The sequence below is a fragment of the Triturus cristatus genome, chromosome 5_1 (assembly GCF_964204655.1).
Source record: "Triturus cristatus chromosome 5_1, aTriCri1.1, whole genome shotgun sequence".
Taxonomy (NCBI): Eukaryota; Metazoa; Chordata; class Amphibia; order Caudata; family Salamandridae; genus Triturus; species Triturus cristatus.
The window spans coordinates 109,676,881-109,965,238 of NC_140587.1; the positions used below are offsets into that span (position 1 = coordinate 109,676,881).

The 288,358-nt window shown below is 43.4% G+C and overlaps 1 protein-coding gene across 4 annotated transcripts; it reads left to right on the top strand.

Moving 5' to 3' along the window:
• The first annotated feature begins 16,566 nt into the window (after window positions 1-16,566).
• Window positions 16,567-180,297, top strand: LOC146830335 (fucolectin-like). Of its 4 annotated transcripts, none has more exons than XR_014961420.1 (5): window positions 16,567-16,645; window positions 17,526-17,612; window positions 17,715-17,746; window positions 112,090-112,372; window positions 175,891-180,297. XR_014961420.1 is itself a non-coding variant. In XM_085604539.1 (5 exons), the coding sequence occupies exons 1-5, from the start codon at window positions 16,607-16,609 to the stop codon at window positions 176,042-176,044; spliced, it is 618 nt and encodes a 205-aa protein (XP_085460665.1). In that variant the 5' UTR covers window positions 16,573-16,606; the 3' UTR covers window positions 176,045-180,297. The 4 variants fall into 4 exon arrangements, 2 of the variants coding, with proteins under 2 accessions (XP_085460665.1, XP_085460664.1); XM_085604539.1 differs by lacking the exon at window positions 17,715-17,746 and adding an exon at window positions 43,292-43,346 and having other exon boundaries at window positions 16,573-16,645; XM_085604538.1 differs by lacking the exon at window positions 17,715-17,746 and adding an exon at window positions 48,892-49,009 and having other exon boundaries at window positions 16,573-16,645.
• The last annotated feature ends 108,061 nt before the right edge of the window (window positions 180,298-288,358 follow it).

Consider the following 288,358-nt stretch of genomic DNA (forward strand, 5'->3'; position numbering starts at 1 on the left):
GCTTAGCGATAATTATCGCTGGTTGTTGCTGATATGCCCTCATGTTCTGAGACCTGAGCTGAGTGTAGGGGACCTGTGGCCATACCACCACAGAGGTGCCTGGTTTCGTAGACTAAGCATGGTCAGGTGTGGTTAGGACTGGGATGGGAGACCGCCTCGTAATACCAAGCGCTGTGAGCTCACACAGCGTGCTCATGTGCTCTTAGCATTGTCAATAGTTCCCCCCAAATTACCTGATTGGTGATAGAAAACGCCGATCATTTGCTAAAACAAAATGATATACTGCGTGGCCTAACGATTCCGCGCTAAACAAACTGCAGCGAAAATAAATCAGTGGATTATCAAACATCCTGCAGACCTGCAGTTTGGGCAGAAGCTGCCAGTTTATCGGCACAAATGGGGAGATAGAAAAGATATTATAGACAACAGTGCCCTCTAGCGTTCACTGCCGTCAGCATACCTCATTGTGCAGCTTGGTCAGACAACGAACCTGCAGTAGTATTTTACTGTACAGTAAGATAGATCACCAAGGGGCATATTAACAAGGGCCGGCGATAAACATCGCAAAGCGCGCTTAGCGCTTGCATATTTATCGCCGGCTATCTCTGGAATTAATCGCCCGGTTTGCACGTTATTAACAACGCGCATCGCAGAGGCGATAAAAATTCCAGAGATAGTTGGGATATCGCCATTTTCCATGGTGGAAAACGGCGATATTCTAGATGATAGGGCCTGTGGTCTTGGCCACACAATCCACCCCCCATGTTAAGTATGCTTTAGTCAGGAATTTAACAGACGTTTAATTCCTGCGTAAAGGCATACTGAACGCGATTTTAAAAATCGCTACCCTCCCTTGTTAATATCGCGAAGCTGCCTTCGCGATATTTTCCCAAGGGAGTCTTGTCAAGCACGCCTCCTTTGCATCTCATTAGCGATGCGATCGGAGGCGTGCTGCAAACAGGCGCTAAGTCAGCAAGACACGCAATAGCGTGTCTTTGCTGATAAGGCGATGAAATTATCACCGCTTTTCGCCCAAAAACGGACGGAAAAGCGGCGTTAATTTCATATCGCCGCCTTGTTAATATGCCCCTTAGTACCCTGAAAAGCGCTGCATGCAGGCGTGCGAGCACGCCGGAGCGCAGAGCACGGGGCCCGAGAGGGGGGGGGGGTCACTCAAATTAAATTGAGGCCATGTCAGCTAAACAGACCATTTACCAACGCAGCCTGTATTACAAACGGTAATACAAACACTGATCGGTTACCCGAATGCAAACCCCTGCTTGGTTTTTTCATATCTCGCTCCTACGAAGGGCAGGTTCCTGCGCCCCAAGGCAGGGCCAACCCGGTAGTTCATCTGTCCTCAGTATGAAAGGACAGTTCTGTGGACAGAAGGTAAAGAAAATTATCCAAGGGGAAAGTACCACAACGGAACACACAGTTCTGTTGAAATGAGGAATCCAGTGAATTAAAGAAGCAACAGCACTTCCGGAATGTGAAAGGGATAATGCTTTGAAAACATTGCATTCCCTCGGGCGGCTGCATGAAATTTAAGCTGAAAATGTCCAATACAAAAAAAAAATTGTATGAGTTATATGATATAATAGTCATAGCCAGGGGAATTCATTAGCAAGGACAACAATATTTAGTTTTCTGAGGTGCCACTACATGGGCCATTCAGGGTTGATCAATCCACATGGCCGGAATGGCAGAGGATTTCATTAAAATATATTCTTAGCCCAGCAACTTGAGACATGACTTTCAAATGTATTCGCGTTATTGTAATGACTGCATCCAGTGTGCTGGTAAATGCTACTCTAAAGTGGGGATACAACATTTTGGAAGAAAGGTTAGCAGCTCACCAGTAGAGCATGACAATTAACATTTTCTGGTGATAGCCTGGTCCACGGGGCCCAAAAAAAAAAATATATATATATATATATAATTAAATAAATAAATAAAATCAGTACCATTGAATGGGTAACAATAAACATCTGTTACTGTTACCAGTGTCCCCTAATTGTACGGTATTTCGAGAGGGAAGGCCAAAGTCAGTTTCCCGGGGCCGGCTTCCCGGGGACAAGGGCTGAGAGCGCCCCCTGGGGTGTCCAGGTTACTAGAGGGACCTGCGCCCGCGACAACTGCTCCAATGCGCAGGAGGGAAGGTAAGTGAAACTTAAAAAAAAAAAAGCGCAACATAGTAGGCTTACAGGCATACCGGGCGCTAAACACTTGGCCCCCAGACAGGAGCAGACCGGTACTTACCGGGGTAAACTGCCAGGAGCATGGACGAAGTAGATTGTGTAATTAAGCAATGTATGTTGTATCATGCCTCCACGAGCGGTGTCTGAATATCTCCCATTTTTGTTTGATTGCATGGGTGACCCATAGTGCGAGGTTATAGTGCCATAAGACTCCGAACAGGACACAAGCGTGCCCCCGACATAATGACGAGGATGGAGCAGAGCAAACCATGGTGTTTGGGGGAAGATTGGCATCAGACTTTACCAGATGTCAGTCTCCCGGAGACTCAGCTAGAGGTGGTATCCTAGTGCTTGAGTGGAACAACAGCATGGGCAGGCCTACAGAAAGAGCAACAGAGGCGCAAAGAGATGACAGTGGGTAGGGGGAGCCGCAGGAAGACGGAAGCCTCCCTGGCGGCGTGGCGGAAACAAAAGTTGTATTGGTTTGATAATGGAAACACACCAACAGAGCGGTGTGTAGAAGGAGGGAAACTCACTCTGTGATGCCTTACGGCTGGGTGAGTACACCTGACAAAAAATCGAGGTAGCAAATGGATACAGCACTCGCAGCCCAGCCCCCGCCATATGGCAGGGTGCAGGAGAGACTAGCAAGGTAACGAGTTGTAGCCTGGCTCCGGGAAAAGGCTACCCCCCACACGCAAAGGGGCGTGGAAAACAACAAAGAGCAATCTACAAGCAGTCAGGGTGATTTACGACCCCTAGGATGTGCAAATGAGCAAATGTCAAACAAGTGATTTATGGCCAGCCCATACAGAATGATTTATGACAACAAAATGATGTCAGATTTATGACAGAATGATTTATGACATCCTGACGAGTTATGACCATGATTTATGGCAACAAAATGTTGACAGACTTGTGACAGAATGATTTATGATACCCGATGATTTATGACCCATGATTTATGATGTCCAAATGACACTGAGTGATAACCAATTGTGATAATGTATGATAATGATTTTTTACCCCGGTCCGAGAAGGTGTCCAGGGGATTTGTACAAATATGACGTATGTAATATAAAATAAAACTGCGGCCAACAACCACCACAAAAATAATGACTGTTGGCTGTGTGTAGTAATACAGATACACTAGTATGGTATGGTGCCAGGAATGGGCGCAGTGCGGCTGTTATTGCGTGTGCATTATTTACACCATAGGAGGGGGGATACACACTGTCAGCTCCTGACACCTCAGGGGAGGGAAGTGACTGCTTTTGCATAGCTGAACTTGCACATTGCACATAGACCGCGGGTGGACTTAGGTACCTCCGGGTTTCTCGCCTTGCGCCCGACGTGAGTGAATCCATGGTAGTTCGGGCAGCAGCAGATGGGATGTGTGCACCAGCTTGCAAGGGTGCTCCAAAGGCAATTTGGAAAGGGTTAAATTAAAGACAAGTCTTTAAAGGGCCAGCAAACACTTTTCGTTTGATTTTTCTGTGTACTCTTTTGCACGTTGGATGTTAAGGATTTTTTTTTTTAAACCTCGATATCCCGTGCCTTGTCGAAGTGATATGCTTGGATGCCTCGGTAGAACACTATTAAACTCGAATAATGTGGATTAATGATTTACAAATGCCCAGTATTATTTATACTCAGATTATCTCAGTGTCTCTACTTTTGTAGTTCCCATAAATTATGACGTTACCAGCTCACTGATTGGCTGCTTTAGACCTTATACTAATTATCCAAAGGAAATTTGAAACATAACTGGAAAATTCAGAATTTATTTTAAAACAGCTTCTTTATGTACCAGCATAACATGCATATGAAATATTCTGTGTGCAACATATGGGCTTCTAAACATGCCACAGACAAGAGTGCCGTTTAGGCCCCAGCTGTGTTACGGAGAGCCCTCTCCCCCTCCAAAAACACACGAGAAGCACTGTGAGTACACTTTTACTGCGTTTTTCGACATTGACTGCCAATGCTTTGGTAAAGACATTGCACACCTATTAAAGTGAAAGCAACGAAAGCTGTCATCCTGTTCTTTGTGAGCAAGATTACCTTTTTCATGGGTTCCTAGCATTGTACCGATATTACATATATACGCTACTTGCTGCATGTGTATCTTAAAATTACCCCTTCCCAGAAAAAAAACAGTATAATGGTTGCAATTACAACATCAACAACACTCATCACTTTTAATTTTAGGACCGAATTGGCCGGCAGTGCTGTTCTCTTTTCTGACTTTTCGAGGGGCTATTGATGAGCCTTCGGCCGCCTCGGCCTGCCTGTGTCTGCACAGGCCTAGGTTAATCTGCCATAAGGGACCGCTACAGACAGAACTGACTGCGAATATTAATCATAATCATAAGCAAAGTTTTATTGTATAATTTGTTAAAATTATCACAATACCACATGTATAGATAAAAATATATAAAAGTTAACAACCATAAAACATCTAATCATTGTCACCAAAGACCCATAAAACTTGATTGATACAATTGTAAACATTTGATTTAAGCATGGGGCATTATTTCTCTGTAAAATCTGAGTTATCTATTTACACGGTTTGTTTTCTTTGTTACTTTTTCTTAAGGGTTCCGATGTTACGGTCTTCCTGCTCAAGCTGCTTCAGGCGAATCCTTACTGCCCCCAAAAATTTGATTCCCCTGCATGCCAGGATAATGGAGGATCCTCCCAGCCAACTTGTTACTGCTTGTCTACATGTACGAATTTTTAGGACATTACAAATTTGCTTTAAATACCGTCGTCTCAAATCCAATACTGCTGGGCATACACAAAAAATGTGAGGTAGAGATTCAGTTTTGTAACCGCATAAACAGCAATTTTCTGTTTGGTAGCTCTGTTTCCAGGAGGGGAGTAGGTCTTTTGACATGTGCTGGCCCATCCAATAGTCCATATAGCATTTCTTTAGGAACCCGCTGAAATGAGAGGATAGGTAAGCTTGAGGTTTTAGTGATTTATAAGATGCTATAACTGTCCACCCATGCCTAGGTTTGGCCAATGAATTTTTTTCTTCCAAGAAGGATTTCATTTTGGCTGCCTTGTTAATTAAGCTACTTAAACCGGCTTTATCCATCCTTGTTTCCCAAGATGATTCTAGATTGAGTTCAATCAAGCAATTTTGCAGGTGCTTTCCCCAAGCTTTTATTGTCCGCCTGGTGCATAATTTCTTCCCAGCATAGATGGTCCAAGGACTCCTGATTTGCAGAACGAAATTTATTACAAAGCTTCACAAAGCCGCTCATGCTCCGGAAGTTTTGATTTTGCAGGCCAAATTCTAGCCGTATCTGCGATGGAGAGGCAGATTTTGGCAGATTAAAAACGGCTTTATAGATTTTAGTCTGCATTGCGTTTAATAAATCAGCCCCCTTGCCTTGCCAGGTAACCAGCCCATAGGACAAGGTGGGCAATATTTGCGCGGCCATGACCTTCAATAGATGGATGTAATTGGGACAGTCCAATTTGGATTTCAGTAACCGGTATGCAAAGATTAATGACTGGGCTTTTGCTTTTATTACTGCTTTTTGCTCTTTATGTATCAGTCCTTGCTCTATTAAAATACCCAGATATTTATATGATGGTTGTTCTTCTACCGTTTCTCCATTTGCCATCCATTTAAAGTTGAGTTTACTTGATTCCACTAGTCGGACAACCTTTGTTTTACCTTTGTTTAGTTCCAGCTTTTCCTGTTTTAAATATTCCGCTGGTTTGTTGATTGCTCTTTGTAGACCGATTGGTGTTTTGCTCAATACAACTATGTCATCCGCGTATTGTAAAAAATTGATTGGATCGTTGGCCAATCTCGGCGGATGACATTCTGCTGCAACCAAAACTTAACTGACGTCTGAGAGAAAAAGGTTAAAGAGGCTTGGGGCCAGCACACAGCCTTGCTTTAAACCTTGATACATCAGCATCCTTGAGGTGATACTGCCACCGTTGCCTAACTTGACTCTTACCCATGTGTTGTTATACAGGGTGGCTATGGCGTTTAACATGGGTTTCGGGAATCCCCAGGTTATCAACTTTGCCCATAGGCGCTCTCTGCATACCCGGTCGAATGCTGACCTTATATCAATAAAGCAAGTGTATAGTCTCTAACCCTCAGTTAGTGCTTTTTCCATTAAAAGTGACAGACAGGCCAGGTTTGTGATGGTGCCCATTCCTTTCCTGAACCCTGTTTGAAACTTAGGGATAATATTAGTCTCTTCTATCCAATCTTGTAGCTGAGTTAGGATGCAGGAGGCGTAGAGCTTGGCTTCAACGTCTATTAGGGATATCAGCCTGTAATTAGCGGGGTTGCGACGGTCTCCCTGTTTGAAAATGGGGTGGATGATATTCCCTAGCCAAGATGCGGGGACTTTGTTTTGAGAATATATATAGTTGAAGAGGGGAGTTAAGAACTCTGCCCAGAAATCCGGATCGGTTTTAAAGAGCATATTTGGCAGCCCGTTTGGACCTGCGGCTCCTTCTGTCTTCGGTCTTGTTATTATACCCCTCAGTTCTTTTTTAGAGGTTAGAGGAGTTTCCGTGATCACCTTTACTTCTTCCTGGTCCTCTTTGTCTTTAAACACCGTAATTTCGTTTTTTGTGTTTTTCCCGTTATCCAACTCTCTGCCCCGCTGCCTATTGGTTTTGTTTGAAACTGTGTTTCCATACAGAGATTGCACATGGTGGGACCAGGAATCCTCTCCTAACCCTGCTTCTTGCTGAATGCTTACTCCTTTGTTTAGGTCATTAATGATTCCCCAAAAATCCCTGCTATTTGGCCGTTTTCCTGCGCTCAATAGCTTAATCCAAATGGTTTCCTTGTACATTCTCTTTGCAACCCTTAGTGACTTCCTGTACATACTCCTTGCTTCTTTTAGTTTGCAGTTGTTTATGCCGGTTCCCATTTTTTTTCTATGAGCAGCTGCTTGGACCTTCCGTGCAACACTTCTCTTTTTTTCTCTTAGGTCCAGATTGAACCATGGCTCCTTCCTTGCCTTAAAACATCCCGAATTCCCTGATGCTGCTGGGAATTTGTGCAAGAGGACCTGAATCAGATGTTCCCAGTTCTTTATACGTACTTCGTCGAGCTGGATGCTTGAATTGGACATGTGTTGTTTTACAGTGACCAATATACTTTCCAGGCCTCCCCCACGCCATTTTAATTTCTTTAGATTGAACTTCTCGGCATGTTGTAGTAAGGAGGGCAGAGTTTGCAGTGCAGTGAGAGAGATATTAATTTTAGTTATTTGAGGGAAATGGTCACTTTCCAAACGCTTGACTATTTGGAATGATTCTATGCTTGAAGATAGGACCCTGCTTATTATTGTGAAATCAATTATTGAGTGGACTTTACCGCTCAAGTAAGTGATGCCTGCCGGAATGTCACCCCTTGTTTTTCCATTCAGTATTAGTAAACCTAGGTCTCCCAGGTCGCGTACTACTTTATTGATTTTTACTACCTGTTTTTCTCCTAGGAGATTGCTGTTAAAATCTCCTGAAATAAACATCGGGCATTGCGCATAAGATCTCTGTAATACTTTTATCAAAGATAATAAATTTACAAGTTTCTCCTTCTGGGTTTTCCTCTCCGGGTTGATATAGATGTTAAACACCAATAGTTGCCAATTCTTGTTTCCTGTTGGTGAGTGATTGGTAATTTTAGTCACTTGTGCCCATGAAAGACCCACGTCCAGCTCTTCTGTTACCCAGTTGTATTTTTGGGTTACGTAAGTTGACAGTCCTCCTCGTGGATGCCCGAAGGGTGATAATCTTTCTGCCAAAATATGGTGTTCTTGGAACCCTGCGATTGGCGAGGGAGAGAGTTTCCATGATTCCTGGATCAGGATTACATCTTGTTGCTGAAAAAAGGTGAGTGTGTCATTCTCTGCGAATATTATGACGCGAAGGTTACGTCACTCATTACAATTTCATGAGGAGCATTCTGATTCATTGATGAGCCAGTAGGTATTATATTTATGGATATCATTGCATATCACCCAGCAAATGCGCCGCCTAAATTAGAAGCATAGGATGAGACGAAGGAATGCCCTAGGTGGCTTACATGGCAGATTGTATCTAGTGCTAAAGGAAATGTGATTTAAAGACAGGTGACAAAGGCAATCGTACGGCCTCAGCATTGCAGCAGTAACTGCCACCATACATGTCCTTTTAAATTCTACGGTGTATCTTTAGAAACATGTTTTATTAATAGGCGTGGATGTCATCATTTTGGATAATGAAGGGTTTACAATTAGTGTGCAGCCCCGCGTGCTTTGTTCTGCCGCAACCCTGTCTGTGTTCTGTTTATCCATGGTCTACGTTGCCCCAGGGAGTCTGAGCATCGACTGACAGGGAGCTTGAGATGTACGTTTTATCGCCAATGCAGTGATATTGTCTTTGGATAATAATTAAGTTAATTATCGTTTCTCTCGGTTGCATTGCAGTTCCCTTGAGATAGATATTTCAGGCTTGAAGCGTCTCTTTCCAAATGGCACCCAAAGTACGGCATGCGGCAGTGGACACATTTACTATAATGGAGGCATCACGCTAGGCCTGCCCTGTCACCCGCACAGCTTCGAGTCATCTCTTCGATTTCAACGCTGTGTTTATAACACACTTACAAATGGAAAATGAACAAAACCTACATGTTATATAGAGCCAACAGTGACGGGTACACATGTAAGGCGCTTCTGTTTCACGTGCCACCGCAGAGGCAACGTGAGGCTGTGAGTCGTGTGTGAGGCATGACACTGCAATGAGCCCGCAAGTACCTCTTCTAAAGATTGTTTAATTTGTGGGTTTGGGTAAATTTAAAACCTCAAATGACACATTTGGATAACCCATTTTCTGTCCCATCCATGGAGGTAAGCATATGTTTTATATGTCTGCCCTTTTATGTCCTTGTTTAAATACAGCAAACATCAGGTGTCACGACCCTAAGGTCAGGGATCACGCCCACTGAAATGTAGTCAAGGTTGTAGTTGGGTTCGTCTGTCTAAGCAGCACATCTACCACTTCAAGGGAAGCACATTGTGCATGTCCAGCTCACTGGGGCGGTGTGATGTTGTCAAAGTCTTCCAACAGGGGAGGCATCACTATTTACAAGGGCCAGAAACGTCTTCATAAATCTATGGTCATCAGTTCCCATGTGAGCTATGGTTGCACAGTTCACGGTGATGCTGATTGGCTACTGTGCAGGTATGCAGGTCTTTGCCAATGCATGCCAATCTGTGTTGGGCACGTTTTGGGAAAGCTGCTTTTTATTCAGAGATGGAACATCACAGCTGTTTGTTTATCAGGCGGATCCCACTTACTTCTCCAGGTGCTAATCATGTGACTCCAACTTCTACTTTACTCTCTTTATCCGAACAAGGATGTCCCCCAACTATTCCAACCCACCTCTTATCCTTCCATGCCAGGATCACCATTAGAGATGTAGTCATGGCAACGGAAATATCTTTTATACTCAGTGACCTGATGGAAAAAGTAAGACCTTCCACCTTCATGCTCAGAAAATTGGTTTGTTCTTCCAGTGCAGCTGTCAGGATTCAAGGGAACTTAATCCCCCAACTTAAAACGCGGCACAGGGCGCGTTTGCACAGTGGACAAGGGAGGTGGCTGGGCCTGAGGTGACATGTGTGCAAACACACCCTGTGGTGCATTTTAATTTGGGGAATTAATGCACCTTCAATCCTCAGGGCCCCTGGGGGCCAACTAGCCCACCAGGCACCTCCAGTAAGCCCCACATGACTTGGTTGCAGAGAGGTGGTCCAGGCCACCCCACGTTTTACAACTCTTTGCAACGCAGCCCTGTGGTGCTTACTGGAGGTACCTGGTGGGCTAGTTGGACCCCAGGGACCCTCAGGATTCAAGGGGACATAATCCCCCAAATTACAGTATGCCAGGGGGCGCGTTTGCAGAGTGATGGAGAAAGGGGGCATAGCCTTTGTCTACCTCTCACTAATCCCACTGCGTGGGGCTTACTGGAGGTAAAAGGTAGGCTAGTTGGCCCCTAAAGGACCCCCAGCAGTGAAGGGGACATCAATCCCCATCCAAGAGTGTGCCAGGGAATGTGTTTTTAGAGTGGTGGGCAAAGTGGGCATGGCTTGGTACGAGTACTTACCAATGCTGCTGTGTGGGACTGACTGGAGGTAAAAGTTTGGGAAGTTGGCCCCCAAGGATGTCCTCGGGGGCCAACTAGCCCTCTTGTTACACCGCAAACCCACAGCTTGCAATGCCGTCCTGCATGCAGATAGTGCACACCCCAAACACCAAATCAAGGCCATTCCCTTTGGGGAATTCACCAGAGCAAGGAGAAATTGTAGCGAGGATACAGAATTCCACACATATGTTCACACTATGAAACAGAGATTTCAGAACAGAGGATACCAACTGCCAACGTTGGATAGAGCAGAGAGACGTATCCTACGTGTTCCACGCACAGAGACACTTAGAGAAAAGGAGTCCAGCAACATTCAATTGCAACCAGTAAGACTTATTACCAACTACAACCAGAAAGCTGATATCATGACTAAGAGTATGCATAAACTTTGGGAGGTTTTACGAGCAGACAAAACCCTGGAGGCATTTACTACAAATAGACCTCTTGTCACCTACAGAAGAGGTACCACATTGAAAAGTATATTGAGCCAAACTGTCCCTAAAATCATCATGGGTAAGGGTTGGCTTACTAAACAAGCATCAGGCTTTCATAAATGTGGGAGTGGTGGTGTCTGTAGGTGGGCCGCACATAACAAATCCAAATTCATTGGTCCAGATGGGAGACAATATCAGATTAAACAGAATATCAATTGCATGACACGCTTTGTAATATATATCATTGAGTGCAAATGCCATAAACAGTATGTAGGTAGCACCATTCGAATGCTCAAAGAACGAATTAGTGAACATGCCAGAGCAATCAAACAAGGAGACAGCAGATACCCTATGGCTACACATGCTATTGAATGTAAAGAACAAGGCCGCTACAAACAATTCACTTTTTTTGGCATAGAAGTCATACCAACACACCAGAGAGGAGGGGACAGGGAATTGTCTTTACGCCGCGCTGAGGCTACTTGGATAATGCGTTTGAAGGCTGTAGAGCTAGGACTCAAGTCAAGTCAAAATAACTTTATTTCGAATCCAAAAAGGAATCATAAAAGTATACACATATAATAAAAACAGTACACACATATTAAAAGAGACACCCAAAAATCCAAAATACAATAAGGATTTTTTAGCAGTGCATTAAAAATAACATTTGACAGGTAAATCCATTATAAAATATTATCACTCGCTGACTTCAGTAACGGTTTCTAATGGCAAGGGCCGATCTAATAAAGCTCAATACAGCATTACAAATACTTGGGGTGGACAAGGATAATAAATGTTCATAAGCCTCTCTGTAAAAACTGGAACCAAAAGATACCAAGACAGGTTTAAGAAATCTATTTCTTGGAGCTTTATACAGTGCACAGAATAAAATACAATGGATGGTGCTTTGCGAAACTCTGTTATTACAAGGACACAGAGGCAAACTCTTGAACCACCCCCCTTGCTTTGGAAATGCAAGTAAAAAATGTAAGGTGCTAATGCGAAACCTTGTCAGATAGAAACGCAATTGCGATTGTGTAATATAAAATAAATAAAATGGGCAAGACAGCTTACCCCTCAGGTACAATTGATACTTGCTAGAATGTAAGGTACCAAGGTTATGACGATAGTCATTTTTTATCAGGGACTTAAAGTCCTTACCAATCTGGTCTGGGCTATCAAATATATTATTTAACCCAATCTTATAAAAAGTATCCCTAACATACAAGAGCCAAGGCATCTTCATACAATGGTAAAGTTTAAGACAGTCCTGCAAAATTTCCTGTGATAGTTTTAAATCTTCAGACTGCCAAACTTTAGCCCATAACAATAGGGGAGACACATGTATGATGTCGCTGAGATACTCAATGCCCACCTCCCCATGACAGAAATTATTCGAGGTTCCCGATGGAACGGCTAGGAGACGCTTAATAAAAGTATTCTCCATAACCTGTAACTTTCCAATATTATGAGAACCCCACACTCCAGCACCGTAGGTTGCAACCGAGACACACTTGGATTTATATAAGGATATTAGGGTAGGTACAGGTTTTTATCCTAATTTGTTGGCAAATCGAAAAAGGCCTTCAGCAGATTGTGAAAGTTTTTGGGCCCGAGCTATTATCAAAGTATCCCAATTCAATTTCTTATTAAATAAATTGCCCAAATATTTAAAATTGTCAACCTTCAATATAATAGAGTCCCTCACCCTGTATCTACGTGTTTTGACACTTTTCAAACCGCAGGTCATGGCGAAGGATTTAGTAAAGTTGACTTTCAGGTCTAGGACTCAATACCGACCATGAGCTACAGTTCTTTTTGGGAGATTGAGAATACTGTATTAATACCTTGTGATGTTATGTTGACATTACCCACTACAATGTATGTCTATTTTAAGATCTCTCCAGACCCAATTAGATATTGTATTAATTAATGCATACTCATATTGGGATACTGACTTTAGAGTGGCTTAATTCTTTCACTGCTGTTATCTCATGTTACCTCTAGCACTGTGACCTGATAATTGTGTTGGTCTACATCACGGGTACTCATAGTACGGCCCGCGGGCCGCCTGCGGCCCGGCAAGCCTTCCCTGGCGGCCCGCGGACCTTGCAGACGTCCTACCTGTGAAAGCACCGCCGGTTACAGCAGCGCGGACCGGGCGGGCGTTTCTTTTAAAGGCCAAGTCACTTGTTAATGAGGCTTTGTTCTATTTACCTCTTCTTAGCGCCCCTGCATCTCCCCTCTGAATGAGGGGAGATGCAGGGGCGCTAAGAAGAGATGAAATACAACAAAGCCTCATTAACAAGTGACTTAGGGCCATATGTAGGTAGCATACAAGTTACCACTTCTTAAATACCGAACTTTACCGATTCGGTATTTAAGAAGTGGTAACTCGTATGTAGGTATTCAATCCGTAAAAATTACCGATTCGTAGAAATTCGGTAATTACCGAATCGGTATTTACCGATTCGGTAATGAGGCATACCTTCCCATTGATGGGAAGGTATGCCTCATTACCGATTCGGTAAATACCGATTCGGTAATGGGGGGAGCACATGCAAGGGTGGCAGGGTGTCACATTGACACCCTGTTGCATCCCTGATTCGGCCATGTGTGCACATGTGGCGCACATACATGCCCTAAGGGCATGTATGTCTGCCACATTGCACACTTAAACGTGCACAAAAATGCTTTTTTACACATATTCGTCATTTACCACCAACCTTTAGTTGGTGGTAAATAACGAATCCCCACACCCACCACACACTCCCCCTACATCTCATTTCATGATTCGGTATTTACCGAATCGGTAAAATTACCGATTCGGTAATTTTACCGATTCGGTAAATACCGAATCATGAAATGATCCCCCTACATCTCAAAAGCCTAAATACCGGTCGGTAACGGAATATTTACCGAAAATCGTCCGTTACCGACCGGTATTAGGCTTCCTACATGAGGCCCTTGGCCTTTAAAAGACCTGTGAAGTACTTGGGTGCGGCGGCGGTTTGGATTCCAGGGAAGCTGACTGTGATATCTGAGACCGACTATGTTGAATCAGTGAAACCGTGGAAGTCAACCTTTTATTTAGTGCTGCGAGAAGCCAGCCCGATATTTATCATGAATAACTGTACATCTACGTGTGAAAAACAGTATTATTAGAGTTAAGAGTAATGCCTTCCCTTTGCTGACAAAAAGAGCTAAATGATCGAGTTTATAGCCTGGTGAATGTATTTGTTCATGTAACTTGGGTTCTTTGGCTACAACGGTTAACATTTTTTAAAGTAGTATTTCTGTTGTTAAAATAAAGTAAATCATTGCTATTTTAACGTTTTTACGGTTTAAGCAGTGTGCTCGCATTTGCTTATTTCTTGGCCGTGAGTGATCCTCGAATTTACTACGTATTAGACTATTTTTTTCACAAGACTTTGAATGTAAGACGTGCCAAGTGTTAGGATTTCGTTTAACATTGTTTTTTGTATTTGCATCACTGTATATTTTCTATTGTCAAAATGACACTTTCATCTTATAGTGTGATCTAAATATTGTGATATAATGAAATGGATTCGATTAAATGTTTTAATCTCCAAAATGAATCACAACTGAGTTAGTGAGTGCAGTTGTCCTCCATCTAAAATGGGATTACATAGAATCTATGGGTACTGATGCATTCCCAAAGGGAATTTTCCAAAGAGAATGGGTGTAACTCCAGACCAGTAGTTATTTTGTAGAAAAAACAGGAGGACGGGGTCCAAAGTATATGACTGCTGATGGCATTGCCACATGAGAAAGTTCTGAATACCAATGCTCTCTGCTTTGGGATCTGGGCACGCTGCCTCTGCCAGTATGTGAGATCTGTAGGTGTGTGCACACAACCCCTTCCAAAATGTGAAATCTATGTACACAGCATGCAAGCCCTGAGATCTGTGACTGGCTGTGAGATGTATGTCGCCAGTCCCTATCAGACTGTTAGATTTATGTACACTACACACCCTTACCAGATTCTGCGAACTGTGCCTGACCGTGAGTTGTGTGCACACAGTCCCACCTATGCTTTGAGATCTGTGCCTGGCTGTGAGATATGTGCACACATCCAGCAATGTGCTGAGATATGTTCCTGACTCTGAGGCATGTGTATGCAGCCCAGCCATGCGTTGAAATCTGTGCCTGGCTGTGAAGCCCGTGTATGCAGCCCCAGCCATGCGGGGGCATCCGTGCCTGACTGTGAGATGTGTGCACAAAGCCCCAGGAATGCGCTGATATCTGTGCCTGACTGAGATGTGTACACACAGCCCAAGTAATGCGCCGGGATCAGTGCCTGGCTGTGAGGCCCGTGCATGCAGCCCCTGCCAGGTGCTGCCAGTCTGCAGATTCCTGTGTACCTAAAAGTGACACTACCTACTGAAGGAGGAGGGGCGCTAGGATGAGGGAGTCTGTAATGCTCAGATTGTGGTCATTAAAGCAGTGTCATAGCCAGTGTATCATGACCCCTATTGCAAGGAAGGCGGTGGGCCCCCTATGCTCTCTGTTTGAACTGTAAAATACAGCAATATTCATGGTTCCGTCGACCTTTGAAGTTGGAGCGGCTGAACCTGCTGCACAAATGGAAGCTCCACCCCTGAATTAAAGAAGGATGCTTAGCAGAAAGAGAGTGGCATGAGAGGTAAGATGGTGGAGAAAGGGAGAGGGGAAAGGAGAGGGAAAGAAGAGGATAAGGAGAGCGGAAGATGGAGAAACACAATTGGGATGGGCTGAGGAAGGTTTTGGGAGGAGATATGATATAACAAGCATTTGCAAGGCAATAGGTCTCGCATTTACGCAAGTTTGAGCTATTGACATTGCAAATAACAAAGCCTTTTATTTTTGTTTTAGTTTTTAAAACCGAAATAAAATGCATCGTTTACAGTGCCAATAGCTTAAACTCTCGTAAATGCGAGACCTATTGCATTGCGAAGGCGTCTGCTGCAGGGGCCTGTGTTCAACCTCATCTTCACAGTTTTTTTTTTTGCTCTAGCCCCGCCCCCTCCCCCACTGACCCCACCCCCACCGGTGCGGCCCTCTGCCACAAACCACACTGTGAATTTGGCCCCCGAGAGAAAGTTTGTGAGTACCCCTGGTCTACATTATGGACCGCCTGAAAATGCTGTGGGGAATTGGAATACTGTTATGAATATCATTTAAGTTCAGTTCAGGCAATGACCCATATTGTACCGCTTCGTGTGTTTTGACTGTACGAGTTGCTTCCCTACTCAAACTTTATTGTGGATATTCACGCATGATATACTTTTGGTCTAGCCACCCTTTCCCTAATTCTTCTCCTTTTTTTACATCTCAATAGTCCAGTACTCTCTCTCCTCCGTGTTTTATTCGCTTCCCTCTCAAATATTTTATATTATCTTAGGTTACTCCAGCCACGATTTTAGGAGTTACACCTTGGCTTGTCATGAAATGTTAATTCGCTTTCCTTAGAGACTGTGTCACCCTATACGCGTTGAGCTCTCTAGGGTCAATCATGGTTTTTACTCAGGTCATCTTATTCTATTATCTACAAGTTTCTTATTATGGACCTTTAAATATTAGGAGTAGAAGGCTTTAGTTCCACTTTAACGCTTATTGAGGCCTGCATCTTTCGCAGCGCAACCGCACTTACATGTGTCTGTGTTGTCTCACTCACTTCCGGTTTTTCACCGGAGTTTGAGTTTACTTTCTAGTCTCTCAACATGTTTCCGATACTTAAGCGGAAGCCATGTTGTTTCTTTTTCTTCCGGTTTTCGATAGATCGACATACTTCTATGCGTACTCGCCGATGCCCCATATTAGGATCACTTAAGGTAAGCCTTCACTTGAGTTATAGATGCGGTTTATGAATACATTTTACCCGGACTCGTTTTAGTACCTTATCATAGCACTAAGACCTGGGTTACCGATGACGGTTTTTAAGTTTGGAACCCCGTTTATTTTGTGCCTGGATGCCTCGCTATTTAGCCCAAACTTAATGCTTGGAAGTTTGACTATGGATTCAATTTGCCTAGCGCCCACCTCGTAGCCCTCATATTAGTTTATTACCTTTATGAGTATTTTCTTTCATGCGCATTTCATACTTATTCCATCATTTACCTGCATTTTAATGTAATTTACCCAAATTTTGACATCACTTAGGCTTCATGTTCACGTGACCGTTTATTGGTAATGACCTCATATTTTCCAATTGCTTAATGTTTATATTTTGACAACCAGAATTGTATCCCACCATGGTAATTTGCTTGCTTTACGCACCATGTTTACCCGCTCTGCTGGTTACCTACATTGAATCCCTATTACCTGATAGCTTGACGTCATTTGTAGCCTTCTGTTCACATCACTACTTGTGATATTAATTTATTACTGACTACTACCTGGAGTGCTTTTCTTAACCTGACCCCATTTGACTTCAGTCTGTAATGTTCTTTTAACTGTTGGGTCTGGTAGTGGGTTCGGTAACTGGCTACATTGACGTAGGTTACATTTGACAGTATTCTTCTATTCTACATCTTTTTAATTATGGACCGGCCATATTCATTTTCATAATAGGGTTACTCTTAGCTCATTGGCATCATTTCCATTATGAGGCGCAGGCACCATTACCTATTACTTAGTTGCTTTTGTTGATCGTTTCTGCTCCCCGTTCCTATCCATATTGATATGTATTTGACATCCTTCTTTCTTTTACAGTGCTCCTGTTCTGATACTTACCCCATTATTTGCATTGTCCTTTCTACCTATATATTCAGCCGGGACGGAAGTACAACCGGCGGAGAGGTGAGCTTATTATGTATCCTCTTACTGACCCACTATACCTTTCACCCCACACAGAGCACATTTATTGACCTAGGCTTTTTTTGTCTTTTTACTTGATTTCAGTATTTCATTCTTTCTGACAATCTGTCCATTAGGTAAGAATTTTATGTGGATCTTTAGCTGTATTCATACCTTCTTCTCTTTAGCGTCTTTTCACTTGACTTCGGGTAATCACTGGTTGTTCTTTGGTGAAGGTGGATTTCTCTGCATCACTACATGGGAAGGGTTTATTTGTTCTTAACTGTTTTATTTGCTCATGCCACCTTTCTCCAGACAGCTTTTTTCGTAGAAATTTGATCTGGTATACTTAACTGTATTGCTGACTGTTTATATTGTGATATATGCGTCGTGCATTGCTGTTATAAGGGTCAGTCACACCAACTCTCAACCCTCTAGACAAGGCTTAGTCTTTTAGTTTGTATGTTTCTTAATGTCACTTGTAGGTGACGGTTCTGGTGCAATACTGGGAATTTGTACCTAATTGTCATATTGTATCATACTCGTTTTGCAATTTGTTTCCTCTTGTTTTTTCTTCTTTTTTCAGTGAATTGCATTCTTTTTAATATATTATGCTAATATATTGCTATTGTACATCTTGTAGCCCTGAAGAAGTCGTGGGTTAACACCCAGACGAAACACGTGTTGGCTGGGCAATTGATCACCAATTAAAAACCACAAAAGAAAGAAAACACCATCTGACTGCTGTTATAATTGTGTTCTTTTTTTACTGACAGCAATTTATACTGTTAATATTCTCATGTGTGCACAGGTCATCTGTATAGCCCTCTTGTTACCTCCAGTATGTCCCACACAGTGGGATTGCTAAGACGTCTACGGAGGTCATGGCCCACTTTCTCTACCACTCTGCAAACATGCCTCGTGGCAGACTACGGAATGGGGGATGAAGTCCAATTTAGTCCTAGGGAGTTTGGGGGCAAGAATCCCTCCTGGTACCTCCTGTAAGTTCTGGTTGGATGCCCAGCACCCTTTCTCCACTACTCTGCAAACGCGACTACTAGTTAAAGTAGCATATTTCTTCACCTCTGACTTAGAGGCAGTTTTAATCCCCCTCCCCTATTATGCACTAGGGCCTTACAGAGGAGGTCATGCTAATCACAGGGGTACCCCAACGCATTGTTTTCCCTAGTGTATGTAGGTGTTTTCACTGTATTCTATGTGTCTTTTAGCATAGCACTGGCTCTAGGCCTGGTTAGTCAGTCAGTTACCACCAGTTCCCGTCTTAAAAAGTTGTGGGCACAGGATTATTTTGCAATAAGGCTTATTTCTGCTCCTCTGTTGGTGCTTTCTGCACATGTCTTGCTTCTTCCTGCACTTTTCTTCATCTTTGTGGACTTCAGTTAGAAATTAGCATTTAAAAAACCTTTGAAATTCACTGAAAAAAACAGGTTTCAGGCATGTTATAGTTAGAAATTAGCATTTAAAAAACCTTAGAATTTCACTGAAAAAAACATAGAGTTTATGGAAAGTTATAGTTAGTTGGACATTTCACTTGTCCAAAACCTGAGAAATTCCCCCGTTATAGTTAGTTCAGCTAACTATAACTTACGTCCCCGCAATGCACTGCTGATGAAGTCACATATTACATCACTCATGACATGGTCAGTGACATCACTGATGACATCACTAACCCCTGAGTGGGCTCCAAAATGACAAGCATGTTCATTTCGCCCCCCTGCTGTGCTGTTTTGACAAGCAGGACCAGTTCCTGCTACAGCCTCCTTCGCAGCTCCTTGGATGGTCCTGCCCCCCACGGCAGGGCAGACGTGCAGTAATATGTTATCCAACAATTCGCCCGAAAGCTTGGGGGCGAACACATCAGCAGGGGAACCATATGGTTTTCAAACAGGCGGCTTGCATCGCACACACGCAACTTGCTTCGCCATTCCGGATAAATCTTCCCAAGACCTGACGCGTTTCAGGGCTCACGCCCTTTCTTCAGAGGTTGCTGTAGATGTAGAACTCGCAGGGGGTTCTCAGCATGCTCCTCCCTTTATACTACCCTGAGTGGGCCCCGCTTGGTGCGAGTCATAACTGGTGCATGCCGGGATATAGAATCCCGTTGAGAACGATTAATTCACTTTGAGTAAGTCCTGCGCACATCACAAAAATTAAAACATATCTTGTGCCCTGAGTGGGCTCCAAAATTACAATCATGTTCATTTCACCCCCCTACTGTGCCATTCCGGATAAATCTTCCCTAGACCTGATGGGTATCAGGGCTCACGCCCTTTCTTCAGCGGTCGCTGTAGATGTTGAACTCGCAGGGGGTTACAGTAGTTACAGTTGTTGCAATGGGCAACACAATTTCTAACACAATGCAACATTGAGCTCAATGTGAATTTCTAGTCAAATGCAATTAGTTACTTTATGGATTACTTTTCTAACCAAAGGACTGGATCCTAGATTCAGTCCTGGGACATCTCCTGTAAATAGTTGAGTAAAAGCGTTTTGGTTACAGTAGGGATTTTTAAGGAATATTATTGTATATTAAAAGTTGAAACTTAGAAATGTTTTCACATAGAATCACCAATGTTATCCTATTGCAGAAAATTCACTTAGCAGGTAAGTTGAGTTATTGTTTCTTTTTCTTGCTCAGTGTTGGATCCTGGATCCAGCATTGGTGAATCTCCTTTAAACAGTTGCAAGAATGTTTTTAAGTCATACAGACTATTTTATAGGAATATTTTTAGTTTGTGAAAATAGACAGAAACTTTTCTAGTGAAAACCACACAATAGATTCCTTTGGAAGGAAATACAAGATACTGGTAAGTACGCTTAGAATTACTTTTCAGGGCCAGTGCTGGGCTAAAAGATGCAGCCCTGGGTTCTCTCCTGATAACAGCTGAGTAAATCGGAATTCGTAGTTCGGCTGATTTTAGAGGAATATATGTACAATGGTGAAGAAAGGGGGCGGGGCCTGAGGTGACGTGAGCAAACACGCCCTGTGGTGCATTTTAAGTTGGGGAATTAATTCCTCTTCAATCCTGTGGTCCCCTGGGGGCCAAAAAGCCCACCAGGTACCTCCAGTATGCGCCTGGGAGCTGCGTTGCAGAGAGGTGTTCAGAGGCCATGCCCATTTTTACAACACTCTGCAACGCAGCTCCGTGGTGCTTACTAGAGGTACCTGGTGGGCTAGTTGGCCCCTAGTGGACCTCTGGATTGAATAGGAATGAATTCCCCAACTTGAAACACGCCACAGGGCGTGTTTGCACACATCACCTCAGGCTCCGCCCCCTACCTTCACCACTGTGCAAACTTGCCCCGTTGCGCGTTTTAAGTTGGAGGATTAAGTCCCATTCAATCCTGAGGTCCCCTGGTGGCCAACTAGCCCACCAGGTACCTCCAGTAAGCGCCACGGAGCTGCGTTGCAAAGAGGTGTAAAAAGGGGCATCGCCTCATTACACCTCTCTGCAATGCAGCCCCCTGGCGCATACTGGAGGTTCCTGGTGGGCTAGATGGTCCCCAGGGACCCCCAGTATTCAAGGGGAATTAGTTCCCCCTCTGCAAACGCGACAGGGGGTGCGTTTGCAGAGTGGTGCAATGAGGGGGCGTGGCCTCCGGCCCGATCCAGTCTTTTTAGAATGGGGGCTGTGTAGACCCTCTTCTTTTTCTCATTTATTGGCCCTGGGGACCCCATCCCCTAGGGCCTGACCCCAATTTGTTTAAAAAGAAAATATCGGGAAAGGGGCATGGCCATTTTTTTGTAATTTTTTATTTTGGAGGGGGGCTGCCTTGCCCCCCTCTTGTGGCCACTTATGGCCTCGGAGACCCCATCCCCCAGGGCCGTTTTTTTTTGTGCTTTTTAAAACAAAAAAAAATGTGGCGGGGGGCCATGCGGCCCCCCTCCTGGGCTACTACTAGCCCCGGGGACCCCATCCACTGGCCCACTTCGTTGGGGGCCGTGGGGGGGTCCCCAATCCCCCCACGGTCCCAGCTGGCTCCCCGCGTCCTGCAGGAGCCGGCATTGCTTTTCCGCATGGGGAGCAGCTAACATGCTCTTGAGTGGAGAACCAGGTAAGCAGAGCTACTCTAGAGCCAGAGAACCAAATCAGCAGAGCTGCTTTAGAGCCAGAGAACCAGGTCAGCAGAGCTGCTCTAGAGCCTAAGAACCAGGTCAGCAGAGCTGCTCTAGAGCTAGAGAACCAGGTCAGCAGACCTGCTGTAGAGCCAGAGAAACCAGGTCAGCAGAGCTGCTTTAGAGAGAGAACCAGGTCAGCAGAGCTGCTTTAGAGCCAGAGAACCAGGTCAGCAGAGCTGCTCTAGCTGACACTGACTGATTGACACTGACTGACACAGATTGACTGACACTGACACTGACACTGACTGACACTGATTGACTGACACTGACTGACACTGACTGACTGACACTGACTGACTGACACTGACTGACTGACACTGATTGACTGACACTGATTGACTGACACTGATTGACTGACACTGATTGACTGACACTGATTGACTGACACTGATTGACTGACACTGATTGACTGACACTGATTGACTGACACTGATTGACTGACACTGATTGACTGACACTGATTGACTGACACTGATTGACTGACACTGATTGACTGACACTGATTGACTGACACTGATTGACTGACACTGATTGACTGACACTGACTGACACTGACTGACACTGACTGACTGACTGACACTGACTGACTGTCTGACACTGACTGACACTGTCTGACACTGACTGACTACTCTCTACTACTCTACTACTGACTCTACTACTCTACTACTCTCTCTCTACTACTCACTCTCTACTACTGTCTACTACTCACTCTCTACTACTCTACTACTCTCTACTACTCACTCTGTACTACTCACTCTGTACTACTCACTCTCAACTACTCTCTACAACTCACTCTCTACAACTCACTCTCTACAACTCACTCTCTACAACTCACTCTCTACAACTCACTCTCTACAACTCACTCTCTACTACTCACGCTCTACTACTCTCTACTACTCACTCTACTACTCTCTGCTGCTCTCTACCACTCACTCTCTACTACTCTACTACTCTCTCTACTACTCACTCTTGACTACTCTCTCTACTACTCTCTACTACTCACTCTCTACTACTCTCTCTACTGTTCACTCTCTACTGTTCACTCTCTACTGTTCACTCTCTACTGTTCACTCTCTACTGTTCACTCTCTACTGTTCACTCTCTACTACTCACTCTCTACTACTCGCTCTCTACTACTCGCTCTCTACTACTCTCTACTACTCATTCTCTACTACTCACTCTCTACTACTCTCTACTACTCTCTCTACTACTCACTCTCTACTACTCTCTACTACTCGCTCTACTACTCACTCTCTACTATTCTCTACTACTCACTCTCTACTACTCTACTACCCACTCTCTACTACCCACTCTCTACTACCCACTCTCTACTACCCACTCTCTACTACCCACTCTCTACTACCCACTCTCTACTACCCACTCTCTACTACCCACTCTCTACTACCCACTCTCTACTACCCACTCTCTACTACCCACTCTCTACTACCCACTCTCTACTACCCACTCTCTACTACCCACTCTCTACTACCCACTCTCTACTACCCACTCTCTACTACCCACTCTCTACTACCCACTCTCTACTACCCACTCTCTACTACCCACTCTCTACTACCCACTCTCTACTACCCACTCTCTACTACCCACTCTCTACTACCCACTCTCTACTACCCACTCTCTACTACCCACTCTCTACTACCCACTCTCTACTACCCACTCTCTACTACCCACTCTCTACTACCCACTCTCTACTACCCACTCTCTACTACCCACTCTCTATTACTCTCTCTCTACTACTCTCTCTCTACTACTCTCTCTCTACTACACGCTCTCTACTACATGCTCTCTACTACACGCTCTCTACTACACGCTCTCTACTACTTGCTCTCTACTACTCACTCTCTACTCACTCTCTACTACACGCTCTCTACTCACTCTACTACTCACTCTCTACTACTCCACTACTCTCTACTAATCACTCTCTACTACTCCACTACTCTCTACTAATCACTCTCTACTACTCACTCTGTACTACTCTCTACTACTCACTCTACTGCTCTTTACTACTCTCTACCACTCACTCTCTGCTACTCTACTACTCACTCTCTACTACTCTCTACTACTCTCTCTACTACTCCCCCTCTACAACTCACTCTACTACTCCCCCTCTACAACTCACTCTACTACTCTCTACTACTCTCTTCTACACACTCTCCACTACTCACTCTCTATTACTACCCTCTACTACCCTCTACTACTCACTCTCTACTACTCACTCTCTACTACTCACTCTCTACTACTCACTCTCTACTACTCAAACTATACTACTCAATCTCTACTACTCAATCTCTACTACTCACTCTCTACTACTCACTCTCTACTACTCTACTACTCACTCTCCACTTCTCACTCTCTACTACTTGCTCTCTAATACTCACTCTACTACTCACTCTCGACTACTCTCTACTACTCTCTCTACTACTCTCTCTGCTACTCACTCTCTACTACTCACTCTCTACTACTCACTCTCTACTACTCACTCTCTACTACTCTACTACTCTCTACTAATCTTTCTACTACTCACTCTCTACTCACACTCTCTACTACTTGCTCTCTACTACTTACTCTACTACTCACTCTACTACTCACTCTCTACTACTCCCTACTACACTCTACTACTCACTCTGTACTACTCTGTACTACTCACTCTCTACTACTCACTCTCTACTACTCACTCTCTACTACTCACTCTCTACTACTCACTCTCTACTACTCACTCTCTACTACTCACTCTCTACTACTCACTCTCTACTACTCACTCTCTACTACTCACTCTCTACTACTCACTCTCTACTACTCACTCTCTACTACTCACTCTCTACTACTCACTCTCTACTACTCACTCTCTACTACTCACTCTCTACTACTCACTCTCTACTACTCACTCTCTACTACTCACTCTCTAATACTCACTCTCTAATACTCACTCTATAATACTCTCTACTACTCACACTCTACTACTCACTCTACTACTCACTCTTTACTACTCTCTACTACCCTCTACTACTCACTCTCTACTACTCACTCTCTACTACTCACTCTCTACTACTCACTCTCTACTACTCACTCTCTACTACTCACTCTCTACTACTCACTCTCTACTACTCACTCTCTACTACTCACTCTCTACTACTCACTCTCTACTACTCACTCTCTACTACTCACTCTCTACTACTCACTCTCTACTACTCACTCTCTACTACTCACTCTCTACTACTCACTCTCTACTACTCACTCTCTACTACTCACTCTCTACTACTCACTACTACTCACTCTCTACTACTCTCTACTACTCACTCTCTACTACTCACTCTCTACTACTCACTCTCTACTACTCACTCTCTACTACTCACTCTCTACTACTCTCTACTACTCACTCTCTACTACTCACACTCTACTACTCACTCTACTACTCACTCTTTACTACTCTCTACTACTCACACTCTACTACTCACTCTACTACTCACTCTTTACTACTCTCTACTACCCTCTACTACTCACTCTCTACTACTCACTCTCTACTACTCACTCTCTACTACTCACTCTCTACTACTCACTCTCTACTACTCACTCTCTACTACTCACTCTCTACTACTCACTCTCTACTACTCACTCTCTACTACTCACTCTCTACTACTCACTCTCTACTACTCACTCTCTACTACTCACTCTCTACTACTCACTCTCTACTACTCACTCTATAATACTCACTCTCTACTTCTCTCTACTACTCACTTTATAATACTGACTCTATACTACTCTCTACTACTCACACTCTACTACTCACTCTACTACTCACTCTTTACTACTCTCTACTACCCTCTACTTCTCACTCTCTACTACTCACTCTACTAATCTCTCCTACTCACTCTCTGCTACTCTCTCTACTACTCTCTACTACTCTCTCTACTCTCTATTACTCATCCTCTACTCTCTACCTCTCTACACCTCTCTCTCTACCTCTCTCTCTACTACTCTCTACTACTCTCTACTACTCTCTACTACTCTCTACCTCTACGTCTCTACCTCTCTACCTCTACACCTCTACCTCTTTACCTCTCTACCTCTTTCTACCTCTCTCTACATGCACACATATGCACATATATGCATGTGCATTTATATATATGTATATATGTATGTGTATATATACATATATAAACATATATAATCTGCATATCTATATAAATACAAATATAAATGCATGCATATATATACATATATGCATGTTATGGACATGAAATTTTGAAAAACACTAATACCAGCAAAGCTAAAAAGCCACCTTATTACAAACAGAATTGCTTTAACTTAAACGAGGGCGAGACCTATTGCACTCTGTACTACTCTGTACTACTCTCTCTCTACTACTCTCTCTCTACTACTCTCTCTCTACTACTCTCTCTCTACTACTCTCTCTCTACTACTCTCTCTACTACTCTCTCTACTACTCTCTCTACTACTCTCTCTACTACTCTCTCTACTACTCATTCTCTGCTACTCATTCTCTGCTACTCATTCTCTGCTACTCATTCTCTGCTACTCATTCTCTGCTACTCATTCTCTGCTACTCATTCTCTGCTACTCATTCTCTGCTACTCATTCTCTGCTACTCATTCTCTGCTACTCTCTCTGCTACTCTCTCTGCTACTCTCTCTGCTACTCATTCTCTGCTACTCATTCTCTGCTACTCATTCTCTGCTACTCATTCTCTGCTACTCATTCTCTGCTACTCATTCTCTGCTACTCATTCTCTGCTACTCATTCTCTGCTACTCATTCTCTGCTACTCATTCTCTGCTACTCATTCTCTGCTACTCATTCTCTGCTACTCATTCTCTGCTACTCATTCTCTGCTACTCATTCTCTGCTACTCATTCTCTGCTACTCATTCTCTGCTACTCTCTCTGCTACTCTCTCTGCTACTCTCTCTGCTACTCATTCTCTGCTACTCATTCTCTGCTACTCATTCTCTGCTACTCATTCTCTGCTACTCATTCTCTGCTACTCATTCTCTGCTACTCATTCTCTGCTACTCTCTCTCTGCTACTCACGCTCTACTACTCACGCTCTACTACTCACTCTATAATACTGACTCTATACTACTCTCTACTACTCACTCTACTACTCACTCTTTACTACTCTCTATTACTCTCTACTTCTCACTCTCTACTACTCACTCTACTAATCTCTCCTACTCACTCTCTGCTACTCTCTCTACTACTCTCTCTCTACTCTCTATTACTCATCCTCTACTCTCTACCTCTCTACCTCTATCTACCTCTCTCTACCTCTCTCTCTACTACTCTCTACCTCTCTACCTCTACCTCTACACCTCTACCTCTCTACCTCTACCTCTCTACCTCTCTCTACATGCACATATATGCATGTGCATTTATATATAATGTATGTGTGTATATATATATATATAATCTGCATATCTAAATAAATACAAATATAAATGCATGCATACATATACATATATGCATGTCATGGACATGAAATTTTGAAAAACACTAATAACAGCAAAGCTAAAAAGCCACCTTATTACAAACAGAATTGCTTTAACTTAAACGAGGGCGAGACCTATTGCACTCTGTACTACTCTCTACTACTCACACTCTACTACTCTCTACTACTCACTCTCTACTACTCTCTACTACTCACTCTCTACTACTCTCTCTCTGCTACTCTCTACTACTCACTCTACTACTCATTCTCTGCTACTCATTCTCTACTACTCTCTCTCTGCTACTCTCTGCTACTCACGCTCTACTACTCTCTACTACTCACTCTATAATACTCACTCTCTACTACTCTCTACTACTCACTCTATAATACTCACTCTACTACTCTCTACTACTCACTCTCTACTACTCACTCTACTACTCACACTTTACTACTCTCTACTACTCTCTACTTCTCACTCTCTACTACTCACTCTACTAATCTCTCCTACTCACTCTCTGCTACTCTCTCTACTACTCTCTACTACTCTCTACTACTCTCTCTCTACTCTCTACTCTCTATTACTCATCCTCTACTCTCTACCTCTCTACCTCTTTCTACCTCTCTCTACCTCTCTCTCTACTACTCTCTACCTCTCTACGTCTCTACCTCTACACCTCTACCTCTCTCTACCTCTCTCTACATGCACATATATGCATTTGCATTTATATATGTATGTGTATATATATATATATTACCTACTGGCGGTCGCCAGTAGGTAGTTATAGTTAGGACCACGTTTCCATAGGAAATCCGCAACTTTCTATTTTGAATAACTTTGGCGCCGGTCGACGAATCCTCGCGAATTTTTCAAAATAGGTGGGGCGCTACGCTCCGCTCCTACCCTGAAAGTCTCGGGGTGATTCGTCAAGCGGGGGCTGAGATAAAAGGGGGGTCCCAAAACGCGTTTTTCCCATGCATTTTTCCATAGGACCTTTAGACAGGGCTACAGCCCGAACGGCTGAACAGAATTACTAGAAATTTGGCAGAGAGGTAGTCCTCAGGTCAAGGAAGTGCCTTTTGTAGGTTTGGTGTAAATCTGTTCAGTAGATTCTGAGAAAATAGCCTTTAAATCAATATATATATCTGAGCCAGCTTACGGTGCGCTTACGGTACGCTTACCGTACGCGTACGGTGGCGTGCGCGAGCGCGATTCTGATTGGCTGTTACAACTAAGTAAACATTCGAATCGGTCGAAACCAGGAAGCGGCGGCCGCCATTTTCTCTCTTGTACTCTGAGGGGGGGGCTGTAAACAAAGGCAAAAAACATATAAAGGGGCTGTTTAGACAGCGCCCATGCACATAGCCATGTTAGTTGAGTCCTCAAAGATCCCCCAAGGCCAAAAACGGTAAATTTTTATTTTTTGAAAATTTCGCCGATTACGGTTACCGTACGCGTACGGTGCGCTTACGCTAAAAATTTTAATAAAAAAAAAAAACACTCTCTGTGCATGGCATATTATTGTCATCACTTACAAATTAAATTTAACAGATTACCTATCACAAGGAAGCGCATAATATGTCCTCCATGTGCGCACTGTGCGTAACGTGGGCACGCGGTGCGCGTAGCGCACTGCGTGCCCACCTTGCGTGTATGGCACTAACTGCGTAAAGTGGGCGCGCGGTGCGCTTCGCGCACCGCGTGCTCACTGTGCGCGCACGGTGCGCGCACGGAACGAACTGCGTTAAGTGGGCGTGCACGCCACGAATGGCGTAAAGTAACTTAGCATTTAAAAAACCGTACAAATTCACTGAAAAAACCATAGGTTTCACACATGTTATAGTTAGCTGGAAATTTTACTGATAAAAAACCAATTAAATTCCCCCGTTATAGTTACTGTAGGCAACTATAACTCACGCGACCGTAATCCTCTGCTGATGACATATGTGTCTTTATGAAAAAAAAAAAATTTGTAAAATATGTATAGCTAAAATTTAATGGAAGAAGACATGGGCAAATAAGTGTCTAAATACAGTATTAGCATCAGCAGAGGATTGCGGTCGCGTGAGTTATAGTTGCCTACAGTAACTATAACGGGGGAATTTCATTGGTTTTTTATCAGTAAAATTTCCAGTTAACTATAACATGTGTGAAACCTATGGTTTTTTCATTGAATATATATATATATACATACATATATAAACATATATATAATCTGCATATCTCTATAAATACAAATATAAATGCATGCATACATATACATATATGCATGTTATGGACATGAAATTTTGAAAAACACTAATAAAAGCAAAGCTAAAAAGCCACCTTATTACAAACAGAATTGCTTTAACTTAAACGAGGGTGAGACCTATTGCATTTTCAATGCTTGTTTACTTTGGTTCCATCAAGAAGGCATTCATGTGACACATTTGCCATAAATTCTGAATGGTAGCACTCTAGTTCCTTGTTAGATCACTGTAGTAAAACTACTGCCCACCAGGGAAATCTGCTGCTGGTATTCAAAGTGCATGTTTCAGTCTGCATTTCAAAACTTTTTAATGAAATAGAAGAGGATTTGAGAAGTCAAAATGTGCCCTAATTTTTCTTTCTGCAGCACTAATCATAATTTCTATGGCAAAATGAACCCCCTCATTGTGTTCCTTTGCAAATTAAATGTTTTAAGTGTTACCACTTTATTCCAATCAAGATGGCTTCAGGTGTGCCATACTTTTGTCATAAATAAGACTGTTAGCGCTCTAGTTGTTCTTTAAAACACTCTGGGATTTCTTTCATTGGACTATACTTGGGCTACATCTCGGTGATATTTGTGCTACATTTGGGCTCTTTTGTCTCTGGTGGCCATCTTGGGAGACTTGTTATGAAGTTTCCTAATTTCCTCATTTACTACAGTCTCCTCAGTAGGCATACTGTCAGTTTTTTACTTTGATTCAATGAAGAAGGCATTCAGATGTGTCACACATTTGCCATGAATTCAGAATGTTAGCACTCTAGTTGCTCATTAGATCACTGTAGTAAACCTACTGCTCACCAGGGAAGTCTGCTGCTGGTATTGAAAGTGCATGTTTCAGTCTGCATGTCAGAATTTTTTAATGAAATACAAGAGGATTTGAGAAGTCATTCAAAATGTGCCCTAATTTTTCTTTCTGCAGCACTAATCATACATTCTATGGCAGGGTTTGGGTTTGGTAGGTTTCCCTAGATGGCCGCCGAGCACCGGGCCAAAAACCCAAGTGACCCCCCCTTGCAAAACCAGGTGGTTTTGCGATAGGCCATTTTGATGTCGCCTCACTACATTTTGGGCCCTTGCCTGCCGCGGGTACTTGGGCCTCTCACACAAGTGAGGCACCATTTTTACCGGGAGAGCTGGAGGAACGCTGGGTGGTGGTAAATTTGTGTGAGCCCGGTGATGCCACAACTTTCCCACACCAAAATGTGTGAATAAAGTGGGCTCTTGGTGAACCTACAAGTCCTATATATCCCCACAACCAGGAAGATCCAGCGGATGTAACGGTACATTGCTTTCTAAGAGATGTCATAATTAGAAGAAGTTACGGGTGAAAACATTGACATAAAAGGCTGCTTTTTTCAACTAATTTTTAATTTTTCCTATATTTAACTGTTAATTTCTATAAAGAAACCTTGATGGATCTACACAAATGACCCCTTGCTGAATTCAGAATTTTGTCTACTTTTCAAAAATGTATAGCTTTCCAAGATCCATTATTGCTTATCTACCCATTTCTACCGTTATCTGGAAGGAGGTTGAAAGCACAAAAAATTGCAAAAATAGGGTATGTCCCATAAAAATGTCAAAACTGTGTAAAAAAAGTTGGATTTCTGACAAAAATCTGTCATTCCCTAAAAGCTGGAGAAATGGTGATTTCAGCCCCACAAACCCTTTTTTGATATCATTTGCATAGAAAAACCCAGAGGCTTTCATTTGCAGCCACTTTTCCCCATTTTTCACAAAAAAAACAATGTTGCTGTATTTTGACTAACTTCTGCGAACCCTCTAGGAGAATCCACAAACCCTGGGTACCTTTAGAATCCGCATGATGTTGGAAGAAAAGGAAGCAAATTTGGCGTGGATACCTAATGTGGTCAAAAAGTTACAGGGGCCTAAGCGCGCACTACCCCAAATAGCCCAAAAAAGGCTTAGCACAGGAGGGGAAAAGGCCTAGCAGCGAAGGGGTTAAGAGTTACAACTTTATTCCAATCAAGATGGCTTCAGGTGTGCCATACGTTTATCATAAGTACGAGTGTTAGCGCTCTAGTTCTTCTTTGGAACACTCTGGGAAGCTGCAGTAGAACACAAAGGAATCAACTGACAGTCTCTGCCCTTGTTGGATGTACATGTTTTACTGAGAATGTCAGACTTCATTCTCACATGACTAAGAAAGATAATGTGAATTTACAGAAAATATGCTCTCAGTTTAGCTTATAGAGCACCTTCCAAACCTCTGTGGGAAAAGCATGTGAAAATAGTTTTCTCTGCAACATGACTCATGATATCCCAGCAGAAGGCTTTTTCACATGGTAAAATCACCTTAGAACACACCACAATTCCTAAAATGAGTATGGTACCATCAACAAATGATTTATAATGTAACTAAGGTCTTAAAACATTCTATTAACTGCAATGCTTTTTAATGAGGTGCTATCATGTATATTGGTCCCAAGATGGCTGCCAACAATTCTTGGATGAAGTGCTGACAGCCAATCAGATCTCATGATGAGATGTGTGGTTAGGCTCCGCCCAGATATGTATGTGATTTTACTTTTGATTTTCTCAGGAACTACTGAACGGATTGACACCATATATGCAAAAGGCACATGCCTGACCTGAGGACTACCTCTTTGCCAAATTTCAAGTAACTCGGTTCAGCCGTTCGGGCTGTACCTTCGACTAAAGGTCCTATGGGAAAATGCATGGGGAAAACGCATTTTGCGGCCCCCCTTTTTTCTCGGCCCCCGCTTGACGAATCACCCCGAGACTTTCAGGGTAGGAGCTGAGCGGAGCGCCCCATTAGTTTTGAAAATTTCACGAAGATAAGTCAACCGGCGCCAAAGTTATTCAAAATAGAATTTTACGATTTCCTTTGGAACTCGGTCTTAACTATAACTATCTACTGGCGACCGCCAGTAGATAATATATATTTAGTATATTATGTATACATGTGAAAATGTGTCGGTTACCTGTTTACTTCGGTGGCTAGGAAAAAATGGGTGGAACTTATGTCAGCACGCCGACGTGGTCCTCTTATGGCTCCTATGTCGGCATACGGTGTCGCGAGCGGAGCCGTGCTATTATGACATGGTCGTCGATGTGGGAGAACTAGGAAAGAATTACCTCAGAATGCTGGTGCAGGGGATATTCATATAAGTCTTCAGGCTAGGCCTTTGGGAGCAACTGTTTATGTTATCACTCCAGAAACAGAAACCAGTGATCCGAGGGCAGAGGCCCTGCAGATGGCACATGAGGTGGGGAGCCCAGTATTGTGCACCGGCAGGGCAGTGAAGTGACAATCTCCACTACCCACAGAAAAGGTAACAAGGGCAATGAATAACACAGGATCTGCTCTTTGTATCTGGCAGGAACAACAAGGTTAAAATGCCCTAGTTCCAAAATGTAGAATTAGTGCTACAATGGTCTTCAAGAGGACATGCGATGGATGCCGCTTCTGCCTTCCGTACACTGCAGGTGGCACATGAGTCAAGCGGTACGATCATACTGCGGTGGGACTCACACTCATTGACCACTCATGGCACCGGTCCACACTTCGGGGACAATGAATTCCATTAGCTGTGTTTTCTGATGACGTGTCACACCGACCCTGTCCAACAGCAGAACCCCTTTAGATCCAAACAGACTCTTCCACTCTCTCACCGGAAGTGAAACCAGGCCACGCGGACACTTTCACAATACAACAGCCGGGAATGCACTTTTCGGTAAAAAAACCACATTCCTTCTTCCTAATTTATCAAAAAAATGACTCATGAATAACAGGGGCCAGCTTTGATCGGTAAACAGCCGTTACAACACATTTTTTACTTCGCGATACCATTACAATGCATGCATTACCACGCATGCGTTGTACATCGCAAAGTCATTACTACGCATTTATTTAGAACGCATGGTCATTTACCACGCATGACTTTACAATTTTGTTGTAAAGGTATGTATGGTAAATGACCATGAGTTCTAAAAAAAAGTAGACGATCCACGTTGTTGTAAGGACACAGAGGCTGTTCCGTTTCCTCACAATGATGTGCACTGGCCCTCAGAGACGACATGAAGCAGGAACAATGAGGAGGGAGGCACCGCGAGGAGTGAGAGGTAAGGGGGATTGGGCAAGGTGTGGTGGTTACTTTTCAAGGGTTTAGGGTAGTGCAGTGGTGTTTGAGTAGTGTAGCGGGTCGTGCTGAGGGTAGTGTTTTAGGGTTTAGGGTAGTGCAGTAGTGTTTGTGTAGTGTAGAGGGTCATGATGGGGGTAGTGGTTTAGGGTAGTGCAGTGGTGTTTGTGTAGTGTAGGGGGTCGTGCTTGGGGTTGATTTAGGGTTTAGGGTTCTGCAGTAGTATTTGTGTAGTGTAGGGGGTCTTGCTGGGGGTAGTGTTTTAGGGTTTAGGGCAGTGTAGTGGTGTTTGTGTAGTGTAGGGGGTCATGCTGGGGGTACTGTTTTAGAATTTAGGGTAGTGCAGTGGTGCTTGTGTAGTGTAGGGGGTCATGCTGGGATAGAGTTTTAGGGTTTAGGGTAGAGCAGTGGTGTTGGTGTACTGTAGGGGGTCGTGCTGGGGGTGGTGTTTCAGAGTTTAGGGCAGTGTAGGGGGTCTTGCTGGGAGTGGTGTTTCAGTGTTTAGGGCAGTGCAGTGGTGTTCGGGCAGTGTAGGGGTCTTGCTGGGGATGGTGCTTCAGGATTTATTGCAGTGGTGTTCGGGCAGTGTATGGGGTCTTGCTGGGGATGGTGCTTCAGGATTTATTGCAGTGGTGTTCGGGCAGTGTATGGGGTCTTGCTGGGGGTGGTGCTTCAGTGTTTAGGGCAGTGCAGTGGTATTCAGGCCATGTAGGGGTCCTGCTGGTTGTGGTGTTTCAGTGTTTAGGGCAGTGGTGTTCAGTTAGTGTAGGGGGTCGTGTTGAGGCTTGTGTTTCAGAATTTAGGACAGTGCAGTGGTGTTCGGGCAGTGTGGGAGGTCATGATGGGGTGGTGTTTCAGGGTTTAGGGCAGTGCAGTGGTGTTCGGGCAGTGTAGGGGGTTGTGCTGGGGGTGGTATTTCAGGGTTTAGGGCAGTGCACTGGTGTTTGAATAGTGTAGGGGTCATGCTGGGGCTACTTTTTCAGGCTTCAGGACAGCGAAGTTGTGTTCGGGAAGTGTAGGGGGTCATGCTGGGGCTGGTGTTTCAGGGTTTAGGGCAGTGCAGTCGTGTTCGGGCAGTGTAGGGGGTCATGCTGGGGGCGGTGTTTCAGGGTTTAGGACAGAGCAGTGATATTCGGGCAGTGTAGGGGTTGTGCTGGGGTGGTGTTTCAGGGTTTAGGGCAGTGCAGTGGTGATAAGGCAGTGTAGGGGTCGTGCTGGAGCTGCTGTTTCAGGGTTCAGGGCAGTGCACTGGTGTTTTTGCAGTGTAGGGGGTTGTGCTGTGGGTGGTGTTTCAGGGTTTAGGGCAGTGCAGTAGTGTTCGGGCAGTGTAGGGGGCCGTGCTGGGGCAGGTGTTTCAGGGTACAGGGCAGTGCTGTGGTTTTCGGGCCATGTAGGGTGTCGTGCGGGGGCTGGTGTTTCAGGGTTTAGGGCAGAGCAGTGGTGTTCGGGCAGTGTAGGGGGTCGTACTGAGGGTGGTGTTGCTAGGTTTAGGGCAGTGCAGTGCTTTTCGGGCAGTGGAGGGGGTCATGCAGGTGGTGGTGTTTCACGGTTTAGGGGAAGGCAGTGGATTCTGGGCAGTGTGGGGAATCTAGCTGGGGTGGTGTTTCAGGGTTTAGGGCAGTGGTGTTTGGGCAGTATAGGGGGTCTTGCTGGGTGTGGTGTTTCAGGTTTTAGGGCAGTGCAGTGGTGTTCAGGAAGTGTAGTGGGTCTTGCTGGGGGTGGTGTTTTAGGGTTTAGGGTAGTGCAGTAGTGTTTGTGTAGTGTAGAGGGTCATGATGGGGGTAGTGGTTTAGGGTAGTGCAGTGGTGTTTGTGTAGTGTAGGGGGTCGTGCTTGGGGTTGATTTAGGGTTTAGGGTTCTGCAGTAGTATTTGTGTAGTGTAGGGGGTCTTGCTGGGGGTAGTGTTTTAGGGTTTAGGGCAGTGTAGTGGTGTTTGTGTAGTGTAGGGGGTCATGCTGGGGGTACTGTTTTAGAATTTAGGGTAGTGCAGTGGTGCTTGTGTAGTGTAGGGGGTCATGCTGGGATAGAGTTTTAGGGTTTAGGGTAGAGCAGTGGTGTTGGTGTACTGTAGGGGGTCGTGCTGGGGGTGGTGTTTCAGGGTTTAGGGCAGTGTAGGGGGTCTTGCTGGGAGTGGTGTTTCAGTGTTTAGGGCAGTGCAGTGGTGTTCGGGCAGTGTAGGGGTCTTGCTGGGGATGGTGCTTCAGGATTTATTGCAGTGGTGTTCGGGCAGTGTATGGGGTCTTGCTGGGGATGGTGCTTCAGGATTTATTGCAGTGGTGTTCGGGCAGTGTATGGGGTCTTGCTGGGGGTGGTGCTTCAGTGTTTAGGGCAGTGCAGTGGTATTCAGGCCATGTAGGGGTCCTGCTGGTTGTGGTGTTTCAGTGTTTAGGGCAGTGGTGTTCAGTTAGTGTAGGGGGTCGTGTTGAGGCTTGTGTTTCAGAATTTAGGACAGTGCAGTGGTGTTCGGGCAGTGTGGGAGGTCATGATGGGGTGGTGTTTCAGGGTTTAGGGCAGTGCAGTGGTGTTCGGGCAGTGTAGGGGGTTGTGCTGGGGGTGGTATTTCAGGGTTTAGGGCAGTGCACTGGTGTTTGAATAGTGTAGGGGTCATGCTGGGGCTACTTTTTCAGGCTTCAGGACAGCGAAGTTGTGTTCGGGAAGTGTAGGGGGTCATGCTGGGGCTGGTGTTTCAGGGTTTAGGGCAGTGCAGTCGTGTTCGGGCAGTGTAGGGGGTCATGCTGGGGGCGGTGTTTCAGGGTTTAGGACAGAGCAGTGATATTCGGGCAGTGTAGGGGTTGTGCTGGGGTGGTGTTTCAGGGTTTAGGGCAGTGCAGTGGTGATAAGGCAGTGTAGGGGTCGTGCTGGAGCTGCTGTTTCAGGGTTCAGGGCAGTGCACTGGTGTTTTTGCAGTGTAGGGGGTTGTGCTGTGGGTGGTGTTTCAGGGTTTAGGGCAGTGCAGTAGTGTTCGGGCAGTGTAGGGGGCCGTGCTGGGGCAGGTGTTTCAGGGTACAGGGCAGTGCTGTGGTTTTCGGGCCATGTAGGGTGTCGTGCGGGGGCTGGTGTTTCATGGTTTAGGGCAGTGCAGTGGTGTTTGGGCAGTGTAGGGGGTCATACTGGGGGTTGTGTTTCAGGGTTTAGGGCAGAGCAGTGGTGTTCGGGCAGTGTAGGGGGTCGTACTGAGGGTGGTGTTGCTAGGTTTAGGGCAGTGCAGTGCTTTTCGGGCAGTGGAGGGGGTCATGCAGGTGGTGGTGTTTCACGGTTTAGGGGAAGGCAGTGGATTCTGGGCAGTGTGGGGAATCTAGCTGGGGTGGTGTTTCAGGGTTTAGGGCAGTGGTGTTTGGGCAGTATAGGGGGTCTTGCTGGGTGTGGTGTTTCAGGTTTTAGGGCAGTGCAGTGCAGTGGTGTTCAGGAAGTGTAGTGGGTCTTGCTGGGGGTGGTGTTTTAGGGTTTATTGCAGTAGTGTTCGGGTAGTGTTGGGGGTCTTGCTGGGGGTGGTGTTTCAGGGTTTATTGCAGTGCAGTGGTATTCGGGCCGTGTTGTGCGTCAAGCAGGGGGGTGGTGTTTCAGGGTTTAGGGCAGTGCAGTGGTGTTCGGGCAATGTAGGGGGTTGTGCTAGGGCTGGTGTTTCTGGGTTTAGGGCAGTGCAGTGGGGTTCGGGCTGTGTGGGAGTTCATGCAGGGGATGGTGTTTCCGGGCCCGATTCACAGAACAAACTTAAGCCAAAATCCTATACTTAGTACCATTTAGGTATTCACAGAATGCACTTACTACTTCTGGTATTCACAGAATGAACTTACTACTTTTGCGATTCACAGAATGGATTTAAGACTACTAACTTTACGTCCGCACTCGGGCCGGAAATTCCGGCCCGGAGGCGGAGCTTCCGGCCCGGAGGCGGAGCTTCCGGCCCGGAGGCGGAGCTTCCGGCCCGGAGGCGGAGATTTTAAATCTCCGCCACAGGCCGGAATCCTCACCTCCGGCCCGGAAGCTCTGCCTCCGGGCCGGAAGCTACGCCTTCGGGCCGGAATTTCCGGCCCGAGTGCGGACGTAAAGTTAGTAGTCTTAAATCCATTCTGTGAATAGCAAAAGTAGTAAGTTTCTTCTGTGAATCGCAAAAGTAGTAAATTCATTCTGTGAATACCAGAAGTAGTAAGTGCATTCTGTGAATACCAAAATGGTACTAAGTTTAGGATTTTGGCTTAAGTTTGTTCTGTGAATCGGGCCCTCAGGGTTTAGGGCAGTGCAGTGGTGTTCAGGCAGTGTAGGGGGTTGTGCTGGTGGTGGTGTGTCAGGGTTTAGGGTAGTGCAGTGGTGTTCGGGCAGTGTGGGGGTCGTGCTGGGGCTGGTATTTCAGGGATCAGGGCAGTGCAGGGGTGTTCGGGCAGTGTAGGGGGTCATGCTGGGGGTGGTATTTCAGGGTTTAGGAAAGAGCAGTGGTATTCGGGCAGTGTAGGGGCTGTGCTGGGGTGGTGTTTCAGGGTTTAGGGCAGTGCAGTGGTGTTCAGGCAGTGTAGGGGGTCGTTCTGGGGGTGGTGTTTCAGGGTTTAGGGCAGTGCAGTGGTGTTCGGGCAGTGTAGGGGGTCGCGCTGGGGGTAGTGTTTCAGGGTTTAGGGCAGTGCACTGGTGTTCGGATAGTGTAGGGTGTCGTGCTGGAGCTGGTGTTTCAGGGTTCAGGGCAGTGCAGGGGTGTTCGGGCAGTGTAGGGGGTCATGCTGGGGGTGGTATTTCAGGGTTTAGGAAAGAGCAGTGGTATTCGGGCAGTGTAGGGGCTGTGCTGGGGTGGTGTTTCAGGGTTTAGGGCAGTGCAGTGGTGTTCAGGCAGTGTAGGGGGTCGTTCTGGGGGTGGTGTTTCAGGGTTTAGGGCAGTGCAGTGGTGTTCGGGCAGTGTAGGGGGTCGCGCTGGGGGTAGTGTTTCAGGGTTTAGGGCAGTGCACTGGTGTTCGGATAGTGTAGGGTGTCGTGCTGGAGCTGGTGTTTCAGGGTTCAGGGCAGTGCACTGGTGTTTTCACAGTGTAGGGGGTCGTGCTGGGGGTGGTATTTCAGGGTTTAGGAAAGAGCAGTGGTATTCGGGCAGTGTAGGGGCTGTGCTGGGGTGGTGTTTCAGGGTTTAGGGCAGTGCAGTGGTGTTCAGGCAGTGTAGGGGGTCGTTCTGGGGGTGGTGTTTCAGGGTTTAGGGCAGTGCAGTGGTGTTCGGGCAGTGTAGGGGGTCGCGCTGGGGGTAGTGTTTCAGGGTTTAGGGCAGTGCACTGGTGTTCGGATAGTGTAGGGTGTCGTGCTGGAGCTGGTGTTTCAGGGTTCAGGGCAGTGCACTGGTGTTTTCACAGTGTAGGGGGTCGTGCTGTGGGTGGTGTTTCAGGGTTTTGGGCAGTGCAGTAGTGTTCGGGCAGTGTAGGGGGTCGTGATGGGGCTGGTGTTTCAGGGTTCAGGGCAGTGCAGTGGTTTTCGGGCAGTGTAGGGGGTGGTGCTGTGGGTCTTGTTTCAGGGCTTAGGGCAGTGCAGTAGTGTTCGGGCAGTGTAGGGGGTCGTGCTGGGGCTGGTGCTTCAGGGTTTAGGGCAGTGCAGTGGTGTTTGGGCAGTATAAGGGGTCGTGCTGGGGGTTGTGTTTCAGGGTTTAGGGCAGAGCAGTGGTGTTCGGGCAGTGTAGGGGGTCGTACTGCGGGTGGTGTTTCTTGGTTTAGGGCAGTGCAGTGGTATTTGGGCAGTGTAGGGGGTCTTGCTGGGGGTGGTGTTTCAGGTTTTAGGGCAGTGCAGTGGTGTTCAGGCAATGTAGGGGGTCTTGCTGGGGGTGGTGTTTCAGGGTTTATTGCAGTGGTGTTCGGGTAGTGTTGGGGTCTTGCTGGGGGTTGTGTTTCAGGGTTTAGGGCAGTGCAGTGGTATTCGAGCCGTTTTGTGCGTCAAGCAGTGGGCTGGTGTTTCAGGGTTTAGGGCAGTGCAGTGGTGTTCGGGCAATGTAGGGGGTCATGCAAGGGTGGTGTTTCAGTGTTTAGGGCAGTGGTGTTTGGTCAGTGTAGGGGGTCGTGCTGGGGCTCGTGTTTCAGGCTTTAGGCAGTGCAGTGGTGTTCGGGCAGTGTGGGAGGTCATGCAGGGGATGGTGTTTCAGGGCTTAGGGCAATGCAGTGGTGTTCAGTCAGTGTAGGGGGTCTTGCTGGGGGTAGTGTTTCAGGGTTTAGGGCAGTGCAGTGGTGTTCGGGCAGTGTAGGGGGTTGTGCAGGGGTGATTTATTAAGGTTTAGGGCAGGTCAGTAGTGTTCGGGTAATGTAGGGGGTCGTGCAGGGGGTGGTGTTTTAGGGTTTAGGGCAGTGTTGTTCGGGCAGTGTAGTGGGTCGTGCTGGCTGGGGTTTCAGGGTTTAGGGACAGGGCAGTGTAGGGAGTGGTGCTGGGGCAGGTGTTTCAGGGTTTAGGGCAGTGCAGTGGTGTTCGGACAGTGTAGGGGGTCGTGCAGGGGCTGGTGTTTCAGAGTTTTGGACAGAGCAGTGGTGTTCGGGCAGTGTGGGGGGTCTTGCTGGGGGTAGTGTGTCAGTGTTTAGGGCAGTGCAGTGGTGTTCGGGCAGTGTAGGGGTTTGTGCTGGGGGTGGTTTTTCAGGGTTTAGGGCAGTGCAGTGATGTTCGGGCAGTGTAGGTGGTCGTGCTGGGGTGGATTTTCATGGTTTAGGGCAGTGCAGTGGTGTTCGGACAGTGTAGGGGTCGTGCTGGGTGTAGTGTTTCAGGGTTTAGGGCAGTGCAGTGGTATTCGAGCATTGTAGGGAGTTGTGCTGGAATAGTGTTTAGGTCAGTGCAGTGGTGTTTGTGCAGTGTAGGGGCTCGAGCTGGTGTAGTGTTTTAGGATTTAGGGGAGTGCAGTTGTGTTTGTGTAGTGGGCAGCGCATGCGCTGCTTCGCTCGACGAGACCTAAAAAGCATTGCACCAAGATGGCTGCCAACACTTCCTGGATTGAAATGTTGGCAGCCAATTAGAGCCAAGCTCGTGCTTTTGTAGTTAGGTCCCGCCCAGTTATATAAAGATTTTTTTCCTTTAATATCTCGAATACTACTGAACGGATTTACACCATTTAAAAAAAAAAGGTCACTTTATGAACCAAGCACTACCTTTTGGTCAAATTTGGTGTAATTCCGTTGAGCACATTCAGCTGTAATCTTGTCTAAATTTTCCTATGGGAAATTTAATTTTTGACCTATTTTGTGAATTTCTCAGAAACTACTGAACGGATTTACACCATTTAAAATATAGGTCTTTTTCTGAACAAAGGGCTTCCTTTTTGCCAAATTTGGTGTAATTCCGTTCAGCAGTTTGGGCTGTAGTCATGTCTAAATTTTCTTATGGGAAATACCTTTGAGAAAACGTGTTTTGGGACCCCCTTTTTCTCGGCCCCCGCTTTGCGAATCACCCCAAAACTTTCAGGGTAGGAGCTGACCGGAGTGGGACCAAAGTTTTGAAAAATTTGCGAAGATTCGTCAACGGGCGCCAAAGTTAATGGGAAAAGAAAAAATGCTAACTATATATATATATATTCACTTAAAAAACCATACGTTTCACACATGTTATAGTTAGCTGGACATTTCACTCGTAGAAAACCATTGAAATTGCCCCGTTATAGTTAGTTCAGATAACTATAACTGGCGCGCCCGCAATCCACTGCTCATGACGTCACATATTACATCACTCATGACATGGTCAGTGGTATCACTCATGACATCATCCTTGTGATAGAGTGGCGGTCGCGCGAGTTATAGTTATCTGAACTAACTATAACGGGGGAATTTCAATGTTTTTTTTACGAGTGAAATGTCCAGCTAACTATAACATGTGTGAAACCTATGGTTTTTTAAATGAATTTGCAAGGTTTTTTAAATGCTATTTCCTAACTATAACGTGTGTGAAACCTATGGTTTTTTAAGTGAATTTGTAAGGTTTTTTAAATGCTAAGTTATGTATTTTTTATTATATTTTTTATATATTTATTTTACAATAAGCTACCTATGTATATAGTTATAGATTGACTGTATCCTGTAATATGGAATGGCTCATTTAAAATGTTTTATTTTTTTAAGGTTTTTCACTGTGCGCACCCCGCGATATTTGGAAAAAAAAAACAAAAATGTTTTTTTCACCCTTCGGGGTCCTTCAGGGACCCCCTGACAAAGGCTAGGGGGTCAGGAACTCTCTACCCTGCCCCCTTTTCACGTTCTCCACCTTTCTTTTTCACTGTCACACACAACACAAAATGGCGGCCGACACTTCCTGATTTCGACCGATTCGAATGTTGACTGACATGTAACCACCAATCAGAATTACGCTCGCGCAAGTTATGGTGCACGCACGGTGCGCGCTTATAGATATTTATGTTCTTTTAACTGCAATTTTCTCAGGAACTACTGAACAGATTGACACCATATATGCAAAAGGCACATGCCTGACCTGAGGACTACCTCTTTGCCAAATATATCAACTAATTCTGTTCAGCCGTTCGGGCTGTACCTTCGACTAAAGGTCCTATGGGAAAATGCATGGGGAAAACGTGTTTTGGGACCCCCTTTTTTCTCAGCCCCCGCTTTACGAATCACCCCGAGACTTTCAGGGTAGGAGCTGAGCGGAGCGCCCCATTAGTGTTAAAAAGTTCGCGAGGATTCATCAACCGCCGCCAAAGTTATTCAAAATAGAATTTTCAGATTTCCTATGGAAACTCAGTCCTAACTATAACTATCTACTGGCGACCGCCAGTAGATAATATAGATTACCTACTGGCGGTTGCCAGTAGGTAGTTATAGTTAGGACCTATTTTCCATAGGAAATCCGCAACATTCTATAACTATGGCGCCAATTGACGAATCTACGCAAAAGTTTCAAAACTTTTGGCCAGCTCTGGTCCGCTCCTATCCTGAAAGTCTCAGGGTGATTCATCAAGTGGGGGCTGAGAAAAAAGGGGGGTCCCAAAACGTGTTTTCCCAATGCAATTTTCCATAGGAACCTTTAGTCGCAGCTACAGCCCAAACTGCTGAACGGAATTACACCAAATTTGGCAAAAAGGTAGCCCTTGGTTCAGAGTCGTGCCTTTTGATTAAATGGTGTAAAACCGTTCAGTAGTTCCTGAGAAAATCAAAAGTCATCTTGGGACCAATATACATGATAGCACCTCATTAAAAAGCATTGCAGTTAATAGAAGGTTTTAAGACTTTAGTTACAATATAAATCATTTGTTGATGGTAAAATACTCATTTTAGGAATTGTGGTGTGTTCTAAGGTGATTTTTTTACCATGTGAAAAAGCCTTTTTCTGTGATGTCATGAATCTTGTTTGAGAGAACCATTTTCTCATGCTTTTCCCACAGAGGTTTGGAAAGTGATCTATAAGCTAAACTGAGAGCATATTTTCTGTAAATTCACATTATCTTTCTTAGTCATGTGAGAATGAAGAAAAACATGTACATCCAACAAGGGAAGAGACTGTCAGTTGATTCCTTTGTGTTCTACTGCAGCTTCCCAGAGTGTTCTAAAGAACAACTAGAGCACTAAAAGTCCTACTTATGACAAACGTATGGAACACCTGAAGCCATCTTGGTTGGAATAAAGTGGTAATTCTTAAAACATTTAATTTAAAAAGGAACACAATGAGGGGGTTTATTTTGCCATAGAAAGTATGATTAGTGCTGCAGAAAGAAAAATTAGGGCACATTTTGAGTGACTTCTCAAATCCTCTTCTTTTTCATTAATAGATTCTGACATGCAGACTGAAACATGCACTTTCAATACCAGCAGCAGACTTCCCTGGTGAGCAGTAGCTTTACTACAGTGATCTAATAGGCAACTAGAGTGCTAACATTCTGAATTGATGGCAAATGTGTGACACATCTGATTGCCTTCTTGATGGAACCAAAGTAAAAAACTAAAAGTATTTCCCACTGAGGAGACTGCAGTAAATGAGTAAATTAGGAAACTTTCAAAATCTCCCTCTTACCAAGTTCAAAATGTTAGCAAGTATGGTACATTGGATCATGGTAGGCAGGAGGAATTGGGGTAGGGACATGGATTCGGATAACAGAGGACAGGAGGGACATGGAGAGGTGCACCAAACTGACCCTACAGGGCAGGCATCAGGATTTGCAGCAGCACAATACACCACACAGGGCATGTGGGACGGGAGTGCAGCACAACAATCCATAGAAAGCAATAGGGAGGGGACAGGACCATGCACATGGACAACAGAGAACAGAGGGGAAAGAGGCAATGGTAGCTAGCTGACAATAATGGACAGACAGGTGAGAAAGCTGCAGCATAACAGACCATAATGGGCAGGGGGGACAGATCAGGGGCATTACAATGGAACAGACAAGCCAGGAGGGAGGGAATAGGGATCTGCATATGGAAACAGAGGGCTGGGGGCAAGGGGGCAGGGCAGGAGCAGCAAGATGACCATGGAGGTCAGACAGGATGGGCACTAGAAACAAGACACACCATGGAGAGCAACAATGAGACTATGATGGCATACACACAGACCATGGAGGGAAGGTGGGAGGGGGTCAGGGGCAGTTAGCTGACCACACAGGGAAGGTGGGAGGGGCCATGGCAGCACAGAAGGCCATGCATGGCAAGCGGGATGGTTAGTGGCAGCACAATGGCTATGATGAGCAAGAAGGAGGGTGCAGGGGCAATGCACAAAGGACCATGGAGGATAGAAGGGAGGATCAGGACCTGGGCACAGACAAGAGAGTTCAGGGGGAAGGGGCCTCACAACAGACCGAGTGGGGCAGGCAGGAGGAGCAGTTGCAGCACAACAGACCAGGGAGGGCAGAAGGGTGTGGCAGTAAAATGGACCACGGAGGACAGGAGGAAGGGGATAGGGGCATGGCATGTGGACAGGCAGGGTGGAGTGGCAGGGACAGGTTGCAGTCATCTGACAATGCTAGGCAGTTGGGAGGGGAGTGGCAGCTCAACAGAACACTCAGAGTAGATAGGAGTGGCAGGTCCATGGAACATGGTGGGCAAAAAGGATGGAGCAGGGGCATGCACAAAGACATTGGAGGGCAGGGGGAAGGAGAATAGGGGCAGCAAGCTAAGCACAGAGGCTAAGCAGGAGGTCAAAGATGGGCCATATAATTCGGCAATGGAGGGCAGGAGGAGTGGACTGGTAAATCATGCTAAATGGAGGGCAGCACATCAGACCATGCATGGCAGGAGGGAGGAGGCTAGTCCATGGATTCAGACAACAGAGGATAGGGAGGAGGTGGATGGAGCAGCAAGCTAACTGTTCAGAGAAGGTGGCTATTAGGAACTTTATTGTTTTTAAAATGTGTGTCTGTGCGAACTACTTAAAATATGAACAAGTATGCAGCATAATCTCACTTTTATTCAGGAAGAAGAGGACATTTGTGACTGACTCTGGGCTCACTTCGCAGAAATACCCCCTGACCCTCCGCCCCCATCGCAAAATGTAATGCCCGTGAAAAGGGTAGGTGGACGCAGTGTTATATAGAACATAGTCCTGAGAGCACAATTGAAAATGAAAACTAGATATAGTATAAACTATGCACCAAAAAGTGTGATATAAGATGAACCGGGGCATGAAATATAATATACAATACATTGTGCGCAATGACAGATTAATTGGAGAGCGCGAGATAGCACAGGCACTAGTGCGTGCTATGCGTTATGCGCCGTGGAGTGTAATATGCACAGGGCAGTGTTGTGTAACCTAACTAGTCTCTAAAGTTGTAATATAAAATATGTGCTGGGGAGTGTAACATTGCATATGCACTGTGACAAAGATATGGATCCCAGATTGTAATATGTATGGCATAGCGCTGTGCGTTATAACATAGGCATCGAGGAAGGCACTTTAGATGGGGCAATATAACCCGTGCGAAGGCAAGTGTGGCATGACATATTCACAGGGGGTGGTGTTACAGTGCACATGGGCTAGAGAGTGCAATGCGTACACACTAGCTGGTGGAATACAACACAGATGTGTGTTTCACTCGGCGGGCACTGGTGGGTGTAACACAGCATTGGGCTCAGCCAGGTGCACGCTGTGACTCTCAAGTGAGGTTTGTCTCCTTTCCAGAGAGTAAAATAAAAAGTATTGCACATTCGGCGGTGGATGTGTGTTTTATTAACCGTGAGGGGGGTTTCTTGCATAGTTTGGTCGAATTTTTGTCGAATTCCCTTTGAATGGCTTGGCGTGCGTGTGTATTAAATGTTCCCATCAATAGCTACCCATGTTTGTATAAATAAACAACAAGGGTGTCTATTTGGAGAGTACCCACCGGCGGGGGCACCGGAATTAGGCACAGTAGGGCGTCAGACACGTCAGAGCTTCACTAGTTGTGTAATTACATTCCACGTGGATTCATTGTATGCATAGTCGCCTTTTAATGAATGTCACTCAAATCGTCATGGTGATAGGTACATACGGTTTGTCCAGCATGTCCTAGGTGTTTCTATAAATATATATTTTTTTAAAATAATAAAAAACAAAGGCCGGGGGATGGGGACCCCGGGGCCATAAGTGGCCTGAGGAGGGGGGCAACGCAGCCCCCCTCCTAAAGAATAAAATAAAAAAAAAAAAGGCCATGAGCCGGGGGTTGTGGTCCCCGGGGCCGATTAAGGCCTTGGGAGGGCCAAATTAATTTTTTTCAACAAAATGAATTAGTGTGCAGGCCCTGGGGAATGGGGTCCCCAGGGCCAATAAATTAGAAAAAGTAGGGGGGCCACATAGCCCTCCTTCTTAAAAAAATAAAAGACCAGCATTGCCACGCCCCCTCCGTGCAGCAGTCTGCAAATGCGCCCCCTTCAATACTGAGGGTCCCTGAGGGCCAACTAGCCCAACAGGTATCTCCAGTATGCGCCAGGGAGCTGCATTGCAGACATGTGTTCTAAGGCCATGCCCCTTTTTACACCTCTCTGCAATTGCGCTTCCATAGTGGACTATTTTGCCCATAGGGACCATCAGGATTCAAGGGGACTTAATCTCCCAACTAAAAATGGCCACAGGGCATGTTTACACAGTGGTGAAGGGAGGGGACGGGGCCAGAGTTAATGTGTGCAAACAAGCCCTGTGGCACATTTTAAGTTGGGGAAATAATTCCCCTTCAATCCTGAGGGACCCTGGGGGCCAACTAGCCCACCAGGTGCTTCCAGTAAGCACCACTGCGCTGCATTGCAGAGAGGTGGTCTAAGCCGTGCCCCTTTTTACATCTCTCTGCAATGCAGCTCTGTGGCGCTTACTGGAGGTACCTAGTGGTCTAGTTGGACCCTAGGGATCCTCAGGATTCAAGGGGACTTAATCTCCCAACTTTAAACGACCACAGGGCGTGTTTACACAGTGGGGAAGGGAGGGGACGGGGCCTGAGGTGACGTGTGCAAACACGCCCTGTGGCGCGTTTTAAGAGGTAGTTTTAATCCCCTGCCCTATTATATACTAGGGTCTTACAGAGGAGGTCATGCTAATCACAGGGGCAACCCAACGCATAGTGTTCCCTAGTATATGTAGGTGTTTTTACTGTATTCTGAGTGTCTTTTTACATAGCACTGGCTCTAGGACTGGTTAGTCAGACTCAGTTACCACCAGTATCCGTCTGAAAAAGTTGAGGGTACAGGATGATTTTGCAACAAGGCTTCATTCTGCTCTTCTGTTTGTTCTTTCTGCACGTTATCCTTCTTCCTGCACTTTTCTTCGTCTTTGAGGACTTCTGTTGCTTCTTTCTGCACTTCTTTTTTTTTCTTTCTGTGCGTTTTTTCTTCTTTCTTCACATGTCCTATCTCTGTAGGCATAGTTAGAAATTAGCATTTAAAAAACCTTTGAAATTCACTGAAAAAACCATAGGTTTCAGGCACGGTATAGTTAGGAATTAGCATTTAAAAAACCTTAGAAATTCACTGAAAAAACAGAGTTTCAGGGGCGTTATAGTTAGCTGGACTTTTCACTCGTACAAAACCAGTGAAATTCCACCGTTATAGTTAGTTCAACTAACTATAACTCGCGCGCCAGCAATGCACTGCTGATGACATCACATATTACATCACTCATGACATGGTCAGTGACATCACTCATGACATCACTGATGACATCTCAAATGACATCACTGATGACATCATCCTTGTGATAGAGTGGCAGACCTCCTCTCCCCCTAATATAACCTTTGATACACACATTCAAAAATAGAAACTAAAATGTTCAAAACAATGGACATACCAATACCAGTTACAACAACCTATTTAGTAACTCTAAGATCCACATACACATCCACTCATTCACCAACAGTCCTATACAGTCACTCATACATGTACTCACTCATCATATGTACTCATACACCTATTCATCCTGATACACAATGCCACTCATCCATAGAGTTACTCACACACATAGTCACTCATGCTAATAAAGAATCAAACATCCATTTACTTGCAAATACAGTTAAACACACACCACCACACCTACTTCTACAGAAAAGTACACATACTTAGTCTTTTAAACAATCACTTATAGAAACACATACTTATTCATACAGGAACTCTTTCAATCTCTCACTCTCACATATACTCACTTATATACACCAATAGTCACATATACTAGTTTAAAACGTATGTAGTTACTCATAAAGACACTATTGAGACAGTCATTCACTCACTAACACACCCATACACACACTCATCCACCCATACAGTCCTGCACACATGCTGTCTTCAACACATACAAACAGTGAGTCACTCATTCATGCACCTATGCACTACGTAATACTCCCACTGAACCATACAGACACTCAGACACTCCTACTGATACTCAAAAAACCAACTAATAACCTATATAGACACTCATGAGAAAAGTGAGAGACTGATACAGATATTTACATATTTAAACATTACTCACTAAGCCATGTATTCACTAAGATACAATTAATCAGTCAGTTATACATCAATTTTTCAAAAACAAATCATCCATTTAGACACATATATATACCCATTTATTCTTCAATCGACCTTGAGATATACATATATAAAACATATGTAATTTTCAGAAAAACACACATTCACTGGATGATGTCATCAGCGATGTCATCAGTGATGTCATGAGTGATGTCACTGGCCATGTCATGAGTGATGTAATAAGTGACGTCATCAGCAGTGCATTGCGGGCGCGCGAGTTATAGTTAGCTGAACTAACTATAACGGGGGAATTTCAATGGTTTTGTACGAGTGAAAAGTCAAGCTAACTATAACGCCCCTGAAACCTATGGTTTTTCAGTGAATATATATACATATATATATTTTTTATGTATTTATATTTTTATATATATTCAAATACCTTCCTTGTTGCCAGCAAAGAAGCACACCGCGCACACAGATCTTCAGGACAACTGATGCTTTATTGATAAAGCAGCATTTTGTCAGTGAGCTTCTTCCTTACGCCTTCCAGCTCCTTCAAGCCTTGAACACAGGTGGGTAGTGTTTAAGCAGTGATGTTACATGACTTTATGCATCCTATAAAACTACTCACTTTTCCTGTAGTTGTCCCAATACTGTTATAATGCACTTCATTTGAAAGCGGAAACTCAGTTTTTGGGTATTTACTACAATTCCATTTTACCAATAAAGTTCAGCCATTTGAAGAGTGTATGGGTAGCCTGAGGGAATGGGTGGGTGCATAGGTAGTGCCTGAGTGAATGGTGAAGTGCAGGAGTAGTGGCTGAGTGACTGCATAATTATATGGATAAAATGTAAGTAATTGCATGAATGCATAAGTGTAAGGATACTCTGTGAGTGAATGGATGAATGCATGGGTACTACTTCTGTGAATGGTTGAATGCAAAAATAGTACCTGGGTGATTGCATGTGTGCATGAGTAGTGCCTCAGTGAGACGACGACTGCAAGCACTCTAATATTTATCTCAAATACATTTGCCAAAATATAGAGTCTCATTTACATCTGGTACAAAGTAGCCAACAAGTATATAAACCATTTCCTTTTAAACTGAATTGTCCAAATGCAATATTAATTACCGCAAATAATAATCTAAACAATAATTATAAATACTCATAGTTTGCATTACTGTTTAATTTCTGTTCGCATCTTCTCAATTGGCCGAATGATGTACTCAAAAGTTTGGTTTCAAAAATAGCAAATATGAATTTGGTAATTCATAAGGCAATCTAGGTTTAAATTCCAAGTGGGCATCATTGCAATGTGTACATCCTTTATTACACTTCAAATAGACAGTATAGTGTCAAGATGTTGTTGTAGGTCCATCATGGAAAACAATAGCCTCTGCTAAAAAGTTCTTCCTGAAATAGATATTTGACTTGCATTAAAAGTTTTGATTTTTGTTTTACAATGTTCTCCCATTTGCTCTACAACGTTGAAGCATTAAAATGAGATATTTTCCATATCTTTCTATACGTAATGTAGACAACAGCTCTGATCTACAATGTAAACATTTCATGTCCTGATTGGCTGTTTTAATCAATTTTTTAAAAGGTACTGATTTGCAGTCTGATATCGTTAAGTAAATTAATTGTTCTATTTGTATTTCAGTGATGGTAGCAAATGAACTATCTTCACATTTATGATGCTATCTGGAACTTATCCAAATAAGTTTTCAATCTGTATTCCTTCATGTTCTTACACTCCAAGCATAAGCATTAGCAATTCTTGCGCATCTTGTTGTACATTAGGAGTAAATGTCAATGAACCAGTACATATATCCAAAAGATGCTGTCAGCAAGGTACCTGGTGTTTATTTCCTCAGGAGCAGAAGATTATTCCTCAGTCCCCACTGCCACTACTCAGAACCGAAAATATACATATCAGTCTCAAGCATTAATGGGGTAAAGGGGATTTGGAAAAAATAGAGACTTCTCACGTGGGGTGCTTCTTACTCCCCTCGTCTACTCTCATTCTTGAGGATTTTCTGGTATGCACCTACAACAAATTAGTGCACGATTATTAGAGACACATGCACTCCTATACTTGTCTCTTCTATACATTAAACTCCAAACACTGTTTTCCTGTTTACACACTGAGGATTGCCGGTCTCTGATATTTGGACTTTGTTGGCAATTGATCTATTAAGCCATAATTAATTGTCCAGTGAAACACCAAGTTAGAATTATACAGGCACATGCATCAAAGGAACAACCGGTCGCAAACGGGCAGATTCTCAGAATCTGCCCCTTTGCGACCGGTATTTTAGCATTTGGGATGCATCATCCCAAATGCAAAAATCGCAATTTAAGGAATCTCTAAATTGCGATTACTTAAATTGCGATTGCATTTAAGGAATACCAAATTGAGATTCCTTAAATGCAATGCATTAAAATTAAAAAATTAGCGATTTCGCTAATAGGGGGAGCAAATTACCATGAAGTTGAACTTCATGGTAATTTGCAAAAACTTTGAAAAATGCACTTTTGTGCATTTTTCAAACTTTCATGTTGCGCACACATATGCCCTTAGGGCATGTGTGTGTACAACATATGTGCACAGATCAATTTCAGGGGTGAAATAGGGTCTCATTTTGACACTCTTGCACCCTCCAGGAATCCAGGCCGGAGCATGATAAATAGGCGGTGTCCTTGCCGCCAAGAGTGCACCACCCCTGAAGGACTGGGGGCCACCGGGGATGACATACAGCATCTTCGATATGTAGAATGACTGGCAAAGGATGAGGATGCCTTTCCTGACTGAGGCTCATCTGTGAGTTTTAAACATTCATCAGAATATTGCACGTACTTTACCTGAACTGCAACTCCCAGCATTAAATGCGCAGACTTATGTAAAGCAGCCCATAGGGGGCGCGCAATAAAGTAAATGCCGAGCAGCAGCGAGGTGGTGTGCGTGGTTCTTCTCTGCACTACAAGCCTTTGAAAAAGAGAGAAATACGAAACGCGTCAGGCTAAGTTCTGTGGAGCTGTGAAAGGTATCGGAAAGGAAACGCTTCCATACCTGAGAGGCGGGCAGTGCTTGGGGCCCGTGTCAGCATTCGAGTGCCTCTTGCCAAAAGGAATCCAGGCCGGAGCATGATACATAGGCGGTGTCCTTGCCGCCGAGAGTGCACCACCCCTGAAGGACTGGGGGCCACCGGGGATGACATACAGCATCTTCGATATGTGGAATGACTGGCAAAGGATGAGGATGCGTTTCCTGACTGAGGCTCATCTGTGAGTTTTAAACATTCAGCAGAATATTGCACGTATTTACCTGAACTGCAACTCCCAGCATTAAATGCGCAGACTTATGTAAAGCAGCCCATAGGGGGCGCGCAATAAAGTAAATGCCGAGCAGCAGCGAGGTGGTGTGAGTGGTTCTTCTCTGCACTACAAGCCTTTGAAAAAGAGAAATTCGAAACGCGTCAGGCTAAGTTCTGTGGAGCTGTGAAAGGTATCAGAAAGGAAACGCTTCCATACCTGAGAGGCGGGCAGTGCTTGGGGCCCGTGTCAGCATTCGAGTGCCTCTTGCCAAAAGGAATCCAGGCCGGAGCATGATATATATATATATATATATATATATATATATATATATATATCCTTAAGTTACTGAAATAACACCCACTCTCAGAGTCCCATTAAAGGAAGGTTTATTTTCAGATTCAGGTAATGCGTTTGGGAAACGTACTTCCTTGATCACACATTGAACATAGTGACGACATACTCAATATATAGTCTCAGTAATGGATATCAAGAACGGACCAACACTGTGTACAATTATGAAAAACATGTTGGACATCTTAAAGTGCCTAAAATAAACACTTATTATAAAACATAATGTTCAAATCAGCACATTCCCACAGTTTGATGTATCCGTATTCTTTGGTACTATATTGTTACTATCAAATTACAAATACAAGGCATGGTCATCACAATTTATATGCTCGTGAGTAACCGTGCAACACAGGTATGTTGCACAGTGAGAACGACAGCGGCCATCTTAGGGTGCCCATGGGTGTAACGTATGTGCGTGGGGGCTATACCATACCACACCAAGGGAGACCTTGTGGGCAGTGTGAAGATGGAATTCACAGCTTGTGTGCAGTTCATAAGCTGCAGGCGGTGATAACTTATTTATAAAGCGAGTAAAATGAGCAGGTAGTAACTCGCCAAAGTGTTATATGCCCCTATCGGGCCGATTGTGTCTGAATACTTATTGCTTACACGTCAACAATGCTAGCACCAAGTGGCGGTTTCTATTTTGGTTACAATTGGTTCTCAGTGCCCTCACAGACCATGCATACAGATGAATTTCTCTGGTTTTATATGAGTCAAATGTCCAACTAACTATAACGTCCCTGAAACCTAAGGTTTTTTTCAGTGAATTTCTAAGGTTTTTTAAATGCTAATTCCTAACTATAATGTCACTGAAACCTATGGTTTTTTCACTTAATGTCTAAATATAATGTCCTTGAAACCTATGGTTTTTTCAGTGAATTTCTAAGGTTTTTTAAATGCTAATTTCTAACGATACCATGCCTGAAACCTATGATTTTTTTCAATTAATTTCAAAGTTTTTTTTAAATGCTAATTTCTAACTACAATGTTCCTGAAACCTATGTTTTTTTCTGTGAATTTCAAAGGTTTTTTAAATGCTAATTTCTATTTATAATGTTCATTAAACCTATGTTTTTTTTCTGTGTTTTTTAATTATCATCCCATTCTCAACTTGGTGAAAGCTGCAAATCTCACCACTCTTCCATCAATACCTTACACCAACAAAATCACGCCACAAAACAAGAGCCACATCTAATGCTAATGAAATGCACAGTAGGCGTTCCCGTGCAAAAAAACACGAAAACACAAAACACCACTTCCCCATATTTTCAACGACCAGGCAAATCTGCAATGCGATCCAAAAAGCAGGTGATAAGCCGAGTTAGCAGGAACAAATTAACATCAACCTTTAACTGGTGTAAGGAGGTCAAGTATCTACTCCATTATTTCGACCCAACTCACAGCCACATCTAAAGACCAACCCATGATACAGCTACTAATCATGCAGCTCCGACACCCAACAACGCCACAACACCCAGCCCCACCACCACCTGAACCTCCCCCCGGACCAACCCTCCCTACTAACACCGAGGCAGCACAAAACAGAACAACGGACCTTCCAAAACGCCATGCCCCTCAGCCACACAATAGCTGAATGTTGGGAGATGAGCAACCAACTATATATGAAGGAGGCAAGTCACCCATCACTGATAAAGCACACAATGCCAAGTGTAACGCTTATGTGCTGCACAAATCTCACTATGCAAAGCACAAACCTCTCCATGTGGAGATATATTATTGATACTTGTAGTGTAGTGCACAGTGGACGCAAAGATGTTACCTCAGGCAGTGAGGAAGATCTCGGTCATGTAGCTGTGTTGTCCCCCCCTGGAAGCGGAAGGGGAGTGGGCTGCTTCAACATACCCCACTCCAGCATAGGAGTATGAATAAATAGACCAGGCCCTAGGTGTGGTTCACTAGTGGGAAGACCAACAAGTCTGTCAGAACGGAAGCCCTCACCCTAGCACGTGGCAGCTGCCATAACCACGGGCCTCCTCGACACAGGGCTCCTGAGAACCCAGCGGCACAGCACCGCAGACTTGTGTCTGTACCGACTACTTCTTTCGATCAACACTACGAACAGCACGGCTCACAATTCAGATGTAGGGGTGATTGCAGATATCGCAGTCCAGTTCGCAAGACACGTTGCTCCCAGTGCGGCCACCTAGACCACGCATCAGCGCAGGGTGCGCACACAGTGTGCTTCAGGTGCTACTAACTCACTGCACCATAAGTTATCGCCACGTGGCCTTATCAACGCAGAAAAACATTGTTCCCAATGAGGCCGGCCGGCACCACGTCTCATCCCAGGGTGCGCACACGCTGAGTACTCCAGGTGCCACTAACTGTGCAGCTCAACTTAATGCCACATGCCTGTGCGCCCATCCTGACCGCTGCCTCCACCCTACACTGGAGTTACATGCTTCACAATTCAACACTAGTAGCAACGCAAATTGTGCAAGAAACTATAGTGGGTTAAGAAGACCCAATGTTCCCAATCTGTGCAGCTCAAGTCAACGTCACCTACCTGTGGGCCTTTGCTGACCGCTGCCTCCGGCCTACACTGTGGAAGACTGGTGACACATGGTGTCAACTAACCCTGTTCAACACAAGCCGATCCCACATGTGTAACTGTGTCCTGAGTCCTGAATGGCAGCAACCACAGCACCAGACTCCCTTCGATCACCAAGGGGTATTTCCACATGGAAGACTGGCAACACGTGATGCCACTGAACTGGTACTATGCAAGGTTTGTTTTGGTCACCAACGTATGCACGTGGCTGTGGACCCTAGCTCACCACTACCTTTGCCCTACACTGTGGCCGCCCGGCGACAAATGGTACCACTAACCGTCTTCAACACAAGCCGATCCCACATGTGGAACTGTGTCCTGAGTCCTGAATGGCAGTGACCCCAACTTGCCGGCAACCACAGCACCAGACTCCCTTCGATTAGTGTGGCGTATTTGCATATCGAAGTCATCAATGTGGAAAGTATTGCCGGCAAAAACATAACGCAAAAGATACATTTTTACACAAACTGTTGATTTCCCTTTCCACGTACAATAATTTCCAAAGGAAGAGTGAACAGTTTTATGTCAGCAATGAGACATACCATCACTAGAAAATCACCCAAAAATACTTGTAATTTAAAAAGAACAGAAGCATCGAAGTACAATAATGATTACAATACGGAGATTTTGAAGATGTGAAATGCAAATATGAACATACAAAATGATGCATATAACTCAATTGCTGTTTCTCACTATGTGACGTCATATATTACCAACTCCGAGAAGACAGAATTGAAAGAAATGTGGGAAGAAATTTCACAGGAGAAGACAATTAGGAAAAAAATGTACAGCTTCACTTTGAAGATACTTTCACATCGAGAAATTGGATCCTACCAATGTTCGGATCGATAGACATCTGCAAGTTTATATTCAAAGTCAACAGGAACCATCTGGATAAGTCTAGGTTTTCCTGCGGAACAAATCGAGTATTATTATAAATGTTATAAAACAAATTTGCGATGATATAGACTTACATTTCTTTGCTAGTCAAGAGAACTGTACAGAAAATAACAGTTGGATATGTCGAGGTGTTGATCAACAAATGGAAGACAATATTGTTGTGAAGTTTGAAAAAGAAATAACAAAGTTTAAAGTAGTTTCTGGTGAAAATCCCAACTATGTTTATATTTATTGCCGACGTACTTATTATAAAATTCAAACTAGGAAAGTAGATGTATTACCACTAACCCTGTTCAACACATATCGATCCCACATGTGTAACTGTGTCCTGAGTCCTGAAAGGCAGTCACCCCAAGTCCCTGGCAGCGACCACAGCACCACACTCCCTTCAATCACTGAGGCATATTTCGATATGCAAGGCCAGCAACACGTAGTCCTACTTACCCTCTTTAACACAAGCTGAGCCCACATGTGTAACTGTGTCCTGAATGGCAGTGACCCCAAGTCCGTGGCAGCAACCACAGCAGCATACTCTCTTTGATCAGTTAGACGTATTTCCATATGCATCGGCGGTGACACTTAGTGCCAATAACTCTGTTCAACACAAGACAATCCCACATGTGTAACTGTGTCCTGAGTCCTGAATAGCAGTCACCCCAACTCCGTACCACCACACTCCTTTTCATAAGTGAGGGGTATTTCCATATGCAACTACAGACTCCAGTAGGCAAGTAAGTATAACAGTCCTACACCCTACATATTATCCTTTTAGTATCCTTGCTTCAAGAACTTTTGTTTATATCAGTTATAGCTTTACTACAATGACCAAATTAATCTTCAAATGAAATCTAAAATGGAATACCAGTCTACACTGCAGGCAGTACAGCTCACAATTCCATGTTTAAATGCTAATTTCTAACATCAAGATTGTACTCAGAAAATACAACACTTCGTCAGTGTATTCTATACTTAGTTCATCTTTTCATCATACGCCTACACTGCACTCACTAGGGCTCCCAATGGAAATTATTTCTTCATTCATTAACTACAGAGTCCACTAGGCAAGTAACTATTACAGGCCGCAAATCTACATAATATACTTTTAGTATCCTTTCTTCTTGAATTTGTTTTATATCAGGACTACCTTTAGTACAATCACCAAATTAATTTTCAAGTACAAACGAACACTCAGCAGTCTACACGGCAGGCAACAGACCTCGCAATTTGAAATTTTAGACACGTGGTGACAACTAACACTGTCCAACACAAGCCGATCCCACATGTGTAACTGTGTCCTGAGTCCTGAATGGCAGTGACCCCAAGTCCATGGCAGCCACCACAGCAGCAAACTCTCTTTGATCAGTTAGACATATTTCCATATGCAGTGACCTAAAACTTCATGGCAGTGACCACACCACCACACTCCCTTCCATTAGTGAGGAGTATTTTCATATTGAAGGCTGGTGACAAGTGGTGCCACTGAACCTGCACTACTCAGGCCGGTGAGGTCACCAAAGTATGCATGTGTACTGTGGACCCTTGCTCACCACTACCTCTGGCCTACACTACGATCAGCAGGCCTCACAATTCAGATACAGTCTTAATTCCACATGACGCAGTCCTATAGCCAAGACACGCGGCTCCCAGTGCGGCCCGTCCACACCAAGCATCCTCACAGGCTCATACAGTCTCAATACTTCTGGTGCCACTAACCCTCTTTAATAGAAGCCGATCCCACATGGGTAAATGTGTCCTGAGTCCTGAATGGCAGTGACCCCAAGTCAACCACACAGCATACTCCCTTCGATTTGTGAGGCATATTTCGATATGCAAGGCCGGCGACACGTAGTCACACTAACCCTCTTTAACACAAACCGATCCCACATGTGTAACTGTGTCCTCAATCTTGAATGGCAGTCACCCCAACTTCGTGGCAGCGCCCACAGCACCAGACTCTCTTCAGTCTTATATGTTGTTCTTTTCTTTCAATACATGTTTTTATATGTAAATCTATACATGTCTAAGACTCTTCTTTGTCCAACCGCACAGGGACACTTCCGGGCCCAAGAAGGTTATTGGGGGTATGATGGTAATGTGGGAAGAGAGCGCATTACCTGCTGATGTGGGGAGAGACAGCGTCAAAGGGATATCATTCACAGAAAGAACTCCGATATGTTTCCACAAATACCTCGGATAATTGCCAGCTGACGGACTGAATCACAAAATGATTTTTCAATACTTATGTAGTGTGAGTTATGAACAGTTCGCACCCAGGCTCACAGAGGGACAGCTGCGGCCCATCCACTCCACTCACAGATGCAGTACTACGAGCCGTCCGCGCCATTGTAGCTATTCCTGCCCTGTTCCATCGTACGCCATGCCATGCCATGCCACGCCACTCAGATTACATTCCGACGATGCCACCACATACCTACCAGTCACAGGCATACTCGCTGTTGGTGTGCAGGTCAGTGGTCTAGTTCTCAACATCTCTCGGCCACTCCCTGAGGGCAGGTTTGCACACACACCAAATCCATCTGGCACATGCGTCACAGGCCATGTGACCATGCAAATATGATAGATCGACAACATCACATCCTTTATTGCCGGTGCTGACTAGATGCCGGACGCTCCAACTGTCTCAACCATAAATAGACTTTCAAAACTTGCGCAAAAGGTTACTCGCACCCTAATCTGTAAAGCCTTCAGGGGCCTACCACCCCCTTGGGGCGGACTTCACATGCACAGGGTTAGTGCCACACGAAGCTCATATGGCCATCAGGGGCCTAACACCACATGGCACAAACTTAACTTCCACAGGTTAAGCGGCCCCAAAGGCTGATGTGGTCTCTGCCATTGATGATTCAGGACTCAGCGACATCTATGCGATCCGCCAAGCACCTGATGTGGTCTCCGCCATTCAGGACTCAGCGACATATCTGGGATGCGCGGAGTTTTGACGGGCACGTGGAGAGCCCACTGCTGCACACTCTGGTGGCACCAGGTAATTATTTGCTCATCGATGCGCAGGGGCGGCAGTGTCTCTCTCTCTCTCTCTCTCTCTCTCTCTCTCTCTCTCGCTCTCTCTCACACTCTTCTTTTCCTTCTATCTCTTTCTCTCTTCCTTCTCCCTTTCTTAGTCCTTTTCTTTCCTTCCCTCTCTAGCTTTTTTTTCCTTCTTTTTCTCTTTGCCTCTCTTCTTTGATATGCGCATTATACACGTTCTTATTTTGTGCTTTATTTTCCAGGCTCTGTGGTCCACATCCATGGTCCCCACAGCAGTGTTCCACCTTGTTATTCTGTATTTTTTTGGATAAATTTGGTTTATTACTCTATCGTTGATATATGTTAATTAAAAAAATAAAGTTTGAACATTTTTTTTAATAATGTTTCTGGTTGTTTTCTTAACTGCTGTGTAACTCTTTCTTGTTCTTATTACTGTTATTGGATGAAGTCCACCTTGGTCTTAAATTTTGGAGGACTTATCGCGGGAATACTGGTGATGTCTGCATTTTCCACCAACTTCTGAATTGTGTGCTAGATTTATCTCAACTTTACTTCCATTAATGAAATGCAGACTAGCCCTTCCCATGCAAAAAGTCACAAGGTGCACCTTTGCGATTTATTCTAAATACTAAAATCCTGTAGTTAAATGCACTGATGTAGTGGCTGCACTCATAGTGTACACACAAAATCATTTACGAAACCTCATTGTATTTATATTGGGAATCTGGCATCAGGTGCTGGATCTTGACGAGATACACTGCCCAGTTCATATATTGCCCTGCACACGCAAAAAATCACAACACAACTTTCACACCAACTGCAATGCAAAACAAATTTCGGTGGGATTTTACACCTGCTTTCTGATGGTGAAGACTTCCTGCACCTTGAAAGAGAACACATCCAAGAGCCACAACAGAACACCCACAGGTGCCATAGAATAAATGAGCATGATACAGGGATACTCATGAGGGCCTCAAGACTCTTTGGAACAACTCCGGGACTGCCAACGCCCCCAAACCCGCATCTGAGCAAGTGTGTCCCTCTGGTCATTTTATTAGCATGATAGGCACCAGCCCTGCAACATCACAGTGTGCTATCACCTCAGCGTTGGCAGTGAGCCTGGACATGTACCTATGCATGCATATTCCTGCATGCACAACCGGCATCCGGAGTACACAGGTCAGCACAGGGGTGTGCCTATCCGACAACAGGAACAGTGTGTCTCGGACATCTCTGTGTACAGGAAGTGCGGGAGGTGTGTCTCTGTGTTCTGGTGTGGCCTGCCACAAAGGCCGCAGCAGTAGATGTTGTAAAGTGGCATGCACCACCTCCAAATGGCACTGCGATGGTGTAGTTGGAATGCAGCAGCACATGCGCAAATAGGCATTACAATGGTGTGCCGTACAAGTGCACGAGATACAGCAGCGCACCGTACAAAGGTGTGGAAGCTCGTGGGATGAAGGAGCAGCTGTTTGCAACATAACAGACCGTGAACTCCCCATGTGCCATGTGCTGGGCATCTCATCCATGATGACCATGGTCGCAGACATTCCACAACACCAACGACCCGCCTTTGTACACATCCTCTATGAATGCAGCGTGTTTTTCACTTCTATGCTCATTCACTGGTGTGATGTTGTCGAGTTGTGTGACTTGTGCTTCTTGTTGGTGTGTTTCATTTTGGCCATTGTTTGTCTATACTTGTGCTATACTTAATTGTGCATGTATGCCAGTCTGCTCATCTCCCCCTGTCCCCCCACTCCTTGCTTCTTCCTCTTCCTGGAGCTGTTCTGTCTATAATTTTGTTGCTCCACACATAAATACATGTAAAGAACAAATTAGAATAGTTCCCTGATTCTTTTAGGTTTCAAAACTTCTCTCTCTTAGGTTCTTTTTAATTTTCCATATAAACAGTTTTTTTAAATATTCAACAACACATAGAAGTCAGAAGTGCAAAGTATTCTATCAACGCACTTTCTAGAACATTCTACAACACGTGGAGGTTAAAAGTTCATCAATCTTTTTAAGCTTGACCATATTTTATTCCATAATTTTCTCGAACCTTTAACGGCACGAACAGGTTAAAAGTTCACAATTGTTTTAAGTTCGAACAGTGCCTTCCAAATGGAAGTAGCAGGTGTGGTTGAGTTGACAACTTTTATCCTATGATATGTACTTCACGTTGAAACTGCTTTTTCTTAACCAATCACAAAGATGCTTTTCCACAAAACGAATGTGCACCCTACTTAAAAAAAATAATGCTTTTCGTCTCCCAATCACGTATCATTTTGTATGGCAATAAAAAGTAGTTCCCCATCTTTAAACATATCTCTTATTCTACCAAGAAACTGCATGAGCTACAGACATCTTTCCATACCTTCCAGCCATACCTTCAAAATGCTAGTGTGGATCGTAGGACATAGCTATATTTTCTGGTGCAAGAGGTATGTAGAACAGAGACGTATTGACTTAGACCTAGGTTTACAAAATGTGGACATTAAATGGTTTGGACAGAGAGGATTGAAGTGGCACCAATCGTTACCTTTGGTTAAAACCTGTTTGCATCTCCAACACCCTGACCGCATGATTGTGCACTGTGGTGGAAACGATCTAGGCACATTGACTGGGGTTGGTTTGGAAATGCTTTTGAAGGACACCTTTGGACAATTGATGTTACTTTTCCCTCAAACTGTTTTTGTATATTCCAATATATGCCAAAGACAGAAGTGGAAATGGTCAAAACTATTTTGTCCTCAGATTGAAATATCTAGGAAGAAACTCAACAAAGCTGTGTCTGCATACCTCAGAGACCACAAAATTGGGTCCATCTACAACAACAACATACGTTTTGATATGGCTGATATCTACAGAAGTGATGGAGTACACTTCACAGATCACGGAAATTGAGTTTTCCTGAATAACTTGAAGCGGTGCATTTGCACTTGTATGTAGCTCCAACTAATCAACACAAGGGCTCTTTTTAGAGCCACCCTATAACTGACAACTTAGGCCCGCTATTTTAGGGACAGGTAACGGCAACTCCCGGACACTCGCCAAAATGTATTCTCCACACAGCTGTGATGGAGCGGCCAGACCATCTGACTTTGCAGCACAGAGCTCTCGCTTTGATCACCACCTCTACTCCCCCATAGGGGTGAGTAGTTTGCGCTTTACAAATACTGAATTGAATTACCTTCGCACTCCCTATACAACACCACCTAAGCACCATATACAAGTTTGACAAGTGTGACACAGTACCCAGAGCACATGACTTCACAGCATAGCAAACACAGGTTCACGGTTTCATACCCGAGTCCAGCAGCAGCTCAATTTAGAAGCATGACACTCTAGGCAATATCTCACTTAATTTCCGTACCCAGCACTTTCAGACCAGTAGGGGTCAGTAGTTCACCGGCTTTACCCCGAGTCCGTCAGCAGCTCTGCTTACACACCCAGCGCCATCAGACCAGTAGGAGTGAGTAGTTTGCACTTTACAAATACCGAAATGTTTTCATACGTGCAAATTTACCTTCACACTCCCTGTATAACACCCCCTAAGCACCATACACAAGTTACAATGTTCGAAAAAAAAAGTTCCTCCGAGTCGGTATAACTACATACTAACACTAATTGGACAGATATAGCACAGCGGCCAGAGCACATGACTTCACAGCATATGACTCACTGTTTGGACTCACGCTTTTATCCCCGAGTCCGGCAGCAGCTCAGCCTAGCACCATGAGACTGTACACAATACCTCACATATTTTCCGTACCCCAGGACTTTTAGACCAGTACAGGGCAGTAGTTCATCCTAGTAGGTATAAACACATACTGACACTACTTCCACAGGTGTAGGGTAGCGGCCACGGCACATGACTTCACACCATAAGACACACAATTTGGGCTCATGCTTTAATCCCCGACTCCCGCACCAGCTCACCTTAGCACCATCAGACTCTAGGCAATACCTCACTTAATTTCCATACCCAGCACTTTCACACTGCTACGGGTGAATACTTCGCTTCACACCCCGTCTATTGCACACCCTAAACACGCCACAGAGGTTACAGTTCTCCTACCCTCCTCTTTCCCACTTTCTCCCCTTTTTTCCCCTTACTCGCTTCGACAGAATCACAAAATGGTGGCCAACACTTCCTAGTTACAACCGCTCACAGCCAATAAGCAACAAGTTTGTGCCGTAACGCCTCAGCCAATCAGATGGCAGAATTCCCAAATATCGACGTCTGTAAATTTTGATATTTCTCAAAAACTACGGAGTGGATTTACACTAAATAAACAAAAGCGTTCTTTCTAGACCAAGACCCTTCTCCCTGCCAAATTTGGGGTAATTCCGTTCGACCTGTAGCCTTGTCTAAAGTTTCCTATGGAAATTAACATGGAGAAAACACGTTTTGGGACCCCCTTTTTTCTCATCCCCCCCCTTGATGAATCACTCCCAAACGTCCCACATAGGAGCTGATATGAACAAAGAATTAATTTGGAAAATTTAATGAAGATTCATCAAACGACGCCAAAGTTATAAGCAAAATAAAAAATGTTCTTCCTATGGAAACTTGGTATATATATATATATATATATATATATATATTCAATGAAAAAACCAAAGGTTTCACACATGTTATAGTTAGCTGGACATTTCACTCGTAAAAAACCATTGAAATTCCCCCGTTATAGTTAGTTCAGCTAACTATAACTCGCGCGCCCGCAATGCACTACTGATGACGTCACATATTACATCACTCATGACATGGTCACTGACATCACTGATGACATCTCAAATGACATCACTGATGACATCATCCAGTGATTGTGTGTTTTTCTGAAAATTAAATATGTTTTATATTTATGTATATCTCAAGGTCAATGGAAGAATAAATGGGTATATAAGTGTCTAAATGGATGTATTTTTTGGGAATTTTTTTTGTGTAACTGACTGATTAAGTGTATCATAGTGAATACATGGCTTACTGAGTAATCTTTAAATATGAAAATATCTGTATCAGTTTCTTACTTTGTGTATAAGTGGCTGCATGGGTTGGTGAGTAGCTACATGAGTGTCTATATAGGTTATTAGTTGGTTTTTTATCAGTATGAGTGTCTGAGTTTCTGTATGGTTCGGTGGGGGGTATTACTTAGTGCATAGGTGCATGAATGAGTGACTCACTGTTTGTATGTGTTGAATACAGCATGTGTGCAGGACTGTATGGGTGGATGAGTGTGTGCATGGGTGTGTTAGTGAGTGAATGACTGTCTCTATAGTGTCTTTATGAGTAACTACATATGTTTTAAACTAGTATATGTGACTATTGGTGTATAAAAGTGAGTATATGTGAGAGTGAGAGATTGGAAGAGTTCCTGTATGAATAAGTATGTGTTTCTATAAGTTATTGTTTAAAAGAGTAAGTATATGTAAGTTTCTGTAGAAGTAAGTGTGGTGGTGTGTGTATAACTGTATATGCAAGTAAATGGATGTTTGATTCTTTATTAGCATGAGTGACTATGTGTGTGAGTAACTATGGATGAGTGGCGTTGTGTAACAGGATGTATAGGTGTATGAATACATATGATGAGTGAGTACATGTATGAGTGACTGTAGAGGACTGTTGGTGAATGACTGTATGTGTATGTGGTTCTTAGAATTACTGAATAGGTTGTTGTAACTGATATTGATATGTTCATTATTTTGAACATTTTAGTTTCTATTTTTGAATGTGTGTTTCAATGGTTATATTAGGGGAAGAGGAGGTCTGCAACTCTATCACAAGGATGATGTCATCAGTGATGTCATGAGTGATGTCAGTGACCATGGCATGAGTGATGTAATATGTGACGTCATCAGTAGTGCATTGTGGGCGCGCGAGTTATAGTTAGCTGAACTAACTATAACGGGGGAATTTCAATGGTTTTTTACGAGTGAAATGTCCAGCTAACTATAACATGTGTGAAACCTTTGGTTTTTTCATTGAATTTCTAAGGTTTTTTAAATGCTAATTCCTAACTATAAAGTGTGTGAAACCCATGGTTTTTTCAGTGAATTTGCAAGGTTTTTTAAATGCTAATTCCTAACTATAACGTGAGTGAAACCCATGGTTTTTTCAGTGAATTTGCAAGGCTTTTTAAATGCTAATTTTATTTTTTTTTATTTTTATTTTTTACATATTTTTATTTTCTATCCTTTTTTAAAGACTATGGTTAAATTTTAAAAATTCTACAATATGTTTTTATTTTACCATTTTTATAAAATAAACAGGTAAGATTTATTAGTATAACATATTTTTTTTATTTATTTTTTTTTATTTTTTTTTTTAACTTGCGCGTTCGGTAAGCGCACGTCTTGCTTTAATTACATTAGATTTCTACGCTGTTTGCGTTCATTTACGCAATTTGCGTAGACGCACAGCGCGTAACGCGTACGCTTCACGCGCACATTACGCGGAAGTGAAGGGGCGTGCCTGTTTTGCGCGTGCGCATGTCTTTTTTACGCGCATGCGTACTTTTGCCGTAAGCGTAACGTACGCGTACGGTAGATCATGTGATCAAGAAACAAGACTTTTGATTGGTTTTTACAACTTTCAGTTCTAGAACTCTCCTACACCACACCCATTCCCCTAATTTCTGCTTGTGATCCCTTAGGAGAAGGAGCTGGGTTGTCTTTGTGATACGATGGCAGAACAGAAGAGCCCTTCTGAGAGTGAGGCTAGCAGCACTACCTTGAGGCAGAGAACGAGGAAACAAAAGACCTCTTTCATATGGGAGTATTTTTCTTTTGCAGAGGGCCAGCAAAAGGTAAATGCACCCTTAGTGACTTGTAAGCTGTGTAAGCGTGTACTTTCAAGAGGGAATCCCAACAAGAAGTATTCCTTCGGGAATCACACCATGTTGAGACACCTTAAGGATGTACACAGAAGGACACATGCTCGACATACTGAAGGTAACCCTTCAGTAAGTCAACCAAGCACATCCACAGCAGCTCAGCCTGGACCATCATCTGCAGGGCCGAGTCCTTCTTCTGCAGGTCAGGTGAGCCCTTCATCTGTGGTGAGAGCATCTCCTTTTTCTTCTCCTCTGGAAATTAACCCTCGGTTTCTGAGGGTTGAAATACGGTGCGCCACTTGTCATGATCTAATTTGTTATAGGGAGACCAGTATTTCCCTAGTGAACAATAAAATAGATCAGCACATTTGTCGTACCGTCTAATATTCCCATTCTTTCTTTCCTCTGTCCCTGCATGAACACAACAGCTCTTTTACGAGCCAACCTTACCTTTCAACTTTTTTTTATATATTTTTTAAAACTTTTTTTTGATTTTTTTTTTTTACCGTACGCGTACGGTACGCGTAAATTATTTATTTTTTTTTAAAAAAAACACTAAAAATCAATTATCACATTACAAGGTCCTTGAGAGACTACAATGAAAAACTGAAAATGTGATTGTGGATAAGTGGAAAACAGGGACCATGACATTTTTGACTTACCATAACCACTCAAAAAAATATTTATTCATTTAAATTTTTTTTTAATTGCTTTAAAAATGGTTCTAGTTTTCGAAAATTTTCTATCTCAATCTGAAAAAAAAAGAAAAAAGTATTAATATTTAATAAAACATTTTATAATACAGTACACATATTTACATATTTTTCAAAAAAAAATGTTGCCTTTTTTTGCTGTTTTCAGAATATATTGCATTTCACTATAAATTGTGAAAGCAATTGCATTCATCATTTAACAGCGGGCAAAAAAAAAATAACAATCTCAAAGATTGTATACTTACTACTCTTTTTTTTTTTGGCAAGTGATAAACACTTTTACAGTCTGTCACATTTTGAATCCACTTTTCAGATTCTTAAAAAAGCACATGTCCAAACTGCTTTTTCAGACCAGCACCATGTGTAACCTGGGTGACTGACTACACTCCAGCAAGGGCAACCAGCCTTAGTGATGCTGAATGTATTTGCATTACTGACTGAAACCTCAAACCCCACTCGCTTGTGAATACTGTGCATGATTCCACAGGGTAGGCAGCTGGGTGTGTGCTAAGAGTCTGCTTCTGCACCAAAAAATGGCTCCCCCTTTCCATCTAATGCAACTGTGAAATCACCAGAGCAATACGCAATAAATCTCTGCCTGTAATTCCTATTTGCACACAGTCATGTTTTCACATTAGTCACAAAACGAAATTTCTTTGCCAATTTGAAAGCACACTTACTACTCTTTTTTTTGGCAAGTGATAAACACTTTTACAGACTGACACATTATGAATCCACTTTTCAGATTCTTAAAAAAGCACATGTCCAAACTGCTTTTTCAGACCAGCACCATGTGTAACCTGGGTGACTGCCTACACTCCAGCAAGGGCAACCAGCCTTACTGATGCTGTATGTATTTGCAACCTCAAACCCTTAAAGTATTCTTTATTTTTACCAGTACACCTTAATTTATCGTGAAAACATAGTCCATATTATTTTACATGTTCCTCACATTTAAATTTCTCCCAAAACAGAAAATAATAAACACAACTTCAACAAAAGGAATTCCATTTCTATTATTCATTTCTTAATTTACCATATACATCCCCTCTCAAACTCTAAACTCACCTTTAAAATTAGTTAGCTGTGAAAGAAATGTGGCACTCAAACAGCAGATTATCAGAGCCAGGATCTCTGTTCTTTACACCTCTCTCCTCTCAGCAGAACCAGATAATGGCAAACTTTCCCTCTCTTTTTCCACACATATACATGTTAATTTCAAATCTCAGTGCTTCCCCCTTTTTTTCAAATGTAATCACACATTTCTATTGGTTGAAAACCAACCCTTTTCCAAAAGTACCCTTCCCCCAACTTGACTTCTGCCTAGTACCCTTCCCCCAACTTGACTTCTGCCTGCTACCATAGCAACAGCTCATGGAATACTGCTGTGTGGAGTTAGGTCAGAAGTTCACCAAACAATGTTTCAATTCCACAGAGCAAGAGTGCTTGACTTTTCAAACCTAACAGCAAATCCATAGTACTGTTCTTTGGTAACACATTTTTCTGTACCAATACAAAACATGCTTCTATTAATTTACACATACAGCCTAGTTTTTATTCTAGAATGGTATGAAACAGCCAATCAGTTTTTTTTTATGAAAAAAATATGTATGCCTCCATTTCCAAACTGTCTTTCATTTCTTTTTACCATTCTACTGAATTACACCTCTTGAGTGCATCCAGTTCTCCTTTGAAGATGTTCACAGTGTGGATTGTAGGGCACAGCTATGTCTTCTGGAGTGAAAAGTTTGCAGAGAAAACAGGTATGGTGACAGACCTTGCTTTGCCAAATGTAGACATTAAATGGATGGGTCAGAGAGGGTTAAAGTGGCACCAATTGATGCCATTGGTGAAATCCTTCATGCAAATCCAACACCCTGACCTCATAATAGTGCACTGTGGTGGCAATGACCTAGGCACTTTGACTGGGGTAGGTCTGGAAATGCTTATGAAGGAGACCTTTGCACAACTGTTTTCACTTTTCCCTAAAACTGCCTTTGTGTTTTCTAACATATGCCAAAGGCAAAAATGGAACTGGTCCAATCATTTCTGTCCGCAGATTGACAAAGCAAGAAAGCACGTCAACAAATCTGTTTCTGCTTTCCTCCGTGACTATGGTATGGGTTCCATTTACCACAACAACTTGCGTTACGACATGCAAGACATTTAGAGGAGATGGTGTGCACTTCAATGATGAAGGGAACAGAGTCTTCCTCTTGAACCTTAGACTCTGCATCGGTACTTACTTGTAGGTACCACTAAAAAATCACTTCATAAACACAACGGCTCTTTTTAGAGCCCCCTAATATCTAAACTCTTAAATCTGCATTTCATTTCTTTTATTTTATTTTTTTTCTACCGTACGCGTACGTTGAGCTTACCGTACGCGTACCCCGCGATTTTTTTAAAAATCAATAAATTTTTTCTTTGTACTTTTCTGTCCTTCTTTGACCCCCTTACAAATGTTAGGGGGTCTGTTACTCTCCTCCTTGCCCCCTTTTCAAGATATCACTCTTTTTTTTCTGAGTGAAACACACGAAATGGCGGCCGCCGCTTCCTGGTTTCGGCCGATTCGAATGTTTACTAAGATCTAAGAGCCAATCAGAATCGCGCACGCCACCGTATGCGTACGGTAAGCGCACCGTAAGCTGGCTCAGATATATATATTGATTTAAAGGCTATTTTCTCAGAATCTACTGAACAGATTTACACCAAACCTACAAAAGGCACTTCCTTGACGTGAGGACTACCTCTCTGCCAAATTTCTAGTAATTCTGTTCAGCCGTTCGGGCTGTAGCTGTGTCTAAAGGTCCTATGGAAAAATGCATGGGAAAAACGCGTTTTGGGACTACCCTTTTATCTCAGCCCCCGCTTGACGAATCCCCTCGAGACTTTGAGGGTAGGAGCGGAGCGTAGCGCCCCACCTATTTTGAAAAATTCACGAGGATTCGCCAACCGGCGCCAAAGTTATTCAAAATAGAATGTTGCGGATTTCCTATGGAAACGTGGTCCTAACTATAACTACCTACTGGCGACCGCCAGTAGGTAATATATATATATATATATATATATATATATATATATTCAGTTAAAAAACCATAGGTTTCAGGCACGTTATAGTTAGGAATCAGCATTTACAAAAACCTTCGAAATTCACTGAAAAAAACATAGATTTCAGGGGCGTTATATTTAGCTGGACTTTTCACTCATACAAAACCATTGAAATTATCCTGTTATAGTTAGTTCAGCTAACTATAACTCGCGCGCCCGCAATGCACTGCTGATGACATCACATATTACATCACTCATGACATGGTCAGTGACATCACTGATGACATCTCAAATGACATCACTGATGACATAATCCAGTGAATGTGTGTTTTTCTGAAAATTACATATGTTTTATATATGTATATCTCAAGGTCGATGAAAGAATAAATGGGTATATAAGTGTCTAAATGGATGATTTATTTTTTAAAAAACCACTGTGCCTTCTACGAGGCCGGGTCACCCCTCCTGCTGCCAAACGCCTTCCTGTCTGCCTGCCAGAGCGACCCAGCCGCAGCTGAGCCGCCCGTCATCGCCGATTCCCGCCGCTGCCTCCCTGCGGCCCCGCCCACCTCCAGCCCATTGGCCGCCCCGCTCCTGCCTCCCAGCTGACCCGCCCTCCCAGCTCCAGATTTAAGTGAAGCGCTGCTGGCGATTCAGGAGTGACCACTGTGCCTTCTACGAGGCCGGGTCACCCCTCCTGCTGCCAAACGCCTTCCTGTCTGCCTGCCTGCCAGAGCGACCCAGCCGCCGCTGAGCCACCCGTCATCGCCGATTCCCGCCACTGCCTCCCTGCGGCCCCTCCCACCTCCAGCCCATTGGCCGCCCCACTCCCACCTTTCAGCTGACCCGCCCTCCCGGCTCCAGATTTATGACGCCCCCAGAGCGGCCGCGCAGCGGACGTGCGCAGCTGGAGCGCCGATTGAGCGCCGAAGGTGCGCCAAAGGTAAGCCCGTCTGCGCCCGTCCGTGCCTGGACCGCGCCCAGTGTCAGGACCCCTGGCCCCCGCAGACCCCAGCCTGCCCGCCGGATGTACGACGCCGCCACCCTCAACGCCCTCAACGCCGGCCGAGTCCCGGGCTGCTACCGCGCTACCCCGAGACGCACCCACGGACCCTTCTGCTGCAACTCCTGTAAGTTCACCTGCTTCCGGACCTGCACTACACCTGCACCAATCAAGATCAAGATGAGCAACAGCAGCAGCCACCTGAAATACATCCTGCTCAACACCCGCTCCGTCCACAGGCACGCCATCGAGATCTGGAACCTACTCGACATCACAGCCCCAGACGTCGCCTTCTTCACGGAAACCTGGATGAACGCCTCCTCAGCGCCTGACATCGCCATCGCCATCCCAGATGGCTACAAGATCATCCGAAGGGACCGCATCAACCACACCGGAGGAGGCATCGCCATCGTCCACAGGAACACCATCCGCATCACGACCAACACCGACGACACCCTCGCAATAGCCGAGCACCTGCACTTCCAAGTCCACATCAACCCCAAGACCACCCTCAGAGGCACCCTCATCTACAGACCCCCGGGACAACGCACACAATTCAGCGAAGACATCGCCGACTTCATCAGCCCACACGCCCTCTGCTCCGCTGACTACATCCTCCTAGGGGACCTCAACTTCCACCTGGAGAACAACAACGACCGCAACACCACCACCCTGCTGGACAACCTCGCCAACCTGGGACTCAAGCAGCTGGTCACCACCCCCACCCACTACGTCGGACACACACTCGACCCCGTCTTCTCATCCAGCAAGGACATCGCCTTCAGCCACGCCACCGGACTCCACTGGACCGACCACAGCTGCGTCCACTTCAGCTTCGGCAGGACCACGATCCACCACCACCAGCAACAGGTTGCACGCAGGAGCTGGAACAAGATCACAGCCGACCAGCTCGCGGCCTCCCTGAGCATGAACCCGCCCACCAGCACAACGAACCCCAGCCAGGCGGCCACCAACCTCACGAAGTGGATCAGCGACTGCGCAGACGAGCTCGCCCCCCTGAGGAACCCGCCTAGCAGACCCGGTAGCAAGAGAGCCCCATGGTTCACCGACTAACTCAAAAGCTCCAAGAAGAACTGCCGAGCCCTCGAGAAAACCTGGCGCAGAGACCCAACACCGGACAACATGACTGCCCTCAAGCTCGCCACCCGAAAACACCACCAACTCATTCACGCCACCAAGAAAACCGCATTCAAGGAACGACTGGACAACAACGCACACAACAGCAAGGAACTCTTCAACATCGTCAAAGAGCTCTCCAACCCCAACGCCGGAAACAACGACATCACCCCTTCGCAAGACCTCTGCAACTCCCTCGCCTCCTACTTCCACAACAAGATCGTGGACATACACAACAGCTTCAGCACTCAACCGACGAACGCCACGACCGAACCACCGCCCCCCACCACCACCGGCGCCTGGACCCCGATCAGCACCGAAGACACCGTCCGCACGATGAACTCCATCCACTCCGGATCTCCGACCGATCCCTGCCCTCACCACGTTTTCAACAAGGCCGACGCTGTCATCGCACCCCACCTGAGGAACATCATCAACACCTCCTTCGACACCGCTAACTTCCCGGAGAGCTGGAAGCACGCCGAACTCAGCGCCCTACTCAAGAAGCCATCGGCCGACCTCACCGACCTCAAGAACTACCGCCCCATCTCGCTGCTCCCATTTCCCACAAAAGTCATCGAGAAGACCGTCAACAAGCAGCTGGCCGCCTTCCTCGAGACGAACGGATCCCTCGACCCCTCGCAGTCTGGCTTCCGGGCCAACCACAGCACCGAGATCGCAGCCACCGATGACATCCGAGCGCTACTCGACAACGGAGAAACAGCGGCCCTCATCCTCCTCGACCTCTCCGTGGCCTTCGACACTGTCTGCCACCGTACCCTAGTACAACGCCTCAGCAACATCGGAGTCCAAGAAAAGGCACTGGAGTGGATCATCTCCTTCCTCGCCGGAAGGACACAGAGAGTCCGCCTCCCTCCGTTCAGATCTGAAGCCACCGAAGTCATCTGCGGCGTTCCTTATGGCTCCTCGCTCAGTCCTACTCTCTTCAACATCTACATGAGCCCCCTCGCAGACATCGCACGCCAGCACAACCTCAACATCATCTCCTACGCTGACGACACCCAGTTGATCCTCTCCCTCACCAACGACCCCGCCGCCGCCAGAGCCAACCTTCACAAAGGGATGAAAGAGGTAGCCGAATGGATGAAGAACAGCCGCCTGAAACTGAACTCGGACAAGACGGAAGTCCTCATCCTGGGATCCTCACCCGCCGCTTGGGACGACTCCTGGTGGCCCACCGCCATAGGCAGCGCACCCAAACCAACAGACCACGCACGCAACCTGGGCTTCATCCTGGACTCCTCCCTCTCCATGACCAGACAAGTCAACGCTGTCTCCTCGTCGGGCTTCAACATCCTGCGCATGCTACGCAAGATCTTCCGGTGGATCCCCACCGAGACCAGGAAGACGGTCACCCAGGCTCTCGTCACCAGCCTTCTGGACTACGGCAACTCCCTCTACGCTGGAACCACCGCCAAACTCCAGAAGAGACTCCAGCGGATCCAGAACGCCTCAGCACGACTCATCCTGGACATCCCCCGTCGCAGCCACATCTCCAGACACTTGAGAGACCTGCACTGGCTCCCGGTCAACAAGAGAATCACCTTCCGTCTCCTCACCCACGCACACAAAGCCCTACACAACCAAGGCCCAGGTTACCTCAACAGCCGCCTCAACTTCTACGCTCCCAAACGCCAGCTTCGATCGACCAGCCACGCCCTCGCCGCCGTCCCCCGCATCCGAAGAGCCACCACAGGGGGACGATCCTTCTCCTAACTCGCCGTCAAGACATGGAACTCCCTCCCCACCCACCTCCGCCAGACCCTGGACCACGTCGCCTTCAGGAAGCAACTCAAGACTTGGCTGTTCGAGCAGTAGCGGACCCCCCAGCGCCTTGAGACCCTCTGGGTGAGTAGTGCGCTATATAAATGCGATGATTGATTGATTGATTGATTGATTGATTGATTGTATAACTGACTGAATACGTGGCTTATGTTTAAATATGTAAATATCTGTATCAGTCTCTCACTTTGTGTATAAGTGGCTGCATGGGTTGGTGAGTAGCTACATGAGTGTCTATATAGGTTATTAGTTGGTTTTTTGAGTATCAGTATGAGTGTCTGAGTGTCTGTATGGTTCGGTGGGGGGTATTACGTAGTGCATAGGTGCATGAATGAGTGACTCACTTTTTGTATTTGTTGAAGACAGCATGTGTGCAGGACTGTATGGGTGGGTGAGTGTGTGCATGGGTGTGTTAGTGAGTAATTGGCTGTCTCAATAGTGTCTTTATGAGTAACTACATATGTTTTGATCTAGTATATGTGACTTGGTGTATATAAGTGAGTATATGTGAGAGTGAGAGATTGAAAGAGTTCCTGTATGAATAAGTATGTGTTTCTATAAGTGATTGTTTAAAAGACTAAGTATGTGTACTTTTCTGTAGAAGTAAGTGTGGTGGTGTGTATTTAACTGTATATGCAAGTAAATGGATGTTTGATTCTTTATTAGCATGAGTGACTATGTGTGAGTAACTCTATGGATGAGTGGCGTTGTGTAACAGGATGTATAGGTATATGAGTACATATGATGAGTGAGTACATGTATGAGTGACTGTATAGGACTGTTGGTGAATGACTGGATGTGTATGTGGATCTTAGAATTACTGAATAGGTTGTTGTAACTGGTATTGATATGTCCATTGTTTTGAAAATTTTAGTTTCTATTTTTTAATGTGTATCAAAGGTTATATTAGGGGGAGAGGAGGTCTGCCACTCTATCACAAGGATGATGTCATCAGTGATGTCATTTGAGATGTCATCAGTGATGTCATGAGTGATGTCACTGACCATGTCATGAGTGATGTAATATGTGACGCCATCAGCAGTGCATTGCGGGCGCGCGAGTTATAGTTAGCTGAACTAACTATAACGGGGAATTTCAATGGTTTTGTACGAGTGAAAAGTCCAGCTAAATATTACGCCCCTGAAATCTATGGTTTTTTCAGTGAATTTCTAAGGTTTTTTAAATGCTAATTCCTAACTATAACGTGCCTGAAACCTATGTTTTTTTCAGTGAATTTCAAAGGTTTTTTAAATGCAATATCTAATTATGCCTACCGAGATACGACAGGTGACGAAAGAAGAAAAAACGCACAGAAAGAAAAAAAAGAAATGCAGAAAGAAGCAACAGAAGTCCTCAAAGATGAAGAAAAGTGCAGAAAGAAGGATAACATGCAGAAAGAACAAACAGAAGAGCAGAAAGAAGCCTTGTTGCAAAATCATCCTGTACCCCCAACTTTTTCAGACGGATACTGGTGGTAACTGAGTCTGACTAACCAGTCCTAGAGCCAGTGCTATGTTAAAAGACACTCAGAATACTGTGAAAACACCAACATACACTAGGGAACACTATGCAATGGGGTCCCCCTGCGATTAGCATGACCTCCTCTGGTAGCCCCTAGTATATAATAGGGCAGGGGATTAAAACTACCTCTTAAAACACGCCACAGGGTGTGTTTGCACACGTCACCTCAGGCCCCGTCCCCTCCCTTCCCCACTGTGTAAACATGCCCTGTGGCCATTTTAAGTTGGGAGATTAAGTCCCCTTGAATCCTGAGGGTCCCTAGGGTCCAACTAGACCACTAGGTACCTCTAGTAAGCGCCACAGAGCTGCGTTGCAGAGAGATGTAAAAAGGGGCACGGCCTAGACCACCTCTGCAACGCATCGCTGTGGTGCTTACTGGAAGCACCTGGTGGGCTAGTTGGCCCCCAGGGTCCCTCAGGATTGAAGGGGAATTATTTCCCCAACTTAAAACGCGCCACAGGGCTTGTTTGCACACATTAACTCAGGCTCCGTCCCCTCCCTTCACCATTGTGTAAACACGCCCTGTGGCCGTTTTTAGTTGGGAGATTAAGTTCATTTGAATCCTGAGGGTCCCTAAGGTCCAACTAGCCCACTAGGTACCTCCAGTAAGCGCCACAGAGCTGCGTTGCAGAGAGGTGTAAAAAGTGGCATGGCCTGGACCACCTCTCTGCAACGCAGCTCAGTGGCGCTTACTGGAAGCACCTGGAGGGCTAGTTAGCCCACAGGGACCCTCAGCATTGAAGGGGAATTATTTCCCAACTTAAAACGTGCCATAGGGCGTGTTTGCACACGTCACGTCAGACCCCATCCCCTCCCTTCCCCACTCTGTAAACACGCCCTGTGGCTGTTTTTTAAGTTGGGAGATTAAGTCCCCTTGAATCATGAGGGCCCCTAGGGGCCAAATAGCCCACTAGGTACAACCAGTAAGCGACACAGAGCTGCGTTGCATAGAGGTGTAGAAAGGGGCGTTGCCTCAGAACACTTGTCTGCAACGTAGTTCCCTGGCGCATACTGGAGATACCTGTTGGGCTAGTTGGCCCTCAGGGACCCTCCGTATTGAAGGGAAATTAATTCCCCAACTTACAACTGGCCAGGGTGCGCATTTGCAAAGTGCTGCAAGGAGGGAGCGTGGCCTCCGGCGCGATGCCCGTCTTTTATTTTTTTTTAAGTAGGAGGGCTTTGTGGCCCCCCTTCTTTTACTAATTTATTGGCCCTGGGTACCCCATCCCCCAGAGCATGCACCCTAATTTTTTTTGTTGAAAAAACTTAATTTGGCCCTCCCGAGGCCTTAATCGGCCCCGGGGACCCCAACCCCCGGGTCATGGCCTTTTTTTTTTTTAATACTTTAGGAGGGGGCTGCGTTGCCCCCCTCCTCAGGCCACTTATGGCCCCGGGGACCCCATCCCCCGGGGCCGGCCTTTGTTTTTTATTATTTTAAAAAATATATATTTATAGAAAAACCTAGGACATGCTGGATAAACCGTATGTACCTATCACCATGACGATTTGTGTGATATTCATTAAAAGGTGACTATGCATACAATGAATCCACGTGGAATGTATTTACACCGCTAGTGAAGGTATGACGTGTCTGACGCCCTACCGTGCCTAATCCCGGCCCCCCCGCCGGTGGGTACTCTCCAAGTAGACACCCTTTTTGTTTATTTTACAAACATGGGTAGCTATTGACAGGCACATTTAATACACACGCACACCAAGCCATTCAAAGGGGATTCGACAAAAATTCGACCAAACTATGCACGGTTAATAAAACACACATCCACCGCCGAATGTGTAATACTTTTTATTTTTCTCTCTGGAAAGGAGACGAACCTCACTTGAGAGTCACAGCGTGCTCCTGGCTGAGCCCAATGCTGTGTTACACCCACCAGTGCCCGCCGAGTGCCACACACCTCTGTGTTATATTCCACCAGCTAGTGCGAATGCTATGACACTCTCTAGCCCATGTGCAGTGTAACACCACCCCGTGAATATGTCATGCCACACTTGCCTTCGCACGGGTTATATTGCCCCATCTAACGTGCCTTCCTCGATGCCTATGTTATAACGCACAGCGCTATGCCATACACACTGCCCTGTGCATATTACACTCCAAGGCGCATATCACATAGCACGCGCTAGTGCCTGTGGTATCTCGCGCTCTCCAATTAATCTGTCATTGCACACAATGTATTGCATATTATATTTCACACCCCGGTTCATCTTATTTTTTTTAAAAATTCTTTTTATTTGCATTTCAACAACAGTACAAACACAATACACTGCAGAATGTGTAGAATCCAGTATAGACGAGACAGTTACCTCCATATACAGCGATGTCCATATTGCCGATAGGTATCCACACAATAGTGCCAGAGCAAGAATCAAGAGCAGAATCTCCCCTCGTCCCAGCCCCCAATACACCCCCAACATCTCCCACATCTTCAGTGTCAGCCACTGCAACCCACCATCAATCTCGACATCTGTCTCCCCCCAATCATCCGGCGCGAGGGTCAGCGCACTACAACGGATTGAGCGGTGTGTGAGTTAACCACTGTGAGAAAGGGCCCCATATGTCCCGCGGGCGCGTGCGTGGTGGCAGGAGCTCCCAGAATAGGGTGAGCTGCGTCTGGCAGTATACGACACTCTTAAGCCACTCCCTAATAGTAGGCGTTGTGGTAGCCCCCCAGTGTATCGCAACCTGGCGCTTAGCAAGTAGGAGGAGCTTGGCCGGCAGTCGGCGATGTTTAGGCTTGACCATATGTAGGATCCCCAGCAGTGCCGTCTGAGGGGTACATGGGATCGGAAGCTCCGTAATGAGGCACACTAGACGCAGCACCTCTTCCCAAAAGGAGGCGATCATGGGACACTCCCACGCCATATGCAAGAAGTCAGCGCCACGCGCAGTGCATTTCCAACAATTGTCCGTGTCTCGTAAGCCTATACGATGAAGTCTGCGTGGGGTGCGATATATCATATGTATGTACTTGAAATGGATAAGCCGGAGTCTGTAGTTAGGGGATAGTGTCTCAAGCATTCTGCAGCATAGGTCCCAGTGGGCATCGAGAATGTCAATTCCCAATGCAGCGCTCCACAGATCGCGCGCCACCGGGGTCACCACTGGATGATCGCTTTGCATGCGGCTATATAGACTGGAAATTGGCTTGCGCCCCGATTCTACCTTCAGGACATTCTCCAGAGCCATCAGACTTGGCGGCGGCTCCGGGAATGTAGGGAACAGTGCCCGACATGTGTGGCGAAGCTGGTGATGAAGCAGGGCGTCAAGCGCCGTCGGGGCCTCCGCAGCGCACATCTGTGGCAACGTGATGAAGACACCATCAGGAAAGACGTCTCCCGCCGTATGGAGACCCCGGGACGCTGCGCGTTCTCCCGTTTTCATGCTCTGTATCGGGGGCCACATGGGGTTCCCGCGCAGAGGGATTGCCGACGTATAAAGAAGATCTAACTTGGCCCGGCGGCGCAGTCCGTCCCAGGGCCACTGAAGCGCACGCACCGTATCGATTTCATTCCGCCTGCTCTTGTGTGGCGCATATAGGGCAGTGCGGAGCGGTAGCGGGCCAACCATGTCCGCCTCTATCGCCACATGCGGCTGATAAGGCGTGGGGTGTACCCAGTAGTGCAGGAACTGCGCCTGCGCACAATACGCATACAGCGCGAAGTCTGGCGCCGCCATACCTCCCTGTCTTTGTGGGAGGGTGAGCGTCTCCCAGGCTACCCTCGGCTGTCTACCCCCCCACGCCAGTTCGATCATGAGCGATCGTATCTTATTCAAGAAGTGTTTAGGCAAGGGGAGGGGGATATTAACAAAGAGGTAGAGGAGCTTGGGCAGCATGACCATTTTGATCACAGCTATCTTACCCGCCAGGGACAGGGGCAGGTGTTTCCACCGGCCTACTCTTTCCTCTATCCACTGCACGGCCCTCCCGTAATTCTCCGTCCACAATTCCTGCATGTCTGTGCTAACCCATACCCCCAGGTAACGCACCGGCCCGGCTGCCCACTTCAGCGGGCAATCAGGCGTGAAGCGGGGTGTCGCCTCAGTTAAGGGCAGGAGGACCGACTTCTCCCAATTAATAGTCACTCCTGAAAGCAGACCATACCGCATCAGTTCACTCGTCATAGGGGAGAGGTTATCTTGTGGGTCAGTCACATAAAGGGTAATATCATCCGCGTACAGTGAAATGGTCAACGCACGGGATGAAAATCCAATGCCCCTGTTCGCATGATGTTGCCTGATCAGGGCTGCCAAGGGCTCGGTTGCAATCGCGAATAGTAGGGGTGACAGAGGGCAACCTTGTCTTGTGCCTCTACCGATGGCAAAGGGCTCGGAGACAAGCCCGTTCACCCTCACACGGGCAGTGATGTTGGTATAGAGCAGGCGAATATATCGGATAAACGCTTCGCTTACTCCCATTCGCTGCAGCAGGGAGAACAGAAAAGCCCATTCCAGGGAATCGAACGCTTTCGTGGCGTCCAATAGCACCACTGCGGCCTTGACGTGAGGGGCCAAGTAGTGTAGCACTCCAAACAGGGTCCGTAAGTTGTGGGTCGTGGAGCGGCCCGGCACGAACCCCGATTGATCTGGGCGGATCATTAGTGGCAACACCGGTTGTAATCGCAAAGCGAGCATTTTCGCAAATATCTTTGCGTCTGTATTTATAAGGGACAACGGTCGATACGAGTCACAGCTCTGGGCAGCCTTCTCAGGTTTTAAGAGGGCAATAATGAGGGCCTCTCTCATCGACGCGGGGAGTACCCCAGATTCAACCGCCTCAGCGTATACAGACAGCAGCCGGGGGGCGAGGATGTCAGCGTATTCCTTGTAGAACTGTGCCGGAAGACTGTCTGGCCCAGGCGCCTTGCCAGGGGCCAAGGACCCCAACGCCTCCTTCACATCGTCAATTTCAAAGGGGCGATCGAAATAACCTTTTTGGTGCGCATTAAACCAGATCAACTGAACCGTGTCTAGGTAATCAGAAACGTCTGCCGCGTCAGGCCCACCCCGGGAGCGGTATAGCTTTTTATAGAAGGACCTAAACGTATCCAGTATCTCTGGAGGGGAGTACACGGTGTCGCCCTGCGTCGTTTCTATAGAAGGAATGTAAGAGGAGCCCCTTTGTGAGCGCAGCAGCCGGGCCAGTGTTCTGCCCGGGCGATCCCCTTCGCCATATCTGCGCGCCGTTGCGTGTTTATGTAAAAATTTAAGCTCCCTGTCCGCCTCTGCTTGGTATTCCGTTAGGGCGGCGCGTGTTTCCGCTAGAGTGGTCGTTGAGGGGTCTGAGCTATATTGTACTTCTAGATTATGTAAGCGGTCCTCCAGTCTCTGGAGTGTATTTCTAATGTTCTTCAGCACTCTAGCCTGTCCCGCAATGCAATGGCCCCGGATGACCACCTTGAACGTATCCCAAAGGGTGCCCACCGACGCCACTGAGTTTGTGTTGAGTTCAAAGTAATCGAGTATATGTTGGTGTACCTCCTCGCGGAACACCGGATCCAGCAGGGCCTGCGCAGGCAGCTGCCACGTGAATGGGGCGATGTATGGTTTGGGGACCCTTAGCACCAGTTCAACCGGACAGTGGTCCGATAGAGTGCGCGCTCTGTGCTGCACGTCAGACGTCCAGGCTTGAATATGTGGGGTTATTAGCCAAAAATCCAATCTAGACCACGCCTTTCTGTGTGGGGTGAAGCATGTGCCCTCTCGCTCGCCGGGGTGCAGGATTCTCCACGAGTCCAACAGGTTATATTCTTCCATTAGACCTCGAAGAAGGTTCGCTATGTGCGGATGATGCGTGCGCGCCGCACCCTCCCTGTCGTTTTCCAGCGAGAGTACAGCATTGAAATCCCCTCCCCATATGTACTCCCCCGCGCCAAGGGATTGTGCCTTTAGCCAGACTGTCCGGAAAAAACCCGGGTCATCTGTGTTGGGACCGTAAGTGTTAATTAGGATTATCTGTTTATGGAACAGTTTCCCCAGTATGATTAAATATCTGCCCTCCGAGTCGGCATTTACTTTAAATGTTTGCCAAGGTAATCCTCTGCGTATTAAGATGGCCACCCCACGAGAGTAGCTGGAGCATCCAGACGTGTGTACCTCACCCCACCTAGCATGTCGCAATCGGTCTCCCGCTTTCTGTAACAGGTGGGTCTCCTGTAGAAGACATATGTCGATGTGGTGTCTGGCCAAGTGCGCGTGTGTCAACCGAATCTTGCGGTGGTCATTAAGACCTCGTATGTTCCAAGTCAGACAGCGTAACTCGGTCTATGAAGCAGTGGGTAATATTCCCTACGCAGCAGTGTGCCAATTCGCGGGGTTAGGGGCAGGGCGAGCAGCAAGATATCCAGTGTACCAGTCCCGGCACCTAGCATGAAAGCGTGGATGTGTAGAGGCAATACCGTGTCGTCCTTCAAAAGTGTATGACATTTCTGCAGGTTAATAACAACAAACAAAACAGTCCCCCCCTCCCAACCTCCCACTCCAACCCCCCAATTAGGTTGAGATGCTGTACCCCTCCCAAATTTAACCCAAAAAGAAGTCAGTTTCACGGGAATCATCCCTTCGAGGGCGTGGGGTTACCTGCACACTCCCCCATCGGTGAACAATAGGGTGGCCGAACATTCTACCTACCAAAGCCCCAAGCAGACCATACACAACAGGCAACGACTTATGCATCACCCTCAGTATTAACGGTGTCACCCGTAGAGACCATGTACAAACAGGAGTCTGTGGGATCCCAGATGCAGTGAGCCTGTTCTACATCTCCCACCCACCACAGGCAGCAAGACATAAACATTCAAGAAAGTTATGGGTACTCATCCGCAGAGTGACATGCCGCCATGCTGCACAGAAGTATAACAGGGGTCACAGAAACGTCCGACAGATCATTCCACATCACTCAGCTTGTCCACCGGGGAGGCCGCACGGCTTGCGCGCTGCTCCCCATTCGTGCGCTCTGCTTTCCTGGCAAATTTCAGCGCCTCCTTCGCCTCCGTGAATATCAGCTGCTTCCCTTTGTGGTGAATTTTTAACTTGGCAGGGTACAACATGGCATATCTGGTCCCCACTTTTTGAAAGATTTTTTTGGCAGGTATGAATTCGCGCCTCGCTGCTTGCACCGCCTGTGTGAAATCTGGATATAGGGAAATGGCCATGTTCTGAAAAGTGAGGTCTCCCTTTTCCCGGGATAACCGTAGTATGGTGTCTCGGTCACGGTAATTGAGAACGCGAGCCAGGATCGGTCTCGGTGGTGCCCCAGGCACCGAGCGAGGTCCAAGCGTTCGATGTGCACGCTCGATCAAGAACATTGCCGACAGTTCTGTCCCAAATAAATCGCGGAACATGCCTTCCACAAATTGCTCCATGTTGCCGATATTTGTGGACTCCGCAATTCCGAGAATGCGCACGTTGTTTCTGCGAGAGCGGGCTTCCAAATCCTCATTGCGCCCTCGTATTACATCCAAGACTTTGTCCATGCGCAGCAAACGTTCCCGGGTGTCCCCCAGGCCTTCCTCGCAGTCCGCAATACGCGCCTCAGCCGCCGCTAGCCTTTCCCCATGTTGATCTACTGTGCGCGACAGGCCCTCCATTCGCTGTGCCATTGTGTCAAGCTTGGAGTCAATCTCCCTCAAGCAGCCCTTTAGTTCACGAAACATACCCTTTATGTCTTCGTCTTGTGAGGGCTCCATTTGCGTCTCAGGGACCACCGTCTGCGAAGCCGGCCCCACTTCCACATTACGGGCGGATTTCCGGTCGAACTGGAGCCGCGGCTGTTTATTGTCCGGCTTGCCCATGATCCTGCAGGGGAGATCAGCCAGCGGGATCGAGGTGGGGGGCGATCACAGGCAAACTCTCCGCGCAGTCAGGCACCGCTCCCTCGGGAGGTCCCACGGGCCACAGGTCTCCCCACTCAATTCCCAGCACAGCGGCCGCGACGACCGGCACACCGCGCTGACAGAGAAGGACTAGGTCAGCCTCACCACTCGGATAGCGCGGCTCCAGGCCGCTGCGCGGACAGGCAGATGTGGCGACTCAAGGCATGAGATGGAGGGAGCGGCCCATCACCCTCGCCCAGCGTTTTCAGCCGAATAGACAAGGCTCCCTGCCCAGTAGCGTCCGCAAGTTCCAATTGGGCGTGAGGAGCAAGGAATTGCCGCCCTTGGTGGTGCACTGATCTCCGACTGCGGCGCCACCAGGCCTGTCACGATAGTCCCTCCGGCAGCAGTAGGCAACAGCCCCAATCTCACTCAGGGCCGGGAGAGCGAAGGGCAGGCGACCGCCCCCAGCAGCCAGGCCAGCGCCGACCTCTCAGGCTCCCCCGATCGCGGTCCACACCGCGGCAGCAGCACCAGCCGCGGCAGCACTATCAGGCGGCTCCGCAGCGCTCAGGCCTCACCGGAGTCTCCGTGGTATCCTCGGGTCGCGAAATACTTCCAGGAGTGGTCCGCACGTTATCGCCACAGGTTCACGATGCAGCACACCGGCCCCACGGGCCCCGATCTCAGCAGCGCCGCAGGTCCTCTCCGCCGGGCCGCCCCACCTGTCTGAGCGAGGGCCCCAGCCGGGGACTCGCGTTGCAGCGATAGCCGACCCGCGGCTCGCGGGTTATCCGGCAGCACAGCGCAGGGCCAGCGCGCCTGCAATACTGCACCGATTTCCTCCGCGAAAACTGCCCTCAGGTCACCGGGTCGTTGACACAACTTTCCAACCTCTCTGGCTGCCCGGGCAATGAGGCAAACTCGGATGGGCCGACGGATAATGTGTTCGGCCGGCAGAGCCCCGTTAAACGGCGGCCATCTTGCGGCTCGGCTCGGCCACGCCCCCCCACCCCGGTTCATCTTATATCACACTTTTTGGTGCATAGTTTATATCATATGCTATATCTAGTTTTCATTTTCAATCGTGCTCTCAGGACTATGTTCTATATAACACTGCATCCATCTACCCTTTTCACGGGCATTACATTTTGCGATGGGGGGTGGAGGTTCAGGGAGTGTTTCTGCCAAGTGAGCCAGGAGTCACAGTCACAAACATCCTCTTCTTCCTGAATAAAAGTGAGATTATGCTGCATACTTGTTCATATTTTAAGTAGTTCGCACAGACACACATTTTAAAAACAATAAAGTTCCTAATACCCACCTTCTCTGAACAGTTAGCTTGCTGCCCCATCCACCTCCTCCCTATCCTCTGTTGTCTGAATCCATGGACTAGCCTCCTCCCTCCTGCCATGCATGGTCTGATGTGTTGCCACTGCCCTCCATTTAGCATGATGTACCAGTCCACTCCTCCTGCCCTCCATTGCCCAATTCTATGGCCCATCATTGACCTCCTGCTTAGCCTCTGTGCTGAGCTTGCTGCCCCTTTTCTCCTTCCCCCTGCCCTCCGATGTCTTTGTGCATGCCCCTGCTCCATCCTTTTTGCCCACCATGTTCCATGGACCTGCCACTCCTATCTACTCTGAGTGTTCTGTTGAGCTGCTACTTCCCTCCAACCTGCCTAGCATTGTCGGATGACTGTAACCTGTCCCTGCCACCTCCACCCTGCCTGTCCACATGCCATGCCCCATCCCCTTCCTCCTGTCCTCCATGGTCCATTTTACTGCCACACCCTTCTGCCCTCCCTGGTCTGTTGTGCTGCAACTGCTCCTCCTGCCTTCCCCGCGCGGTCTGTTATGAGGCCCCTTCCCCTGAACTCTCTAGTCTGTGCCCAGGTCCTGACCCTCCCTTCTATCCTCCATGGTCCTTTGTGCATGCCCCTGCACCCTCCTTCTTGCCCATCATAGCCATTGTGCTGCCACTAACCTTCCCGCTTGCCATGCATAGTCTTCTGTGCTGCCATGGCCCCTCCCACCTTCCCTGTGTGGTCAGCTAGCTGCTCCTGACCCCTATCATAGTTGCTCTCCATGGTGTGTCTTGTTTCTAGTGCCCATCCTGCCTGACCTCCATGGTCATCTTGTTGCTCCTGCCCTGCCCCCAGCCCTCTGTTTCCATGTGCAGACCCCTATTCCTTCCCTGCTGGCTTGTCTGTTCCATTGTAATGCCCCTGATCCATCCCTCCTGCCCTTTATGGTCTGTTATGCTGCAGCTTTCTCTCCTGTCTGCCCATTATGGTCAGCTAGCTACCATTGCCTCTTTCCCCTCTGTTCTCTGTTGTCCATGTGCATGGTCCTGTCCCCTCCCTATTGCTTTCTATGGATTGTTGTGCTGCACTCCCGTCCCGCATGCCTTGTGTGGTGTATTGTGCTGCTGCAAACCCTGATGCCTGCCCTGTCGGGTCAGTTTGGTGCACTTCTCCATGTCCCTCCTATCCTTTGTTATCCGAGTCCATGTCCCTACCCCAATTCCTCCTGCCTACCATGATCCAATGTACCATACTTGCGAACATTTTAAACTTGGTAAGAGGGAGATTTTTAAAAAAAACTGGGGTACTGATTTTCCCTTTTGAGTTACATTGAAAAAGAGGAGATTGTAGACAGGAGACAGATCAAATAAAGCCCATTTGAGCTTAAAAACATTGGACGTTTCCTGGCTGAAACGGGTCTGTTGGCATGTATGGTTGTACTATCACTGCCTCTTCCTTCTGCCCACAATGGTCTATTAAATTGCAACAGCCTCTCTTGCCAGTCCTGTATTGTTGGTTTGATGCCTCTGCCCCCCTTTCCACTGCCCTCCATAGTCTGTTGTGCTGCCACTGTCCTTCCTGCCTGCCCAGTGTGGTCAAATTGTTGCCTTTGCACTCTCCTACCTGCCTTCAATTTCCAGAGTCCGTGCCCCTGGCCTCTGCCTCTCAGTATCCCAAAGAACAACTAGATTGCTAACATTCTATATTTATTACAAAAGTGTGGAACGCCTGACGTCATCTTGATGTAATCAAAACTGTAATACCTAGAGCATTTCCTTTAGAAATGACATATATGAGAGGGTCTTATTTGCATCAAAATTATGGTTAGTGCTCTAAAAAGCTAAAATGAGGACATATTTTTGAGTTTTCAAATAGCGACAAAGCACTTTTAAATTATTTGTTATCTTTATGTTTTTTTTATCCAGTTGACCACTTGATTAAATGTTGCACTAAGGGGAGAGGATGTGGTGTTACTTCCAGAACTGCAGACTTTGCAACGGGGGAACCAGGTTGTAGTTTCTGCTTCAGCTCGACATTCTGTGATACTGGTCAACTCACTTAGTCTCCCCGTGTCTACAACCAAAATGAATTTGATCTTCTGTGATGTAACCAATGCTCATGTAAAGCACTCCAATAAATGACAAGACTGCACTATATAACACTGCAAAAACACAAAATAATAAGTGTTTTGCACACTTCTGTCATTGGGCTATATTTGGGCTATATTTGGGCTACATCTGGGTGATTTTGGGCTACATTTAGTCTCTTTTGTCTCCGGTGGCCATCTTGGGAGATTTATTTGTTATGAAGTTTCCTAATTTCCTCATGTACTGCAGTCTCCTCAGTAGGAAATGCTTTCAGTTTTTTACTTTGATTCCATCATGAAGGTATTCAGATATGTTACACATTCGCCATAAATTCTGAATGTTAGCACTCTAGTTGCTCATTAGATCACTGTAGTAAAACTACTGTTCACCATGGATGTCTGCTCCTGGTATTAAAAGTGCATCTTTCAGTCTGCATGTCAGAAGTTTTTTAATGAAATAGAAGAGGATTTGAGAAGTCACTCAAAATGTGCCCTCTTTTTCTTTCTTCAGCATTAATCATAATTTCTATGGCAAAATGAACCCCCTCATTGTGTTCCTTTTTAAATTAAATGTTTTAAGTGTTACCAGTTTATTCCAATCAAGATGGCTTCAGGTGTGCCATACTTTTATCATAATGAAGACAGTAAGCGCTCTAGTTGTTTTTAAGAACACTCTGGGACATTCTGTCATTGGGATATACTTGGGCTACATCTGGGTGATATTTGGGCTACATTTGGGCTCTTTTGTCTCTGGTGGTCATCTTGGGAGACTTATTTGTTATGAAGTTTCCTAATTTCCACAAATTTCTGCAGTCTCCGCAGTAGGAAATACTTTCAGTCTTGTACTTTGATTCCATCAAGAAGGCATTCAGATGTGTCACACATTTGCCATAAATTCAGAATGTTAGCACTCTTTTTGCTCATTAGATCACTGTAGTAAAGCTACTGCTCACCAGGGAAAACTGCTGCTGGTATTGAAAGTGCATGTTTCAGTCTGCATGTCAGAATTTTTTAATGAAATAGAGGATTTGAGAAGTCACTCAAAATGTGCCCTAATTTTTCTTTCTGCAGCACTAATCATACTTTTTATGGAAGAATGAACCCCCTCATTTTGTTCCTTTTCAAATTAAATGTTTTAAGAGTTACCACTTTAATCCAAGCAAGATGGCTTCAGGTGTGCCATACGTTTATCATAAGTAGGACTGTTAGCGCTCTAGTTGTTCTTTGGAACACTCAGGGAAGCTGCAGTAGAACACAAATGAATCAACTGACAGTCTCTGCCCTTGTTGGATATACATGTTTTACTGAGAATGTCAGACTTCATTCTCACATGACTGAGAAAGATAATGTGAACTTACAGAAAATAAGCTCTCAGTTTAGCTTATAGATCACCTTCCAAACCTCTGTGGGAAAAGCATGAGCAAATATTTTTCTCTCAATCATGATATCCCAGCAGAAGGCTTTTTCACATGGTGAAATCACCTTAGAACATACCACAATTCCTAAAATGAGTATGGCACCATCAACAAATGATTTATAATGTAACTAAAGTCTTAACACCTTCTATTAACTGCAATGCTTTTTAATGAGGTGCTATCATGTATATTGGTCCCAAGATGGCTGCCAACACTTCTTGGATGAAGTGCTGACAGCCAATCAGATCTCAGGATGAGATGTGTGGTTAGGCTCCGCCCACATATATATGATTTTACTTTTGATTTTCTCAGGAACTACTGAACAGATTGACTCCATATATGCAAAAGGCACATCCCTGAGCTGAGGACTACCTCTCTGCCAAATTTCAAGTAATTCTGTTCAGCCGTTCGGGCTGTACCTTGGACTAAAGGTCCCTATGGAAAATTGCATGGGGAAAACATGTTTTGGGACCCCCCTTTTTTCTCAGCCCCCGCTTGACGAATCCCCCCGAGACTTTAAGGGTAGGAGCGGAGTGGAGCGCCCCACCTATTTTGAAAATTTCGCGAGGATTCGTCAACCGGCGCCAAAGTTATTCCAAATAGAATGTTGCGGATTTCCTATGGAAACACGGTCCTAACTAGAACTATCTACTGGTGACCGCCAGTAGATAATATATATATATATTTTCCAAATGAAAATCCTGCAGTCCAGGCACCACACCTTTGCAAGGAACAGGAAAACAGCCTCACCAATGCAGTATAGTTAGCACGGTTTATTCAGCAAAAGAAACAGACGCGTTTCAAACTTTCATTGTTTGTCACATGACCTATTTTTTGCATTTCACTTTCTTGAATAAACATCACATGATGGCAGTGCAATAAAAATAAACTAAATACTATGCATTTTTCACATGTTTCTTGTATGTTTACAAACAAAACTTTATCGATCATGAATATCGCTAAATTGTCTTATAGTCTAATTTAGAGATTGGACCACGTTTTACAAACTTTAAATAAACCAATACACCACAATTGCCTTATTCAGGAAACATCATGTCATATTAACATAAGGGGATAGAATGGTCACAGTGTGAACCTGGTCATCAAACATGTGAATGTTTCCTAATCCGCAACAAGTTTTCCTCACTCGTGGTCATAGGGTGCAGGCTGAACTTCAGGGTTTAGAACCCTAGTGGATTTCTAGGAGACAAACTCAATGTAATGTATAATCACTTACTGGAACTTCTGGATCTTGAGGTAGTCTCTGAAACCCTTAATTAACACACTTTCGAATTTCCACTGAGATGATGCTTATGATACTACTTTTCACCACAATGTTTTATGTTACATTTGGGTACTCAATTTTTTAACTTATTTTACCCACGACTTCTCTTCATGAATTGGAACACTGCTCTCAAGATTTAACTCACAACGAATATTCTCAGTCAGGATTCTCCTAAAAAAAAAAACACTACTCACAGGATTCTGCTCACTCAGATACTAGTGACACTAGTGCTTCAGAATGACTGCTGGGAATGCTGGTTCATCTTCTCGATATTCTTCTTCAGATTAAAAGTGAAGGTGAGACACTACTGTCTCCTCAGGAGTTACAGTTGAAGTGTAACATGCATTGTTCACGCACGCGCTCCCACTCGTCTTTGGTTTTGAACAACTAGATGGCATAACTTCTTCTTTAAAGCTGTCAGTGGCCGTCTTGGAGTTCGTGCTTTTACGACTTTGCAAGACTTTCAGTAGCACTTTAATTAACAATCTTCTGTGGGGGTACTACTTCTTCCACATAGGGTACTGCCTATTCCAAAGGAATTTTATATTTCTATTTCCTTTCCTAGAGATTGTTGCATGACAGTAATGGGTTCTTGACAGATAACAAAGCCAGAAACAGCTTGGATTTTACTTCTGTCAGTTACCAACTGTGAAAATACATGATGTAATAAAGAACAGAATATTTTTTCATGATTTCCCATGAATTATCAATGAAAATCTTCTTGATAAAACACAACATTCAGAATCACATTAGCATAGCAGTTGATACCTGAACTATTTTCCAACTGGTATCATACAATCTCATCAATAGTTTCCATTTTCTTACTCTTTATACATTCAAGTTTCTCTTCATTTGTTTTCTTTTGTTGAACCTCAATTTCATCTTTAATATATTAATGTTTTAGACAGACTATACATTTCTCATATATGGGATATTCACCTAAATCAGGAGCATAAAGTCTTCTCAAATGATTATAATCTCTTACACAATTAGCATCAGCACTAACTTTTTCTCATTGAAATCTATCAAATAAGACAATGTTCTTACTATAAATAATGCAACATATTCCATTCCCTCTTTGAACATTGTACTTAAGATATTTACAAAAGCACTGCTTATACTTAGACGTTGAGATTTATGAATAGTTACTGCATATGCTAAGGACAGAGGAAACATTTTTCTGCAAACATGCAAATCTTTTTCAAGTAAAAATTGTACAACACAACACCCAATTTGTCTTACCTCTTTAATCTGATCAAATTTTATTATCAAGAATTCTAATTCATCTCTGTTCTAAAATTTCACAAAATCAATCACTTTTTCCATTGCTCCGTTTACTAAACCGTCCTCTACATGCGGAGATTTCACGAAGACGCAGAATTGCTTGCCCCTCCCGTTCGCGATGTTTTTTTGCGTGCTACCGCTAACTTGCCCATGCGGTCGCTATTGGGTGCGGCCATCTTGTTTTTCACTTGACCCGCCCGCTTGCGATGCTTATTTCCATTCTGGGTCACGTATTGCGTGCTCCCTCCCATTCGCGATGAGTATTTCCAGTTCAGGAACGTGTATTACGCAACGCTTTTTGCATGCTCGGGGTGGGGAAATATCGTGCAAACTTGCCCATGCGGTCGCAATGGGCACAGGTCATCTTGTTTTTCAGTCTATTGCTATGGTTCTGGGCCTGCTTTTCTAGCCTCCCTCTATCTTTGCAATCCTTTGTTTCTGTTCACTTGTTTTTTATCTTTTTTATTTATTATCTCTCTCTATTTTCCTGATTCTATATTTTGAGTTTTTTCTAATTTTTGTGACTTTTTCTACTACCTTTTCACTCTTTTTCTATAACTTGCTTTTTCTTTTACTTACTTCTCTAATTCATCCCTTTTATTTTCCGCCCCCCTGAGTCCCAGAACCATGGCCAAGGAAGAGGGCAAGGTCAAAGGAAAGGGCAAGGTTACCTGCAGCTGTAGCTGCGACCGCCATCCCTGCGGAAGGCGGCGCCCACGAGGGGTGAGGCGGAGGTGGCCGCACTTGTTTTTTTTTTTGCAGCACCACCTCCCCTTAACCCTAGCAGCAGGCAGCAGGCCCGGGTACGGGCACTGAGAGCGTCGCCAGTGGTGGGGAAAGGTGCGCCTACAGTGTTTCGATGCTCCGGCACACCGAAACCCAGCTGAGGCACAGGTGGTCCGATATCCTGGACTGGGAGCAGGACCTGCTGGACCTGCTAGGAGTGGAGGTCCCGGGGTTTGGTGAGTAGCTATTTAATATTACTACTTTGTGTTCTTCTGCTCTGTGTTATTTATATTACGAATATATATTTTTTTCAGAACAGAAAGAATGCTGCTGCTTACATTGCAGGTAAATTACATTTAAAAATCTTCTGTGATTGTTATGACACAGGTGCTTGGTGCTATTAATCTTACTTGTTTGCAACTTTGCGCTTGCTTTGCCCGACAAGTATGTAAGAGTTTACTTTAGAGAACTTAAGTTAGGTAATGCTAAAGAGACTCTAGTCCTTCCTTTGTCCTCCTGCCACTAAAAAGAGATAGTTGTGGATTGATAAGTTTAGTTACTTATTAGTATTAGTTGGTAATTTTGTAGTGGTCTGCGTGATGCATCCTCTGTCACGTCACATGGTGCAGAGTGCTGCTTACCCCAGTCCTTAGTAGAATCTTTTGTAGTTTGTTTAGTGAGTGGTAATAGGCTTATCACTAGCAGAACATCAGCAGCAACGAAACAACAATTTGGTGTATGCAAAAATGTATCTGTGCATTTTTGACGGGTAAAATAAATGGAAATGCAGGCTTAGTGAACAATTGGCCCGTCTGGAATAGGTGAGCTAGGTCAGTGGTACTTAGGCTTAGTTAGTATTCTGGAATCAGAATGGAACACTGGATTAGTGTTCATAAATAATAAATAGACGGTCCGTGAGTCCCGCAATAATACTACTAGTTGATCAGATTAGATACGTCAATTTTATTGCAGTTGTTGTTTCCTAAAATGTTTTTTGAGCGTTTTAAAAAATATTTTATTTGTTTCAGACCAATTTGTCACTTTCTTTATTATATCTTACATGATTAGCACCCAGGGGCAAGATTACGGGGTCAGAGTCGGCGGGACAACAAGAACAAGATGCCTCGCAGGGCCAGGACCACTCCTCTACCGAGGGCTCTGCTGCTGGCCCCACTAAGTCCTCCAGTGGTTAATATTAATAATTATATTTCCCTAACTTTTACTGCACCTTATGTTTTCCAGACTAATAATTCTGGTTTCTAATTCTAGTTTTAACAAAATCTTCTTCGATCTTGACTATCTGTTTCAAAATTCTTGTTATCCCTGCCTCTAACTGCCTCTGCTATGATTCTCTGTACTACTACTATTAGTCTGTCTGTAGCTAAGCTTGCCCAGTTGGCCACTCTTTATTTAAAAGGTTTTAAATAAAACTCAGATTGACCAATAGCTCTAGCCACTAAGTCCAGTCCTTTGGGTTGTCCTCTTCTAGTCTTCTTAATCTTGAGGCTTTTTAATAATTCCCACCAATCCCACCAACAAAATGTCCAACCAGATATTTGACTGTTTTTGATAGGATATAGTACATACTACTACTGTTGTGAGGTTTCTGCACATACAGGACTATGCACAAGAAGATAGGATGTTGGTGATGGGAGGTTGGACCTTCCTCACACCTCAGTCAGTGCCCACAATCCCCTTATCGACTATCTTTAATGTCACATTAGGTCCCCGAACTCCCCAAAGATACCCAATGATTAGACAACTCAGAACATAACACCCTTTCGCTCACTCACTCATGTAAGTCCACCACACCAAATACCACAGAGTCTATGAGTAAGTTCAAAAGGTTTATTTTCAACTAACAAGCTCTGTACATTGTTCTACAATTCAAACAAAAACAAAATTGTTGCTGCAAAAGCAAAATGCATAAGAATAAAAAAATAAACATTGTTACAAGTCCATAGAAGACAAAAGATATCTTTGCGAATTCTGGGGGACCCCTCACCTTAGAAAATAGAAGTACTGGTTACATCATAAGCTCTGCAAAGCTCTGGTTCGTAGAAGGGAATCTTTCGCCTGTTATGAGAAAAATGGTGTGCTTTGGATAGTATAATGCAAGCATTTCTCAGTCATGCCAAAAAGCATAGCATGTTATGGCTAAGCAATACGGACTGACCAGAACTCCATAAGTGGCTTGTTTTTTGACCTCTTGTGCGCAACGCTCAGACAGTAGATGTATAAGCTCATGCGGGCTCAAAGGTGTCTTACACAACAAGCTGCAAGCTAACGTGCACAAAAGACATGAAGCTAAAATGGTTGCATGGCTCAGGCTAACTTTGCAGAGTAGACTAGAATGACCCTAGGGACCATAACACTACTAGTGTCTACTCTATACTGTATGTTGTATATGTATGTATTAACTTTTTGTTCAATCTTGCTAGTTAAAAAGAATAAATAGGGGGAGGTGTACATGGCATCTAAAAATGTGTAATGTTTTTTCTAGGCGTACTGCTGACCACCAGTGTCGGGGCCAGTGGAGATGCGGCACCTGCAGGAGCTACAGGGGGAGAGCCATCAGCAGTGGCGAGCAGTGGTAAGTTATATTCCTTACTTATTGACATTACACTAGCTGGAAGGGTGTACACTCACTATACTGTTGGGACTTAGTAAGTATGAAGTGTAGTGAACATTACAACGGTTTTATAAGACACCCTTTAGTTAGCATTAGCAATAGCATTAGCGGCGTGAGTTGAGTAACCAATGGCCTCTTCTATCTGACTCCAACTCAGCTGTGAAAGTTTTATGGAGAAGACTAAAAGTCAGATCAGATGACCTTGATGGATGTGTTGAACAAAAAGGGAAAGAAGGGTGGAAGGAGGAAGGACGGGCAAGATGTAATATGACTGGCAGAGAAGGATCCGTTGGAAGCATGCACGGGTGGCTGATAGGAATCAGATGCCTGGGTTGTTGAAGGATGGGTGGAAGGTGAAAGAAAAGATGCCTGCCTGGGTGGGCGACACCGTATGGGTGGATAGGATAGCAAGAATCATCAGTGGTGTTTGGGTCAAACTCAATACCAAGGCAAGCAAGGAAGTATGCATGGGTGGTTGTTGGTGAAACAAACTTAGGTTTGTTGAGAGATTAAGAATTATAGATGTTTACTTTGAATGGATGGATGCCTGGATGGTATTCATCATAGATAGCATAGATGGAGACTGTCACTGGATGCAGAGACTTAGTTTGAAGAGAATGTAAAAGAAACCGCGCCAGAGTAGCAAAGCCAAGGGGAATATAAGTTGTATTTTCAGAATACTCCCTTGACTCACAGTAGTTTGCAAGCACAGCATATATATATATTGTGTATGTATGTAGTTATCAAGTGTATTTTCGACTGAGTCAGCCAGCCTGCTATGGGGGTGGCCTATCGGCTGGTTACACAATCAATAAAAACAAAGTACCTCATGTCGTCCCGTATATAGGCAATGATAATTGGATCAGATATATAATCTGCCTTTTTGTAGTAGTCATGGCAGGGTGAAAGTGAAATTGAGCAATTTCCCTGGATGTAACAGAGAGAGTATGGCCAGTGCCACCCGTAATAGAAAAATAAGAGCTTCCCCATATGCAGACAGTAGAAAATTAAACTAACGTGAGTCTTCATCATGACTCGAGTATGTTTGTCTTGGGCGCAAGCTGACTGAGCTGGCATGCCGGCTACAACAAGGTTATGTAATTTTGCTAAACTAGAGAGAAAAAAGTAGATTGGTGTACTGTGTAGTCGAGTCCATAGTGCTAGCATAATGCCTGAAACTCCCACAAATGTTAAAGGCCGAGGAAGTGGGAGGACAAACACATTCCACAATTGTTATGTACCATGCTTGCTAGTGCTACTATGCCACTATGTGTTGAATTAATGTTGTGTTATTGTTTTGCTAAGAGAATTGGGAATAGTCTTTTTTCCTTTCTTGATATAGCTCCTCAAAAACCAACCGGGAAGGAGTTGGCAGCCATGGCCCGGCACCGGAAGCTGGATGCCATCTGCAAAGAATACCGGCGTCTGGTGCTTCTGGTGGAAGAGGAGGCGGCAGCAGCTGCAGCCTCCTCCAATGCCCCGGGCTCCAGCCAGGCCCCTCCAGTGGCACAGCGCCATGGTCAGGCAGCCGCTGCACACCATCAACAACATCCAGCACTGCTGCCCCCCTCTCTGGATGGAACTGCAGGGCATATGCGCGCCGCTTGCTCCTACAAAATGCGTGACTGTAGGAGGAGGTAGAGGAGCTTAAGAAGAGGGTAAAGGTCCTGGAGAGGGACAACCGAAGAGCCCGCTGCTAAAGACCCTGTTTGATTTCCTCTTTTTTAATCCTTTTTTTGGTGGGTGGGAATTGGGCGTTAGGCTTTATTATTGACATTTGTTACCCTTGGACTTTCTCGTTTTGGACATTGGTTGGGGTTAGGGAGAAGGGTGGGTCTGGTGTTGTGGGATTTTTCACATAGTTTATTTTTGTTAGGGCATTAAATTATATTTATTTATTTATACTTAAACATAGCATAGATTGTTAATGTTTTGTGGGGGGTTACTGTTTTACGTCACATGGTTTTCTTCCTTGCTGCTGCAGGGCCGCAGCCAGTGTTTGATTTAAATAATCTGCTAATTTTGTAACACACAAACAGATAGATGCTGTACCCCTCACTGAGTGACTTGTCCTACTAGTACTGTCATTCTCACCTCCTAGTCTATTATTATGCCTCCCCAGACCCAAACTTTTTTTCTTACCTGTGACTGATGTTTAAGTTAGGCATAGTGATGGCTGCATGACGATGAAGGTTTGGTTTCCGAAGAGAATGGAGATGCCATGGTTGTGGTGGTAGTAGTAGACAATGGCAGTAGCATTTACAAAAAAGAAAATGAGACAGTCAGTCGCATGAGAGAGACTCTGGCAGGAGTAGTAGAGGGAAGTAAATAAAACATAATGGTGGCAGGAATAGCCTAGTACAACAAGTTACAAACTGTAGTTGTGTCGAGTCACTCAACTAGGCCTACACTCGACACAAGCCTAACCTCTGGGGCCATATGTAGATAGCTAAATACCGGTCGGTAACGGCCGAAAATCGGTAATTTTCCCGTTAACGACCGGTATTTAGCCCTTTCTAATGTAGGAGGCTGGTTTTAAGGATTCGGTAACTTACCGAATCATTATTTTAAGAAATTGGTAAAATACTGAATTGGTAAATTACCGAATCCTGAAATCCTATGTAGGGAGCACTCAAGTGAGTGCATTTTTGGTTTAAGGATTCGTTATTTACCACCAACTACAAGTTGATGGTAAATACCGAATACCTTTTCAAAAGCAATTTTGTGCATTTTTAAAAGTGCCATGTGGCAGGTATGTGCGCCACATGTGCACACATGCACGATTCAGGGGTGCAACAGGGTGTCAATGTGACACCCTGCCACCCTTGAATATGCTCCCCCATTACCGATTCGGTGGCTTCCAGGCCCATAGGAATGAATGGGAAGGTATGCCTTATTACCGATTCGGTTAATACCGAATCGTAATAACGAATATTACCGAATCGGTAAAATTTACCGATGTTTTACCTACATTCTATTTACCGATTCTTAAATACCGAATCGGTAAAATTCGGTATTTAGGAATCGGTAAATAGAAATTACCTACATATGGCCCTTAGTGCTGTGTGTAATAGGATGACAAATCCAATAGATGCCAGCAATTACTGATGATGGATTAGGTTCCTTTAGCAAAAAATTTACCTCCCAAATATGCTGATCATGGGTAGCCAGCAGAAGAAGATCCTCGCCCTGCCTTGAAATTGAATTAGTGTTGTGCCACATCCGGCCCAGACAGCGCGTGATCAATTATTGGTGTACATTTAATTTAGCCACACCTCAATAAATCACAAAGCCCGGGGGAAGAGGGTTAGAGTTTGATGAATGGTTGGGAAGGGGGTTTTGGGGAAAGGAAAACAGTACGCATGGACAAACAATAAATTACAATCTTTGTAGACTACCATATCCATAAATCTGCTAAGGGAGAAAAAGGAAATGCATGCATGATGATGATAACTTGAAGGTTAATGATAAGTAGTACTTACTAACTACTGCTAGACAATTAGACAGTACAGGGCAGCAGTATATTAATATTATGTAAAATTCCTTGCCTGTATGCCCTCAGAGAGACCCGGATTACATGTAGTTTGTGTTCTGTTGTTCCGGGCTTACTTTTAAATATAGCAAAGAAAATTTTAAAATAGCTGTAGGGATGAATTATAAGCAGAGAGCAAACATAATAATAATAGCAACACAAGGTAGTAATAATTGAAGACAAAAAATGAATCAAATTATTTAAAAATATGATTCTGCTACTGTGTTACCCTGGTCAAAATGGGGAGTTGAATCTCGGCATTCCTCTTGGTCCTCCCTTTCATGGATACGCCGTCCATCAATCTTGGGTGATGCCACTGCCTGCCTGGCAGATGTAGATTCATTGGTAAGGTAAGTGTGCATTGTTTTTCCAAGTATAGCACAGGGTAAGGGCAGGCCTGTAATTGTAGATGGAAAAACAAAAGGGATATTGAAAAATCAAGTAGAAAAAAAATGCATAAATTATGGTGGAGTGCAACAAGAACACTTTCAGATGTGGCATGGATGCATCATGTGTACTCTAGTCTGTTTCCAGCATTAACCTAAAACAACAACAGTACAGAGCAGGCCCACGGGGACAGCACCCTTTGCACTTCCTCCATTTAGCGTACATTTTTTGACAGAGTCTGACAAAGCACATATCCAGCAACATAGCATTTTACAAATTAAGTGACTAAATCAATGCACCACTGTCAGTCATACCACACTACACTCAACTCCTCCACTACACAGACATGTAGGTCTTCTGTGGTTGTTGTTTACTTGTTTACCTTTTATGCCACTCATGAAACGCCGTGACTTATTCCATCAATCATCTCCGATCCTACTGAGTGACTGCGAAGATATTATGTCACTGTGGTCATTATCATCATGGTGTTGTCCAACTCAGTGTGCAGTGTACAGATTGAGTCCCCTTTCTATATTCAAAATGCAATGTATGGGCCTGCAGTAGAAGTACAAATTTGTTATTAAAAATACAAGAAGGGAAAAATTGCCTTGAGTTACTTTTAGTGTGTAGATTAGATAATAGTACACAATGAATTAACTTCATGCACAACAAACAACAACAACACAAGTCAACGTCCAATGCGTTACCTGTTCCTTCTCATCTTCAGTTAATGGGCAGTCTCTCTCGACTAAGAAAAGATGATAGCTATATCAGTCATCATCATGTTCCACCTCTTTTGGAGGGACTCAACGAGGAAAGATTTTCTTTTTTCTTCTATCATTCTTCATCCAATCATCATCTGGCTTGAGGGCAATGGATTTAGGGGGCTTCAGGAGGATGGAGGAGCAGGATTCGGAGGAGTGGACTGTGAAATGCAGACAGCTGAAACTCATAAATGGCAGACTAGAAGACGGTGGGGATGGATTTGTTGTGATTTGAATTTTCGAACCAGAAAGACAGACACACAAATAAAAGTAAATAAGGGAGGAAGACAGTAAGAAGTGCAAGCCTAATTAGGAAGTATAGCTCATCCTCAAACTCTGGGGGTTCAACCAGAAGTAGGTAATCATCATCTAACACACTACTTCCGTCACCTGAGCCGCTGTCCTCATCTTCTTCCATTGATTCATGTATTGTGTAATTCGGTGATTCATTTTGATCATGGTTAACCTCTCCACATTTTTGGGCGAGAAACTGGTCCTTCTCACTGTTACAATGGAACCAGCAGCACTGAAAACACGTTCGGAAGAGACACTTATGACAGGACAAGCCAGATAGTTTATCGCCAGCCCGCTGGGCAGAGGCCATTGGCCCCTTTTCCCATACCAAATCCACAATGGGTCTGGATAAATGTACACCTCTGTTGGGTCATCCAGATAGGCCTGGACCATCCACTCAATGTTCGGGGTGCTACACTTTATTCAGCCTCTTTTGTCTTTGTATCAGCACTGGACCTAGCAAGTCCTTGCTGTAAATACCAATCCTTTAATGATTTTACTGGGGCTGATGATTTGGTTTTTGCTGTTGATAGTGTTGGTGAGTGTTCTGGGCCAAACGCACTACCCTCAGGCTCCGAAGTTGAACTTGACGCCAGATGCCCTGCTGCAGTACTTGTTGTGGGTTAATGTAGCGGGCTTTTAATTACCAGCCATTCATCTTCCAAATTACTGGCTGCCTCAGCTATCCCAGTTTTGCACCGGGCAAAATCCACTTCTGAAAAAGGAATTAATGTCTTACTGTTCAGTGGCAATTTGGACCGTGGATCCAGAATCGTGGCACAAATGTAATGTTCTTGTGATAAAATCTTACCTTGCACCCTTTTATTGTCAGCTAAGCGACGGGATAAGCTCTCCACCAACAAATATGCTTCTTTTGTTTCCTCTACACCTTTGTACGCTTCAGACACCTCCTTCAGCTGTTGCTCTAGCATATGCAACAATGGGATAGCTTGGCCCATAGTGCAGTCCTCTTTGCTGACTTCACGTGTGAAGACCTCGAAAGGAAGAAGCATCTCAGTCAGGCATTTAACTAGGCACCTTTGGTCCATCTGAAGGCTCATGCCTTTCACAGTAGCATCCCCTCTTCACATGACATAATCATTTATTTGTCTGTACTGCTCAAACAGACAGTCCAGCATGTAATAAGTTGAGTTACAACGTGTTGCCACCTACTGGATGAGTGCTTTGACTGGCATTCTATAGTCATGTTGAATGATCCTCAGCTGTTTCCGATCTTTAAAAGAATGTCTGAAATGAGTAAATATTCTTCGGCAGGTGGTCAGTAAATTGCTGACTATGGCTTCTTTTTTCAGAAAGTCTTGAACTATAATGTTAATGCAGTTCGCCAAACATGGGACCATGAAATAGCTACCAAGCTCCATGGCCTTAAGCACATTACTACCATTATCTGTGGAAACAAAACCAATATTTAGCCCTCTTGGGTGCAGTCATTCAAAGACCTTGCTGTGAAACTCTTCCAAAATGTTTACAGCAGTATGAGATTTCTCCTTGGCGAACATGACTACAGTTGCATGTTTCCAAGTAACATTAAAATCTCAGCTGTGTCAACAACACCTACTTCAGATAGCTTATCTCTAACCACCACAAAAGAGACCCAGTGTGCAGTAATGCATGTAATTAGTGGATTGGCAACTGGTCCACATGTCTGTTGTCAGGTTGATATTGTGAACATCACTCTTCTGCAAAGCTTGTCCAACCAATTCCAGCACATCGTGATGTAGTGCTGGAACAGCAACTCTGGCGAAATAGGACCAGCTGGGAACCATCCATTTAGGACAGATGGCTGACACAAATTTAAGGAAACCCACCCCTTCCACAAATGAAAAAGGGAGAAGGTCCAGCGCTAACATTTTAGTCGGCTTCGCATTATACAACCGTGCCGTTGGGTGGGTGCGTTGGTACTGGCCCTCCAACCTAAACATGTTCTCAATGGTAGGCTGGAATATTTTCCTTTGTGGGGGGTGCAGCTGTTTTCTTGAACCCAGTATTTCATTGCAGTACTAGGTTGAGTTGTTGTCTCAGTCTGACTCTGATTATGACTCTTACTGCAGTGCCACTGAGATGTTTCTCAGGATACCACTACACTGCTGGGGACAGGGCTGGAAAAGTCTACCTCTTGTTCACCTTCCACTGCGATCATATCTACACCCAGTTCTTCATCCCCAACAACAGCAATGGGTTCAGTTTTACTTTTTTCTAAGCAAAGTAAGTGAGCCTCCCACTGGAGAATGTGGTGTATTTTGAGATGACTTGTTTGGCCTCCGGTACCATAGTTTGTACCAAGCTTACCCCGCCTAACAGCCTGTCGACAAATTGAGCATATAGCAATGTTCTCCTCCTTACTGCTAACCAAAAAGAAGTCCCAAACTGCGGAGGAGAACTTTCTGGCGCTGCTGGATGTGCCACTTTCAATACCAGATGAACTGGAGGGTGGGCTTGGAATGTGACTCTGTGCAGCTACACTACCACTACCTGCTGAGATGGTGGTTGAGCTGGATGTAGGTCCCTGCCGGGCCTTTGCAAATGCAAATATGGAAACTGAAGGTTGTGTTGGTGTTACCTGTATTGGTGGTATCTGTGCTACATCCCTCACAGTGATTTTGGATAGGGTAATAATGTTGGTCTCCATCTCCTTTGGGCCGGGACTGATGTTCGTGATGACTGGCTCATCATCATCATCATCCCTTTCTTGTACATCCACCTCCATAACTCTAAGGCTTTCTGGAACCTTCCTATTCACTAGCCTTGTCTTGTGGCGTGCATCACTCTCAGACTGAGCTGGTGGCTTCCATGTGGCATCTCGATCATTAGAAGCTGGGCTTGAAGAAGAAGATGATGGACTAACCCTCCTGTTATTGTGGCTGTTCTTGCTGCTGCTGCTGTACTTGCGGCTGCTGCTGTTCTTGCGGCTGCTGCTGTTCTTGTGGCTGATGCTGCTGCGCCTGCTTCTGCCCACTTATCTGCTGAGTTTCTGTCTGCATTGATTGTGTACAACTTTGCGATAATGACATTTCAACATCGCTGCTTGGTAGTAGACTGGCTACCTCTGCAACACTCATGGGCTTGGGCCTAGGTTGGTGGCGCTGGCCCGTTGATGCGGAGGTGCTGCTCCCAGCTTGGTCCCCGGATAACTTTGCTGCAGGCGTAACTTTATTTTCTCCCAAAAAACACCAGGGGTGGCACACCAGACCCTGACAACTTTCTTGGTACTGGAGAACATGTTACCTGTCTTTGGGCCCATCTTCTTCAGATGTCAGCAGGATGCAGGTCCACAAGTTGCAGAGGTGTCTTTGGTCACATGTGGATGTGACGTGGACTACTGTCTGGCAGTACAACAAGTGATGATGATAACACCTCCTCCTCTGTCTTTTTGTGCACCTAAAAGTAAAGAAGTCAGGAGAAGAACATCAGTGAAATGTTGCATTTGTTGTTGGGGTTCAATTACTACTAGTACAAACAAATAAAAGATATAGTTTAGCCATTTGTGAGACTTTGTCAACAAGGGCTTTCATGATAGACTGTGTACACTACACTCTCAGGAAGGATAGGAAAGAACAACAACAACAACAACAACACAAATACAACTGTACTGGAAGTGCACCCTGTTTGGCATTAAATTATTTTCTCATCACATCATTCAGGGGGCTGCTGCTGGCAAAGGGGATGGATGGAAGCAGTAAGCCAACAGGAAAAACATGCAGTCCTATATGGCAAAAGCAGCACACTTATATAACTCTCACCAGAAATGGCCTCCAGCCACATGGACACTCACAAATCACAAGCAACAAGCAGGAGGCCTAGAAAACAATGTATTGATAAAAGTCCTATAATAGCCAGGGAAGGATGCATGCTAAACCACACTGTTTTGCCTTTAATGCAATAAAATGCAAAAACGAAAATCCACAGGGCTAAACAAGGTCTGCAAGGTACACAACAACACACCACACACAACAATGGCATTTATTTAACACACACGCAAAAACAGAAATAACCCCAAAAATACATGTTTTGCAATTCAATCCAATGCCATCCATGCCTTAAATGATGTTTAAATTCAACAGAACACACAGAAACAGTTGTTTCAAAGCAGCACACTAATAACTCCCACCAGAAATGGCCACCAGCCACATAGACACTCACAAATCACAAGCAACAAGCAGGAGGCCTGGAAAACAATGTACTGACAAAAGGCCTAACAAAGCCAGGCAAAGGATGCATGCTTAAACCACACTGCTTTGTCTCTAATGCAATAAAATGCAAAAACAAAAATCCACAGGGCTAAACAAGGTCTGCAAGGTACACAAAAACACAACACACCCAACAAAGGCATTAATTTAACACACCCAAAAACAGTAATACCCCCCAAAAAAACATTTTGCAATTCAATCCAATGCCATCCAAGCCCTAAATGATATTTGAAATAAATTCAACACATACCAAAGGAACATTTGCTTCATCATTCACCCATGACTAGCTCTGGGCCTACTGGCTATCCACAACAATTTAAAAAATAAATAATGATAAGTACCAAAATTGTAGTTGCAGCAACTGCAATGTTCCAATCAAACAAACAAAAAAACCAACTTAATTGTAAAATATTCAATTCAAAAGTCCTCAAATCCAATGATAATGATGCAGCAGACACTAAGAGTGATACTTCCAGCTCAAAATCCAAAGGAAGAATGAACAGGAGATGAACAAAGCACTGGTAGAAGCCTGCTGTACAAGAACAGGAAGTTGGAGACTCTGTGGCACTTCCTCCTACCGAAAAAAGGACTTCTTGCACAAAAAAGGACAGACAAATGTCAATCTGAGGAGTTTTTTTTCATACAGATAATCATTTACAGAATGTTTTATGCTGCTCAAGATATTATTCTTCTCCAGATTGATAATTTTGCGTGTTTGGGATCGCAAGCTTCACCAAACTTCCGTCGGATGGCACGTCTAAATGACGTGTTCGCGATTGCACGCTCTCTGTCATGGTGGTGAATGACGTGTTCGTGATCGCAGACTCTCGCGGTGTCCAATGGCGCTTTAAATGACCAAAAGAGGAGATACTGCACCTCAGTCTAACACGGAACCATCATCAATACAATGCGAAACAGTAAAGGGAGCCACAAGCAGGTGCAATTAAGAAAGCTGAAAGTAGTGATTAATAATTATGAGAGATGAAACCATCACTTACAATCAAAATAGAAGATGGTGCCTTACTTATCATATACTCTATAGGAAAGAGCTTGAAGTATAAAACCCCCACCACCATTCAACACTGTGAAGAAGCAGGATAGATTTTGCTAGCTGGACTGCATGCATATTGGCATTTCACGATTTCACAGAAGCCCTAGATAAAGAAGACAGCGATAAAATCATTAAGTACTTAATTAAGCTTGCCAGTGATGGAGTGAAATAAGTGCTGAAGAAAATTTCATACACTGGTGAAGCATCATACCATCAAATTAAGGAAGCTTTGGAAACCAAGTTCAATCTGATGCCGAACATCGACAACAAACGGTGCATTTTTAATCAAACACAATCGCAAGCTGGTGAGACAATGAATGATTTTTTTAAAACTCTTGATGTGCTCATTAAACATTCAACATTTAGTGAATTTAATAATGATGAAGCCATACATCTCCGAATTATCAGTAGCTGTCTTTCAGACTCCTTCAGAAGATACATGTTCAGAGAGATGCTTAGCTTAGAGAAAGTCCTAATGGCCAACAGGGCCAAAGAAAGAGTGAATCAACAGGCAACTGACATGGAAGTTGCAACAGCGAAAAGTGAATCAGTGTTGGTCACGTAAAAACTAATAAAACACCTCTAATAGGCGCATGTAAGTTACAGTCTAGAAAGAAAACAAAGTTGTGTTTCCTACATGTGTTTTCATTTCCATGCGAAGACAAATGACAAGCAATAGGACAAATGTGCAAAGGATGCAGTAAAGAGAAAATCTTCATAACGGTTTGCAAAGAAAAAGAGAAACTGACTATGTCCAAAGTGAGATGAGAAAATGCATACCAGAAAGTTCCAGAAGCATTCTTTCGATGTCCACAAAGAAAAAGGCAGCATCCGTTATGACTAGTCAAAACTACACAAAGTCAATGGTCATAAAGTACATACTGCACAGCCTCATCAACATTATTATGGGACACCAGTGACGGAAGTGGATTTGCTCTAATGGCTTTGACCAATGAGCAGACAAAAGGAGATGATGCACAGAGCCTTGAAACTTTTCAGACACTCACCCCCAGTCACATATCTGGGTTGAATCCATCATCATTCTTTAGCTTACTTCTCCACCCCAGGTCAGACACAGGTATAAGCAAATAAGTCTTGACCCTGTGCCTCATAGGAACAGTCTAGCTGGAATTGCCAAGCCATTTCTTCCCTGGACCGTAAACAAGCATCCTGGGGCCGGTTTCGAGCTAGCAGCCCTCATCAGCCAGGCCAGCTTGAATCCAGTGGCGAAGTGAGCAAGGGACCCACATCTGGGCATACCTTGCCAACTTATGGAGAACAAAGCAAACACAAGGAGATGCTGGACGGATAACTGAAAAATTTCAGACACTCAACCCCAGTCACAGATCTGGGTTGAATCCATGTTCGTTCTTAAGCTCACTTAGCCACCACAGTTCAGACACAGCTATGTGCAAATTAGTCTTCACCCTGTGGGAAAAGTTCAGCCCAAACTGCCAAGCCATGTCTTCCCTGGACCAGAAACAAGCATCCTGGGACCGGTTTTGGGCTAACAGCCCTCATCAGCCAGGCTAGTTTAAAACCAGTGGCAAAGTGAGTAAGGGATCTAAATCTGGGCATACCCTGCCAATTTAGGGCAAATAAAGCAAACACAAGGAGATGACGGATAGAGCGCTGAAACTTTTCAGACACTCCGCTCCAGTCACAGATCTGGGTTGAATCCATCAATGCTCTTTAGCTCACTTCGCCACCCCACTTCAGACACAGCTATATGCAAATCAGTCTTGACCCTGTGCCTAATGGGAACAGTCCAGCCTCAACTGGCAAGCTATGGTTTCCCTGGACTGGAAACCGGCATCCTGGGAATGGTTTCGGGCTAACAGCCCTTGTCAGCCAGGCTAGCTTGAATCCAGTGGTAAAGTAGTAAGGGACCCACGTCTGGGCATACCCTGGCAACTTAGGGCAAAGAAAGCAAACACAAGGAGATAATGGATGGAGTGCTGGCACTTTTCAGACATTCACCCCCAGTCAAAGATCTGGGTTGAATCCATCATCGTTCTTCAGCTTACTTTACCACACCAGTTCAAACAAAGATATATGCAAACCATTTATGACCCTGTGACTCATGGGACCAGTCCAGCTCGAACTGCCAAGCCACATCTTCGCTGGACCAGAAACAAGCATCCTACGACTGGTTTGGGGCTAACAGCCCTCATCAGCCAGGCCAGCTTGAATACAGTGGCAAAGTGAGCAAGGGACACTCGTCTGGGTATACCTTGTCAACTTATGGTGAACAAAGCAAACACAAGGAGATGATGGACATAGCACTGAAAATTTTAAGACACTCATCCGCAATCATATATCCGAGTTGAATCCTTCATCGTTCTTTAGCTCACTATGCAAACCCCAATTCAGACACAGCTATGTGCAAATCAGTCTTGACCCTGTGACTCATGGGAACAGTCCAGCCCAAACTGCTAAGCCATGTCTTCCCTGGACTAGAAAAAAGCATCCTGGGACTGGTTTTGGCCTAACAGCCCTCATTAGCCAGGCTAGCTTGAATCCAGTGGCAAAGTGAGCAAGGGACCCATGTCTTGGCAGCATCCGTTATGACTAGTCAAAACTAGACAAAGTCAATGGTCATGAAGTTCATACTGCACAGCCTCATCAACATTATTATGGGACACCAGTGACGGAAGTGGATTTGCTCTAATGGCTTTGACCAATGAGCAAACAAAAGGAGATGATGCACAGAGCCTTGAAACTTTTCAGACACTCACCCCCAGTCACATATCTGGGTTGAATCCATCATCATTCTTTAGCTTACTTCTCCACCCCAGGTCAGACACAGGTATAAGCAAATAAGTCTTGACCCTGTGCCTCATAGGAACAGTCTAGCTGGAACTGCCAAGCCATTTCTTCCCTGGACCGTAAACAAGCATCCTGGGGCCGGTTTCGAGCTAGCAGCCCTCATCAGCCAGGCCAGCCTGAATCCAGTGGCGAAGTGAGCAAGGGACCCACATCTGGGCATACCTTGCCAACTTATGGAGAACAAAGCAAACACAAGGAGATGCTGGACGGATAACTGAAAAATTTCAGACACTCAACCCCAGTCACAGATCTGGGTTGAATCCATGTTCGTTCTTAAGCTCACTTAGCCCCACCACAGTTCAGACACAGCTATGTGCAAATTAGTCTTCACCCTGTGGGAAAAGTTCAGCCCAAACTGCCAAGCCATGTCTTCCCTGGACCAGAAACAAGCATCCTGGGACCGGTTTTGGGCTAACAGCCCTCATCAGCCAGGCTAGTTTAAAACCAGTGGCAAAGTGAGTAAGGGATCTAAATCTGGGCATACCCTGCCAATTTAGGGCAAATAAAGCAAACACAAGGAGATGACGGATAGAGCGCTGAAACTTTTCAGACACTCAGCGCCAGTCACAGATCTGGGTTGAATCCATCAATGCTCTTTAGCTCACTTCGCCACCCCACTTCAGACACAGCTATATGCAAATCAGTCTTGACCCTGTGCCTAATGGGAACAGTCCAGCCTCAACTGGCAAGCTATGGTTTCCCTGGACTGGAAACAGGCATCCTGGGAATGGTTTCGGGCTAACAGCCCTTGTCAGCCAGGCTAGCTTGAATCCAGTGGTAAAGTAGTAAGGGACCCATGTCTGGGCATACCCTGGCAACTTAGGGCAAAGAAAGCAAACACAAGGAGATGATGGATGGAGTGCTGGCACTTTTCAGACATTCACCCCCAGTCAAAGATCTGGGTTGAATCCATCATCGTTCTTCAGCTTACTTTACCACACCAGTTCAAACAAAGATATATGCAAACCATTTTTGACCCTGTGACTCATGGGACCAGTCCAGCTCGAACTGCCAAGCCACATCTTCGCTGGACCAGAAACAAGCATCCTACGACTGGTTTGGGGCTAACAGCCCTCATCAGCCAGGCCAGCTTGAATACAGTGGCAAAGTGAGCAAGGGACTCATGTCTTGGCATACCCTGCCAACTTAGGGTGAACAAAGCAAACACAAGGAGACGATGAATGAAGCGTTGAAACGTTTCAAACACTCACCCCCAGTCACAAATCTGGGTTGAATCCATCATCGTTCTATGGCTCACTTTGCAACCCCAGTTCAGACAGAGCTATATGCAAACCAGTCTTGACCCTGAACCTCATGGAGCAGTTCAGCCTGAACTGCTAAGCCATGTCTTCCCTTGACCTGAAACTAGGCCTGGGCGGTAAATCCCGTTCCGCTCGCGGAATTTGCGAAATTTTGGTAATTTCGCGTTCCAATGGAGAACGCAAAATTGCCCAAAATTCTGCTTTCCGCGACTTCGCGGAATTTTTTCTTGTTCGTGTTCTCAAAATGCGTGTTCGCGAGTAATTTCTCTCCGAGCACGTAAACAGCAACTGTTGAAGTACTGGGAATTTTAAGCCCAGCGGTGCAGGGGAACACACCCTATGACTTCGGGTTCTTCCTCTTTCAGACCTACAGAAACACAGAGTCTTCTGGGTGAAGTCAAAGATCAGTTTATTGGCTGCAGACCAATTACAGGTATCCTAGAAGTACAACAGCGTGTATGTTCTCAGGAGACTGCTTCAAGTTACAGAAACGGGCTTCTCCTTAAATACAAAATATCATGCTTCAGGCACACATTCCTTGGTTTACGATATGGCCATATAAATGTATACATTACAAACGAAAAGGCAGAGTCATGATGACCATCCCACATTCCAGTTAAGCCAGCCCACAATTATTTAACCAGCAAGGCTCAGATCCCACATCAGATATCGATAGGCCCCAATAAACACGAGCATCTCCCGTTTGGAAAACAAGCCATAAAGCAGGAACAGTCAGGTGTGAAAGAGATTAGCTGGAGGCTTGTGTGGGATGAAAAAAGGCTTTATGGTGTGTCAAACCCTGATGCTAATCACAGGTGGCCGAAGGACGGGGAGCTCGTGAGAACGGACTGACCTGGGGCAGCGGAGCCAAGCTGCCCAGGTCACAGAGAAGTCAAAGGGAGGCACATGTGCTCTAAAGGCCCGTATTTGCTTCATGATATGTAGCCTATGTGAGGGCAACCATAAGATGGCCACCGCTCTAAGATGGAACCCACGTAGTGATGTATAATAACGTATACAAACTGTGAACAGGAAATAGCATCGCGAGCATTCAATTCCGCGTGTTCGCGGAATTTCTGCATGTTTGCGGAGATTTTTTACCGTTTCGCGGAGATTGGCGTAACGCGATTGCGCAAATTCCGCCCACCCCTACCTGAAACAAGCATCTTGAGACCAGTTTCATGCTAACAGCCCTCATCCTGCCAGGCTAGCTTAAATCCAGTGGTAAAGTGAGCAATGGACCCATGTCTGGGCATATCCTGGCAACTTAGGGCGAAGAAAGCAAACACAAAGAGATGATGGATGGAGCGCTGACACTTTTCAGACCCTCACCCCCTGTCCATCATCGTTTGTTAGCTCACTTCGCCACCCCACTTCATACACTGTTATATGGAAATAAGTCTTGACCCTGTGCCTCACAGGAACAGTGCAGCCGGAATTGCCAAGCCATATCTTCCCTGGATCAGAAAACAGGCATCCTGGGACAAGTTTCAGGCTAACAGCCCTCATCAGCCAGGCTAGCTTGAAACCAGTGGCAAAGTGAGTAAGGGACCGACGTCTGGGCAAACCCCTAGCAAATTACGGCTGACCATGCAAACAGAAGAAGATAATGAATGGAGCGCTGAAAATTTCAGACACTCACCCCCAGTCACAGATCTGGGTTGAATCCTTTATTGTTCTTTAGCTCACTTTACCACCCCAGTTCAAACACAGCGTTATGCAAATCAGTTTTGACCCTGTGCCTTATGGGACCAGTCCAGCTCGAGCTGGCAAGCCTTTTCTTTGCTGAACCAGAAACAAGCATCCTAGGACCGGTTGTGGGCTAACAGCCCTCATCAGCCAGACTAGCTTGAATCCAGTGGCAAAGTGAGCAAGGGACCCACATCTGGGGATACCTTGCCAACTTAGGATGAACAAAGCAAACACAAGGAGATGATGGACAAAGCTCTGAAAATTTTCAGACACTCACCCCCATTTACAGATCTGGGTTGAATCCATCATTGTTCTTTACCTCACTTCACCACCCTAGTTCAGACACAGCTATCTGCAAATCAGTCTTGACCCTGTACCTCATGGGAACAGTCCAGCCTGAATTGCCAAGCCATGTCTTCCCTGGACTGGAAACAAGCATTCTGAGTCCGGTTTTGGGCTCCCATCCCTTATCAGCCCTCATTGAACTCAGCTCCCTTGTGTGCTTGTCTGGGGTAACCTCTAGTCACAGGTAGAACTTCTAATCTATTAGATTGTTGGATAAAGTCATAGCTTTGCTACAATCCTCTCTAAATGTTAAAAATGATCCACAAGCACCCTGTTCTAATGGGTACAGGGATGGCATCATTGATAATGTAGTAGGGGTATCTCAGCAATAGGCATGTGATGCTCCTTTGTTGGAAGGCCTTTTTAAAATTATCCTATATTGGGATGTAAAACAGAAACTCTCAGAGCTAATTGACCATGTGAAATATAGGAGAAACTGTAATAAATATAATCATGATAGTATGTCAAGTGTGAGCATGTATCATGGCAACTGCATAGGATGCTATCTCTATAATGTCACCATATGGCTCTAATTGCTTTATATGGATTGTTTTAATAGTGCAACACTTCTTCAAATAGATCAACATAAATATTAACCAAGATCGAAGCCAAAGATGTGCTGGAGGTCTATCAATATAGCTGTTCTTCAAATATTAGTGCATTTTGGGTGAAAACGAATTTCTCTGCATTGTAGAACAGACGTAGATGTTGTGTCATAGAACAACTCAGTTCACACATAGGTCATTCTGCTGCTTTGAAAGGAGCCATCTCAACTGAGAAACAATGGTATGTAAGGATGTAAGGATGATTAACTAGAGACACTAATAAATGTTCAGCTGGATCTTATTCCAATTTTTTTAAAGAATGCACCATTTTGTGGGATAGTAAAGACATCATGAATTCTTTTTGGACTAAGTGATGCTGCACTGTCACAGTTTATTATTGTAGACACTAATTGAGCCCTGTTTTTAATAAATGTATGTCATCATATTATCACTCTGGACATAGTGTACTTTGCATACCCTTCAATCAATTGATTTGGGAGCTAAAGAAATAAATATACGTTTTCTGTTCAAATGTGTGTCTTGGTGGAGACTGTACAAGGCTGCACAGCAAAATTTCAATATTACTATAAAACATACAGAATTTAGGTGTGATTTAGTGTCCACTTTTCTGCCAATTTTTATTTTATTTTATTTATGTTACATCTGTTCACTGTTCCTTTCCCTAGTAATGCCAATATTGTATTGTAAATTCCATCTTTCAGTTTCTGCAATAACAGGCCTGCCTTTCAGTCTAGAGCAGCATTTCTTCCATGCTGGGTTCCTCATACAAGATGATTGGCTGTCATAGTTCGAACTTTGCTGCTCGTTCCAAATATGATTTAAAAAAATCTGATGAATTTGTGAAAAGAGAGGATGAGGTGGACAACTGTTATGCAACAACTCTTTTTTGTAAATGTTTGAGCAACAAAGACTCACATTTATGCCCCACTGCTTAAGTAATGTTTTCTGCATAGCACAAATAGGCCCTTGTGTATCAAAATATTTCACCCTAGACAAAGACAGGATAAAGTCATCAAGTATTCTAAAAAAAATAGGGCTAGATGTTCCTGGCCCTTTTGAGGTTGCAAATAGCCTAATTTACAGAATTGGGCCATTTGAGAATGCAAAAAAAACATTTCCAAATGTGAAAAGTCCAAATTGTGATTCGGTAACCTATTACCGAATTGCAATTTGGGTTTATGAATCACTATTGGGAAGGGGGGGTGTAGGGCATCCCTTCCAAATACTGATACCCATTGGTATGCACACATGTTGTGCACTTTATCGCCAACTTTAAGTTGGTGGTAACCCATTTGCAAATGGGAAAGGGTTCCCAAAGCACCTTCTCCTTTGAGAATGGTCGAAAAAATATTTTTTTAAGATTAGGCAGGGGTCTGTTGAGCCCCTGCATACCTAATTTTTTTTTATCTTAAACAAGTAACTTTTTTTCTTTTTAAACACATCTTGTTTTCTTTTAAGTAAAACAGGCTGCTTGAAAAAACTGCTTTATTTAAAAGCAAATGCATACATGGTGGTCAGTTGACACCAGCAGGCCACCATCCCTGTGATGGCAGTAAATCACAGTGGGTCACAAAATTTGACCTGCCTCATTAATATTCATGAGATAGATATATTTGCGAGCCACTATGAATCACCATTGAAACTCGCAAACAAATCTTTTTTAGGAAATTGCTATTGATACCCCATAGTTAATTTCAAGACTACTACTGTGGTGGTACATGAGAAAAGGACTAATTAAAACACACGTATACCCAAGACTGCTCCAAGACTACATCGCCCTCTCATTGTTGCTTGCTTGTTTATCCTTCATCCTATCTTTTTTATTATAGTTAATTAAATTTGTCAAGCACTTTTAGGTTTAATTTGCACAGAGGTTTGAGTATTATGCAGCCTCCTCTATTCTTGTTGAGTCATATCTCTTAATGTTCTTCATTCTTCCAGAAATTAATATAGCACGGCATGGATATGCCCGTCAGAGTTCTCAGTACAAACAATCACCAGGGGCTACTGCTTGGCTTGCCATTGATGGTCAACATACAATGGATTTCCGAAAGTCTTCCTGTACCCACACAGAGAAAGATAAGGCTCCCTGGTGGAGCCTCAATCTGGGAAAGTCCTACCAAATATCAGCAATCAGGATATTTAACAGAAATGATTGTTGCCAAAAGCGCCTGATGTTGGCTGAAGTTCGTGTTGGAGACTCTCCAGATATCATCAATCCTCTGTAAGTAATTGCTGTTGTTCTATGAACTATATTACTTTAAGTAAGCAATACTGTTTTGAATCTCTATTCTATTCTCAGATTTAATAAAGCATCAAAGCTACAAAGGAATGCCTATAACCTTCTTTCTCAGTGTTTGATGGATTTTAAGTCATGAGGCCACCAAAATATCAAGAACCAAAACAGTATGAAGACTGGGGTGCAGATTTCGAGTTACTTCATTTGGAGTACCTCGAAATCTGTGTAACTCAAAATTTCGAGTTACCCAGAATCCCAAAACCTTGGGAGTTATATTTGCTGCAGGTTTTAGGTTTGCACGATAACTTTGTGGTGGGACGAGTCGGTTACAGTAACCAAGGTTAGGAAGAAAAAATTGTTCTTCAAACTGACCTACCTGGTGAACTAACAAATGCCTTAATGAGGATACATTTATACTACTGCAAAGTAATCTTCTCCACAGTACCATAAACTGACCTGCAGGGTTTGAAGTTTGCAGAACAAAGCAGCCAGAAATGTCTAATTTCTAACAAAATGTTTTAGGAAAATGGTTCATTATATGGTGTGGTTGTGCAATCTCACCATGTAATATAGTCACAATTCTGAATCAGGTCCAGTAAGGTGCAATTGTAAAACCATAGCTCAGTCCTAGGTAGCTGTGGTTCAGAGCAGTCAGACTTTATCAAAGGGACAAATGTAAAGCATTTAGAAGTACCAGAACAGTTGAAAAAGTAGAAAGGACAATACAATAAAACCAATTTGTAGCAAGTATTGGCAAAGTCAATAGGTCAGGCGTTTTCTGCCAGCTTTTTGCCAATTCTTGGTTGTCATGGTTTTTGCAGCTACCACAGGCTAATAGTTTAAGCGTTGCTGGAACCCCCCGTAAATAGCTATGTCACACAAATCCTTTTAGTAAAATCAAACTGGCTTGGCTAACTATACCTAAAAAAGCTTATTCTGTAGCTATTGACATCCAGGCTATTGCCTTTGAGAAACCAAGAAAGAAAGAAAGATAAAAGGCAAGAAATAAAGCAAGAAAGAAGGCAAAAAAGGAAAAACAAGAAGTGTATAAAGAAAACAGAATGCAAGAAAGACTGCAACTAAGAAAACACAAAGTAGAGAAAGAAAGTAAGGAACAAGGAAAAAAGGGAAAAAGGAAAGAATGCAAAAAAGAAAGAGAAAAAAGGAAAGAAGAAAGAAAGGAACAAAGAAAAACAATAACGAAAGACTGCAAAAAAGCAAGAAGGCAGGAAGGAAAAGAAAAAGGAACGAAGGAAGGAAAGGTGGAAAAAAATATGGAGGCAATGAAAAAAGAAGAGAATGAAGAAAAGAGCAAAATAAATAAGAAAAAAAGAAAGAAGGAAAGTGGGAAGAAAGAAAGTAAGAAAGAAAGAAAAGAGAAAAGGAATCAAGAATGGAAGATAGAAGCCAAGAAACGGGGAAATAAAAAAGAAAGAAAGAAAAAAGAATTAAAGGAAGGAAAGAAAGAAAGAAAGAAAAAAGACAGAAAGAGAGGCAGAAGAAAGAAAGAAGAAAGACAAATAAAATAAAGATGGCAACAAATAAACAAACAATGAAAGAGGAAGGAAATAAATAAAAAGGGTTACAAGTCCTGCAAATGAAACACGATAAAGGCTGATTTGTTTCCTGAACATAATGTATAACAGAACAAACAGGTACAGGCATCAATGTAGGCTTTTGCGCTTCCTTAATTGCGATTATTAAGGAATCACAATTAAGGAATTGCAAAAGCCTATGCTTGTAGGAATCGCTATAAATTTAGCGATCCCCAAACATTCCTTAATTGCGAGTCGCAGATTGCGAGTCACAATTAAGGAAGGCGTTCCCATTCATTCCTATGGGCCTACAGGCCCATAGGATTGAATGGGAGATTGCATGCGCAATTTTTCATGCAATTTCAAGGGTGCAAGGGTGTCAAAAGGACACCCTGTTTCACCCCTGAAAATGATCTGTGCATACATGTTGTGCGCACACATGTCCAAAGGGCATGTGTGTGTGTAACCCACAACTTTGAAAAATGCACTTTAGTGCATTTTTCAAAGTTTATGCAAATTACCATCAAGTACAAATTGATGGTAATTTGAGCCCCCATTAGCAAAATCGCAATTTGCAATTCCATGATGCATTGAATTTAAGGAACTGCAATTTGCGATTCCTTAAATGCAATCGCAATTTAAGAAATCTCAATAATTTGCGATTTCTTAAATTGCGAGAGGCTGACAGGTTGATGCATTGCAGAAGTCCTTTTTGCGGGCTTAAACGGCCGATTTTTGCAAATCGCACCATTTGCTCTCGCAAAAATGGTTGATGCATGTGCCTGTAAATGTGAAATGAGTCCAGAATAACCATGTTCTGAAGAATTGTCTGCTCACAAATTTACATGTATAATATTGTAGCTTTTAGTTTGTATACTGCTTGCACAGTAAAAAGAGAATAACTTAATGCAGAACAGTTTCAAGTGGAGGTAATTTATCATGCTGTGAAACATGACACTTCAAAAGGCATTTAAAAAAGCAATGACAGGTAAGAAGAGCTGATAAAGCTGGAATGGACCCTGTGTTATCTGGCAGAAAGAATCCTGCTAGCAAATTTTAACGCTGCAAACAAAGGTAACGCTAAAACAGTAATAAAGTAAAAACAAATACACTGACACAGAACAGAACCCCCTTGTGTGTGGATGTGCTACTTGTGAAAAAGGTAAATACAATCACTTAAAGGTAAGTTACCCATTGACCAATGATTTATGCTGTAGACAGCAAAAGTAAAATATGAATAAGCCAGCAGCAGATCAATGGATGAAGAGGTGGCTCAAATCCCCTTTATGTAAGTATATTACTCATATAATTTTAGTAAAATCAAAAGGTCTTGGCGAACACCAGACCTGAAAATAGGCTGTATTTTTCTCTTTAAAGAGACATGTCAATGAAAAAAATCCACCAGAGGGTTCCCGGAGCTGTGAGTTTTTAAAGAAACAATGAATCACAGCGTTTCATATTGCGCAACAGATCATTGTAATTTTCTGTGACTTCTGGTTTAGGGTTAGTCACTATGTGCTAAGGACACTCTTATGGTGATCAGTTCTAACAGGAAGCCAGACACGGGGATCAATATGGTCCAACTGAACAGTTGCCTCACACATTAAGCAGTCTCCGGTCCAGTTTCACACTCTATGGGCAAACTGTCATAGGAATCAATGTAGTGGTGCTGAAGTATGCTGAAGAGGCTCAAACATGCTTAGCAGGTTTCTGGGGTATTCTACTGTCCGCTCCTCTGTCCATGAACATGGTGGGGTGACTTTGGCCTCAGGGGCCTATGTCACTTGAAATCCAGGTGGAGGTTGTCACTGGTCTATTGGTCACTGGTTGCAAGAACACCAGTGGTTCTATTTCACTGGCTGTAACTTTCTGGGAAACCAAACTATACTCCAACAACTCTCCTGGATCCAGCATACTCGCATAAAACATTTGAAGGTTGGGACTTGGTCTTCCTGGCTGTGCTTTAGAGTTTAGAGGTGATCCGGTGTTCTTGGCTACCAACACACTAAAGCAGGATTCTCCCACTTTTATAGCCCTGTGGTTGTAACAGGGAAGCAGCCAACTGACCCTTGGATTTACCTTCTCTGTATTGAGGGTTGTGAAAGACATTTCCAATTTGGTAGCCCAAGTTGCAGCAGGTGCAGTCCAGTCTTTTGTGCAGCTTCTCTAGGCTGGATGCTGGAAACAGCGGACAATCCTTATTTAGTCTTCTCTCCAGTTCTGATGTGATCTTAGGTCTGGGTGCCAGTTGTGCCACTTTTATGTCACTAAAAGCCTAGAGGGATGTGCCAACTAACCAGCCAATCAGAAAAATCCTTCTACCAGGAAGGACGTCACACCTCTTCCCTCAGCAGGCCTTTTGTGTTCCTTCTGGAGGGTTGTTCACACCTCTCCCCAGGAGGGCATAAGGCTAAATTGGGGACAGCAGCATAAGTGCAACTGTAAACAATCACTGAAAACATTGGCCAATAAAATGGAAACTGTCTTAAGTTTCCATTTGTGCCAAAGTTACTTCAAGTTGTATTGAGCTACATGTCTGGTTTAATACAATAGTTATTTTTATATCTTGAGATACCATTTTAAGTAGCACTATTCAGAGGCTAGCACTGGCAGTAGGAAAAGTAAAATAGGAAGACTCCAATAACGAAAGGAAAATTACTTTTTTTCCTTTCAAAAAGAAAATCTGATTTAGGGATTTTCTTCTTGAAATGAAAGAAAGAATACTGTTTGCTATAGGGCTGTGTCTTTCAGAAAGCAAAACGCATTGACAGAAACCGCAAGGACGGTGGTTCCTGTCAATATCTTTGTAAATGACCGCTTGCTTGGTCGTCATTTATAAATAAAGTGGGTGGCTTATCTACACTGTGGACAGAGTAATTTATTCCATCCTAATGAAGAATCCACAGGCCAAATGCCTTAATTTAAATCAGTTGCAAATACAACAGTTGATGGACAGAATGCAGAACAATGTCATACATTCACCCAAGTACAGAGATCTGGGCCTAAATCCATCCTTTGTTTGCTCACTATGCCATTCCAGTTTGTACCCAGCCATATGCACATCAGTCTTGACCCTGTGCCTCATGGGAACAGTCCAGCCCGAACTGCCAATCCAGGTCCTCCCTGGACTGGAAACAAGCATCCTAGGACCAGTTTTGGGGTTTCAACCCTCTTCCCCCAGGATAGCTTTATTCCAGTGGCATGGAGAGCACGGGACTCACGTCTGAGCATAACCGTACCACTTGGGGTGACAAATGCAAAAACAACAGTTGATGGACAGAATGCAGAACAATGTCATAAATTCACCCCAGTACAGAGATCTGGGTCTAAATCCATCGTTTTTTTGCTCACCATGCCATTACAGTTTGAACCCAGCCATGTGCAAATCAGTCTTGACCCTGTGCCTCATGGGAACAGTCGAGCCTGCACTGCCAAGCCAGTTCCTCCCTGGACTGGAAGCAAGCATCCTAGGACTGGTTTCAGGGTTTTACCCCTCCCTCTTTAGCCAGGATAGCTTGAATCCAGTGGCATCGAGAGCACGGGACTCATGTCTGAGCATACCCGTACCACTCGGGGTGACAAATGCTAAAACAACAGTTGATGGACAGAATGCAGAACAATGTCATACATTCACCCTAGTACAGAGATCTGGACCTAAATCCATAGTTTTTTTGCTCACCATGCCATTGCAGTTTGAACTCAGCCATATGCAAATCAGTCTTGACCCTGTGCCTCATGGGAACAGTCCAGCCCGAACTGCCAAGCCAGGTCCTCCCTGGACTGGAACCAAGCATTCTAGGACCGGTTTCGGGGTTTCACCCCTCTTCAGCCAGGATAGCTTGATTCCAGTGGCATGGAGAGCATGGGACTCACATCTGAGCATACCCGTACCACTCGGGTGACAAATGCAAAAACAACGGTTGATGGACAGAATGCAGAACAATGTCATACATTCACCCCAGTACAGAGTTTTGGGCCTAAATCCATCGTTTTTTTGCTCACCATGCCATTCCAGTTTGAACCCAGCCATATGCAAATCAGTCTTGACCCTGTGCCTCATGGGAACAGTCCAGCCCGAACTGCCAAGCCAGGTCCTCCCTCGACTGGAAACAAGCATCCTAGGACCAGTTTCGGGGTCTTGATTCCAGTGGCATCGAGAGCACGGGACTCACGTCTGAGCATACCTGTACCACTCGGGGTGACAAATGCAAAAACAACAGTTGATGGACAGAATGCAGAACAATGTCATACATTCAGCCCAGTACAGAGATCTGGGCCTAAATCAATTGTTTATTTGCTCACCATGCCATTCCAGTTTGAACCCAGCCATATGCAAATCAGTCTTGACCCTGTGCCTCATGGGAACAGTCCAGCCCGAACTGCCAAGCCAGGTCCTCCCTCGACTGGAAACAAGCATCCTAGGACCGGTTTCGGGGTCTTGATTCCAGTGGCATCGAGAGCACGGGACTCACGTCTGAGCATACCTGTACCACTCGGGGTGACAAATGCAAAAACAACAGTTGATGGACAGAATGCAGAACAATGTCATACATTCAGCCCAGTACAGAGATCTGGGCCTAAATCAATTGTTTATTTGCTCACCATGCCATTCCAGTTTGAACCCAGCCATATGCAAATCAGTCTTGACCCTGTGCCTCATGGGAACAGTCCAGCCCGAACTGCCAAGCCAGGTCCTCCCTGGACTGGAAGCAAGCATCCTAGGACTGGTTTCGGGGTTTCACCCCTCTGCAGCCAGGAGATCTGGGCCTAAATCCTCTGGGCCCGATTCACAGAATTAACTTAAGACAAAATCCTAAACTTTTGGTATTCACAGAATGCACTTACTACTTTTGGTATTCACAGAATGTACTTACTACTTTTGGTATTCACAGAATGGATTTAGGACTACTAACTTTATGTCCGCACTCGGGCCGGAAATTCCGGCCCGGAGGCATGACCCCCTTACTGAGGTATAGGTTCACTATAGATTCACTATACCTCACCTATCACTGCACATACAAACCTATCAGTCACTCCTATGGCAGGTCTTAACAATCCTGAAGGCCGAGTGCTTGGTTATATGTGAGAGGGTGACCAGGCATGATCTGAGCCCCTCTGCAGCCTTCGGAATCTCTTCTCTGGGGCTGTCAGTGGTGCAGCCTGATCATATACTCCTAAGTGCATTATAACCAAACTGTAAATGCTAACTTTTGGACTGGCTGCACGGAAACATGTTGTGTTTGGTGTCCAACACCTTGGATGCATACCCCCACACCAGTAACTGGTGTGGGAGTATGATCCCACCCTTCTAGAGGGAGAGACATGGCAGAACTGGTATACCAGGTAGAAACTTAATAAAGCCCTAGCATCACAAAATGGATGCTGCAGCCACAGACACAGGTATGGCCTCCTGCTGCTGACCCAAACTACGGCAGGGGAGGCCTGGACAATAGGTTTCCTGTCACAGGGAGGTGTAACCACCTCTCAGGCAGGCTGATGTGTATTGGGGCTGGGTGGGAGCACTCTCAGAGTGCTTTGAAGTCCTGCACTTGGGGCACATTTGGTGTCCCTGTGCATAGACCAACTCAAACCGGTTAGGGGGCTTCCAGCCCCTGCTCTGGTGTGAAACTGGACAAAGTAAATGTGTGTAGCCACCCCTCTTTCCAAACCCTCCCATAGGGGGGTCCCCAGAGCTAGTCCAACCCCTTCCTTAGGTGTAAGTAAGGAACCTCTGTAACGAGAAGTTTAGATATCTCTGGATGAAACTCTGAAGCTGAATCCTGGAACTTCGATGCTCTACTCAAGACTAGAGGACTGAATAAATCTCCCTTGGGGTCAAGGAGTTAATCCCCTGCTTGGCAGGCACCAACAAAGCATTTTGCCGGTCTGCATTTCCGAAGCTCCCGCCAGACTCCAAAGTATTTGCAGCTCAGAAAGAGGATTTCCAGACGTCTCAGAGGCCGACCCGAGTCACCACCAAAGCTGAGACCCGCAGCCCTTGTGAGTAGCGTGGAACCGGAACTCCTGGTCACCGTGCACTTTTGCAAGTGCATTGACTTATCGATGTCTCTTGAAGTCATGCTTGGGGTTACTTGTAGCACCAACCTTGAGCAGAAGATCCACTGAAGATTGTCATCCTAGTCACCCCGATTGACCCATGTGCCTTTTTTTTTGTGTCCTGTCAAGGTCCCTTCACAATCCCTGGTCCGTTGATTGGTGGGTCCCTGAGGGGGTAACTTTACTTTTCCTTGGGCTTCCCTGGTTGCTCCAGATGTGTCCTGACTCCCAACCAAGTGGTGAGTCCCACAGACCTTGCTGGTCTGTTGCCAAGACTTTTTGTGTCCAATCCGGACACCGATGCTGAAGCACTCGACATCCTTTGTGGGACAGCTCGAATCCAGCTTCTAGTTGTCCTCAATGCCTCCTGGTCCTCATAGCTGAAGAGTCAAGCTTCACCCTTTTCACCTGAAATCACCCAACATCGGTGGGCATCTGCCTATCGCCTTCCTGGTCACTGGCTAGTGACCCAGACTCTGTCCCCTCAATTTTCAGGTTCTTCTCATCTTCGATCCAGGCTTGGAACTCTTCGGACACTTCTCATCTTCCCGGCAGCAGCACTTCTTTGCCAGCTCCCATTGAAATCGACAACGCGACCCGACACCATTTGACACCTATGCACCCAGATTCCCTGGGTGAGGTAACATGAGTACTCCGGTGCTCCCGTGGGTGTTGGCCCTAGAACTTCCTAAGTCCCAAAGTGTTTGGTCCTAGTTCGATTCTAAGTGTCCCTAATCTTTAAAAATCTAACCGCGACTTTCCCCATAGAAGCTAACGGGAGCTCGCAGCTGTGTTCTCACACTGCACACGGCCCCCGTGGATCCCCTGTATCACTACCTTGGGTGGTTCCTTGGGGTCCCAGCGATTCTCCAGGCTCTAGGCCTTGTGTCTAGTTAAGTCGTGGTACTTATACCACTATTTTAATATATGGTTTTGCTCACCCCTAGGACCTGACATGTATTTTTGGTTATTACTGTCATATTTGAAGTGTAACTTATGTGTTTTGACCTCTAGTCTCATAAGGAGACTAGGAGGGTGTGTTTAGAAATAAATACACATATTTTATATATATACCTGGTGTGGCTGTCTTTCATTTAGGCACTCAAGAGTTTATAGACTGGTAAAACAAGCTGCTTTACATTCCTTCAAGACTTAGCCTGAAGGCTGCTCTCCATAGCTACCACTAGGATAGCTTTCAATAAAGGTTGTCTTTAACGTATAACCAATTAGGGGTTGTTTAGACTGGTACAGGGTGCCCACTATAACTAGTAGACAGCATATACCAGGCCAACGTCTCACACCGTGACCCTAAAAAGATCAAGTTGTAGTATATTTCTAATTCCCCCAAATTTATATAGGCCATTGGCCAGCGAAATTGTAACTGGGTTCTTAGTTCAATTTCCTCTTCTCGATTTAAGGTCAAAAGAAGTATCCCTGATTTTAAAACTAATCTTTCTCCTACCTCCAAATTAATTTACAGAGTGTCCCCATGGAACATGCACACTCTGGACCTACACCCAACGTCATTGCAATTTCTCAAAAGGGCCGACTTTCCCTCCTAGCGTTGAGTCTGGATTAAAATGGATGAGTGTATAAGGAGTTGTGAATGTTGTTAATGCCCCTGTGAAGCCCACAATTTTAAAAGTGTATGTAACAAGGAACAGAGGTAGGGGATATGCAGTTGCTTGTGCCACGAACGCCATGCTATATCCCAAGCAGATCTGCCTGTCAACATGTGGACCCAAAATGTATCAATTTCCAGCAAGGACCAATCATACAAGCCAAAGAGATGGGACTACATACACCACAGAGCTATTGTAATGCATCAGTGGTTCAAAGATGCCTGTGTCAACACTAATAAGAACGGACTGAATGAAGTGCAAGACTATGAGTAGTATAATTTATAACTAGTAAATAACTGCACTTTTCTACAAATAAGGGAGGGCAAATGGCCTTAAAGACATCAATTTGCAGCATATTCCTATTTGTCAAACATATAAGATATGCCACTGCCCAGCTAAACCGTAACTGGGTTGTCCTTTGGTCACCTATTTGAACATAATCATTGTGATATATTATAGGCAATATTGTATCTGCTCCAGAACCATCCTAAGCAAAAAGCAGTCAACACATACATTTCTTAACACCCAGGGAGACTTCCACAGCAGGGACTTCTATACCAATTATGTATGATTTATTGCACATCTCTCTCACCGTATTGCTCAGGCTTCATATCTTGTCATGTGCTTGCCTGCCATGAATGAATTCAGACTTATCTCGGTGGACTAAAACTGACATGAGCAGGTCTGCTATGGAAGACAGAACTTTTGCATATGTCACGTCAGTATTGAGTGCAGCTACTTGCCTATAATAATAACTTCAGAATAACAGACGCATCCACTTCATTCATGAAATGGGCAATATTCCCAGTGCTGAGTAAAAAGTTAAAATGCTTAATGAGTTTAATGACTGATTGGAACCCAAACCAATTTATTAAAGCCGCTCATGTAACCATTTGGACAAAGCAACTAGGATGCCTTAAAATATTGACCTTCCTGTATGTTATTGGAGATTATTTTGCTTCAGCTCGGGCCTAGGTATCCTTTGCAGCTCAGCTGAAACACTATATTTCCACGGTACCACTTTGGGATAGACTTTAGCCGCATACAAGGGCTCATAAAGTACCGACATTCACCAACTTCTTTATTTCCACTAGTATAAGGGTACACCCATCATAGGAATTCATTATTGTATTTATTGCTGGGCCCCTAAACACATCTTTTACAATGGAGCAGTGTTATCTTCCCCTTATTTGTAAATATGGCTTTCATCTGGCCTCTAAGAACTATTGTGTGTGTGGTCATGAGTGAGGGAACTCACTATAAATCTGTATGTTTCTCACCTTTTTTGTTCAATTAATATGGGTATGGAGTAAATCATCTTTCCTTTTACAACACCCTGAAAGGCATCCAATTCCATCAGGAATGACATCTCTTTGTTATTGTTGAGTTCAAATTACTGATCAATTTGGGTTTTTATTCACTTTCTCTGCAATAGATGGAGGTAACTCTTGACCATCTTTCTGCATGTGTTTCGAGGTCCAGAGTCATCAAGCGATGATTGGAAAATGCAATGAAATAGCATTAGCAATGTGAGCCAGAGGACACACATGATATGGCATTTTCATGCCACTGATTTGTATTTGCATTAAATGTAAATATATGCCTTTTCACCCAGTCTATGTCTCTCCAAATGTCTCCTAAACCCAAGTTATTTATTGCACCATATAGTTTTTTAGAAAATATATTAAGAATCCTTCCGCATTAACCATATCTGTCTACAGTTGCATACTAAACTGAATGAATGTCCCCTCACACAATTATATCCCCTCAATTCTGAGAGTTCAGAGAGAAAGTCAACCAAAAAAGAGTTCTACCCTGAGTTAGGGGAGTAGACGTTGACCAATGTTAAGGCTTAGAGTTCCTCAGACCATAAGGTTCTTCTTTTCTTTATCTATTGTTAAGTCAAACACTGGAAAGTGTAACTCTAGATAGCAAACAATTGCTATACCATTATCTTTTGCAGAGCATGTGGAGTAATAGCACATATAGGATAGCTACTGTCTCATCCAGGTTTGAGCTACCTAGTAAAATATGTCTTAAAAATAGACATTTTGAAGTAGTTCCCTCTTAAATATTGGCATATCCATATCTACTCTGCAGGAAAGTTAAGAACTTTCACATTCAGTGATACAGCACATTGAAACAGAAAACTCCAGCATCTTTGGAAAACATATCTATAAAGGACTGGGAGCCTCAATGCATAAATGTGTTATCCAAGAGCAAAAATATAAACATAAGCAGCATATTGAAAAATGATATTTATGAAGATGAAAGAGATTCTCCCATGGGACAGTCAACTTTTATTGGGGGATCCCCTTTATTGTGAACCCTCATAGGGTAAGCAGCACCATGCCATCCATATGCTCCCTTAGCAAAAAACAAAGCTATGTTAAAAGAAGTGGTGCAGAACCCTCCACACATAATTAATCAAAGCACTGTACTACAATAGTTCAGAACAAGGAAAAATGTAACTCTCTTGTTGCAGTAATGCATTGCATGAGGCACTATTTGATCACTCCTGATTATCTAGAAGATAAACCAACGGAGAGGATGTCAATTCTAATAATCCCTTCCTCACCTCCCTTCACCTGTGTGATCTTAGTTTCTTCCATCTGCTTGCTCAACCCCATTTCAGAATGGCATATGGCATGCTTCCATCTTGTAGTTTCCCTTCACTGCACCATGGACCAACAGTGGGATGTTTAGGAACTGCACCACAGATACTCGATCTGAGAAGAATCTGGTTTGATAAACCTTCTCCAACTTGATACCCATGGAAATTCCCAATCTATTTTGGACCTAATTAATTCTACATGTGAAGGGTTGCTGTGGAAATGTCCTGTACAAACGAATCCAAGTATTCATGAAATGAGATCTCATCTGCTCTCCTCACAGTTTTGAATACTTCTTCACTGAGTAGCAATAGAATTTTGCAAGGATGTTCTGCAACCTCTGATCATGCACTGGGTCTTTGGGACCCCCTCTTATGAAGCCTGCCCAATCTCGCCTCATTGTAACAATGAAAGTTGAGCACATGCCCTCTTCATGCACCTCCAAACATCTAGGCCCTCTGCTCTTACTTTCAGGGCTCGTAATTGTAAATTCTCTCTTTTTGAGTAGTGTTAGACCTGACAGCCTTTGAGTGGTCACCTACAAGCATTGTGCCTGCTTACCTCAACTGTCTGCTGACCAGTGCTAAAGTGCTTGTGCTTCTCCTCTAAAACATAGTTTGATTGATGTATCCAAATTGGCACATTTAATAGTCCAGTGCACTAAATGTGCTTGTGGCTTGTAAATTAAATTCTACTAGTGGGCCTATAGCACTGATAGTGCCACCCAAATAAGGAGAACGTTAAACATTTTGCAGACCCGCTACTGCAGAGCTTGGTGTGCCATCTACACTGCCATGTCAACTTGGTACTAAATCCCCTGGCAAAGCCTTAAACTCTTCTTTTATCACACATACATCATGTCAAAGGTAGGCCCTAGGTAGCCATTAGGGCAGGGTGCCATGAAACTAAAAGGTAGGATGTGTACTTTTAAGTTTAACATGTCCTGGTAGAGAAAAACATCTACATTTGTTTTTCACTACTTTAAGGCCTACCCCTCTCACTGGGAATTCCCTATTACACTTTTAAGATGCCTTTCCTGATTGAGAAGGAGTGGATATGTCATGTTTAATATCGTTGGAATGGTAATGATAGATCGTTTTTGCTGGCAAAGTTGGATTTAGCATTACTATTTTAGAAATGCCATTTTTAGAAAGATGCAAAAAGAACAATTAATGGACAGAATGCCAAACAATGTCATACATTCACACCAGTACAGAGATCTAGGCCTCAATCCATAATTTTTTAGCTCACCATGCCATTCCAGTTTGGACCCAGCCATATGCAAATCAGTCTTGACCCTGTGCCCAATGGGAACTGTCTAGCCCAAACTGCTGTGTCAGGTCCTCACTGGAATGGAAACAAGCATTCTAGGACCGGTTTCGGGGTTTCACCCATCATCAGCCAGGAGAGCTTGACTCCAGTGGCATGGAGAGCATTGGACCCATGTCTGGGCATACTCGTCCCATTCGCGGTGACAAATTCAAAAAGAACAATTGATGGACAGAATGCAGAACGATGTCATACGTTCACCACAGTACAGAGATCTGGGCCTAAATCCATAGTTGTTTTGCTCACAGCGCCATTCCAGTTTGACGCCAGCCATATGCAAAACAGTCTTGACCCAGCATCCAATGGGAGCCGTCTACCCTGACCTGCCAGTCCAGATCCTCCCTGGACTGGAAACAAGCACCCTGGGACCGGTTTCAGGGTGTGTCACCCTTCATCAGCCATACTAGCTTGAATCCAGTGGCACAGTGAGCATTGTCTTTCTACTTATTGGCTTTTTGTCATTTTGGTATCGTTTTATTTATAAAATCATAATCTATTTTCATAAACTGGTGTGGAGTCTTTTTGTGGTGTTTTCATTGTGTTACTTTTTGAAGTGTTAAACAAATAATTTACATATTGGCTCATAAGTTAAGCCTGTCTTGCTGTGCCCAGCTGTCAGAGGGTGAGCACAGGTTAATAGAGGGTGTGTATCTGACTTATCCTTTTTAGGATTTTGTGGTTCCTGCTGGGACAGGGTAGGTACCTCTGCCAGCCAGAAGCCCAATTTCTAACAAGCAGTTAAACATCTCCTTTCATTTTATGAGTGTTAGGTTTGACTTGGTCTGTAGCAGTTTAACCATTTAGGACATCCCAGAGCCTGGGTTGTTCAATTGAGTGGCTTTATTTTCCAGATCCATCATCCTGGTTACAAGTGCGTTAATGTCCTATCTGAGGAATTCCATTTTCATACCCAAGTCATCTAGTTGTCTCATAATTGCTCATTTTAATCTGCTAAACTGCACAGAAGATTTGTCTGGTTAGGGTCAAAGTGGATTTCTTCAAAGGTAATGTTTCTCATTACCAGGGGTTCCCACTCTGCATTTGATTTTATGGATCCCAATATAATGTTCCATATTCCATCAAGACATTTGGTATATTTTTCCTTGGTGGCCTCTGAAGGTAGATGAATGTCTTGTTCCCACAATATAACATTAAGCAAGTATGTCCTCAGAATCAGTTTAAATAAGCTCAAGCTCCAACCGAGAGGACATATAAATACAAAATAAGTAGCATAGGATACAATAGCAGTCAGGGACAACTAGAAACACCCCTATACACACACTGAAATACCAGATGATCTGTACCTCCAGAATCGAATCATGGTGCCAGTGGTTTTGGCACCAACATTCTCAGTAAGCAGCTAAAAAGTGCCTCCAAAACCCACCAAAAGCATTGCAGGAAACTACAGAGCTACTTAAATATAGAAACGTCAAGCCAGAGGACCTTTCTGTTGTTGCAAGTGATGTAATTTCAATTAATGAGAAAGGTTCCCATATCTTTGAGTTCACCACACTAGAGAACCCTTACAGTTACTAGTAGTAGGACTACTCAGTATATAATAATGAGGCTAGTTCAGTTTTATTGTAGAGGTAGGGTGGCTATGCAAAAGCATATGTAGGCTGCTGTGCATATGATTCTATAACGTTTTGCGTGTATGTTTTGATATCTGTAGCTCGCCCTTAAGATTGAGCTTATTTTTGTGTGTATGTGTGTGTTTATGTGCATGTGTGTGTGTATGTATGTGAGCTTTAATGTGCGTGTGTGTGCATGTGTATCTTTAGAGATGTGTGGGTATTATTAACTACAGAGTTTATGATTTTTTTATGTTGGTTATTTCTTGTTGAAAAGACAAGAGTCGAAATGCAAATGCATATGTATATGAGCATGTAAGTGAACATGTATTGGTGTCAGGATATATATTTAGTGTTAAATGGATGCTTGTAGGAATAGCTATGTGTGCTTGTATGTCTTGAAAGGTGTTGTCTAATGTACATTTTAATGATATTACTTAAATAAAATACCAATAAATGCAGATTAGCTTACTTAAAAGTACTATTATTTTCCTGTTTATAAATGTAGATTAAGTTCAATTAAAATAAATTAGACATTTTTACCTCTTTAAGAAAATGTGTCACATATTATTGGAATTACATGTATCTGCAGATAATCTGCTCGCTGAAGACTTAAATAAAGTTTTATTCTCCTTGAGGATGATTCTGCACTTTTCATTCACGTCATAGTTGTTCCCTTTTGGCACTGTCCCTCTCTACATGGTCACCCAAAATGTTTGCCTTTCCACTCTTCCTTTGCTGAATCTGTTTTTGTTGTCTTATATGAATCAGTGCACTTTGCCACTGCTAACTAGTGCTAAAGGGCTTGTGCTCTCTCCCTCAAGCATGGTGCAGTTGGCTTCAACCTGATTGGTAGATCTAATTTAATTGTAAGTCTCTAGTAAAATGGTACTATAAAATGGTACTATATGCTTCCAGGGTCTTTTACTTAAATGCTACTAGTGGACCTGCAGCACTCATTGTGCCATCCACTAAAATGGCCCTTTAATACCTGCCTGAGGTCTGCCACTGCAACCTGTAGTGCAGTTTTAAACTGCCATTTTTGCCTAGCAAAATAAATATTTTGTGAGGTCTAGACATTTTGTAAATATATTTAATACATTTAAGTCACCCCTAGGGTGGGCCCTAAAGGGCCATAGGGCAGGGTGCATTATATTTAAAAAAAATAGGACATGTGTTTGTAAGTTTTACATGTCTTCGTAGTGAAAAAATACAAAATTGAGTTTCTCAATACCTTAAGGCCTAGCTCTTCCAGTGTATAACATTCAGAAACTGTAATAAATATAATAAGTGCTAACCTTCTTTGATTGGGAGCAAGTAGAAATGTTTAATTTGGATTCAAATGAATTGTAATTTGAAATCCTCTTTGATGGTTAACACAGAATTTTGATTACAATTTTAAAAATGCCACTTTTAGAAAGTTCATATTTTTCTGCCTATAAGTTTCTTAGGCCATCTAGGAATGTTCAGCTGCTCAGTTCTGTTAATGGTTTCACCATCAAGAATGTGTATTGGACCCAAAGAATGAACATTAGGTGACTAGATGTAGACAGGATATGCCATACTTCCAGAAATGATAGTGGTGGAGCTGTTCCCTGCCTTATTTATATTTCAAATGGCTTGTCCCTAGCACAGGCAAAGAAAACTAACACTAGTATTTATGACCCTAGAGTTCCTATGATCCATGGCATGGCATGGCATGGCATGGAAAGACCTTTTCAGAAGCAGATGTAGTGATAGGCTATAGAATTCCCCCACTTCAAAGGATGGCACCATATATAAATATTGGACTTCTAGAGCAACTCTTCAGTACATTCCTATCGCTGAGGACATTACAGAAGAAGGATTACCTTTTTCCTCAGAGGACTGCCCTGCTACTGGAGGCCTGCCTTGCTTTTAATAGACTGCTCTGCTGCTTGAGACTTGCCTTGTTCCCCAGATGACTGGCTACCTGCTTGAGGCCTACAGATTTCCTCTGAGAACCTGCTCTGCCGCTACCAGAGGATTGCCCTGCTGTTTGAGTCTTGTCTTGTTTCCCAGAGGATTTCCCTACTGCTTGTGGCCAGCCTTGTTCTCCAGATCTCCAGAGGAAGGCAATGCTGCTTGGGGCCTGAACTGCTGGCGGCTCTGCCGTGGAAGGGTACACCATCTTGGTAATCAAAGAGGCTGAGGCTCGGAACCGCATCTGAGCCACTTTTCAGTACAGCAAGCCCGAATTAAGAACATATTCCCCTGACATGTCGGATCCTCCTAAAGGATTTAAATAGGCTCCTACTACCACAAAAGCGTTTTGAACCTACTAAGGGAAATTAATTAAGTACTCTCTTTGGACTGCAAAATCTAGCACGCAATATGTTTGATAGCTCACTTAGCACAGCCCACTGGGGGCCATTAGCAAATCCGAATAAAGCAGCAAAATTGAACAAAGAGACGTCATTGCTCTATTTGTGAAGAGAAACCCCTGATGAAGAGACGTTGTGCCTTGAAATACGTTGGGTATTTCAGCAACACTTACAGAGGCTGCCAAGGCAATTTGAAATTGTACACTGCATAGTGGGCACGTGTTCAAGTGCCTCTTTGTAGCTTCAGGAATTTGGTGAATAATTTAAGGACACGGCGGCCCTGCCGTAGAGGAGTGCACCATCTTGGTAATCAAAGAGGCTGGATCTCGGAATTGCATCTCAGCCACTTTTCATCACAGCGTGCCAGAAGTAAGAACATATTGCCCTGACAGGTCGGATCCTATTAAAGGATTTAAATAATGCCTTTACTACCACAAAAGTGCTTTGAACCTGCTAAGGGAAATTAATTGAGTACTCTCTTTGGACTGTAAAATCCAGCATGCAATATGTTTGATAGCGCACTTAGCGCGGCCCACTGGGGGCCATTAGCAAATCAGAATAAAGCAGCAAAATTGAACAAAGAGACGTCATTGCACTATTTGTGAAGCGAAACCCCAGTTAAAGAGGTGTTCTGCCTTGAAACGCGTTGGGTATTTTAGCAACATTGACCAAGGATGTAGAGACAATTTGAAATGGTACACTGAATAGTGGGCAAGTTGTCGAGTGCCTCTTCGTAGCTTCGGGCATTTGGTGAATAATTTAAGGACGCGGTGGCCCTGCCGTGGAAGAGGGCACCATCTTGGTAATCAAAGAGGCTGGGGCTCGGTACTGCATCTGAGACACTTTTCAGCACAGCATGCCAGAAGTAAGAACCTATTGCCCTGACATGCCGGATCCTATTAAAAGATTTAAATAATGCTTTTACTACCACAAACGAGCTTTGAACCTACTAAGGGAAATGATTTAAGTACTCTCTTTGGACTGCAAAATCCAGCATGCAATATGTTAGATAGCGCACTTAGCGTGGCCCACTGGGGGGCCATTAGCAAATTAGAATATAGCAGCAAAATTGAACAAAGAGACGTCATTGCGCGATTTGCGAAGCAAAACCCCTGATGAAGAGGCGTTCTGTTTTGAAACGTGTTGGGTATGTCAGCAACACTTACCAAGGATGCCAAGGCAATTTGAAATGGTACACTGCATAGTGGGCACGTTGTTGAGTGCCTCTTCGTAGCTTCAGGCATTTTGTGAATACAAAAAAACAAATATATATATATATATATATATATATATATATATATATATATTTATTTTTTTTCACTGAAAAAACATAGGTTTCAGGGGCGTTATAGTTAGTTGGACATTTCACTCAAACAAAACCATAGAAATTCCCCCTTTATAGTTAGCTCAGCTAACTATAACTCGCGCGCCCGCAATGCACTGCTGACGTCACATATTACATCACTCATGACATGGTCAGTGACATCACTCATGACATCACTGATGACATCTCAAATGACATCACTGATGACATCATCCAGTGAATGTGTGTTTTTCGGAAAAATAAAATTGTTTTATATATGTATATCTCAAGGTCGATGGAAGAATAAATGGGTATATAAGTGTCTAAATGGATGATTTTCTTATATCCCAGCCGAAGGTTTTTCACATGGTAAAATCACCTTAGAACATATCACAATTCCTGAACTTAGTATGGTACCATCAACAAATGAATTCTAATGTAACTAAAGTTTGTTATCACCTTTTATATTTCTCCTTTTGGTAACCCTCAAAATCTTCGATTCACTGCAATGCATTTGAATGGGGTACTATCATATATATAGGTCCCAAGATGGCTGCCAGCAATTCCAGGATGAAGTGCTGACAGTCAATCAGATCTCACGATGAGATGTGTCGTTAGGCTCTGCCCATATATGGAAACTTTTTCTTTTTCTAATTTCTCATGAACTACTGAACGGATTTACACCATTTAACAAAAAGGGATCTTTCTGAACCAAGGGCTACCTTTTCGCCAAATTTGGTGTAATTCCGTTGAGCATTTCGGGCTGTAGCCGTGTCTAAATTTTCCATGTTTTGGGAACCCCCTTTTTTCTCGGCCCCCGCTTGCTGAATCACCCCAAAACTTTTAAGATAGTAGCTGACTGGAGTGCCCCACGAGTTTTGGAAATTTCGCGAAGATACGTCAACTGACGCCAAAGTTATTGGGGAAAAGAATGTTACTATTTTCCTATGGATAATAGGTCCAAATTATAACTACGACTGCCAGTAGGTAATATATATATATATATTCACTGAAAAAACCATAGGTTTCAGGGGTGTTATAGTTAGCTGGACTTTTCACTTGTACAAAACCATTGAAATTCCCCCGTTATAGTTAGTTCAGCTAACTATAACTCGCGCGCCCGCAATGCACTGCTGATGACGTCACATATTACCTCACTCATGACATGGTCAGTGACATCACTCATGACATCACTGATGACATCTCAAATGACATCACTGATGACATCATCCAGTGAATGTGTGTTTTTTTGAAAATTAAATATGTTTTATATATGTATATCTCAAGGTCGATGGAAGAATAAATGGGTACATAAGTGTCTAAATGGATGATTTGTTTTTGAAAAATTGATTGTGTAACTGACTGATTGAGTGTATCATAGTGAATACATGACTTAGTGAGTAATGTTTAAATATGTAAATATCTGTATCAGTCTCTCACTTTGTGTATAAGTGGCTGCATGGGTTGGTGAGTAGCTACATGGGTGTCTATATAGGTTATTAGTTGGTTTTTTGAGTATCAGTCTGAGTGTCTGCATGGTTCGGTGGGGGGTATTACGTAGTGGATAGGTGCATGAATGAGTGACTCACTCTTTGTATGTGTTGAAGACCGCATGTGTGCAGGACTGTATGAGTGGATGAGTGTGTGTATGGGTGTGTTAGTGAGTGAATGACTGTCTCAATAGTGTCTTTATGAGTAACTACATATGTTTTAAACTAGTATATGTGACTATTGGTGTATATAAGTGAGTATATGTGAGAGTGAGAGATTTTATTTATTTATTTATTTATTTATAAATTTATAAAGCGCCTGGTGACCCGGAGGCATCCCCGCGCTATATAGCTATGATAACCCAGGAGGAGGAAGGACCGGATGATTATTTGGGGAATAGGAAAGTTTTTAGTTTTTTCCGGAAGAGAGCGTGGCAGGGTTCCAGACGCAAATGGCGAGGCAGTGCGTTCCAGCCTGAGGAGGCTTTGACCGAAAAGCGACGGCCACCGGTCCGAACCTTCTTAAATTTAGGGACGATGGCCAAATGCTCGTCGTCCGAGCGCAGTGCCCTAGGGGCTTTGTAGGGGGCGACAAGGTCTTTCAGGGCGGCAGGGCCGGCACCATTGATGAGTTTGTGACTGGTGCACATTGCCTTAAACTCAACTCGTTGGCGGACAGGGAGCCAGTGCAGGGCCTTGAGGGCTGATTTGGCAGAGGCTCTGGGGGGGAGGTCCATTATAACCCGTGCCGCAGCGTTTTGTGCCCGTTGGAGTTTGGCTAAGGTAGACTCCGGTGCACCGAGGTAGACGGCGTTGCTGTAGTCGAGTCTGGCTAGGATGAGCCCTTGAACCAGCAGTTTCCTGGATATAGGAGGAAGGAGAGGGAGAATTTTACGGGTTGACCGCAGAAGACCAAAGCATGATCCAGCGGTCTTGGTTGCCTGGGTCTTCATGGTGAGGCTAGGTTCCAGCCAAACGCCTAGCGTTTTGACTTCTGACTTTGGAGTGGGTATCTCACCAAAGGTGTCCGGCCACACCGAGGCGGGGATTGATGACCATTTGTTGCCCAAGAGCATAATTTCGGTTTTAGAACCGTTCAATTTTAGGGAAGATTCGCACATCCAGGAATAGATGTCTTGGAGGCAGTTCCGCAGGCTGTCTGGGTGTTTGTCCAGCTGGGAGAGGGAGACGACAAGTTGGGTGTCGTCAGCGTAGTTGACAATTTTGATCCCATAGGGGGTCACGACGTCTTCCAGAGGGGCCATGTAGACATTAAACAGGGTGGGACTAAGCGAGGACCCCTGCGGGACTCCACATGTGAGTGGAAGGGGGTCTGAGCGAGAGTTGCCGTCCCACACCTGAAATGAACGGCCTGATAGGAAGGAGTTAATCCAGGCGTGTGCTGAGCCCACAATTCCTGCCCTGGCCAGGCGATGTAGAAGGACACGGTGATCCACCGTGTCAAAGGCGGCACTGAGGTCCAGGAGGATCACTGCCACTGATCCTCCTGAATCCAGAATGCGCCTTGATTCCTCAATGACGGAGAGGAGGGCTGTGTCCGTGCCCTGGCCGGGCCTAAAGCCAGTTTGAGATGGGCGCAGGATTTTGTTGGTCTCAAGGAATTGGGAGAGTTGGGAGTTAACTAGTTTCTCCGCCATCTTGCTGATGCAGGGAAGGAGTGATATGGGTCTATAGTTAGACATATCGTCAGGATTCAGATGGGGTTTCTTTAGCAGGGCTTTGACAACCGCATTTTTCCAATTGGGCGGCACTGTGCCTTGGCGCAAGGAGATGTTAATGAGATCCCTGATGGTGGAAGCTATGCTGGGGACGGCAGCTTTTAATAGTCTGGCCGGGGCTGGGTCAAGAGGGGAGCCGCTTTTCATTTTGGCTAACGTGGCGGAGACCTCAATGAGGGAGGTTGCTCTAAAGGAGGACAGCCGCGGGCTGTTGATACAGACCTCAGTATCAGTGGAGATGTGGGGGGTGATACTGGGGAGAGAGTCCAATATTCGCGAGATTTTAGAGTCGAAGAAGGAGGCAAAGTCATTACTTCTGTCTGGGGGGGCATGGGAAACGGTAGGTGCTGATGGAATGTTGAGGAGTTCTTTGACAATCAGGTACGCTTCTTTTGTGGAATTGGTGGCGTTTTGTATTCTGTTGTCATAGAATCCTGCCTTAGCAAGTTTGAGAGCTGATTTGTAGCGTCTAACTGCACTATTGTAGAGGTCTTTGTTACTGTGGAGCCAGTCCTTTCTCCACTGCCTCTCGGCCTTTTTGCACTCTTTGCGTAGATCCCTGAGGTCAGGAGTATACCAGGGGGCCTGGCCTTTTATCCTGTTTTTGATCTCCCGATTTTTTATGGGGATAAAATTATCGAGAGTGGAGGATATCCAGTCTCTGACTTGGGAGTCGGCGGTGGAGGGGTCCTCAGAAAGACTGGGAGTCGAAGCGTCCAGGGCTGTGGACCAATCCTCCACCGAGAGTCTGGCCCACGCTCTATCTCTGGTGAAGGTGGGGGTTTTTGAGGCTTTTTGAAAGCTCCAGGGAGATGGGTCGTGACTAGAAAGTGGTCCGTCCACGGGAGGGGTTGGGAGTTGATGAAAAGGAGGGAAGGGATGTTGGAAAACACCGGGTCGAGAAGGTGCCCTTTCGTGTGAGTTGGTTCAGAGTTGGCGAGAAGCAGACCCAAGGCCGCTAGGTCGTCAATAAAGTCGGTTGCCCCAGTGTCAAGGGGATCCTCGAGATGGATGTTAAGGTCGCCTGTTATAAGGAAGTTAGGTGACAGGTGTGCCGCGGAGGAAACGGTTTCCAGGAGGGCGGCTGTGAAGGGGCCAAAGTGGCCGGGCGGCCGATACACTAGAAGGCCTGACAGGGAGTTCGTCGAAGACAGCTGAATCGTGAAGAGGCAGCTCTCTGAGTCTTGGATCGCGCAGTCTTTGGATCGACAGATAAAGTGGTCCCTGTGGATAATGGCTAATCCACCTCCTCTACCTAGGGGACGGGGTTGAGACATGATGAGGAAGCCCGGGGGGAGAGCTAGGACGACGTCAGCGTTGGAATGCTCCGTAATCCAGGTTTCTGTGAGGAAAAGTATGTCCAATTTAAGGTCGACAATAAGATGGTTGATAAGCAGGGCATGTTTGGGAAGTGATCTGCAGTTAAGGGTCGAGATTTTAAGGACAGGGGGAGGGGCGGGGGGTTTTGGAAGAGAGAGGTTGCCTGGTTTGCATTTGTCACAGCGGCGAAAAGGGACAGTGGGGTCGTGTAGTGCCAGACATGAGCTGTTTTTAGTGGGTCTAAGGCTGAGGAGCTCTCTGCGGGAATAGCTTACCTTAAAGGCGGCTGGGACAGGCATATAGTCTGGCCCTAGGCCCGGTCGTGCGCGGACGGGCGCAGACGGGCTTGCCTTAGGCGCGCCTTCGGCGCGCACTCGTCGCGCCCGCTGCGCTCGTCCGCTGCGCTTCCGGTGGGGGCTCATGCTATGTGGCGGAGGAGGGGAGGGGTTAAAGGGGGCGTGGCTTCGCTAGTGGGCGTGTCCTGGCAACAGGCCAATCACGTCGCGGCAGCTGGAAGACCTTGTCCACGTCAGCAAGCAATCAGCTGAGTGGCGAGGGATCAACAGAATCGGCGATTTTAAAAACAATTCACAGTAGTTGTTAGAAGTAAATAAAATTAACTGTTTGTCCCTGCTCCCGGCTGTGCCTCAGGAGCTAAAGCTAGCAAAACGCTGCGCTCGTAGTCAGCGCGCGTTTTGTGTGAAAGGGGGCGTGGCTTCACTAGTGGGCGTGTCCTGGCAACAGGCCAATCACGTCGCGGCAGCTGGAAGACCTTGTCCACGTCAGCAAGCAATCAGCTGAGTGGCGAGGGATCAACAGAATCGGCGATTTTAAAAACAATTCACAGTAGTTGTTAGAAGTAAATAAAATTAACTGTTTGTCCCTGCTCCCGGCTGTGCCTCAGGAGCTAAAGCTAGCAAAAAAAAAGAGTTCCTGTATGAATAAGTATGTGTTTCTATAAGTGATTGTTTAAAAGACTAGGTATGTGTAAGTTTCCGTAGAAGTAAGTGTGGTGGTGTGTGTATAACTGTATATGCAAATAAATGTATGTTTGATTCTTTATTAGCATGAGTGACTATGTGTGTGAGTAACTCTATGGATGAGTGGCATTGTGTAACAGGATGTATAGGTGTATGAGTACATATGATGAGTGAATACATGTATGAGTGACTGTATAGGACTGTTGGTGAATGAGTGGATGTGTATGTGGATCTTAGAATTACTGAAGAGGTTGTTGTAAAAGGTATTGGTATGCCCATTGTTTTGAAAAGTTTAGTCTCTATTTTTGAACATGTGTATCAAAGGTTATATTAGGGTGAGAGGAGGTCTGCCACTCTATCACAAGGATGATGTCATCAGTGATGTCATTTGAGATGTCATCAGTGATGTCATGAGTGATGTCACTGACCATGTCATGAGTGATGTAATATGTGACGTCATCAGCAGTGCATTGCGGGCGCGCAAGTTATAGTTAGCTGAACTAACTATAACGGGGGAATTTCAATGGTTTTTTACAAGTGAAAAGTCCAGCTAACTATAACAACCCTGAAACCTATGGTTTTTTCAGTGAATTTCTGAGGTTTTTTAAATGCTAATTCCTAACTATAACGTGCCTGAAACCTATGGTTTTTTCTGTGAATTTCAAAGGTTTTTTAAATGCTAATTTCTAACTATGCCTACAGAGATAGGACATGTGAAGAAAGAAGAAAAAATGCACAGAAAGAAAAAAAAGAAGTGCAGAAAGAAGCAACAGAAGTCCTCAAAGACGAAGAAAAGTGCAGGAAGAAGGATAACGTGGAGAAAGAACAAAAAGAAGAGCAGAAAGAAGCCTTGTTGCAAAATCATCCTGTACCCTCAACTTTTTCAGACGGATACTGGTGGTAACTGAGTCTGACTAACCAGTCCTAGAGCCAGTGCTATGTTAAAAGACACTTAGAATACAGTGAAAACACCTACATACACTAGGGAACATTATGCGTTGGGGTCCCCCTGTGATTAGCATGACCTCCTCTGTAAGCCCCTAGTATATAATAGGGCAGGGGGATTAAAACTACCTCTTAAAACAGGCCACAGGGCGTTTTTGCACACGTTAACTCAGGCCCCGTCCCCTCCCTTCACCACTGTGTAAACACGCCCTGTGTCCGTTTTTAGTTGGGAGGTTAAGTTCATTTGAATCCTGAGGGTCCCTAGGGTCCAACTAGCCCACTAGGTACCTCCAGTAAGTGCCACAGAGCTGCGTTGCAGAGAGGTGTAAAAAGTGGCACGGCCTGGACCACCTCTCTGCAACGCAGCTCAGTGGCGCTTACTGGAAGCACTTGGTGGGCTAGTTAGCCCCCAGGGGCCCTCAGTATTGAAGGAAAATGATATCCCCAATTTAAAACGTGCCATAGTGCGTGTTTGCACACGTCACCTCAGGCCCCGTCCCCTCCCTTCACCACTGTGTAAACGCACCCTGTGGCTGTTCTAAGTTGAGAGATTAAGTCCCCTTGAATCCTAAGGGTCCCTAGGGTCAAACTAGACCACTAGGTACCTCCAGTAAGCGCCACAGAGCTGCGTTGCAGAGAGGTGTAAAAAGGGGCTTGGCCTCAGAACACCTGTCTGCAGCGCAGCTCCCTGGTGCATACTGGAGATGCCTGTTGGGCTAGTTGGCCCTCAGGGACCCTCAGTATTGAAGAGGAATTAATTCCCCAACTTACAACTCGCCAGGGGACGCGTTTGCAGAGTGCTGCAAGGAGGGGGCGTGGCCTCCGGCACGATGCCAGTCTTTTATTTATTTTTATTTTTTAAGAAGGGGGGCTGTGTGGTTTCCCTTCTTATTCTAATTTATTGGCCCTGATGACCCCATCCTCCAGGGCCTGTCTCCTAATTATATTTTTTTGACCCCAATCCCCAGGGCCGGACACTGTTTTTTATTATTTTAAAAAAATATATATTTATGGACACACGTAGGACATGCTGGACAAACCGTACGTACCTATCACCGTTCCGATTTGCGTGATATTTATTAAAAGGTGACTATGCATACAATGAATCCACGTGGAATGTATTTACACCACTAGTGAAGCTCTGACATGTCTGACGCCCTACCGTGCCTAATCCCGGTAGACACCCTTGTCGTTTATTTATACAAACATGGGTAGCTATTGACGGGCACATTTAATACACATGCACACCAAGCCATTCAAAGGGGATTCAACAAAAATTCGACCAAAACTATGCAAGAAACCCCCCTCACGGTTAATAAAACACACATCCACTGCCGTGAGGTTCCGTAGGAATCGGAACGGCATTTTGGGTATGTTCGAATAGGGACGAGTTTGGTATCTACGAACCGCAAATGACGAGTTTAGTGGGTGTACGCGTTTTCGCTACGCTACTATGTACGGTTCGTCTCATTTGAGGGTATGTCCATCTCAACCCTTGGGTTCCATTTTAGATACGGCGTCCATTTTGTCTCTTGCCCTCAAGTAGCCAGCGAACGGACACTGTCCGCTTCGTGACCCTGGGATTCCCAAACCTTCGCGTGGGACACATGTTCCTTTGAAGGTCTTTTATGGTGAGGGGGATGACACGGCAAGTGCAGATGGCTCCGCTCGAGGCTCATCTTGCTGTGCTAGGTTATTGTTTCAGTCGTGCATACATTAGGCACGAGTCCTTAGATCCTGCAATCAAGTCTTCTATATTGCTCTCTACACTGTTTTCTAAACTTGTGCACATCCTTGTTTTTTCCCTTTGCATCTGTTTCTGTCCCTTCCTCTAATTCGTTACGGTCAGAATGGAATGTGCTTAATGTGCTTTTACAGTTGGGAACCGGCAATGCTGCTGTAATTATGTTTCGGGTTTCTGAAAACATGAATGCGACCTTTCTGAACTTTACTGTGGGAACTGAGTTGTAACCTTTTGTCCGCCATGTTGTGCAATGACCAAAATGTGTATAAAAGGAGCGATCCACTTGTGCAATTTGAAGCAGTCTCTCAGAACCTACACGCTGTGTACTTCTTGCGATTTCTGTATCCCTGCAGTAAATAAACTCTGATCTTTGACGCCGCAGGAAGTGTCCCGTGTCTCTGTGTTTTGTACGCCGGAACAGGTAACCCACGAAGGTTTCAGGTGTTGTCCCCTGGCACCGCTGGGTCTTAGAATAACCCAGTCCTTCAGTTGGCGCCCAACGTGGGGCGACATCAGCGGTACCGGTCCAAAGCCCGACGATCGTGAGGAACTTCGTGTGAAATCTCCGAGGGAAGGTGCACCCCGCTTCATCGATCGAGTTGTCGAAATAAGTGGCCCGAAGACTTTTCCCGCGAAGATTCCCGCCTCCTGACGGCTGCGACGGACTGATGCCCTGACTGTCGACCTGTTTTGGCGCCTGGCGTAGTCCTTTGTACGGCGAGACGATAGACGGGCCTTCCTGGTGACGCCATTGCTCTTTCAGTTAAGTATTTGTGGGTTGCTCCCAGAGTAGACTTGGTTGTTTGCATGGTTCCATTGAATTTGTGGTTCTTAGTCGTTGGTTCTTAGTTGTTGTTTTTTTTTTGACAATTGCAATTGCCAAAAACCGAGGGTCTTGCATTTTTGCGAGGACATCGTAGTTCGATAACCCTTGAAGTTTGTAGACTCGGTTAGTGTGCACGATGCCTGGCCGTAGTACTTTGTTGGGTTTCCTTACATGTTGCAGCACGGATTCCCGACTGGAGGATTCATGTCCGATGCCTCCCGTTGGAACTCCAGTTTATGAGCTCTATAGTCACCATGGAGTAGGTCCTATCGTATATAATGAATGTTGGATTCGATATACTAAAAAAGATGGTGTTCTTAGTTGGCCACCTCATGGTAGTTTCGAAACTGCAATATTGAATAATCTTGAAACTAAATTATTTAAAAAGAAGGCTAGGCCGGCCATGTTTGATTCCTTTCGGTTATGGCGTAAAGAGGCCAGGCAGAAAGAAATTAAACAGTCTAAGAAAAATAAGAGGGAAGGTGTTATTGCGGTAATGCGAAATGCTGAACAGTATCAGCGAGACAAGGATGAGAAGGAGCAGGAAGTTTCTGCTAGATTGCATCATATGGCGGTGGATAAATGTTATCCGGTTCTACCGTCTAGTCCTGATAAGATGGGAGAAGAAACGGTCGAGGACCCCTTATTGTCTTATCTATTGAAATCACCACCTCCCTATGCACCAGATACTGTGGGTCCTGTGATTCCTCCAGCTCCTCAACCTGCTGTCTTGACGGCTGCTGGACAGCCTGTTGTTCCTCCTGTTCTTCCGAATCCCCTTGTGCCGCAAATTGTTCATCCTCCGCTACCCGCTGTTTTCCCTATTGCTCCTTTGTCTGTACCTCTTCAGCCTATTGTTGCTACCACTCCTGCTATCTCGACTACTTCTACTATTTCTACAGTTACCCCTAATGTAGTTACTCCTGTACTTCCTCCTTCTTCCCCTTCTGTTCGTAGTCGTATATTTAGTGCTGTCGCTAATCTCTATTCTCCGCTTTTTGGGCCGATACTTGGGTCCGATCTTTCTGATGTCTCTCAGAGGCGTAGTCAAATTCCTGATGGTAGAGAACGTGAGTCGTTGGTGAAACTGGCGCGTATATGGATTAGTTATCCTGCAAAGTACGCTTCGCATATAGTTTTCGAGACGTTTTCTCAGTTTAATGAGCCCACACAAAGATTTGTGTACGAGGAAATGTGTAACTTTTTGAGAGAAGAGTTGGATAATGATGCGGTAGACAATGTACCGCCCGAGATTACTGAACTTCAGAATCAATTTTCGAGTGGTATGATTGTGGGTGCTAATGTTCGACATGCTTTAGAGTGTCTGTTATCTTTTCGATCTACGGTATCACCTCGATCATTGTTTAGGGGTGAAGCTGAGGAGCGGATGGCACAACCTGGTCAGTACCCTATGCGGGAAGTTCCCCCAGTGTGGATGCCAGGTGATGCTGCTGCTAACCCTGTTATTTTACCACACTTTCAGAGAGTTTGGATACACCTCCCATGGAAGCGATCGGAAGTTTTGCAGGTGAAGCAAACTTTGCCTGACCACCGCAAAAATCCGGCAGGTTATTATAAGGAGTTATCCCAATTAGTGGATGCTACTATTATGAACCTTGCCGACATCGACATGTTGTTCGGTAATGCAGTACCTCAACCGATTTGGGCGAAAATCCGCCAAGAGAATCACGTAGCCGAGTTAGGCGGTGATTGGGCTGCTCTTACTGCGGCTGACGCACGGCAAGTTGGTGGGGCTAAGCCTGAGCAGCTCATTGAGAATCTGCCCCAGAGGATAATTACACTCATGAAGATGCTTATGCCAGCAATGAGAGTTAACTGGGACAAACTGTCCGCGTGCAAACAAAGGAAGGACGAGAGTGTCTCCGATTTCTTTACGAGATTTGAGGAGGCATTCATCGATCACAGTGGTCAGGATATGAGCACTGAGGGAGGTCAGCGACTGTTTGTTGATAAATTTGTATCGAATCTGTTGCCTGACCTAAGCAACAAATTGAAGAATTCTGAAAGTTCATGGGCCGTTTCTACCACTGCTCAAATATTAGCTACGGCCCAATACTACGAAAATAGAGAGAAAGAAGAAAGTGAACGTGCAGATAAGAAAACGAAGGATCTTAAAACTAAGGTCTTATTGCAGCAAGCGTATCCTCCGCGCATCGATTCAAAATGATTCGCAACAGCACAATCGATTACAGCCACAGTTTACTAGGTCGCAGCCGCGTACTGCCTCCTCTACACCACGAACTATGTTGGGGTATAATCAATGTGCATATTGTAGGGGTGAGGGCCATCTGAAGTTTAATTGTCCAGTCTTGCGTGACCGAAACAATGGCGTTTCGGCTCGAGGAGGTCGTAGTGGTCCTCAACAAGCATCACGTGGTAGAGGTCGCGGTGTTACTCAGAATCAGGATGAGCGTTTTGCCGCCTCAGCAGACTCGCAAAATTGCTTTGATCGACGCGATTTATCGGCTGGTAGATCTACACAGTATCATGTGGATGACTATTATGCCGAGCATGATGTTGCTGCTGATGGTAATTATTAGGACAGCCATAGACAAAGAAAGGGAGTGGTATCAGTTCCGGTTGATCAGAGAGGGCCTTACGTCGCAGTTGCCACAATGGGCGTAGTTGAACCTTTTCTGCTGGATACTGGTGCAGCGAAAAGCTCCATCATGCATTCGAAACTCCCTGGCGCGCCTTTGTCTGGCTTAACGAATGTTTCCGTTGGATTCTCTGGCGCCCCTGTTAGCAATCCAGTTTCTTGTCCGTTGCCCCTTACGATTGGGTCTCGTGAGTTAGAAGCTCCTTTGCTTTTGACTACTGGTTGTGGTGAGAATCCTTTGGGCCTGGATTTGTTGAAGCGGTTACACGCGACTCTGTACTGTTCTCCTGCGGGAGTGGAACTTACGTTGGGTCAGAACGTGATCTCGCCAATGTATTTGTCAACTGATAAGCTCCCACCGGAATTGAGTTCTCTTCCTAAGTCTTTGTGGGCGACGGGTCCCAACGACGTGGGCTTGTTGGAGATACCGCCTTATGTTGTTCAATTGAAGTCAAATGTGCGACTACCACGCATTCCCCAGTATCGTATCTCTCTTGATGGAGAGCGAGCACTATTAGCGATCATTTACGATTTGATCGATAAGGATGTCATCGAAGAAACTCAGGGTAACGTGTGTAATAGTCCTGTGTTACCTATTTTGAAACGAACTGATCCATCCAAGCCTCCTGTGTATCGTTTTGTTATTGATTTGAGGGAGGTAAATAAAATTGTGATTCCACAGTTTCCCGTGGTGCCTGACATTACGGCTTTGCTGACTCTGATTCCAGCTTCTGCATCTTGGTTCTCGGTAATTGATCTGAAGAATGCCTTCTTTAGCATTCCGATTGCTGAGGAAAGCAGAGATTTATTTGGTTTCTCATTTAGGTGGTCGCAGTTTCAGGTTTAAACGCGCCCCTCAGGGCTACTGTGAGAGTCCATCGATCTACAGCCAAGCTCTTAAGAGTCAACTTGATGCGTTTGTGTTACCGGCTGGTGCGGCCTTGATTCAGTACGTTGATGATCTGTTGGTAGCTGCTGACGCTGAACAGATTTGCAAAACTGCTACAGTATCACTGTTACAGCATCTATGTGATTTACATCACAAGGTGTCACCTTCAAAATTGCAATATTGTTGTCAAGAAGTAACCTATTTAGGTCACTTATTGTCAAAGGAGGGAAGAAGGTTGACCCCAGAGAGAATTGCAGCGATCGCTCGAATGACTGTGCCAACAACTCAAAGAGTTGTGCGTGCCTTTCTAGGTATCACGTCATACTGCAGACAGTGGATCCCAAACTTTTCACTGTTAGCGAAGCCGTTGATAGCTCTCACGTGCAAGGATGTTTCGACTCCTTTGCCATGGACGGAAGAATGTCAGAAAAGTTTTTCTGAACTGCGTGATGCGTTGTGTTCGGCTCCTGTGTTAGGTACTCCTGATTACAGTAAGCCATTTACACTATACGTTCACGAGAGAGAAGGTTGTGCGTTGAGTGTTTTGACGCAACAATTTGGTGGTAAGAAGCGCCCATGTGCATATTTTTCCTCGACCTTAGACCCGGTAGCTAGAGCGTTGCCGAGTTGCTTGAGAGCGACAGCGGCAGCTGCGGTGTCTATTCGACAATCCGCAGGTCTGGTTATGGATAATATGCTCACAGTGATGGTTCCGCATGCAGTTGACACTCTCCTGAATCGTACAAAAACTCAACATCTGATGAGTGCAAGGTTGTCCGGTTACGAGTTAACACTTTTGGCAAGTCATATACAGATCAAGCGTTGTAATGTGCTGAATCCGGCGACATTGTTGCCGACTAATGTGGAATCAAATGATGTACCACCACATGATTGTTTTTTGCGAACCGAAGAAGAAACGAAGGGTCGTGTGGACCTGAAAAACACTCCATTGACAGACCCCGATGGCACTTTGTATGTTGATGGTTCATGTTTTAAGTTGACGAATGGTGAGAAGACGACTGCGTATGCTGTAGTGACATTGGGTACGGTTGTGGAAACTGCGAGGTTGAGTCAGAATTCAGCGCAAGAGGCAGAGTTGATTGCGTTGACGAGAGCGTGCGTTCTGTCTAAAGGGAAGCGAGTGAATGTATTTACTGACAGTCAGTATGCGTTTGGTGTTGCACATAGCTTTGGCCGATTGTGGAGAGAGAGAGGATTTATGACATCGCATGGTACGAAGATCCAACACGGACAGCTTGTGAATGATCTTTTGGATGCACTTACATTGCCTAAACAGGTGGCAATCATTAAATGTAGTGCGCATATCGGAAGGTTACGGATGATGTTGGTCGTGGTAATGCATTTGCGGATGAGATTGCTAAGGAAACGGCTAAGAATCTTGCGTCCCGAATGTATGTTACGAGTTCAGTGAGATGGCCGACGGAGACTGGTATATGTGAAGACACTGTTGAGAGCGTGAAAGCAATTCAGAATGAGGCCACTAAAACTGAAAAGACCACGTGGAAAGAAAGTACGGGAAAGTTAGACACCCATGGATGTTGGGCTGACTTGTCGGAATGTCAGAGGTGGATGTTACCGGATGCATATGTGCTAGCCGTTGTGACTATGGCTCACGGCTTGTCACACATTAGCGCGAAAGGTATATGTAAGGTATTATCTCCTGTATGGAAGAATGATGGTATTGCTAAATGTGCTGAGAGGGTGGTTAAGAATTGTATGGTGTGTTTGATGTATAATCCTGGCAAGGGCACTCCCACTCCACCTGGCCATTTTGCCCCTCCTACATGTCCCTTTGAGGTTATCCAGTTGGACTTCATCCATATGGAGAGATGCAATAACCTGAAGTACGTTTTAGTTGTGGTTTGTGCGTTCTCCAGATGGATAGAGGCGTATCCTCTTAAGGATAATACTGCCCTGTCCACAGCGAAAGTCCTACTGAAGGAATATTTTCCTCGGTATGGAATGCCACGGATTGTGTGGTCAGATAACGGAAGTGAGTTTGTGGGAAGTGTGATGCAGAGTGTGTGTAAGGGCCTTGGAATTCGACAGAAATTCCATAGCGCCAATCATCCTCAGGCAGCAGGTTTGGTTGAAGGGTACAATGGTACTCTGAAACTGAAACTTGCAAAGATACAAGCTACGACTGGTTTGTCATGGCCTGATGCTTTGCCTCTGGCTCTCTTGTCAACCAGGGCGACTGTGCACTCTCGAGTAGGGCTTAGCCCATATGAGATTGTGTTCGGCCGCCCTGCAAACATTTGGGGAGTCCCGAGGCCTAAGGCCTTTGATAGCCTTGAGTATCCAATGTTAATTGATTATCTTCATGATCTGACTGCTAAACTGAGGTTAATTCATCAACAGGTCTTTGAAGCTTTACCGGCACAGACAGAGGGTCCTGGACATCGGCTCCAACCGGGTGACTGGGTTGTTACCCGAAATTTTGGCAGAAAACGCAATCTGGAGCCAAGATTTGTGGGCCCCTTTCAAGTGCTGTTAGCTACCAGGACTGCAGTTCGGTTGGAAGGCAGAAAGAACTGGGTGTATGCCACCCATACCAAAAAGGTTTTGATCCCTTCACCAGCAGATAATTGGGTGAGAACTGGTATTACGACAGCGGAAACCGAGACTCCTCTACGTTATGTGCCGTTTAGCGATGCTCAACCTATGATAGACAATTCATTGCAGCCAGACACATCTGATGAGTCATCAGTTTTGGAGAGCTCAAGGTCTGAATTGTTATCTGATCGATTGAACACTGTTTCACCAGCTGAACAATTATTTGAAGAACAGACTCGACCTGGAAGAAGCCGATATTTTCTTCGTTCACACGACAAAGACTAATAAAATTTTTCTGTATTTTCCTTTACTGTTGCCACGAACATTATGCCCGATTACATCCTTTTCTGATTGTTGCATTTCTTTTATGTGTACTTTTTACAGCTAAGAGATTTTTATTAAGTTGAATGTTTGTTTAAGAAAACCTATCATCCGGGTTAACCGTAGGGCCGTGCGGGTACTTCCTCCTGTTTAGCAGGGTCCTGACACTAGGTCAGTTACCTTTTGTCGATTCCTGGGAACTCCTGGGGATTGATAATCGCTACCCAGAACGAAGTGCGTCAAGAACGTACGGACGGTTTTTAGAGGATGGCGTTCTCTAAGCTGTTGGAAGTAGAAGGGATGTCGGCGCAAAGATCAAAATTGCATAAGATTGTGCGAACGAACTGTTTTATGTTTCAGGTATTTCTACTGTTTCTGACTGTTTCTATGCTATTGGTGGGCGGAGTGTATTTTGGGATACAGTTGTTATTGCCTTCCATTTCGCCTACTTTTCCTCCTAAACTGAGTACTATTACTACTGTTTCCCCACATTCCTTTCATCCTCTGCCCCAACATGAACAGGTTAGACGTGCGGAGTTCATGAATAACTCCTTTGTTCAACTCCTACATCAGCATCAGTTGGTGATGAATACTACCAACTATTGGGTGTGTGGGTTAATGCCACATACCATGGATAGGGGCATTCCGTATTTGGTTCTTCCTTACAGTTCCCAAGGGTCAGCACGAGCATTTCAAACTATGTTTCGTAGTGCACTAGATTCCTACCCCAGTCGAGAGCCACGTTCCGCAAACTTTGGTCCTGGTCCGTATCACAAGCCTTTGGCGATAGCGATTGCTGATCTAGATCGAGATATTTTTGATGCATCGCTTATTCCAGATGAAGAGGTACGAGCATATCAAGATCTGAGTGAGACTGAGTATAGCATGTCAGTGGGTGATAGACAGCTCAAGAGCTCGTCTCCAATATGGATCGTACCCCACCTCGGTAATTTCTGCTTGAAAGGTCTTGGTCGAAATCCGAGAGCCCAGCTTGGGGAGAGTGCTTGTACTGACACGTACGTTCTACCGATGCTCTCTTCCCCTGTTTTCCTGACTGCCAAGGGTACCTATTTCGTATGTTATGAGCGTGCATATACATGGTTGCCCCGTGACTTCTCAGGTACCTGTTATATTGCGAATCTTTTGCCACCGACTTTTACGGTTGCCTCAGACTATCACAAAACTAGAGTTGTGAGAGGCGTTGTCAGCAAAGAGGACACTGCGGGTCAAGAAGCAGGAGACTTCTTTAAGGGTTTCTTGCTGTTTTGAGGACCTATGGTTAATAGTAGGAACCTGAGACAGTTGACCCGTGTGGTAGAATTGACTGCTAACATAACTGCGAGTGCTCTTGGTAATTTGACGGCGGAACTTCAGGCGGATAGACTTATGACGTTGCAGAACCGTATGGTTCTAGACGTTATTCTTGCAGACAGAGGTGGTGTGTGCAAAGTGATTCATTCGAGCTGTTGCATTTTCATTCCTGACAGCGCTCCAACCGTTTACCAAGCCATCTCGAAGTTGCATAAGATTTCCGAGTCCATACACGTGGACGAGGGTAATTGGATGCTTCTAGGATGGTTTGGGGGCTTGATATCAACTTGGGGTTGGAAGATTCTGATGATCGTAGGGGTTGTTGTAACGTTTCTGTTCACGTGTTGTCTTTGCGTACAGTGTGGTCCGGCCTTATGTGGCCTCTGTGCTACAACGTGTATAAGACGGCCATCAGTTACCAAAGAGACGTTGATGAATAGAATGATGTTCCAGCAACAACTGAACGATTTGATGAATATCGAAATCGATTCTGATCTCGACTAGTGCTTGCCTACATGAGGGCAAAAGGAGCGTCTGAGGTTCCGTAGGAATCGGAACGGCATTTTGGGGATGTTCGAATAGGGACGAGTTTGGTATCTACGAACCGCAAATGACGAGTTTAGTGGGTGTACGCGTTTTCGCTACGCTACTATGTACGGTTCGTCTCATTTGAGGGTATGGCCATCTCAACCCTTGGGTTCCATTTTAGATACGGCGTCCATTTTGTCTCTTGCCCTCAAGTAGCCAGCGAACGGACACTGTCCGCTTCGTGACCCTGGGATTCCCAAACCTTCGCGTGGGACACATGTTCCTTTGAAGGTCTTTTATGGTGAGGGGGATGACACGGCAAGTGCTCCGCTCGAGGCTCATCTTGCTGTGCTAGGTTATTGTTTCAGTCGTGCATACATTAGGCATGAGTCCTTTGATCCTGCAATCAAGTCTTCTATATTGCTCTCTACACTGTTTTCTAAACTTGTGCACATCCTTGTTTTTTCCCTTTGCATCTGTTTCTGTCCCTTCCTCTAATTCGTTACGGTCAGAATGGAATGTGCTTAATGTGCTTTTACAGTTGGGAACCGGCAATGCTGCTGTAATTATGTTTCGGGTTTCTGAAAACATGAATGCGACCTTTCTGAACTTTACTGTGGGAACTGAGTTGTAACCTTCTGTCCGCCATGTTGTGCAATGACCAAAATGTGTATAAAAGGAGCGATCCGCTTGTGCAATTTGAAGCAGTCTCTCAGAACCTACACGCTGTGTACTTCTTGCGATTTCTGTATCCCTGCAGTAAATAAACGCTGATATTTGACGCCGCAGGAAGTGTCCCGTGTCTCTGTGTTTTGTACGCCGGAACAGGTAACCCACGAAGGTTTCAGGTGTTGTCCCCTGGCACCGCTGGGTCTTAGAATAGCCCAGTCCTTCAGCCAGATGTGTAATACTTTTTATTTTACTCTCTGGAAAGGGGACGAACATCACTTGAGAGTCACAGCGCGCTCCTGGCAGAGCCCAATGCTGTGTTACACCCACCATTGCCTGCTGAGTGCCACACACCTCTGTGTTGTATTCCACTAGCTAGTGCATATGCTATGACACTCTCTAGCCCATGTGCACTGTAACACCACCCCGTGAATATGTCATACCACACTTGTCTTCGCACAGGTTATATTGCCCCATCTAACGTGCCTTCCTCGATGCCTATGTTATAACGCACAGTGCTATGCCATACATATTACAATCTGGGATCCACATCTTTGTCACAGTGCATATGCAAAGTTACACTCCCCAGCACATATTTTATATTACAACTTTAGAGACTAGTTAGGTTACACAACACTGCCCTGTGCATATTACACTCCAAGGCGCATATCGCATAGCACGCGCTAGTGCCTGTGCTATCTCGCGCTCTCCAATGAATCTGTCATTGCGCACAATGTATTGCATATTATATTTCACGCCCGGTTCATCTTATATCACACTTTTTGGTGCATAGTTTATACCATACACTATATCTAGTTTTCATTTTCAATCGTGCTCTCAGGACTATGTTCTATATAACACTGTGTTCACCTACCCTTTTCACGGGCATTACATTTTGCGATAGGGGGTGGAGGGTCAGGGGGTGTTTCTGCGAAGTGAGCCCGGAGTCACAGTCACAAACGTCCTCTTCTTCCTGAATAAAAGTGAGATTATGCTGCATACTTGTTCATATTTTAAGTAGTTCGCACAGACACACGTTTTAAAAACAATAAAGTTCCTAATACCCGCCTTCTCTGAATAGTTAGCTTGCTGCCCCATCCCCCTCCTCCCTATCCTCTGTTGTGTGAATCCATGGACTAGCCTCCTCCCTCCTGCCATGCATGGTCTGATGTGCTGCCACTGCCCTCAATTTAGTATGATGTACCAGTCCACTCCTCCTGCCCTCCATTGCCCAATTCTATGCCCAATCATTGACCTCCTGCTTAAACTCTGTGCTTAGCTTGCTGCCCCTATTCTCCTTCCCCCTGCCCTCCGATGTCTTTGTGTATGCCCCTGCTCCATCCTTTTTGCCCACCATGTTCCATGGACCTGCCACTCCTATCTACTCTGAGTGTTCTGTTGAGCTGCCACTCCCCTCCCACCTGCCTAGCATTGTCAGATGACTGTAACCTGTCCCTGCCACCTCCACCCTGCCTGTCCACATGCCATGCCCCTATCCTCTTCCTCCTGTCCTACATGGTCCATTGTACTGCCACACCATTCTGCCCTCCCTGGTCTGTTGTGCTGCAACTGCTCCTCCTGCCTGCCCCGTGCGGTCTGTTGTGAGGCCCCTTCCCCTGAACTTTCTTGTCTGTGCACAGGTCCTGACCCTCCCTTCTATCCTCCATCGTCCTTTGTGCATGCCCCTGCACCCTCCTTCTTGCCCATCATAGCCATTGTGCTACCACTAAGCCTCCCACTTGCCATGCATGGTCTTCTGTGCTGCCATGGCCCCTCCCACCTTCCCTGTGTGGTCAGTTAGCTGCCCCTGAACCCCTCCCACCTTCCCTCCATGGTCTGTGTGTATGCCATCACAGTCTCACTGTTGCTCTTCATGGTGTGTCTTGCTTCTAGTGCCCATCCTGCCTGACCTTCATGGCTATCTTGCTGCTCCTGCCCTGCCCCCTTGCCCCCAGCCCTCTGTTTACATGTGCAGACCCCTACTCCCTCCCTCCTGGCTTGTCTGTTCCATTGTAATGCCCCTGATCCATCCCTCCTGCCCTTTATGGTCTGTTATGCTGCAGCTTTCTCTCCTGTCTGTCCATTATGGTCCTGCCTCTTGCCCCTCTGTTCTCTGTTGTCCATGTGCATGGTCCTGTCCCCTCCCTCTTGCTTTCTATGGATTGTTGTGCTGCACTCCTGTCCCGCATGCCCTGTGTGGTGTATTGTGCTGCTGCAAACCCTGATGCCTGCCCTGCAGGGTCAGTTTGGTGCACCTCTCCATGTCCCTCCTGTCCTCTGTTATCCAAGTCCATGTCCCTACCCCATTTCCTTCCATGATCCAATGTACCATACTTGCGAACATTTTGAACTTGGTAAGAGGGAGATTTTGAAAAAAAAACTGGGGTATTGATTTTCCCCTTTGAGTTACATTGAAAAAGAGGAGATTGTAGACAGGAGACAGATCAAATAAAGCCCATTTGAGCTTAAAAACATTGGACGTTTCCTGGCTGAATCGGGTCTGTTGGCATGTATGGTTGTACTACCATTGCCTCTTCCTTCTGCCCACAATGGTCTATTACATTGCCACAGCTCTCTTGCAAGTCCTGTATTGTTGGTTTGTTGCCCCTTCCCCCCTTTCCACTACCCTCCATAGTCTGTTGTGCTGCCACGGCCCTTCCTGCCTGCTCAGTGTGGTTAAATTGTTGCCTTTACACCCTCCTACCTGCCTTCAATTTTCAGAGTCCGTGCCCCTGGCCTCTGCCTCTCAACAGTATCCTAATGAACAACTAGATTGCTAACATTCTATATTTATTACAAAAGTGTGGAACGCCTGACGTCATCTTGATGTTATCAAAACTGTAATACCTAGAGCATTTCCTTTAGAAATTACATATATGAGAGGGTCTTATTGGCATCAAAATTATGGTTAGTGCTCTAAAAGACTAAAATAAGGACAGATTTTCTGAGTTTTCAAATAGCGAGAAAGCACTTTTAAATTATTTGTTACCTTTATGTTTTTTTATCCAGTTGACCACTTGATTAAATGTTGCACTTAGGGGAGAGGATGCGGTGTTACTTCCAGAACTGCAGACTTTGCAACTGGGGAACCAGGTTGGAGTTTCTGCTTCAGCTCGAAATTCTGTGATTCTGGTCAAATCACTTAGTCTCCCCATGTCTACAACCAAAATGAATTTGTTCTTGTGTGATGTAACCAATGCTCATGTAAAGCACTCCAATACCTGACAAGTCTGCACTATATAACACTGCAAAAACACAAAATAATAAGTGTTTTGCACACTTCTGTCATTGGGCTATATTTGGGCTACATCTGGGTGATTTTGGGCTACATTTGGGCTCTTTTGTCTCCGGTGGCCATCTTGGGAGATTTATTTGTTATGAAGTTTCCTAATTTCCTCATGTACTGCAGTCTCCTCAGTAGGAAATGCTTTCATTTTTTTACTTTGATTCCATCATGAAGGTATTCAGATATGTCACACATTTGCCATAAATTCTGAATGTTAGCACTCTAGTTGCTCATTAGATCACTGTAGTAAAACTACTGTTCACCATGGAAGTCTGCTCCTGGTATTAAAAGTGCATGTTTCAGTCTGCATGTCAGAATTTTTTCATGAAATAGAAGAGGAATTGATGAAGTCACTCAACATGTGCCCTAATTTTTCTTTCTGCAGCACTAATCATACTTTTTATGGAAAAATGAACCCCCTCATTTTCTTCCTTTTTAAATTAAATGTTTTAAGAGTTACCACTTTAATCCAAGCAAGATGGCTTCAGGTGTGCCATACGTTTATCATAAGTAGGACTGTTAGCGCTCTAGTTGTTCTTTGGAACACTCTGGGAAGCTGCAGTAGAACACAAAGGAATCAACTGACAGTCTCTGCCCTTGTTGGATGTACATGTTTTACTGAGAATGTCAGACTTCATTCTCACATGACTGAGAAAGATAATGTGAATTTACAGAAAATAAGCTCTCAGTTTAGCTTATAGATCACCTTCCAAACCTCTGTGGGAAAAGCATGAGAAAATATTTTTCTCTCAATCATGATATCCCAGCAGAAGGCTTTTTCACATGGTGAAATCACCTTAGAACATACCACAATTCCTAAAATGAGTATGGTACCATCAACAAATGATTTATAATGTAACTAAGGTCTTAAAACCTTCTATTAACTGCAATGCTTTTTAATGAGGTGCTATCATGTATATTGGTCCCAAGATGGCTGCCAACACTTCTTGGATGAAGTGCTGACAGCCAATCAGATCTCAGGATGAGATGTGTGGTTAGGCTCCGCCCACATATATATGATCTTACTTTTGGTTTTCTCAGGAACTACTGAACAGATTGACACCATACATGCAAAAGGCACATCCCTGAGTTTCTGATTTACATTTGGTAATCCTTTGTGCTGCTAGCAGGCTGCATCTTGATTTACAGCCTCGCAGACCTTTAGTCCAGTGTGCAAGGCGGTGCCAGTAGGTAGTTATAGTTAGGACCGTGTTTCTATAGGAAATCCGCAACATTCTATTTCGAATAACTTTGGCGCAGATTGACGAATCCTGGCAAAATTTTCAAAATAGGTGGGGCACTCCGCTCCGCTCCTACCCTGAAAGCCTCGGGGAGATTCGTCAAGCGGGGGCCGAGAAAAAGGGGGGGTCCCAAAACACGTTTTCCCCATGCATTTTTCCATAGGACCTTTAGTCCAAGCTAGAGCCCGAACGGCTGAACAGAATTACTTGAAATTTGGCAAAGAGGTAGTCCTCAGGTCAGGGATGTGCCTTTTGGAGGTCTGGTGTAAATGTATTCAGTATTTGCTGAGAAAATAGCATTTAAATCAATATATATATCTATAGGCGTGCTCCGAGCGCGTACCGTAAGCTTACCGTACACGCACACTGCCATGCGCGAGGTCAATTCTGATTGGTGGTTACATGACTGTAAACATTCGAATCGGTCGAAATCAGGAAGTGTCGGCCTCCATTTTGTGTGTCTCACACTGATAAAAAAAGGAGGAGGACGTGAAAAGGGGGCAACGAAGAGAGTTGCAGACCCCCTAGCGTTTGTCAGGGGGTCCAGGAGGGCCATAAAAGTATGAAAAATACATTTAAATTTTTTTTTAAAAAATCGCGGGGTGCGCGTACGGTAAGCTTACCGTACGCGTACGGTAGAAAATTTTAAAAAAAGAAGAAAAAAACAAATTTAAGTGTTGAGATATTAGGGGGGGTCTAAAAAGAGCCGTTGTGTTCATTGAGTGTTTTTTGGTACCTACAAGTAAGTACTGATGCAGAGTCTAAAGTTCAAGAGGAAGACTCTGTTCCCTTCATCATTGAAATGTACACCGTCTCCTCTATAAATGTCTTGCATGTTGTAACGCAAGTTGTTGTGGTATATAGAACCCATACCACAGTCTCTGAGGAAAGCAGAAACAGATTTGTTGACGTGCTTTCTTGCTTTGTCAATCTGCGGACAAAATTGGTTGGACCAGTTCCACTTTTGCCTTTGGCATATGTTAGAATATACAAAGGCAGATTGAGGAAAAAGCAATATCAATTGCACAAAGTTAAAGTGCCTACGTCATTTCCACCACAGTGCACAATAATAAGGTTAGACTGTGGGAGATGTTGAAAGGTTTTCACCAAAGGCAATAACTGGTGCCACTTTAACCCTCTCTGACCAATCCATTTAATGTCTACATTTGGCAAAGCAAGGTCTCTCACCATACCTCTTTTTTCTGCATACTTTTCACTCCAGAAGACATAGCTGTGACCTACAATCCACACTGTGAACATCTTTCAAGGAGATCTGGATGCACTCTGAAGGTGTCTTTCAGTAGAATGGCAATATGAAATGAAAGACAGTTTGAAAATGGAGGCAAACATATTTTTTTTAAATAAAAAGAACTCATTGGCTGTTTCACACCATTCTACACTAAAAAGTAGGCTGTATGTGTACATTTTTAGAAGCATGTTTTGTATTGGTTCAGAAAAGTGTGTTCCCACAGAAGAATAGTTTGGATTTGCTGTTAGGTTGGACAGGTGAAGCACTCTTGGTCTTTCGATTTGAAACATTGTGTGGTGAACTTCTGACCTCTCTCCTCACAGCAGTGTTCCATGAGCTGTTGCTATGGTAGCAGGCAGAAGTCAAGTTGGGGGAAGGGTACATTTGGAAAAGTGTTGAAGTTTTCAACCAATAGAAATGTATGATTTCATTTGAAAAAAAGTTGGAAGCACAGAGATTTGTAATTAACATGTATATGTGTGAAAAAAGAGAGGGAAACATTGCCATTAATTGGTTCTGCTCAGAGGAGAGAGGTGTACAGCTCTGATATTCTGACTCTGATAGTCTGCTGTTTGAGTGCCACATTTCTTTCTCAACTAACTAATTTTAAAGGTGAGTTATGAGTTTGAGAGGGGATGTATGTGGTGATTTTTGCATGAGTCTGTGAGCACAGAGGAATTGCTGTCAGAGATGTATTTCGTGTCTCTCTGGTTCTTTTGGGAAGTAACCATGCATATGTCTCTTGCAACTGAAAATACACAGTCTGCATAAGCAGACTGTTAGCAAACACCCAGCAGTTTATCCTGTAGAATCATGCTGAGTATTCACAAGTGAGTGGTGTTTCAGGTAGCAGTGAGTAACGCTAATACATTCAACATCACTAAGGCTGATTTCTTTTGCTGGAGTGTACTCAGTCACCAAGGTCACACATGTTCATGGTCTGAAAAAGCTGTTTGCACATGTGCTGTTTTCTGTATCTGAAAACTGTAATGAAAATGTATGCGACTGTTAGAGTACTTAACACTTGCAGGAAAAAACAGTAGTAAGTGTGCTTTGAAATTGGTAAGCAAATTTCATTTTCTGCGTAAAATCACAGCATGAGTATGTGAGCACAGAGGAATTGCTGTCAGAGATGTATTTCGTGTCTCTCTGGTTCTTTTTGGAAGTAACCATGCATATGTCTCTTGCAACTGAAAATACACAGTCTGCATAAGCAGACTGTTAGCACACACCCAGCAGTTTATCCTGTAGAATCATGCTGAGTATTCACAAGTGAGTGGTGTTTCAGGTAGCAGTGAGTAACGCTAATACATTCAACATCACTAAGGCTGATTTCTTTTGCTGGAGTGTACTCAGTCACCAAGGTCACACATGTTCAAGGTCTGAAAAAGCTGTTTGCACATGTGCTGTTTTCTGTATCTGAAAACTGTAATGAAAATGTATGCGACTGTTAGAGTACTTAACACTTGCAGGAAAAAACAGTAGTAAGTGTGCTTAGAAATTGGCAAGCAAATTTCATTTTCTGCCTAAAAACACAGAAAACAGTAGTAAGTGTGCTTTGAAATTGGCAAGCAAATTTCATTTTCTGCATAAAATCACAGCATGAGTCTGTGAGCACAGAGGAATTGCTGTCAGAGATGTATTTCGTGACTCTCTGGTTCTTTTTGGAAGTAACCATGCATATGTCTCTTGCAATTGAAAATAAACAGTCTGCATAAGCAGACTGTTAGCACACACCCAGCAGTTTATCATGTAGAATCATGCTGAGTATTCACAAGTGAGTGGTGTTTCAGGTAGCAGTGAGTAACGCTAATACATTCAACATCACTAAGGCTGATTTCTTTTGCTGGAGTGTAGTCAGTCACCAAGGTCACACATGTTCATGGTCTGAAAAAGCTGTTTGCACATGTGCTGTTTCCTGTATCTGAAAACTGTAATGAAAATGTATGTGACTGTTAGAGTAATTAACACTTGCAGGAAAAAATAGTAGTAAGTGTGCTTAGAAATTGGCAAGCAAATTTCATTTTCTGCCTAAAAACACAGAAAACAGTAGTAAGTGTGCTTTGAAATTGGCAAGCAAAACTCATTTTCTGCGTAAAATCACAGCATGAGTCTGTGAGCACAGGGGAATTGCTGTCAGAGATGTATTTCGTGTCTCTCAAGTTCTTTTTGGAAGTAACCATGCATATGTCTCTTGCAATTGAAAATACATAGTCTGCATAAGCAGACTGTTAGCACACACCCAGCAGTTTATCCTGTAGAATCATGCTGAGTATTTACAAGTGACTGGTCTTTCAGGTAGCAGTGAGTAACGCTAATACATTCAACTTCACCAAGGCTGATTTCTTTTGCTGGAGTGTAGTCAGTCACCAAGGTCACACATGTTCATGGTCTGAAAAAGCTGTTTGCACATGTGCTGTTTTCTGTATCTGAAATCTGTAATGAAAATGTATGCGACTGTTAGAGTAATTAACACTTGCAGGAAAAAACTGTAGTAAGTGCGCTTAGAAATTGGCAAGCAAATTTCATTTTCTGCCTAAATAACAGAAAACAGTAGTAAGTGTGCTTTGAAATTGGCAAGCAAATTTCATTTTATGCGTAAAATCACAGCATGAGTCTGTGAGCACAGAGGAATTGCTGTCAGAGATGTATATCGTGTCTCTCTGGTTCTTTTGGGAAGTAACCATGCATATGTCTCTTGCAACTGAAAATACACAGTCTGCATAAGCAGACTGTTAGCACACACCCAGCAGTTTATTCTGTAGAATCATGCTGAGTATTCACAAGTGTGTGGTGTTTCAGGTAGCAGTGAGTAACGCTAATACATTCAACATCACTAAGGCTGATTTCTTTTGCTGGAGTGTAGTCAGTCACCAAGGTCACACATGTTCATGGTCTGAAAAAGCTGTTTGCACATGTGCTGTTTTCTGTATCTGAAAACTGTAATGAAAATGTATGCGACTGTTAGAGTAATTAACACTTGCAGGAAAAAACAGTAGTAAGTGTGCTTAGAAATTGGCAAGCAAATTTCATTTTCTGCCTAAAAACACAGAAAACAGTAGTAAGTGTGCTTTGAAATTGGCAAGCAAAATTCATTTTCTGCGTAAAATCACAGCATGAGTCTTTTATGGCCTTCTTGGACCCCCTGACAAACGCTAATGCATTCAACATCACCAAGGATCATTATCTTTGCAGGAGTGCAGTCTGTCAGCCAGGTTACACATGTACATGCTCTAAAAAAGCTGATTGGACATGTGCTCTTTTCTGCCTCTGTAAACTATAAAGAAAGTGTGTCAGACTGTTAGAGTAATTAACAATTGCAAAAAAAAAAAAAAAAAGTGTTCTTTTGAATTGCAAATGAAATATCGTGTTCTGCCTAGAATTACACCAAGAGTCTGTGTGCACACAGGAATTGTTCTTAGAGATTAAATTCGTGTTGGTTTTCTTGTGTTTTTCACTGGTAGGAAAGGGGTAGATAGTGTTATAAGAAAAGAAAAGATCATAACAAATATAGTAATATATTTAAATTACAAAAAGGTATTTTTTTTTTTAGTTTCTTTCAGTTATTGCTCCAGAGCAGTGAAGGAAATATAAGATGCCTATAAAATCAAGACAGCGAAAACAACAGAAAAAAATGTATATTTGAAGACAACTGGAGGACCCAAGTTAGTTGAAGATGCTCATGTTGGGAAAAAGAAAAAGTCTTCTAGTAAGCAGACAAAGGAATTCTTTAAAAATATATTCAAAAAAGGAAACATTTAAAAAATGCCCCCATTGGAAAAACTGTTTCAAGTAGAAAACAACAGGAGAATAGTGAGAATTTACTAAATGCTAATGTACAAGCAGAAGCTATAAAAATTAACTTGAAAAGAAAATCAGCATTTAAAGAGATCCATAGGAAAATGTTTCAGAGAAGAGTGATGTCCAATTTGCTAAAGGATGTGAAAAAAAATAAGAAAAGAGCTAAATTTTACAAGAGAAAAAAAGATATTGAAGCCATTGTAGCTAAGGCTTTAGATTTAAAAAGAAAACTATTCATTTTAATTTTGAACAGGATGCGTACATTAGAAAAAATAGTTAATGTAATGAAGTCACAAAGCAAAACGAAAAGAGTAGTAAATAGAAATAACTTTTGTAAAGTGTTTTTAGGAGAATGGATGCATAGTTCAAGTACTGAACCATTTTTTAATGAAGAGAGTTATCTTCAAAGTAATAGTTTGCTGCATGCAGTTGACACCAGTGGTCGAGCATATGAAGTTAAGGATGGTTGTGTAATGGAAAAGGAGAAAATGGTTCCAAGAAATGAGGAAGAAGTGATTGCAGAGGAGGTTATGGGGAGACGTCCTAAAGCCCCAGTGTATACTTGGAATTGTAGTAGTATTTGTACTGTGCGACAGGAATCTATTGATAAATTACGTGAGTTTTTAAGCGAATATAGTAAAAAGAGTGTTAAACAGAAGACTAAGGTGCTTCAAGGACTAGATCCATGCAGAGTGAGAGAGAATACTGGTTTGCAAGGACATTCTCTGGCTTGTCTATCTAGGAAAGTTTGTCAAAGTGTTTTTCACCATTTTAGGATGCTGGCAGTTCATCATACTGAAATTAGGAAATTTGTGAGAAGATTGTATTTTGCTAAAAGTCCAGCACTAAAGTTAAATGAGTTGAATAAGGCTCTGTTTCGTGGATCTGTATCAGATGTTGAGAAGGTTACTGATGAGATTCAGTTTTGTTTCTTTGGTCCAGAACAAGAAAGTGCAGGGAATGACACAGTTATTGAGGAAAATGTGAAAGAGAATGTAGAACCCTCCGTAAATAAGGAAGTTGAAGATCAAATTACAAAATTTGCTATCATCTCTAATGAAAGACCAAATATTACTTGTATTTGTTGCCGGAGAAGCCATTACAAAATCCAAACAAGGAATGTTGATCTCTACAAAAAAAGTGAAGAAGAAGATAATTATAAGTGGAAGGATTTTGCAACATATATATTTCTTGAAAATTGTTTTGATTTGGGTGAAGATCATCGTATTTGTAAATACTGTTATAACAAGTTAGAAGAAAATAAAATGCCAGCTAGAGCTGTACATAATGATTTAGAATTGGTTGAAGTTCCTGCAGAACTTTCTGATTTAAATATGTATGAGTCTATACTCATTCAATGTGTTCATCCGTTCCAGACCATAGTACGTATGGAGCCCAAAACAGGCAAATTACCTCCTTCAGATTTACAGAGAGGTTTAAAAGGAAGAGTTGTCTATTTGCCGTTGGATTTGAAAAAAAATATGGAAACTATTGATACAGATACTTTGGAAACTGAACCATTAGTTATTCTGGTTAATGGTAGATGTACGGAAAGTACAAATAGCAAATTTATATTTGAAAAGGAATAATAAATGGTATGAATCAATTTATATAGATGAAGATGAAGAAGATTTAGTAGGAGACACAGACACACCAACTGGGCAAATTGAAAAAGTAGACAAGTCAAAAGAAGAAGAAATTTATGAACATTTCAGCATACATCCTCTTCATTCAAAAGAAGTAATGGCAAACACCATTGATCTGTTTCAAATGAAAAAAGCACAAGGAACTCCCGTGAGTGTATGGGAGGAGAGTTTGGAAGCTCGTTGTTTTCCCCAGCTGTTTCCTACAGGAGAAGGTGGACGATATGATGAACGTCCAGTCCAGATTCCTCCTTCTGAGTATCGGACTACAAGATTATATGCAGAAGATCCCAGATTTCGTCAAATTATTCCTTATTTGTTCCATCTGTTATTTGAAAGTGACTTGTCTGCACTATCTTATGCAGTAAACCACATTTTAAAAAGTGGAACACATCTACATAATGTGTCTGCTAAGGATTTTATGAACAAAGTGCAGCAGCGAGATGATCATTTGGAATCACAATTGATCAATCTGATGGCTTGTCAGCGTGGGACGAATGAATACTGGTACCGACGCCATGGAGAATTGAAATGTATTTTACGGAATTTAGGAACTCCAACATGGTTCCTAACCCTAAGCTGTGCCGAGTGCGCTTGGGATGATTTACTGGATTTTCTACGAGAGGCAAATTCCGGTTAATGTTTGCAGATATTTCAATCATAGATTTGAGGCTATGATGTCCTTTATCTGCAATAAAAAAAATCCACCACTTGGAGAAGTTGTGGATTTCTTTTGGAGAAAAGAGAACCAATCAAGAGGTGATCCTCACATTCATATGCTGTTGTGGATCAAGGATGCTCCAAAATTTGGAACAGATGCTGATGAAGCAGTGTTATCTTTCATTGAAGAATATGCAACATGTGCTATACCTAAAAGCACAGAAGAGAAAAAGTTAAAAGAGCAAGTTTTACGTTTCCAAAGCCATCAGTGTGGAAAATACTGTCGACGGAAGTACAAGACCAAAGATAAATTCTACACAAAATGTCAATTTGGATTTCCTAGACCTGTTCTTTCGAAAGGAAGAGTCAACAGTTTTATGTCAGCTGTGCGACATACTATTACAAGAACATCTCCCAAAAATACGTACAACCTAAGAAGAAAAGAAGAGTCAAAATATATAAATGACTACAACCCAGTCATTTTATCCATGTGGAATGCTAACATGGATATTCAGTATGTGTCAGACAATTCTATTGCTGTTGCTCGGTATGTCACATCTTACATCACTAAATCTGAAAAAACAGAATTGAAGGAAATGTGGGAAGAGATTTCTCACGAGAAGACCGTCAGTAAGTAGCTGTACAATTTCAGTGTAAAGATGTTATCGCATCGAGAAATTGGATCCTACGAATGTTCAGATAGGTGATCATCTGCAAGTCAAAATCAAGAAGAATAATTTGGGTCAGTTTAGGCCTTGCAGGAATGCGAAATCGGGTACTGAAATCTGTTGGAGAAATTGAATATTTGGCCGAGAACGACCCAGAAAGTACAGATATTTTGAAAACAAACATGTTGGACACATATTACCCAAAAAGAAGACATCATCTTGAGAACATGTGTCTCTATGAAGTGCTGCAGAACTACATTTTTTCACGGAAAGCCACAGAAGACATCAACAATGGAAAATATAAAGTCATTGGTGAGGAAGGATGTTTAGTGAAGCAAACAAAAGGAAGTTTGATTAATCACAGGAAGCTGAGTTGTGACACTACTGACAAAAAGGAATTTTACTACTTGGCACTTTTACAGTTGTTTAAACCATGGCGTTCAGAGGACAAACTACTTGGAGAATTTCAAAGCTATGAGGATTCATTTAATGCATGTAAAGATACCATTGAATGCAGTATTTTCAGGAATTATGTCCAAATGTTAAACGAAGAAATTGAACAGGAAGCTACAATTGCAGCTGAAGTAGCTAGAGACAGTTCTCAAGACAGCCAAAGTTCTGGAACGCTCAGTCAAGATCCACTAGGACAACCAATCTTAGAAAATGAAGCAGCAATAGCCATGACTGAAGTGGAAACGGCTATGAATCAAGCTCAGGAAGATTTAATAGAATTACCAGATTTGGAACAACAACTGAATGAAGAACAACGACAAATTTATGAAGAAGTCAGAAAAAAAATTGATCACGGATTACTACATGAAAATAAAGAGTGCACATGCACATCATTTGAACCAATTAGGTTGTATGTGAGTGGACAAGCTGGAACTGGGAAAAGTTTCTTAATTAAAGTCATCAGAAGCTACCTACAGCAAAAAACTGATTCAACTTTATCTTGTGTTGTTACTGCTCCAACTGGGTTAGCAGCATATAATTTTAAAAGAATTACTCTCCATCGATTGCTAATGTTACCAGTGGAGCATGAGAACAAAATAGAATATCACAAGCTAACTGGCGAAGCATGTTTCGAAGTTTCAAGAGTGTTGAAGAAGATGCAAGTTCTCATTATTGATGAGGTAAGCATGGTATCAAACTTAATGCTTGCCTTTGTGCATTTAAGAATGCAGCAAATTATAAAAAGAGACTATGACGTGCTATTTGGTGGAAAACATGTTATAGTTTTTGGGGATCTACTTCAGCTCACTCCAGTTAAAGGACAACCAGTGTTTAATACTGTGACACATGAGGACACGAAGAAGTCATTAGGAAGCATTGGTAATGCGAATATTTGGTCATTCTTTGAGTACAAAGAACTCACTACCAATATGAGGCAAGCAAATGATGAAGAGTATGGAAGTATTCTGAAAGATATCAGAATTGGACTACTCACAGAAGTTGGCAGAAAAGCATTACAGAGTCGGTTGCTACATAATTTATTTCCAAGTGAAGAAATAGTTGCAGAGAAAATATACAAGAACATTGAAGAAAAAAATACTGTAATCTGCTTAATGCCAACACTACGTGAATGCTCAATATTCAATGAGGAACTTTTGAAATTGGAAAAGGAAGAGATTAAGAAAATGGGAGCAGTGGACAAAATCCAACATGATAGAATTACTATTACATTAACAGGCGAACTGAAAAATAAATTGGATTCTCTAGAGAAGAACATTTCGAAAACAGCTGGATTAGAAAAAAATCTATATCTTTGCATGAACTGTCGAGTATTTCTAAGGAGAAATTTGGATGTTGAAAAAGGTTTAGTGAATGGAGCTATGGGTAAAGTTGTGGGTTTTGTTAACTACCAGAAAAAAGAAGGAATTGAGTTTGTAAAAATAAAATTTGATCAGATTGAAGAGGTAAAAGACATTAGTCGTTGTTCAGTCCGTTTTTTGCTTGTGAAAGACTTATATGTACGTAGGAAGCAGTTTCCATTTTCTCTAGCATATGCTGTAACTATTCACAAGTGTCAAGGATTAACTGTTGATAGTGCATTTGTAAACATTGGATCTACTGTGTTCAAAGAAGGTATGGCATATGTTGCTTTGTCACGAGTGAAAACATTATCTGGTTTATTCATGATAGACTTTGATGACTCAAAAGTTAGTGCTGATGCAAATTGTGTTAAGGAGTATAATAGATTAAGAAGAACCTATGCTCCTCATTTAGGTCAGTATCCAGTGTTGGAGAAACGTGTTGTTTGTCGGAAAAGGAGAATTGAGAATATCTGTAATGAGGTTGTACAGAAGAGAAAACAAAAAGACAGTGATGTGATTGCAAGCAAAAACAAAAAGGACAATGTTGAACAGGTTGTTGGTTGCCATTTTGAAAATAGCTCTGGTGTCAACTGCTACGCAAATGTAGTGCTGAATGTTGTATTTTATCTTGAAAGTTTGCAAGAGCAGATAATAAAAAATCATGAAAAAAGATTCTGTTCTGTGCTAAGTCTTCTTTATGAGAAGCTGAGTGTTGATAAAGCTAAAATAGAAAGTGCGAATGAAATTAGAAATCTATTAAAATGTCCAGCAAGATGCACAGGAATTCTTGATGTACATCCTTTTGATACTTGAAGATGAAGGGGTAGGAATAGAAAATATGTTTGGTCTCTCTTATAAATGGGAACATAGTTGTGAAAACTGTTTCTACACATGCAGCTCTAATGTTGATTCTGAAAGGTTTATCTATTTAACATTGCCAGAGACTAAATCAGTGACTTTTAGTAAATTAGTTAAAGATGCCAATCACAACATGGAATGTTCTAAATGTAAATCAGACATGTTTTCAACGTTAGTTTTAAAGAAATATGGAGAGTATGTAATTTTAATGATGCAACGTTGTAGAGCTGATGGAACAAAATTGGACACCTTAATAAAGAAATTTACAGGACAGCAATTATCAATTTCTGGCAAAACTTTTGTCACAGTTGCAATAATTTTCCATGATGGGCCTTTTGTAACTTCTGGTCATTACACAGTTTTTCTTAAATGTGAAAAAGGCTGGACACTGTGTAATGATTCTCAATTGGTTTTCAAGCAACGTTTGCCTTTTGATTTAGCAAATTCCTATTTAATTTTTCTGAAACCAAAATTTTAGACAGAAATTGCAACATCTGTAGAAAACATTATTACAATTTAATTGGATTACCATCGGAAATGTCATCAAAAATTATTTTAAAAATTACCATTTGGCCTTACGGAAAGGTAATAATTTGCATTGTGGACTTCTTTGACACAAATTATTTTGGTGATTATGCTTATGCAACAGAATTTTCAGACGATATTTACTGAAATTAGTTATTGTTCTTACGTGAGATTTATATTGCAAATGTTTCATTTCTATTACGGTATGTTTTAGTGAGAGGAGATTCTGGGCTTTTTTTAAACAATCTTTCTGATTGTTTTTTTTTTTGCCCGCTGTTAAGTGATGAATGCAATTGCTTTTACGATTTACAGTAAAATGCAATATATTCTGAAAACAGCAAAAAAAGGGCAAAAAAATGTTTGTTGAAATATGAAAATATGTGCACTGTATTCTAAAATGTATTGTTAAATATTAATACCTTTTTCTTTTTTTACAGATTGAGAAAGGAAAAATATGAAAAATAAACTTCTTTATAGAAAGTTAAATAAATCACTTATTTTTCTTTAAGTTATTTTCATTGTCAGGTAAGTGAAATTTCTGGAATCATCACACAATTACTTTAATGCTCAGTTTTTTTCACTACTCTTCTCTATGCTTTTCTCATTTCTGTAGTAGTCCCTCATGGACCTTGTAGGGTGATTAAAATTTTTTGGGTTTTTTAAAAAAAAAATGCGCGTACTGTACGCGTAAAAAAAAAAAAGTCATTTAAAATTTTTTAAAAAACTTAAGAGGTAAGGTTGGCTCTTAAAAGAACCGTTGTGTGCATAAAGGGAAAGAGGAAATAAAGAATGGGAATATTAACAAGGACCACAGTTGTGTTGGTCTATCCTATTGTTTATGAGGGAAACACTGGTCTCCGCATGAACAATAAGGCCATGACATCTTGTGCACCTCATTGTAACCCTCCCAAAACGAGGGTTTATATCCAGAGGAGCAGAAAAGGGTGATGCTCCCACCGCAGAGGAAGGGCTCAGCTGAGCTGCCGAAGATGTACTCGGCTGAGCTTCTGCAGGTGTGCTTGGGTGACTTACTGGAGATGTTTCTCCAGTATGTCTAGCATAAGTCCTGGGATGTTTATCCTTAATGTGTCTAACCATAGAGTGATTTCCAAAGGAATACTTCTTCCTTGGATTCCCTCTAGATAAGACACGCTCACAAAGTGAGCAGGTAACTAAAGGAGCATTTACCTTTTTCTGCCCCTCTGGATAGGTGAAATATTCCCATACAAAAGAAGTCTTTTGTTTCCTCCTTCTCTCTCTGATGATGCTGCTACCAGGCTCACTCTCAGAAGAGGACTGCTGTTCTGCCATCGTATCACAAAGACAACTCAGCTCCTTCTCCTAAGGGATCACAAGCAGAAATGAGGGGAATGGGTGTGGTGTAGGAAGGTTCTAGAACTGAAAGTAGTTTAAACCAATCAAAAGTGTTGTTTCTTGATCACATGACCAACCGTGCGTGTACGTTACGCTTACGGAGCGCTTACGGAGCGCTTACGGTAAAAGTACGCATGCGCGTATAAAAGACACGCGCACGCGCGCATGCGCATAACAGGCACGCTCGAACACTTCCGCGTAACGTGCGCGCGTACGCATGTAACGTATGCGGTTACGCGTCGCGTACGCAGTACGGACGTCTACGCAAATTGCGAAACCATACGCAAACAGAGTAGAAATATTACATACATAAAGCAAAATGTGCGCTTACGGTAAGCTTACCGTACGCGCACGGAAAAAAAAAAATAATTGTAAAAAAGATTCACTATGTTATACTACTATATCTTACCTGTTTTTTTTAAAAAAAGGTGAAAATTTAAATATTGCAGAATGCATTAAATTTTACCATAGTGTTTAAAGGGAATAAAAAGTTAAAAAAAAAATGTAAAAAACTTGCAAAGATAAAAAAATAAAAATGTTTCACACACGTTAAATATAAGAATTAGCATTTAAAAAACCATACAAATTCACTGAAAAAACCATGGGTTTCACACACGTTATAGTTAGGAATTAGCATTTAAAAAACCTTGCAAATTCAGTGAAAAAACCATAGGTTTCACAGACGTTATAGTTAGCTGGACATTTCACTCGTAAAAAAACCAATGAAATTCCCCCGTTATAGTTAGTTAAGCTAACTATAACTCGCGCACCCGCAATCCACTGCTGATGACGTCACATATAACATCACTCATGACATGGTCACTGACATCACTCATGACATCACTGATGACATCTCAAATGACATCACTGATGAAATCATCCAGTGAATGTGTGTTTTTCTGAAAATTACATATGTTTTATATATGTATATCTGAAGGTCGATGGAAGAATAAATGGGTATATAAGTGTCTAAATGGATGATTTTTTTAAAAATAATTTATTGTGTAACTGATTGATAAAGTGTATCAAAGTGAATACATGGCTTAGTGAGTAATGTTTTAATATGTAAATATCTGTATCAGTCTCTCACTTTGTGTATAAGTGGCTGCATGGGTTGGTGAGTAGGTACATGGGTGTCTATATAGGTTATTATTTTTGTTTTTTGAGTATCAGTCTGAGTGTCTGCATGGTTCGGTGGGGGGTATTACATAGTGCATAGGTGCATGAATGATTGACTCACTGTATGTGTTGAAGACAGCATGTGTGCAGGACTGTATGGGTGGATGAGTGTGTGTATGGGTGTGTTAGTAAGTGAATAGTCTCAATAGTGTATCTATGAGTAACTACTTATGTTTTAAAATAGTATATGTGACTATTGGTGTATATAAGTGAGTATATGTGAGAGTGAGAGATTGGAAGAGTTCCTGTATGAATAAGTATGTGTTTCTATAAGTGATTGTTTAAAAGACTAAGTATGTGTAAGTTTCCGTAGAAGTAAGTGTGGTGGTGTGTGTATAACTGTATATGCAAGTAAATGTATGTTTGATTCTTTATTAGCATGAGTGACTATGTGTGTGAGTAACTCTATGGATGAGTGGCATTGTGTAGAAGGATGTATATGTGTATAAGTACATATGAGTGAGTACATGTATGAGTGACTGTATAGGACTGTTGGTGAATGAGTGGATGTGTATGTGGATCTTAGAATTACAGAAGAGATTGTTGAAACTGGTATTGGAATTTCGAATATTTTTTTATTTTTTAGTCTCTATTTTTGAACATGTGTATCAAAGGTTATATTAGGGTGAGAGGAGGTCTGCCACTCTATCACAAGGATGATGTCATCAGTGATGTCATCAGTGATGTCATCAGTGATGTCATGAGTGATGTCAGTGACCATGTCATGAGTGATGTTATATGTGACGTCATCAGCAGTGGATTGCGGGTGCGCGAGTTATAGTTAGCTTAACTAACTATAACGGGGGAATTTCATTGGTTTTTTACGAGTGAAATGTCCTGCTAACTATAACATCTGTGAAACCTATAGTTTTTTCACTGAATTTGCAAGGTTTTTTAAATGCTAATTCCTAACTATAACGTGTGTGAAACCCATGGTTTTTTCAGTGAATATATATATATATATTCCCAAGAATTCCCTGAAGTTTCAAGAAAGCCACTCCACTCAGGATCGTTCACAAGAACCTTTATTTAAACCACTTATTTGCATACCTTCTCTGGTGAACAGCATACCAGTATTTGAAGTGCCAATTTCCCCCATCAGTGGAGCCCATCTGCTTCCCAGTTCTTTTCAGTCCCCAATTCATAAGCCGTGTATTTAACATTCCCAAGAATGCCCCAAAGTGTCAAGGACGCCCCTCCACTCAGGATCATTCACAAGATCCTTTATTTAAACCGGAAACACTTCCCCAATTATTTGCGATCCCTGACGTGTTTCGGTGCAGCTGCACCTTAATCATAGGGAGGGGGTATGCAAAACCTGGGACGCACTTCAACATTTTTCACTTATTTGCATACCTTCTCTAGTGAACAGCATGCCGGTATTTGAAGTGCCGATTTCCCCCATCAGTGGAGCCCATCTGCTTTGCAGTTCTTTTCAGTCCCCAATTCATAAAATTATTTCGCAGCCCTTCGGTGGGCCTCAGGGCAGAGTTTCTGATTTACATTTGGTAATCCTTTGTGCTGCTGGCAGGCTGCATCTTGATTTACAGCCGCGCAGACCTTTAGTCCAGTGTGCAAGGCGGTGCAATCCTTCACGGCCGGAGCTGGAGACGCCACTCCACTATATATATATATATATAATATATATATTCCACCATTATATTAAGTCCAGCTAACTATAACTCTCGCCCCCGCAATGCACTGCTGATGATGTGTCACATATTACATCATTCATGAGTTGGTCAGTGACATCACTGATTACATCACCGATGACATCTCAAATTACGTCACTGATGACATCATCCAGTGGCTGTGTGTTTGTTTAAAGTTTAAATATGTTTTATATATATGTCAAGGTGTATTGAAGTATGAGTGAGTGTATAAGTGTCTGGATGGAGCATTTAGTAGTTGTGTGACTGTATAAGTGAGTGATTAAATGTGTTTTACTGAATACATGGGTTAGTGACTAAACTGTCGGAATGCCAGTATCATTCTGTCCGTTGTTGTGTAAACTGCTGCATGGGTTGGTCAGTAGCTACATGGGTGTCTATGTGGGTTATTGATTGATTGCCTGAGTATTTGTATGGGAGACTGAGTGTGTGTGTGGGTTTGGAGGTGTGTGCATAAATGTGTGAGTGGTTGATTCACTGTGTGTATGGGCTCAAAAGTGCATATGGAAACAGCTGTATGGGTGGATGAGTGTGTGTATGGGTGTGTTGGTGAGTGAATGGATGTCTCAGTGGTACATGTCCAAGTAACTACATATGTAAAAGGCAGTGTATGTGAGTTGGAATATGTAAATGACTATACGTAAGAGTCAGTGATTGTGAGAGTGGCTTATAAATGAGTGTGTACTAATATCAGTGATTATATAAGAGAGTAAGAATGCATTAGTATCTGTATGAATAAATGAGGTGGTGTGTTTATAACTGTACAGGTGAGTAAATGGGAGTGTGATTGATTTTTTGGATGACTGACTAGGTGTGTGAGTAACTCCGTGGATGAGTGGCGGTGTGTGCGTGTCTGTATAGGTGTATCAGTGCATATGATAGTATTGTATTGAAGAGTGACTGTATGTATCAGTGATTGTAAGTGTGAATGAGTGGATGTGTGTGTAGATCTAGGAATCAGTGAGTGTGTATGTAGTAACTGGTATTGGTATCTCGATGGTTTCGAAAATGGTAGTCTTTATTTTACAGTGGTTGTATCATAGAGTGTGAGAAGGTGTATCAGATTTTCAAGTGGATGATGTCATCAGTGATGTCATCAGTGATGTCACTGACCATGTCATGAATGATGTAATATGTGACGTCATCAGCAGTGCATTGCTGGGGCGCGAGTTATAGTTAGCTGAACTAACTATAATGGCGGAATTTCTCTGGTTTTGTACAAGTGAAATGTCCAACTAACTATAACATCCCAGAAACTTATGTTTTTTTCAGTGAATATCTAAGGTTTTTCAAATGCTCATTTCTAACTACAACATGGCTGAAACCTATGTTTTTTTCAGTGAATTTCAATGTTTTTTTAATGCTAATTTCTAACTATAATGTCCCTTAAACGTGTGTTTTTTTCAGTGAATATATATATATATATTCCACCATTATATTTAGTCCAGCTAACTATAACTCTCGCCTCCGCAATGCACAGCTGATGATGTCACATATTACATCATTCATGAGTTGGTCAGTGACATCACTGATTACATCACAGATGACATCTCAAATTACATCACTGATGACATCATCCAGTGACTGTGTGTTTGTTTAAAGTTTAAATATGTTTTATATATATGTCAAGGTGTATTGAAGTATGAGTGAGTGTATAAGTGTCTGGATAGAGCATTTAGTAGGTGCGTGACTGTATAAGTGAGTGATTAAATGTGTTTTACTGAATGCATGGGTTAGTGACTAAACTGTCTGAATGTCAGTATCAGTCTGTCTGTTGTTGTGTAAGCTGCTGCATGGGTTGGTCAGTAGCTACATGGGTGTCTATATGGGTTATTGATTGGTTGCCTGAGTATTTGTATGGGAGACTGAGTGTGTGTGTGGGTGGGTTTGGAGATGTGTGACTCTGTGCATAAATGTGTGAGTGGTTGATTCACTGTGTGTATGGGCTCAAAAGTGCATGTGGAAACAGCTGTATGGGTGGATGAGTGTGTGTGTGGGTGTGTTGGTGAGTGAATGGATGTCTCAGTGGTACATGTCCAAGTAACTACATATGTAAAAGGCAGTGTATGTGAGTTGGAGTATGTAAATGACTATACGTAAGAGTCAGTGATTGTGAGAGTGGCTGTATAAATGACTGTGTACTAATATCAGTGATTATATAAGAGAGTAAGAATGCATTAGTATCTGTATGAATAAGTGAGGTGGTGTGTTTATAACTGTAGAGGTGAGTAAATGGGAGTGTGATTGATTTTTTGCATGACTGACTAGGTGTGTGAGTAACTCCGTGAATGAGTGGCGGTGTGTGCATGTCTGTATAGGTGTATCAGTGCATATGATAGTAGTGTATTGAAGAGTGACTGCATGTATCAGTGATTGTAAGGGTGAATGAGTGGATGTGTGTGTAGATCTAGGAATCAGTGAGTGTGTATGTAGTAACTGGTATTGGTATCTCGATGGTTTTGAAAATGGTAGTCTTTATTTTACAGTGGTTGTATCATAGAGTGTGAGAAGGTGTATCAGATTTTCAAGTGGATGATGTCATCAGTGATGTCATCAGTGATGTCATTTCTGATCTCATCAGTGATGTCACTGACCATGTCATGAATGATGTAATATGTGACGTCATCAGCAGTGCATTGCTGGGGCGTGAGTTATAGTTAGCTGAACTAACTATAATGGCAGAATTTCTCTGGTTTTGTACGAGTGAAATGTCCAACTAACTATAACATCCCAGAAACTTATGTTTTTTTCAGTGAATATCTAAGGTTTTTCAAATGCTAATTTCTAACTACAACATGCCTGAAACCTATGTTTTTTTCAGTGAATTTCAATGTTTTTTTAAATGCTAATTTCTAACTATACCGTCCCTTAAACGTATGGTTTTTTCAGTGAATTTCAAAGGTTTTTTAAATGCTAATTTCTAACTATAACAAAGCAGTCGCGTTTGCAGAGTGGTGGAGAAAGGTGAGTTTGGCCTTCAAACACCTCTTAGCAATCCCACTGTGTGGTAATTACTGGAGGTAAAATGAGGAGTAGTTAGCCCCCAACGTCAACCTTGGGGGCCAACTACCCCTTTTGGTACCACCAGTAAGTCCCACACAGCAGGATTGCTAAGTTCTTATATCAGGCCCTCCCCTCCCTGCACTACTGTGCCAACACTCTCCCTAGCACGTTGTAAGGTGGGGGATTAAGTCCCCTTGATTCCTGAGGGTCCCTGGGGGCCTCAAGTAAGTGCCACAGAGCTGCTTTGCAGAAAGGTGGTCTGAGGCCATGCCCCTTTCTACACCTAACAGTGGGGGAGAACATTCTATTCCCACTCTACTTAGTGCAACACTATGGAAAGTGTTTGATAGCGGAGGCGTAAAAAATACTTTGCCCCACTCCAGTTACTGCAACAATAGGGAAAGTGTTGGGTAGCGGACGGGGAAAAAAATAATATCTCCAGTCAGTTCAAAATTAAAAACCAACAAAATATAACCAACAAAAATATATTTAAAAAAAGAAAAAAAGAAAATTATTTTAAGAATAGAAACATATTATAATGTTAAATAGATATGATAAATACCTAGAAATATTATATTAAATAAATGTATAAATGATTTGCAAATATCTATTTAATTGGAAATTATTTAAAAACAAAAACATTGATTACTAATAAATGTAATCTTTTTTTATTCCCTACCCAATAACACTGCACAATTCACTACACACATCTACATTTAAAAAAATACCTCCATAATTAACATAATTAACTATCAAGTACAGAAATATTATTAATAAAAAAAATGAAAACAGATTAAAATGACTTTACTCCTCAAACGATACAGCTATAAAACCAAAACTTACACACAAAAATAAATAAAAACAATTATCCTAATTAATATCTGATAAATTACCATTAATGATGAAGTAAATATTCATTAATTAAACATGAATTACTTCCCACCCTATACCCTTATAAACTCCACAACCCACACCTAAAATCATTACACAATTTCCATAATTAATTTTAAAATAATAAATTAATATCAATTAACAACTACTTAATAATTAATACAATATGAATGAATTCCTATTCTTTACTACTATAAACTCAACAACTCACATCTAAAATGTATTACACAATTGCCATATTTACATTTTAATTATTTAATTATTATTAATTAACAAATAATTATTTATCAATTCAAAATAAATTACTTTCCACCCTTTACCCCTAAATATTAATACATGTTAAAAAAAATCATTAATTTATGATAATTAAACTACTTCCCACCATTTACCCCTATAAACCCCACAACCCGCTCCTAAAAAAATAACATTATTACCATAATTAATTAGCAATTAATTAACTAATATTAATTAACAAACAATTAACAATTAATTAATAATAAATTACTTCTCACAATGAACACTATAAAATCTAAATTAAATAAATATTACTAAATAGAGCTAAAAAACGCAAAGTGTATTTAAAATAAAATTGATAACTACTAACCATCTAACACATATATTAAAAAAAAATACTTATACAAAAAAATAGATCACATAGATTTAAAATGCATACTAAAATACATAACACTAATTAAAAAATCGATATTATAAACAACTGTATTTTTGCAAATGATATTATTGACTTCAAAAAAACTTTAAACAATAATTCTTAACTTAAAGTCGATATTCCTGATCACAATATTCTTGCTGTCGATATTTCTGTGTCACGATATTTCCAACTCGATATTTGTGTAAGTTGACATTCCCGACTCAATATTCAGTCTGCATACCGAACTGCCAGGCCAGGTCCTCCCTGGACTGGAAACAAGCATCCTGGGACCGGTTTTGGAGTTTCACCCCTCATCAGCCAGGCCAGCATGACTCCAGTGGCAATGAGAGCAGGGGACCCACGTCTGGGCATACATGTCCCACTCAGGTTGACAAATGCAAAAAGAACAATTGATGAACATAATGCTGAACAAATCCAAGCATTCACCCCAGCACAGAGATCTGGGCCTATGCAATAATTTTTTTGCTCCCCATGCCACTCCATTATAAACCAAGCCATGTGCAAATCAGTTTTGACCCTGCTCCCAATAGGAACAGTCCATCCAAAACTGCCAGGCCAGATCCTACCTGGTCTGGAAACAAGCATCCTGGGATCAGATTCAGGGTTTCACCCATCACTATTCAGGCTATATTGACTCCAGTAGTTGCAAATGACAGGTATAACCCAATTAGGCTACATCTCCGGATTTTTGATATAATTAAATAATATTAAACACAGACTTTTAAGTGTGTGAAGATTTATACCTGTTGGTGTTCAAATTATGTGTCTTCTTAGATGTTGCTCTAGTGGGACCACTCTTTCTACTCTATCTTGACTCCAGTGTCATGGAAAGCACAGGACCCATGTCTGGGCATACCCGTTCCACTCAGGGTGAAAAATGCAAAAATAAAAACTAGATGGAGAGAATGCCGAACGAGCATTCACCCCAGTACAGAGATCTAGTCCTAAATCCATTGTTGTTTTTGCTCCCCATGCCATTCCAGGTTTAACCCAGCCATTTGCATATCAGTCTTGACCCTGCTCCCAATGTGATTAGTCCAGTCTGAACTGCCAGTCTAGGTCCTCCCTGGACTGGAAACAAGCATCCTGGGACCGGTTTTAGGGTTTCACCCCTCATCAGCCAGGCTAGCTTGACCTCAGTGGCATGGAGACCATGGGACCCATGTGTATTTTGCTTTCTCTCCGTAAGTATAACAGTTATGCCTAGACGTGGGTCCCGGGCTCACTATGCCACTGTTTTCAAGCTAGCCTGGTTGATAAGGGGTGAAACTTCAAAACTGGTCTTAGGATGCTTGTTTCAAGGCAAAGAAGGACCTGGCTTGGCATTTTGGGCTGGACTGTTCCCATAATGAACTGGGTCAAGACTGATTTGCATATCACTGGATCTAAAGTGGGGTGGCTTGGTGAACAAAATAACAATGGATTTAACCCAGATCTCTTGACTGGGGGTAAATGTTTTGATTTTTTTTACATTCTATTATTTGTGTGTCTTTTGCATTGTTTATTCTAGTCAGCCTGAACATGTGACGTTCTCTGGGTCTGGCATGACCAGAGAACTGCGAGTGGCTCTTAGCGCTTTTAGGCACTGAATCCACATAATACTTTCCCATCGCATATATCTGATTCTACTGATTGGATTTTTGTCATTATTGTCTCATTTCATTTAATGCATTTTTTTTAAATTGATTTAGGATATTTCTTGTATTGTGTTTCATTTTAATCCTCTTTTTATGCTTCATTAATACTTTGCAAATTGCCTCAAAGTTAAGCCTGAGTGCTTTTGTGCAAACCTACCAGAGGGTTAATTTAGTGCCTTTTTGATTGTTGATTGAAAATGGTATTAAATCTCTATACACAGAGCACAGGTACAACTCAGGAAAAATCCCTGTTGTCATTTTGATGTGGAGAGGAAATTACCCAAATTTACATTCCATCTTAGCAGTAATCTGTTTTCTATGTGTACTCTGGAAAGGGACTCTCTCACGCATGACACAGGATGGGAATTTGAGATATGGTGATCTTTGGAGAGTGTACTTTATAGCATATTCACCTCATTGGCTGGAATTTCAAGCGATTATCAGGTGAATCTGCTGCTACATTCAGAATGTTTTACTGACATCTTAACGTTGTTCATCACTGCTAATGTTGTGACCCTCAGCTGGGCTTAGAAATTTAGCTAATCATATAAAAGTATGAGGAAGTCATCTCTACTTCTAAATCAGATGATGATTCTAGAGAAATGTTTACGGATCCAAGAAGAATGTACCAATTTGTGCCAAATTCAATTTTAGACAATATGAAGATAGGTGCGAATCAACTGTGGAGACATTCTTAAAGGTCAGTAACATATTGATAAGACCGTAGTAAGGTATTGATGAAGGTAGGCCACCAAGACAAGGGAAGTATGGGTAAGGAAATCACATTCTCTATGTAAAGACACGGTAAGTAGTAATCCATCAAGAAAGGTAAGATTGGAGAGAGTCCAAATAATTAAAGCCAAATTGATTTGAGGTTGCCCTCTTTATTTAAATGTATTTATAAACAGTGGAAAGATATTCTATCTTATGATTTATTTATTTGCTTTCAGTCTGGATTGTTTCTCATTCACTTAAACCTGTCGCTTTTATCTCTTTTGTCACAGCTGTGGTACATTCACACAGTCAAACATTTACGACCCTGTCGTATTCTGCTGCAATGGGATCAGGGGACAATACGTCCATGTCCAAATTCCAAGGTTTATCCAGTACCTTTCACTGTGTGAAGTAGAGGTTTATGCGGTGAAGGAACAGAAGTAAAACGGATACATCGGATAGTCTATAGAATGAGCCAAGATATTCCGAGCTCTGATAAGCCTGGCTGCACCATGTGCTAGGAAATGACCTTATCCTCTGTATTACCTACTTTCTTATATGCTTGTTGTAATAGCTGGTTAATTTCATATTTGAAAAATATGGTGTATGGTGTCTTCTTTTAAGCTGCCATTCTAATTCCTTTTTAGGTGATCATGTAGTTTTATGTATTCGAATAAAATGCCAGTGATATGATTATATTCTTGATAAAATTCACTTTAACATCTAATGACATGTTTCAGAGGAAATTGGACAGAGCTAAGAAAAACATAATTGCTGTAGCGTGCCTATGTAAGTAAATACTGAGATACTCAAATGATGTTTGCATGAGCTGCATCCACAAATGATGTTTATCACATTAAAGCTTGCCCTATTGGCCATGCCAGTGCAGGGAAAATAAGTAGCAACATATGTTTTATTTCTGTATAGGATGCATACAGAAAACAGAGAACTGAATGTGAGAAACAGGTTGATAATTGACTATACGTTCAGATGTAAAATAGCACCTCAGAATTTCCAGTTGAAGCAAGAACTTCCTTTGGAGTGGAATGATAACCAAACAGCCAATAGAATTTATAATACTCCAGTCATTGAAGCATAAGGCCAATGCATGCATATTTAAAAGAATTGGTAGCAATGCGTTACCGAAAACTGTAATGTCAAACGAGACCTAAAACAGAATAAAGAACAAAAATAAGTGGGAAGAAAGCATTTAGCATCCTACAGTTTTGTTTAGCAGTTTTACACAATTTAAACTTGGTCCAAGAATATTTTAGCACCTTAGAACTGAACCAGACAACATTACACTTTCTTTTTTTTAGACACTAGTCATTAAGGACCAGATGCATCTAAGGGTTTTGCCCATTCTGTGTCTATGGGAAAATGTGTTCATACATATGGCCCCTAGTGATTTGTCCAGAATCACAGGATGTTAGCTAGAGATTATGATTTAAAGCTTGTTACCCTGTTCTAAATTCAGCAGCTCTAGCCACTAAGTCACACCGTGCTTTCAAAGTATGCTCTGTAAAGGTTCACACTCGCTCCAATTTCATGTTCTGATTATCTCGTACAAAGCTCAATCCCACTACCAGCACACTGCAAAAAAGACACACATCAAACAGTTACCTGGCAATGCCTCACCAAAACACATGTTGACACACAAAGGATTTATGTGAATTTTGTGGAACATACTGGTATTATTAAGTGATAAATTATCGAAGGGAACTTAAAATTGGCACATGCCTATTAAGTAGGCCCCACAGCATTGACAATTCAGCCGGATACCTCATAAAGCTGCAAATAGTAATGTAATGTAATTTTACTTTACTGCAAATAGTTTTGGTCATTGACTGATGTCCAAGGTCCACAAGTTTGCCCCAAAGCTAGGCACGGGTGTAGAGGAGATGGAAATCCGACAAACAACAGTCACTCTAGTTCAGTAAATGATTTTTGTTTTTCGCAAATATTTCCTTATAAAAAATACATGCATATGTATGGGCTTTCATCAACCCTCTTCATCCATGTGTCTATTGTAGTGTGATTCACAATATAGGCCTACCCATCACAGCCTTCAGCATATGGCAATGGAACAGCCCTCTCCAGTCACTGGCTTTCTTCACAGTCAGTGCCAGCATTTTTTCTCTGCACAGGTGGATGTGCGCCTACCAAGAAGTGCACTTCATTAATTCTCTTGTGAATTTCATTTTCTGTTTTATCAACTGCAGTTGGGAATGTGCTCCTCCCACTCCTTTCTTCCCTGCATTTAGAAGCGCTTCATAGACACTGGTTTCTCACTTCTCCTTTCATCCCAGATCAGTGTTGCCATCCAGGCCCTATTTTACTGAGGCCAGGGGTAATTTCAGTTCAAGAACACATTGCTGGGGACAACAGTTTGTTGCACTTTCTTGTCTTGTCTGTGTTCTCTTAGGAGGCACTGCATTGCTGTGGCAATAGTCCTTCCTTCCTGAGCGCAAAATGTCAAAACTAGCAGCAAGCCAGGATCTGTTTGGGGTGAGCACATACTGTCAATGGCACGTCTGATTAATTTTCACTTTCTAGCTGCTGCTCAAACACTTTTTATTGAGGTAAAAATTAGTCCTACAAGATGAGACTTGTATTCATTCATCCTGGAGGGAGGCAGTGAGCCTGATACATTCTAATCAAGAAGTATCTATTTGCCCGGTCACAGGTCAAATAGTGCAAAATCTCTGCTATTTACCCAGCGCCGGTAAAACGTACATAATGTCTGTTGTTTAGCAGGCCATAGGCCAAATAGTACTGATGATGTGCAATGACCAGCACACAATAAATAGTGTAAAGGAGATCTGTATTTATCCAGCCACAAAGATAAAAGTGACTCCAGTTGAAGGTATTGTGGTGGCCATCTTGCAATGGGAATTGAACATGTGTAAAGCAGTTGGCAGTAAGAGCATATACAAATCTACAATAGTTTGTAAAAAGGTAATTTCATGAAATAAGCTACTCTGTTTATAGATAAAAATATTAAAATACATTTTTAATAAAACATTTTTAATATTCAAATAAGACATGAAGAAATACAACAGAAGCTTCAGGATTATATGGCACACAGATATTTTGCTCTTCAGTTAGAGAGTGACTGTCAGCAAAGACTACTGAGTATGGTTTTGAAGCATGTTACATAAATGTTTTATTCACTCAAAGAATATGTTGGTTGTTTAATGTTCATGATGCTCCTTTTGATGTTTTTTTTGGGGGGTGAGGTCTTTTTTGGTTTATTATGGAAGGCCTAGTGCAAAGCTCTAGGCTTCTGTTTAAGGTGGATTATGCTTTCTTATGATCTCAAATCTGGCAGCACAGCAGAAGTCAGCCCTACAAGATCTCTGGGTGGTCAATGGGCCGCATCAAACTTTTAAACAATTAGTAAATAAAACAGTAAAGTCATTATCTGTGGAAGAAGATAAATCTGCCCTGTCCAAAAGGGCTCACGGGCGGTTTGTTATTTAGAGTTATATAAGGGCCGCGACACTAATCTACTTGGGAACAGGATTCTCAAAGACCGCGAAGGAATCATATTTGAAATTGAGGATGGGTGTTTTACCAGTAAACCAGCACCTCCCTCCTTGGCAAAGGTTAGATACAATTATGAACTGCAGAATTTGTGGCGAGTCCAAAGATGATATCCTCCACTTGTTGTGTAGCTGCAGAGGCCTAGACAAAGAGCGTAAACTGCTATTGAAGCCATTCTGGTACCAGAGAGGGATCCAAAATCGCAGGCAAGCATTAAAAGCCTGTTTTGATGGAAGAGACATCCAGTTAGCATGCAGACTATTCAAATTTATAAACATTGTGAATTCAACGATTACATAACAGACTAAACACAGAGGGCCATTTTCAAAAGGCAGAAGATGTAAAAATTCACATTGTTATATACTGTTTCTATCTGGATATCATAAGCGGATACCCCTACTGCCATAACTGAGTATAAAGCAGGGCACTGCACATCGGACATAGACTAAGATTACAATAGCTAAATCAGGAGCTTTATCAGTTTTTTGTCCCAGTCAATTATTTCAATAATGTATGAGATTTTTAATCAAACGTTCTTAAAATAACGATTATTGTAATGTATGTTGAGGTTTCTTTTAACAAATGTACTTGTGTATGTAGCCTCATTTGAATGTGTTATTTTGCAAAGATTTTAATTAATCATGCAATAAAGCAGAAGTCAACAAGCAGCAGCAAACAGGGAATGTAGACAGATAAATGACATCTGGGCCCCATAGGGAGGGACACATGCAGTAGGTAATTAGTGATTGGGGACACAGTGTTACAAGGCACCTACAAGAGGTAAATTGAGCAAGACACAGTAATAGTGTATCTTTGAAATGGTAAAGTGAAAGCAGGAGCCAGGCAAGGAATATATCTGAGTAATTTACAGGAGGAGTCTACTCTGCTGCCCGTGAATACATACAAATGTTTATACTACTTGTCCAGGAGAGTAGGTTTTTTACATTAATGCTTTTTGGACCCATGCAATGAGTTGCCCCTATAGCCACACTGTAATTTTAGTCACCTGCACACTGCATATTTGGGAATGGTAGCTTTGATTTTTAACATGTAAAGAAGTTTTCTAAATGCGCAAAATCCTGTCTCTGCTGGAGCCTCATATTTGTACCTGATAGTGCTGTTTCATTAAAAGAAATCTGGAAGACAAAAAATATCTGGATGCTGTTTCTGATTAAAGTCATTGTGAAGGGGGCTCGGGAACAAAGTAGTAGGAGGAGGATGAAAGGTAGGAGAATACGGGGCAGTAGGTGGACCACCAGGAGGGCTATGGTGACCTGAGAGACAGAGGCTAGGGAAAGCAGAACAAGACCCAAAGAAACGTAATGTATGAGGACAAGGGTTACAATGCCAGAGTGAACCAGAAACAGCTAGATGATGAGGAACAGAAAACTGAAACCCAACACTGGAGGTACTGGGGCCAGGGTGAGATGGATCAGGAGGGCAAGGAGGTTGTGGAACAGGGAGATATGGACCCAGTGAACAAGAACCTGATGGAACATAAGGACCAGAGGTTGAAGGAACATGATACATGAGGCCCGGAAAAAAGGAGCACCAGAATTAAATGGACCAAGGTGACCAAGATTAGAAGGATTACTAACATGCACACGATGAAACTATATAAACCAGGGGAGCAGCACAAAGAGTGATGATGGATGAGAATCAGAAGGTCCAGGATTGGAAGCATTTGAAACATGAGACCCAAGATCCAAATTACATGGGGGGGAAGTTCAAGGGAATGACGATCAGTCAAATAAGCACCAGGAAGTACAGGGCCAGGAAGTTCTTAGACTAGCATTAATAGGAGATCAAGGAACATCAGAACTAGAAATGTTTTGAATGGTCTGTGACAGTACAAGTTATTGCAGAGCCATGCGGGCAAGGAGCAGGAAGGCGAGGGCCAGGAGGATCAGAACCATATTGGAGAGGACTGCGAAGATCAGGGCTTAAAGGGCAATGGCCAGGATTAGGAAAGGCAGTTAGAATCTTTACGAGGCATTTGTTTTAACCTGTGTGTTTTAATTGCTCTGAAACTTCTTAAAGATGTATTGTTGTAATTGTTTTTAGCCCGTAGGGAACCTCGCTCAAATTGCATGTATTTGCGCATATTGTACCACTTGCACCAACCTTTAGATCTTAACACTGCCGTCTTGGAAAGGCAGCGCTCTCTTCTTTCCATTAATATCTCCCCAGTCCACTGCAGCCATTAGTCGGCTCTTTGAGTGTAGGGAGCTCTCAGTAATTCAATGGTGACTCACTTCCGCTGGGCCACATTCAGTCCGTGATCTTGGGAAAGGGACAGTCTAGTCTTTTGTAACCAGACAACCTTGACACGTTGAAAGGACGCTATGGCGCTGACGCGCAGAGGACTCATGCAGCGGGCACACCAACGGCGCTCCAAAGGTTCACCAAAGGCAAACCTGTCTATGCCCGTCTGCACCTGTCCATCCCTGGACCGTGCCCAGTGCCAGTCCCCCTGGTCCTCTTTTAAAAATAAACGCAGGTAACATCTGCTACTCTCGAGAAACACTACTGGCACTAAGATCCACAACTACCACTATCACTTCATGCCTCCCCCATCACCCTAATCATAATGATCAACCTAAACCCCACCTAGGAAGCCATCCAGACCTAATAGAAATATCTGGCCATACTCAAGAGAAGGGCCCTGGCCTCAACAGCCCTAATGTCTGCTGCATGCTACATATACAAGATCCCTGGGGAAACACCAGCTAGATTGCTGTGATCTTGTTCAAACCCAATACGCTGACGTGGCCTTCGTAACAGAAAATTGGGAAGATGAGAGTTCTGGCCCAGATATCGTTGCTGGCACCCCCCCCAGACTGGATAGGCAGCAAAAAAGGGAGGGGGACCGGCGATATTTTATAGCAACCACTTTAAAACAAAATTCAATCCATTAACCACTACAGGCTTTGAGACATTATCCAGACTCATCAGCCATTAAGGGGATGCTAATATGTCGTCCGATAGAAGTAAGGAGTAGTTTTACTGATAATTCTTAGACATGATCTAGCTGGGTACGGCGGCGCTGGTGCTGGTTGACCTCTCTTCGGTCTTTGATACGGTCAGCCATGAGGTCTTGGTCTACCGGCTCCATGACCTGGGGATAAAAGGAACAACAATGGATCTCCAAGAAACGTTTCTAACAAATCATCAATAAAACGTGGCAATGGCCACTTTTGTCTCCAGGCAGTTTTCCCTGTCATGTGGAGTCTCACAGGGATCGGCACTGAGCCCAACACTTTTTACTCTTTATGTTACGCCACTGGCATCAATAATCAAAGACGCTGGTTTTACTTTGGCCTCATATGCGGACAACACCCAAATTGTGGTGTCTCTGACTAAGGTGGACAACAACTCTGGTGAAGCATTCAGCTCATGTATGAGGAAGGTGAGTAACTGGATGGATGGCAATTACCTGAAGCTGAATGCCTCAAAGACCAAGGTCATCGTCTTCGGTAACAAACCCTCCCTCTGGACAACTGATTGGTGGCTGCCAGAGTGGGACACACTGCCCATACCCTTTACAAAGGTAAAAAACCTAAGAGTCATGTTAGACAGTGAATTGAAATTCAAAGAGCAAGTCAACAAAATCCCATCTGCATCCTTCTGCTCCATAAAATATATATATATATCTACCTCCCATTCTTTTAAAAACAGTGACCATGGCTATGGTCCTCACACGGATAGACTATTGTAACAGTCTCTATCTCACTCTAAGATCAGGTCTTCTGAACAGACTCCAGATTCTCCAAAATGCAGTGGCCCGCTTCATTTTTGAAATACCAAAATACGAATTAGCAAGAGAAGCCATCAGAAACGACATCAGTTAGACAACGATTTAAGTTCAAAGTCCTGCTTGGCATTTAAATCTTTGCAAGGACTGGGGCCTGACCAGTTTAAGAGAAAATTTAAATGGTACATACCGGCAAGAGCACTACCATCAGGTTGGACCAGGAACATGATGGTCTCCCCATTTAAAAAGGCTACATGGGGATAGGAGCATTTACAGGACAACGGCAATGCTCTGGAATAAATTGCCACTTACCCTAAAAGCAGCTCCTTCTCTTCTCAGTTTCAGAAAAGCCTTAAAAACCTGGCTTTTTACACGGGATGGATAAAGCATCTTAGCCTCCTGAGTACCACATTGGCTATTTCTGTTTCCCTTGATCAGAGTTCTATAGCGCCAAGACGGCCTTGGCCATAAGCTGTGCTTTATAAACTATATTTACATTACATTACTTTTACATTACATTACAGTATGTTCAGGATATTAGGATAAGCTGAACAGGAATTAAGAAGGCTAAGGGGGGGCTGTACCAAAGGCACTTGGAAGAACAGAGCAAGAGGACTGGGTCAACTAAAAGGATAATGACCAAGAGGACTGTACACAGGGCTAAGAGGGTCGTGAAGCTCAGGACCTAGGGGACCACGGCTTGGATTACCAAGTGAGGAAAAACAATTATCATAAGTAGCAGGACCAGCATCTGTGGTGGGCAGGAGGACCAGAACCAGAATTTCCATGCCATGCTCAGGAGGATCCGAACAAAGAGAATCTGGATCAAGAACACCTGGATCAATGGCTGCATACCAGTAGGACTAAATGGACATGGTGCAGATCCAGGAGAACAAGGACAACCCAAATCAGAAGGACAAATTCTAAGAGTACCAGGATAGGAGAACCAAGATGTACCAGGACCAGCAGTGCCAGGTCTAGGAGATTGAAAGTGAGTAGCAACAGGACAGGGAGACTAGGAACAAGAGGACCACAAACGAACAGGGCCAAGTGGTCCAAGACTGAAGGAACCAGAAAAGGGCATCATGGCCAAAATGCAAAGTTTATGATAACATGCACAATAGGAAAAGAAGGACCGGGACAACCAGGCATAAGGAGACCAAGACTAAGATAGCAGGTGGGTCAGGTCAAGGAGAACAGGTCCAAAGAAGCCCAAACTATATGAAACACGGTCAAGAGGTTCAAGGACAATAAGCAGGGAATCTCGAGAAGGACATGTACTATTAAAAACAAGAATAGCTTGGCCTTGGCCTCGATTCCCAATAGGGACACAAGTAGCCATATTCAGAAGGAAAAAATCTAAGAGGCCCAGAAACAAAGACCTATGTGGATCAGGAAGATCAGGGCAGGGAGGATCAGGACTTTGAGTACCAGGACCAGGAGACCAGAGTGAGATTATAAAGGAGGATCAGGACCAGGGACATCTGGACCAGGATGATCACAGTCTGGAGTTTGAGGACACAGGGCCAGGAACAGGATGGCCAGTAAGTGGAGGAACAGGATGATCAGTCCCAGGAGGACACCATAAAGGAGGACCATGAAAAGGTTGTGTAGCAGCATGAGGCCAAGCATCAGGAAGAGCAGGGACAAGAGAATCAGGACCAGATCCAGGAAAACAAGATCCAGGCCAAAAGGACAGGGGTGTCAGAAAAACAAGCAAGACAAGGGGGGTAAATACTAAGAGTACTAGGAGGACAAGAACCCTGAGGACCAGAATCAAGTTGGATAAGAATAATCAGCACCTATGACAGACCTATGGGTGCCAGAGGATCCATGATTATATGACTAGGGCCCAGAGTATCAAGTGGACCAGAAAGACTGGAACCTAGGGGCAGCAGGGCACTTGTAAGGTGGATCAGAAAATCAGAGAGCCAGGAAGATCTAGGCGACTAGACTTGGCTGTCCAGAAGGACCAGGACCAAAAAACAAGTTTCAGAAGGGTCCAAACATAGGGACTCTTGGCCATTGGGTGCAGTGCCAGAAAGACTATGAGGACAAGGCACAGGGCCAGAAGGACCAGGATGAACCAAAGCAGAAAGACTAGAGCTAAGATCGCAAGGCCTAAGAGGGCCAGGACACAAAAGGCCAGGTAGACAGCAAACTGATGTAATGGGATCCGATGAGAAGGGGGAGAAGGATCAGAAGGGCCGGTTTAAATAGATGAGGACAAGAGGATCAGTAAAGAAAAAAAAGAGCTAGAAGAGCAGAGTCTGAAGGACCAGGATGGCCAGAAGGACAAGAACCAAGAGGATTGGGCATACAATAAGGAGGACCAGAAACTAAAGGATAATGTCTACTGGATAAAAAACAGGAGGAGAGCACAGACTGTTGGGACCAGAAATGTGAAGACCATTGTTAGGCAAACCAGACTGACAGTGAGGAGATCTAGGAGAGCAGGACCTGAAAAATGGCCAGGTAACCAGAGCCAACAGGACAAGAGCAAAGAGGACCAGGGCAGTGATGACCAGTGGGACTAAAACCTAGGTGAAAAGGAAGTACAATTCACAGAGGCCCAGGAGTATCGGGACCTGGTATACCAGGAGAAGCAAGACCAGGATGAAGAGGAAAAGGAGGACCAGGATGACAGGGACCATGATAACCCAACATGGAGGCTAAGAACAGGATGACCTCAACAAGGAGGATCCGGATAACGTATAAAAATGAGACCAAGGTGATAACACACTTGATAACCAGGGCCATGGAGGAGGACAGAAAAAACTAGTCAGTACAGGAGAATGTGGCCTAGGGCCATTAAGACTGGGGAACAGATCGGAAAAAACTGGGTGGACTGAAAGGTTCAGAATAAGCAAGTGCATGAACTCAGTGTGGGAGGACTAGAGAGGTCAGAACCAAGGGACCAAGACCTGACGTTCCAAGCGGATCAGAAGGACTATGAACTGGGGTATTAGGACCAGGCTGGCAAGGATCAAGGGAAGCAGGAAATTCAGAGCCATGAGGGCCAATGGGACAAAACCAGGACCACAATGACCAGTCCAAGGACAAGAGGACCTGGTAAGGAGGACCAGGACAACTGGTGGCAGTACCAGGTAGACCACAAGAACAAGAACCAGTGCAAGAAGAATCAGGATGACCCAAACCAGGAGATTAGGTGTGCCATCTGCCGATTTCACACACTCAGTAGTCCAGGTCTTGAGACGTCAGTGGAGGAAGCAACGTCACGTCTGGAAGTCAGGCAGTCAGGCAGCTCGGAGCTCAGAGCTCAAGGCTGAGCAGACTGAGCGGGACCCAGCAGAGGAGTGTGGGAAGTGTGGGCAGTGTGGAACTACGAGCCGCCACCAGGTGCTTCCGACCACCGAGCCACCGAAACCACAGATCTGGGCCAAGAATAGGTGGGAGCCCAAGTGGGACCCGGCAGTTGCAGTGATCCTGCAAGGCTGCCGGTGATTAGAGAGCAAGCGCGAGCAAGCAAGCGTGGCTGCCATTTGGAGCGGCCCCGAAGTGTGAGCCCGGCGGGAGACCGCAGAGGCGGTCTGACTAGGTTGGGTGCGGTGCGCCCGTGTGCCCCACTCACTCCATTGTGGCATGCAAGGGAATCACTGAACTTTAGCTTCCGCTAATTAACTGAGCACACAGTAGGGCAGGAGGGCAGCAGCACAACAAGTGTGTTCTCAGCCCCGTAGTCTGTAGTCTCCAGTCTGTTGTTTGTCGTCCTCTGACCCCCCAAAGCCAGTTGATCCGATCAGGCCTTGGGCATTACCCTTTAGCAGGGTCCTTAATGGGGATTCAGTCAAGATATATTTTTCCAGAGTGCCTTGTCCTGGCACAACACAAACAGTACCACCAATAACCAATAATACAATAACAATACCATATTATGACACAACAGTCAAACAGACTAACATAAGATCCGGCAAAGAAAGACGGTCTGTCACAAATGTTATCAATAACAGGAAAAAGAAAAATACATCATCATCATCATCATAGTCTTTATTCGAATTTAAAAATAATTCATACAAGACACAAACATATACATAAAACAGAATTATTACAAATCTCATTCCCTCTAAAATACATAAAATCATTCATTAAATACCTAACATTTGGGTTTAAGAAGAGAATTAAACATATCAATAGACTAGGGATGATATACACTGCGGAATATAAGAGAAAAAAAAAAGAAAGTGATAACACTAAATTTGGATCTGGAGATTATATCCAGTGCCGTCAGTCCGTGGAGCCCTGCGAAAGTACTTTCGCAGTTTCCCTGAGAGCCTTATCCCTTAGAGACCATGCCCAACCCAAATATTTAGCTAAGGCGATTGAATGGACTGGGCAAGTGCTTGTACTAAGAACTCTTAGGGCTACAGCAGAGCTCCTTGTGGCCAATAGTTTACACAGAGGGGAAAGCCACATTCGTCTAGGCTTAGCATATGAAGGGCAGACAAACAGGAAATGAGCAATTGATTCCTCTTTAGCACCACAGACGGGACAAGATCCTACACTAACACCAAACCACCCGCTAGTTAGGGCCCTAAGTGGAAGGGAACCTGCTCTAAATTGGAAATAGAGTTTCCTATCTCTGGGGAGTGTGATCAAATCCCAATAGTGTTCGAAAGTTGGGATCGCCTTTGCCTCTAAAAATCTGCTAGTCATTGTAGGGGAGGTTGAGTTACTCCACTCCCGGTGGTTTACCCGCTCCCAATAAAGCGTTTTCAAAAGCCTCTTAGCAGGAAACCCAGCAGCGACTGGGTTGCTCCAAAGCCCCTCCAAGCCCAGGTCTATCAAGATTTCCCGGAGGTTCCTAAGCCACCCGATCTTATGGAATGTATCAGCCTGCACAATGTCCATAATGCCCATTGCGCAAGGCTGGAGCTCCGGGGTGGTCCATAATCTCCTCCAGTATAAGACCGGGCGGAGTTTGGCTAGATCCTTAATGGCCTTCCTACCTAGGTCATAACGTAGAGGTACTAGAGGCGTGCTCTGTGGGAGACCAACTTTGAGCGAAAAAATTTATTTTCGACGAGTGTCAGAGATGATAATACGTCGAAACCCCAAAGCTCAGCCCCATACAACGCTGAGCCTAGGGCCTTTGCCTTATATACTTGGAGCACGGGTTTAATAGGCTTAGTGTAGGATTTTTTATGCTCATTAATCAAAGTTCCCGTAATCTGGGTGAGTTTCAATTTGGACATTTCCAAGTGTCTATTCCACTTGTTATTCTGTGTCACATGCATGCCCAAATAGACAAAGTTTTTAACCTCCTCGAGTATTTGGCCATTCATTCTGGGTGTTCCTACTCTGTAGCTTGGATGCGGGTTGAAGGTCATAAGTTTAGTCTTGGTCACATTGACCTCTAGACCATGATTTTTGCAAAAGTCTTCAAAGACTGAGAGTGCCCTTTGTAAGCCACTCGGGGTTTTAGATACTATAAGAGTATCGTCGGCAAACATCAATATTGGAGTGGATACTCCAGCCAGCTTGGGAGCGTCGGTGTTGACTCGAAGCATACAGTCGACTACTCCATTGATGTACAGGGAAAAGAGCGTGGGTGCCATGGCGCAGCCTTGGCGCACACCTCGCTCAACCGGAAACTCGGGGGTTGTATCCCCAGGGCCTCCCCACTGTATTTTTGCAAAATTTGGCTCGTGGAGCCGCCTAATCAGGGTCAACAATTCCAGGGAAAGCCCAAGTTTTTCAAGTACCCTCCAAAGTTGCTCCCGAGGGACAAGGTCAAAGGCAGCTCTTAAGTCCACAAAAACGACGTAGAGACTGCCTTTGCCTAATGTGACTACCTTCCAGAGCAATTGTACAAAGCGGGACACCTGGTCCACAGTGCTGATAAATTTACGAAAACCAGCTTGGAAACTGGAGAGTATTCGTTTGTCTTCGATCCAAGCCAATAGCTCATTCAGTACCATCCTCCCAATGACCTTTTGAATTGTGTCGATTAGGCTGATGGGCCTATAGTTTCCTGGGAGGGTTTTATCTCCCTTTTTGAAGATAGGGATAATGAGAGCCCCCCCCAAGATTTAGGCACTGGGGCACCTTCAGCCACAGCATTAGCCACTAGGGCAATGTACTTGCTCCAGGAAGGCTTGTTGTTAAGGAAGAGGTCGGATGGGACCCCGTCCAGACCGGGTGCCCGCCCAACAGCTACACAAGCCGAAGCTACTAAAACATCCTTAGGGGTAAAGGGACCACGCGAGTAAAAAACATATGGTGTCTGCCCCAAAGATTTGTAAAGAGGGTTGCATGCGTATTGGGGTTTAAAGTACCCCAGCCATTCCTCTTGGGTGACATGGTTTGAAGGATTTTCAGGCAAGCCACCTCTGTTCCACTTGATCACGTTCCAGAACGTTCTAGTGTCCCGGGCATGACAAGCCTCCTTCAGGTCAAGCCAATATAATTCGTCCCATCTATTTTTTGCTTGGGCGAGGCACTTCTTGTAGAAGTGTCTGGCTTGTTGTATGCATGTCTTATTCCCAGTAGAGAGGGCTTGTGTCAAATTTCCTCTGGCTCGTCTACACTCCCCGTTGTACCACCTCATACGCTTACAAGGAGACTTGCTATCCTTATTTATTGGTTTTAAAAAAAAAACACGTAGTCCTTCGAAGAAGGACTCATGTAAACTAGTTACTTGGACATTATTTTCTTTGACCCCCAGGACATCCTCCAATCTCGCGGTGGTTTTGGAAAGCTCGATATCAATGCTAGCGATAATCGTAGCCTTGGTCATTACCTGCGACCACTTAATTCTCCGCATATCGTTAGTAGGGACGCAGCCAGTGGTAGCCAATATTGTTACTTCACTCGCCAAACTGCGATCCCCCCACCAGCAATGGGTAACACAGATGGGGTTGTGGTCGCTCTCTATTCTTGGCTCAACCACCATATCGGAGATTTGCTGCCACAACCTCAAGCAGCAAAGAGCATAGTCAATCCTGCTTGTTGAGCAGCCATTATCAAAGGTAGGTGCACGCATCTTATCCCCTGAGGTCCTGCCATTCAGGGCCCTTAAGCCCTTCTCATAGCAAAGTGCATTTACCTGCACTGCTGCCATAGACCACCTCTTGATAGGAGGAAGCGAAAGGGCTGGTATTCCCCATAGACGATCTTCTTCGGGGTCAAGGCCCCATTCTATTTCTGAGTCTAGGAGGGGTTCAAATGTAACATTAAAGTCACCTACAACAATCAGATCCCTGTTGCTAGATTTAGTTTCGATGAGACTAGTCAAAGTGACTTTTTCCCTTTTGTCCCAAGAAGATATAAGTTATAGATATCCAATGTACCCGTGTGACCATAAGATAGCCTCACCAGTTGGATATCCGGGGAACCCGTGTCAATCATGACAGCTCTTTTAAATAAGTCCTGTCGGGCCCAGATGGTTAAACTGCCCATGGGACGACCTTTCGGGCCTTGGATTGCTGGAACGTGTAAGTTCAGGTAACCCAGTAAAAACTGGGCCTCGCAGGTCCACGTTTCCTGTAGAAGGCAAACATCATATTGGTTAACAAAACTAACCCAATCAGGGGAATCTAATTTGGACTTAATGCCAGCTACGTTCCAAGACAAGAAAGTGCCTGATCTATTACTAGACAATTTATTATAGTGCGCAGCAGGCTTACTTAGTGCACTTTCCCTCATACCCGTCCTATGTTGTCTCGGCAATATGACCCTAGAGGTGGCAGGCACCCCTGAAGAGGCCAAGGAGGCAACGTCATGACCACCAGCAAAACCGCTTACTGTTGCCCTCACTAGCTTGGGGGGTGTAATACTTAATTTGCTATCAGATTGTCAATTCCGGAAGCCTGAGTTGTAAAAATAGTTTAAATTATGTGCCTCTATCCTTGATCTAGACCCGTAAGGTAAGTATTCAGAGATAAACCTTGGAAGTCGTGTATCTTCGAAATTGACAATGATGCAATCACCCTGGATGTTTTTAGATCGTGAACCTACCCATTGCACTCTTCTAACAAATAAAATCCGCCCATTCAGGTGATTAGGGATAGGTCTGTTCATGTTTAACCAATGACTCACTTTGTTTTTTAATTCCTGGAAGGATTCAGTTTTACCAGCAGGTAATTCAGGAACACCGGTTAAAATTACGACGTAAGGAAGGGATTCAGGAGGTAAATGAATTTGGGTTAAGGGTAAACTGAGTGGGTTACCTGGAGGATCCAAATCAAGAGCTACTCTCACATCCGCAGTTTCCTTGGTGTTTGTGCCCATGGGTGCGTTGGTAGACCTTCCCTCCCGCCCAGATGGTTGGTGAGTATGAGTGATAGCCCCTCCCTCCCGCCCTGGTAACTGGTGGGTATTTAGCCCTGGTATAGATGGATCAGAGCCTGAGCCTGAGTTGGTTAGTATGGGGAATTTGTCAATTAGGGATGGTGCAGAGGTCGTAGAGCTTCCATCATGCGAACAGTTAGTTTTGCTAATATTCTTAGTGAACAGTTTGACGACATTCTTTAATGAACAAAAATTGTCCAAAATTGTTTGTTCCAGCTTGTCAACTTTCTCTGTGACTATATTAATCCTTTCTAATAATGGTAAGATAAGGGAACGGACAGACTGTTCTAGCTGGGAAATCAAGTCACTGCTACTTAACGAGGGGGGAGGGCGTGTACTAGCGTCATCCATAGATAGGCAAAGCGAAGAACTTGGACTGTCGGTGATTGCCGTATTTTTTGATATTTTGGATATTTTCACTTGCCTAGCACCATCCACAGCCCCACCCCTTTTCCTTTTCTGGTTGACGGACCTTGAAGCTTTTGCCCCGGCCCTTGTCTGGGGGCGTGTGACTTTGGGTTTGGCTATGGCCACTGATTCCACTACTGGTGTAACATCGGTCAAGACTGGGCTCTCTGACAGCCTCTTAAGAGATAATGACGCATTACACAGCATGTCAGTATCAACAAGGGAACATGTAACCCCCCGTAAATGATCTCTAGATTTTTGGGATTTAGCAAAAGCTAATGGGCCCAGTGAGGAGCGTCTTATAAGCGTGGGGTCTGTAGAGAGTCGTCTTTCGGTGATGGCTATTTCATGTTCCAGAACCGAAACGGCTCTGGTGATGAATTGGTCCATAGTGCCAGACACTGAAGTGGGGACCGTGGCACGCTTCCCCTTCCCAGCCATGTGTCGCAATACAGATAAAATCCCAATAAGCAATAAAAGTGAATGTACAACCCGGTTGTCTGTATTTAAGACTCAACTCCACTAGCAAGTTACTGCGGGCACTCGCAGGAAGAGGAAGAGGGGGAACCTCGGTCTTTTGTGCACCTCCGGGCGCATCAGGGCCCGCAAAGGAGTCTGGGGGCTGTAGTCTCCCCCGCTCTCGGCCGCGAGATGTAGAAGCGGCAGCGGGGGAGACACACAGCCAGAAGGAGCCCTGGAGCGGCAACAGCAACACTGGATAGCAGGGCAGCAAAAGAGTCCCCCAAGCCAGATAGGCAACGTTCAAATTTGCAAGTTTCCCGCTCCCCAGAGGGAGCCTTGGTCTTTTGTGCGCCTCCGGGCGCATCAGGGCCCGCAAAGGAGTCTGGGGGCTGTAGTCTCCCTCTGCTCTCGGCAGCGAGATGTAGAAGCGGCAGCGGGGGAGACACACAGCCAGAAGGAGCCCTGGAACGGCGACAGCAACGCTGGATAGCAGGGCAGCAAAAGAGTTCCCCAAGCCAGGTAGGCAAAGTTCAAATTTGCAAGTTTTCCGCTCCCCAGAGGGAGCCGCGGTCTTTTGTGTGCCTCCGGGCGCGTCAGGGCCCGCAAAGGAGTCTGGGGGCTGTAGTCTCCCTCTGCTCTCGGCCGCGAGATGTAGAAGCGGCAGCGGGGGAGACACACAGCCAGAAGGAGCCCTGGAACGGCGACAGCAACGCTGGATAGCAGGGCAGCAAAAGAGTTCCCCAAGCCAAGTAGGCAAAGTTCAAATTTGCAAGTTTCCCGCTCCCCAGAGGGAGCCGCGGTCTTTTGTGCGCCTCCGGGAGCATCAGGGCCCGCAAAGGAGTCTGGGGGATGTAGTCTCCCCCCGCTCTCGGCCGCAAGATGTAGAAGCGGCAGCGGGGGAGACACACAGCCAGAAGGAGCCCTGGAGCGGCGACAGCAACGCTGGATAGCAGGGCAGCAAAAGAGTCCCCCAAGCCAGGTAGGCAAAGTTCAAATTTACAATTTTAAGAGAACCAACCAAAAGTCAGGTTACTGCCTCAACAACAACAGTCACAATGGATACAATAGCCGACAAGGATTTTGGAACACTGGTGGAAATAGATGGAGTAATGGATAGAGCAACATTGTCGCCAGTGAATCTGAAAAAAACTTTTTTCAACCCAAAATATTCTCAAAATCTTCATTTGTGAACTACGCTGGGGCAGTGTTAAACCTTAGTATCAGCAAGCAATTGGGCCTCCCTTCCTTACTAAACCCAGAAATGGCAAGTCCAATAGGTAAGGGTATACCAGCCAAACCCACACTAGGAGGCAGTGGAGAAGCACTATTTAGCACAAAAGCTGATGGAACAAAAAATAAAAATCAGATGAAGGGGGGCACAAGTGATGGAATGGAAAGATCAGCAACATGATAAGCACATTAATAAACACATTGGAAATGGGAAGAAGGAAATAAACAACCCGCAGGAAAGCCTCTAGCCCCTTGGAGGCACCAAAAACACCGCCAAGAATACCATTGAGCCAGATATTACAATTCGTACCAGTCAGTGTGTAATGACTTACGCAACTGCAGCACTTTCGTAGTCGAAAGCTTTTTCACTTACATCTGACAAGCCTGCGGCAGGCATTTTGGGTATCGCTACTCACGATAAATCACCAACCAAAATTGTGGAAGCAAAGAACCTACTACTGAGTTCAGACAAGACTGTTCTCGACTGCACTAACAAGAGATCCAATGTGACAACACAGCACATTTGGGACCGTGGAAAGGTATTAAATAACATCGACATCGATAGCAAGTCATCAAATCCAGATTTCTCCGGAACGCTGTCAGAATATGTGCCCATTACTTCAGGCACCAGAACAGCGAAGGCTGGGGTTGAACAATTAGAGAACCCAAGCCTCACTCCCAGTAACACGTTCTTTCTCATGACTGAAGAATGGTAAAAGCTGGTCACCACATATTCCTCCGAGGATAAATGAGATACAGCACATCAAGACACAGGAAGCGCGTCAAGGGAGACAACAAAGGAAATGCCAATTGGAGGGAACAAAATATGTGCATCCCTCCTAAAAACCATGCAACTCTCAACAAAGGCCACGGAAATGAAAGTACTCTGGACTCTTCCTCCGTGGAGGTTAGAAAAGATCTGTGGCCAGGAGAAGAAGTGGGACCTGAGTCAGAATAACAAGAGGAGCCAGGGACTCGTGGCAGAGTCAATGAGAGCACGCATACAGGCTTAGGCCCTCCAGGGCCCCTAGACAATGGGTTGAGAAGAACCGTGGCAGCTGTAACAAGCAGATAAAGGGGTGATACTGCTGAACAAACGCAATCATCAAAACAATGCCGGAAACAGGAGAAAAGGGAGGAATAAAAACCTATCCATAAAATCTTTTATTCCAGTAGCAACAAAGGCCCCGAGTGGACACCAATGTGGAGTCATTAAACCCACAGATTGAGCAGATTACCATCGACGTACCCTGTCCAACAGTGCTGGAACATGTAGGAAAGGCATATTTAAGTGAATATAAACACTCAGAAATCATCAGCTCTATTGAACAGGTGGAAAATAAATCGGCAACAGCAGGGGGAGCTGCCTCTCCACTAGCCTCAGTCGTAAAGGCACCCACCAAGCCAATAGAAACAGCAGACGTTAAACTAAAAGTGGAAATAGCAAACAGAGAAGGATCAGATATACAGCCAACCCTCAATGCTAGGAGGAGGAAAAAAGAGCCAAGAACTGATATTGCATATAGAGTGGGATCAGAAATACAGCCACCACCAAACATAGGGAGTAGGGAAAAAGAGCTACACAGCGAAACTCCTCCGAACAATCCCCCAGGAAAATTCTGTTCATTCCAGAGTATAAATCGAAAGGACGGGGAGACATCCGAAACAGAGGAAATATTCTCTGAATACTAACCGCCATCAGCAATCTGACCGGGATTGGCTCCTAAGACCTGGAATCTGTAAAATTTTAAATGTTTAAACACCTGTCAGAGCACGAGGTAACAAAAACAGCCTGGGCCACCCGGGGAATAGTAGAGAAAATTCTTAAGGAGGAGCACCAACTACAAGCCAGGGGGATCCCACTACAGCTTCATCATGCAGTCGGTTATCCAGAGCCACTACTTCAACATCATCAAGAGCCCAATGACATCAGGCCAAGTAATAACAGAAATTCCAGGCCCACTAACTCTGTGCTTAAGGGTGCACGCAGTACCTCTGTAGGGGCTACGGAGAGCAACATCCTTAACACCATGAATTCTTGGGACAAAGGTGGAAAATATACATTAAACGACTGGACCTGGATAGCAAAAGCTATAAACACCAGACTTGAGAATCCATAACACAGAGCAGAACATGAAAAAAATACTCCAAAGTGAAAACTATGCATCTGGAACATAAATGGCCTGCGAACCAAAACCATGTATAAGGCCTTATTGACATATCTGCAACAATACAATCTAATTCTCCTCCAAGAAACGTGTCTAGAAGATCCATTCAACTTACAAGGCTTTACATCATACCATATTCCAGCAACCAGAAGTTCGAAATTTGGTCATCTGAAATGAGGCCTCACGACTTATGCCTCGATCTAAACCATAACGACTGTTAAGGAATTAACAAGTAAAAATACACCAACAAATGGAATGAAAACAATACAGATGGAAATAGCAGGTCCCAAAGACAAACAACAGCTAATACGTGTCAATATCTATCTACACCCTCGCAAAAAAGAAAAACGGCGCACAATTCCTGATAGCCGAACTAACGAAGCTGCTTACCAAAGAGGTAACTTCAAATTATATCATCCCAGGAGAATTTAATATGTTCCTTTCAGGGCATGCCAACTCAGACAGACCAGCAGGAGACCAGCAATAAGTACCGGGGATCCCACTCCAGGAAGAGTGCAAGTGGGGCAGGCAAACTAAGATTTCTAAAAATCTGTTAAAGGACCTAGAAAGTCTGTGCCTGGTAGCACTAAACGTTCTATTTGCGAGAGACTGCCCTCAAGCTGCAACCTTCCGCAATGCCTTCACAAATACTGCAACAGACTACACTTTTTCATCTTCATCATTTTTCATATCAATAAAAGATTTCAGGATTAGAACTCTGGATTATAGTGATCATCAATCACAAGAGCTCATACTCAGAGCTCATGGAACGGCACTCACTTATTCAACTGAGGATTTAAGCTCAATGGTCACATCGAATCACAGGAGAATCAAATGTAAAACGAGTGATCCAGGAAATCTTTTGGCACTGGCAAAAACACGGTTGGAGGAAAGCAAACTGTTATGCAGGAATAGTTTAACAGCATGGGAAAATTTCATCAAAAGCTTTGACCCATCTAATTCCAAAACAGAGTCAATGAAAGAAAAAACAGGGCCAAAAAGCCAACGGGAAGCACTTTGCAGGCCTGCAAGCAACCAAAGAATCCATCTTTCGTCGACTCAAAATGAAGAATAAAGACAAATAAAGAGGAAAATAAACAAAGCACTGCACAGTCTCCGCCAAAAGGGCCCAGTTAATAACATACAGATGGAATTAAGGAGGCTAAAGCCCTGTAAAAATAAAATCATCTGGCAAGCGAAAAAGGAAAATGTTGACACAATATGGGGAAAATTGCTACATGATGCAAAAACCAACAACAGTGCTAGGTTTTGGCATACAGTTAACAGTGTAGAGAACCCAAGGGCCCCAGGAATAAACTCTCATATAACGGAGGAAGCCTGGGCAAAGTTTTTGCAGCATCACTTCAATATGGAAGCTGACGAAATTAAACAAGATTCACCAGTTCGCCAATGCGACCGGCAGCCCCCAAAACACCAAGGTTTGGAGTTTGGTCGCATTTTCTCAAATAAACTGATTGCAATCTCAAAATGCAGATAATATTCTGGAAGCTGAAAGCATTCCAGATTCTTGGAAGGGATCAATCATCTCACCAATCTACAAAAAAAGGTAGCAAGAATGAACTGAAGAAGTAAAGGCTCATTGCAATAATTGATAACAATGCCAAATATTTTGCAAGCCTTTGACTGGACGAACTTACTGAGTGGGCACTGGAAAAAACCCTAATTCCCATCAATCAAACAGACTTTCAAAAAAGCATGGGGACAATGACAAACCTTCTTGCCCTTTTGCTTCTAATAGATGCCACCAAAATTATCAAGAAGCCATTATTTGTCTGCGTTATTGAATATACAGCTGCTTTCAACAGTATTGACTGGGGAAAGCTCTGGGCAAAACTTTCCGGGTGGGATATAGCCCCAAACCTCTTGAATCAGCTAATCATACTCCACTCCAAGACATGGGTCCAAATTAATTTGGGGGCCGGGGACCGTCTTTCAAGGAGAATACCAACCACCAAAGGGCTAAAGCATGGCTGTGTCCTTGCCCCAACCCTGTTCAACCTTTTCGTGTCTGATCTCTCAACTGAGCTTGATGACTGCAACCAGCATGCTCCGAATCTAGGGGGTTTAACACTCTAAAATGTACTGTATGCTGACGATCTGATACTGATCAGCCGAACTCCAGTTGGCCTGCAGCACCTGATAAATACCACAGTATTCTGACAAACTGGTCACCAACCCAGGCCCACTGACTTTTAAGTTATTCATTGTAATCCTTCTTAAAATAGATCTATTGTGGTACTCACTGTTTACAACTACTGTTCCTGTGGGATTCTAAAAATTATTTTAAGGGTTGTGGGTCAGTAACTGTGGCATAAAATCTCCAAATCCATTCTGTTATCCCAGACTTAGTATGAATCAGCATACTTACCAGCATGGGAGTTACTCGGCAAGGATTGTAAGGAACCAGGCACACAAGTTATACATCAACATTGCCTTTGTTGATTGCATTTGGGCAAATATGCACTTTTTGGATGACCACTTTCAGTCTAGTTCGGTCATGGCTCTTAAAGCCAATTTAATAGAAACTTGCATTTGCCTAGGAACTTTTAAGAGAATGGACTTTAAATCTGACATCTTGCACTTTTTCATGGCACCTATTGCACCTTACTGTTTGCACTGTACGCCAGTTTTTATATTCTTTTTGTTGTATTATGGAAACACCGTAATTTTTTTAATACGTTTTAACCAACTCTATTATTGCAGAATGGGTTGTTTTATGTCCTTTGTACAGGTGTTTTACCATGTAGCTGATTGCAAAGGTTTTTATTAATCAAGCTATAAAGAGATTACTTACTTACCTAGGAAAACAGGACAACAGGTCAAGGTGAATAAGGACCCAGCGGATCAGCAGGATGTGGATCATTAATACATGGTCGGGAGGTCAGGGAAGGGCTAATATAAGGATGAACCAGGAACAGACCCAGGAAGACCAGGGTCAGTAAGGACTACAACCAGGACCCCCGGATACAGGGAAGTTAGACATGGGACAGTAGAAGGATCAGTAGAAGGATCAAGAGCAAAAAAACAACCCATAAAGTTTTACTTTGGATCAGGACAAGGAGGAGCTAAATGCCCAAAGACCTGGAAGTGAAGAAAGAACACAAAGAGCAGGAGGACACTACTGTGAGTCTAGTCTACCTGCATTAGGATATCCCTTTAGTGAATGTTTGTTATTTATCCTTCTTATGCGGCCAACCCTAAGTAACCCCCACCCCTTCAGTCCACATACAGAACTGGAAAGTATTTGATCAAAAATCAAGACTTGTACACTCTGACCTCTGACTGAATAAGACGCGGTCTGAAGCTTGCAGCTTAGTCTGAGGGTATATCTAAGGGCATAAGGACTAAAACTTGGCTGAGGAGTTTAAAGGTGGGCGGGTGGAAATGTGTGTGGTCTGTGAACGATGGTAGAAAGGATTTTTTGAAACTCATATGGCTAAATTCAGGAAATTTTTTGAATAGCTAACAAAGAGATCAAAGGAATATGGCAATCAGCGGAGGGCAGCTCAAGATCATACAAAGGCCTCAATGAACTGGAGAGGGGGTGATGGAGGATCCAGATAAATCATCTAAGATGGCCCAGAGAAGGATTATGTGTTACCCCCATATCTTTGCAGTGACATTCCATGTGTGTTTATGTGAGGGGTATGTAGCAAGGGACAGATTTACTTAAAAGTCACGCAATGCTTGCTGCGCTGCATTGCGTGACAGGGAGAGAGCAGAAACACACCATATCTTCTAACATTTGACACACTTCTACTCTCCCCCTGTGCTGGTCCGCTATGTGCTGCCTAGCACCTTTATTCGGAGATTCTGCCAGGAATGAGAAATACTACAAGATTAATTCTCTGTTTGTTGCAAGCCGCAGAGTCATAGCTGCATGTTTTCACTCTTGGTGGAGAGCTTCACCTGGCCCACCTTTTACGAACTCCGTGACGGAGATCTCCTGTCACCTTATTCAAGTGCTCTTCACAGTCCAGTCCTGATGAAGACCCCACCGTTAGAAAACCAATCTATTCCTGCACCCAGGGGTTGAAATGTGGACAACATACAGATATAACACAAACTCTGGCGACATTGTTGTTAAAAAATTCTTGTCCATTGAAGCTATGTATTTTTTCAGGAACATTTGACCTACTACAGGCTTTAAAAGTTTTTATCACACAACTATGATGTATATATGTCACTAATACCTTTTCCCTGACCTTCACCCACACGTTATCAGTTAAACACACCCATTACCCTCCTCCTTTCTTCTGCACCAAGAGCACTGTAAATATTGTACATTGTAACTATGATGAGCAACGTCATTGCCATCAAATGCTAATGCTTTGAACACAATCACATTAGATGCTTTTTCTTGAAAGAGATTAAATTGGATTTATGTCCTAATGAACAAACCAGTGTACCAGCTACTATATACTGTCTTGCAAATAAGTTGTTCTCTACTCCGACCACATCCTTTTGTATAGCAGCAGCACCTACTCAGGCATATTTGTGCTTGGTGCAAGGATGCCTGAATTATGAATAGAATTGTTTTTGTGAAGTATGGGGGTGACAGAGTAGGGGCCATTGAAATAATGACTTTTCACCACCTACCTATTCAGAGTAAAACCTATCTGGAAAAGAAAATAATGTCCCTTTCACCCATAGAGAAAACTCCCAACATATGAGAGCATTTGTTTTTAATTGTTTTTCACAACTAACTCCTGCTTTGGTAGTTTTTTTTTTAACCCCTTCGCTGCGGTGGGAATTCCGCCGCAGCGCTGGGGGGGGGGGGGTTTGGGGGCAGCACGGTGGCACTGTGCTCATGACGGAGCCACTCCGTCATGAGCCACGGTTGAGCTGTGCTCATGACGGAGTGGTTCCGTCATGACTCCGCCCACTGCGCTAATCGCCCGCACAGGCGGGGAATTAGCGCCGCGTGGGCGGAGCGGCCGCCAACGGCCGCAGCATGACGGAACCACTCCGTCATGAGCACACGGCGACCGTGGCTCATGACGGAGTGGTTCCGTCATGAGCAGGGGAGGGGTTAAACAAACATTTTTGTTAAACCTTTAGTAGACAGCCATCATGTCTGACTGTCCTGTTTTTCAAATGTTTTGTGCATAAACAGGAACTTTCAATGTAAATAGTTGTCTACAGGGCCAGCGGCCAATGGACAACCCTATATTTGGCTAAAAAAGGTCCATCAGGATGTTGGAGAAATTACAATACTGTCCCCCATCCTGACAGAGTTAACTTATGTCATGAGATTGGAATGAAGCTTATTAATTATAATGTGCTGGTCACTTCACAAGGGGCATTATGCAATTGTTTGCATTTTCCAAATCATTCTTTTAAGGTCCTTTACTCTGATTTGTTTAATTGAATTTAACCAGAATTAACCTCTTCTGTGCCCATGACGAGATAGTCTCGTCATGGAGCACGGTTGCGCTGTGCCCATGACGAGACTATCTCGTCATGAACCCCGCCCGCTAATGTAACGCCCGGCACAGGAGGGGGAAAGGGCGGGGCACTGAAGGGGTTAATATTCCAGAATGCACAGATTAGCAGCAACAAAATTTCAATTCTCATAACTAAGTGTGCGTAGCAAACACCGCTCTACTGGCAAAGTCTTCTGAGTTTTGACACTTTTTACTCCTCTTGGAGCATGGAGTTCAGCAAAACAAACGTTACCACCTATCTCCCCTATTTACATTAAAGGGGCCTGGTTTCAGCTCAAGCCTCATTCTGACACGTTTATTTGAATCCTGTGTCACAACCCTCCTTTTAGATATGCTTGTTGGGTAGTGTAGGCCTTGTTTTGAAAACACAAACTGAACTCAACTGACAGCTTGGGTTCAAGCACTGCGCAGGAGTTTGTCAGCAGTTGCAATGCCTACCCCGTGGGAGCCGTTCGCAGGCGAGGAATTGGTGACCTGTTTGCTGTTCTGGAGCTCTCTGATCCCTCGAGGAGCTGTGGGGATATCCGGACTTTTAGCGCTTCCTTATCTGAAAGGCTGTCCCCCGACGCTGGGACTGCGAGGCCCAGGGTGCTCTCGGACATCGCACCTGGCGCCTCTTCCCGGCCCCTCCCCTCATTAACTCTCTTTGAAAGCGCCTCACGGCCCCCGCTTCGCGGGAGCCGTTCGCAGGCGAGGAATTGGTGACCTGTTTGCTGTTCTGGAGCTCTCTGATCCCTCGAGGAGCTGTGGGGATATCGGGACTTTTAGCGCTTCCTTATCTGAAAGGCTGTCACCCGACGCTGGGACTGCGAGGCCCAGGGTGCTCTCGGACATCGCACCTGGCGCCTCTTCCCGGCCCCTCCCCTCATTAACTCTCTTTGAAAGCGCCTCACGGCCCCCGCTTCGCGGGAGCCGTTCGCAGGCGAGGAATTGGTGACCTGTTTGCTGTTCTGGAGCTCTCTGATCCCTCGAGGAGCTGTGGGGATATCGGGACTTTTAGCGCTTCCTTATCTGAAAGGCTGTCACCCGACGCTGGGACTGCGAGGCCCAGGGTGCTCTCGGACATCGCACCTGGCGCCTCTTCCCGGCCCCTCCCCTCATTAACTCTCTTTGAAAGCGCCTCACGGCCCCCGCTTCGCGGGAGCCGTTCGCAGGCGAGGAATTGGTGACCTGTTTGCTGTTCTGGAGCTCTCTGATCCCTCGAGGAGCTGTGGGGATATCGGGACTTTTAGCGCTTCCTTATCTGAAAGGCTGTCACCCGACGCTGGGACTGCGAGGCCCAGGGTGCTCTCGGACATCGCACCTGGCGCCTCTTCCCGGCCCCTCCCCTCATTAACTCTCTTTGAAAGCGCCTCACGGCCCCCGCTTCACGGGAGCCGTTCGCAGGCGAGGAATTGGTGACCTGTTTGCTGTTCTGGAGCTCTCTGATCCCTCGAGGAGCTGTGGGGATATCGGGACTTTTAGCGCTTCCTTATCTGAAAGGCTGTCACCCGACGCTGGGACTGCGAGGCCCAGGGTGCTCTCGGACATCGCACCTGGCGCCTCTTCCCGGCCCCTCCCCTCATTAACTCTCTTTGAAAGTGCCTCACGGCCCCCGCTTCGCGGGAGCCGTTCGCAGGCGAGGAATTGGTGACCTGTTTGCTGTTCTGGAGCTCTCTGATCCCTCGAGGAGCTGTGGGGATATCGGGACTTTTAGCGCTTCCTTATCTGAAAGGCTGTCACCCGACGCTGGGACTGCGAGGCCCAGGGTGCTCTCGGACATCGCACCTGGCGCCTCTTCCCGGCCCCTCCCCTCATTAACTCTCTTTGAAAGCGCCTCACGGCCCCCGCTTCGCGGGAGCCGTTCGCAGGCGAGGAATTGGTGACCTGTTTGCTGTTCTGGAGCTCTCTGATCCCTCGAGGAGCTGTGGGGATATCGGGACTTTTAGCGCTTCCTTATCTGAAAGGCTGTCACCCGACGCTGGGACTGCGAGGCCCAGGGTGCTCTCGGACATCGCACCTGGCGCCTCTTCCCGGCCCCTCCCCTCATTAACTCTCTTTGAAAGCGCCTCACGGCCCCCGCTTCGCGGGAGCCGTTCGCAGGCGAGGAATTGGTGACCTGTTTGCTGTTCTGGAGCTCTCTGATCCCTCGAGGAGCTGTGGGGATATCGGGACTTTTAGCGCTTCCTTATCTGAAAGGCTGTCACCCGACGCTGGGACTGCGAGGCCCAGGGTGCTCTCGGACATCGCACCTGGCGCCTCTTCCCGGCCCCTCCCCTCATTAACTCTCTTTGAAAGCGCCTCACGGCCCCCGCTTCGCGGGAGCCGTTCGCAGGCGAGGAATTGGTGACCTGTTTGCTGTTCTGGAGCTCTCTGATCCCTCGAGGAGCTGTGGGGATATCGGGACTTTTAGCGCTTCCTTATCTGAAAGGCTGTCACCCGACGCTGGGACTGCGAGGCCCAGGGTGCTCTCGGACATCGCACCTGGCGCCTCTTCCCGGCCCCTCCCCTCATTAACTCTCTTTGAAAGCGCCTCACGGCCCCCGCTTCGCGGGAGCCGTTCGCAGGCGAGGAATTGGTGACCTGTTTGCTGTTCTGGAGCTCTCTGATCCCTCGAGGAGCTGTGGGGATATCGGGACTTTTAGCGCTTCCTTATCTGAAAGGCTGTCACCCGACGCTGGGACTGCGAGGCCCAGGGTGCTCTCGGACATCGCACCTGGCGCCTCTTCCCGGCCCCTCCTTCTCCTCCTACTAAAGCCACGCCCTCCATCGCGTGAGCGGGACGCGTGCGGGTCGCAGTCCGGGGCGAAGACCGGGCAAAGAGCGGGCCGTTTGAGGCCGTTCGAGTACGGACGAGGGAGGGTGTGGGGCACCTCAGTCTGTCTGCAATCTACTACATACCAGGTGCTGACGGTGACATCATGACCACGAGAGAAACCAGGAGCAAGAGTGCTATGGCGACGGGACGGCCGACAGGTACATTGGATACGTACTTTGCTAAAGCTGGGTCCCTTCTCGTGGATGAGATTTCCATTCTTGAAAGACGTATCTCCCAAGAAATAGACTGGGTGAGGAGATCCTCCCTGGGACCCATCGCACATGTTGCCACCCCCGCCAAGCCACCAAGTCTCATAACACTTCCGGCAGGGGGTGAAGCGGGGCTGCCTGCTCCTCTAGACCTATCTGTTACCAACTGCTCCATTACCTCCTCCATTGACTGTGAAAATTCTGAGCACGCAGAGCTTAGCATCCTACCTCTCCCAAACTGTAAGGGCCCCTTAACACACACCACTGCTGAGTTAGCTGTCATTGAGCAGTCTATAAGCAATACCAAGGTTCAGACCCAGCCCACACAGCGGGAGAAGGAGGGAGCAATCCCGAAAACGGATAAAAGGGCCCACAAAACTAGGGGGGGTATTTCTAAAGCTACTAAACCTAACCCTAGAGTCAGGGGAACTAAACAGGACTTAGCTAGCAAAGGGCCTGTCTTATCCCGCAAACACGAAGCCATCCACCAACACACCCCGGAAAAAAATCCTCCTAGCAAACAAAACGCTGCCGGGATGTATGATAGCATGTTCTCTGATTTACGCACTCTACTGAGGGAACTGCTCAATCCCCTAGAAGACCGTTTGGCCAATATTGAAATCTGCCTAATAGATTTGCGTAAGGGACTACTAGGTTTAGTATCAGACCAAAGAGCAGGTATGCATGCAGTAGGCGGGCACTCCAGAGGGGTTCCCAATGTACCTAACTTACCTTCAGATTCCATCATCGTGTCCCCCCTACCTCCGACAGCCACCTTATTGGAAAATGTGCAGCCGGCTCCTTTGCCAAAACCCGCCTCTGCACTACCCGTCACAGGATCTTCCAGTAGGCTGAACTTATCTGGTACAGCCTCTGGTATTAATCAGGGAAAATCATCAAATGACGTAAGGAACCCCACAGATAGGCAAGACATTTTACAAGATCGGCGCAAAGTGGTTAATTTGCCTCCCGAGGCTGCTGCCTATTCTGTTGTCTTGAAGGGAGTACCCCCGCTTGAGGGAACCGCGGAGGAACCATACGATGCTTTACATAACAAGGTTACTAGTTGGCTTAATACTCACAGGCCACTACCACCCAATATTAGGGGAGAAATTCTCATGGTCAGAAGAGTCCCTTGGATCGGCCACACCGATAAGAAATGTGTTGGTGACTGTATAATTGTAAATTTTAGGAACCCCAAAATTGTGTCCTATATTTGCAATTGGACCGGGAACAAAGGGTCTACATCTATTGAAGTGGTCCACCTGTCATATTTTTATCCCAATACTTTTAAGCCAATTTTGATCATTGACAATGGTTGGACCAGGGTTGGACCGTCCACGGATGGCTGCAGAGTCAGGCCCACCCGTAATGCTTCATGCACAAACTTTGGTAACCTTTTTCATCCCAATAGATACAGCTGTCTTGAACAGACGGATTGACTCTCTAAGGGTCAGGGGCATGGCGCATGTGAAATAGATATCGCCATTCAAGAATATGGCGCCCCCCAACGGGTGAATTTGACATCTATTAACCCCCACGGTGAAGAAACTGAATTATCTAAAACTAAAATTGTCTTGGGTGGTACTAACAATAAGTTAAAATTGCCAGTTCCAACGCATCATAGACCAGACCCGAAGGAACCATTTACTGTGGAAACATTCCTGCCCAGTCTCACGACTGTATTTTTGGATGCTGCTCCGCTTAAAAGTGCTGGAAGTGTCCCTGACCCGCTTGACATCGCCTTAAAGGTTCTCTCCTGGAATGTCGCTGGCATTGCAAATAAACTTGACACGAGCGACTGGGAGTCCCTGATAGCTAACAGCGACATTTGCCTCTTTCAAGAGACATGGGCAAGGGAGCCACTATCTAGAGTGGGGTATGCTGTGTTCGAAATCAACGCGACTTGGTCAGGAAGAGGGAGGCCCTCCGGAGGGTTGGCGATCTGGGTGGCTAGTCACATTGGGTGTAATGCGGAGTGTTTACCGACGCGTTCGCAGGACATCCAGTGCGTTCTACTCAGGTGGCCTAACGCTTCGAGTCTAGCAATAATCAATGTATACTCCCGTCCCACCAAGCTGGCCATGGAATCTCCCACACTTGACGATCTTACCAGCTTCCTGGCCACCCTCCCTAATGACTCTAAGATAGTCTTGGGAGGTGACTTGAATTGCCACTTTGAGCCCTTAGAAGGCCTTAAGGAAGGAGCCCTCGTTGCGGAAGACGACCTCTGGGGCGTACCGCGTTGTCAATCGCCATATGTCAAAATCTGGTCGCCCCTAGTAGTACAAATTCTGTCTCTAACGCTAAATTTTTCACTAAGGGCATGCAATGGCCGCAGTACCTCTGATACACCCTCTGCATGTACTTTTAACAGGGTGAACCAAGAATCCAGGTTAGATTACATCTTTGTAGATATTAGTCTCTGGCCTATGGTTCAGGATTTTAGAATAATACCAAGAACGGACAGTGATCATAACGCACTTGTAATGTTTATGGCGCACCCTAAAGGTGCTGATCGATCACTTGCCGCTAAGCCCAGCAAAGACCCCGGGAATTTGACAATTAGCTCCAATAGACGCAGGATCAAATGGGGGAAATTGGCAAGCTCCGAAGAGTCCCTAAGCAAGATTTTTCGGCTAGCACTCCCGAAGCTAATAGAAACGGACAATCTAATTTCACAGCCAAGAAACTTGGAATTCAATAAGAAATTAGCCCACATACATGAGGAACTGGTGGCCCTTTTAGGTGAGGTCTTTTACCCAGTGTTACCCCCAAGGAAAAATACAACTCGAACTCCAACCTGGTATAATGCATCTTGTAAAAAGGCTAAGTCCGAACTCCTGAAGGGCGTCAAAAAAGGATCGGATAAGAGCAAACTTGCTGAGCTAAGACGAATCTACAAGAAAACAATGGCAGCGGCACGAGCCGAATGGGATTGGAATAAATGGCAGGATTTAACATCAGCACTGGAAGCAAAAGATCTGAGGAAATTTTGGTCCCTGGTAAATACTGGTATGCCAGACCCCAAAGCTGCAATTGAGCCAAATATCGCAGCATCTGTATGGGAGGCCCATTTTGGCCAACTATACCAGGAACCACCGCAAACTGATGGTGGGAGGGACATGGTCTCTACTGTTGCTCCTGCCTTAGTATCAGCCCTAGAATTTACTCTTTCCGAGGTGGTCAATGTCATTCTAGCCCTTTTGAGGGGGAAGGCCCCTGGTCTTGACAGGTTGCCTGGCGATCTTTTTCGCTCATACGCAGACATATGGGGTCCTTATCTCCTTACACTCTTTAATGCTATTTTGGGTGGGATGGAGATTCCTTGTACTTGGCTGGGGGCTGAGATAGTGCCCATCTTCAAAAAGGGTTCGCCTCTGCTCCCAGCCAACTACAGGCCAATAAGCCTCATAGATGTCCCCCAGAAAATTTACTCGCGCCTACTCCTAAACCACCTTATGGAGTGGATGGAGGAAAATAAAATTCTCAGCCCTCTACAAGCTGGCTTCCGGAAAAACACGTCCACCATGGATCAGATCTTCCGCCTCGTACTCCTATATTGGAAAACTGTGACCATTGAGAGGGGAAGACTGTATATGGTGTTCGTGGACCTGAGGTCAGCTTTTGACTTGGTCCCCAGGAAGAAACTATGGGAGACACTAACGGGGCTGGGAGTTCCACCCCATCTTTTAAATGCCATTATCAGGCTCCATGAAAACAACTTTGCACAGGTTAGGTATGGAAGGACGGGTGCGCTGACATCTAAATTCCCAGTTCGTAGAGGGGTCAGACAGGGTTGTGTCCTTGCCCCGACCCTGTTCTGCCTCTACGTTAACAATGTAATTGCATATCTTGACAAGGTCCATGATAATGACGCCCCGTCTTTGGCCGGCAGGAGGGTACCGGCCATTATGTTCGCGGACGATACCCTCCTGCTGTCCAAATCCCCGATGGGGATACAACGGATTTTAGATGGCTTTGGCCTTTTCTGTAGCCAACATGGCCTGGAAATAAACACAGGGAAGACCAAATTTATGATATTCAACCCCTCAGCCAAAACTAGACCAAACCCATCCCTGAGTTCAGTTACACTGGAGAGAGTAAAAACCTTCCAGTACCTAGGGGTAACGCTGCATGAGAACCTATCATGGGAACCTCACGTAGCAATCAGTCGTATGAAACTTGCACAACTGTCCGGGGGTATTCTGAAGGTAGCAAATTCCTCCACCTACAAACCAATTAGCCCGGCAGTTGTAATGTACAAGTCACAAGCTAAAGCAGCCGCATCCTATGGTGGAGAACTCTGGGGTTACAAGGCGGGTTCAGGAATTATTAAAGCAGAAAACAATTTTTTAAGGTGTCTCCTGGCCCTCCCCCGAGGCACACCCCTTCTTCCCCTAAGAATGGATATGGGTTTACCCTCTATAAAAGAGGACCTGGAACTTATGCCATTAAGGTTCTGGCATAGGCTCTGGTCCACTGTTGAGCTTCTACACTATAGGCAAGAGCTTGTACATGTTATGAATCTGAACTCCTGCGACAAAATTACCTGGCTAGCCTCGATAAAGAAAGAACTCTATAGGCTGGGACTCCCCGAACTATGGGATTCGCCAGAGCAAGGTTGCCTTGGGGTCTCCCGCAAACGCCTTGTGGGTATATATAGGGAACAACGTTATGCCTCCCTGGTCTCGGCATCTAACAAAGGGTCCTTGACTGACCGATTTTTGACTTTCAAGGACCATTATCAGTTTGAGGGATTTATGGACATTATTTTTCCCATCCTATCTAGAAAATTGTTTATACAATGGAGGCTAGGGACTCTCCCTATTAAAACTTTTACCCACAACTGGACAATAAAGAATGACAAAATTTGTCCAGGGTGTTGCAACCATGATGAGGAAGAAACCCACATTTTGTTCTTTTGCCCAGCTTACAATAGACCAAGAAGATACTGGCTAGTCCCACTATGCAGAAATCTGGGCATTAGGAGTCATCAGCAGGTGTACAGAATACTGAAAACGAACACTGATCCGCATATAGTGTTTGCAGTTGCAAAATTTTTAACGGCTATGTGGCACATAAGGTCTAACATAAATAAGAACTGTGTTGTTTAATGAATTCCATTGTCTAGATGTCCGTAACACTTGTACATTGATTTTACTGCTTTTATCATGCTTGTATTTTTAGTGATGCTTTAAATGTATTGTGTGATTTTATCTTTTATGGCCTAATCGGCCGAAATAAAGAAATTTTGGATTGGATTGGATATATTATATTTGCAATGACTGGTGAGGGTGATGACTACTTTACAGCCTAATATTTTGGAAATTCCTTCCAATACAAAGAGTCTAAACAATAATCAATGCAGAGCTGAGAGGCCACAGAATGCGCTGGGCTGGCCAAAGGCAGCAAATGAGCATGGGCAGGGACAGTGAAGCGACACCGAGTGCTGCCTCTACCTCTGCACTCATTAATTAATACAGAACCCTGCTCTCATCGCCAAGGAACTTATGTGTGGAACTGTGGATCGGATTGATACTGGCTTAACAGGCAACACCACCCGAAGATTAAGCTTACCCAAGCTTACCCAATTCACTTCAGAGAACTTGGAGCAAAAGTCTAAGTGTACGACTTTTGATATTCACAAAAGTAATCTTAGAATAAAATTCTAAGTTTACGACTTTCAGTGTTCACAAAGAAGGGTTACGAGTACTAACTGTACGTCTGATTTTCCAGGCAGAGTTTCTACACTTGTGGCAGACTCTCTGGCCTGAGTGTGAAGATTCCACTCTGCAGCAGGAGACTCCACTCTGGGTGAAGAGTTTCAACGCTGTATGCAGAGTTGAATCTCTGCACTCGGAGTGGAGTTTCCACCCCGAGTATGGAACCTCCACGCCGTGGTAAACTTAGACTTTTGTACTACGTGTATGTTTGTGAATACTGAAAGTGGTAAACTTAGACTTTTTGACATATCCCAAAGGAATTCACCCCAGGATTACGTGTAGTGGAGGTGAACAGGATGAACAAGAACACCTACAAAGTAAGCAAGCACGTAGTCAGTGAGCACATGCTTGTGGGGATGGGAGGGATCACTCTAGCTGGGGAGTGAGCATGGATGGCTATTCTCTGCAGACAGTGAAGGTGGCTATGGAGATGTTCATTTAAAAGTTAATTTGGACTGGTAGGATCATGATGATTCTTGAACTGCAGGCTGTAAGTGCACTTTGGTACCTCATGTACAGGTGAGTGAAAGTGAGCACCGATATTTAACCAGTGTGGGTGGTAAGGTTTGGCACAGTCACTACTGCCTGTTAGCCGATAATCAGATTGGCACTAAAGTTGTGGCGTTAGCCCTGGAGCATGTCAGTGATTGCGTAGATTTGGGTAATACAAGGAATCGACATCAGTTACCACTTTGACCTTAAGCATCTGCTACACATTTTGCATTGTAAAAACGACGTTTTTGTGTGATTGTTAGGAAGGGTTCATGTCATATATCTCACATTTTGACACCATTGTGGGCTCTTGTTTAGAAACGTCAGGGTTAAACTTCAATCAATGTATAACGGCTGAACTGCAAAGCTGCAAACTCTTACATGCTCACTGCTCCTACTGCATTTCAAAATTTCCGCAATCCGCATTTTACCAGAAATGTTTTGCTTGCTCGCGCTGTAAAATAATACATTCTCGCGTGCGCGCGATCGCCTTACCCGAATCCCCGCGTTCGCCAACAAGTTTTCCCGATCCGATCGCGTTCTCCACGAGATGTTGGATTGTTGGTAGCCATTTGCGCTGTCTCGCGACAGTTCGCGCCCGCAGTAACGTCATTCGTCGCGCGATCACTTCTTTCTTCTCACAATCATGCACCGCGAGACAAGTGAAAACAAGATGGCCGCGCCCGCGAGCAACCGCATGGGTAAGTTGGCGAGCCGCGACCACGCAGAAAATACCGCGAACGGGCGGGAAAAAAACTTCTGCATCTTCGCGATATTTCCACGTGTTTGCAGAAATTTTTAACATTTTCGCGATAATTTGCGAAAGTGAATTTCGCAAATTATGCCCACCCCTAGTTTTAGCACTAAGCGCATCATGTCCCACACTCACAAGATTTGTGACCACAAAAGTGCTTATCAGTATGTACAAAACAATTTTAGGAGTTCTTTGAGTAAGTAAAAGGCCTACTGTGATAGTTTCTGTATGACAAATAGCAGGGTTCATGAGAGGGATTTTTCCCTCCGCTTTTTAGTTTGGAAAGTAATGTATTGATAGGTTCTGATTACAATTGCTGTAACAAAACATTGATAAGCTAACAATCCCTGAGTTGTAGTGGGTATTAAATTAAGTAGACCACTTAGCACAGGATGAAGGCAGCCTCAGTGGGGGAGAAGTATTCCTAAACCAATTTTGTCCAGCACTGGTTCCTTTTATAAACACAGGATGCTGTGAAAAAAAATAACATTTCCATCATGGAAGGCAGTCATATATTGTGTGCTGTCCACTGCTTACCATTATTCCTGTGATTACAGCCAGTAACAGAAGGCCGCAACGTGTTGAATAATACTAATTAATATTAATTAGGCTGGTCCTACTGCACACCCCTTGTAATTCAGTGCTTTGTGAACTGATAAACAGTAAATAAGTCGGTTTGCAAAATAATATTCCTTTTGCACAAAGTATGTGCAGAATTTTCAACAACTTTTAAATTACCTAATAATGCACCAGGACCCTACTTTCATAAGCAAACCGATGCCAATTTCTTGCTGATCTACCTGATGTAAATATATGTTAAAATCTGCATACAGCATATTAAAACAAATGTTAATCCATCTAGACAGTAGCTGGGTAAATAGTGAAGTCCCTTTGTTATTTATACAGCTTCTGGATATGTTGTGCATACCATCTACTATGTATCTAGCCACCAGATGAGCAACGGAAATAGTTTTTAAATATTTGCATGGCCATTAGCAATACAATACATCATTTATACTATTTGGCCAGCTGAATATTGAAATTCCTTTGGTACTAGCCAAGCTTCTGGTCCGATAATACATAATTTCTGCTATTTAACCAGCAGCTACATACTTTTATTTGCTGTTTGCTTAGCTGCTGGCCTAACTGTACACGTCGGCTTTTTTTGCCAGCACTGGTTAATGAGTGAAGTTTTTTTGTTGGCATGACTCCTGGCCAAATAGTACAAAACCTCTGCTATTTATTCAATAGCCAGGTAAATAGTAATATTTCCATGCTTTCTGCATGGTTGCCAGCCAACCAGTGTAGAATTACTATTACTTAGCCAGAGGCCATGTGAATAGTGAAGGTTTTTAATACTATTTGCATGGCTGCTGGCCGAATAGTGCAGAATCTCTACTGTTTAGACATCGGCTGGCTAAATAGTGAAATGTGTCTGCTATTTTCATAACTGCCAACTGAACATTGTAGAACTTCTATGATTCAGCCAGCAGCTGGGTAATTATTTATGTGTTCCCGCTATTTGCATAGCTTCCAGATGAACAGTGCAAAATCTACACTATTTAACCAGCAGGAAATCAAATGGTGACATGTTTCTGCGATTTGCACAGCAGCCAGCCACACAATGCAGAATTTCTACTTTTAGGAAAGCAGCTGGGTAAATAGTGATGTTTTTCTGCTATTTGCATGACTGACAGCTAGACAGCACAGCATCTTTGCTAATTAGCCAGTTGTTGGGTAAGTAATGGTGTTTTTCTACAATTTACACAGCCACCAGCTGATCAATGTCTACTAATTTGCCAGTGGCCAGCTAAATAGTGAATCTTTTCTGCTATGTGCACGACGATCTGTAAAAAAGTGTAAAACCTCAATTATTTAGCCAGTGTCTAGGTAAATAGTGAAGATTCTCTGCTATTTTCAAGGCCGCCTGACAAACAGTAAATAATTTCTACTATTTATCCAGTGGCCCAGTAAAGAGCAGAAAATAATTACTATTTAACTTGTGGCCGGGTAAATAGCTGTTACCTTTTCTTCACTTCAGTCTCATTTTAGATTCCAAGGTAAACAATTGTGAAGCCCAAGGTTGTGTAGTTATAGGAGTCATGTAACAAGCACATGATGAACCATAAAAATGAAACTGGAGAGGATATGACCTTACCATCAGGGTTGCTGGTACTGGAACTGTGGAACCAGGTTCTAGAGCCAGATTTGAGTGCCTACGCCGAGGTTGGCATCGGCTCAACATCCTGGGCCATATGTAGGTAGCCCAATACCGGTCGGTAACGGACGATTTTTGGTAAATATACCGTTACCGACCGGTATTTAGGCTTTTGATATGTAGGGGGATCATTTCTGTATTCGGTAATTTACCGAATCGGTAAAATTACCGAATCGGTAATTTTACCGATTCGGTAAATACCGAATACAGAAATGAGATGTAGGGGGAGTGTGTGGTGGGTGTGAGGATTCGTTATTTACCACCAACTGAAAGTTGGTGGTAAATGACGAATGACTCAGTTAATGCATTTTTTGGCCCTTAGATGTGTGCAATGTGGCAGACACACATGCCCTCAGGGCATGTATGTGTGCCACATGTGCACACATGCAGGAATCAGGGGTGCAACAGGGTGTCAATGTGACACCCTGCCACCCTTGATTGAGCTCCCCCCATTACGGATTCGGTATTTACCGATTCGGTAATGGTAACTGGCTTCCCATTGATTCCTATGGGCCTCCTGGCCCATAGGAATCAATGAGATACAGGTTACCATTACCGAATCGGTAAATACCGATTCTAAAATACCGACACTTACCGAATCGGTATTTTTTTACCTACATTACATTTACCGATTCATAAATACCGAATCGGTAAAATTCGGTATTTAAGAATCGGTAAATGTAATTTACCTACATAAGGCCCCCTGTGAGTACATCACAATTTAACTGTAAGGTGCTACAATGCCTTCGGGCTGAGTTTGTACTATACAAAAAAATTAAGAATATATATATAGCACTATAAATAAGGGGTGTGCAGCTCAAGTAAGCATTTCAGCACATTAAACATATATACAGTCATAATACAACGCAGTGAACTCTGACAAACAGCAAATATATGTCTTTGCTACATGAAACTAGTCTGCATACTCTGCAAATAACGTGATAAATGTCTTGTGCTACTTTGTTAGTTTTCAAATTAGGCCAGAATAGAAGGTTTTGTAGCCCTTCCATCTCCTTAACCTGGCCTGTCTTTGAACTGGAAATGCATGCATTCTACACAGTGGGCTGACCACTATGGGATTTCAATTATGAATATGAAATATATGCTTTAAAAGGTGAAGAGGTACAAGTGCAAATCTAACTTTGATCTGCGGAATTCAAAACTACATGGTCTTTAGGAATCGATATGGCTGACTTCCTACAGTGGATATGTAGTTCTTAACCCTTTTGGGCGTCGGACAGCCGGGAGCTATACGACGCACCAGTGTTCCTGTGCACATGGCACAGGAAATCCCTCTGGTGCAGGCACCAGAGGGATTTCCTCTTTGTCAAACAGCCCTCTGGAGCAGGGGAAGAGCTTCCATAGCTCCTGATGGTGCTCTCATAATTTCCCTGAAATGACGGTTCATACGCACGTCACGCTGACTTCTTTTTGGAAATGTCACTGCCTCGGTGCTATGGGGGCAATCTCAGTCCCTGAGCATTGAGGCAGACGGGAGAGGGATCATTGGAAAGTGGAAAATCTCCCATTTCCAAAGGTACCCCTCCCTGGTGGATTCCTACTTGGGGATCACCTCAGGAGGGAGATCCCCAAGTAGGGATCCACTCACTAGGCACCAGGGAGGTGAGAACAGCCCCTTGGGCAAGGGATTTTGCTCCCCCTATTAATTTGGGCACAGACAGTCTTTACCCCCCTGAGGCAGATAGGGACAATAGCCCCCAATCTGCCCCCCGGGGGCAGAAAGCACACTGGGCACCTTGGATTGTTTTCTATTCAATCCAGTAGGGGTGGGGGCTGCCCAAAATGGGCATGCCAATGCCACCAGCCCCAAAAATTCCACAGTATTTTTGTCCCCCTGTGAGCAGATGGGGCAATAGCCCCCAATCTGCCCCCCGGGAGGCAGAAAGCACACTAGGCACCAGGGAGTTTGTTTGCTTTTTTATGCTTGTAGGGGTGGTGGCTGCCCACAATTGTCATGCCAATGCCCCCACTATCCAAATTCCACAGTCTTTCTGTATATCCGGGAGGCATATGTGGGCAATAACCCCTAAGCTGCCCCCAGGAGGCCAGAAAGCCCACTAGGCACCAGGGATTATGTTGTTTTTTAAACATAGGGGTGGGGGCTGCCCAGAAAGGGCATGGTAATGCCCCCAAACCCAAAGGCTTTCTGCTCCCCCACAAGGCAGATCGGGGCAATAGCCCCTTATCTGCACCTCTGGGGTGGCAGCAGCCCACTAGGAACCAGGGATACATTTTTGGGCATGGCAGGGTGAAGCCCCATAGGCACGAGTCACTGCCCTTTTTTAGGCACTCATTTTGGCTGTTTCAGTGATGTTTTTGATCTCATGTATCCCTAAGCGGGAGTCAGAAAACCACTAGAAACCAGGGAGAGTTTGTGTGTGTGTGTGACCTGGAGTTTGGCTGACAGTCTGCGTGTACTAACTTTTTGCTGGAAGTGTGTGTGGGCTTGCACTTGGCTAATGGTGTCCTTTGACTTATGCTTGATGGTTGTGTGTGTAGATTGGCACTTGCCTGATGGTGTGGGTGAAGTGGCACTTGGCTTGCAGTGTACATGGACCGGTGCTTGGCTGATGGTGTGCATGGATGGCACTTGGCTGGCAGAGTGTGTGGATGGCACTTGGCTGGTGGTGTGCATGGATGGTGGTGTGCCTTTACTGACTCTTGGCTGGCAGTGTGGCTTGAATGGATTCCCCAGTGTTTTCTTACTTAGAGTCCCCGGCAAACCTTGGATTTACTTACAAAGTCACATTTTCTCACATTTCTGTATGGGTAAGTCATAGGATCACCACACAGGCACAAATTTCCTACCACTCAATGTTTCCCTTGGTCTACCGAGAAAAATTATATCTCACATGTTTGGGTGCCCAAAGTAGCGTCCGCCTAAAAAAATATAAACAAACTGCCCTTTTGGTCCTGCTTTGGGTCACCCTCATTCTCTACACGTTTTTGGCCCTTCCATGTCATAGTCACTTGGCCAATCCACACAAGTAAGGTATCATTTTTATCAGGAGACTGAGGGGAGTGCTAAATGGTATGAAATTTGTAGCATGCAGTGATCTCACAACTTTCCCACACAGATATTGTAGGAAAATATGACTTTTTAACTGAATTTGAGGTTTGTAGAAAATGTTGAGGGATCAACGCAAGCTATACCTCCGTGGACTCCAACAGGTGTCTTTTTTTCAGAAAAGCTGAGTTTTCTAGGTTCCTCTTGATGTCTGCAAGCCTGGGACCAAAAACACATGTCATCATATATCTATCAGAAAACAACCTGTTTTTTCAAGGGTGTCACCTGTGTTTTTAGTTCCGGGCTCAGCGGCCATCTAGGGAGACCTACCAAACCCAGACACACGTGAAGTAATATTTTACTCAGGAGGCTGAGGGAAACACTGTGTTGTAGGAAATTTTTGCCGGCACGGTGATCCAATGCAAAAATATGTGGACAGTTAGATTTTTCAGTTATTTATGATGTTTGCAGGGGATTCTGGGTAGGGAAACATTGGGGAATCCATGCAAGCCATACCTCCCTGGACTCTCCTGGGTGGGCACCGAGCCCAGGGCCAAAAACCCAGGTGCCCCCTTTGCAAAACCACGTTGTTTTGTGATAGATATTATTGATGTCTCTTTGGGCCCTTGACTGTCGCGGGTACTTGGCCCACCCACACGAGTGAGGTACAATTTTTATCGGGAGGCCTGGGGGAATGCTGGATGATAAGAAATTTGTCTCAGCTTGGTGATCCCACTACTTTCCCATACAGAACTGTGGGAACAATTTGATACTTTAAGCTCCATTTGAGGTTTGCAGGGGCTTCTGGGTAGGAAAATATAGGGGGTCCACACAAGCAATTTCTCCCTGGACTCCCCCAGGTGTCTAGTTTTAAAAAATGTGTGGGTTTGTTAGGCTTTTGTCAATGGCTGTCGAGCCCGGGGCCAAATACCCAGGTGACCCCCCCTTGCAAAACCAGGTTGTTTTGTTATAGGTAATTTTGATTGTCTCTACAATATATTTGGGGCCCTTCCCTGCGACAAGCACTTGGCCCACCCACACAGGTGAGGTACCATTTTTATCTTAATACTTTAAAGAATGCAGGGTAGGTGGAAGTTTGTGGACCCACGCAGATTCCAGAAATTTCCATCACAGAAATGTGGGAAAAATATGTTTTGTTTTACAAAGTTTGAGGTTTGCAAGGGATTCTAGGTAACAGAACCTGGTGAAAGCCACACATGTCATGCCCTACTGAATTCCTCTAGGTGTCTTGTTTTGAAAATGTATAGGTTTGCTAGGTTTCCCTAGGTGCTGGCAGAGCTTGGGTTCAAAATCCACAGCTAGGCACTTTGCAAACAAAGGGTCAGTCTTCACTGTAAAACTGTGATGTGTCCATGTGCGTTTTGGGCCGTTTCCTGTTGCAGGCACTAGGCCTACCCACACAAGCGAGGTACCATATTTATAGAAAGATATGAGGATTGTGGGGTGGGTGGATTTTTGTGGATCCACACAGATTCCCAAACTTTCCATTTCAGAAATGTAAGTTTGAGGTTTGCAAGGGATTCTGGGTCATAGACCCTGGGGAGACCCACAAAAGTCACCCCCTCGTGGATTTTTCTGGGTGTTTAGTTTAACAAAATGTATGGGTTCGCTAGCTTTCCCTATGTGCCTGCACAGCTAGGGTTCAAAATCCACAGCTAGGCACTTTGCAAACAAAATGTCAGTTTTCACAGAAAAATGTGATGTGTCTGTGTTGCCTTTTGCCCCATTTCTTGTTGCAGGCATTAGGCCTACTCACAAAAGTCAGGAACTGTTTTTATCTAGTGTCTTTGAGGAATGCGAGGGGTGTAAAATTTTGTGGATCCATGCAGATTGCAGAACTTCCGATCACAGAAACATGAGGAAAATGTGTTTTATTTTACAAAGTGTGAGGTTTGCTAGGGATTCTGGGTAACAGAAATTGGTGAGAGACACATGTCACCCCACCCTGGATTCCTTCGATGACTATATTTAAAACATGTTTATGTTTTCTAGGTTTCCCTAGGTGCCGGCTAAGCTAGGGTCCAAAATCCACAGCTAGGCAAAAAAGTGTCTGTTTTCACTGTAAAAATGTGGCATGCCCATGTTGCGTTTTGGGCCATTTCCTGTCATGGGCACTAGCCCTAACGACCCAAGTGAGGTACCATTTTTATCAGAATGTTTAGGGGAACACATAATTGTAGAGCAGCTGTTATTACCAATTGACTTTCTATGCATTTCTGCCTTTCAAATGTAACACATCTATACACCCTTCTATCCCAACTATCACACATACCCACCATCACCTACAAACCGTACACAACTCTATCCTATATCGCAAACCAATCCACTCATCACTAACATAACCCAATTCCACACCATACTTACCTAAATCCCATCCAGTCACACACTCCCTGCTCTAAATACTCCTAACAGACCACCTTTTATCACTAACAAACATATAATCAGCCTTCCATCATTTGTCCAAACAACACTCTCCTCCTCCTTCTGCCATAATAATACTAACACACAACACATACACTGCACGGCACCACACTTTTTACCTCTTGCAACAACTCAGTCTAAGACAAACACTCTTACGTCTACTTTACTCCCTCCTACACACAACATACACCCTACTCATAAACACATCACCAATCCGTTTACCTTACAACCTCCTCTCACAAACAATATGATACAAACAAATCCATTGCATGAAACAAATACACCAGCACCCCTTTTCACTACTCAAAAATAAAACATACCACAGACACACTGGCGCAACAAGATCTTCAAAGCGCAAAACCTCGTAATACTTACCATCACAAAATACAAACATACACCCACCTTTCAATCCACACAAAGGAACAAAGTCCAATGCCAAGCTTTCTTTCTTCCACCACACCTAACACAGATACAGCAACTCTTTTCTAACTGCCTCTCATCCATTGACCAATTTAGAAACTTACTACATGACCCACATGCTGCACCACCATCCCCGACTCATACACCTTACGCTCTAAACACACACAAACAATATAAGCGACATGCCACACATGTCTACTGCACAACAATGATACACCATGAAAACAACACAACACACCAACTCACTCTCAAACACCTTCTCCACCACATACACATGCAGACCCATTAAAATGCCTTCTTAGCATGCTGGATGAGGAACATGAAACAGAACAGCTGCACAATTGCTATCCTAATACAGCTAATGCCAGCACTAAAAACACACCTGCTACAAACCCACACAATACTGATTACTCTTCTACAAAACAAAGTCTCACTATCACCAAATCCCATTCTCTGAACTTTCTACTAATAAATGCTTGATCCCGCTCTAAAAACAAACATCACATCCACAACCTCTCACAGATGTAAATCTACACATACTATTCATAACTGAATCATGGTTGGGAGATGATTTGGCTCCATTCCTGCATGAAGCCGTTATTCTAGGCTATCACCGATCACCCAAAATTGTATAGGCAAAAGAGGAGGTGGTCTAGCTGTTGTGTTCAGGCAAACATTACATAACACTAAAGTTGACAACATCACCATAAAGAATGATGAGGCTTCTCACCAGATGCAATGTTACACCATCTTCCTGCTCCTTTACAGACCTCTCCCTAGCAAGGCGACATTCCCAGATGGACTTCTAGACACAGTTTCAAAGCTGATAACAATACACTCCAAACTATGTGTTTGGGACCTCAACATTTGGTTTGACAAACCCAATATAACCCATCCAAAAACAATAATTACTGGCCTAGACACACTGAACCAGCATCAGGTTGTCCACAAACCCACACACATTGCTGGACATATCCTAGATGTCATTTTTGCTAATACTGAACTAGTTACCTTTCTAACTATAACTCTAGTCACAGGGTCAGACCACCACTTGCATGCTTTCCAAAATAAAGCAACACTAAGCGACTAACCTAAAACTATCTTACATCCATCCACCTATCAGCCGTGGAACAAACTCAATTTGAAACACTTAGAAACACAACTAACAACCAGTACATATCTGGAAACAATAAATTCTGTTAAAAAACTATACGAGTGGCTAAACGAAGTTTTGATATCCTGATACCACTCAAAACCACACAACAGAACAAAAGAAAAAAAGCGCCTTGGAGAAACATAGAAATAAAAGACATAATACAACAAATTAGAAAGCTGCAACAAACCTGGCTCAACACAAATGCCAAACTTCACCTACAGGAAAATAACAGATTATACAAGTCAGCTATCAAAAAAGCTAAGAAAAGGTACTATTCAGACAAAATTCTAAATGCTAAATGTTCAAAAAAAGAATTCTATAAAATACTCAATACATTTCTCAAACCAAATTGCCTAGAAGGAACTCATCCTGTAACTCAAGATCTCACAGACAAACTGGCAAATTATTACAAGGACAAAGCAGGCATATTGGACCCACACTTAAAACAGAAACAAAGCACCAGCACTAACCCTTGTACAAAACAACAATCCAAGAATAGTCTAACCCAGCCTCTCCGTTCCTTCCAAAACATCGCACACAATGAATTTATGGACCTGGTCAAAGCAAGCAGGCCTGCCGGCAACCCTTCTGACCCTTGTCCACCACAAACTTTCAAGACAATTCATTTACCAACCTCTGATGCCACTCCAGTAAGAAGAATCATCAACGATTCCTTAACTACCTGAATATTTCCAGAAGAACTCAAAAAGTCACGGATATGCCCTTTACTGAAGAAAACAAACTTGGACCCGCTGAACCCTGACAACTACAGACCCATTACAAATGGGCCTTTCCTGGACAAACTGATAGAAACAGCAGCCTTCGCCCAGATGTCACAATTCATTAAAGAGAAAGAAATACTTTCAGACTTCCTAACAGGATTCTGTCTGGGAAGAGGGACTGAATCTGGACTCCTTGCCATCTGGGATGATCTGAAGAAAACAGTAGACCGCAATGGGGTTCCTGCGCTACTCCTCTTGGACTTCTCGGCTGTCTTTGACACGGTTGACCATGACACTCTGAAACAAAGATTGGAACTGCTCTAGACTGGATCGCGTCCTACCTTTGAAACAGAACTAATATCATCCATGCCCCACCTTTCACATCCAAACCATACTCAACAAAAGCAGGGATCCCTCTAGGCTCTATCATCTTGCCCATGCTTTTCATCATCTACATGAAATAGTATTACTGGTACTGATCAATCAATTTCACCTCACGTGCAGATGACACACAAATACTCCTTCAATTGGAAAGCCCCAAAGACATTGGAAAGTTCCCAATTTTCAGTTTTCACAGAGGATCAGTGGATGACTTGGAGCTATATCAAACTGAATGCTTCCAAAATGGAAATAATCACGTGTGACAATTGGAAGCATTATGACCAGCTTGCCCCCTGGTCTGATACACTGGGGATCACTGCCTAAAGTATCGAAGGAAGTAAGAAACCTCAGAATGACCTTGGACTCAAAGCTATCGATGAATGCCCAAGTGGACAAACTAGCAAGATCAAGCTTTGTCACTATAAAAATGCTGCAACAAATTTTCCCTCATTTGGGATTTCAACACAAGGTCCAAGCTACCATCTCCCTTGTTCTGTCCAAAATTGATTACACCAATAGCCTCTACCACGGATCACCTTTAACAACCATGAAAAGACTACAACAGATTCAGAACTCGGCTGCCAGGCTACTCTTGCATATCAAACCGCGAGACCACATCTCACCTGCCTTGAAATCCCTGCATTGGTTACCGGTTGGCAGATGACCCACGTTCAAGCTACTTTGTATCACCCACAAAGCAATTCATCATGGCATGAGACTGCTCTTCATCAGGAATAAAATTACCAAACACATTCAACAAAGGAACCTCTGCTTTAGAGGGGCATCTCGCCTCAAGATCCCAAGATACAAGAAAGAAACCATGGGTGACACATCCTTCTCTGTACAAGCAGCCAAACTATGAAACTCTGTACCCCAGCATAAGATCCACCGACAACCACATTATCTTCAGAAAACTACTCAAGAATTGGCTCTTCCACACATTAGCACCATAGGCAAACACAAATTGACAGCATATCCTTCTGTATATAAGCATTTATTTTCACTATAGATGTGTACCTATCTTTGTGTATTGCTTTGTATAAACATGTTGAATAATTAGGTTGGAAAAAAAATCATATTTGGTCTACATGTACTTGCTTCCATTGTGCATCTGTGTACCTTCCATATACTTGGATCTGTGTATGTGTTACTTTTCTCCTAAAAAAGCATATCCAATGCACTACCCTATTGCTCATCCTGTACCTCTATCAATATATTTAATCTACATATACTGACCTCCTTTATGCATCTATATACTTTCAATGTACTTACAGATCTATATATTTATCACTTTCTTCAAATTTAGCATTTCCAATGCACTACCCTATTTCTCAGCCTATACTTCTCTCAATATATCTTCTAGCCCAACTTTCTGACTCATCTCAAACTTCTTTCTACCATCTTTCCAATAAACTACCCTATCTCTCACCCTATACATCTATCAATATATTCTCTACATCCACTCTATAATTTATCCCAAAGTATACACCACTACTATGATCCCCAAAATAACCCTTTCTAAACTGTTCCCTCTGACTCTTCCCCTCCAAAACCCCTTTTTACTCACCCAAAAGCCTCCTCCTACTGCTATGACCTCCAGAAAAAAAAATCAAAATCCTTCTCTCTTCCATCCCTTTACTATTCTTTTCAAGCAAAATAACAGACTAACATGTTCACTTCTCAAATTCCATACACCATTATACTAATTTACCACTAATCCTTTATGGGTTCCAGAGTAGTGTGCTACTCACCAATAAAACATTTCAACACCACATTAGGGTTAAAAGCGCTATATAAATGAAACCTTTTTCCATTTCTATCCCTCCCCAACCCTTCTCAATCCAAATAACTGACTAACATATCCACCACTCAAATTACTTTCATGCTTCACCATACTAATTCAACACTAATCTTTGTGGGTTCTAGAGTAGTATGCTACTCACCAGAAAAACACTTCAAAACCCAAACAGGGATAGCAAGCACTATCTAAATACAAACTTATTTCCCTCTTCTAACCCACAACCTACCCTTCTCTATCCAAATAACTGAATAACATATCCACCACTCAAATTACTTCATATTTCACTATACTAATTTTCAACACTTATCCTTTATGAATGAGTTCCGGAGTAGCATGCTCAAAAAACTCAAAATAGTTAAAAAAACAAAAGAGTTACAAAAATAAGGCTCTTCTGGAACCGCCTATTCTGGTTAAAGATAGAAATTATTTTAGTTTTATGTATGTTAGTAGTGGTGAAAATATGCTCTGTCCTATGTTTTCATATGTAGTGAACGTGTTTGCATGGGTAGTGCCTGGGTCATTGGATGAGTACATGGATGTAATGTCTGAGTGAACGGACAGTGGCGGAGTGATTGGATGAGTGCATGGGTAGTATTGGGGTCACTGGATGAGTGTATGGGTAGTAATAGGGTGATTGCATGAGTGCATATGTAGTGCTTGAGTGAAAGGATGAGTGCATGGCTAGTCCCTGTGTGAATAGGTTAAGTGCAAGGGAAGTGCATAAGTGAATGGATGTGCGCATGGGTAGTACCCGGATGAATGGATGAGTGCAATGGTAGTGCATGAGTGAATGGTTGAGGACAATGTTAGTCCCTGGGTGATTGCATAGGTGCACATGCAATGCCTGAGTTATTGGATGAGTGCATGGGTAGTGCCTGAGTGAATGTATCACTCATGAGTAGTGCCTGAGTGAGTAGATGAATGTATGAGTAGTGCCTGAGTAAATGGATTAGTCTTGGTGGGTGGACGAGTGCAAGGATAGTGCCTGGGTGACTGGATTCATGTGTGGATACTGTGTGAGTGAATAGATGAGATTATGGTTACTACCTGAGCAAATGTATGAGTGCATGAGTACTGCCTGAGTGAGTGGATGAGTGCTGGGGTAGTGCCTGAGTGAATGGATTAGTGCATGAGTAGTGCCTGAGTGACTGGGTGAGGTCAATAGTAGTGCATGAGTAAATAGATAAATACATATGTACTGACTGCATGATAGTATGAGTGCATTACTAGTGCCTGAGTGAATGGATCACTGCTTGAGTAGTGCCTGAGTGAATGGATGAGTGCATGTATAGTGGCTGGGTGATTAGATGAGGACATGAGTAGTACTTGAGTGAATGGATGGGTGCATGGGTAGTGCCTGAGTAAATGCATTAGTGCATGCATGCACAGTGCCTTGTTGATTGGATGGGTCCATAGGTAGTGCAAGAGTAAATAGATGAGTGAATAAGTAGTACCTGAGTGATTGGATGGGTGTATGGGTAATGCTTGAGTGATTGCATGAGTCCATCTGTAGTGCTTTGATAATTCTATAAGTGCAGGGGAGTGAGTCGGTGATTCTATGAGTGCATTGGTAGTGCCTTATGATTGGATGAGTGTCTAAATATTGCCTGGGAGACAGGATACGTCCATTAGTTGTGACTGGGTGAATGGATGAGTGCAAGGGTAGTGCCGGTTATGGTAGATCATATACTTGTTAAGTTAGGCCCATTAACTCTTGGATATATGTTAAACTACATCTTCAAATGCAAACATACATCATACATGGTAGCTGTCAAACTTTCAAACGTAACAAAATGCACTTTTAGTTTCAAGCATCGCTATCACTATGTATGTACTACTTCTAGTATACATTTGTGGAGACTAATATGGGGCTAAGATAGAGTTAAATACAGTTTTCAACAAGTTTTAAAGACACATTTCCAAACGTGTTCTTTTCAGCAGAAGCAATAGAAGGTGTAATGTAAAATATAAGGCCAACTATTATTATGCCACTTTTATTGGTGTCAGCATTTTCTCAGAAAGTGAGTGTGTTACTGCTTCTCTTTAGTAGGTGACAGTTTGTCATGAATTTTATATTATAAATTCTTACCTTTGAAGTAATTAAGATACATCATTTAGTAAATCTGTTTTTAGAGTAGCATTGTCCTAAACAGTACTGAATATGTTTTCAATGTTGAACAGTACCTGCTATTAAGAAGCAAAAGAAAAACAATCATATACCCATATTATATTGTATTAGAAAATTCATAAAATTACCTTTTTCATAACATGGCATTATTTTATAATTAAATAACAGTTTCAGTTTCCCTTTTTTACTGTTCTCAGATGGCACAAAACCTCACCATACACAGTGATTTGAATGTAGCCTCATCATTGAACAGTGGTGAAAAACAATTGAATATTTAGTATTAAAAAAAACAGCAAAGTACATAATTATCAATATATATAGCTGCACGTTTTTCCTAGCTACATTTTGTTCATCACTTCTTTCATCTACATTAACTCTACTATTTATCATGAATCGATTTGAAAATGTTACTATTGCTAGTACACCTGGTTCGGTATCGCTATATCTATTCAGCAAAATAATAATCAAAATACTAAATATAAATACTAATGGAATCCAGTGCTTTCTGTTGACAATATGCTTTGTCCTATGTTTTCATATGTAGTGGATCTGTTTGCATGGGTAGTAACTGGGTGATTGAATGAGTACATGGGTGTAATGTCTGAGTGATTGAATGAGTGCACAGAGAGTGGCTCAGCGATTGGGTGAGTTCACAGACACTACCGGAGTAATTGGATGAGTGCATGGGTAGTTTCATGGTGACAGGATGAGTGCATGGGTATTAATAGGATGATTGCAAGAGTGCATAAGTAGTGCCTGAGTGAATGGATGAGTACAAATGAAGTAACTGGATGATTGGATGTGTGCATAGGTAGTGCTGTGGTGGAAGGATGAGTGCATGGTTAGTCCCTGTCTGAATGGATGAGTGCCATGGCAATGCATGAGTGAATGGTTGAGTACATGGGTAGTGCCTGGGTGATTGCATGGGTGCATATGGAGTATCTGGATAGATGTTAAGCCACATATTCAAATGCAAACATACATCATTGAAACTGTCAAACTTTGAAATGTAACAAAATGCCCTTTCAGTTTCAAGCATAGGTATCACTATGTATGTACTACTTCCAGTATACCTTGGTGGAGAATAATATGGGCTAGGATAGAGAAAAATACAATTTTCAACATGTTTTAAAAGCCAACCCAACAGGCCAAATGATGTTCTTAAAACATTTGCTGGAGAAATAACATATATGAATTTGTTGATTGAGAAACCTATCTGGCTTTGAATTCCAGGTAGACATCATTAAAATGTGTCCATTCAGTGTTACACTTTAAATAAACAGTACAGTGTCATGAAAAAGAATAGCCACTGTTGTATAAGTTTTTCTTGAAATTGATATTTAACTTCATTTAAAATATTTAATTTCTGTTTCCAATGTTGTTCCAATTGCTCTACAACGTTCTAACATTAAAATGAGATAGTTTCCAAATGATTCTATATGTAATGTAGACAACATCTCTGATCTACAATGTGAACATGACATATCTTGATTTGGTGTTACGCTTTCAACTTTCTCTTCATTTATATTCTTATTTTGAACTTCAGTTGAATGTTTGATCTATTTTCATTTGAACAAACTATGCGGTCTATTAGGGTGGCGGTCAGAAAATTACTCCGATCGCCATGGTAGCGGGAAAACACCACCCGCTAGGACCGCGGCATAACCGCCGCTCCACTCAGTATGTTCTACAGTCGAAATCTGACCGTGGCATTTAACATAGGGGCGGTTGCTGCTGCCAGAAGCACTGCCGCGATGTCCAAAAAAGCATGTCCAGCATATCCCTGCACTGCATGGCAGGCACTACACAGTGCCTGCCACCTGGTAAAGGGATATGTAGGGGGGTACCATGGGTACCCCCCAGTGCACCCACAACTCCCCAAACACATTGGGGGCCCATAATGGGCCCCCGGAGACATTCTCCGCATGCCTTTCCATGGCGGATCCACCGCCGTGGAAAGGCTGGCTACCACTGGCATCATAATCATGCCGGCGGAGCCTGGCCCTGCACTGGCCCCATTTTAGCAGTCCAGCTCCGGCCATCAGGCAAGCGTGCTAACTGCTACTGGCGGAAAAGTGGCAGGCAGGAATACTCACCGCCGTGGTCATCACCACCATGCTAATGGGACCGGTGGTTTTCTGGGTTGAGATCGCGGGTGGATGACCGCCGCTGGCCCGGCGGTTGCCACCACCAGCCCGATTTGGCCTTCCGACCGCCATATGTTTCTCGTATTTCAGGTATTCACCTAAATGAGAAGCATATAGTTTACTTTAATGATTCTACTCTCTTACACAATTTGCAACAGCACTAAACATTCTCTCATCAAATTCTGTCAAATATAAACCGGACTATGGAGGTGATTATGATGGTAGATGGACTTAAGTCCATCTGTCATCGTCCTGGGGATTGGGACAGTCAGTCTATATGGTGGTGGTCCTGCACATCAAAGTACAATGTGGCTGCCGCAACGGTGGCCGCAAAAAGCAGTTTTAACATTGTGGCTGGTGCTGCTGGCTGCAGCACCTGCAGCAATGTTAAAAATGCATGTTTTGATTTTCACTGCACTACGTGACAGGTGTCACGCAGTGCCTGCCACATGGTGCATGAAAATGTAGGGGGCACCATAGGTGTCCCCCAAGTGCAAAACAAAAGTGACCCTGCACAGGGGGGCCTGCAATGGGCCTCCAAAGTCAAACGCCTCCAGCCTTTTCATCCCCCATGAAAGGCTGTCGGGGATGCAGAATCCTAATGTGGTGGACTGTGGCTGCTAGGCTCCACCACCATTTTAGAGATGTGGGGTGGGTTCAACAGACAATCGTAATGATTGCCTCTGTCAGACCGGTAGTCGACTGGCTTTTTTCCCGCCATCCTTATCTGGTGGGGGAATGGCCTTACGATGGAAGTAAACCCACCACAGGAAGTCTCCTGGTGGCGGGTTCACTGATGTAGTAATCAGGCCCTATATTCTTACTTGAGACATTGCAACGTAAGCCGTTGCCTCTTTCAACACATCTTTTCCAATATTTACAAAAGCTCTGTCTATTCTTAAACCTTGAGATTTGTGAATAGTTACTGCATATGCTAGAGACAGAGGAAACTGTTGTCTTCAAACATACAGGTCCCTTACAAACAAAAAACGTGCAACACAATGCCCAGTCTGTCTTACTTCATTAATCAGGTCAACTTTTATAATCAACCATTCTATTCCATCTTTATTTTGAAAATGTACACAATCAACAACTTTTCCCATTGCAACATTTACTAATCCTTCTTCTACATTCAAATTACGCTCCAAAATTATTCAACAGTTTTTACATACATGTAAACTCTTTTCTAATCCTACAGTTTTATATACAGACTTTTCCAAAGAATCCAATTTAGCCTGCAGTTTTTCAGTAAAAAGAATTATTACTCCCTGTTGTTTGATTTTGTCAATAGCTTTAATTTCCAGAATGTTATGTTTCTCCAGTCTGAATAGTTGTTCTTTAAAAACTCTTGCAGTGTAGACAATAGGCAAATTATGGATTTGTTTTTCGCAAGCAAATTGTACATTACTTCTGCTGCTGTTTTTTCAGATGTAAGCACGTTCCTTATTAGCTGACTTTCTAAAGCGTGTTTATCATGTTTTGTCAACATACCAATTCTTATGTCTATAAGAATATTTCCATAATCTTTATCACCTGCGTGTAGCATATTCTTAACACGTTCTTTATATTCAACCTTAAAAACAAATATTTACATTTCCAATACTTTAACTGGATTAAGTTGTAGTAGGTCGCCAACTACAATTAAATGTTTTCCTCCAAACAGCACATCGCAATCTGTTTTTAAAAATATGTTGCATTCTCAAGTGCACAAAGGCATTACGTTTGAGACCATGCTCACCTAATCATTGATTAAAAGTTTTAGTTTCTTCAGTGTTCTTCAGACAAGCTTCTTCTGATAGCTTTTCATATTACAATTTATTATCGTGTTTGACTGGCAGCATAAATAATTGATGTAAATTAATAACTTTCATATTATTTGCTGCCAATCCAGTTGGAGCTGTTACAAAACAAGATACATGTTATTCAGTAATCGTGTGTAGATAACTTGTCAAAACTTTAATTTCCAGTTCCAGTTTGACCACTAACGTGCAATAAAATAGGTTGAAATGAAAAACATTGGCATTGTTGTTTTTAATGGAGTAAGCCATGTTCTACTTGCTTTTTGAATTGTAGTTATATTTCTTTTTGTTAAATATTCAGTTGTTCCTCTAACTTTTCAAACTGAATAATATCCTGTTGTGGTTGCTGAATTGCAGTTTCTACTTCACTCATGGCAATTGCTGCTTAATTTTTAATAATTGGTTGTCCAGGGGGATCTCCAGTTATTGGGTCTAAACTTTGAATGCTTTGTGAACTTTCTCTAGCTATTTGAGATGCAATAGTTCCTTCTTCTTCAATCTCATCATTTATCATTTTTAAATACGTTGGAAAAATCATACACTGAATGCTTGCTTTAGTTACATTAAAAAATGTTCATAGCAGTCAAAATCTCCAAGTAAGTTTGTTTCACTACGCCAAGGTTTGAACAGTTGCAGAAGAGCTAAATAGAAAAATTCTCTCTTATCTGGAGTTTCACAACTAAGTTTTTTATGATTTATTTATTTATTTATTTATTTATTTTTCACATTTATAGAGCGCACTGTTACCCTGAGGTGTCCTGGCGCTGATTGCCAAAGTGTGAGGGCAGAAAGATTACTGTGTGAAGAGCCACGTCTTGAGTGCTCTCCTGAAAGACAGGAGGTCGGGGAGTTGTCTGATGTTGAGTGGCAGTGCGTTCCAAGCCTTTGCTGCGCCCAGAGAGAAACTCCTACCTCCCCACCGAGCCTTCCTAACTCTGGGGACAACTACCAGGCTCAGTTCAGCAGACCTCAGCAATCTAGTCGGTCTATGCCATTGGAAAAGTTGGGTCATGCAACGGGGCCCTAAGCCATGCAAAGCTTTAAATGTTACACATAACGATTTAAAAGTAATTCTTTTGCGTACAGGTAGCCAGTGCAGCTTCGCCAAATCTCGCGATACCGAGGCAAATTTGGGTGTGCTTGTAATCAGACGAGCTGCTGCATTTTGCAGAATTTGGAGCCTGTTGAGGAGCCCCTTTTGGGCATTCATCAGAAGGCTGTTGCAATAGTCCAGACGGGGCATCACTAGTCCTGTCACCACTGTCTTCTTGTACTCGTTGGCTAGAAACGGCAGCACTTTCCGGATGGTTTTTAGGACGAAATGGGTAGCTGAGGTGATAGCATTGACATGAGGCCTAAAGGACAGTGAATCGTCCATTAGTACGCCCAGGTTTCTAACCTTCGGGACCGGAGTTGGGGGGGAGCCCATTTCCTCCGGCCACCAGCGTGGAGACCAGAAGTTGTCTCTGGATCCAAAGAGTAACACCTCTGTTTTCGCTGTATTTAATTTAAGACAGTTTTCCGCCATCCAGTTACTGACTTCCCGCATGCAGCCTCTGAACCTTTCTGCCGCGCTGTCTGTTTCCCCCGGCATCAGTGATACCACTATCTGAGTGTCATCCGCGTACGATGTTAAGTTGAAGCCGAAGGATCTAATAACAGGTGCTAAGGTAGAGACATATACGTTAAAAAGAGTAGGGCTCAGGGAAGACCCCTGAGGAACTCCACAGGGGAGCACGAATGGGTCTGATTCAAAATCGCCTAGTGCCACCTTCTGCGTCCTGCCGGAAAGGAAGGCGTGAAGGATTTTAAGCGCCTTTCCTTGAATCCCACAGGCCCTTAGCCGGTCCACAAGTATCTTATGATGGACCGTATCAAAGGCCGCAGACAAGTCCAGCAGGATCAAGGCGGCTCTGCCCCCTGTATCCATCACAGTTCTTAGATCTTCTGTTGATCTAATCAAAGCCGATTCCGTGCTGTGCCCTGCTCTGAATCCATGTTGAGATGTGTCCAGGCTATGGCCTGCGCCCAAGAAGACACTCAGCTGTGCGTTCAGGATGCCTTCGAAAACTTTTGCCGGCAGGGGTAGCCTGGCGATTGGCCGAAAATTGCACAGGTCCGTTACATCTAAATTAGGTTTCTTCAATAGTGGTAGAATGGAGGTCTGTTTCCAACGCAGAGGAAACTCTCCGCAGTCCAGCATGGCGTTGAACAGCGGGGTAAGTCCTGCTGCCAAGGCCGGTGCGGCTAGTTTGGCTACGCTAGCCGGACACGGGTCCTTAGGGGAGCCTGATTTTATCCGTCGTAATCTGATCTCGACCTCCTCCTCTCGAATGGGAGGGAAATTAAGTAGCTTCGCAGGATTCCTGTCTGCCTCCAGATTAGATTCAGAAGCGGCAGCCTTGACTTGGGGGTCAAGTGCAAGAAAGATGTTTTCTACCTTTTCCTGGAAGAATTTCGCCAGATCTTCGCATAGTTTGCGACTAGGTGGTATCTCTGCAGGTTTAGGGGCAGCCAGGGATGATACTGTGCGAAATAATTCCTTGGAGGAATTACTGGCATCCTTGATGCGTTGCGTATAATGCTCCTGTTTGGCCTCTTGAATCGCGAGTTTGTACCTTTTCAACTCTGCGTTGAGACGTTTCCTGTCCTCCTCGTTGTAGTTTTTTCGCCAGAGTCTTTCCAGCTTTTTGCAGAGCACTTTATGGTCCCGGATTTGTTCTGAGAACCAAGGAGCGGAGGGGCTAGAGCGTGTGGAATGATATGTTTTGGGGGGGGCTAGGTTGAGGCAAGCAGTTTCTAGCCAGTTCGTGTACAAAGTGGCTGCGTCTTCCACATTAACTGGGCAAGGCTCCATGGAGGATCTAAGCAGGTTCTCTAGAGCCTCTCTTTCGATATTTTTCCACTTCCTGATCGTTCTGGGAGGATTCTTGACCTTAATTGGTCTAGAAGGCGGATCCAGCCTAATATCAAATAAAACTGCCGCGTGGTCGGACCAGGAGACCGGCCGAACTGCGGTAACTTCTAAATTAGGGAGGCTGGAAAAAATCCCATCAAGTGTGTGTCCTGCTCTGTGGGTTGGGCCGTTGACCCTTTGGTTTAACTTGACCCCGTGCATCAACTCTTTGAGATCCCGAGTGTCTGGGTCAGAGTCGTTCTCTAGATGAAAGTTAAAATCACCCAGCAGTGTAAACGTCTTTGCGCAAAGCGCTTCCTCTAGTAAGCAGCTGAGTTCTGGGATAAAGGGTGCTTTGGTCCCAGGGGGCCTATAAATAAGGGCGCCCTTAAGGGTTTGATGATTAGATAGGGTGAAATTGTAGATGAGCGCTTCGAAAAGGTCGGTGGTCCCCGACTGAAAGGAGCCTCTAATCGAGTTGTGGTAGAAAATGGCCAGACCTCCTCCCCTCTTATTAGCTCTGTTCTGGACTGAACACTCGTACTCAGGAGGGGTGGCTTTGACGATATCAGGACCTGAGGCCGCATCTGTCCAGGATTCTGTTACGAACGTTATCAAGGCTTTGGTTTCTAAAATGAGGTCTGCTAACTCTGAACTATGTCTTACCAGAGATCTGGCATTGAGTAACAGGCATTTAGCTACTGTAGATTCCTTCCTCTCCTTAGACTTAAGTGGAGTTATAGGGAGATTGCTAGTTTTCCAGTATAGCTTGGGGGGGACCTGGTTGCAACTCGTACAGGGCAAGGAGGAGGGCAGCATATCCTCCTGCATATCCCAGATGATGCAGCCCGGGCTCTTGGATTTGTACCTGAGGGCCAGGAGTGTATCACGACTGTAAGGGAGATGAGTCCGGTTTCTCCCTAATCCCGGACCAGGGGTCTTGGCTCTAGGCGCGGATCTGGCGCGGACGGGCGCAGACGGGCTTGCCTTTGGCGCGCCTTCGGCGCGCCACCGGCGCGCCCGCTGCGCTCGTCCGCTGCGCTTCCTGGGAAAGGAGGGCATATTAAGCTGATCGGCTCGTGAGGGGCGGAGCACTGGTCTGTTCGCCCAGCTCGTCACTAAAGGGGCGGGACAACTGTCAGCTAATCGCGGGTTCAAACCCGGGGAATGTGCAAATCAGTGCAAGTATTAAAAGCGTTAAAATAACAGGTTGAGTAGATTTAGATCAACTGCGGTTTCGCTGGAGTAAATAAAACAGCATACCAAACAGTGGATGAAGCAGCATACACACAGTAGGTTCACGGAGCTTCACGTCCCGGCTTCCGCCTCAGGACCTCACACAGACACACACTCGCAATCAGTGGTGATGTGTTTGGGCGGGAAGTTTTAAGCTGATCGGCTCGTGAGGGGCGGAGCACTGGTCTGTTTGCCCAGCTCGTCACTAAAGGGGCGGGACAACTGTCAGCTAATCGCGGGTTCAAACCCGGGGAATGTGCAAATCAGTGCAAGTATTAAAAGCGTTAAAATAACAGGTTGAGTAGATTTAGATCAACTGCGGTTTCGCTGGAGTAAATAAAACAGCATACCAAACAGTGGATGAAGCAGCATACACACAGTAGGTTCACGGAGCTTCACGTCCCGGCTTCCGCCTCAGGACCTCACACAGACACACACTCGCAATCAGTGGTGATGTGTTTGGGCGGGAAGTTTTAAGCTGATCGGCTCGTGAGGGGCGGAGCACTGGTCTGTTCGCCCAGCTCGTCACTAAAGGGGCGGGACAACTGTCAGCTAATCGCGGGTTCAAACCCGGGGAATGTGCAAATCAGTGCAAGTATTAAAAGCGTTAAAATAACAGGTTGAGTAGATTTAGATCAACTGCGGTTTCGCTGGAGTAAATAAAACAGCATACCAAACAGTGGATGAAGCAGCATACACACAGTAGGTTCACGGAGCTTCACGTCCCGGCTTCCGCCTCAGGACCTCACACAGACACACACTCGCAATCAGTGGTGATGTGTTTGGGCGGGAAGTTTTAAGCTGATCGGCTCGTGAGGGGCGGAGCACTGGTCTGTTCGCCCAGCTCGTCACTAAAGGGGCGGGACAACTGTCAGCTAATCGCGGGTTCAAACCCGGGGAATGTGCAAATCAGTGCAAGTATTAAAAGCGTTAAAATAACAGGTTGAGTAGATTTAGATCAACTGCGGTTTCGCTGGAGTAAATAAAACAGCATACCAAACAGTGGATGAAGCAGCATACACACAGTAGGTTCACGGAGCTTCACGTCCCGGCTTCCGCCTCAGGACCTCACACAGACACACACTCGCAATCAGTGGTGATGTGTTTGGGCGGGAAGTTTTAAGCTGATCGGCTCGTGAGGGGCGGAGCACTGGTCTGTTCGCCCAGCTCGTCACTAAAGGGGCGGGACAACTGTCAGCTAATCGCGGGTTCAAACCCGGGGAATGTGCAAATCAGTGCAAGTATTAAAAGCGTTAAAATAACAGGTTGAGTAGATTTAGATCAACTGCGGTTTCGCTGGAGTAAATAAAACAGCATACCAAACAGTGGATGAAGCAGCATACACACAGTAGGTTCACGGAGCTTCACGTCCCGGCTTCCGCCTCAGGACCTCACACAGACACACACTCGCAATCAGTGGTGATGTGTTTGGGCGGGAAGTTTTAAGCTGATCGGCTCGTGAGGGGCGGAGCACTGGTCTGTTCGCCCAGCTCGTCACTAAAGGGGCGGGACAACTGTCAGCTAATCGCGGGTTCAAACCCGGGGAATGTGCAAATCAGTGCAAGTATTAAAAGCGTTAAAATAACAGGTTGAGTAGATTTAGATCAACTGCGGTTTCGCTGGAGTAAATAAATTTATAAGATTCCCTTTGACATGTTTCACTAAACATCCATCACATCCAATTACTACTTATTTTTTTATTTGATATTTTCTGTAACATTCTTCATAAACCTGTAGTGTTGAAGTATTTTATACAGATATAGGTTTTCAAGATGTGGACTCCTTTTGGGATAGTATGTATCCAACATATTAGTTTTGACAATATCAATGCGTTCTGGCTCACACTGTGCTAAGTATTGGATTTCTTGAAAAGAATTTCAATACCATATTTTGTGTGGAGGATAGGCCTAAACTTATCCAAATGATTCCTCTTAACTTTGAATACAAACTGGCTGAGCTACAGCGATCCAGACAATCATAGGATCCTATCTCACTATGGGAAAGCATCATCAAGTATTAAGTATAGGCAAGAATAACAATTGCCTACTCCACATAGGCCCTGGCCATATAGTTGGTTTAATATATTTAGATATAAAAAGCTTAATTTTTTTATCACAGCATAATTTGCTTTTAAGAAGCTTAAAATTTGATTTAAATGAGTGCTGAAGCTGGAAACCTAGGACCGAGCTGATGGGACATCTCCCTGGTAATCAAATTAGATATACTTAAAAAGTCACCCAAATATTCAAAAACCCCCTCTTGCCATAATTGCAAAGACCCCTGAGAAAGCTGCAAACCAAACGGCTGACACTCACTAATGTTTTAATATAGATGGAATCTAGGAATTTTATGTAAATTAAAAAATACTTGTATGCAACAAGTAAGATCAGCTAATGCCTTGTATCTCGATTTTTTAGGGATTTTCAGAAAAAATTAAAAAAAAAGGTAACTGGATTGCACTCTCCTGTACCATACTTTTTAATAAAAAAAATCTCAAACTTTGAAGCTGCCAATGGGAGTTGATCCAATAAATTAAATAAAGTAGCCTGGTAATATAGCTCAAGATTGGGGCGGGCAAGCCCCCATGAGACGTATCTAGTTGTAAAATTGCTAAAGAGGTTCTAGGCTGTTTCTGTACCGATATATAAAATTCCGAATGAATGCATGTACTTCTGAGAAATATGATTTAGGAATTTTAATCAGAAGATGAATAAATAAAAATACAAATAATGGCAAGATAGACATTTTGACCAATGATACACGTCCTATTAAAGTTAAAGGAAGAAGAGACCATCTATATAATGGCCTCTTAGCTTTTTTCAGAGTTTTTCCATACTTTAGCCTAAAAAGATGATCATAATGACAATTTACATCAAACCTAAATATCTAATAGGATAGGATGAATTGTGCTGAGGGAGAAAAAACACTGATGTGTCATTGAATCAAAGCACATGCGTCTTTGCTTGATTTAGTCTATACCCACCTAATTGTGTAAACTCTTCTAATTCCTTGAATGCATTTAAGATATTAGATGGTTCTTCTGATGAATATAAAATAACATCATATGCAAATAATTTCATTTTTGGCAGAGCTGCATTTGGAGGCATTATCTGGAGATTATTGTGGATTTTAATTGCCAAGGGCTCTAGACCAAGTGCAACCAAAAGGGGGGACAGAGGGCATCCCTGTCTAGTCCCAATTCGAATCTTGACTATACCCGCTGATTCTCTGGTAATCAAGATTCTCACCTCTGAACATGAGTTTACATCTTTTACCATTTTGACCAGACGTTCAGACAAGCTGAACTTAGATACTATAAAAAAACAAAGCCTGTCAGCCAACAAGGTCAAATGATTCTTCTGCAGCAATCACTAAAATTGCTGCCTTAATCTTGTTGACTGACAGTTAATTGATGTCTTGTGTCAAAAATATGTATTAGAGGGCATAGATCTATTCCAAAATAAACCTGACTGATCTACATAATACACCTGTTGTGCAACAGGAGTCAACCTTCCTGCCCAAATCTTTCTAAAAATTTTATAGTCTATATTTAAAAGACTTATAGGTCTGTATGAAACAGCAGCTGTGGGATCCTTACATTTCTTAAGAAAGCAGACAACAACAGCTTCCTTCACATTTTTAGATATTGGTTCACCATTTTTTACCAAATTGTATAAATTAGTGGGAAAAGGTTAAAGCAAAGGTTCTAAAACCTGAAAAACTTCAACACGGATACCATCATTACCTGGGGCATTCACATTGGCTATAGATTCAATAGATTACTGACTTCATCTTGTGAAATAGATTTATCAAGAGAATCCTGCTAGGGTCTTAATAATAGAAGGCATTTCTAGATAGACAAAATAGTTTATAAGTGCTGGTTGAATATTTTACTGCGTCTCCTCATATATCATTTTAAAATGCTGTAAAAAAACTGCAATTTGCTCTTTGGCATCTACAATTATATCCAAGACCAGGTCTCTAATCTGAGTAATTGTATTTTGACTATTCTGAGTTTTTTGTTAACCAGGCCAGATGGCGTCCTATATATTGACTCTCTTTGTAAAGTTTTTGGGGCCGATTCACAGAACTAATCTGAGACAAAATCCTAAACTTACTACTTTTGGTATACACAGAAGGCATTTAGTAGTAGTAAAGTTAGGATTTTGTCTTAAGTTAGGATTTTGCCTGAGACCAAAACTTAAGTTTAATTTAAGACAACATCTTAAATTAAGACAAAATCCTAATTTAAGACAAAATCTTAACTTAAGACAAAATCCTCTTTTAAGACAAAATCATAATTTTACTGCAACTAAATGTCTTCTGTGAATACCAAAAGTAGTAAGTTTAGGATTTTGTCTCAGATTAGTTCTGTAAATCAGCCCCTTTGCTTATAGGCCTTGCTCCCCTTGATTACCTGAAGATAAAAAAATTGCCTGAGATTATCTTTCACCTCTGCTAGATCTTGCAGGAGACCAGTCTTTTGAGATTTAGACCTAACTGTCTTTAACTTAGCTTTAACTTTTTCAACCCCATCCTGTAAGGAAAACATCTCCTGGTAGCGTTGTTTCCACAGTGTTGATGTATATGCTATTACCTGCCCTCTAAAGGCTTCTTTAAAAGCTTCCTACACAGAAAAGATATACACTGTGTTCTCATTTATTTTAAAAAAATGCTCAATTTCAGTAAACCAATCCACATCTTCGAGAAGAGATTTATCGAAGCACCAGCACCTAGTATTTGAAGCTGTGCTCCCTTCATATGAATTTTAATAGGAATGGCTGTAATGATCAGAAAAGGCATTGGAGGTAATCTCTGTCTCGTTCTGGATAACAGATTATCAATAAAAAAAATTAGGTTTAGGATTAGGCCTGAGCGATGAACTTCGCTCCGTTTGTGGAGTTTGCAGAGTTTTCTGCACTCCACACTCCGCAGAGCTCACAGAGTGCAGAAATCTCCGCTTCGCGATGTGCAGCAGGGTTTTTTTCCCACTAGCGATCGTGAACGGTAAGTTTGTGATCGCGAGCGGTAAGTTCGTGAGCGCGAGCTGCTGCTTGGCAGGAATACTAGCACAAACTGCTGTTCCCACTGAAATCTGCTACTCATGGAATTTCGCAGAGTTTTTTTCAATTTCGCGGAGTTCCATGTAGCAAAACTCCACGGACTACACCCAGGGTTACCCAGGATGACTTTGACATCATGAATCCAGCAAAGCAAAATCCTTTTTCATTATATTAAACAGCTTGTTTGAGTTGGGTTTTAGTTGTTTCTTAGTTATATTAGAAGTATCTAGGTGAATAGCTTGAATGAAGTTAAAATCACCGCCTACTAGACTGCCAATAAATCATACATTTGCAGTAAAGCCGAGATGTCATCAAATATTGGACCATAATAGTTTAAGAGATCAAATACAACCCCATTATGGTTAACTTGCACAGAAATCCAGCGGCCTAGAACATCACCACTAACTTTTAATATTTAACAATCGCAGTTATAAGAAAATATAATACTCACCCCATGAACTAATGAGTTAGCTGAGGCAAAATAAGCTTGGTCATACCCCTTTGCAAGTATCAGTTTAGGTGTATCAGATCTAAAATGAGTCTCTTGGATAAACAGCAGTTGTTGGGAGAAAAAAAGCAACCAAGTTATCATTGCACTTGCTTTTCTTAAATTCAACCAGCCTTTCACAATGTACAAAATTATTTTGATGCTATCCATTCATAATCAAAATGACAGGTTTCATCACACCAAAAATACATTAAATTAAAATTTTGAAAAGACAAAACCCACTTATGTATGCAATCCAAAAACGATCCACTCATTTATTCTCTGCTACCCCAACCCCACCCCCCCGGCCTAGCCACCCCAAAACCCGACGTGGTGGGAGCTCCCCTAACAACACACCACGCGAAACCCCATACTGACGGATACCCTGAAAATGCATCCTCATCTGTCAGAATCAGATCTCCACCACCATCCCCACCTCCACCCTTCTTAAGAAAAACCAAAAAAAGAAAAAAAATGAAAGAGCGGAAAAAACACCCGCCTATATATAACTCTAATTTTGAATTCTTTTTAAGAGGTCCTGTGCTTCTGAAAGAACATTAAAGATCTTAAATTGTCCCTTCCAAAGCACTGAACCAAGGAGGCCTGTTTTCCGATTGATCTAAACTGAAAGGCAAGCAATTGAAACGCCTTTCTCTTCCTTGCTGAAGTCACAGAAAGATCAGAAAAGGAGGCAATTCATGAACGTTTTCTGCTGTATTGCTCTAGTGAGGACCTGTTCTTTTGTCTGGGAATCAGAGAGGTTGCCCGGAATAATTTGAGGATATTTGACCCCAAGTGTCTAATGGAAAGGTACACGATGAGTTAGCATGATTGTCAAATCTTTAGGAGCAGATGGTAAAACATGATCTTTAATCAACAAATTGATAAGCTGAGGAACTGATTTTATATGACTCTGGGATTCACTCCCTTCCGGAATTCCTGTGAGTCGCAGATTGGAGCATCTTGCGTGATTCTCCATAGATTCTTATTTTTGCTCCAATTCTGTGATTTTTGCAAATTCAGATGTCGTTCGGTATTGCAAAAGTGCCAATTTGTCCTTGAAGTCAGATATTCTTTGCTCTGCTGCCTGTAGCTGGTTTGGCAATACCAATAAGGTCTCTTCCATTTTAGTAAGTCTTTGCTTTATTAGCTCCATATCCAAAAACTGCTGGACTTTAATCCCACAGATCTCCACCAGAAGTGTATCCTGCATTTTTTTCAAAGCTTCTGGCAGGAGCGCAAGAGCCACGCAAGGATTTTTGATTAACGATCCTTTTGGGTGGATTTTTAGTTCAGAAGTAACCGTCGCTTGTACGCTGAAGCTGGTGCTTTGATAATAGGAGGGAATGAAGGAAGCTTCATCTGAAGCTCCTGGCCCCCCAAAACAGAGGAGTATAATCTGGTTTCTCTTGCACATTTCACACAGCAAGCTCCTCAAATGTTGAATTTGCGGCCCCTAGTATTGTTGTAATTGATGGCAATACTCCAACTCTGATCTCCTCACCAGAATGTTTTGACCTAGCATTTGTGAAAAAAGGGAAGGTTTTAGGCTTTTGAAGAGGCTCTTATCTAACCCTACATTCCTCAGTGGTATAATAGAGGCTGCAGATGGAGTTGAAATTTCAGAGCTGTTGGAAATTGAACAGGAGGCACTAGCTTTTTCTAATGCAGCTGACCCAGGCTTGCGCAAAAATAAACCCTTCGCTGTCCCCCTTCCCACTTCTTTGTGTGGCTGGGCAGGATTAAAGGAAAAGTCAAGAGTGCCTCCCGAGGTCTCCATCTGCTTATCTCACCAGACAGCCACCCTAGTCTGTGAGGTCTTCTAATGTTGTTTATTGGGGACAGAGAGAACTGGTGAATTTTTGTGCAAATTTGTCGCATGACAATAGTGCTCATATGCTACAAATGCATTGAATACTAGCACAGCCCTATATAAGCCACAAAGTCATGCGTAGCGCTTACCATGCACTTCGTCTTAGCCACTCCTTATTACCACCAGTGAGTGGGAGCAGATTGTACCAGTTCCTCTCCCAGGTTGACTAAGAGGTTGAATAAGAGCAGTCTTGTTTTCTCTCCATAAGCTGAGTAGCTATCCCTACAAGCTCTTCCGTTGCCAGACTCTTGATGGAGCTCTTCTCTCTATTACTAGGCGCATCCCGTGTATCCTTATTCAAACTGATATTTCTGCTGGAGGACTCAAACATCTATAAATAAAAATGCTCAGAACAACTGCATATGTATTATAAGTTGATAACCTAGGCTGAATTGTACACACGTTTTTCCGCGTCTCACATTTATTATTTTTGACAATTACAACTATTTATTGATTTCAATTGTACTGTTCGAATCCACATTGCTATATATATGTGAAGCACTCTGATACCCATTTCTGGGTCATATTCGCGCTATACAAAACACTAAAAAAAAATGAACATAAAAATAAAAGCATGATGAGAGCAGGGACCAGACCTCATAAATTTCAAATATCTTAACAACAGCAGCTAACACCAAGTCTCCTCGCTTCAAAATCCTCCAAACCTCAGCAGCTGCAGGCGCCAAACTTTCTGCTTTGCTCCATTGCCTGAACAAATGTTAATCAGTCCACTGGATAAAGGGCAGGAGTGGTAAGTCCAACCCTCCTACCCACAATCACAACACCATAAACTCCTCAGTTCTGCAGCTTGTTTTCCCCCTGGGACAAAATCAAACCGCCACAGTTCTAGCGGTTCAAAATGGCAGCCTCCAGAAAATCACCCCACGTGCCACCACAACACTGTGACGCAGTCTCTCAGCAAGTCTTTCTTTTTCAGCACCTCATTACGGAGAAGCTAAACGTTTTTGGAGCTATGAGTACAAGCAGAGCTCCAGAGCCTGCCTGTGAAGAAGAGGGGCAGGGTCAGAGGCCCCGGTTCCGCCGTCAGCAGCAGGACATCGAGCAGCCCCTGCTGACCTTCCGCAACAAATGAATAGCCATGTTTGCATTCCACTTTTTAAAAAAAACTAGATTATAGTCATTAATATAGTTTAAAGCTTCTGTTCTTCCTTAGTTGTATGTATTCTTGGGTTATTGTTTATTTTACGGCTGTGAACAAAAATATTCACTCTTCCTTTAGAAGTTATAGGTCATGGGAATCCAAAACCACATTTTGTATAAAATATTCATCTACATTTATATTTCTGTCTGCAGTAATTTCCGCAACAATGACTTTGAAAACTTGTTGTTTCAAGCTCTTTACTACTCCTTTGTAAAAATGAAGGTCCACACGAGTGTAGAGAACGAGCAGTTTATTCCAATGTCAGATCCCTGCTCTCCACAGTACAACTCACCAACATTCTACTTATACCATCCTTCTTTTGGACTGGCACATGTAACATACTGTTCAATGAAAGACAAAACAGCTTCATCACTATCTGTTCCAAATGTTGGTGAATTCTTTATCTATAATAGCATGTGTCTATGATGAGGACCTCTGGCTTGGTACTCTTTTCACCAAAAGAAATCAATTACCTCTCCAAGAGGTACAACACTGTTATTGCAGATAAATGACATCCTACCTTGAAACCTATGGTTACAATACCTGCAGACATTTACAGGATCTAAAAAACAGAGTTCTCCAGTGATCTACAGTTCAATGTCTTTTACATTTGAATTTGCTTCTTGTAGGAATTCAAGTAAATCATCCAACGCATATTCAGAACAGCTAAGTGTTAGAAACCATGTAGGTGTACCAAGGGTTCTTAACATGCATTTAAGTTCACCATACCGGCTATAGAAATATTTATTGGTGCCAAGTTGTGTCATCTAACTTTTTCTTTTCGCTCTTCTTTAAGTAGTACTCTTTTAAAGTAAATTAATTATCTAAACAACGAAGACCAGATTTAATAGTGTTACATACATTTATAATTTTAAATTAATCAGATAATATTTTTCATAACAATCACTAACCAGTTATTTAAATTAAATTGCCATTGTCTCCATTAGCAATGAGTATATAGGATATCTAACTATGAACACTCGGAACGCTGTAAATGGTTAAAAGTCTGGCTTTTTTTTTTAAGTCGATATACCCTTTCATTTTGTACATTGATGACTTTATACTTATTATACAGGATAGACAGGTATGAACCTGTGTAAAAAATTGCATACATCAGTCCACTCTAGGAAACAGATCTGTGTCTGTGGTACTAAAATGTGAAATACTTCTAATAATACTTTCCAGGGGATGTGATAGAATGTGATAGACCGTATACTTTTTAACATCATCAGCTGCACCACACATGTAAAACTAAACGAAGAAGTAGAGAAATACCTAACACATGGTAGCACTCATACATTCATATTTCACACAGTATAATTTTAGTCTAAAGCACACACCACAGTATGTACAACATACTTGCAGTGTACCATTACAGAGACTTATATGGAGTAGGATACAGGTAAATACACATAAAAACATGTTGTAATGGCCACTTTTCTCTAACACTTTCATTAGAGAGGCAGAACTATCAGTGCCAGGTCTAAGTCAAAATTAAATGTTTATCTGCCATCATGGAACTCTTCTGAATGTCAGCATCCCCCTAGAGACGTCAATAGGGGTGTCAGTGCCTTTTTAGAGGCAAGATAATACATTCAAACAACTGTACACATACTAGATCACACTTGTTTCGCATTGCATGCTTTCTAAATGTTTATTAGAAGAAGCTAAATCAATCACTTCCTGTTCATTACATATGGCAACCAGGTATGAAAGTGGGTCTTCAAGTAATTTCATGATCCCGGCCTAGCTAAGAGATTTGTGCTTTTGTGACTGAATACTGAAGAAGCTCTGACAAGATTTGTGTATAATAGGCTGTATAGTTTTTACGTTAGTCTCATCAGCTGCACCACACATATAAAAGTACACGGTGAAGTGCACACATACCTGAGACATGGTAGCAGTCAGACATTCAAGACTTATATGGACTGGGATACAGGCTACTACATCGGCCAACATGCATTTAACCCCACTTTCTTCTACCACTTCAATACAGAGTCACAGCTCACAATATCAGCCCTACCTCAAAATCAAAGGCCAACTCCTATCATGCCACTCTTGGGAGTCTCAGCATATTTCTAAACACCTCAAGTGTGAGTGTGTCTCTGTGTTTTAAGGGTGAGATGACATGTAAATAAGCCTGTAGATATTACACTAGTTCTATCTCACACCGCATGCTCTCTATATGTTTGTAAATGAAGCTGGATGAGTCACTTTCTAGGCATTTTACAGGACAGGCAGGTATGCAACAGAGTTTTGAGTGCTTTTGAGACGCATGCCTAGGTAAGACATTTATGCTAGTTGGACTGAATGCTGAAGTACCTGCTGAAGTTTGAAAGACTGCATAGTTTTTAAATTGGGGTCATCAGCTGCATCACGTGTCAGACTACAAGTAAAAGTACAGACGTACCTGAGATATAATTCTAGTCAAACTCAAACTTGACAGCATACGCTTTCACTTTAAAGCACACACTTCACTATCTACAGTGTACTTGAATTGTACCTTTGTAGAGGCTTATATGAAGTAAGCTAATACATCTGCCAACATCCTTTAAACCCCACTTTTATATATCAGGTTCATTAGAGTCAGAGCTCCCAATACCAGGCCTATGCCAAAATGAAAGGCTGACTCCTGTCATGTACTCTTGTGAGTCTCAGCATCTTACTAAACCCCTTGCTAAGTGTGTGTATGCCTTTCAGAGGTGAGACAAAATATGTAAAGAAGCTTTTAGGTGAAACACTACCTCAGGTTCACACCGCATGCTTTCTAAAAGTCTGTACAAAACCCTGCATGAATCACTTGCAGCTCATTACAAAGGGCAGCCAGGTATGAAGGTTTGTGTTCAACTGATTTTGTGATCCTTGCCTAGCTAAGACATCCGTGCTTTTGGGACTCACAGCTGAAGTACGACTCACAAGATGTGTGCAGGTATATGATACCCTGTATAGTTTTTAAGTTAGGCTCATGAGCTGTACCACACATATCAGACTACATGTTAAAGTGCATACCAGAGACATGGTGCAGGTCAGACCTTCAAACTTGACAGAGTACAGTTTCAGTTTAAAGCACACCCCTCACTATCTAGGGCATACTCCTAGTTCACCTATGAAGAGACTTATATTGACTAGAATATAGATCAGTACCTCTGCAAATATGCTTTAAACCTCACTGTAATTAGAGAGTCAGACCTCACAATGGCAGACCTAAGCCAAAATTAAACGTTTACTTCTGTCATGCCAGTCTTCTCAATCTCAGCATCTTTCTACAGATCTTAATGAGTGTGTGTGTGACTTTAAGAGATGAGATGGCATATGTAAAGAAGCTTAGCAGTGAAACAGTACCAAAGTTTCATACTGCATACCTTCTAAATGTCTATATAAAAAGCTGCATAAATTACTTTCTCCTCAGCCAGAGGTGAACCTGTGTGTCCCACTGATTTTGTGATACCTGCATAGCCAACAGATTTGTGCTTCTGAGACTTGATGCTGAAGTAGCTCTCATAAGATTTGTGCAGGGGTATAATACAGTGCATAGATTAGTTATACTGATTAGCTGTACCTCATTTATCACACTACATGTTGAAGTGCACACACCTAATACATGGTACTGGTCAAACATTAAAACTTGAGCGATTAAGCTTTCAGTTTAAAGACCACACTTCACTATCTTCTGACTACTTGAACTATGCCTTTGTAGAGACATATATGGACTGGGATAGAGGTTAATATATCTGGAAACATGCTTTAAACCTCACTTTTCTCTATCAGTTTCATAGGAGAGAGAAAGAAATTGGAAAGCCAGGCCGAAGCCAAAATAAAAGGCTGACTCTTGTTATTCCACTCTTGTCAATGTCAACATGTTTGTAGAGACTTAATGACTGTGTCAGTGCGTTTGTACAGACAAGATAATACATTCACACAAACCTATATGTACTAGAGTCCCCTTTTTTGACACAACATGCTTTGTAAGTATATGAAGAAGAACCTGCATAAAAAACTTTAAACTCATTACACATGTCATTCAGGTAGAAAGCTGTGTGTTCAAATGATTTCATTATGTTTGGATAGCTTATAGAAAGAAAAAGCACCTCTCCCCATAGGACTCATTATTGTCATCATATTTCTACACACACCAATGATTGTCTCAATGACTTTTCGGTGTGAGATAACACATGGGAAGTATAGTATAAACACATTACTACCTCTATTTCACACCTTATCCTGTACAGGTATATGTCTAAAATAAATTGCAGGGATCTGTTATTACTTTCTATACAGAACAGTCAGCGAAGAAACTGTGTGCTAAATTGTTTTCGGAAGCCCTGTCTCACTAACTCATCTTTGCTTGCAAAATGCAATTCTAAAGTAGCTCTAACAGTATTTGTCTATGGTTATGATAGACTGAATATTTTTCAACTTATCATCAATACGTGCATCACATCCTTCAAATAATGCGGAAAATTACAAATAAACCTAAGATATGCTTCCAGTTATGCATTTCAATTTCACAGAATACACTTTTAGTTTCAAGCACAGTAATCATTATGTACAACCTATTTGGAATCATGATTACTCTAGAACTATATATAGTACCATATAGGTTCCTACATTTGCCTCACATTGCTCTAATGAGTCTCAACTTCTAGAAATACTGCATCTCAAAGTTAAAAATGTATTTAAAATCACTGGAGCAGTACTAGACCATATATCACACAGCTTACACATTTGCAACATACCTCAGAAATGCTGTTGTTGAATATGAAAATGTCAGAAATGTATAAATAATGTTCTTTCCCACACAATAAGTGTGATGCACCACTCTCAATAAGGAAAAACCATGAATGGCAAATTTTCCCTCTCATGTTCCACAGAAATGAATGTAAGTAACTAATCCAAATAATCCCTTCAGTTTTTCAAAATCTAAAACCACTTTCTATTGGGTTCTCATATTAACCCTTTATTACTCTCTTCTAAAAGAGCCCAATATAGTTCTGTGATGTAGTGGAGTCGCGAGTCCACCGCAATGCCGCAGTATAACGTCTCAACGGATTCGCAAACCCTTACAGGAGTTCAAAAACCCATTTCCAATAATTTTATTATATTTCTTTAAGAACATACCACTTCTAAACATAGTACTGATTTGGGAAAACTTAACTTACAAGCCTTTATCATATATATAACATTCCATTCTATATTTTTAAACCACAGTTTACTTTAAACCCCTCCCCCATAGTGTTCATCTTACTTTCCATAGTAACAAATATCTGACGTTACAGCCCATACCATTACAACACGTGCGTTTACAATGTGGTTTGAACAACAACACTACCATTACAATGCACGTTGATTGAAATACATTAAAATAACCATTATGACGCCAACCATTACAACGCATACCAATACTTTAAATATCAAAACAATGATTAATAATGATCCCATGTACAGCTTACATATATAATGATTAATACAAAATTGCGATAAAAAAGCAACAATAACACTGCAACAATAAAATAAACTGTGTTAATTAATTACTCAAACATGCATGTATGTGCAAAACAACAAGATTTAAAATAACACGCTCCGAATTAGTTTTTAAATTTTTTTAAAGCGAGAAAAAAACCTACAACAATAAAAAAGCTGAGACGTGATGCTGGCGGCAAGTAGTGGCTAGTGACTCCTTGCTCCTCTCCCCCTCCTTGAGGCCGCTCCTGACTGTCAGATGCACGGCAGGAGAGCACGCCATGTGCGAATGTTCCCCGAGGTGCGGTCAGAGTATAGAGCGTGACGGAAGTGGATAGCAGCAGAACCAGGATTCTTCATTTTTTCTGGGCTCACGGTATGTGAGTCAATCACTGCAGTGGTGGATGAAAGGCTCTGTGTGTCCCGTATCCCTCGAGGCATCAATGCTGGGTGGACAGCTCTGAGCCAGCACTGAGAGGGATTTGAAACACTAATTTCTCTCTGCTGATTTATGTGTACAGGGGACTTTTCCCTTGGTGGGATGTGTGCCTGAAACTATTCTTATGGATCGTGGACCATGGAGTCCTGGGGCTGCCTGGGTTTGGAGTTGCCTGATTGAGGAATTTGAGCTCCTTTGTGGTCATTTAATACAGAGATCATGCCCAGCTGAGCAATTGCCCCAACCACTCCCTTTCTGTTGTCAAAAATAAAAGGAATGCTGCAAGAAGTAGATGACTGTGGAGAGCTGTGGGGCAATTACTACTGAAATCTGGAAGGCATCCCGGAGGAAGTACTGAGTCTTGGTGATTGGAGGTGAGCACTACAGATAGTAGCTGGCAAATTAATGGATGCTGGGGCAGTGCCATGAACTAAGACTTAACTTTGGTACACTGGAAAGGGGAAAGAGGGGGAAAGAGTCCTAGAGGTGGAGGGGAGTGGAAGTGTGGCCTGTAGATTTTAGTGGCTCTGGACAGCACACCCTCACAAGAATCCTCCTGGGCGGGCGCTGTTAATAGTAAAGGAAAGCGGGACTATAGAGGTGTCAGCACGGCCCTGATTGGGTTAATCGCCGCTTTTGCACCAGGAGGCTCTTCCTTGCTCTAGGTGATGGAAACAATGAGAAAGCATTTAAAAATAACACATCTAATGGCTAAATGGGACTCAGCTGTAAGCCTAAAAGCCAAAACACGACTAGCAAAAGCAAAGGAACCATCAGTGGTGGCAAGAGCAGAATATAGACAAAAAACACGAACCTGCTCAACAAGACAATCTAGCTCGGCGAGTTCAGAAGAAGAGCCGGCTGAAACCAGTCAGGACTTTGGAGCAAGGGAGGCAGCAATACAGATTACAGCAGACAAAGAGCAGGTGGCTGTTCCAAATCTACAGCAAGAGCCGGTCCCACTCGACAAAATATCTCCCAAAAAAAACAAGACTTAGCAACAGGGATTCGGGAAGATGGAAAGAGTAAAGTTGGTTCTCATTCTTTACAAGATAGCAGAAAAGAAAAAATGGTTAATACCAGCAAGCAAAGTACGAAGTAGTATTCATTGTTTTCCAAAGCCAAACCCTGCAGCCATGTCTACTGTCACACTTGCAGCAACAACAGCAGCACCAGATGCTAAGTAAAATGGGATCGAAGGTATTAAGCCATCAAGGAGGTTTCCTCAAAAAACCAAAAGAATTTAATCCACTTCATCGATAAAAGCTCAGGATGAAGGAACTCTTCTGCAATGTGATGTAAAAACTATATTGAATCTCATCTTAGATGATATAAGGGAGCTCAAGACCACAAAAGGTATTGAGATAGCATCCCTTCATCAAAGCCTCTCAAAGAGCGAGGAAGCAGTGGGAAGTCTGCCGACAAGGATATAGGAAGCAGAATCAAGGATTACGCTCCTTGAGGATCAAATGACTATCTTTGAAAAGCAGGTGACTGTGGTTGCTAAAGAAAAAGTCCCCTTGGAAAGTAAATTAGAGGAGCTGGAGAACCACTCAAGACGTGCAAATTTGCATTTAGTGGAGATCCCAGAGGGTAGTGAAGGGCCGCAACCCTTTCAATGCGTTGAATCTATCATCAAGAAGAGTGTACTCCCAGAATTTACAGGTGATCTTCCCATAACTAGAGTGCATTAGGTCCCTTCAGATTCCTTGCCTAATGCAAAATTCCCTCAAACAATCTGCAGAGGAGCAGATTTTATCTAAGGCAATCCAGTAGAGATAATTTTCAACTGAGGGTGTTTCTAACTGTCGAATATTTGCCAATATGTTAGCAAGAGTTACACAGGACGCACAGGCGTCAATTGCCCAACAGTTAAAATTAAGGGTGTTAGTGAGGGGGAAGTTACACATTTTTGCAAATATAGAGGAAGTGCAGGACCTGTTGAAAGAAATGTCTTCTATAAAATAGTTAAGAAGTATTAAAATGTCAGGCTAGGGGGCAGCTGGTGGTAGGGGGAGGCAGGGGCTACTCAAGGTACAGCACCAAGGCACCCCCAGAGAGCTATTTGGGGAGAGTGGAGATGGGGGGTGTGCCCTTGTCTCATCTCCTGGGGAGGGTTGGCTGCGGGGGGGGGGGGTTGGAGTTGCTGGGTTTTGGGAGCAAGTGGTAAACCATTACCAGAATCATAGGGGTGGGATGGAGGAAAAACAGTGTGCTGTGCTCGAAGAAATTAACAGCTTGCAGATATTCAAGCAGCATGTCTAAAAGAGAGTCAAATGGTAGGCAAGCTGCTGGCTTGGTCTACTAAGATAAAACAGGAAGCAGCCCTAATTACTGAAGTTGTAGATCCCAACATAAAAACTCCAGTGACTGATAAGGAAATGATTTCAAAAGTTTTTTTGTAGCAATACGAGCAGTTGTATGCAACTAAATATATGGTTGGGCAAGAGGCAATCCAACAATATTTTGAGAGCATCAATCTTCCACAACAATCTAAGAGTCAGGCAGAAGATGTTTAAGCTGAGATTACAGCATCTGAAATTCAGCTAGTCAATGCCTCAATGTCGGTAGGAAAAGCGTGTGGCAATGATGGGCTACCAATAGAATTTTATAAAGTTTTCTCCAAAGATTTGACACCTTTTTTGGTAGAGCTTTTTAATTGCATAAAAATGGGGGGGCTGGTCCTGACAGCTTTTAAGGAATCAATCATTGTTAGCTTTGTAAAGAAAGGGAAGAATCCCAGAGAGATTAACTCATATAGACCGATTAGTCTACTCAACTCTGATTATAACATTTTAATGAAAATCTGGGCGCATCACTTTTCCCCTCTCGCACAAAAAGTGATCCATAAAGACCAGACTGGATTAATTGCAGAGAGGTTAATGTTCACAAATACAGGGTTTTTAGTAGAAGCATTTGATTTTTGTAACTGTAAAAAAAAAACGTGCTTATCAGGTTGGTCGATGCAGAAAAAGCATTTGACCTAGTTAATTGGGATGCCCTTTTTTATAGTCTGGGTGGGTACGGGATTCCCTCCCAGGTGATGAAAATGCTTTGTAATATCTACCAAGAGGCTCAGGCACAGGTGATCATTCATTCTAACCCGGTTGGTATGGTCAACGTTAATCGGGGACCAGGCAAGGGTGCTCACTTTCCCCTGTGCTTTTTACCTTTTTTATTGAACCCTTAGTCACTAGTATCCACAACAACATGGAGATTAAAGCACCAATGTCAGGTATGGCTACACTGAAGCTGTTTGCTGATGATATTATCCTTTATCTCAGCCCGGGAAGACATAATATTGACTCAATATTAGCCGAATTTACAAAATTTTAATTAATTGGAGGTTACAAAATTAATCATAATATAAACTGAGGTTTTAATAATGAATACTTCGACTGATTTTCTCCCCGATAATTTTAAACAGCAGGCTCTTAACCTCAATCCAATTTGATATCTAGGCATCTACGTCACCAGTCAATACACGCAAGTATATATATATTAAACTATGAAGTCACAAAGAAAAAAATTATAAAGCTGCTTGAGAGGCGGGGTGGCTCTAATAAAAATGTCAATTCTACACCTACTTGTTTTTTTGTTTATAAATCTCCCTATAAAAATGAATACAACCTACTTTAAGGAGTTGGAAACACTGTTTAGATGGTTTGTTTGGAATAGGAAGGCTTCCAGAGTAAAACTTTCAGTGCACCAACTTGACACCACTCAAGTTCGCACATACTATGAAGCAGCCTTTTTAGATTTAACAGCCCATTTAGGTTTAGATGGTAAATCACCATATTGCACTTTAGACTGCCCTTTGTCTGGAAGGAGAACATGTTCATTTCATGTTTTGATGGTAACTAGCTCATTGTACTTTAGTCGGAAATGTACCTATAAGGATTCAATCCTAATTGGATAGGAATTGCACATATCTGTGATATATCGCATTTTGCACCTTATTTATGTTTGTTAGTAATGTATTGCATTTTGATTTGTTTTTCCACAAAGATCAATGTAATTTTTATGTTTAGATGGAGACTGGCTTACTCCATTGTTATTGGAAAAGATCTGCTAACATCAACTCCATTAGGAATGACATATTGTGATAAAATATAGCACCTTGCATTTTATATTTGTAATAGTTGGAAACTATATGTATACAATGATGGCCATTTCCCAAATTGCTTTTCTGTTATGTCCTCATCTGTGGCCTCTGTGTTTCTGCTCAAATAAAAGAAAAACAAAGTCTATTAATAACTCAGCCATACATAGATAAGCAAAACAACAAAATTATAGTTTTTCCACTATCGCAGCGAAACATCCTAGTTATTATCGACAATAGACAAAAATGTTGCCCAACCACCATTTCCACTACACATGCCTAACCACCATCCACCTAAAATGGCTGCCAAACTCAACGTAAACATTAACAACAACATTTTAAAACCAACATAAAAATGACTTGTTCTCTCAGCTTATGAATATTTTTGTTTCCCCCTAACAAATGTATAAATTAAGCCACCCACCATCTTGTGCTCAGTAGTGCCCTGCTTCCTTAATACCCACACACATTTACAGTAGCAGGACAAAACTACCAGGTGCGACAACAGACACGGCCATCTGCTGAAAAAAGTAAGTCTAACTTTTTCTCAAAACACATGGAGATAAAAAAAGAACATATCTTAAATGCTAAAAATCTTTATACCTTTTTCATATATTCGCATATTTTGAAAAATGCATCCAACAGTACAAAACATGTATTGTACGAAAAGTAAGTCTATACTTTCAAAAAAATTCAAATGTTCATAAATGTAAATACTTAAAAAATTGCAAGTTTAATTTTCTTTTTAAATCATTAACAGATTTCAATCCTAATCAAACAACAATCAACATGCAGCTTGCTTACTTCAGTAAACATACTAGTCAGTAGTACGTTTTGTCATGTTGGAATGCCAAAATACTATTCTAGCTCCGTAAGATACTTGCTCCCAAAAAAGTGAGGGTTAGTGGGAGAAAGCAAAATAACTATGCTAACTCAAAAAGATGCTTGCCTCAGGGAAAGTGCTGGATAGCGGTAAAAGTAAAAAAAAGAATTCTAACTCCACAAGATGCTTTAATCAGGGAAGGTTCTGGTCACTGATGAGGGACAAATTTACTATTCTGACTCCACAGGGTGCTTACACCAGGGAAAGTGCTGGTTAGTGGTGGGTTGCAGAATCACTATTCTAACTTCAAAGGATGCTTGCCTCAGGGAAGGTGCTGGTTATTGATGGGTGAAAAATAACTAGTCTAACTCTGCAGGATGTTTGCCTCAGTGAAGCTGCTGGTCATAGTTTGGGGGCAAAAATACTATTCGAACTCTGCAGGGTGCTTACCTCAGGGAAGGTGCTGCTTAGTGTCTGCAGGGTGCTTGCCGCAGGAAAGTTCCTGGAAACTAGTGAGAGATAAAAAAGCTATTTTAAATCCGCAACATGGTTAGCTCAGGGAAGGTTCTGGTCACGAGTGGGTTCAAAATTATTTTTCTAACTCCGCAGGGTGCTTACCTTAGGGAAGGTGCTGGGTAATGATGGGCAAAATCTCTATTCTAACACCAAAGAATGTTTGCCTCAGGGAAGGTGCATGACAATAAATAGGGGCAAAATTACTATTCTATCTCCATAGAGTGCATACCTCGGGGAAGGTGCTGGTTAGTGGTGTTGTGCAAAATGAGTATGGTAACTCCACAGGATGCTTGCCACAGGAAAGGTGCTGGAAACTAGTGAGAGGCAAAAAAACTAAATCCACAACATGTTTGACTCAGGGAAGGTGCTGGTTACTGGTGGGGGGTCAAAAATACCATTCTAACTCCACAGAATGCTTGCCTCAAGGAAGGTGCTGGACACTAAATATGGTACAAATGACTGTTCTCACAGATTGCTTATATCGGGGAGGGTGCTGGTTGGTGGTGGTGAACGTACTTGCAATTCTAACTCCAAAGGGTGCTTATCTCAAACATTTGCTTGACTTAGAAAATGTGTTCATGGCTTTTTTTAATGAAAACATTCAAAAAAATAAAAACAGCTAAAACAGAACAAAATCAATACTGTAGTGCCAACCTTATCTCCAGCAGTAAATTGACAAAAAGAAAGCCTTCCACAAGAAAAATATTCCAAAATCCGAATCTTGCAACAAAACTTAACCAAACCATTTTTTGGATCAAAACAGAAAGGTGCTCACCTTTCTAATTTTAGAACTTCCCAAAATTAGCCAGAAAGAAGAACCAGTTTGATTAGAGCAAACACATGGTCAAGCCAGCAAAAGAACCTTACTAAGGTAAGAATTTCAACTAAAGTAAATGGAAATACTCTTTTTCTTATAAGAGGAATCAACTTCAAACCAAACTAAAAAGTTAACAACTCATAAAAACCAAAACAATGAATCTATCAAAGAAAATGTTCTTCAAAACCTCTATTGAAAACACGACTATTAACAATATTTTTACAGGTTAAAAACTCAAACGAGTATGCAATTACGAAAGCAATAATTAATATATTGTGACAGTTTGTGTTCTTAAATGTCAATAATCAAACATTTTTAACAGATAAACAAATCCCTGGTGAAAAGTTGAAACAAAAACATAAAGGTCAAAAAATCATTTTTTTTCTTTTTTTTTCAAACATTTCTAAAATGGCATCAGCAAGGCAAGCTACTTATATCAAATCCGAAAAATGGAAAACGACTGAAACATGCTCAGTGGTGCCCTGCTTCCTTAATACCCACACACATTTACAGTAGCAGGACAAAACTACCAGGTGCGACAACAGACACGGCCATCTGCTGAAAAAAGTAAGTCTAACTTTTAAACAAAACACATGGAGATAAAAAAAGAACATATCTTAAATGCTAAAAATCTTTATACCTTTTTCATATATTCGCATATTTTGAAAAATGCATCCAACAGTACAAAACATGTATTGTACGAAAAGTAAGTCTATACTTTCAAAAAAATTCAAATGTTCATAAATGTAAATACTTAAAAAATTGCAAGTTTAATTTTCTTTTTAAATCATTAACAGATTTCAATCCTAATCAAACAACAATCAACATGCAGCTTGCTTACTTCAGTAAACATACTAGTCAGTAGTACGTTTTGTCATGTTGGAATGCCAAAATACTATTCTAGCTCCGTAAGATACTTGCTCCAAAAAAAGTGAGGGTTAGTGGGAGAAAGCAAAATAACTATGCTAACTCAAAATGATGCTTGCCTCAGGGAAAGTGCTGGATAGCGGTAAAAGTAAAAAAAAGAATTCTAACTCCACAAGATGCTTTAATCAGGGAAGGTTCTGGTCACTGATGAGGGACAAATTTACTATTCTGACTCCACAGGGTGCTTACACCAGGGAAAGTGCTGGTTAGTGGTGGGTTGCAGAATCACTATTCTAACTTCAAAGGATGCTTGCCTCAGGGAAGGTGCTGGTTATTGATGGGTGAAAAATAACTAGTCTAACTCTGCAGGATGTTTGCCTCAGTGAAGCTGCTGGTCATAGTTTGGGGGCAAAAATACTATTCGAACTCTGCAGGGTGCTTACCTCAGGGAAGGTGCTGCTTAGTGTCTGCAGGGTGCTTGCCGCAGGAAAGTTCCTGGAAACTAGTGAGAGATAAAAAAGCTATTTTAAATCCGCAACATGGTTAGCTCAGGGAAGGTTCTGGTCATGAGTGGGTTCAAAATTATTTTTCTAACTCCGCAGGGTGCTTACCTTAGGGGAGGTGCTGGGTAATGATGGGCAAAATCTCTATTCTAACACCAAAGAATGTTTGCCTCAGGGAAGGTGCATGACAATAAATAGGGGCAAAATTACTATTCTATCTCCATAGAGTGCATACCTCGGGGAAGGTGCTGGTTAGTGGTGTTGTGCAAAATGAGTATGGTAACTCTACAGGATGCTTGCCACAGGAAAGGTGCTGGAAACTAGTGAGAGACAAAAAAACTAAATCCACAACATGTTTGACTCAGGGAAGGTGCTGGTTACTGGTGGGGGGTCAAAAATACCATTCTAACTCCACAGAATGCTTGCCTCAAGGAAGGTGCTGGACACTAAATATGGTACAAATGACTGTTCTCACAGATTGCTTATATCGGGGAGGGTGCTGGTTGGTGGTGGTGAACGTACTTGCAATTCTAACTCCAAAGGGTGCTTATCTCAAACATTTGCTTGACTTAGAAAATGTGTTCATGGCTTTTTTTAATGAAAACATTCAAAAAAATAAAAACAGCTAAAACAGAACAAAATCAATACTGTAGTGCCAACCTTATCTCCAGCAGTAAATTGACAAAAAGAAAGCCTTCCACAAGAAAAATATTCCAAAATCCGAATCTTGCAACAAAACTTAACCAAACCATTTTTTGGATCAAAACAGAAAGGTGCTCACCTTTCTAATTTTAGAACTTCCCAAAATTAGCCAGAAAGAAGAACCAGTTTGATTAGAGCAAACACATGGTCAAGCCAGCAAAAGAACCTTACTAAGGTAAGAATTTCAACTAAAGTAAATGGAAATACTCTTTTTCTTATAAGAGGAATCAACTTCAAACCAAACTAAAAAGTTAACAACTCATAAAAACCAAAACAATGAATCTATCAAAGAAAATGTTCTTCAAAACCTCTATTGAAAACACGACTATTAACAATATTTTTACAGGTTAAAAACTCAAACGAGTATGCAATTACGAAAGCAATAATTAATATATTGTGACAGTTTGTGTTCTTAAATGTCAATAATCAAACATTTTTAACAGATAAACAAATCCCTGGTGAAAAGTTGAAACAAAAACATAAAGGTCAAAAAATCATTTTTTTTCTTTTTTTTTCAAACATTTCTAAAATGGCATCAGCAAGGCAAGCTACTTATATCAAATCCGAAAAATGGAAAACGACTGAAACATGCTGGCTACCTTCATTCTAAGAAGAGGCTAACTGAACCTAGGAGTTATTGGAGGTGTATTCAATATTACTCATCCCATTGCACTTGCAAAGTGGTTACTATAGGGGACCCTGTTGAAAGGACAATAGAGCATAAGCACTCTGCAATGGAGATTGAGGTTAGAGAAAAAATAACTCAAATGAATGACCTGGCATCCACCTCCAACAAACCCTGTGGTGCGGTTTTGAGGAAGGTATCGCAACACATCCTAGGTATGGGGCAAGTTGTATGCCTACAATCCCAACTTTATGAAGCATTATAGAGAAAAAAAAACAGGCAAGTAACCCCCAACGTGTAACACCCCAAACATAGTCTAATATTAATATTCCTCCTGAACTAATTATCACCGCTACTAATGAAAATTGGAGACTAGTGATATTTCAATGATATATGGGATATTTAAATTCACACCCCATCCATTTACCCAAATATACACTATTGATGCCGACAGTAATAACACTGTAGTTCCCTTGGTGTAATGTTTACTCCCTGTTAAGTAATCCTCAACATACACTGAATTATTAACAGTTATAAAATTTAAAACACAAACCAAAAGTCCTAGAAAAGTGATAATTATCAATGATTAATGGCATAACTAATGTGTAAGCCAAAACCCGATTTCAAGTATGTTTTTTTCACCTTCCACATTCATGTTGGTGATTTTTTTTTAAAAACATCCTGATTTAGGATTACATATCAGACAGTACACTGCAATTTGAATTAAAAAAACTAACAGCATAATATTAATATTCCTCCTGAACTAATTATCACAGCTACTAATGAAAATTGGAGACTAGTGATATTTCAATGATGTATGGGATATTTAAATCCACACCCCATCCATTTACCCAAATATACACTATTGATGCCGACAGTAATAACACTGTAGTTCCCTTAGTGTACCGTTTACTCCCTGTTAAGTAATCCTCAACATACACTGAATTATTAACAGTTGTACAATTTAAAACACAAACCAAAAGTCCTAGAAAAGTGATAATTATGAATGATTAACGTCATAACTAAAGTGTAAGCCAAAACCCGATTTCAAGTATGTTTTTTTCACTTTCCACATGCATGTTGGTGATTTTTTTTAAAACCATCCTGAATTAGGATTACATATCAGACAGTAAACTGCAATTTGAATTTAAAAAACTAACAGCATTGTGCTTTGTTCCTCCTGAACTGTGGACGAATACTACACATCAATTGCTGAATTAGACTACTTTACTACAAATAAAGACAAATTGGGCATCCTATTAAATTACTTCAAAGACACTTGGATTGGCCATCTAAGCAGGTTGAGTCGCAGAAGGAATCCAAGGTTTCCTATTAAGTGATGAAATTATTACACGATCTTCTAAGAGGGAGGAGCAAAAACCAATAATTCCTTGGAGGAATGGCACAACTCCTTCAATCAATCAATTGGTAAAACACACTGAATCATTTTTGGGAAATTTTGAAGACGGAGCAAAGTTTCAAAGAGATGAGAATAGCGCAATCATTGACTGGTAGTCGGAACTCACAAATTCCCTAAAGAACAAAAAAAATGTACTATTTGGACAAATCCAACAGTTTATGTTGATGGTGCCATAAGACTACGTACACAATATTGCAAACATACTACATTTATAACTATCACTAACACTTATCCTATCTAAATTATATGTAATTAGATTTATTTTAACACCTTATTTTTTTTAACAGGATCCTACCTTCAGTTTTCTTCCTTCTTTGACTCTTGTTCTTCTGTGAAATTCAGCAAGAGTCAGCAGCTCCCCAAATATCCAAACTTTGTAACCATGATTCACAATCCAATTCAAACCATGTGCACAACTATAAAAAAGGTCACATATTGGCATACCCATTTTTATCTGCAACTCAAATGCTGAAAATTAATCTGTGTAAACTAAAATAAATCCATCCCAAAAATACACCCTGAAAAAAAAAAGATTGGCAAAAAAAGCAACATCATATCTATCTTTGCAATCCTCTTTCCATCTATTTTCTGTGCTAGGTGTGTGACAAATCAAAATCCAAACATTGGAATGCTTCAAAAACAAGCATATAGCATAAAAACATTAATAAAAATATTTATACTCCAAATATTCCAAAGGTTTTATTCCATGGTGATGCATGCCATCTGTGTGCTTCAAAATTCCATGTGCTCGAAGATCAATGAAAATGTTTTTTTTAAACATGACACACCCAACAATGTAAAAATAAATAGTTGGGGTCATTATTTATGATGACAGCAAGTCCGCCACCGGCTATCGGTGGTGGTCTCAACACCATTGGAAGGGCTTTAACCGCCTGCAACATTAGGAGGGCAGGCGGTTCTGTGGTGGTCAGGAACTCCAACCACCATGCATCTGATGGGCTCCTTGAGCCCGCTAGTTTTGGGGAGGCCTTCCCATCCCCAAAATGGTGCCACCACCGTATTGATTAGAATGTGCATCCTGCCAGCCTTTCCATGGGGGTTCAGCTGCCATGAAAAGGCTGGCAGGATGGACATATGGGGCCTGTAGCAGGCCCACCTATGCTCCTGCACCCAAGATTTGGGCACTGGGGGCACCCATGGTGCTCCCCTTCACGTCTCTGTACTATATGGCAGGCACTGCAGTGAAATGTTACAAGTGCCGTTTTTTACATTGACGCGGGAGCTGCAGCCAGCCAGTAGTGAAAAATATAGGCATTGTGACAGCTGTGGTGGCAGTAGCATCCTAATCCCTACTATGGGACCGCTGACAGCATCTGGGGCGGTACTATTCCCGGCAATGATGGCGGACGGACTCAAGTCCGTCCCCCATCATAATCACCCCCATAGTTTTTTTTTACACCTCAGTTAAAAAGAAATAATTATAATTATGTGCAAAGATTTTCCTTTTTTTCAAACGAGCAGTGCAAAAAAAATCCCTTTGACGTGCGCGTACAACTATTACCTGTATAGGAATAAATGTGTTGTTAAAAACATAAAAGCACACATCTAAATACTTAGCACTATCTAACTACCTCCCTCCTTTCTCCTTACAATAATGTATGCCAGACACAATTTTCATTAAATAAATAAAGTTTGTCTTACCTGACCGCAGCTCTTCCTTGCTTCTGATCTTTACCAAGATGCTCCACCAACTGTAGAAATAAATGCTCAACCGTGTACATCATAACCTTAAAAAGGAAAAAAAGGACAATTGCACCCATTGAATACAATTGGAAATTATTGGAAAAATGTGTTTGAAAAATGTAAATGTACAACTTTGTAAAATAGTTTTTTTTTTAAAGTAATATATAAATATACCTGTGTTAAAATGTATTTAAAACATTTCTAAGTCAGATCTTTATATTTTTTTTAAATAGAAATCTATTAATGATAAATGCTTTTGAGTGTCCCATGTATTTTTGTCTAATACAAAATTCTAAAAAACTGTATTTTAATTGCTATATATAATAATGTTTTAAGTAAAAAAGCTGCTGTGTACATACAACAGGATTTAGCTATGTTTTTCAGTTCATAACTTATCAACTAATTTTTGTTAAATTATATTGTTTTTGTCAAATTCTTTTTATTTGGTTTCAAAGAGAACACAAAGATATAGCATAGATTTAACATGCTCTTTGCAAACCCAGGGTTACAGATATCACTTAGGAGTTACAGCTTCTTCACAAGGTCTCGACTAGCCAGAATCGCTTCATTCCTGCCCCTTCCCCGAGTACTCAAAATCTCCGAAGGAAGAGAGACTGAGCTGGAAGAGCTCCTGTCTAATACAGGACAAGAAAAATCTGTATATTGCATAACTATGGCATGTTACATTTGATGTCAATTCACATTACATGTTCTTTACAATAAAAGTATGAAAACTGGAACCTGAGAAGAAATAAAGGGGAAACATTAAAACAATGGTGTCATGGTGTATACATTGGTCAGAAGAGGAGAGCGCTTAATCAGATATAAAGGCATCCCCCCGAGGACAGATTCCCATCATCCCCAATGGGAACACCACAATGTTATATGAGAAACAAATGGAGGGCTCTCAGCAGCACGTTGCATGCTCATAATGGAATTCCTTCCGATAAGTAACCCACCAAAGGGACCAAATATAGTTGAACGCTTGTCTTGTGTCTTCTGCTATGTCAGTCATGCGCGCCAGTGCCCTCCACAGCAGCGCTTGACATTGGGTTTGAGATGGTGCCTCTTGTTTCTTCCATGCCGTTGCTACTGCCATTTTTGCTGCACCCAGACGCAGCCACATGATCGATCTGTCCCCTTGCATCTGATATTTCAAGGTCAGGTCCCTCAACCCCAGCAGCGTGTGTTCAATAGAGTTTGGAATTGAGTACCCCAGTATGATTTTGATTTGAGACCATATGGGGCGGAAACCTCCCAACAGACCGCATCCCCACCAGCATCTGTCAGAAGAATTTTGGAAGATCTTGAGTATTTTCTGGGGGTAGAGATAACAGTCATACATGATTTTATATTGAGCTTCTCTAAGACACATCAATCTGTTGTATTTGGTAATGTCCCTACATAAGTTTTCCGACTGTTTCTCTGCTACTGGAGTATTCAGAAGTGTGTCCCAAGTTTTCTGTGTCTCGGGATCGATCTCATGGTCAGCGCCTGAATGAGGGCATATAAGAAGGAAATGCACCTCTTGGAAGTGGACACAGACTGGGCAAATTTCTTTATGGTGAGCAGGTTCCTAGTAGCGGCCTGCTGCCCTAGAAGCTGCTGAACCAAATGTTTAATCTGTAGGTAGTGGAATTCCTTCTTGGAAGACAATTTGAATTGTCTCATGCATACCCTAAAGGTGAGTAATTCCCCTTTGCTGAATAAGTCAGAAATCATAATGCAGCCCCCTACCTGCAAAGCATCAAAATGTCCCCCTTGCAAAACTAGGGGAAAGGCAGCGTTAAAATGAATGGGAGTGTAGGGTGATGGAAAAGTTGTCTGCTGCAGTCGCTTGGTTAGGTCGCCCCAGACCCGTACCAGAGTAGCTGTGGGCGTGCTAAGGTAGACATTGGCCGGTCTATCTTGTTTTGGCTCCCAAAGTAGGTCCCAGATTGTCCTGCCAGTCACCCGCCTATCTGTGTGTAGCCAATGTTTTTCAGAGGGTCGCTGCGACCACTCCGTCAGTACTTGCAGCAGGGCTGCTCTATATTAGCCAGGCCCCCGTCTTTGTGCGGTCTGGTGAGAATGCGGTGTGACAGGTGCGCCCTACGCCCCTGCAAGATAAATGTAGTGATCATCTGTTTTATCTCCCTAAAAAGACCTTGGTCCACTGGTATAGGCAACCCCTGGAAAAGATAGAGCAGCCTGGGGAGGGCATTCATCTTTATGGCGTTACTCCTGCCTATCGAGGATAAATATGTGGTACTTCATTTGCCATAGTCTTCTTTTAGCTGTCTCAGTCGGGGGGGAAATTGGCCCTGTATAGGTCCGCGATCCTGGGAGTGAGCTTAATGCCAAGGTAAGGGATTTCCTTATTTGTGCATCGAAAGGTGACACTCCCTCCACCCTCCCCATTCCTCCTGTGATAGAGTCACATTAAGTAAGAAGGACTTAGATAGGTTGACCTTGATTCCCGCTACAGTTTCAAACAGTACGGGCCACGCCCCTTTTTACACCTCCTTGCAACACAGCTCTGTGGCACTTACTGGAGGTACCTACTGGGCTAGTTGGACTCCAGGGACCTTCAGGATTCAAGGGGACTTTATCCCCCAACTTAAAACACACCACAGGGTGTGTTTGCACAGTGGTGAAGGGAGGGGCGGGGCCTGAGGTGACATGTGTGGAAACACACCCTGTGGTGCATTTCAAGTTGGAGAATTAATTCCCCTTCAATCCTCAGGGTCCCTGGGGGCCAACTAGCCCACCAGGTACCTCCAGTAAGCACCACAGGCCTGCGTTGCAGAGAGGTGGTCCAGGCCACGTCCCTTTTTACAACTCTCTGCAATGCAGCTCTGTGGCGCTTACTGGAGGTACCTAGTGGGCTAGTTGGACGCCAGCAACCTTCAGGTTTTAAGGGGACTTAATTCCCCAACTTAAAACGTTCCACGGGGCGCGTTTGCACAGTGGTGAAGGGAGGGGGCAGGGCCTGAGGTGACATGTGTGTAAACATGCCTTGTCGTGCATTTTAAGTTGGGGAATTAATTCCTCTTCAATCCTGAGGATCCCTGGGAGCAAACTAGCCCACCAGGTACCTCCAGTAAGAGCCACTGCGCTGCGTTGCAGAGAGGAGGTCCAGGCCACACCCCTTTTTACACCTCTCAACTCAGCTCTGTGGCGCTTACTGAAGTACTGGAGGTACCTGGTGGCTAGTTGGACCTCAGTGGATATAATAAGATATAAGTATATATATATATACACTGAAAAAACTATAGTTAGCTGGACATATCCCTCGTACAAAACCCTAGAAACTCCCCTGTTATAGTTAGTTCAGCTAACTATACCTCGCGCCCCCGCAATACACTGCTGATGACGTCACATGTTACATCACTCATGACATGGTCAGTGACATCACTGATGACATCACTGATGACATCTCAAATGACATCACTGATGACATCACTGATGACATCATCCATTGAGTATGTGTTTCTGAACAGTTGTATTATGTTTAATATATATGGGGAAAGGCCTGTTGAAAAATAAGTGGGTGTACAAGTGTGTGAATAGATGATTTTCTAGGTGCGTAACTGAGTCTATAAGTGAGTCAATAAATGTATCTTACTGCAGACTAGTGACTAAACTGTGAATGTCTGTATGTGTCTGCATGTTGGTGTATAAGTGGCTGCATGGTTTTGTGAATAGCTATAGGAGTGTCTAAATGGGTTATTTATTGGTTGTCTGAGTATCTGTATGGGTGCCTGAGTGTTTGTGTGGGTAGGGTGTGTGTGACTCTGTGACTTGATGTGTGAGTAGGTGATTCAGTGGGTGCATGTTTTTAAGAGTGCATCTGTGATGGACTGTATGGTTGGGTGAGTGTATGTATGGGTGTCTTAGTGATTGAATGTATATCTCAGTTGTACATGTGTCAGTAACTACATATGTGAAACGCAGTGTATATGTGTGTACGAGTATATAATTATCTATATGTGAGAGTGTGTGATTTTGGGAGTGGCTGTATGCGCCATAGTGCAAGGATATCTGTGTCATGTGCTGTTTGTTTTTCTGCAGGAAGACACAAAATTTGTTAGTATTTTTATGAGTAAGTGAACTTGAGTGTTTTAAATGTATAGGTGAGTAAATTTTACTGTGATTAATTATTTGCATGACTGACTAGATGTATCAGTACCTCAATGGATGATTGGCGGTGTGTGAGTGTCTATATAGCTGTATAAATGCACAGAGTGACTGTAAGTATGAGTGACTGTACAGGTGAGTGAGTGGAGATGTATGTAGACCTAAAAGTCAATGAGTGGGTGAGTAGTTATTGGTATTGGAGTATCTATGGTTGTCAAAATGGCCGTCTGAAATTTTGAGTCGGTGTATCAAAGGTTATATTAGGGTGTGAGAAGATGCACTAATTTATCACATGGATGACGTCATCAGTGATGTCATCAGTGATGTCATTTGAGATGTCATCAGTGATGTCATCAGTGTTGTCACTGACCATGTCATGAGTGATGTAATATGTGACGTCATCAGCAGTGCATTGCGGGGGCGCGAGTTATAGTTAGCTGAACTAACTATAACAGGGGAATTTCTAGGGTTTTGTACGAGGGAAATGTCCAGCTAACTATAACACCCTTGAAACCTATGTTTTTTTCAGTGAATTTCTAAGGTTTTTGAAATGCCAATTCCTAACTATAACGCCCCTGAAACCTTTGGTTTTTTCAGTGAATTTCAAAGGTTTTTTAAATGCCAATTCCTAACTATAACGTGCATGAAACCTATGGTTTTTTCAGTGAATTTCAAAGGTTTTTTAAATGCTAATTCCTATGTATAACTTATCTCTGAAGATATCATGAAAAGCATTCTTTTTTAAAAGTAGGGTGCACATTCGTTTTGTGGAAAAGCATCTTTGTGAATGTTTAAGAAAAATCTGTTTCAACGTGGAGTACATATCATAGGATAAAATTTGCTCAGCTCAACCACATCTGCTACTTGCATTTAGAAGGCACTGTTTGAACTTAAAACAATCGTCAAATTTTAACCTGCACGTGTCATTAAATGTTCAAGAAAATGTTACAAAAAAAGTCGTAAAGTTAAAAAAAATTGATGAACTTTTAACCTGCACGTGTTGTAGAATGTTCTAGAAAGTGTGTTGATAGAATACGTTGCACTTCTGACTTCTATGTGTTGTTGAATATTAAAAAAAACGGTTCATATGGAAAATTAAAAAGAAACCAATAGAGACGTTTTGAAACCTAAAAGAATCAGGGAACTATTCTCATTTATTCTTTACATGTATTTATGTGTGCAGCAACAAAATTATAGACACTACAGAACCAGGAAGAGGAAGAAGCAGGGAGTGGGGGGATGAGGGGAGATGGGCAGAATAGCAAACATACATGATTAAGTACAGCACAAGTATAGACAAACAATGGCCAAAATGAAACACACCAACAAGGAGCACAAGTCACACAACCCGCCAACATCACACCACTGAACGAGCATAGAAGTGAAACCCACGCTGCATTCATACAGGATGTGTACAAAGGCCAGTCGTTGGTGTTGTGGGATGTCTGCGACCGTGGTCATCATGGATGAGGTGCCCAGCATGTGGCACATGGTCGAGTTCACTGTGTGTTATGTTGCCAAACGGCTGCTCCTCCCTCCCACGAGCCCCCACATTTTTGTACGGTGAGCTGTTGTATCTCGTGCACTCGTACAGCACGCCATTGTAATGCCTATTTGCCCATGTCCTGCACGCCATTGTAATGCCTATTTGCCCATGTCCTGCTACATTCCAACAACAACATCACAGTGCCGTTTGAAGGTGGTACATGCCACTTTACAACATCGACTGCTGCGGCTCTTGTAACAGGCCACACCAGAACACAGAGACACACTTACCGTACTTCCTGTACATGGACATGTCCGAGACACCCCGTTCCCCTTGCCGGATAGGCACACACCTCCACTGACCTGTGAACCCCAGACCAGCACACGCCAGTTGAGCATGCAGGAGGATGCGTACGTAGCTACACATCCAGGCTCACTGCCAACGCTGAGGTGACAGCACACTGTGATGTTGCAGGGCTCGTGCTTATCATGCTAAGACAATGACCACAGGGACACACTTACTAAGATATGGGTTTGGGGGGCATTGGCGGTCCTAGAGTTGTTGAGATGAGTCTTCTGGCCCTCATGGGTATCCCTGTATCATGCTCATTGACTCTATGGCACCTGTGGGTGTTCTGGTGTGGCTCTTGGCTGTGTTCCATTTCATGGTGCAGGTAGTTGTCCTGCTTAACACCAGCAGAAAGCAGGTGTAATATCCCTGGTGCTAACGTGTCTTATCGCCAGAATTTGTTTCGCATTGCAATTAGTGTGAAAGTTGTGATGTGATTTTTTTCGTATGCAGAACAATATACGAACTGAGCAGTGTATCTCGTCAAGATCCAGCACCTGATGCACTATTCCCAATCAATATAAATACAATGAGATTTCTTAATAGATTTCGTGTGTACACTGTAAGTGCAGCCAATACCTCGGTGCAATACAATACAGGATTTTAGTATTTAGAATAAATCGCAAAGGTGCACCTCATGTCTTTTTGCACAGGAACGGCTACTCTCCATTTCATTATCAGCACTTTAATGGAAGTAAAGTTGAGATAAATCTAACAAACTATTCAGAAGTCGGTGCAAACTGCAGATCTCACTAGTATTCCAGCGATAAGTGCCCCAAAATTTAACACCATGGTGGACTCCATCAAATAACAGTAATAAGAACAAGAAAGAGTCAAACAGCAGTTAAGAGAACAACCAAAACCATTATTAATTTTTTTTCAAACTTTATTTTTTATATTAATAAATATATAAACAATAAACTATTTTCAAATTTTACATTTTTATTAACATAAATATAAACCATAAACTAATTAACAAAATATAACAACAATAATACAAAACAACAAAGCAGAACACTCCTGTGGGAACCACAGATGTCTACGACAGACCTGGAAAATCAAAAAGATTGTTAAAAAAAACAACATGGTATTCGTAACAAAATACCACAAGAAACAAATCACAGATATATAAAATGTATACAGCTAACAAAATTTTATAAGTTTAACTTACAAAAACTGTGAATGTTGCCGCTTTAAAATATTTACCGAATCTGAGGAATTTTTTTTTGCAGAAGGCACCACGCCCACAACGTTTGTCATCGTTGGTGAAGAAATTTTTAATTTTTTCCAAAGGGCACACAAAGACCAATGCCACCTTCTTCATTCGCAAGATTTGCCAAAGAGTTCTGTTACGAGGGGATCCTAACAAAAAATACTCGTGCGGCACAGCAAGTATGATGAAACACCTAAGGACCCTTCATCCAAACAATCTTGCACAAGAAGAGTGCAAACAGATGAGAAACACTCCTGTTCTGTATCTGTAAAAAAGAATCACAAATAAATGTATATTAATAACTTTCAAATTTATACTATTCCATTACTGTACAAACACATTTTATATAAAAACTGACTAAGAAACTATAGCCCTGAACCACAAGTGTGACGATCGTTAAAACGCTACATGCATAGTGCATACTACTTTGAAGCAGTTCATGCCCTAAAGCCTACCTCACTAAAAGACTACATGCTAACTGACTAAATGATTACAGGACTATAAGGAGACACACTGGGTGAGTGACAGGGTGTTTGCTAGAAGAGTATGAATACTAACTAGATAATTGAAGGTGTGAAAGACAACTATGTAGGTGATTAGAGGCCTGCATCAATACTGCATCGGCATTTAAAGCAGTCCATGTGTTAAGGCCTGGCTCACTGCATGACTACTTGGGTACTGACTGAATGATTAGAGTACAGCAAGGAGAGTGCCTAGGTGAATTTATAAGTGCTAGGATTTTCCCACAGGGAATGGATTAGTACTTGGTACTGAATGAGTCACTAGAGGAGTGCAAAGGCAGTCACAAGTGCTGAACTGTATGGATACTAACTAGGAAATTGAAAGTGTGAAAGACAAGTGTCTAGGTGGTTAGAAGACTGTATGCATAGTGCATAGGGGTTGGAAGCAGTCCATGTGCTAAGGCCTGGCTCAGTGTATGAATACTTAGGTACTGACTGAATGATTAGAGTACTGCAAAGATAGTATCTTGGTGAAATTATAAGTGTTTGGGTTTTAGCACAGTGAATGGATTAGTACATGGTGCTGAATGGGTCACTAGAGGACTGCAAAGGGAGTGGCAGGGTATTTCCTAGAAGTGTATGGATACTGACTAGGGAATTGACGGTGAGAAAGACAATTGTGTATGTGGTTAGAGGACTGCATGCATAGTGGATAAGGGTTTGAAGCAGTCCATATACTAAGGCCTGGGTCACTGGATGAGTACTTGGGTACTGACTGAATGATTAGAGTACTGCAAAGAGAGTGCCTGGGTGAATTTATAAGTGTTTGGGTTTTGGCGCAGTGAATGGATTAGTACATGATGCTGAATGGGTCACTAGAGGAGTGCAAATGGAGTGACAGTGTGTTTGCTGGAAGTGAACGGATACTGACTGGGGAATTGAAGGTGTGAAAGTCAAGTGTGTAGGTGCTTAGAGGACTGCATGCATAGTTGATAGGGGTTTGAAGAAGTCCATATGCTAAGACCTGGCTCTGTGCATCAATACTTAGGCAGTGACTGAATCATTAGAGTACTAGAAAGAGAGTGTCTTGGTGAATTTATAAGTGTTTGGGTTTTGGCACAGTGAATGGATTAGAACATGCTGTTGAATGGGTCTCTAGAGGACTGCAAAGGAAGTGACAGGATATTTCCTGGAAGTGTATGGATACTGACTAGGGAATTGAAGGTGTAAAAGACAAGTGTATAGTATGTTAGAACACTACATGCATACTGCATAGACATTTGAAGCAGTCTATTTGGTACTTAGAAACTGACTAAATAATCAGACTACTTCTAGGACAGTGCTTAGATAAAACTTTTAAATGTTCAGTTCTGCCACAGTGAACAGAATAGTACATGGTACTGCACCTTAGTGTCAAACCCTGACTCATTTTATCAATGCATAAGGAACGACTAGCTTCTAATGCTACTAAAACTTGACAACATGAGAGGTTTTAAATTAGTTATCTGTCAGCAAATACACAATGTTACCAAATGCCTCTCTCACAGTGGTTCTCAAATGCACACAGACTCACAGTGTGATTCTAGACAAGCGCCACTATCCCTAGGAGTTTACCAAAACTCATTCACTACAGTGGAAGTGGAAAGCGAACTGCACACAATCTTCATATTTCAGGAATGCACTTTTATGTCAAAGCCTGACTCATATAATCAAAGCATAAGCAAAGACTGGCTTCTAATGCTACTAAAAGTTCACAACATGACCGGTTTTAAAACAGGTATATGTCAGCATATACACGATGTTACCAAATGCTTCTCTCACAATCCTTACCCAAAGGCACACAGACTCACAGTGTGATTTTAGACAGGCAACAATATCCTAGGAGTTTACCAAAACTCATTCACTACTCTGGAAGAGTTAATGGTACTGCAAACAATCTACATATTTAAGTACACCACATCAGTGTCAAAGCATGACTCATTTAATCAACGCATAAGCAAAGACTGGATTCTAATCCTACTAAAACTTCACAACATGACACGTTTTAAAATAGTTATTTATCAGCAAATACATGATGTTACCAAATGCTTCTCTCACAATGAACCCAAATACACACTAACTCACAGTGTGATTCTAGACAAGCACCACTATCCCTATGAGATTACCAAAACTCATTCACTACAGTGCAAGTGGCAAGGGGACTGCACACAATCTACATATTTAAGTACAGCACATCAGTGTCAAGGCATGGCTCATTTAATCAACATATAAGCAAAGCCTGGATTCTAATGCTACTAAAACTACACAACATGACAGATTTTAAAACAGTTATCTGTCAGCAAATACATGATGTTACCAAATGATTCTCTCACACTGATCCCAAATACACACTAACTCACAGTGTGATTCTAGACAAGCACCACTATCCCTATGAGTTCACCAAAACTCATTCACTACAGTGCAAGTGGTAAGGAAACTGCACACAATCTACATATTTCAGGACTGCACTTTTGTGTCAAAGCCTGACTCATTTAACCGTGTCCGTGCTTGTGACAGAGCGGTTCTGTCATGCGCGACGGCCGTGCTGTGCACATGACGGAACCGCTCCGTCACGGCCCTGCCCGCGTACGGATCCTTCAGCGTGGCGCTGAAATCCGCGCCGCGCTGAAGGGGTTAATTAAAGCATACACAAAGACTGGCTTCTAATGCTACTAAAACTTGACAACATGACCGGTTTTAAAACAGTTATCTGTCAGCAAATACACGATATTACCAAACGCTTCTCTCACAATCCTTACCCAAATGCACACAGACTCACAGTGTGATTTTAGACAATCAACACTATCCTAGGAGTTTACCAAAACTCATTCACTAGTCTAGAAGAGTTAATGGTACTGAACACAATCTACATATTTGAGTATAGCACATCAGTGTCAAAGCATGACTCATTTAATCAACGCATAAGCAAAGACTGGATTCTAATGCTACTAAAACTTCACAACATGACAGGTTTTAAAAAAGTTATCTGTAAGCAAATACATTATATCACCAAATGCTTCTCTCACACTGATCCCAAATACACACTAACTCACACTGTGATTTTAGACATGCACCACTATCCCTAGGAGTTTACCAAAACTCATTCACTACAGTGCAACTGGTAAGGGAACTGCACACAATCCACATATTTCAGGACTGCACTTTTCTGTCAAAGCCTTACTCATTTAATCAAATCATAAGCCATAACTGTCTTCTAATGCTACTAAAACTTCACAACATGACAAGTTAAAACAGTTATCTGTCAGCAAATACACAATGTCACCAAATGCTTCTCTCACAGTGCTTCCCAAATGCACACAGACTCACTGTGTGATTCTAGACAAACAACATTATCGCTTGCCCAATATCAAAACACATTTCTTCATCTAGAAGTAGTACTACATTTTAGTATAGAAACATAACATAACTCATTTCACAAATGCATAAACAATGACTGGTTTCTAATTCTACCAAAATATAAAAACTGCACAGTTATCTGTTTACAAACACATGAAAAACACAAATGCTTATCACAAAATGGTTTCTACATGCACACACATTGTTGAGAAAAAAAGTACTCCCTACACTAGCAGGAAAAATACATTAGTCTGATTAAAATCAAAATAGTCTACATACATCCCCTCACAATTAAATCACTCATCTTTCAAGTTCTTTTGTAGATTAAGAAGTATATAAATCACTCACCATATTTTCTTTTACAGAATCTCTGCACTGTGCACCTCTCAGCAAAAGCAAAGAATGAAAAAGTTTCCCTTTCATTTTCCACACATATACATGTAAACATCAAATCACAATCCTTCGCACATAAACTCAAAAGCAAACACACATTTCTATTGGTTGAACATTAAAACCCTTTCCAACTGAAATACATTTCAACCCTTCCCCCAATCTGCCTTCTGCCTGTTACCATAGAAACAGGTCATGGAACACTGCACTGAGCTCACAGGTCACAAGTTCAGCACACAATGTTCCTACACAACACAGGAAGTGTGCTTGACTTTTCAACATATCAGCTTATCATATATTATGTTCCTTACAATCTGTTTTTGTTAACCAATAACAATCATACCTTTAAAAAACAGAAATATACACCCTACCTTTCAGTGTAGAAAGTTTTCATACAACCAATGATTTCTTGTCGTTTTTCAAAAAACGTTGCCGTGGATCCGCGCACCCACCGCGAGAGGATCCGTGCATCCAACGCGATAGGATGCGCGCACCATGTGCGCATTTCACCTTTTTTTTAAAAAAAAAAGGGGGGCCCCAGGGGGTCCTTCTGGGACCCCCTAAGCACCTCTAGAGGGTCAGAGTATTTCCACTCTGCCCCTTTATATGTTTTACACACTTATTCCCCTTGCATCTTCAGCCTCGCTTCTACTGAGGCAGAAAATGGCTGCCGACAGTTCCTGATTTCGAATGTAGAAAGACACTCGACAGCCAATTAGCATTCAGCGCATGATCGGGAAGGTGCGCGCTCGGTTCGGGGAGGGTGCGCATACGGTGCGGGTACGGTCCGCGGATCCTCTGCGGCCATAGATATCATTAACTTTGTTACCCTAATTTTCTCAGGAACTACTGAACAGATTCACACATATATGCAAAAGGCACGAGTCCGAACTGAGGACTACTTCTTTGCCAAATTTGGTGTCATTCCGTTCAGCGGTTTGGGCTGTAGCTGCGACAACAGATCCTATGGGAAATTGCATTGGGAAAATGCGTTTTGGGACCCCCCTCTTTTCTCGGCCCCCGCTTCACAGATCACCGCAAAACTTTCAGGGTAGGAGCGGAGCGGAGCTGGCCAAAAGTTAGGAAACTTTCACGAGGATTCGTCAACCGGCGCCAACATTATTTCAAATAGAATGTTGCGGATTTCCTATGGAAAATAGGTCCTAACTATAACTATCTACTGGCGATCGCCAGTAGATAATATATATATATATATTCACTGAAAAAACCATAGGTTTCACACATGTTATAGTTAGCGGAAATTTTACTGATAAAAAACCAATGAAATTCCCCCGTTATAGTTAGTGCAGGAAACTATAACTCACGCGACCGCAATCCTCTGCTGATGCTAATACTGTATTTAGACACTTATTTGCCCATGTCTTCTTCCATAAATTTTTAGCTATACATATATTACAAATATTTTTTTTTCATAAAGACACATATGTCATCAGCAGAAGATTGCGGTCGCGTGAGTTATAGTTTCCTGCACTAACTATAACGGGGGAATTTCATTGGTTTTTTATCAGTAAAATTTCCGCTAACTATAACATGTGTGAAACCTATGGTTTTTTCAGTGAATTTGCAAGGTTTTTTAAATGCTAATTCCTAACTATAACGTGTGTCAAACCTATGTTTTTTTCAGTGAATTTGTACGGTTTTTTAAATGCTAAGTTACTTTACGCCATTCGTGGCGTGCGCGCCCACTTAACGCAGTTCGTTCCGTGCGCGCACGGTGCGCGCACAGTGAGCACGCGGTGCGCTTCGCGCACCGCGCGCCCACTTTACGCAGTTAGTGCCGTGCACGCACGTTACGCTAGATGGGCCATGTACGCACGATGCGCTTCGCGCACCGTGCGCACATGGAGGACATATTATGCGCTTCCTTGTGATAGGTAATCTGTTGAAATTTTTTGGGGAAATGCTGTGCTCTTATATGCCATGCACAAATGGTGGCCTTCGCCCACAATTTGCACACGGGGTGGAGAGAGTGGGTTTTTTTTTTGTTTATAATTTTTTACCGTACGCGTACGGTAAGCGTACGGTAAGCGTAATCGGCGAAATTTTCGAAAAATAAAAAATTACAGTTTTTTGCCTTGGGGGATCTTTGAAGACTCAACTAACATGGTTATGTGCATGGGCGCTGTCTAAACAGCCCCCTTATATGTTTTTGGCATTTGTTTATCAGCTCCCCCCTCAGAGTGCGAGAGAGAAAATGGCGGCCGCCACTTCCTGGTTTCGACTGATTCGAATGTTTACTAAGATCTAAGGGCCAATCAGAATCGCGCTCGCGCACGCCACCGTACGCGTACGGTAAGCGTACCGTAAGCGCACCGTAAGCTGGCTCAGATATATATATTGATTTAAAGGCTATTTTCTCAGAATCTACTGAACAGATTTACACCAAACCTACAAAAGGCACTTCCTTGACCTGAGGACTACCTCTCTGCCAAATTTCAAGTAATTCTGTTCAGCCGTTCGGGCTGTAGCTGTGTCTAAAGGTCCTATGGAAAAATGCATGGGAAAAACGCGTTTTGGGACCCCCCTTTTATCTCAGCCCCCGCTTGACGAATCCCCCCGAGACTTTCAGGGTAGGAGCGGAGCGTAGCGCCCCACCTATTTTGAAAAATTCGCGAGGATTCGTCGACCGGCGCCAAAGTTATTCAAAATAGAATGTTGCGGATTTCCTATGGAAACGTGGTCCTAACTATAACTACCTACTGGCGACCGCCAGTAGGTAATATATATATATATATATATATATATATATATATATATATATATATATGCACTATGCCATGATTACCTACACTATGTTAAGAAGCATTGTGTGAAAAGCCTTAACATTACGAGAAAAATAACGTGAGTCTGTTTTCAGTGGTTATTTTTAAAGAGGTCATGTGACTCTGTGATGTGTATTTAAATGAAAGTGTTTCGTAATGTTGATTTGTGTGAGCAAGGCAGTTGTGCCGAAACGCGTTGCTATAAAAGAATAAACCCTAGCCGGATGGCTAAGTACATCTCCTGTGTCGGTGTCCGATTTTAAGAAGATCGGGTTTTGGTTTTGATATATATATATATATATATATATATATATATATATATATATATATATGTATATATATATTTTATTTTTTCCCTGAAAAAAACATAGGTTTCAGGCACGTTATAGTTAGAAATTAGCATTTAAAAAACCTTAGCAATTCACTGAAAGGGGACTGGGCCTGAGGTGACGTGCAAACACGCCCTGTGGCACGTTTTAAGTTGGGGAAATAATTCCCCTTCAATCCTGAGAGCCCTAGGGGGCCAACTAGCCCACCAGGTGCTTCCAGTAAGCGCCACTGTGCTGTGTTTCAGAGAGGTGACCTAGGCCGTGCCCCTTTTTACACCTCTCTGCAACACAGCTCTGTGGTGCTTACTGGAGGTACCTAGTGGGCTAGTTTGGTAGTTGGACCCAAGGGACACTCCGGATTCAAGGGGACTTTATCTCCCAACTTAAAACTGCCCTCATGGTGCGTTTACACAGTGGTGAATGGAGGGGATGAGGCTTGAGGTGACGTGTGAAAACACACCCTGTGGTGCGTTTTAAGTTGGAGAAATAATTTCCCTTCCATCCTGAGGGCCCCTGGGGGCTAACTAGCCCACCAGGTGCTTCCAGTAAGCGCCACTGCGCTGTGTTTCAGAGAGGTGGCCCAGGCCGTTCCCTTTTTACACCTCTCTGCAACACAGCTCTCTGGCACTAACTGGAGATACCTGGTGGGCTAATTGACCCAAGGGACACTAAGGATTCAAGGGGACTATATCCCCCAAATTAAAACGGCCTCAGGGCGTGTTTGCGCATGTCAGCTCAGTCCCCCCATCACCGGTGTGCAAACGCACCTTGTGGCGCATTTTAAGAGGTAGTTTTAATCCCTCTGCCCTATTATTCTAGTTACAGGGGTGCCCCAATGCAGAGTGTTCCCTAGTGTATGTAGGTGTTTTAACTGTATTCTAAGTGTCTTTTAGCATAGCACTGGCTCTAAGAATGGTTAGTCAGAGTCAGTTACCAATAGTACCCATCTGAAAAAATTGTCAAAACTGCACTTAAACCCAAACACTTATAAATTCACCCAATCCTTGCAGTAATCTAATCATTCAGTCAGTACCCAAGTACTTATGTAGTGAGCCAGGCCTTAGCACATGGACTGCTTCAAACGCCTATCCACTATGCATGCAGTCCTCTAACCAACTACACACTTGTCTTTCACACCTTCAATTCTCCAGTCAGTATCCATACACTTCCAGCAAACACCCTGTGACTCCCCTTGCACTCCTCTTGTGACCCATTCAGCACCATGTACTAATCCATTAACTGTGCCAAAAGCCAAACACTTTGAAATTCACCCAGGCACTCTCCTTGAAGTACTCTAATCATTCAATCAGTAATCAAGTAGTCATGCAGTGAGCCAGGCCTTAGCAAATGGACTGCTTCAAACCCCTATCCACGATGCATGCAGTCCTCTAAACACCGAAACACTTGTCTTTCACACCTTCAATTCACCAGTCAATATCTATACATTCCAGCAAAACACCCTCTCACTCCCCTTGCACTCCTCTTGTGACCCATTCAGCACCATGTACTAATCCTTTCACTGCGCCAAAACCCAACCACTTATAAATTCACCCAGGCACTCTCCTTGCAGTACTCTAATCATTCAGTCTGTACCCAAGTTCTCATGCACTGAGACAGGCCTTAGCACATGGACTGCTTCAAACACCTATCCACTATGTATGCAGTCCTCTAACCACCTACACACTTGTCTTTCATACTTTTAATTCCCCAGTAAGTATCCGTACACTTCCAGCAAACACCATGTAACTCATCTTGCACTCCTCTAGTGACCCATCCAGCATCATGTACTAATCCATTCGCTGCGCCAAAACCCAACCACTTATAAATTCACCCAGGCACTCTCCTTGCAATACTCTAATCATTCAGTCAGTGCCCAAGTATTCATGCAGTGAGCCAGGCCTTAGCACATAGACTGCTTCAAACCCCTATCCACTATGCATGCAGTCCTCTAACCACCTACACACTTGTCTTTCATACCTTCAATTCCCCAGTCAGTATCCATACACTTCCAGCAAACGCCCTGTCACTCCCCTTGCACTCCTCTAGTGACCCATTCAGCACCATGTACTAATCTATTTACTGCGCCAAAACCCAACCACTTATAAATTCACCCAGGCACTCTCCTTGCAGTACTCTAATCATTCAGTCAGTACACAAGTACTCAAGCAGTGACACAGGCTTTAGCACATGGACTGCTTCAAATCCATATCCACTATGCATGCAGTCTTCTAACCACCTACATACTTGTCTTTCACACCTTCAATTCTCCAGTCAGTATCCATACACTTCCAGCAAACACCCTGTCACTCCCCTTGTACTCCTCTAGTGACCCATTCAGCATCATGTACTAATCCATTCACTGCGCCAAAACCCAACCACTTATAAATTCACCCAGGCATTCTCCTTGCAGTACTCTAATCATTCAGTCTGTACCCAAGTTTTCATGCACTGAGACAGGCCTTAGCACATGGACTGCTTCAAACCCCTATCCACCATGCATGCAGTCCTCTAACCACCTACACACTTGTCTTTCATACCTTCAATTCCCCAGTCAATATCCATACACTTCCAGCAAACACCCTGTTACTCCCCTTGCACTCCTCTAGTGACCCATTCAGCACCATGTACTAATCCATTTACTGCGCCAAAACCCAACCACTTATAAATTCACCCAGGCACTCTACTTGCAGTACTCTAATCATTCAGTCAGTACCCAAGTATTCATGCAGTGAGCCAGGCCTTAGCACATGGACTGCTTCAAACTCATATCCACTATGCATGCAGTCCTCTAACCACCTACACACTTGCCTTTCATACCTTCAATTCCCCAGTCAGTATCCATACACTTCCAGCAAACGCCCTGTCACTCCCCTTGCACTCCTCTAGTGACCCATTCAGCACCTTGTACTAATCCATTTGCTGCGCCAAAACCCAACCACTTATAAATTCACCCAGGCACTCTCCTTGCAGTACTCTAATCATTCAGTCAGTACCCAAGTACTCATGCAGTGGCCTAGGCCTTAGCACATGGACTGCTTCAAATCCCTATCCACTATGCATGCAGTCTTCTAACCACCTACATACTTGTCTTTCACACCTTCAATTCTCCAGTCAGTATCCATACACTTTCAGCAAACACCCTGCCACTCCCCTTGCACTCCTCTAGTGACCCATTCAGCACCATGTACTAATCCATTCACTGCGCCAAAACCCAAACACTTACAAATTCACCCAGGCACTCTGCTTGCAGTACTCTAATCATTCAGTCAGTACCCAAGTACTCACCCAGTGACCCTGACAAAAAAACAAAATTTCAGTTTCAATATTTTAAAAATAATTTTTATTTCCATTTATATTAAAAATATATAATGTAATTTAAAATATAAAATATGTAAAAATAAACAGCTAAAAAACTGTCGAAAATCAGTATGAAAATGTATATAACTATTATTAAATTGAAAAATTATCATTTAAAAAACCTTTGAAATTCACCAAAAAAACATAGGTTTCAAACATGTTATAGTTAGGAATTAGCATTTAAAAAGCCTTAGAAACTCACTGAAAAAAACAAAGGTTTCAGGGCTATTATAGTTAGCTGGACATTTCACTCGTACAAAACCATTGAAATTCCTCCGTTATAGTTAGTTCTGCTAACTATAACTCGCGCGCCCGCAATCCACTGCTGATGATGTCACATATTACATCATTCATTCAGCCAGAGTGTTTAAACGACTTTATTAACATACAGATGTATAGCTAGTAAAGGTGATGTAGTGCCACTGGGCCCATTTATAAACCGTGCTATGGGATGGTTTATGTTTTACCCGCCTTGCATGTTTGAATACTTTTGGATGATAAGCGTTGCGGAAGACAACTTTAAAAATTAAACCCGAGCATGGGTATAGTGGCGCTATTAGGAATGGTGACGGTTTGTCTTTGATTTCAAACGGTTAAGCAATGGCGGTGGTGGGGGTACGGGAGGTGTCTATGTTGGTGATTAAAAAACAGACTTTAGTAACGTGCAGAGATCTAGCTACTAACAGTGATGTAGTACCACTGGGACCTTTGATAAAGCGCCCCACAGCCTGGTATATGTTATACCCGCAAATTTGCATGTTTTAATACATTTTGCTGATGAGTGTTTCGGGAGATATCTGTTGAAATTAAGCCTCTGTATGGCTATTGTGGCGCTTCCAGGTTTGCTGGGGCTCTTTGTTTTATTGCGCAAAGTTAAGCACAGATGGGTGTAGAGGTGGTGTAGTGGTACTGGGACTATTTATGAACCGCCTTATGGTAAGGTGTATGTTTTACTTGGAAAATTGCAGGTTTCAATACCTTTTGCTGATGAGCGTTCCGGCAGACACCAGTTGAAATTAAGGCTATGTATAGCTATATTGGCGCTAACTGGAGTGCTGGGGCTTGTTGTTTTGATTTCGTAAGGTTAAGCAAGGGAAGGGGTGGGATGGGAGAGGTGGGTATGTTGCTGATTATAACACGGACATTTGTAGCGTGCATATGTGTAACTAGTAAAGGTGATGAAGTGCCACTGGGTCAATTTATAAAGAGCTCTGTGGCATGGTATATGTTTTATCCGGAAATTTGCATGTTTTAATTAACCCTGGGTGTAGTTTGCGAAGTAGCGCTACGCGTAGCTACGTGTAGTGCACTTTGAACTACGCGAGCTACTCGTAGCTTTGCAAACTGTGTGGTGCACTGTGCAAGACGCTGTTCGCACTGATTGCACAGTGCCGAATGCTTGCCCGCACTGTGCAATCAGTGCAAACTTCATCTTGTACAGTGCAAGTGGTCGTTTTCTGCCACTCTAGTCGATTTCTACTCGAGAGGCAGCTTTCTCAACGCAGACTGGTAGTTTCTCACGAACATACGCGACCACTCGCAATGAGAAACCTGACCTCCCCACATTGAGAAGCTCGCCGGGAGGTGTATTTTCCACGCTCGTGATCAGCAACTTGATGATCGCAAATGAGGAAAAAGTCTCGCCGGGATGTCATTTTGCTTGCTTGCGGTCGCCAACTTGACGTTGAGGACCGCGAGCAAGCAAAAAATGACCGCTGCACTACGCTACACTACGTGTGTTTGCACTGTGCTACATGCCATTTGCAAACTTCGCAAACTACGCAAGCGTAGCGTAGTGCTTTGCCAAGGCTTAGTTTTAATACCTTTTGTTGCTGGGTGTTCCGGCAGAGACTTGTTCAAATTAAGTCCCTGTATTGCTATAGTGGCTCTACCAGGTTTGCTGGGGTCTTTTTCTGATTTCGTAAGGTTAAGCAAGAATTGGGATGAGGGTGGTGTAGTGGCACTGGACCCATTTATGAAGCGGTTTATGGTATAGTATATGTTTTTATCGCAAATTTGCATGTTTAAATACCTTTTGGTGATGAGTGTTCCAGCAGACAGCTACGCAAATCACACAACATTTCTGTGGATAACAAATCTTAGTGCTGATAGACACTCTTCCACTGTGGTAGAAGGCTGTCAGCATTGATGGCAAATTATTAAACTTGGTACCATTGTACATTTAAATGGAAGCTTGGACCATTTCTTTGTTACTATGGTGCAGTGAGTGCTTTAAGTGGGAAAAAAACTGGGGGTGCTCTAAAAAGGGGGGTAAACCTGTTAAAGGGGTGTGGGCTATCCGAGTAGGGGCATGGTTTACATGAAGATAACTAGCATTGTGTGCTTAGGAAAATCCTCTCGAATTATCCTACGTTCAGGAAACACGCTCTTTAAAGGATTGCCCTTCCTCCTACAACGTGGCTCACGTAGCATGATGTCTCCACTTCTCAGTAGTGAGCAAAATGAGCATGCGCACATCGATGTGCATGCTCTGACTGCAGTCCAATAAAAAAAAGAAAACTTGACTACCTTTGCGAGGGCCGAAAATAGAGCCCAATATAGACCCGTTTCGAGTTTTTCTGAAAATAACTGCCGGTACTAAAAGCCGGCCCACTTAAAGCCCTGTTTGTTTGTTTATGAGATTTGTAAAGTGCGCGATTACCAAAAGAGGTGTCCTGGCGCTGTCCACTGCTCCAATTAGGCTTACTCCAGAATTATTTGACATCCCGGCTCAAGCCTCAGGAGAGTGGACCTGCATCCATTCATCCTAAGCACTGCGCCATCCAATCATCTTTCAATTCATTCAGACATTGCTACCTACATACATACATACATCTGTCCCTGCAGGTATTCTAAGTATCTATCAGCCCACTCGCTTATGGTAAGCACTGTGCCATCCATCCAGTTATACGCCCATATATTCATACATACATCTGTCCCAGAACCAATCCTATCCATCTATCAGCCCACCTGTGTATCCTAAGTAAAGGTCCATGCATCCATTTAAACTTCCATTCATCCATATATCCATTCATCCATCCATCTAGCAATCCATTCATCCATCTGGCCATCCATCCAGTCGCCCTTTATTCAACTATCCGTCCTTATTTTCGTGCACTCTCCACCGCCGAACCTAAATACTGCATATTATACTCATCCATGCATCCTTTTAAGGGGCCGGAAAGGCTGATGATAATCATTGAGAGGTAGATGAAGTTTCTGATAAAGAACAAGAAAGCTTTGAGTTGCTCTTTGTGGACCAGAGTTCACCACCCTTCTCTGGTGGTGTTTTAAACAAAGGTTGATGTAGGGAAAGAAATGTAAAGCAGCTTTTCAGTGTAAGACGTTAATTTAGAAAGATAACGGGGCTTATTATCAAGAACGGCATTAAAATTATTACCGCTTTAGAGGCAGGAAACTGCAGCTAAAGTGGCGATAACTGGGCTTGATAATATGCCCTTGTCAATTCCCATAGCCGGCCAGGTTGTGTTGTGAAGCTGGGCTTCTATGGGAATTCACAAGGGTATGATTTCAAGCTCATTATCACCGCTTTAGCTGCAGTTTCCTGCCGCTAAAGCGGCGATAATTGTAACGCCGTTCTTGATAATATGCCCCTAAGTGAGCCAGGCAAAGCGTGTATTTTCGTAGCACTACAATAACACCCTGTGAAAGGTGAGAGCAGGGATGTGTTGGAGTTGACAGCGTGTGGTCGTCTCCAAAGGCGCAAACAAAGCAAAATTTTTGGGGAGGCTAGTTCTTTCAGCAATAGGCAGAGTGGGGATGTAGGGTCTAAAAAAACAGGGCATCATTTACAAGCAAATGGTCTTTTGAAGACCTGTGAAGTACTCGGGTACGGCTCTGTGTGTGCTATTGGGAAACTGTCTCAGGGAGTCCGGGGCAATGGGAGTTGAGCGCCTGGTGGTCTCTCTGTTAATCACGCCACGATGATGTTGCTCCTGCGCTGCAAAAAGAGAAGGGAAATCATGAGACAAAATGGCTCTTTTTAAAGGATTTCTTTTCTCCTACTGCGTGACTCACCTGGCATGATGTCTCCACTTTTTAGTAGTGAGCAATGTGCATGGTCTCCCTGTCTCACTACAGTCCAATAGAAAAAAAAATAACAGACGACCTTTGCGAGGCCCAAAAATAGAGCCCCATAGCGATCCGTTTCAAGGCCCCCAAAAATAAACTGCCGGTGCTCAGACTCCCTTCCCTTCAATGAAAGCTTTGGGTGCAGTGTTATGTTTGCGAAGTTGTAGATAAAATTGTTAGGTTGATAATGGTAATTTTTCTGTGTGCCGTTTGGTTGATAATATCATCCTAAGTATAAAGATTACAATTTTTAAAAATAGTATCTATAAAGTTGTCTGTGGTGGGTTGCAGAGGGAGTGTGTGGGGTGGTGGGGTGCGGTGGAGAGTTGAAAAGTATGAGGTAGTGCAGTTACATGTAAATTGTAAAGGTATATGTAAATAATGAAATAAATACTTACTGTATGTTCTTTGGTACTATCCGTCATCCTACTGCTCCCCTGCCGTGCTCTATAATGTTGCAGCACTGCCTCTGGAAGCCGTCAGTAGAATTTATGTAATTGTATGTTATTATTGTAATATATTGAACTGATGTAAAAAATAATTGAAAATATTTTTTTTTCAGAAAATTATTTCGTTTGGATAAAAATTTGAAACTGCCTAGAAGAACTGTGAAAAAAAGACAAGAAAAGAAGCATTTATATTTGCAGAAAAGAAAAGATTTAGAATTACAAAAAAATGAGAGCACTACACCAAGTGTTTTTTCTAGTAAAAACACTAGACAATTTCTGAAAAAAATATTACGAACATTTAATGAAAATAACATCACACAAAGCAAAAAGAAGAATTTTTCAAGTAAGGTGAAGGAGACTTCAATTTCAAATACAAGGAAGAGAAAACATGATAAAGAAACAGTATCTGTTACCCGGAGACAAAAACAATTTCAAGAAATTCGTCAGAGACTTTTTCGAACTAGAGTGATTCAGAATTTAATGAGAACATGCTGCAAATATAAAAAGAAAGTGCTGCAATTCAAACAGAAGCAGCGTATCGAAAGTATAGTGGATACTGCTTTTACTTTAAAACAGAAATTATTCATTGTGATTTTGAAGAGGATCAAAGTATTAGATAAAGTAATCAAAGTGTTGAAAGAGAAAAGTAGAAGAAAAAGACTTGTGAACAGAACAAACTTTTGCAAAATCTTTAGTGGACATTGGAAACATACTTCTAGTAGTGAGCCTTTTTTTAATGAGGAAAGTTACTTCCAGGAAAATAGTTTACCATTTGCAGTTGATACTGGAGGTCGTTGCAACGAAGTTCAGGTTGGTTGTCCCCTTCCAAAATAGGAATTGGTTGGTAAAAGTGCAGAAGAGTTAATAGTTGAAGAAGCACAAGGGAAACATACACAAGCTCCTGTGTATAAGTGGGGTTGTAGCAGTATTTTTAGTGTTCAACAGGAATCTATTGATATGATGTGAAATTTGCTACGAGAATATACACAGAAAAGTATTAAACAGAAGATTAAGTTGTTGCAAGGACTTGATCCATGTAATGTAAGAAAATATACTGAGAAACATGGGCATTCTCTGGCTTGTCTTTCAAGAAAAGTGTGTAAAAGTGTTTTTCATCACTTGAGGATTTTAGCAGTACACCATTCAGAAATTCGGAAGTTTGTAAGGAAAATGTACTATGTAACAAGTCCTGCATTATGTTTAAGTGAACTGAATACAGCTCTTTTATAGGGTTCTTTATTAAATGTTCAAAAAAAGTGTGATGATATTGAAATGCAATATTTTGGTTCAGAATAGCAGTCAATAGAAAGTGAAAGTTTGACAATTACAGATGTTGAAGGAGATTGGAAAGTGATTAGCACTGATCAGTTTGAAGAAGAAATTGGAAGGTTTAATGTAGTGTACTTTGAAATACCAAACAATGTTTGTGTTTGTTGTCGACGTACTCATTATAAAAGTCAAACTAGGAATGTTGATTTGTATTTGAAAAGTGAAAAGGAGAACAATAGTAAGCTGTGCAGAGTATGCATGGGAAGATTTACTTGAGTTTCTAAGAGAAGTGAATTCCAATATTAAAAATGTTGAAATAAAGACTCTTGGTGAACTGTGTTCATTGGATCCTGTAAATGTGTCCAGATATTTTAATCATAGGTTTCAATGAGAATGAAGAATCCACCTCTTGGAGAAGTTACAGATTTCTTTTGGAGAATGGAATACCAAGCAAGAGGTGCACCTCATATACATATGCTACTATGGGTCAAGGATGCACCTAAATTTGGAACTGATTCTGAAGAAACGGTATTGTCTTTCATCGAACAGTATGTGACATGTGAGATTCCGAGAGAAGAAGGAGATAGAAGCTTGAGACAGCAAGTTTTACATTTCCAAATTCACCATTGTGGAAAGTACTGCAGAAGAAAATCCAAGTCTAAAGGACAATTTTACACCAAATGTCAGTTTGGTTTTCCACGTCCAGTCATTTGTAAAGGTAAAGTAAATTCTTTTTTTTCTTCTGTATGGCACACAATAACTCAGAAATCTCCAAAGAATACCTACAACTTAAAAAGAACAGAAGTGTCAAAGTATATCAATGACTACAATCCAGTCATTTTAAAAATGTGGAATGCGAACATGGACATCTAGTATGTTGCAGATAACTCAATTGCTGTTGCACGTTATGTTACATTGTACAAAATAAAATCAGAAAAAACAGAGATGAAACAAATGTGGGAAGAAATTGCCCAAGAGAAAAAGATTGTTCAGCTTTACTTTGAAAATGCTTTCCCACCGAGAAATTGGATCCTATGAACGTTTGTGCTCTTCAATTTCATATTCAAAGTCTCGAGGAATCATTTGGGTAAGGTTTGGTCTTGCCTGCTCAAGGAATAGAGTGTTGAAATCATTAGAAGAAATTGAATACTTAGCAGCAAATGAACCAGACAGTACAGAGATTCTTAAAACTAATATGTTGGACACATAGGTGCCGATTCGGATCCTGGAAAAATTTCCCCCGTCCGAATTGAATCTGGACTTTTTTCCGTCCGAATCGTACAAGTAGCGTACAAACTGCCAAGTACGATTCGCATGGGAAAAACTCCATACGAATCACATCGGGAAAAGTGTCCGACACGTCCCCGGACGATTTTCCGTACGAATCGTAAAACTGAAGTCCGAGCACGCAAGTACGATCCGTCTCGTGCGTCCGATTGTACAACCGTATGGAAAAAACACCGTACGGAGCGAACTTCTATAGCAACCATGGAGACATGTGCCCACATACGTGCCGTCCCCCCCAGCCTCCGTATGTATGCGCCGTCCCCCCACCCGTGTATGTATGAGACGTACCCCACCCGTGTATGTACACCCGTGTATGTACACCCATGTATGAACGAGACGTACCCCCACCCGTGCATGTACACCCGTGTATGTACACCTGTGTATGTACGAGACGTACCCCCACCCATGTATGTACACCCGTGTATGTACACCCGTGTATGTACGAGACGTACCCCCACCAGTGTATGTACACCCGTGTATGTACACCCGTGTATGTACACCTGTGTATGTACGAGATGTACCCCCACCCGCGTATGTACGGGACGTACCCCCACTGGCGTATGTATGGTGCGGTCCCCCACCCCACCCGTGTATGTACGGAGTGTACCCCCACCCGTGTATGTACTTTACGGACCCCCAGATACGCCGGTGGGGGTACGTCCCGTACATACACGGGTGGGGGTGCGTCTCGTACATACACGGGTGTACATACACGGGTGTACATACACGGGTGGGGGTACGTCTCGTACATACACAGGTGTACATACACGGGTGTACATACACGGGTGTACATTCATGGGTGGGGGTACGTCTCATACATATATGGGTGTACATACACGGGTGTACATACATGGGTGTACATTCACGGGTGGGGGTACGTCTCGTACATACACGGGTGGGGGTACGTCTCGTACATACACGGGAGGGGTGGGGGTACGGCGCGTCCATCCGCGGGCTGTGGGGGGTACGGCACGTACATACGGGGGCTGGGGGGGGGCAGCGTGTACCGGGCCCCCTATACCGCTCACATCGCGGCGTACTTACCTTTTCTGGTACTTTTTGGGTGCCATAAAAATATTGCCATCCGGACTGCTGACGGTACGAATCATACTTGCTGGTACGTAAAAACATGCCTAACTCCGTCCAGACGTCACGTCCGCGGTGTCCCGGATCACATTCGTATGTATTTTACTGTCGGTCCGTGTTTTGTCCGACTCGTACGGAAATGGTGTTTCCATACGAATCGTACTTGCAAGTTTGTAGGGTTTTTTTCCCGGGTACGAGTCGGACGGAGAAAACGCTCCGACTGACGGTCCGTACCCGGTTTTTCCAGGATCAGTATTGGCACCATACTGTCCGAAAAGGAGTCGACATCTGGAACAGCTATGTCTATATGAAGTACAACATTACAGCTTCAAAATAATTTAAAAGAAGGAAAATATGCTGTAGTTGGATGTCATGGTTGTTTTTTTAAAACATGCATAGGGTAATTTTATAAACCACAAGAAACCCAGTTGTGAAACTCCAGATAAGCGAGAATTTTACTATTTAGCACTTCTCCAACTCTTTAAGCCATGGCATAGTGAAATTGAATTACTTGGATACTTTGACTGCTATGAAGACTCTTTTTATGCATGTAAACATAGCATTGCATGTACAATTTTCCCTACATATTTAAAAATGTTGAATGATGAAGTTGAACAGGAAAAGACTATTACAGCTGAAATAGATAATGAAAGTTCTCAAGATAGTCAAAGTAGTGGTCAATGTAATCAAGATCCTCTTGGACAACCAATACTAGAAAATGAAGCAGCGATTGCTATGCATGAAGTCGAAATTGCAATGCAACAAGCACATGAGGAGAATTACATTGGAAAAACTAAGGGGCCGATTACGATCCTGGAAAAACGCTGTACAAATCGTGGCATGGAGCGTTTTCCCTGTACAACTTGTACTTGTAAGGATTCCCCTACAACCTAGGAAGTATGATCCGTACAAATAGACGCTCTCCATACAAATTGTAAAACAGACCATACAACTCGTATATACAAGCGATTCCGATTCGGATTGCCCTGTACGCGACGTTCACATGTATTCCCGGCAGCAGTTTACAACCCGTCAAGTACGATTCGTAGAAACGGCACTCCGTACGGCTCTTTTTTTACAGGAGCCAAAAAGTGCCGAAAAAACATTGTACGCCCCCAAAACAGTACGAGACGGGCCCCCCATGTACGCGTCGTACACCCCATGAATACAGGGGTACGGTGCATATGTACGGTGCGTACCGATGACACGGAAAGTGGGGTACGGTGCGTATATATGTACTGAAGGGGTACTGGTCGTGTACGCACCATACAAGCACCGTACCCCAAAAGTGCGTATGTACGGTGCGGACCCCAAAATCGCGAATGTATGGTGCGTACATGCGTCATGTTGGGGTACGCTCCATACACACGCCTTGCATGTGGGGGGACCCCTGTACGCCTCATACCCCTATACGACCCGTACCCCGGTACGAGTTGTACCCCCAGAACGAGTCATACCAGGGTACGAGGTGTATAGGGGCTCGCTTCGTAGCCCGGTACAAGTTGTTCCCCGTATACAGGCCATTTTCCATGCAAATCGCATGCTCACAACCCGGTACGAATCGTACTTGACGGGTTGTACAGCCTTTTTACAAATTGTATGGTCTTTTTTACAAGTCCATGTCGTACAGCTTTTCCCGATCCGATTTGTAAGGATCGGGCCGATCTGTATGTATTTTTCCCATACGAATCGTACTACACGGGTTGGAAGGGACTTGTACGATTTGTATGGAAAAATGTACGGATCCGATTTGTATGTAAAATAAAAGTCCAGGATCAGAATCACCCCTAAATGTTGAACAGAAAGAAATACATGTACAAATGAGAGAACAGATAGAACATGGTTTGTTGCATGAAAAAAAAGATATGTGTGTTCATCTTTAAACATCTTCTGATGTACATCAGTGGTCAAGCTGGGAGAGGTAAGAGTTTGTTAATTAAGGTTTTGACCAGTTGTCTTAAAAAAGCTACTGGTTCACATTTATGTTCTGTGATAACAGCTCCAACTGGATTAGCTGCACACAATGTTAAAGAAGTTACTTTGCATAGATTACTGATGTTACCAGTTGAGCATGATAGTAAATTACAATATCAGAAGTTGTCTGGAGAAGCTTCTCGTTAAGTGTCAAGAGTGCTGAAGAAAATGAAACTATTAATTATTGATGAGGAGAGCATGGTCTCAAACTTAATGCTTGCTTTTGTACACTTAATAATGCAACAGGTATTAAAGACAGATTATGATGTTCTCTTTGAAGGAAAACATTTAATTGTATTTGGGGATCTGCTACAACTAACACATGTAAAAGGAGAACCAGTGTTTAAAACTCTTCTACATAAAGACACAAATAAATCTCTGAGAAGTATTGGAAATGTGAATCTGTGGTTACATTTTGAATATAAAGAACTCACTCAGAATATGCGACAAGCAAGAGA

Bases quoted from the DNA above. Each gene is read 5' to 3' on its own strand.
- LOC146830335 (XM_085604538.1), top strand. From the start codon at position 16,607: ATGCGTACTCGCCGATGCCCCATATTAGGATCACTTAAG. The intron at 16,646-17,525 runs GTAAGCCTTCAC...TTTCTTTTACAG, and splicing joins CCATATTAGGATCACTTAAG to TGCTCCTGTTCTGATACTTA. The intron at 112,373-175,890 runs GTAAGTAATTGC...CTTTTGTCACAG, and splicing joins CCAGATATCATCAATCCTCT to CTGTGGTACATTCACACAGT.